Consider the following 275038-nt stretch of genomic DNA (forward strand, 5'->3'; position numbering starts at 1 on the left):
TCTGTTAGTGGAAGTGGTGGTTATAGCCATAGTGGGTATGGTTATGGAGGTGGTGGTGGTGGTGGTTATAGCCATACTGGGTATGATTATGGTGGTGGTGCTGGTGGTGGTTATAGCCATACTGGGAATGATTATGGTAATTACCAAAAATCTGCAAGTGGTGGTGGTTATAGCCATAGTGGGTATGGTCATGGTGAAAAGAGTCATAGTTACCGATCATCTGCTACGGCTAGTAGTGGTGGTGGTCGTTACCCTCATATGGGTTATGGTTATGGTCAATACAGTCGTAGTTTCCGATCATCTGCTAGTGGGTCTGCTTCTCATGGCGTTTATTCCAAGTTTGGGGATGCTCTTGGCTGTGCTATTCTTCTTAACGTCGCCTTGGTTGGATTTGCTGGGTAATTTTCATCTCTCCTGTTCTTTTGCATGTTTTTAACAAAACGGCTTGTTTTGATTTATGATGGTTGGGTATATATATATATATATATATATATATATCTCTCTCTCTCTCTCTAAATCTGCTTCTTATTTATGATTCCTTGCTATCAAGAACAAATGATCCTTAAAAATCTCCGCACTATAAGGATATACTGATTTTCTGTTAATGGGTATCGCACTTTGCGACATTGGTCCATCTGTTAAAAGCCATGTACTCCTAATGAACTCATAGTAATAAGTCTGATGATTTGATGTCATCAAGTATTTAGATATGAATGATCAATTCCTCAATTTCCGGGGTAATGAATTCTTTCTTGTCAATTTGGAGACTTAGCAATAAAATTAAAAATACGTAGAAAGGCATTAGAATCAAGGGGCTAGTAATAAGTAAATCTAAAATGGAATATATGAAATGTAAATGTGATAAAGCATAAAATAATGACAATATAAATATTACACTTCACCAAAGAGAATTTTTTTTTTTTTTTTTTAGAGAATAAAGCAAATTATATTAATAAGGTAAAGATTACAAAGGCAGGCCATTTGGCCGGAAACAGCCCAAATAGAAGAGCAAGGCCCAAAAACGGCCCATCCAAAAAAACTAAACAAAAGGAGAAGCTAATAACTATAATTAACGGCTAATTAGCCGTTAAATGTGGTTGTTAGCCGTTAAATGTGGTTGTTAGCTGGCGTTCCGGTGAGTGGCCCTAGCCAGAGGTGATAAGATTCTCATCAGCCTCTACTAAAAGTAATCCGGCGGTCGAGGAGGAGGTCGACAATGAAACGGCGACATATTCCAGTCCATAAGGATACGCCTTGACGATATGCTATCTTCTAAAAAACCCAATTTTAGGAGGCCTGTGATTGTGGAGGTAATCTTTGCCAAAACAGTTCTCTGTGTTGATTTTTTCTTTTTGAAAATCCGTTCATTTCTTTCCTCCCAAGTGTGTAGATCATGGAAGAGAAACAAACTTTGCGCAGCAGGTTCATGGCTGATTCCTTTCTCCATTGAGTGCTTATGGAGAGAATCAGGTCCTCCAGTTTGAAATTGCAGAATTGAACTTACATTTGAACTCGATAAAACGCCAAATTGGGGATGTGAAACTGCATGCGAAGAAGAGGTGTTGGTGTGATTCCGGATGATTTTGACGGAGAGCACATACATTCTCATGTTTGGACATAGACTTACTGTCAAGTGTTGGAAGCCTTGATTGAACTGCTAGCCATAGATTGAATTTCATTCTTGGAATTGTTGGTGATTTGCACACCAAATTAAACCAATGAACTGGGGGAGAGTGATCTGCAAGGTACCATGATGTTTGCTTCAGGCTGTAGGAACCATTTGGTGATGCTAGCCCCAATTTCTTATCTCTGCTTGAAGGGCATGGAGGAGGGAGTGAAAGTAGCTCTGGGAAAGCATTAGTGAGGCTTGCAGGAAAAGACCAAGATGAATTTGAAATGAAAGTGGCTACTTTGATTGAGTCAGTGAATCCAGCATTGGTAAGAATAATCAGTGAGTGTCTTGTGCTGAGAGGGCCACCAGTGATCCAATTATCCCACCAAAAAGATGTATCATTGCCATCACCAATCCTATGTTGGATGAGGAGTCTTGCAGGGTGCCTAAGCTGCAGAATCTTCCTCCAGCTCCATGAGCAAGGCTGTGGAATCTTTAGTGTCCAAAAGTTCCTTGATTTAATAAGGTGAGTGTGACACCAATTGATCCAAAGCCTGTCATTTCTATTTGTTTGGAGATCCCAGATGTACCTCAAGATACCAGTTTTATTTGAGAGCTCCAGATTTGGGATATCAAGACCACCTTCCTTCTTAGGTTTACAAACTTTCCCCCAAGCAATTTTTGCTCCACTTGTCTTCATCTCAGGGCCTGACCATAAAAAGGATCTGAAAATCTGATTAAGCCGATTGATAGCTGATTTTGGGAGAATAAATAAGCTTGACCAATACATTTGAGTGGACACCGAGACTGCTTTGATGAGCTGAAGTTGACCTGCAGAAGATAAGGACCTAGCAGACCAATGTGAGATCCTATTTGTAATCTTCTCAATAAGGATGCTGCAGTGTTGTGCCTTGAGATTTGTGGAAATGAGAGGGACTCCAAGGTATTTGACAGGAAGAGTGCCAGGTTCAATGCCTAACAAGGTTGTGATTTGTGATTGACTGTGGAGATTGGTACCAGAGAAAAATATACTGCTCTTAACTTCACCAAAGAGTTGCTCAAAAGAACTACTTATGTAAGTTATGTTACCTAGTGTCAATATTACAAAAAGATAGGGAGATAGATGCTGATGTAGTAAAGTAGGATTAGAGCCAGGTGGACAAATTGGAGAGGCAAGCTAGTGGTATCATTTGTGACAAACGAAAATTAAACAAATTGAAAAGTAAAAATCTATAGAATGGTTATTAAGCCAGCAATATTTCGTGGAACGGAGGGTGTTGAAAGGACACCACTACAACATATTCTTGTAGCGGGAATTTTTCTTAAGATAAGTAATGAATGTGTGATGGGAACATTAGTTATAACATTTATAAATGATAAAATTATGAAAAGTAAATTTAGGTGGTATGACCTTATTCAATGTAGATCTGATGATGCATCTGTTAAAAGAGGAAGGGTTCTTTGGTTAGAAGGTAAGCAACAAAGAGGCCGCCCGATTTAAAGTAAACTGAACTTTTTTTTGTAGTCATGATTCTATTCGGTTTTACTTCCAACCGGAAAGGATGGAAGGATGGCTTGATGCAGAAAGAACCGTACGTGGTCATTTCTGAATGTTTTAACTTTGACCTTTTTTACCCATCCTCTTCTTTTCTTTTCTCCTTTTGTGAAATCACTTTTAAATTTTAATGATCTAGGACATGTCAATGATTTTTTTTTTTTTTTTTTCCTTTTCCTATATATTTATTTATCCATTTTTGGCTACACTAGTAATTGAACATGCTTTTATATGATGTTTGCTCTGGTATCTGCTCTTTTTATGTTTGAATGGGATTTTGCTAATAAAGGTTTGGCAGTGCTATATTAGGTGTATCATTTATCATTAATCGAAGCGGGGATGCACTATGGAAGTGGCGCAATCGTGGGGTAAGTAATTGGTTTTCTTTATTGTGTGATACTATATAAGTATTTGGTTTTCTTTTGTTTTGTTTTGTTTTAGTGGATGTATTTCAGTAGGGATGCAACATAGCTTGTTTTTGAGGGGTTAGTCCAGAAACTTCAATCTAAGTCTACCTAACCCGACCTTCAATCCGAGTTTTGTCACACCAGCCTAATTCATGTTCAAATCATTGAGTTGGGGTTGAGTTTGAATTGAAAAAATCAGTTTGGTTCGGATTGGTCTCTGTTAGAGGGATGCAACTTAGCTCGTCATTGAGGGGTTAGTCCAGGTTAACCCAATGTAGAGAACCTTCAATCTAAGCCAACCTAACCCGAAGTGTTGACTTTGAAACCTCCCAAAGTCTACTTTTTAAAAAAAAAAAAAAATTTCCTCATTTAAACTCATGTTCAAATCATCGAGTTGGGGTTGAGTTTGAATTGAAAAAAAAAAAAAAAAAATCAAACTGGTTCAAGTTGGTCTCAGTTAAACTAGAGTTAGGTTTGAGTTTTTGTCTGACCTCCATATGCTAAGATATCGGGACATGGCTTTACATTTGCAGGGTCGGGTTAGAACTGAGTTAAACTCAGGTTGGTAAGTTTGGGTTGGGTTCTTGCCTGATACCAGCTCACCTTCTTTTTGTTGAGTTGTAAATAATGTTGCCCCAAACCGATAAATGAACCAGGTTTTGTTCAATTGGGTCACTAAGTTGCACCCCTAGTTATGAGATGTTGAGGCATTCTTATCAAGACGACATTAACGAAATGTTATTTGCATGCAGAAATCACTTGAAGATGCAATGGAGTCCACAAAGAAGAAGGCCAAAAGTATTCAAAGATGAGATGTAAAGAGGGCCTATTTTATGTTTGCCAAGTTTGCCTTCTTACTAACTCGACTTACAAGCTTGAACCTTCTCATCCTGTAAAGTAGCAGCAACTAATTTGTGGAAGGTCAAGAAACATTTCTTCGCCAATTTACGCAGCTCAACCGATTATTTTTTTTTATTTTTTATTTTGATGCCCTACCTGTGCCAGCCAATGACCTGTGAAATTTAAGTTACGAAGTCGTGCAGCGAAGGAGGTTCGGACCAATATGGTTCCTTCAGGCACCGAAGGTCTATCCTACCATCTAAGTGAGTGAACAAATTGACAAATTTATTGTCTATATGTTACTCTCTCCTTCCCAAAATAATGTCTTTCTTTATGATAATAGAGTATTAATAATTTTTTATTGTATTGATAAAGTGAAGTTTCAACTATGCACATGTTAAAAGACAAAATAGTGTTAGTGCACTTGTTTAGTTAAAAATACAGTTTAAAAATATGGTGGCGATGTTTGCACTTCATTTTTCAACATTTGTATTACAATCTTAAATGAAATGACAATTCTAACTTTATCTTTTCAAGTAAATAATTATTACTTTTTAAATGATACTTCAAATTTTTTTTTCCTTATTTTTAATCTTTAATATTTTAAGTATCTTTTGATAGCACAAATAAAATAAAATAGAATATTTTTTTTTAAGGGAACAAAGAATATAAAATTTTGTTACGTTGAATAAATTGTCTCTTTTGGCCAGATAAAAAAATAAAAGTAATCATTTAAAAAATTATTTCTTTTGTCATTAAGAAAAAAAGCCTCAAAAAATATATTTATTGAATAAATTATCTCTGTAGTCAAGATGATTAAAAAAATATTATCTCTATTGAATAAATTATCTCTTTTGATAAGACTTAAAAAAAAAGCGGTTATTTTTATCAAATAAATTATTTCTTTTAACAGGACCCATAAAAAATTACAAAAAAATAAAGTTACCTCTTTTGATAAAATTGAAAAAAAATTAATTTTGTTGAATAAATATCCCTTTGGATTGTACCAAAAAAAAAAAGAAAAAAAAAAAAGAGTCACTATGGAATAAATTATCCCTTTAGAGTGTCAAAAATAAAATTATTAGTATATAATAAATTATTTCTTTGAGAGGACCTCCGGAAAAAATAAAAAGAAACGGAAAAAAAAATAGTAAAGAAAATAAAGAAGGTAAAAAAATATATTAAAGTTGTAAAAATAATAGTTATGATATTATAAATTAAGGAATTGTGCATTAATGAATGTAGCATAATTGGAGAAAAGTCGGAATTTTGGAATGAAACATATTTTTGGGTATATTCCAAAATAAAAAATTGGACAAACTATGAAATGTTTTTTTCAAGAAAATGAGAATTGTTTTATTTGAAAATTTCAAAAACTGATATTGTGGTGGATTTCAACTCTAGAGCACGTGAAATGGAAAGAAAAAATAAAGTGGGACATTATTATGACAAATAGGTAACATTATGACACCAGAGTTTGTTAATCGAACTCAGGTCCATGGGTTGTGGATTTGTTTATGGTCCATTGGTTGCGTGTTTGGGACAAACTCTTATAATTCATATTCTAACAAAAATGAATAGTAATCCGATTGGAGTATTTCACAGTATTTGGAACACTCACTGGAACTTACAATTATAACATTTTTTACGTGTGGGTTCAATACTACTATCTTATAAGTTTTTGATTGTATTCAAAATTGTTTCACCATATTAAACTGGTTCCATAATTGAGAAATGGTTCAGTATGAGTATAATTAGTAAAATATGGTACGAGAAAACTAGAATTCAAATTATAACAAAAACGACTAGTAATCCGATTGGAGTATTTCACAATATTTGGAACACTCACCGGAACTTACAATTATAACATTTTTTTACGTGTGGCTTCAATACTACTATCTTGAAAGTTTTTGATTGTATTCAAAATTGTTTCACCATATTAAACTGGTTCCATAATTGGGAATGGTTAAGTATGAGCATAGTTAGTAAAATATGGTACGGAGAAAATATAGGTACGGAAACGTACGAGTGTAATATATATATATATATATATATATATATATATATATATATAATGAAAATGTAAAAATACAAATACAAATACGTACATCTATAATATGTTATATGCACTAAAAATTCGGCTATTCATATCTTATTATTTTCTCATATATAATATATTTGTAAGGACAATGAATAATAGGTAACAAATAATAAATTAAATATATTACAATTAGCACCATCACAATAATCATAATAAAGATAAATTATCTAAATATAATTAATCAATAACCATATGTCCATAACATGATCAATTCATCACAAAATTAATGAAAAATAATATAATTCAATTAATTAACTATGTTGCCTAAATTAAAAATAAAATGCAGCTGCTTGAACCTCTTAAGGTATTTTTGAACAAATTTTAATATTTCTGCCTTTTACGCCAGATAAATGTGATTTAACTATTGAAATACTTCCACGATAGTTAGAGTTTTGTTTAACATGATCCCAAAATGCACCCCCTTTTCTTTTCTTTTTCATTTTTCTTTGATAGCCTATATATTTATTATAAATGCATAAGTATATGGTGTGATACTTGTGAAAATATTTTTATATTGTACTAAACCATCTAGTGAATATGATGATTTATAAACTTTAATAATAATAATAATAATAATACTAACAAAATTTAAAAGATCTCAAAAAAAAAAAAAGTTATAAATGTTTACAAACATCAATAAAAATTTATGATTCTTCAAAATTATATTGTTCCACAAGGTGTATATATATATATATGTGTGTTTTATTACTTGGATTAAAGATCAAGCATTGGATTGACAATAATAAGAGATTTTTTTTAAAAAAAAATAGAGTGATAGTAGAACAACTCCACAGCCTTCCTGTGATTGCACAACAAATAGTACTATTATTTTGATGATGTGAAAGAGAAGGTTATACCAAACAAAAGACGGTAGTTTGCGTTTAGAATGTGTGTTTTAAAAAAATACACCATTAGAAGCGCGAACAAAAAAGAAAAAGAGAAAAAAACAATTAAGTTCCTCAACCCTTTCCTGAGTTCCAACCAAACAACAAATAATTTCTTTAACTTTCATGACAACTTCGTTACTTTTCTCCAAAATTTTCATTCAAAAATTATATTAAAAAAACTTTTATTTTTAGTTCATTTCATTTTCTGTTACATATATGATGGCCCTAGCACTGCCACGAACGGCGGGTCTCTGGACAACACTTCACACCCCTTCCGTTTCTATTCCTCCTTCGACAATTCCACCGGAAACTTGGAGATTACCCAATACGGAATAAATAAGTTCCATTTCTGTCGCCGTCGGTGGGATTTCCTCGTATAACATATATATATATATATATATATATAGATGTATGAATATAAATTGACGAATCAATCTGAAAATCAGAATGGATCACTATAAGGTGCAGGGTCTGGTCGAACAGCTAACAAAGAAGAGCGCCTAGCTGTTGTTTTTGTACAGCTCTTGTGAGGCATTTTCCTTTTGAACACTTTCCAATACATTTTTACTTATTTAAAGAAAAAATATGTGAAGGAGGACAGAATATTTGCAGGTGAGGAATCTGTGCTTCTCTCTTATTTATTTAATTTTTGCAGTGGGTATATGGCACATATACCCACTTTATTCAAATTGGGACTTGAACCTTTACGGTAGACTTTGGAAAGTTGAGATGATACTAATTTGTTATTGCTTGGTAATGCACCTCTGTATGCATGCCTTAGACCACCTCTGTATGCATGCCTTAGACCATTTCTAATGTAATATGCTATTTTTGTATGTCAAATTTATATTTTGAGGGTTGCGAGTGCGACTCACACTACAATGTCGAAATATTATATTTTAGCAATTGTGCTCATATGGTGCATTTCATCCAAAATGTTAATTTTTAACAAATCCCATTTGCAAAAATTTAAAATTAATAAAAAAAAATTCTAAATCAAAACCAGAGAGACCCATTTTCAACAAGATATATTGAAAAAAATAATTAGGATCTTGTGCATCATAGGATATAAATATTGGACCGGCCAATTGGCAAATTCAATTCAAAATTAAACAAATAAAAACATGTATTTTTATGTATGTGTGAGAATTCCCAATTTCAATCTCTAAACATCCTTAGATATTTAAATTCAGCAAAGAAATGACAATCAAAACAACCAACATCCATAGGCGTATGAGAGACCTGTGTTCCATGGCGATGCTCTCAATGAGAGACTGCTTGATGAGTTTGACGAACCTGAGGGGAGAGCTTGGCCAAGTGTCATGTGATCTTCTTGCGGAGAAGCAGCACCGACACTACGGGCAAAGTATGATCTGCAGGTATCTCGTTTCCACTTTGTCAAGTATAATGCACTTTATAGATAATTATAATACTTATTGTTGGAGTTTTGTCTATATGTCCTCAACATTATGCTATATTAGTGACCCACCTTGTTTTCAATCAAAATCGTTCACAATCTTGTATATTGTTCCCTTGATATGGAGTGTATTTTATAATCACACCAATTTTCGGAATATGGAGTGCATGCGGGCTTTCAATCCTAATTGTTGATGATGGATTCTGCGCATCCTGGATCTGATCTGACTTCCTGAATAAAGAGAAGAAAAAGTGATCCTACGAACACCGGTGTGTTACCGGTGGAGTAGGCTCCGACGAACAAGTCAGTGTGAATGAAAATCTCCCTGGAGAAATCGAGAAATTGAGTTAGGGTTTATTGCGTCCCATCGAAGTTCTCAAGAGTTGGCATATTAAATTTGCTAGGTAGAGGACAACTCATAACATAACAGCGAGGCTAAATGTTAGGTTGGTCTTCTGTACCAGATCGTTCACTGTGGCCTGGCCCTTCCCTTTCATTGCTTGCATGACGTCTTTGACCCTAGTTCTCAGATCTTGCATCTACAGATTGAAATAAGTGACGTCTTCAGTCTTGTCACCAACACAACCAGAGGTACCTGCACGGAGCCTGGTATTATTCCGTTCAAGAGACCGATGGTGATGGCTTCTCTGTTGACCCCCTATTTGACTAAGCTCAGCGTCGTTGTCAATCCTACGGGAGTCATTCTTGGGTACTTCATTATTCTCCACCTCATTAAGGGCGGCTAAGCGTCGTAAAATCATTGAATTTTTCTGGACTAATTGGTTCATTCCCTTATTTAGGGTTTAAACCTGTTGTTCCAACGCTGTGACGCGTTCCTGATCGTTTGGGACGGCGGGGGGTTGCCTCGTCGAGTCCCCTTGATCAGAAGTTTGCAACGCTTCGTATTCGCCAGCAACCAGACCAGATCGCAATCGAACCATACTTTATTTAGAGAACTAAAATCGTTCCCACAGACTGCGCCAACTGTTGATGATGGATTCTGCGCAACCTGGATCTGATCTGATTTCCCGAATAAAGAGGTGAATGAAGTTGGAATGACAATGGGTGAGATCAAAGTTATATCGGGTGGCTTCGCTGGTGGTGGTGAGACGAGTTCGGCTCGGAGGGCTCATGCTAGGAGTATTCGGAGTTTTTCAGAGGTGAATGAAGTTGGAATGACAAGTCCTCCAACAAAATTACCTCGAGTTGAGGAGCCGGTCATAACCTTTTCTGAAGAAGATGACAAGGGAATTCACCAGCCCCATGATGACCCCCTGGGCATACGAGAAATTGAAAATTGGCCGAGAGAAGCTCCGACCCATGAAATCACCACTGGTGGGATTTTCAGGCGATAAAGTACATCCACTGGGGGCAGTTACCCTTCCAGTTACTGCAGGAGCCAATCCAAAGCAGGTCACTGTAATGGTGGACTTTGTAGTGGTGGACTGCCCATCATCATACAATATTATCCTGGGGAGGACAACATTGAATGCCATGAAAGCAATCACGTCCACTTACCATCTCCTGATGCGCTTCCCAAATGAATATGGTATGGGAGAGCTAAGAGGGGACCAAACAATGGCTCGCGAATGTTATGTTGCCTCTCTTAAAAAACAAAATCGTAAGAGGCATTTACGATTGAAGGGCTGGAAGGGAAAGATAGACCAGACTTTCATAGAGCGGAACCTACAGAGGAGCTAGAAGAGGTCATCCTTGGTGACGGTGAGCCCGAGAAAAAAGTGAGTATAGGGTCTTTACTCCCCCGAGGTATCAAATATAAACTTACTCAATTCCTCAGGAAGAATCGAGACGTATTTACATGGGTCCATGAAGACATGCCGGGTATAGACCCCACTATCATGGAGCACCGCTTAAATGTAAATCCTGACTTTAAACCTGTTAGACAAAAGAGGAGGACTTTCGTTCCAGAAAGGAATCAGGCTATATCAGAAGAGATGGAAAAGCTCTTAAAAGTCGACTTTATTCAAGAGGTGTACTACCCCGACTGGCTGGAAAATGTGGTCTTAGTGAAGAAGGCAAATGGAAAGTGGAGGTTATGTGTGGATTTCACCGACCTTAACAAAGCTTGCCCGAATGACAGCTTTCCTCTCCCAAGAATCGATATGCTCGTTGAGGGAACGGCTGGACACGAACTATTAAGTTTCATGGATGCATATTCTGGATACAACCAGATATCTATGTACACCTCAGATAGAGAAAAAATGGCCTTCATCACTGATAGAGGTTTATACTGTTACAAAGTAATGCCGTTTGGGCTCAAGAACGCTGGTGCAACATACCAAAGGCTAGTGAATGCAATGTTTAAGCATCAAATTGGTAGAAACATGGAGGTATATGTTGATGACATGTTAGTGAAAAGCTTAAAAGCTGAAGACCATTTGACTGACCTGCAGGAGACCTTCGAGGTACTTAGGAGGCATAAGATGAAACTCAACCCCAGCAAGTGTGCCTTTGGGGTTTCCTCAGGAAAGTTCTTAGGATATATGGTAAGCAGAAGAAGAATTGAGGCCAATCCAGAGAAGATCCGAGCATTCATTGACATGAGATCGACAAGATCAACCAAGGATCTACAATGACTAACAGGGAAGATTGATGCCTTGAGTAGGCTAATCTCTCGGTCAACTGACAGGTGTCTACCTTTCTTTCGTGTGCTAAGGAATGCGTTTGAATGGACCCCAGAGTGTGAGCAGGCGTTCAAAGAACTAAAGCAATACCTTAGTTCTCCCCCACTACTGTCTCGAACCATACCGAGAGAGGAACTATACATATACCTTGCAGTCTCCACGACAGCTGTCAGTTCAGCTCTGATACGAGAAGAAGAAGGGGTCCAAAGGCCAGTATACTTCGTGAGTAGAGCACTTAGGGGTGCGGAGGAAAGATATCCAAGGATGGAATAGTTTGCCTTTGCTTTAATTGTGTCCGCCAGGAAACTGAGACCATACTTTCAAGCGCATACGATAGTGGTCCTAACAGATCAACCCCTTCGACAGGTCCTACACAAGCCAGAAAGCTCTGGTCGACTGATGAAGTGGTCAGTAGAGTTAGAAGAGTTCGACATTCAGTATAAGCCAAGAACAGCAGTAAAGGCTCAGGTGTTGGCTGATTTTTTAGCTGAGTTTACCCCTCCAGAAGAGGAGAAACAACCCCAATTTTCGACAGAACTAGGTTTAAGTGAGCAGATGGGCCCAGAAGTAGTCTGGGACTTGTTCGTGGATGGGTCATCTAATGTTCAGGTTAGCGGAGCCGGGCTTGTTCTTGTCTTCCCAGAGGGAGAAAGTATACAGTACGCACTTCGGTTTGGTTTCAACGCAACCAACAACAAAGCAGAGTACGAAGCCTTGATAGCAGGATTAAAAGTGGCAAATGCCCTAGGGGTTGAGCAATTACACCGACTCCGAACTGGTCGCTGGACAAGTTTAAGCGGAATATGAGGCACGAGACGAGAAGATGAAGAGTTACCTACAAAAGGTGAAGGAATTAAAGAATCACTTCCAAAGATTCTCAATTCATCAAATACCACGAGAAGAGAATGGGAAAGCAGGCGCTTTAGCCCGGTTAGCTACTGCATTGAACCTGAGATCAATAAGAATATACCACTGGAATATTTGGACGAACCATCTATATCTCAGGAGAGACAAATTGAAGTGCAACAAGCGATATTGAGTGTGGAATGGGCAGATCCTATCATCAGATATATCAAGGATGGGGTGCTACCAACAAACCGAGCAGAAGCTTGAAAGGTCAAGATGCGGGCAGCTAGGTATACGCTTATCAAAGGGGAGCTCAACAAGAGAAGCTTCTCCATGCCGTATTTATGATGCGTTTCTAGCGAGGAAACTGACTACATTTTAAGGGAGATCCACCTAGGAGTTTGTGGAAACCATGCTGGGGGTAGGTCACTTACTAACAAGGCCATCCGACTAGGATACTATTGGCCCACCATGCAGAAAGATGCACTTGACTTCATTCAAAAGTGCGACAAGTGTCAACGATTTGCCAACATCCCGAGACAACCGTCAGAGGAGATGACTCCCATGTCAAGACCATACCTCTTTCTTCCTTAAAAGAATGAAGGGTCAGCTTCATCTTCTTCCCTCGATAAAAAGATGAGGGGTTAACTACTTCCCTTGTTAAAGGGTGAGCTGAGTGAAGCTCATATTAATCTACTTCCCCTGTTAAAGGGTAACCTGGGTGAAGCTCGTATTAATCTACTTCCCTTGTTAAAGGGTGAGATAAGTGAAACTCATAGTAATCTACTCCCCTCGTAAAAAGATGAGGGGTTAACTACTTCCCTTGTTAAAGGGTAAGCTGAGTGAAACTCATATTAATCTACTTCCCTCGTAAAAAGATGAGGGGTTAACTACTTTCCTTGTTAAAGGGTGAGCTGAGTGAAGCTCATAGTAATCTACTTCCCCTGTTAAAGGGTGACCTGGGTGAAGCTCGTATTAATCTACTTCCCCTGTTAAAGGGTGACCTGGGTGAAGCTCGTATTAATCTACTTCCCTTGTTAAAGGGTGAGATGAGTGAAGCTCATAATAATCTACTTTCCTCGTTAAAAGGTGAGCTGGGTGAAGCTCATAGTAATTTACTTCCCCTGTTAAAGGGTGAGCTGAGTGAAGCTCGTATTCATCTACTTACCTTATTACGAGTTACGTGAAACTCGTCTTAATCTACTTTCCTTATTAAAAGGACGAGCCGACTAAAGATGTCAATAAAATCAAATATAAAATAACGGTAGCATGCCAGCAGGGCAGCTTGCCAAATAATGGGAGCATGCCAGCAGGGCAGCTTGCCAAATAAAGGCAGCATGCCAGCAGAGCAGCTTGCCAAATAACGGCAGCATGCCAATAGGACAGCTTACCAAATAAAAGCAGTATGCCAGCAGGGTAGCTTGCCAAATAAAGGTAGCATGCCAGCAGAGCAGCTTGCCAAATAACGGCAGCATGCCAGTAGGACAGCTTACCAAATAAAGGCAGCATGCCAGCAGGACAGCTTGCCAAATAAAGGCAGCATGCCAGCAGGGCAGCTTGCCAAATAACGGCAGCATGCTAGCATAACAGCTTGCCAAATAAAGGCAGCATGCCAGCAGGGCAGCTTGCCAAATAACGGCAGCATGCTAGCATAACAGCTTGCCAAATAAAGGCAGCATGCCAGCAGGGCAGCTTGCCAAATAAAAGCAGCATGCCAGCAGGGCAGCTTGCCAAATAAAAACAGCATGCGTGCCAGGGCAACTTGACAAATAACGGCAGCATGCTAGCAGGACAGCTGCCGTGGCAGCTTGCCACATAACGGTAAACTACTAGCATGGTAGCTTGCCACATATACGAGCTGCCAATGTGGCACTACGACAAATATACAAGCTTGCCAATATATGACAAATATACGAGCTTGCCACATATACGAGCTGCCAATGTGATACTATGACCCCCGACTGTATTCACGAAATGACAATATAAGTCAGGCTAATGGACAAGGCTCTGCAATTCTAACTATATATTATTGTGTGATATTTTGGAATTAACGTTCCGGTGGTTTGACAAGCAATCCTCCCAAACGGGGGGCAACTAATGGATGTATAATTTAAATATCCATAATTAAGGGAAGATTACTAAATTAACGCACTATTGAGATAGGTTCTGCAGATTACGATAAGGATTACAGATTGAGATAGGCTTTACAGATTACGATAAGGATTAAAGATTGTGATAAGGATTAAAGATTACGATGAGGATTAAGTCTACAGATTACCATAAGGTAATTCTACGTGACAGCTTAACCTAAGCCCTATAAAAAAGGCGGGGGAATCAACGTTTTAGGGTACGCAATAAATCCTAACTCAATTTCTTGATTTCTCCAGGGAGATTATCATTCACACTGACTTGTTCGTCGGAGCCTACTCCACCGGTATTCGTAGGATCACTTTTTCTTCTCTTTATTCAGGAAGTCAGATCAGATCCAGGTTGCGCAAAATCCATCATCAACACTAATTTTCATCATTTTGAATTTTGTAAAAGACGCCAACCATATAAATGCTATTACATTTGGTGTTTTTATAGTGTCGAAGAATCTCGAAGGATCTTGATTATTATTATCCTTCCATTATTTTCTTTTGTTACTCTTCAAAAAACATGTTATTCCCCTTAACATGTTGACCTGACTCTTTCAGCCAAGCATTGATTTGTTCACAGTTGAGACGGTGTGATTCTTTGACTGTCTATCTGGGTTCCCTTCTGATTTTTATGAGGGAAGCTATGGTTCCACAAAGATGATATCTCACCAATCTTTAGCAGGTGTTTTTTATATTTGCAATATATAGACCGTTGACATGGGTATTAATAAAAGAATTTGAATGTGACTTGGTTGAGCCAATCATATGTTGTCGGTTTTGGGTATTTGGGACCTCAGTTTTCAATGCCATAACGAGGTCTTGAAAATATTAGAACAAGCATGTGGGGTTTATAATTTTTGTTATGTGGTAAATTCTGTTATTGAATTTGTCATACCATTTAAGCAACTAAACTAGCCATATTTTTTCTCTACTTTTTTTCTTTCGTTGATATTTTTGGTTTTTCTTTTCCTCTGATCATGAGCTGTCCATTTAGGTCAGGATGATGATGATGATTTAGGTGAGGTTGTTGGACAGATTTTGCAGTTTGAGGCTCATTGTGGGCTTTAAATATACTTGTTATGAGAAGGAAATGTGTGTTTTATGCATCACTGGGGATAGCCAGCCCACTGGGTTTATTTTATAATCTTCAAATTCTATATTTATATATAACAAACTTGATGAAGCTCGTTTTGTGTATTTTGTTTTCATTTCCTGATAGCTCCATGATAATAGTTTTATAATGAGTGTGTACAAAGAACTTGCATCTGCTGCTTGAGCTCAGGTGACCAAATCTTTTGTTGGGTAATGAGAAAGAAGTAATAAACTGCTGTGGTCTGCTTAAAATTTTGCTACGAGCTTTTCATAGTGTAAAATTTTCTCACTAAAAGTTTTTGCACACGAGGATGTTGGAAGCTGTCATTTCCTTGGTGCAGTAAAATATAGTTTCCTGCACAGGAAACCAACTGCCTGGAGGAATTAAAACCCATGGCCAGTTCTACAGTGAAAACAATTTCCCAAGTGATAATATCCTTTTACAACGTTCCCCTTGCTATTGAGTATTGGATGGATGTCTTGCAATTTACAGATATTTTAATTTTTGTTACTTCTTCTCCTCTACTGGTCAAGTGTGTATTTATTTATTTTTATCCCAAATGCAGGAAGCACCGTGCAGAGACTTTGTTACTCATTTTTTCTGCCATCTGTGTGCCATTTGCCAAGAATACAGGGATATTCGTGAAAGGTCCAGCAATTCCAGCCCACCTGATCTGAATCTAATGGCACTCACAGCCTCTCCAGTCCGGACAATGGAACCAGCTTCTAAAGGATAGTGCTCTCTCTTTTATTGCTTATTATTCTTTTACCTTACCACGTAGCAGTGGCTCTATATATTGATCCTGCTTTTCCATCCCTATTCAGATTATATTACTTGAGCCTGTGTGTTTTTTTTGTTGGGATTTATATGCCCTGGCATAGCAAATTCCTGTTTGGATTAAAGTGACATATGTTCCTGACGTTTCTGAAATATTTATGTTTTATACAATTGGTGAATTCAATGTATTATATTTCGATTCATTATAGAATTGATAGTGTCCATTTGATTACAAGAGATATTTATATATATGTATGTGATGGCAATCAATGCATGATATATAAATAGTAATCATAAATGGTTCATAGTCGGTAATTATGGATGGACTCATAATTAATTAAGATTTGAACTGGATCCGCGTTAGGTTGAGATATATTGTGAGAGCCGTCGTATGCAATTGCTCCCTATCACCGTCATGGCATTTGACTCTTAAGCATGAGAAAATTATAGACTCTTTTATTAATTAATAATTACTTTGATTTGTTCGGCGGATTCTTCGGGATCCTTAGACCGACACTTTGGGTAGTTATGTAATTAATAATTAGAGGGTTATATTCTCAATATTTGCATCATTGCTACTTGTATTTATTTTGTATTGATTATGGTTGATCACAAAGTAAATTCGAAGGCCTTCGTGTGTTTTTAAATAAAATGATTTATTATATATTTATTTGTTTAAATTATTATTTTTGTCAAACAAATATTTTATTGTGATCGAGTCAGAAATAATCAAAGGTACCAAAATAAATATATTAATTAAGTAGTCGGATTGATGGCTATATTTATCCGATAACTAATTATACATAGAGGGGTCAAAGTGCAATATTGACTTAGAGGTTATTTATTATTTAATTGGAGTTCAATTAATTTCTTTTAATGGAGTAGAAATTAATTTATGAATTAATTTAATTGGGTACATGGACCGGGCCAATCATTAATTCATTGTAGCCAATAAAATAATAGGCCCAATGGATTCTCACTCATAGCCCAACTTGATATTGGAATCATATTAGATTTGAGATATGTGAATTAGAGATTGAGAAGGATTAGTTGTTTCCTTTTCTTTACCTTTATGTTACCTATAAATATACATGGTCGATGTATATTTTAGGTGGATTTTTAGGAGAAGGAAAAAGGAATAAATTTTATCTCTCTAGAAAATTAGGGTTAGTGTTCTCATCTAATGGAGGCTCCCACAAGCCTAATTTTCCAAGGTCATTCATGGAGGCTTATGAGTGATTCCTAAAGGTAAGACCATTACCAAGAAGATGGAGATCCATGGAAAAGGTGTCTAACAAAAGGGATCTACAATAAGTGAGAACATTAACTTTAGAGGAGAGATCTAAGGTTTACTCAAACCTTGATGTAAGTATTCAATCCATTAATTGAATGATAAATCATATTTTTATTTTTGCATAAAACTTGTCTTTATGTAATGAATCAAGATCTATGAATCAAAATCCCTCAAAAAAATTTTAAAACTAGCACGTTTCCCAACAGTGGTATCAGAGCATGGTTTGATTCATTACTAGAGATAATGATTTTATGAAAATTATCATTCATGGATCCAAAATTATATTCACATATATTTTTATTGATGTATATTGATGTATGATTTAATATATTGATATATATTGATACATGATGATGTATGAATAATTGTGAATGAATGATAATGTATGGTTGGGCCATGGATGAAGCTTATAGGTTAAATTAATGTAATTTTATCTTTGGATGAATGTAATTAAGGCTTTGATTTAGCCGTTTGAAAGTTCAATGATGTAATTTATTTTTCTCATTGTATTTCAAGTTGTAAATATTTTTAAAGCCATGTAATATTCATCAAAGGATGCTATGAAGCTTCAAGAAGGTCCAAAAGGGTTAAATTATGCTTCAGTAATTTTCTGGAATTTTTCTGAATTTTTTGGAATTTTTTGAGGCTTAATTTAATTTTTTGGGAATTTTTCTGATTTTTCTGGAATTTTTCGGCGTTTTTCCGGTGACCGGAGCATCGCCGGCGGCGAGAAGAGGCGTCGGAGGAGGCTGGAATCAGATATGGTGCATAGAGGGTGAGCCTGGCGCTTGAGGAACACACGCCAGGAGGTGACATATGCTGGCGCGTGCATTGCACGCGCCAGCCAAGGTTGTATGACCTCCACGCGCGTGCAGGCGCGTCCCACGCGCCCCACGCGCGTACCAGCGCGTGAGGGCGCGTCCTACGCGCCCCAGGAGCGTGCCAGCGCGTGGGGGCGGGTGCCTTCACCTGCAGCATGCCCAGGCGCGTGTGAGCGCGTGTGGGGCCCTCCAGGCGCGTTCCAAGCAGTGTTTTGCTTCTCTCGGTGTGTACCAGCCTTATGTGGGTGTTTGCAAGCCGATGGATGATCCTCGCGCAATACTTAGAGTAGTTAAATGTTAAAAGCTGATTCCATTGGCCATTTTATTTGCTTTATCTGTTATTTATTTATTTATGCGATGTATGAAATACATGGAATATATAATTGCTAATTAATTATTATTCATGCATTGGATCCATGATATTTATTTAAATGGCTTGATTTATATTAATTAAGTTATGAAAATTAGTTGGATCTGATTACTAATTAATTTGAGGGCACTTATTGGGAAACGAAAAATTATTTTTGTAAATTATTTTTAAAGTGTATCTCAAATTAAATATTAGTGAATCGTTTAAAGTCCAAATATTTTCTAAATTTAATTGGATTAAAATCAAGACGTTTTGCATGCATTATATCATGTAAATGAATAAAATGAAAACCCTAATTATGAATGATTAAAAATTGAGTGGGAGCGGGGATTTTTATACATTACCCCATGCCCTTCGTTATTAATACCATTGTAATTAGATCTTCAAAATAAGGCCCCACGCATGATTTGAAGAGTCTTAATATTTCATTAAACAATTAAATGTTCATTGTAATTAAATCTTTAAAAATAAGGCCCTACGCATGATTTAAAGAGTCTAGATTATAATGACAACATATTTAATGTTTAATTTTTCGTTAGAGTTTTAATAACGTTATACACTCAATCTAAAATCAATAGTGTTAGCTTCCCAACGAAGTGGTCTACACTAGGTGATTTTAGAAAGGCTAAATTAAATCGGGAATCATTTCATATGATAGACAAGGCATTGTCTTAAGAGATATGGAAATAATGAGATTTGCCCGCCAATAGTAATAATGAACTTCGCCAACCGAATAAGTTATTGGCGTAATGGTTATTCGATTTTTCATGCAGTGGTTAAGGGACCCACATATTATTATTTTAATGGAAGTGCTCGCCTAATAGCAAATGAATCTCAATAATAGTAATAATGAACTCCTCCAACAGGATAAGTTATTGACATATTGATTGGTTGATTTATTATGCTACAGAGTTGAAGGACCCGCATTAATTAAAAGCAATTGTTCACCAATAATGATAATGATCTCTTGTTCGATTGAGATTTATTATATTATGTGGTAAACAAACTCATTTTAATTTTAAATATGCATGACAGTATTAATAATTCACCTTGCATATTGTATGAATGCATTTATATTCAATTTAATTATGTCTAATCCAGTTTATCTACTTGCTTACATATTCAATGTAACTGGACCTCATTAATATTGACTGGGAAAGGAATTTAGATATTTTATTCACAACGTAAGGGTACAAACGTATTTACTACTCCTAAACCTAATCCTTTTACTTTAAGATACCCAAGAGAACATTAATGCTTTGAATAAGTGAAATAAGGCAAATGAGATGACTTGGTGCAATATTCTAAAGTTTATCTCGAATACGCTCCAAAGCTAACATTTACATTATTTTATTTTCTTTAAGCATCATGTTAAATGTCAATATGATGTTTTGGTGAGATTAGATAGGGCGTATGCCTACGTACTATGTCAGACTTGAACACCATCAAGATAGCCTAAGGAACTCCAGTATGAAATCGAATTTTGGAAAATGATTGTTTATTATTTAAAAATTAGCTGGAGATCAATAAGGCTGACTTGGGTGGTAAGTTTCAAGTTAACATGATTATTGCCTTGTTACCAAACTCGTTCGACTCTGTTAGAGTGAACTAAATAAGGAATCAGTTTGAGTCCACACTCGCTGATATTCTTATAGAATTGGTAACAGATGAAGGGATAATCAAGAGTATGGGAGTTCCTATCAATCTAACCTAGTCTATACCATCTTCTTCTAGGCCCAAGTGGACGAGCAAAGCAAAGAAGAAGGATGATAATAGGACTAGAGTAGCACAAAACATGGGTATTCAAAAAGGTTAAAGAGAATAAGGCAGTGTATGTTGAGGGCGAAGAAAACTGTTTCTTTTGTCGCTAACTAAAACACTAAAGGACGAACTGTTTAAGCAATGACGTGGCATAGGAAAATGTATATTTAATCATTGAGCCATGTTATGTGGTTGCGTCTATTAATTCCTGATGGATAGATTCTGGAGCCACTAAACATGTTTGTAATTTATTGTAAGGATTTCAGGAATCCAGAAGCCTTGATGATATGGATATATATTTATCTTTTGACCTGATGCCAAGATTGTAGTTAAGTCAGTGGGAGTATTACATCTGAAATTAGAGAGTATGAGGATATTAGTATTAGAGAACTATCTTTATGCATAGAAGTGAAACGCAATCTCATTCTTATTTCACTTTTGGTTTATAAAAACTGTGTTGTTATTTTGTAAAACTGGTTTTATAAAATTGAATAGATATGCGATTGCTTCTGGTGCATTAAAAGATGGTTAATATACTATAATCACAAACTCTTAAGATTTGCAGGATGTAGAAACTAATGTTGCATCTTCTAGATTGAATGTTAAGAGAAAAATTGTTATTCCTGACTCATTGTATTTTTAATGTCTATTTTTGGGTTGTTATCAATCAAAATAAGATTCAAAGATTGGTCAAAGAAGGTTAATTACCTAGTGAGGCAGGGGAGCCTAAACCAAACTTGTGAACCCTGTTTTGAAGGATAGATAACTCTTAGGGCTTAATCAGCCAGATGAAATAGACATAAAGGACAATTGGAGTCGGTACACACTGACACGTGTGGTCTTATGAACATCCAAGCAAGATTACTCACGTTTTGGATAAGTTTATCTGATGCAACACAAGTCTTAAACTCTTGGTATTTTCTGAGAAGGTTAAGACTGATGTGGAACACATATTAGGTAAACTTATCAAGACACTTCGATCTGATCGAGGATATGAGTATTTCTTGGGATAGTGCAAAGACTATATGGTCAATGAGGGTATTATGTACCAGTTTTCCGCAATTGACGCTAAATGTATTTAGGTGTCAAATAGGAATAACAGAATTCCACTTAACATGGTTAGATCTATGATCAGCTATGCTACATTATCTCTTTCATTTAAGAGTTTAGCGTTAATGACATCGATGCGCATTATGAACTGCATTCCATCTTAGTCTATCTTAAGGATACCGTTGAGCTGTGTTTTTTACTAAATATTAGTTTGAATCATATGCACATATGGGGTAGTCTTGCACATGTGCGCTTGATATGGACAAGTAAGTTGGAAGCAGATCATAGGCATGCTAGATTTGATAGCTACTCTTAAGTCACTAGGATGGATTATTTTATGATCTCAAAGATAAAAGTTGATTGTTTACACTCACTGTTTATCTATAGGAGAATCATATTATGAATCACATACCTAGTAACATAATGTTAGAGAATCTGGTATGAGTACCAGATGTACCACATGTGAACACACTTATTATAGAGATTGAGAATAATATATGAATTCTCTATTGATGCATCAGCATTATCTAGTACACAGATTCCTACATCGGTACATTAATGTAGTGGGAGGATTATCATCCAACCGATAGAATCATGTTTTTAGGTGAGACCATTATGGACATCCCTGTTAAACATGAGTTGGACCCAGTAAGCTACATGGAAGCGTGAACCGATATGGATACAGATCGTTTTGGCGAGTTACTATGAAATCAGAGTTGGAATCTATGTATTCTAATAAATTCTGGGATCTTGTAGAACTTTCTAGTAGGGTGATACCTATGGAAGGCAAGTTAATCTACAAAAAGATACCAGAAGATTTCTTAGTGAATAAATCATGAGTGTACAAGGGAATGTCATTATTTTTCTTAATTCTATATATTGATGACATCCTACTCATTTATAATGACGTGGAAGTTTTGTCATCAATAAAAAGGTAGTTGTTCAATTACTTTTAAATGAAGGATTTTCAAGATGTAAGCTATATTCCTAGGATCAAGCTTTTGCAAGATCAGGTTAAAAGGAAAATAGGCTTATCTTAATAATCCTACATTGATAAAGTTTTGACCAGGTTTGGTATGCATAACTCAAAGAATGAGTTCTTGCTTTATTGATATGGATTGCTCTCTCTAGTAAGTAGTTTTTCAAGACTATCAAAGGAGATTGAGCAAATGAGACTGTAACAATATGCTTCGGCATATGAGAGTCTCATATAAGCCATGGTCTATACCAAACAGGACATCCGCTACATAGTAGGGATAGTCAGTAAAGATCAGTCCAATACTGGACTTGACAACTAGTCTGTTGTGAAAAATATCATTAAGTACCTAAGGAGAACCAATGATATCATACTCATTTATGGATGTGATGATATGGTCCTAGTCAGGTATGCTAATTCTGATTTTCAATCAGAAGTAGATACTATGAGGTTCATGACTTAGTGTATGTTCACTTAATGAAAGGGAAATCAGTTGGTAGATTGTTAAGCAGATTTCAACTGCTGATTCAAACCTGCAGGTGGAATATATTGCAGCTTTAAAGGCGGCAAAGGAAGCCTATTGGTTTGATCTCACTGATTTAGAGGTTGTGGAGCATGCTAGCCTACCTATCGAGCTATATTGCGACAATAGTGTAGAAGTAGTCCAAACCAATGACCCAAGGTTCTATAGAGGAACAAGATACACTAAGAGGAAGTATCATGTTCAACATGATATTGTCCGGCAAGAAAATGTACTTGTAACTAGAACATTGCATTGGAACACAACTTTGTTGATCCATTATCAAAGGTGTCATTGATCAATAATTTTGATCATTATCTGGATAACATTGGAGTTAGGTGCAATTTGAATTGGCTATGAGGGTAAGTGGGAGCTGTTGGGATTTATATGCCCTGGCATAGCAAATTCCTGTTTGGATTAAAGTGACATATGTTCCTGACGTTTCTGAAATATTTATGTTTTATACAATTGGTGAATTCAATGTATTATATTTCGATTCATTATAGAATTGATAGTGTCCATTTGATTACAAGAGATATTTATATATATGTATGTGATGGCAATCAATGCATGATATATAAATAGTAATCATAAATGGTTCATAGTCGGTAATTATGGATGGACTCATAATTAATTAAGATTTGAACTGGAATCGCGTTAGGTTGAGATATATTGTAAGAGCCGTCGTATGCAATTGCTCCCTATCACCGTCATGGCATTTGACTCTTAAGTGTGAGAAAATTATAGACTCTTTTATTAATTAATAATTACTTTGATTTGTTCGGCGGATTCTTCGGGATCCTTAGACCGACACTTTGGGTAGTTATGTAATTAATAATTAGAGGGTTATATTCTCAATATTTGCATCATTGCTACTTGTATTTATTTTGTATTGATTATGGTTGATCACAAAGTAAATTCGAAGGCCTTCGTGTGTTTTTAGACAAAATGATTTATTATATATTTATTTATTTAAATTATTATTTTTGTCAAACAAATATTTTATTGTGATCGAGCCAAAAATAATCAAAGGTACCAAAATAAATATATTAATTAAGTAGTCGGATTGATGGCTATATTTATTCGATAACTAATTATGCATAGAGGGGTCAAAGTGCAATATTGACTTAGAGGTTATTTATTATTTAATTGGAGTTCAATTAATTTCTTTTAGTGGAGTAGAAATTAATTTGTGAATTAATTTAATTGGGTCCATGGACCGGGCCAATCATTAATTCATTGTAGCCAATAAAATAATAGGCCCAATGGATTCTCACTCATAGCCCAACTTGATATTGGAATCATATTAGATTTGAGACATGTGAATTAGAGATTGAGAAGGATTAGTTATTTCCTTTTCTTTACCTTTATGTTACCTATAAATATACATGGTCGATGTATATTTTAGGTGGATTTTTAGGAGAAGGAAAAAGGAATAAATTTTCTCTCTCTAGAAAATTAGGGTTAATGTTCTCATCTAATGGAGGCTCCCACAAGCCTAATTTTCCAAGGTCATTCATGGAGGCTTAGGAGTGATTCCTAAAGGTAAGACCATTACCAAGAAGATGGAGATCTATGGAAAAGGTGTATAGCAAAAGGGATCTACAATAAGTGAGAACATTCACTTTAGAGGAGAGATCTAAGGTTTACTCAAACCTTGATATAAGTATTCAATCCATTAATTGAATGATAAATCATATTTTTATTTTTGCATAAAACTTGTCTCTATGTAATGAATCAAGATTTATGAATCAAAATCTCTCGAAAAGTTTTTAAAACTAGTACGTTTCCCAACACTTTTACCTGTATGTCTTGTCTTCCAAGTTGTTGCTGGATCATGAGGTTGTTTGCCATGGTTAGTGATTTTGTTAGGAGTGTGATTTTGTTAAATACTTTACATTATAATATATACTTATATACTACTTAGAATTCCAATAGCTACATATGACTAATGAGTCACCTCTATGTATAAAAGTTAAAAAATCCCAATAGACCCAGATTAATGAGTATATATTTTTTATCACTACTATTTCTATACATTTTCAACAATTTTGAATTAGAGTATTTTTTTTAATGGTTAAAACAAATTAAAACAAATAGCTAATGGAAGTACCTTTTAAAACTAAATGCACACATAGCGAAATTATTAACTATATATACTTATATATAAAAGTGTATAAATTTTTAATAATTTCTATACATTTTCAATAATTTTTAGTATATCTATATTTTTTAAAAGGTTAAATTAACAAACCGTTAATAGGAGTACCTTTTAAAACTAAATTACATTTTTTATTTATAAACTATAGACCCTTTCTATACAGTTTCAACAATTTTGATTTACACAATTTTTTTAAAAAACATTAAAACAAAGAGTTAATAGAAGTAAGCACCTTTTAAAACTACATACACACATACAGAAATTATTGTCTATATATACTTATATATAAAAGTGTACATATTTATAATAATTTTTATATATTTTTAACATTTTTTAGTGACTGGTTTTTTTTGAAAGGTTCAAACAAAGTGTTATTAATAGGAGTACCTTCTCAAACTAAATTACCTTTTAATTTTTTTATAATAAACTATAGACCCTTTTCTTTTCTTAACGGACATACATTTTTAAAAGTGTAATGTGAATATAATGATTAGTAACGTGTTATAATAGCCCTTCCTAAAATTAATACATTTAAAGATAAATTAACTTTATTAATTTCTTTCTTAAATCATTTGTCTTTTCTTTATCTCAAAAGTCTTATTATTGTGAAGAATAGCTCAGTTAATACATTTTAAAGTTAAATTACCTTTTTCGTTTTTCAACAATTCTTTTTCTTACTTCACATGCCTTTTCCTTTTTTCCAACCGATTCAATACGTAAAAGTTTTTATCGATTTTATACACCTGTCATATTTATGCATATCAAAACTTGATGTACCCATTGTGATTTTTTTTCATGAATGTTGAGTACTGCAAATTCCTCGATGGTTAGTATTCCTTCCATAGTTTATAAATTTTTTATAATTGTTTACTTCACACACTTTTTTATAAAAAAATTTATTTTTCTTACATCACATTACATGTCTTTTTCTTTTCTTAAAAGATACTATATATACAAGTATATGTTTTCATCGCTTACCATATTTATGTATATCAAAACTTGAGGTACCCGTTCGGATTATTTTTCATGATTTCAATTCTTGTGCGGTCAATTCGCGTAAGTAAAGTGATAACGAAGGGATGTACGTATTAGATGATCATAAGGATCCTTAAGGATTTTTCCACCCTTTATTTGGTTAGCATAAAGTAGATAGAAAGGGCAAAAAAAAAAAAAAAAAAAATATTTAACTTTTTTAGAAGTCTAGTTACCGTGAAAGAGAAAATTTTCAAGAAAATAATTTTCTTGTAACTGCTTAATTTTCTTCAAAATTTTTCTGACATAAACCACAGAAAAATTTTACTTTCCCGTAAAAATGGTGCCTTCACATCTTAATTTCCTATTATGCCCATATCATCCTCCTCACTTTCTCCACAAATTTCTATAATAAGTGAGTTTCATTCTTTTGTAAATTGCTTATAAGATCATATAAATATTAATTTAATTGTATATAATTTTATATCAAAATTAAAATTTTATTTTATTTTTTTCCTTCCACAATTAATGATGAAATTCATCATTAATTGTGGAAGGAAAAAAATAAAATAAAATTTTATAAATATGAATATTTAGTAGTAAAGTGTTGAGTAAAAAACTAGATTAGTATCTTTATGTATACAAGTTTTTAAATTATAATTTAATTCATATATATATATATATATATATATATATATTTTATACATAGATTTCTCATGACTTTAGGACTCAACTATTGAAATGTACCAAACTCATTTAATTTTAACTCTACGTATATTAGATATACCAAATTAACTTAGTTTTAGCTCTACGTATATTATATGTACCAAACTAATTTAGTTGCAAATATTTTATTTCTATTATACTGAAGTTTTTTTTTTTTTTTTTTTTTTTTTTTTTTTTTTTTTTTTTTACACTAAAAGTATATATATTAACTTCATCCATTTATCCTCAAGAATTTTCGGATCAAATTTTTTTATTAATTAAATTTGTACATATAATCACATATATTTAATTATTAAACGTCAGAAGACAAATACTATGTTGGAAACGGCATTAGAAAACCCAAACTTTGGAAAGATTTTTAAAAGATTCCGCTAAGAATTTTTTGCGAATCTATTGACGAGCGCGTTCCTCTCTGCGAGGAGATGAACGTGGTATATTTATTTTCTCAAATCCGTTTCCAGGTGAATGAGAAATTGGCTCCAAAGTAAGTGATTTATAAAGCCTAAATGGGTGTGAATAAAGTGGGAAATACTTGTCCCACATCGAAAAAGTAGCAAAGCAACCTTGAGTATATATATGTCTAGTATGGGATTTGGGTTTGGGCCCAAGGGCACCCAAGTTTTTAAGAGGGGGAGGACCTAGGCTAGCCTGGATCCGAACCAACTACCACACACGCGCGCGCCGCCCGCCCGACCCGACCCTTAATTGTTAAATGGGTCTAACCTTTTTACACAAAGTTGGACTGGGCCTGTGTGGTTGAAAATTATTTTATTTGTCTACTGGACTTATTTAAGTGGGCTTGCGGGTGGAGCACGCTGGGCTGGGCTGAATTAATGGCCGAAGTTTGCTTGCTGGGTTGGATCGGATTAATCTGTTTTGGGTTTAAATTCAAATTAAAAACCATAAAACAATTTTTGTTTGAACCAAGGGTTGCACCTTTTGAACCTAAATTAGTTTTGGCTTTCTAATGTCTCATTGGTCCACAATGGTTGCATCCATTCGGAATATGGGTGCACCCATTTAGAATAGGCACCATTAAGCCTATAAATAGCCCTCCTTGGATTCATTTCAAGATACCAAATTCAGAAAAAAAAAAAATCTTCTCTCTTCTGAATTTACTTCTCCCTCTTTTTCTTTTATAATCTGTTTGGGTTCGACCCTAACCAATTGGGTTCAAACCTTAGGGATTCTGTTTGGGTTCAACCCTAACTAATTGGGTTCGAATCTTAGTCACTCACTTAGAGTCCGAATCCGAGTCTGAGAGTACTTCACCGAGCCGGTTCGCCTATTCCATTGGTTTGAAGTGCTACTACCAAAGGAAGAAAAGTCGTTGTATCCTGGGAGATAGACGCCGAAGAGTCTGTTAGCACCGTAGCGGGGCGTATCTGTCTTAAGGCTATAGAATTAAATTCTAGCCTCGACTTTAACAGGTTCTTTTATTTTATAGTTTTATTTTCTTGATATTAAACTATATAAATATATATAGATTATTATAATAAATATTATATTTACAAATAATATTTAAATAAATTATACTATAGTATATGATACATATTTGATCCACAATCTTAAGACAGATAACTTTATACTATAGTAATAATTATTTAATTATTATTGTTGTTATAATTATTATAATTTGACTCGTGGTCTGTATATCAATATATAACAGACAAATGTCAAGTACGAGTATTACCGTGCCTAATGTTCCCGTCAGTCATGGGGAGAAGCCCGAAAAATTCAACGGGACGGAGTTTAAAATGTGGCAACAGAAAATGATATTCTACCTTACAACTTTGAATCTAAGCAAGTATCTGACTGAGACTGCTCCAATGTTAGATGAGGGTGATACAGACATTACCAAGCTTGGAGCTGTTGATACATGGAAGCATGAAGACTTCCTATGCAAGAACTACATCCTCAATGGATTGGACAACACCTTATATAATGTGTACAGTCCAATAAATACTGCTAAAGAGCTTTGGAAGTCGTTAGACAAAAAGTATAAAACAGAGGATGCTGGTTTGAAGAAATTCGTGGTTGGACGATTTCTGGACTTCAAAATGATAGACTCCAAGACAGTTGTGAGCCAAGTGCAGAAGCTCCAGCTGATCCTACATGAGATACATGCTGAGAAGATGACATTGAGTGAATCCTTTCAAGTAGCTTCAATCATTGAAAAGCTGTCACCTACTTGGAAAGATTTCAAAAATTACTTGAAGCATAAGCGCAAGGAAATGGGGCTCGAAGACTTAATTGTCAGGCTGAGAATTGAAGAAGATAACCATACATCTGAAAAGAGAGCCGGAAATTCTTCAATGGTGTTAAAGGCAAATGTAGTGGAAGCTGAACAGAAAAATAAGAAAAGGAAGCACTCTGGAGAAGGTCCTAGCCAAGGAAACTACAAGAAGTTTATTGGGAAGTGTTTCATATGCGGCAAGCTAGGACACCGAGCTAAAGATTGTCATAGCCGCAAAACATATCATAACCCCAAGAAGAAGACCACTGAGGTGCACATAGCTGAAGAAGATAAGTTGACAGCTAATGTATCAGAGTTAAATCTTTCAGCTGTGGTTTCTGAAATCAACCTGGTAAGCAACAATAGAGAATGGTGGGTGGACACAGGAGTTACTCGTCATGTTTGCTCTGAAAAGAGGATGTTCACTACCTATGAAACTATAGATAATGAAGAACAACTCTACATGGGGAATTCTTCTACTGCAAAGGTTGAAGGACAAGGAAAGATCAAGCTACTAATGACCTCAGGGAAAGAGCTCACTCTTAATAATGTGCTGCATGTACCAGACATCAGGAAGAACTTGGTCTCTGGGTCACTACTAAGCAAGAATGAATTCAAGCTGGTCTTTGTATCTGATAAGTTTATGCTGACTAAGAATGGGGTGTATGTGGGCAAAGGGTATCTAAGTAATGGACTATTTAAGTTCAATGTAATGACTGTTGTACCCAAAGCTATTAATGATAATAATAAAGCTAGTGCTTCTTCTGCTTATATTATTGACTCATCTGATGTATGGCATGGTAGGTTAGGACATGTTAATTATGATACTATTCGTAGATTAATTAACATGGAATCTATACCTAAATTTAATATTGATTTAAATCAAAAATGCCAAACATGTGTAGAAGCAAAATTGACTAGAACCTCATTTCACTCCATAGAGCGAAGTACTGAACCTCTAGCATTAATTCACAGTGATATCTGTGACTTTAAATCTGTGCCAACTAGAGGTGGGAAAAAGTATTTCGTTACTTTTATTGATAACTGCACAAGATATTGTTATGTATACTTGTTAAGAAGTAAAGATGAAGCCTTGGAAATGTTTAAACATTACAAGAATGAGGTTGAGAATCAACTTGGAAAAAAGATAAAGATGTTTAGAAGTGATAGAGGTGGTGAATACGAAGTACCATTCGCTGACATTTGCTCAGAACATGGTATTATTCACCAAACTACCGCTCCTTATTCACCTTAACAGAACGGTGTTGCTGAACGCGAAAACCGTACCTTAAAAGAAATTATGAATGCTATGTTGATAAGTTCTGGTTTAACCCAGAATTTATGGGGGGAAGCTTTGCTCTCTGCTAATTATGTTCTCAACAAGGTACCTCAAAAGAAATCAAATGTGACACCTTATGAATTATGGAAAGGTCAAAAACCTTCCTATAAATTCTTAAAAGTGTGAGGGTGTTTAGCTAAGGTTGCGGATCCTACTCCTAAGAAAGTTAAGATAGGACCAAAAACCTTTGATGGTATTTTCATAGGCTATGCACAGAATAGTAGTGCATATCGTTTTCTTGTGCATAAATCAGACATTCCTGATATCCATGTCAATACAATTATTGAGTCAAGGAATGCTTATTTCTTTGAGGATATATTTCCATGCAAAAATCCTCTTAAAAGAAATTATGATACTGCTAATAGCAATATACAAGAAAATATAGACCAAGAGTCTATAGATGATGAAAATGAGGAAGAACCTAGACGTAGCAAAAGAGCTAGAACGTCTAAGTCATTCGGTCCTGACTTTCTGACATATATATTGGAGAATGAACCACAAAGCTACAAGGAAGCTATGTCTTCTCCTGAAGCTAATTTATGGAAAGAAGCCATAAATAGTGAAATTGAATCCATCATGCAAAATCATACTTGGGAGCTGGTGGATCTTCCTCCTGGTACTAAACCTTTAGGGTATAAGTGGATTTTCAAGAGGAAGATGAAGCCTGATGGTTTAATTGAAAAATATAAAGCCCGACTTGTTGCTAAGGGAGACAGGCAAAAAGAAGGCTTGGATTATTTTGATACATATTCACCAGTCAAAAGAATAACATCCATTAGATTGTTACTAGCTATTGCAGCACTGCAAAACTTAGAAATACATCAAATGGATGTTAAGACTGCCTTCTTAAATGGTGAATTAGAGGAGGAAATCTATATGGAACAACCTGAAGGGTTTATAGTTCCAGGAAAAGAAAAGAAGGTGTGCAAACTTGTAAAATCCTTATATGGATTAAAACAAGCACCTAAACAATGGCATGAAAAATTTGACAAAGTGATGTTGTCAAATGGTTTTAAAATTAATGAGTGTGATAAATGTGTGTATGTGAAAAACACTCAAAATGGATATGTCATTGTGTGCCTATATGTGGATGATATGCTAATAATGGGTAGTAATGATGTTATAATCAAAACTACTAAAAAGATGTTGACCAAAAATTTTGATATGAAAGATTTAGGCATAGCTGATGTCATACTATGAATTAAGATTTCTAGAACATCAGATGGTCTAGTATTATCTCAATCTCACTATATTGAGAAAATATTAGAAAAGTTTAATAAAGAGGATAGTAGTCTTGTAAAAACTCCTGTTGATGTAAATCTTCATTTATCGAAAAATACTGGTTCTATCATATCACAACTTGAGTACTCTCGCATTATAGGAAGCTTAATGTATTTGACGAATTGCACACGACCAGACATAGCATACTCAGTTAATAAATTGAGTAGATATACTAGTAATCCAGGAAAGAACCATTGGACTGCAATAATCAGGGTTCTAAGGTATTTAAAATATACTATAAGTTATGGATTACATTATTCTAGATATCCAGCAGTACTTGAAGGATATAGTGATGCTAATTGGATATCAGATACAAAGGATTCTAAATCCACAAGTGGCTATGTCTTTACTGTTGGAGGAGGTGCCATATCTTGGAAATCTTCAAAACAAACTTGTATTGCCAGATCCACTATGGAATCTGAATTTATTGCTTTGGATAAAGCTGGTGAAGAAGCTGAGTGGCTTCGTAATTTCTTAGAAGATATTCCAAATTGGCCTAAACCGGTGCCCGCTATATGTATACATTGTGATAGTCAATCAATAATTGGAAGGGCACAAAGTAATATGTACAACGGTAAGTCTCGACATATACGTCGACGACATAATACCGTTAGACAATTGCTCTCAAGTGGGATAATCTCAATAGATTATATCAGGTCAAAAGATAATTTAGCGGATCCATTTACAAAAGGTTTGACAAGAGAGCAAGTGTATAGTTCATCGAGGGGAATGGGATTAAAGCCGAAAGCTAACGAGTCATCTTAATGGAAACCCAACCTAGTTGACTGGAGATCCCAAGATCTAGGTTCAAAGGGACAACAGAAATTCTGAATGGCTCACCAGAAGCACTGGGAAGATTTAATCTTCTACCCATTTCTATGATGAGACAGTGTTACCTACAGCGATGAGTAGGATATGCTATGCTTTTAATGACTCTTATACCTTGAAAATTCAAGTGGGGTATGGTAGGATACTCTTAATAAGAAGTCACCTATATGAGTGTGAAGTGGGGCCGCTTCTATGAAAACTTCTAAGGCTAAGTTTTCTAAAGCTCTCATGAAATACCAGGCGTTGTTCAGGGCTATATGAACACAACCATGAGAACCGACTCTGTGCGGGAAAGAACTGTGTGTTTACTATTGTCTTGGTTTACATAAACGGCTGAACAGTTCAAGACATCATGTTCTCTGGTTAGCCAGTAAATTCGATAGTAATACACTAGGAAAGGTTCAAGGCCAAAAGCTACCTATCCCGATGCAGTAACTTTCCAATAGTACTCTCTATAGTGTCTGTATCTTCTCCTTTTGTAATCTGCGTTAATTTTCATTCATGTGGGGGATTGTTGGAAACGGCATTAGAAAACGCAAACTTTGGAAGGATTTTTAAAAGATTCCGCTAAGAATTTTTTGCGAATCTATTGACGAGCGCGTTCCTCTCTGCGAGGAGATGAATGTGGTATATTTATTTTCTCAAATCCGTTTCCAGGTGAATGAGAAATTGGCTCCAAAGTAAGTGATTTATAAAGCCTAAATGGGTGTGAATAAAGTGGGAAATGCTTGTCCCACATCGAAAAAGTAGCAAAGCAACCTTGAGTATATATATGTCTAGTATGGGATTTGGGTTTGGGCCCAAGGGTACCCAAGTTTTTAAGAGGGGGAGGACCTAGGCTAGCCTGGATCCGACCCGACCCGGTCCGGTCCGGGCTTGGGCGGGGCGGGGCTTAATTGTTAAATGGGTCTAACCTTTTTACACAAAGTTGGACTGGGCCTGTGTGGTTGAAATTTATTTTATTTGTCTACTGGACTTATTTAAGTGGGCTTGCGGGTGGAGCACGCTGGGCTGGGCTGAATTAATGGCCGAAGTTTGCTTGCTGGGCTGGATCGGATTAATCTGTTTTGGGTTTAAATTCAAATTAAAAACCATAAAACAGTTTTTGTTTGAACCAAGGGTTGCACCTTTTGAACCTAAATCAGTTTTGGCTTTCTAATGTCTCATTGGTCCACAATGGTTGCATTCATTCGGAATATGGGTGCACCCATTTGGAATAGGCACCATTAAGCCTATAAATAGCCCTCCTTGGATTCATTTCAAGATACCAAATTCAGAAAAAAAATCTTCTCTCTTCTGAATTTACTTCTCCCTCTTTTTCTTTTATAATCTGTTTGGGTTCGACCCTAACCAATTGGGTTCAAACCTTAGGGATTCTGTTTGGGTTCAACCCTAACTAATTGGGTTCGAACCTTAGTCACTCACTTCGAGTCCGAATCCGAGTCTGAGAGTACTTCACCGGGCCGGTTCGCCTATTCCATTGGTCTGAAGTGCTACTACTAAAGGAAGAAAAGTCGTTGTATCCTGGGAGATAGACGCCGAAGAGTCCGTTAGCACCGTAGCGGGGCGTATCTATCTTAAGGCTATAGAATTAAATTCTAGCCTCGACTTTAACAGGTTCTTTTATTTTATAGTTTTATTTTCTTGATATTAAACTATATGAATATATATAGATTATTATAATAAATATTATATTTACAAATAATATTTAAATAAATTATACTATAGTATATGATACATATTTGATCCACATACTATAATGTCCATTAATTTATCTTTGAACTTAAAATTTTAATAGTATCTCAAAAGAGTACAAAGAAATCTTATAATTAAAAGGGTAGTTTGGGAACTACAACCATTTTCTTTTCATTTTCATTCTTTTCAAATCTATTATCGTTTACATAAAATAATTTTATACTTTATTTATTCACGCATTTGCATCCATATATTGCAAGGTGCCTATACGCACTATCGATGCCCATCAATTGTGGAGAGAATGCCCATTTAATCACAAAATATCAAAGAGGTTACAAATACAAATATATATATATTTGTATTTATATATTTGTTAAATAAAGAGTTCCATTAAGCACCAACTATTCATTTTAATTTTTTTTTGTTAATGTATTCTTTATTTCATAGTCATTGTTGTAGACGTAATTTTTATAATTGTATTTGTATATGTTGTAATTTTTTTATTTTAACTGATTGATATTTATTTTTTATGATTTATATAATTTTTAATCACATAAATGAACATTATTGTTATTACTATATATATATATATATATATATATATATATATATATAATAGTTTTATCTGATGTTGTATTATTATAATTATTATTTTTTATATTCTTCAATGACTAATTCACCTATGGAAAAAAATCATTAAATCAGTATGCAGTAAATTTTGCTAGTAATTTCTAAAAAGAAAATGATAGGGACACCAGCAACGATATGGTTTTGCCACTTAAATATGAAAAAATATTTGAGTTATGTCCTGTCAAGACAGATTGTGGACGCCTGATTGTGTACGCCTGAGTAATGTGTTTGAATGAAAATTTGACATGTGTGATAAAAAATAATATAATATTTAAAATTATAAAAATAAATTAGACCCGTTTAAGATGTTTATCCGGGGAGACTCATGTGAAAGAAATCCCCTTCTCTTAAATCTCCATTCCAAATCCCTAACCTCCGGCACTCCTGAACCTCTGTGCCACCACCAACTGTCCCACCCTCACTCCACCACCCCCTCAGTAAACAAGCTACCAAAAATCTACATAGCCACCAGTTGAGAGATCAGTTCTCTCTCTCACTCCCATCTTCTCCATAACAACATGCCAGTGCTTGGAATCGCAGCCATCGAGCGATATCATATCCTTTGGGGACGATTTGACGGAGACAAAGAAGGTAAGAAGTAGAGACAGAGGATAGAGGCGTAGAGAGAGAAAGAGAGGAGTAGGAGCTAGAGAGCATCATAGTATTTTTTGGTGGTGATTATGGAGTGAAGAGATGCATTGTGGTTGATTTCCGTTGTGGGGTGATTAATTGTTTGTTCACTTCTCTCAGATGGTTTGGTGCGTGTTGTGGTGATGAGTGGCAAAGGAAGAAAGTTGAAAGGGTGATGGAGGATCACAAAAGTTGAAAGGGTGATGGAGGATCACAGAGAGGTGGAGAACTGTGGTTGAAATGGGGTTTCTTGATTTTGGAAGTGTAACAACTCAAATGGGCAGAGGATTGAGACCGGTTAATCCGTTTAAAATGGTTTAATTCATTTTTTACTTTTTGAGACAAGCCTAAAATTTTTATTAGGCCACCAAATCTGCCTGACACAATTTGTCCTGATAGGACACGACGCAAGCATTGTTCTACTTGTATAAAACATGCATTGTCCCTTAAATATTCTACTTGTATAAAACATTCTTGTCATGTCCATCTTACAAATTTAAGGGATTTTATATGATCCCACTCACATGTCCATTAAAATAACATGAATTTTTAAAAATAAAATTATCATTATATTACATTCTCGATGCTACAATTTTTAAGATTACTTAACTGATCCTCATTTCAAAAATAACTGTAATTAAAAATCCCTTAAATTTGTTTTATAAATTTTATCAGAACACTATCTCTCTCTAAATAGATATGCAATTCAATCTGTTAAATTTATTTTTAAAATTTTATCAAAACACTCTCCATCTCCTTTATTTATTTATATATATACATATACATATACATATACATATACATATATATATAGATGTTTAAGAATATGTAAAATTTTATAGATGAGTGTAAAAGAATATACAAAATTTCGCAAAACATAATAAAAAAAAAAAATAAAAAAAAAAAAATTATTATTATAAATACCAGGTGCTCTTCCCCTGCTCCACCTTGCCATATATACATAATATGTATTTTACTATATATATATGTAAGAAATTTTATAGAAATGTTAAAAAATGCCCTCCCTAAAATTTTAAATTTCTAAAAATATATGATAAATTTTTGTTATACTTTTGAAATTCTTTTGATTCCTTATTAGAAAAAATGTTATATTCCTTTTTTAGTTAAATCCTAATTTTGTTTTCCTTTCAAAGTTCTTTCTTTTTCTTTGTTTTTTTTGTTTTTTCTTATTATTATCATTTTTTGAAAGATGCACTTCTATATTTTGGATTTGTGTCTTTTCAATCAATTTCTTTTTATTAAGACTATGATGCATCGTTAAAGCCACTAAGACTAATTAAATTAATGAAAAGCATGGGGTAGTTGAATTTTTTTTTCTTTTTTAATAAAGTATATTACACCCCTTAAAATTATGGCTATGCCCTAATCAACACACTTATGCAGGAAACTAGTAATAGGCTAAATTGACTCGTCAATCATATATCGCATAGAGATATATGATGAGAAATATTATTGATAATTGAGATATTATAAGGATAATTTTGTCTTTAAAATTTTATCTTTTTAAATGTAGGACATAACACATTACCATCTCCCTAAGTTTTGGGTAGGACTATTCGGTGTAAACATCTTTTTACAAATTGGAGTTTATTCTAAATTTACAAATAGTCCATTACAATCCAATTACTTTTCCAATTTCAAAATCAATAACTTGTTAAGAAACAAAGCACCATGCATCGGAAACTAGGAGATTGATTATCCAAGACGGAACAAAGAAGTTCGATTTCTGGTCGCCGTCGGTGAGATTTCTTTGTATAACGTGTGTATACACATATATATTGACGAATCAATCAACCGGAAAATCAGAATGAATCACTATGAGGTGTTGGGTCTGAAAGGAACAGCTAACAAAGAAGAAATCCAGAAGGCATTCAGAGAATTGGCAATGCAATTCCACCCAGACAAGCACACTCAATCCTCCAAGTCCGTCAGAGACCATGCGACCCGCCGATTCAAGCAGATCAATGATGCTTACGAGGTTCTCATCGAGCATCACAAGCACGCCGACTACAATCAGCCAACTGCCAGTGGCGGCGGCGGCGGCGGTTATAGCCATAGTGGGTATGATTATGGTGAATACTATCATAGTTACCGGTCATCTGGTAGTGGTAGTGGTGGTTATAGCCATAGTGGGTATGGTTATGGTGGTGGTGGTTACAGCCAGACTGTGTATGTATATGGTGGTGTTAATAGCCATACTGGGTATGATTATGGTGGTGGTGGTGGTGATTATGGTGAATACAGTCATAATTACCAAAAATCTGCCAGTGGTGGTGGTTATAGCCACAGGGGGTATGGTCATGGTGAAAAGAGTCATAGATACCGATCATCTACTACGGCTAGTAGTGGTGGTGGTGGTTACCCCCATATGGGTTATGGTTATGGTCAATACAGTGGGTCTGCTTCTCATGGCGTTTTTTCCAAGTTTGGGAATGCTCTTCGCGGTGCTATTCTTCTTAACGCCGCCTTAGTTGGATTTGCTGGGTAATTTTCATCTCTTTCTTTTGTTTTTAACAAAACGTCTTGTTTTATTTTATGATCATTGGGTATATATATATATGTATATATATTATTTTTTCTCTAAATCTGCTTCTTATTTATGATTCCTAGCTTGCTATCAAGAACAAATGATTCTTGAAAATCTCGACACTCTAATTTTGTTTCTCTTTTTTATTTTTATTTTTGAGAATGAAGTTTGAAGAAATTCACATGGACATTAGTCCCTCTGTTAAAAGCCATTCTGCCCTATACTACTAATGAACTCATAGTAATAAGTTTGATGATTTGATGTCATCCAGTCTTTAGATATGAATGATCAATTCCTTAATTTCGGGACTTAGCAATAAAATTATAAATGAAAATTAGGTAATGAACTTGATGGGAACATTAGGTAAAACATTATAAATGATAAAATTATAAAAAGTAGGCTTAGATGATATGACCTTATTTAATGTAGACTATTTAATGTAGACCCGATGATGCACTTAAAAACTAAGCAACAAAAAGGCTTACCAATTTAAAGTAAACTGAACTGATTTTTCTTAGTCATAATTCTGTTCAGTATTATTTCCAACTGAAAAGGATGGAAGGATGACTTGATGCAGAAAGAGGTGTGGTCGTTTCTGAATATTTTAACTTTTACCTTTTATACCCACCCCATCTTTTCTTTTCTGCTAGTGTGAAATCACTTTTAAATTTTAATGATGTAGGATATGTCAATGATTTTTTTTTTTTTTTTTTAAATTTCCCTTTTCCTATATATTTATTTATCCATTTTTGGCTACACCACTAATTGAACATGCTATTATGTGATGTTTGCTCTGGTATCTGCTGCAGTATATTTAATGGTTTTTATGTTTGAATGGAATTTTGCTAATAAAGGTTTGGCAGTACTATATTAGGTGTATCATTTATCGTTAATGGAAGCGGGGATGCACCATGGAAGTTGCGCTATCCTGGGGTAAGTAATTGGTTTTCTTTTCTTTTGTTGAGGGGGGAGCTTGTTGTTGACGGGTTAGTCCAGAAACTTCAATCTAAGTACCTAACCAGACCTTCAATCCGAGTTCTATCACACAAGCCTAACTCGTGTTCAAATCATTGGGTTGTGGTTGAGTTTGAATTGAAAAAATCGGTTTGGTTCGAATTGGTATCAGTTAGAGGGATGCAACTTAGCTTGTCATTGAGGGGTTAGTCCAAGTTAACCCAATGTAAAGAACATTCAATCTAAGCCAACCTAACCCGACCTTGAATCTGAGTTGTGTCTTTTCATTCTCTCTTTTTTTTTTTGTAAATTATAAAAAAGTGGACTTTGAGAGGTTTTTTTATGTAGAGATGAGTCAAAATCAACACTTTTCAAATTCATGAACTTTGATCAAAATTTGATATGGGTATAAATTAATACCGTTCATTTGCCCAAACTACCCTTAGTATTTCCAGGTACTACTTTTATACATGCAAGTACTACTTTTGTATACAGAGGAGCCATTTTTGTGCACATATGTACCATTTTTGTGCAAATTGAGTAATCAAAATGCTCTGCACAAAAATGATATCTTTGTACACAAAAATTGTACTTATATGCACAAACGTAGTATCTATGTACAAAAGTGATACTTACCTATACAAACAAAAGTGGTACCCGAAGATACTAAAGGTAATTTGGGCAAATGAACAGTGCTCTTTTATGTCGACATTAGATTTTAGTCAAAGTTTATGAATTTGAAAAATGTTAACTTTGGCATCCTCCTTAAGTAATAAAACCTACCAAAGTCTACTTTTTTTTCCTTTTTTCTTTTTTTTCCTAATTTAAACTCATGTTCAGATCATTGAGTTGGAAAAAAAAAAAAAAAAAAATCAAACTGGTTCAAGTTGGTCTCAGTTAGACTAGAGTTAGGTTCGAGTTTTTGTATGACCTCCATATCCTAAGAAATCGGGACATGGCTTTACATTTGCAGGGTCGGGTTAGAACTGAGTTAAACTCAGGTTGGTAAGTTTAGGTTGGGTTCTTGCCTGATACCTTAAAGCTCACCTTCTTTTTTTTGAGTTGTAAATAATTTTGCCCCTGACCGATAAATGAACCAGGTTTTGTTCAATTGGGTCACTAAGTTGCACCCCTAGTTATGAGATGTTGAGGCATCCTTATCCAGACGACATTAACGGAATGTTATTTGCATGCAGAAATCACTTGAAGATGCGATGGAGTCCATAAAGAAGAAGACCAAAAGTATTCAAAGATGAGATGTAAAGGGCGCCTTTTTTATGTTTACCAAGTTTGCCTTCTTACTAACTCGACTTCAAAGCTTGAACCTTCGCATTGAAGTACCAACAACTAATTACATGGTGAAGGTCAAGAAACATTTTTTTTGCCAATTTACGCAGCTCAACCAATTTTTTTTTTTTTTATTTAATTTTTTAATTTTTTAAGGCCCCACCCATACTCGGTACAATGGATAAGGCACCGAAGGTCCATCTTACCTTCTAACTGAGCTACACTCGCGGGGACACGTTGACAAATTTATTGTGTGTTATATGATACTCCTCCATCTCAAAATAATGTCCTTCATGGTAGTATAGTTTTAATAATTTTTTATTGTATTGATAAAAATGAAATTTCAAAATATGTCCTTGTTAAAAGACAAAATAGTGTTAATTCATTTCTTTAGTTAAAAAAATACAATTTCGAAATGTTATTAAAAAAAATAGTAAATTTAATTTTGAAATGAGAAATGTTTTTTTTGGAATATTTCAAAATAAAAAGTTGGATAAACTATAAAATAAGAAGTATTTTTTTTCAAGAAAACGAGAATTGTTTTATTTGAAAATTTCAAAAAAGAGTACGTGAAATGGAAAGAAAAAAAATAACATTATTATGACAAATAGGTGACATTATTAGTTATGACACCAAAGTTTGTTAATGGAAATCACGTCCATGGATTGTGGATTTAAATTTAACTTATGTTTATGGTCCATTGGTTGTGTGTTTGGGACAAACTCTTAGAATTCATATTCTAACAAAAATGAATAGGTAATCCGATCGGAGTATTTCACAATCTTTGGAACACTCATTGGAGCTTACAATTCTGACACTTTTTTTTATGTTTCTAAATTAAATAAATTTATGCATGAATTTTTTCTTTTAAAAACAAAATGATATAATGATTTGTATCTTTAAAAATGTCATAAAAGATTATAATATATCTAAAGTTTTGCATTTTTTATTTTTTAAAAAGGACAAAAATATTAGTTTCAAACAAATCTATTTTAATTTCTATTTCATTTGAAATAAATAAATATAATTTTAATAAATAATAAGGAAGATAAGAAAAATGATGGATAAAGCATTATTAAAAAAAAAAAAAAAAAAATTGAGGTATTTCACTTACTTTTTGTTTAGTTGAATGAATGTTTGTAAATAATTTAAAATTAAAATTGGTATTTACTAATTACTCATAATATTATTATTTTTTTAAAACAAAAAATATTAAAAGTTAGATTAGTAGAATGTTTTTTATTTTTTAGTTGAAGAGAATGTATAAGTTGTTAAGTTGTTATTGATAAGTATGATCTGTTTTATCCATTACTCTCCCGTGCTTCCTCAACCCTTTCCTCAGTTTCCAACCAAACAACACATAATTTCTTTAACTTTCATGAAAACTTTGTAACTTTTCTCCAAAATTTTCATTCAAAAATTATATTAAAAAGACTTATTTTTCGTTCATTTCATTTTCTGTAACATAAATGATGGCCCTAGCACTGCCACGAATATCGGGTCTCTGGACAACACGTCACACCCCTTCCGTTTCTATTGATCCTTCGACGATTCCACCGGAAACTTGGAGATTACCCAATACGGAATAAAGAAGTTTCATTTCTGGTCGCCGTCGGTGGGATTTCCTCGTATAATATATATATGAATATAAATTGACGAATCAATCAGAAAATCAGAATGGATCACTATAAGGTGCTGGGTCTGAGTCGAACAGCGAACAAAGAAGAAATCAAGGAGGCATTCAGAAAATTGGCAATGGAATTCCACCCAGACAAACACGCTCAATCGCCCAAGTCCGTCAGAGACGGTGCCACCCGCCGATTCAAGCAGGTCTCTGAGGCTTACGAGGTTCTCATCGACGACCGCAAGCGCGCCGACTACAATCTGCGACGCAACAGCGGTGGTGGAAGATCTGCCACTGCCAGTGGTGGTGGTGGTTATAGGGGATATGGTTATGGTTATTACAATAATAGACACAATCATACTTACGGAAAATCTGCTAGTGGGTTTGCTTCGGATGGCGGCATTTCCAAGTTTGAGATTGTTCTTCGCTTCCTTTCCACCCGTGTTTTTCTTCTTAACGCCGCCTTTGCTTGGTAATTTTCATCTTTCTCTGTTCGTTTGTTTCCAAAAGTAGATGGTTTGTTTTGTGTTATGATTGTTGGGTATTCTCTTGGTTAAATTATTTCTTGAAAATATTCTTGTGAGATAATTCCTTCTATGTGAAGAACAAATGAAAATCTCCACACTCTGATTTTATTTTATTTATTTTAATTTTTTAATTTTTGGTAAATGATGTCAGAGGAATTGCATATGGATATACAACTAAGTATTGATTTGGTGTTTATGGGTCTATTAATTGTTGATTTTATATCTGCTCTTGTAATGAGAATTGAACATGAGTATCGCAGCAATAGGTGGTTATTCTCTAGTCCCTCTGCTAAAACCCATTCCGCTCTGTACTCCTAATGAAATCTTATTAAAGTGTTGCTACCGATCGGAGGTGAATCAGAGTGGGGTTCCTTTAAGTGTGATGATTCAATGTCATCGAGTCATCTGAAAGATATGGCTGACCAATTCCTTTCTTTTGTGTCTAATAAATTATTTCCTGTCAATGTGGAAAAAGAAACAAAATGTTGCTTTTAGAACCCCATTCCAATGAAATGTGAGAAATTTTCTATTCCTTAGTAATATGTAGCTCAATCTCCCGTTTTGTCCTCCTTTTCAGTTGTTCTTAGCTTGGAATGATAGTTGGTGTGCCATAATTTTGTTGAGTGTGATGTTTAGAAATTGGTTCTGGTTGATTCCATATTAAACTGTAATAATAATTTAAGTGGATCTTTTAACTACTATTGCATTGTACAGAAACAGCAGTTGTGAGGATATTTTATTGTTGGGTTGTTTTCCTTTTGTAGCTTAGAAATTAAAGTAAACTGAGCATTTTTTTCTGAGTCATGATTCTGTTCGGTATTACTTCCAACCGAAAAGGATGGAAGGATGGGTTTGATGAAGAAAGAGCTCTGGGTACTTGAATAACCGGCTCAGCTTCGGTCATATCCATTCCCTTCTTTTATGCTCTTGAGAAATCACTTATAGTTTTTAATGTTGTAGAATGTCAACCAAATTGATCTTCCTTTTTCTGTATATTGTTTGCTCTGGTATCTGCTGTAGTATATAAGTTATATAATGGTTTATATGTTTGGAAGGGATTTTGCTTATAAAAGTTTGGCAGTGCTTTATTAGGTGGATCAGTTATCATCGATCCCAGCAGGGAGGCACTATGGAAGATGCGCAATCCTGGGGTAAGCAATTGGTTTTCTGTATTGTGTGATAGAGTTGCACTTTACTTTTTATATTTTTTTGGTCGGACAAATGATACAATCAGAACATATTGGCTGTTGGTTTCCTATTATTATTGCTCAATGTTACACTTGGGGTCTTTTATTGCCCCCCTGATTCTTTTGAATCTCTAAAAAAGAGTCATGTGATGATAGTAGTCAGTTCTGATATTGGTGATTTTAGATAAATAATGGGGCTACAATTCGGTCTGTGCCTTAACCGGGGAAGAGGGGGGGATTGGGGGAGAACCTTGCAGAAAAAATACAATTCGGTCTTGAGCATATCAGACCATTAAGTTATGTAGAATTAGGACAGCATTAATCTAATGACCTTTTTGCCAATGAGAAAGACACTAACAATGGTTTTTATGTTTCTTGCTAAATGTTACATAGACAATTTTGTTTTTTTTTTTTTTGTTTTTCCCTTGGTAAGAAACTCACACACCCATTTGCCTGGGGACTTGAACCTTTACCTTCCACTTTGGGAGGTAGAGACGATACCACTAGACTACAACCCTTAGTTACACAGACAATTAATAATGAAGTATTAGGAAAACAGAGAGGATTGTCAATGTTATCAAAGGGATTGCATAGATAAGAGCATATACCATATATATGAAGATCAGATATGGGGTTGTGGGGGTGTGATGTTGTGGGTCTTGGGATTTCATAGATTTGTTTCCCCATTTCAAAAACGAAACCTTGACCCGAGACTTGTTTAGAGCACAATTTTATATCATCTCTTGGATTATCCTATCTTGTACATTATATGACTGATAAAAAGGATGCTATGGATCCTTATGCATAAGTAATGATGGAGTTCTAAAAATGGTTAGGCTTTGAAAAATGCCAGAGGGTCTTTAATATGAGATAGGGACCTACTCATGGTATGTTGATTAGGAAGAGTGACTCATATCAGTAGAAGCTCTTGTTGGGGTGTATGATCTCATGTGCCTCTCGGTTGACATATGTATTTTGGTCTCTCTCTCTCTCTCTCTTTGGGTGAGGGTGGGGGCCAAAAGGATGCAGTCGGAGTGGCATACGATATTAGGGCAGTAGTATGACAGTTTGATGGTTGCAGTAGGGATGGGATTTAGCTTCTTGTTGTGGGGTTAGTCCAGAACCTTCAATCTAAGCCAACCCAACCTGACCATCAATCTGAGCTCTGGTTCGGGTTGGTCTCAGTTAGAGGGATGCAACTGAGCTTCTTGTTGAGGGGTTAGTCCAGAGATGACCCAATGCAGTGAACCTTCAATCTAAGCCAACCCAACCCAACCTTCAATCTGAGTTCTGTCTACACAAGCCTAACTCGTGTTCAAATCATTGTGTTGGGGTTGAGTTCGAATTGAAAAAAATCAGACTGGTTCAGGTTGGACTCAGTTAGACTAACGTTCGAGTTTTTTGTGCGACCTCCATATCCTAAGAGAGGTTCTATTGGTCCACGTGCAGTAATCCATATGTATGCATCTATGTATATATAAATGTGCATGGTCGGGTCAGAACTGAGTTAAACTCAGATTGGTAAATTTAGGTTGGGTTCTAGCTTGATACCTTGAAGCTCAACTCAGCTTTTTATTTATTTATATTTATTTTTGTGAACTCAGGCCTGATTGAGTTGTAAATAATGTTGCCCCAAACCGATAAAGGAATCAGGTTTGGTTTGGACTGTCTTGCTAAGTTGCACCCCTAGGTTATGGGATGTTGACGCATCCTTGCCAAGACATTAACGTAATGCGATAAGGTGCCACCATGTGTTAATGAATGATATTATGGACAGCATAGTCTTTTTATTAGACAGAGTTCGCCGATGGGCTTGTTTTTCAAGCCCTAATAAAATGATCTGAAGTCGTGCACGTTAATGTTTAGTGCTTCACATTTTAGCCTCTTCCATTAAGTTTTGGTATTAAAAAAATTTAGTCACACCAAGTGCCCATTCATCTCTCTTTCTTTGTTCTTTGTTTGGCTGGAGTGGTTCAATTGAAACGGAGCAGATTGAATCTTGATAAAGACATTTACTTATAAAATGGTATTTGCATGCAGAAATCATTTGAAGATGCAATGAAGTCTGTAGAGAAGGCCAAAGCACTCAAAGATGAGATATAAAGGGGGCTATTTTATGTTTCCCTAGTTTGGCTTCTGACCAACTTCACTTCAAAGCTTGAAGCATCTCATATGGTAAAGTAGCAGCAACTAATTACACAGGCATGATCAAGAAACATTTTTGCCCAAGTAAGTTAGAAGCTCAACCAATATTCTTTTTCATTTCTGATATTTATATGTATTATGTGTGTGTGCATATATATTGACATATTGATTGTCTGCTTTATGTTATAAGATTGTCATATTGAATGATCAATGCAAGGATATAAACTTAAATGTAAATATAACCTTGATAAGTATATCCGTATGAATCATAATGTTTCCATTAGAATTTTTGTATGTTTCAAAACTTATTCCTGAATTTCTATTTCATACTAGCGACACCAAATAAGTATTCAATTTATCAGCTTGGCATAGTTTTCCAAGAATGTAGAAAGACTTAACTAAATGATTGTATCATGTAGTATGGAACTACAATCTTTCTGAACAATTCAATTGAAAATTGACAGCATACTTAGGTTGTCCTATGCTGTCCATCTGGAAATTGAAAATTCTTCTAGTATGATAACAATTCAATTGAAAATTGACAATGTTTAGGGGATGTTCTTCTGTCTGGCAAAATTTTTAATTAGATCACAACGAAAAGATTGGGAAAAGGTATTTTAGTATTAATACCTCAATGATGAGGAAATTAAAGTTTTACAAATGACTGCTTTCTACATAAATTCAGTCTCGAAATCCTTGAGATGTTCTTGGGATGCATGAAGGACGGGAAGTTTTACTCTCAGTGGATCAGCAATGCCATAAGATCTTTCTGGGCAGAATACTATATGCATAATTTCATTAGGGTCACTTTCTAAACGATACAGACGCTGTCCAGCAGCGTAACCACCAAGAAGTTGATATGATCTTTCTGATTGATCTAGCGTCAGGCAAAAATCATCCGTACCTGCAGAAAATAATAATTATCGTCACAATCAGAAAGTTTTGCCTCATATAGCACCCCACAACAGATAAAATGCACATTAGATGAGTTATTTCTGCTATCTTATTGTACAAATAGTTAATTTCCTCTACAAGTTTTGAATTAGCTGTGATTCTGTTTAACAATCAAATAGGTCTACAATAATGACATGTTTGTTGTAGCATAAAAATGTGTTGGAATAAAAGGCAGTGATCAAGATTATCTTTGTCGCCTCTAGAAAGCTAAGTATGTGATGTTTATTACCTATATATATATATATATATATATATATATATATGCGCACAATAATGCTCCAGGATTTCATCCATAGAAGCTGATGGTATATAATATTATATAGGTCCCGAAAGTGTTCATAAATAAACTGCTTGATTTCTGGTATTTATGTTGCATGGGCTCCGGTAAGTGTAGATATTCATATTATTTACTGTAATATTTTTATTTTATTTTATTTTATTTTTAGAGTAAAACAATGTCTTTGTGTAACCTAGTGTTCGATGTTGACATCTCACTCATTTTGAAGCAATAGCATATAACAAAATTGAATTATTGATCATGTTCGTTTTAGGTTTATGTCCCATCTAAAAGTGACTTAACATAAGGTCGCATAATTGTACTTTGGTTTTTCAAAACAAAAGGATTATATATATAAACACACACACATATTGTTAAACAGCTCAAGGAAAATCCAAATTGGGCTACTCTGGGACCCAGAAACTGAGTTCCAATAAATCTCAAGGGGTAGAGGAGTTTGCCACAACATCACGAAGTATGTCTTTTTTTTTTTCAAAAAAAAAAAAAAAAAAATCCCAAATAATGACCACTTATTATGGAATCAATAGAGCAAATAATTTAGCTGGAATGCATGTAAATAAATTGTGAAAATTTCAAAATGCATCACTGCTATAAAACGTTTTATGTAATTAAAATTAATAGGTACACAAAAACTCACAGGCAGCGAGATCTAACTGGGTCTGATAAATAAATTCTAGAACTGCGGAAATCTCCCGCTCAAATTGATGGAATGGTCCGCTCTCGAAATTCATCTTCCGTAGCTTGCACACTCCCTCTCCCAACTCCATCATTGCTCCTTTATGGTTCTAACATACCAATCAATCACGCACCAAACCCTTTTCAATTTCATTCACTAGTAATCAAGAACGTTTGGTATAATGGAGGAATCAACTAACCAACCAACCTGATTGAAGAGGTGATGAAAACCCACGGCGCACTGTAGAATACCGTGAACGAGGGTCCGTACCGGTTCTTGAGATCGGTTCCATAGGTCCTCGAGATAGTCATGGCATCTGTAGTAATCCCTGCCGTTGAAGAGCGCAACCGCTTCTTCAAACACATCGCTGCAATCAACGGCGGCGCTGTCGCCCGCAGAGAAGCGATACGATGAGCAAAACGAATGGTAGGGTAGTGTAGACGTGTGCTTCAACGACAAGTATGGAAGATAAATTTTGGGACTAGAAGATGACGGAGAAGATGTAGTTGAAGTGAATGGAGAGAGAAGGGGAAGTTTGAGGAGAGAGAGTGAGAGAATAGCCATTTCTGATAGCTCAAGTCTGGTCCAAATGAAACTAAAATTTGAGCCATTTTTTTCCGTTTGTTTGTGTGGTGTAGGCTAAATTCTTCAGATATTTGAACGAGAGACACTCTTTTGGTCGCATTGTGTTATACCCACATATATTAAAATAATACAGTAAATTATTTGTTGTATGTATGATGCAATTTCTTTTAATTATTCAAGAAGTACTGATCTCTTGTTTTTCATTGAGCAAGAAAATTTTTTCACATTTTTTACGGTAACCATTAAATCTAATGGCCACTTACTAAACCCACTTATAACTTTCCTTTTAATACAAAATCATTATCACTATTTATAATTTTTAAATTTAATATTTATCAATATAATTAATTATAACAATAAAAGGTTAGTATTAAAAAAATAAAAATAGAAATCTCTTCAGCTCTCGAAATCATGTCTCACCATTAATTGGAATTTTTTTTTTTCTATAAATTTTTTTTATAAGTATTAGAAAATTGCATTCATGACTTGATATTAAAGTTGACATTGTCTATCTGAGTGTAAGAAAGAAATTAAAAATTACATTATTGACATACAAAACAATGAAACATTGACTAAAAAATTAAAAATAAAATCTCTATTTTTTTATCTACTTGATCAATTTAATGTAATGTGTGATTTGCATTACACTTCACTAATAAAAAAAATTAATACATTACAATTTAAATTATTGTATACCTTCCTAAATGCATGCTATTTAAAAATTAGAAATTCAATTTATTTTTTTCTTTGTCACAAATTTTAACTAGTTGTAAACACATTCCAATTACTTATCTGTCGTAATAAATTGCACAATATATTTTTTCTAGTTTTACTATAATAATAAAAATTTATTGACGTAATGAGAAGATTCACGACAAAATATACTATTATTCTATGAAATTTTAAATTTTCTTTGTAAATTAGTTATTTTTCTTAATATTTTCTTTAATATTGTTATTATTATACTATCATTATTTTTATTTTTTTAGTACTTATATTTTATTGTTATAATTAATTGTATTAGTAAATATTAAATTTAAAAATTAAAAATAATGATAGTGGTTTTATATTAAAAGGAAAACATATAGGTGAGTTTAGAATGTGACTATTAGATTGACGGTAAAATATGCGGAATAATTTTCTTGCTCCATGAAGATCACTACTCTTCTTTCAAGATACATACATTTTATTTTTGAACATATTGCTATAATATAACCACCATGTCGTGGTAGTACGTAAGCAAACATTGACATAATTTTTCAACAAATTACTCACCTAATAAGTGTGATTAAGATAAATGGTCTGTCTCTGCTCAGAGACAAGAATAAAACTTGTACGCTAACGACTACAAAGTACAAACCCACGAAAACACGTAATAAAAGCTTATCTTTTCAAGAATACTACTATTTCATTTTCATTACCAAATTTATCAGAAACAGTGCTGAGAACAGTAACCATGCATTATCATAGATGCTATGCTTTCATATCATCGGATATCATTGCCGAGCGATCCGATTAATGCTATGTTTGGGAGTACTGAATTTACGACTTAAATTTGAAATTGAAAAAAAAATGACTTTAAATTTTAAATAATTTTCTTCCAATTTTAAATTCATACTGAAAATTTGGTGTTCACATACACATTATAAAACTCTTCATGTATCCTTGACACTAAATTCCATTCTTTGCCGATGGAAAAATAAGGGGGATGACGGGTAGTTAAGACTTGCAAGGCAATAATTTTTCTTTTTGGTGGAAAATATAGTAATGAAATTGACCAATTTATGATGTTGTTCCAATAGAAACCATGATCTTAAAATTACCTAAATGCATGGTGACTAGATTTGGTGAAATTTGTATTTGGTTTGCTATAATTTATTCTAATGTGATAATCTTGAAATCTTAAAATATAGTGAATTTTGTATCATGTACACAGGCTAACAATGAAACAATTCGGGTTTGCTTGGTTTGTAATTCTGAAACAGAAAATTAAAAATAAAAAAATGTACAAAAAAATTTTTGTTTGATTCAGTTTCTTAAAACTATTTTCTGAAAATTTTGTTGGCTTGTTTGGTTTGTAACTATAGAAATAGTTTTTTTTAAATCTGCTTAGTTCAGTTTTCTGAAAACTCAGTTATAAAAATGCATGTTTTCAAATACTATAAAAGATTGCTTTCTGAGAACAGTTTTCTGTTTTCTGAATTTTTTAAAACTGTTTTCAGATTTACAAACCAAGTAAGCCGATCAAAAAAATTAGTTATAAGGGCATGTTTGGTTTGTAACTTTAAAAATAGTTCTCAGAAATTCAAAAAATAGATAACAGTTTTCAGAAAATTATAAAAGACTGTTATCTGAAACAGACATTTTTATAATTAAATTTTCATAGAACTGAATTTAGCAGAATTTATATAGTTACGAATCAAGTGTTTTTAGAAAACAATTTTCTGTTTTCAGAATTCTCGAGAATTATTTTCAAAGTTATAAACCAAATAGGCCGTTCGAATTTCTATATTGGATTAAAAATTCAACTATTTCAGAGATCAAATTAAAATTGTGTATTAGTTGAAAAACATGACTGAATGCTGAGAAAAACATGTAGGAAAGAAATCATGAAGTAAATTTGCTATGCTCGTCGTACTGTAAAATCTTTCAACATGTAAAGTTATTATGGGAATGTGCTCAGAATGAGTGGATCCTACGTTCGTTAGATTGACTACAATGAGAGTTCCTTTACAACCGAAAAAAAATAAAAATAAAAATAAAAAAATCCACTCTTGTTTGTAACTGAAAAGGCCATTTTAAATGGTTAAATTAAAATAATCCATCATAAATCTAAAAAAATTCAACCACCTTAAAGAAGGGTGTGGACAGCCCCACTCCCCTCATGTGGTTGATTGTCGGTAAGATTGCTCCAAAGACATAAACATAGACATGGTAGGATAGACTTCACTCCAAATTAAAGTTTTTTTTTTTTTTTTCCCTAGTTAATTAAAGTATTTTTGGTAGGATAGGATTGAAAATTATGGAACACAAGCTAGTCTCTAAAGTACAAATTTGGGTCCGCTACAAAACACCACAAGTATTGTACTGCATTTACTGGTGGCGGTAGATGCATTCCCTCCCCCTCAAGCTCATGTTGCAAAAGCAAGAGACAAGCGAGCAGAGTGAGCGTGAGTCCCGGCATGAGCAAGTGGTGGCTTATTGAATGTGTGTGGCCTACTACTCACATGCCTTGTTTTTGAACTTAAGGCCATATTTGAGGCGTTCCTATGTCCCTCTGACCCACATTTCACCGGCTGCGGCCCCACGCTCACCGCCTTCTCGTGCCGACAGCTCAACAACCCTCCATTCCCTCTCCTCTTACTGTCATCGCCACTGCCACATTCTCCGCCGCCACGACTGCCATACATTGTGATTGTTCCACCAACAACACCCCGTGTAGCCGGGATGTCTTCGAATTCAGAAGCACTGACGGAGAAGTTAGTGACACTTGCTCGGTCGAACCCCTCGGCTGTGGTCACACTCCAGTCAATGCTGGCCTCACTTGGCTCATAACATTCTGTGGGCTCAATGGAGGGAGTCATGGGCTCATCCAGACTCCTCCTGCAATACAACCCACCACTACTACTACTTCCTCCCAGCCTTCTTGCATTGAAATTGGATGCTTCGTCCAGCGAATCACGCCGGCGATACATAGGGTAAGCTGTGGTCTGAGTCGAGAAGCTCTCAATCTCGAACAAGTCTGAGCTTGCATTGCTGGCAACATCATCGTCTATAGCGCTCACCCGGGACGTCGGGCTTACTGGAAACCCGAAACTGTGACGGTCTCTGGCACCACCGGGATGAGACTTGTTGGGAATGGTTTCATCTAGTGGGTGAAAAACCTCCAATGACTCACGAGGTGGGTCTTCCAAATTAGGACTAATTGGTGGAGCTGATGAGCCCTTTAGTACCAATTTCACTGGAGAAGTTGGGTTCAGAATTGGAAACGAAAACCCCCCTGTACCTTCAGTGAATGATCTTCCTGGCCTCAACACTCTCTCCTGAGCAATCTCTGATGCAAAATGAAATCTGTCAGGATTTGGAATTTCTCTCTCATATGATCCTTTAACCAAGCATTGATCATATGGGATTGAGCTATTCTGGGACTTGATTGATTCTTTTTTCTCTGCCAAGATTTGATGATCAACTGACTTTGGGCTGTGTCTTTTGGTACATGAACTGTCAACACCATTTGAGGTTCTGGATGACAGATTTTCTTCAACTTGAACTGATTTCTTGCCAGCACAGGGACATTTTCGCCCAAAATTGAGCCATTTTGAAGCAGTAGATGATAGTGTTCTTCTCTGATCATGATCATGACCAGGAAGGTTTCTCAATGAAACTGGAACAGAGCCAGGTGGGTTCGACAACAGACCGGTCTGGCTGTTCCAGCTGGCTTCGGATGAAGCAGTGGGTGTGGCATGGAAGGAGCGAGCTCGGTAGTTCCTCCGGTACCCATCAACCGACGAAGCCGAGGAGAGTCGAGGCAGCGCAGACGGATGGCATTGCTGCTGCTCAGCATTTTTGAAATCTGCTAGAGAAACTACTCTGTTGTTGTTGTTCTCTTTTTGATCATTGCTTTCGTTGAAGTATTTCTGGGCATCGAAAATGCTTAGCTCGGAGTCATCTGCTTTGGGCTCCTCTGGTGTGACATAGGACCCAAAAGATGCATTTCTCAGGTTGTTGTTGTTGTTGTTCTTTTGAGCGAAGGATATGAAATGAAGGGAAGTCTCCATTTCTCAAATATTCAAGAATTGGTTCTGAATTTTTTTTGGTGCTACAACTGGTTTATGTAGAGTTGGTGGGTTGGGGAATTGAACTTGCCAAACATGTACCATTTATTTAGTATTGGAAAAGTTGTGAATAATTTGTCGAGTTTACATTAAGATAGCAATGGTTCCACAACTATTAAGGGCCCAATGAACTGTACATTTGGACAAGAGGGGAGTGTTTGGGGACCCAGAAAGAGGTGTGTCACGTCCCCAATAAGATATTCTAAAGAATGATGATGAAGAAATCATGAGATAAAAGCAAGCTTGTAGATGGGGACTTTTCATTTCCTCAGGTAAATTTGGGCATCACTATGCTTCCTACCAAGTCAAGAGAAACGTTAAGAGTCTTTTAGAAACACAGTGCCACAAGTGCGTCTGACTAAACTACCAACGAACACTAGTCGGTCTAGATGCCGCTATTGAGTGTTCAAGTTCCGATAGGGACCAAATATAGTGTGTCCATTAATTAATTCCTTATAAGGAAATGAGATTGGTAGTCTGATACGAAGTTATAAGGAAATGAGATTGGTAGTGATCCGAAGCATTGGAATATTACTACTGTCTCAGGTAACATGCATTGTTGTCTGTTTCCAACTAAACTTGTTAGATTGATTTCACTCCACAAAATTTCTCATGTAAAGTTTATTTTCTAATTTTTTATTTTTCAATTGTCTGAGCTCACAAGCAAAGGTTGGTAGAATAATCATATGAAGTTCTTCCTGGTGGATCCACTTTAATCTAAAAGCCCATGATAGAGGAAAGGCCGTAATCTTTTTAGCTACTACTACAAACTCACTTCCACACACATCATCACCTTGTCTTATCATAATTAATCAAGATTCCCAAACTGAACATCTCGTTGAAAACTTATATTTATAGACATACATATAAATTTGTACATGTATATATATATATATGCATGTGGCCATTTGTATATGCCATATACGTACATATATATAGATATACACACACACAGTATACACATACACATGACTATATTTTGGGCATATGTTTTTTTGAGTGCATTTATGGGGGAAGATTTGTAAGCTATTTTCTAGTTTTTCTAAGCTGTTTTTGATTTCTTAAAAGATTGTGTTACTTGTGCAAGTCATTTTTCAATCAATCCAGTGCTGAGCTGAAAATATTTAGTATGAAAAATTTTTTAAAAAAAAAACAGAGTGGTGGTGCCAATTTTGAGTATATGAAAGAAGTGAAACTGATATTATATGTATTGTACTATTATTCTGAATATGAAAATCTATTATTACCTTTGTGTTTTGCAAGTATTTTCTCATGATTTTCATTACTAAAACTTGGAGCATTGCTCTTTGAAAAGGGTAAGAAAAATACTCCCGAAATATTTTTTAAAAAAATTAAAATCTTGGGGTCTTTATTTGTATTATTGTATCATCATAATTCATAGAGAAGTCCCATCCTCTCTTGTTGTGATTATGAATAATAATACACATGCTTGCCCTTCCTTTTATGGACAGCCATTTGATGATAATGATAAAAGAGATGTCATCATACATCTATCTCTATCTTTTTAATGAAATGAAATGAAATCTCTCTTAAAAATATGTCTAGGTTCTTCCCTTGTTTGGGTTCTTCGTACGAAAAATGTTGTTGTTCATGTGTTGAGCAAGAACGCTTTGTTTGCTGGGTATGGTGATTTAGAATGGAGCATTTGGCCTCCATGGCTTTTGGATGTTCTCCATCTAGAATGTATTTCTTCTTCTATTTAATCTATTTTGCTTGTTGGTATCAAAATATATATATATATATATATATATATATATGAAAAGGCATTCTCCCACTCAGGGGCGGAGCTAACATGTGCCCGGGGGCAGCCCTCGTGCTGCCCCACTAAATTTTTTTTTTATACCTAAATTTGTAGAAATTAATAAAATGTCCCCCCTTAAAATTAATAAAATGACCCATCTGCCCCTGAATTTACTATATTTTATTTTATTTTATGCATATAATTTGTAAATATTTATAAAATACGCCCATAAAATTTATAAATTATTCTCCATAAAATTATCTATTTCTAAAAACGTCTTTAATTATTTATTCCTTTTCCTTCTTATTCTTCAAATTTCTTTTTATTGTCTTCAAAAACTTTTGCATTATCTTGATACAATTAAAACCTATTTTTTCTTCAAAATTTCATTTTCTTCTTAAAAATTTATTTTTTCTTGCACTCATGCATAATTTATGTGCAATAACCTTCTCTTCTTCTTTTTTTTTTTTTTTCTCTCTCTCTCTTCTGATTAATTTTTTATTCACTTATTATAATGCATTGATATTATGTTATTATATTTTTGACCGAGAAAAAAAAAAAAAAAAATTTATTTTTATCAATGTTAACATGTCCCCTTAACAAAACTCCTAACTCCGCCCCACCCCTACCTCAATTCTTTTTGGTTTGTCTATAACTTCTCTATTATTAATTTGGTGAGTGATTGAAGTTTGCTTAAATTAGGCTATGAGTAGGATGTGAGGTGGGAGGGTCCCTTTCATTTTGACATTTAGGAAATATTGATTGAAATATTGATTGGTTTAATTATAGTGGCAGTGACCATTCCATCTTTTTTATTGGTAAGCATGTGGTGTGGGGCATCAATCGCCTATGGTTGCCGTTCCAACTTGCTGGACTTTGTCCCATGGCTGCTCCAAAGAAGCCAGAAATATACAATTTTTTGAAAATAATTTTAGAAAAATAAGAAGAAGAAGAAGTAGTAGTTGAAGTAAAAGTGTATTAGATTATATTACAAGGTTCAATTCAATGTAAAAAAAAATTGGATGAGTGTATATTGTATATGTCCGTATTAAAAGAAATAGAGATCGTTTATTGTATAACAAAGAAAACCTATTACTGAACCGTATCGGTCTTTCTAATGAATTGTCAATTTGTCATCTGTTTCAGGCATCATCTTCCACGTCTAGTGTTTAAAGCCATCTGTTACTGGGTTCGGGCTGTGTGTCCTACATAACCAGTGTAGGTTGACTGAACTAAGACACAGAAAATTAATTTTTATTGGGAAGACGTCTGAGCTTCACTAACAACCAAATTGAGCCATGAAAGTGAGAGAGAAGACGTCTGAACCTGACAAGGACTCATGAAACTGTAACACAGAGATTGGAAGCATGTTGAATATTCCAAGTAGATACGGAAAATATTTGAATGATCTAAAAATCTCACTGTAGATATAGAAAAGATTCCATTCTATAATGGAAGATTGTTTTTACTAATACAATATTGGATTCAACATTTTGTTGAATATGAATATTTTTAAAATATACCGTAATATGTTTTCTTGATTAATAGAGGTGGAAAACGATTGAAATAAATTACTGAAATAAGAGAGGCTAGAATATTCATATTGAACTAACGGGCAGTAGCTTAGGAGTATCAACCTCTTTCTCTTTCTTCTCAAAGAGAAGTCAGGAGTTTAAGTCTCAGAAGAGACAAATGTGTGTGAGTACTAACTAAAAGAAATATATATATATATATATATATATATATATATATTCATATTGAAGCATTTGAATTTAATCAAAAAAGTGAAAAGAAGTAAAAAAATAAGTGAAAAATTAAATATGTCAAAGATAAAACAGAAGTCAAAGGAAAAAAAACAAAGAAGTTATACAAGAAGTATAGCCTTAAAGAAATTATTTACACTAAGTGAAATTCAAACTTTAAACCCTATATTTTGTGAGGCACTAAAGCCAAGTGACTTTACTTCCAGAATTCTCCAGAAGTTTGAGTTATAGTTGAAGCAACACATTCAATTTTTTCTTTTTCCATTTTTTGGAGATGGAAGAATGTTCTGTTGCATTGGGCCATAGAAGATTTGCAAGTAGTACAAGATGGCTAGACATCTACTCAGGCCCACTAGTTGAGATGGATAAACATATAGTCAGGCCCACTAGTCTTACCGACTTAAATGACGGCATGCTTTGAAAGCCACAAACTAAATGAATGTGGGACCATATTCCACACATTAAATAAAGCCGTTCAAGTGGTCGGTTATAATAGGTTACTTTGAACATCATTTTTCATATAAAAAAAATTTATTTGGGCCATGAAAATCAGAATATATATAGTCAGCTTCATTGTTTGATCCAGATAAAATGGGCTTTTTAATTTTGTGACACCAAGGGACAATATTTGGGCCTCAGTGTAGAGACACCCGCAAGCTTTTTTTTTTTTTTTTTCGAAATTTTAAGCTATTGACATAAATTATAATAGTATTTACAATAGTGGGCCTTAGGCCATAACAAGTGAGAGACAACAGGCCCAAAGGCAAAGCATGTCATACATTGGCGTGTAGTATACCCGCCCTCAAACTTGTTTTTGTTTCAATATATACCAAGTATTACTTTGGCATGCATAATAATATAGCAATTAGGGAAAATGATACTTTGGTTAGGCCTACCATTTTAGTCCAATTCTTATATCCAAGTATCATCTCTTGTTTTTTCTCTCTATAACAACCAATGGTTATGTTATTTTTTACCTTACTTCGGCCTATGTATCACAATTTTAATAGTTTATAGTATTACTATTCTCTTTTTTTTCATAATAACTACTGGAGGTCGTCAATTACCAACTCTGATGATGAAATTTTTTTCATTACGTTCATTGCATCGTGCAACGAGGACAGTTAGACCGTTTGTGTAATATATATGTCAACGCGTGTATTATACGCATAATATGACGGTTGAATAAACATTGTACAATTCAACAGACCTAACAAAATTTTTCTTTTTAGTGATTAGTTGAAAATCAATCACAACATCCAAAACAATTTTTGTGATTTAGTTTCAACCAATCACAACATTTGTGAAATAAAAATTTTAAAAAAATGTTCTCCCGAGGCTATAATTGATTCTTATTCTAATCATGGTATCTACCAACTTCATTCATCTCTTTATGACTGCAATTAAAAAAAAAAAAAAAAACACACACACACACACACGCAAAAGAAGCAACCCTTTCCCAGCAAGTTTTTGAAGCATCCAAAAACTAATGCACCAAATTACTTCTTAATGGGAACCCCCCTACAAGTACTCAAAAATTCTCGAGTTTTGATGTTCATACAAGTGTTAGTGTCTTCAGATTTAAAGCTGAAAATAAATTAAAGGAGATTTTTTCATTTCCTTTCATGTCCTTCCCTACCAATTCAAACACTTTGAAAAGTTTCAGCTTTAATAGTATTCAAGAATAAATAAAGAATCCAAAACCCACTGAAAATTATAAATAGAGATAATGATGATGTAATTTCAATCTTCATTTGTAATTACAAACTGAGTTTTCATGTTTGCTTAGTCGGTGGGATTTTATTTTTATATTGAAATTAGTAAGAAAATTCAAATAGTCAAAGACCATCAAAATCCACCCACCAACCAATATCAAAAAATCATTCAAAATTAGTAATAAATATTGAAAACCAGCTAAATTTATTGTAGTAACGTTTGGAAATGGGAACACTCGAATTTGAAGATGATCTTTAAATTAAAAATTGCATTAAATGATAATCAATTGGATTAAGAGCCCATCCCATCTTGGGGAGAAAGCTGAGATCAGAATAAACTCACCATCCATCCATCCCAGAAAGGAATGATTACCTTTTTCTTTAAAATATAATACTATCATTCTTTGTATGAACATGATTATATAGGTTGGGCCTCACAAGAGTGTCTAATGACTTCAACATTAGCTGTTAGGTTCAACAGTAATTAATATTTTAATAACACTAATACAATCATTATTGACTAATCAACGGCCCATATTGAGATTTATCATGAGATTACCCTGAACTTGGATTAGGCAGCTAATCCTTAGAAAACAGTGAGAGTAGAGTGAGAAACAACCTTTTTTTTACTTTCCCTCACTTTTTCTCTTTTTTTGGGTACCGCCCCACCATGTTCCTTTCAATTTCTCTCTACAATTCAACACCAAAACACGCACACACGTAGTGACAACGCAGCATCCAAAGCTGTTGCTGAGCCAAAAAGAAAGAAAAGAAGAATTGGGGGAAAAAGCAGAGGACTTTCGGTTCCCTCATATGCTCATCTCTACACCAATCTGGTAAGTCACTTCTCTCAAATACTATTTTTTTCATTCTCTGATTTTCTCTCAGAACATTTCAAGTGTAACCAACCTATCACTTCATAGTACCAGTTTTCTTCTCTTTTGCTTTTCAGATATTGAATTTGGTTATCATCATCATTCATTCATGTTCAACTGGTTTATTAAGGTGCGTTTCTGTTGAATTCAATTATAATTTCATTTAACTGTGTATTTTATTGTAATTGATTTGAATTTATACAGTGGGTTTTGGGTTATTTCTGAATTGATTTTCATACCAAGCAGATTGGAAATTTTTTTGAGTGACAGAAGGAAGAGAGACAAATGGGTGTTGGGTTGCTGGATATTGGAGTTCAAATCCAGAAATTTATGGTCTTTGCGTTCAGAAGATGTTATAGATCAGTTTGTAATCATCCATTCCTTGTAGGTTTGGTGTTATTCTTGATTTTCCTGTACAGATCATTTCCTTTTTTGTTTTCCCTTTTCGTCTCTGCCTCCCCTGTTCTTGTTTGCACTGCTGTTCTCCTTGGAACCCTTTTGAGCTTTGGGCAGTCGAATATACCTGAAATCGAGAAGGAAGAAGAGAGAATCCATGAGATTTTGTCTTTGAAAACTGGGGTTTCAAGCGATGCTGTTGTTGTTGAGAGAGATGAGAGCTTTGATATAGAGAGGTACACTGATAAGAGAAGGGATGTAGTTGAGAAGTCCATTCAGGAAGCAAGTTCCACATCGAGTAAGGTCAGTGAACTTGACAGAGATGATAACAGTTTTCTTGAGAGCTCGCCGTTGATCCAGGAGAATTCCCGGGAAATTCAATTTGAGAAGCGGGTGATTGAGGAAGAGGAGAGAGAATTACTTGATTCGGGATATGAAAAGAAGAGTGAAGTTAATGAAGAGAGCCCACGCCATGGGGAAGTTGTTGAGAATCAATACTCCCTGATTCATGAGGTTAGGGGGGAAGTTGTTGAGAATCAATACTCCCTGATTCATGAAGTTAGGGATGAAATAGTTAATGGTGAAAATGACAAATCATCAGTGGAATATGTCGATTCTCGCATGGCTGGTGACTTCGATTCTTCTCAAATTCCCCCTTGGAGACAAGTGGAGGCGGCAGATCATGATGATGAGGCTTCGGATTATGGGTCTGATGATGCAGAGAGTTCCTCTCCTGACGCTTCAATGGCTGACATCATTCCAATGCTTGATGAGCTCCACCCACTTTTAGATGAAGACGCTACTCAGCCTGGTCACAAGTCCCATAGTGACTCTGATGCCGCTTCTGAGCGGTCTCAGAAATCCAGTGACAGCATTAATGAGTTAGATGCGGATGCTGAAAACCAAGAAGAGGAAGAAGTTGGTGATGACGACGACGAAGAGGAAGACGCGCAGGGGGGAAAAGAGGATGCAGTTACATGGACAGAGGATGACCAAAAGAATCTCATGGATTTAGGAACTTCTGAGCTGGAAAGGAACCAACGTTTGGAGAATCTTATTGCTAGGAGAAGGGCAAGGAAAGATTTGAGGATGATGGCTGAGAAGAACTTGATAGACTTGGATAGTTCTGACCTTCCGTTTAATATTGCACCCATTTCAATAACAAGACGCAACCCTTTTGATCTTCCTTATGACTCCAATGACAACATGGGATTACCGCCCATTCCTGGATCTGCTCCATCTATTCTATTACCAAGACGAAACCCTTTCGATCTTCCTTATGACTCAAGTGAAGAGAAACCTGATCTCACGGAAGACAGTTTTCAAGAAGAGTACAAGACATTTCATCAAAAGGAGACTCTTTTCCGGAGGCATGAAAGTTTTAGCGTGGGACCATCATTATTTGGGCCTCACAAGCAGGAGAAGCAAGGTAGCAGGTTAAGACCTTATTTTGTACCAGAACGAATGGCTTCAGAAAGAACAAGCTTTTCTTACTTTCAGAGACAATCAAGTGAACTTAGTGAGTCCCAGGTGAGCTCCATTCCTGAAACAGAATCAATGTGTTCAGCCGGTGGTCAGGAAGTGGAGTTGATCTCCAGCACAGAGCATGTTTACGAGCTTGTTAAAGATGGAAGTGAATCCTCTGAAGAGTTAGATACTGCAGAGTTTGGTCAATCTGAGAAGAAAGATGATGTACTCGGTGAGGTTGAAATTAAATTGGGGGGACTGGAATATTATCATGAAATGGAATCGAGCTTATCAGTAACAGGAGATGTAGCAACTCCCATGGAACACGACACAGGTGGAATTCATCTGAATACAGGAGCAGCTGACAGCATTCAATCAAGCATATCATTGTTATCAGAAGTTAATGGAAAGGTCTTTGATGAGAAAGAAGATGAAGGGTTATCAATTGTGGAGCCAAGAAAAGGCAATGTTATTGAAGAGTCTGGCATTTCAATGCAACCTTCTTTAGAAGAGTCGGGTTTCAACTTTACAAATCGGTTGGTGGATGATAGTCAGCATAAGGAGCCTGTTTATGATTTAAGCCCGACAGGATTTGGGAAGAAACTCTCTTCTTCCTCCGTTTCTTCTGAACTGCAAGTTGAGATACCCGAAACGGGCTTGCCAGCAGTGTTGGATAAAAGAACCATTCCTTTTGCAGATAGAGATTCTGGAGTAAGTAACCAGAGCATTGAAAAGGACACTCCTATCAGCGAAAAGATGTTTGAAGGCTCATCACATTTGCATGCAGTGGATGAAAATGAGTTGGAATTGAGAGAAGTTACAGAGATAAGTGAGCATGATGTTATGAATTTTGGGTTCGCACTTGTTGACCGAGATGTTGACAGTGAAAATGCATCGATATTGCCTGACCTTGTTTTCGAGCATGCTTCAAATAATCCAAAACCATCTAAATTTGTGGAGGATCATTTTATGTATCAGGATGACAATCATCAGCATGAACAGAATGAGGTTGCCTCATCAATCTTTGACACAGATATACACGTAGTGGTCCAGCAAGATGTGGGTGAAAAGGTGGATTCCGTGGATTTAAGTTCTCAGTATAAGTTGTCTGGGGATCTAAATTTATTTGCACCTGAGGACGACCAAGCCTCATGGAGTGTTGAGCAACTTTCAGGGATTTATCCCTCTACATCTTCTGAGACTGAACTAATAGTGGAGCGCTCAATTGATAAGGAAGTAGCTCTTCAGTTTGAACAATATCAAGTCCACTCATCAAGCTCTGATGCAAATTTCCTTGTTGACATCCACCATGAAGCAGATGATAGGCTGGTTTCTACACATTATCAATATGTTCCTGAGAAAAGCTCTGTGTTGGAATTGGAGAAACAGATGTCTTCGTCGAATAAGTCTATGGTTCAGTTGTCTTCCGACACTCATGAAGAACAGCAGGTAAGTCATGAAACTATAGAGTGTGAGTTGTTTTTATAATATTCAGATTTGTTATGTTCATCCTTTTTCCCTTCTTTTTCTTGCTTCAGTTCTGCCGAAATAGTTACATTTATCACTATTCTTGCAAATTGTCTGTGGTGATGCATATTACAGAATAGGGTAAACAACTTACATGTTCCCTATAGTCTGAAGAAGTTACATTAATGCCCTTCATGTTGAGAGTCAATTGGAGACACCTATAGTCTACTAAGAATAGACCATGGATGATGGTACTTCGGCCTTTTGCAGTATGCGAGAGTAAAATAAAGTAAAAGGTAAAGTTAACCAGAATTTTATGTGGAAACCCCCAATGGGGAAAAACCCCTGTACTTAGTTCAGATAGAAGTTATTTAACCATCCTAAAAATAAGTACAACCACAGTACTTCGACTCAATTTTTCACCTGAACACTCAAAAAGACGTGGTTGTTGCAGACACCTTAGATTACCACTTGTTACCACTAGGTGCCTTCAAGCCCAGCTGTTGTGTACCTCAAACCTTACTCTTGTTCCTTCAAGTTTAGCGTTGATCCGTCAATGTGATCGTAATCCAATGATACTCTTTCAATAGTGATTGTCCAACGACCTTCTCCCCACACGATGATGGAATTGTTTGATGGGCTGCTATAACTCTAAGCATACTTTGATGTAGATTGATGAGGCATAGCTTGTTGACATCCGTAATATTTCTTGAGAAAAGTTCAATGTGATCATAATCCAATGATACTCCTTCAATGGTGAATGTCCAACGGCCTTCTCTCCACAGGACAATGGAATTGTTGGATGGGCTATGTGACGACCTCTGTGAACGGGTGTAATGTGGGCAGGTGTGAGACACTGGACGAGCTACCACACTGGCAGGCTACGGGTGTCATGATCCCACATCGCCTAGGGAAGGTGAAGGTGAAGTGCCATATGTACTTTCAACATCTTTCTATGACATAATGCATTTGAAAGTCGTGATGGCTGTGAATCCATCAGAACTCCGCAGTTAAGCGTGCTTATGCAGGAGTAGTATTAGGGTGGGTGACCTCCCGGGATTTCTAGTCTTTTTTCTTTTTTTCTTTTTTTTTTACATGGGGCAAGGAGGGGGAGGGGGTAGATGAGAAAGCTTGAACTTGGCTCCCACACACCAATGGGGAGATGCCCACCACTAGGCTTCCAAGGCCTTCTAGTTTTGGGGAGCCAAAAGTGGACAATATTGTGTTGAGTAGGGTGAGGGCTGTTGTAAATAGCATCAAAGCCAGAACCCAGCCGGAAGTGTGGCCAACGAGAACGTTTGGCCCCGTGGGGGGTGATTATGACAACCTCTATAGGCGGGTGCGAGAAACTGGGCGAGCTACTACACTGGCAAGCTACGGCTATCATGATCCCACTTTGCCCGGGGAAGGTGAAGGTGAAGTGCTATATGTAGGTTCAATACCCTTCTATGATACAACGCGTTTTAAAGCCATGATCTATGTTACATGTATTCGGACACGGGTATGTATCTATGTGTCGGACATGTCAAATCTCCAAACAGAAGGACACACGGACACGGCTAAATTTTTTTTTTTTTTATAAGTAAAATGTATTAAAGGCGTTCAAAAGGGGAATGCGTCCCAAGCTATACAAAAATAAAGCGGAACCTATGATCTCAAAAAGCCCAAAAGGTCCACAATATCCTCAATAGAGGAAAAATCTCTCCCCCAACCCCAACAAAAAAGAAATAGAAAATTTCAACACCCCAATGGAGGACTCCTTCCCATCAAAAAATCTTCTATTTCGCTCTTTCCAAATGCTCCACCAAACACAAAAAAAGGGTTACCCTCCAGAAGACTCTCGCCTGAGCCCCTACCCATTGGCCCCTCCAAATATCCAGCAATTCCCGAGAAGTCTGAGGCATGACCCAATGAATACCAAACAGACCAAAAATGATACTCCAACAATCATGAGCCACAAGACAATGCAGCAACAGGTGATCCACTGACTCCCCATTCAACTTACAAAGACAACACCGATTAACAATAACATGTCTTCGCTTCCTCAAGTTGTCCAAAGTCAAAATCTTACTCCAAGCTGCAGTCTACACAAAAAAGGCCTCCCTAAGAGGCGCCTTGGACAACCACACCTTCTTCCACGGGAAGGTAACGCCATGAAAACCAGAGATGCACACAAAAAAAGACCGGACCTGGAACATCCCCAAAGTAGAAGGCACCCAAATCAGGGAGTCAACACCAGTGCCCTCCACCTCCTGTTTATACAAGAGAGCCAACAAGCCAGTGAAATTATCCAACTCCCAATCTTGAAAAGATCGTCGGAATCGCATATCCCAAGACAACCTCCCACTATCAAGGCGATAGCAGTTTGCAACCATAGCATGTTTGTCAACAGCAATCCTGAACAGCCTTGGAAACAAAAGAGCCAAAGGCCTATCCTCGCACCAAGGATCCTCCCAAAACTGGACAAACCTTCCATCCCGAACTCTGAATCTAACATGTTTGGAAAACTCGTCCCATCCTTTTCCAATGGCCCTCCACACCCCCACTTAACTAGCAGACCTGACTGGCCTAGCTGACCACCCCCCTCTCTCCTCCCCAAAGCGACAAGAAATAACCCTTCTCCATAATCTATGCCTTTCACTGCCGAATCTCCAAAGCCACTTACCAAGGAGAGTACTGTTAAAGGGGGCCAATCTCCTAATCCCAAGCCCGCCCAACTGAAATGGCCTGCAAACCTGCTCCCATCTAACAAGATAATACTTAAACTCCTCTCCACGACCCCCCCAAAGGAAGTTTCGTTGAAGCATCTCAAGACGTCCAACAACCGAGGCTGGAACCCAAAAAAGCGAAAGAAAATACGTTGCGAGGCTTAACAAGATACTTTTCACTAACGTAACTTTACCACCCTTGGAGAGATATTGTTTTTTCCAACAGCTAATCTTCTCTCGACCCTCTTAATCACCGGGTCCCAACTTCCCACCCTCCTGGCCGAGTCCCCCAGCGGCAAACCCAAATACGAGATAGGGAAGCGTTGCATCCCACACCCTAAAACAGCAGCCAGAGTGTCCACCTCTTGAACCTCCCCCACAAGGACAAGCACACTCTTGCCCACATTGACTTTCAAACCAGAGACGGCCTGAAAGCAAGCCAAGACACATCTCAGATACCTCAACTGGGGACACCTCTGTCTCGCAAAAAACAATAATGTCATCTGCAAAGAGCAAGTGAGAAATCTCCATCTGCTGAACGGAGTCGGGGCCGATCTTGAAGCCCCTGATAAAACCCAAGTCCACCGCCCTTCTCATCAACCTACTAAGAGCCTCCATAACAATAATAAAAAGGAACGGGGAAAGAAGGTCCCCCTGCCTCAGACCGCGAGAACTGCCGAAAAACCCCGTAGGAGACCCATTCACCAACACCGAAAATCTGAGAGTGGAAACACAAAACAATCCATTTCCTCCATCTGTCACCAAAGCCTATCCTCTCCAACAGGTAGAACAGGAAATTCCAGTAGACATGATCATAAGCTTTCTCGATATCCAGCTTACAAAGAACACCAAGAGCCTCACTACACAATCTAGAATCCACACATTCACTGGCAATAAGAGCGGAATCCAGATCTGTCTACCCCCAATGAAAGCATTCTGAGACTCAAACATAACTCCATCCAAAACCTCCCTCAATCGAAACGCAAGTACTTTTGCGATAAGCTTGTAAATGCACCCAATCAGACTGATTGGTCGAAAATCCTTAATGTTAGACGCACCACCCTTCTTAGGTATAAGGGCAATAAAAGATGTGTTCAGTGATTTCTCAAACCGCCCCGTGGAATGAAACTCATGAAAAGTGCCCAAAACCTCGTACCGGACCACCTCCCAGCTCTCCAACAGAAATCTCATAGTAAAGCCATCCGGGCCTAGAGCCTTATCACCATTACAGCTCTTAAGAGCCTTCAGCACCGCTTCCTCCGAAAAAGGACTTTCCAATCCATCTCTTTCCAAGGCAGAAATAGAATCAAAGTGAAGATCATCAAGACATGGCCTCCGTTGAAGAGGCTCAGAATAAAACTTTTGGTAGAAAGAGACAATACCGCTACGCACCTCCTTCTCCGTAGTCAAAACCGCACCATCCACACACATCCGCCCAATGTGATTATTCCTCCTATAAGCATTAGCAGTTCTATGGAAAAACTTGGAATTCCGATCTCCCTCTTTGAGCCACAAGACCCGAGATTTCTGGCGCCACAAAATTTCCTCCAAAACTGCAATTTCCACACATTCTGCCTGACAAGTTGCTCTCCTACTGCGTTGAGATTCAGAAAGAACACCCTCCCCTTCTAGTCTATCAATCTCAGCAATATCAGCCAAAGCCCTATTCTTCCTCCACTCCAAACTCCCAAAAACCTCCTTATTCCACCACCTGTGATTATTTTTCAGAATTCAAAGCAAGAATAAAATTCGACGTACCCACCACCAGGTTCTCCTCCCACCAAGAATGCACAAGTCCCTGGAAGTTATCCGCACGAAGCCACATATTCTCAAATCTGAAAGGAGTGCTATGAGATCTCAACCCTCCATAGTCTAAAACCAAGGGAATGTGGTCCAACGTCACCCTAGCCAACACAGCCTGAATAACATCCGGAAACTTCTCTTCCCAGTCACCGGAAATCAAAAATCTATCAAGGCGAGAGAAAGTTGGTGCTTCCCTTCCACTGGATCAAATGAAAGAAGCTTCCTCAAGAGGAAGATCAATAAGCTGATGACCATCAATAAAGTCAGAAAAGTGCATCATAGCCTAAGTCCACGGACCTCCTGTAGATCTCTCCGCCAGGGACCTAACCACATTAAAATCACTTGCCACACACCAAGGAAGAGACCACCTCCCCTTCACCCCACTCAACTCCTCCCACAAACCATCCCTCACATCATCATTAACCGGCCCATACACCCCAGAAAAACCCCAAGTGAAACCATCCTCCTCCATCTCCATCACAAAGGCACAAGACAGAGAAAAAATCCCCCTAAAAACGTCCACCTTAGCCATACATCTCCTATCCTACATGATAAGAACACCGCCTGAAGTCCCCATATTCATTTTATTAATTATTTTATTTTATTTTCTGGAGTAAAGTAATGTTTTTATCTAATATAATGTTCGATATAGGCATTTAACTCATTTTAAATTAATAATATAGAGTAATAATATAATGTAATTGAATGATTGGATATGTTTTTTAAGTACATGTCCAACCAAAAGTGTCGGACACATATCCCATACCCATGTCCAAGGGATACGTGTCCGACATAGGTACTTCACTACTTTTGAAGAGTCCATGTAACAGAGGCCGTGATGGCCGTGAACCCATCAGAACTCCACAGTTAAGCATGCTTATTCAAGAGTAGTACCGGGATGAGTGACCTCCTGAGAAGTCTGGTCCAGGAGAGCCAAATGCGAACAATGTTGTGTTGGGTATGGTGAGGGTTGTTACAGGCTACTACAACTCTGAGCATACTTTGACGTAGATTGATGAGCACTCACTTTTCTCAAGTGAAGTATATAGGTGTGTGAATTGAAATAACAAAGAAAACAAGAGCACAAAGAAGGTTTAAGCATGAACTCTAAAGCTTTATGAAGAATCTAGGTATTGGTTCTATGTAAAACCATTGTTGCATTCTAATATTAATAGCAATGTCAAACAACTTCAAATTGATTTAGGATACCTTTTCCAACTTCCAAAAGACTTCAGAAATGATTTGGAAAAGAAGTTTCATGAAGTCTGAATCAAATTAGGACTCGTTTTTTGAAAGATAGAAACACTGAATTCTTGTAGACAGATAAAAACTGTACTGGTTCACATAATTTTCAGAACATTGCAAGATGTACGGATACAGAATTATGATGTAGTGGTGCAGTTGTCTCTGGAGTTTGGAGTGAATTTTTATAAAAACATAAGATAGTGTATAAAAACATAACAGTTGCAGAAGTCTAAAGAGTGTACTGGTGCAGGAACATAGTGTACACGGCGCAGAACTCATTGTTTTGCTTCAAAATCCAGAAGATCAATTTAAAACTTTGTCCTAGTTCTTTTCAAAAACCTTGTCTCGTTTAATAAAAAATTGTGAACTAAAAGAATTAATATTTAGTGTCCTCACTCACTCACTCACCTTTGATGTGTGTGAGTACACCAAATGTTCACAAATGCATCATCCTGGAAGCTACTTGGTAGACATGGCTCAACAAAAAATTATATGTGTGTGTGTGTGTGTGTATACAACTTGAAAATTTAGTTTTGGGAATGAGTTTAACAGTATGACATAATGACTTCTGTTACATGGGCTCTTCAAAAGTAGTGAAGTACCCGTGTCGGACATCTATCCCTCGGACATTGGTATGGGATATGTGTCCGACACTTTTGGTTGGACATGTACTTAAAAAGCATATCCAATCATTGAATTACATTATATTATTACTTTAAAATAAGTTAAATGCCTATATTGAACTTTAAATTAGATAAAAACATTACTATACTCTAGAAAATAAAATAAAATAAAATAATTAATAAAATGAATATTTAGCCGGGTTTGTGTGTCCTTTTGTTTGGAGATTTGGCACGTCCAACTCCTGGATACATACCCGTGTCCGACACCCGTACCCTAGTCCATGTAACATAGATAATGACTATAAGGACAACAGACCTAAGTTACGTGTTTTGAGATGGATATGTCATTTTCACAACAACATGGACATGGATTGTCAAACTCAGTAACCTCCTGAAACTTGAAACATAATGGTGTGTTTGTTGAGAGGTTACAGGTATATTTTCATCTTATTAAAATGGGTAAATTACAATCAATAATATACCCTTGTGTAATTTGTCCAAACCTCAGGGTAGGTCGGTGTAATTTACCCTATTAAAATCATAGCTTAAAACATGCAAATGCTAACTATATTATGTCATTAATATAGCATGATGCTCCTGTAGATCTGCACATCTTTTTGTAAATGATTGATGTCTCTTAAAATTGTCTAATAGTAATCAGGCAAAAAATGAACATTGCTGGTGTCAATAGGTCTATGGCACGCAAATTGTGAGTAAATGAGTAGTGTCCACAATATTATCGACTACTGTACTTCTAAAACATTTATGGTTCTTACAGTATCCGCTACATATGCTTGTGTTACTCATAAAATGTCGGTTATACCCATGTGACATGTACAATGTATCTAATATTAATTGTAACACTTTGATTATTTCGTAATTTAATATCATGATATTGGTCATACAGGAATGGAAGTTTTCGTTGGTGTATTTATGGTCACATTTAAGTCATTCATTTAGTAAAATTACTGTTTTTTCTATTAAAAATAAGTATTATTAACCATCCTGGTTCTGATGATCAATCAGGAACCATTGATTATCCAGTTGAAGTCTATTGAGGAAGTAGGTGCTCCCAGCAATTTGAATGTGTCAGAAGTCCAGGAACCCAGTAACAAAGTTCAATCAAATATCTACTCTCCCTTAATTCCTGACACTGCCCCCTTTCCATTTGAAGTTTCTGAAACCAGATCCGCTACAGGTCTAGCCGATTTAAAAGACATCCTTGATGGAATGGAAAATAAGGAACAAATTCAGGTCTCAAAACACTTCAATTATCCAGCAGAAGCAACTGGGTCTTGTGTTGATGAGCAAAATATAATTGAAGAGGCAGATAAGATCAAAGAGATTGACGAAGGATTGCTGTTAGAATTGGATGCAGTTGGTGACTTCAGTGTCAAAGAATTTGGATCAAAATTGAATGACATTGAAAATCACTTGGTTCCTGCTGGAGAGAGGTTTCTTGTGCCGCGTGATCTTGAAACCAAGTATGACGGAACTGTTTGTGACCTTATTGAAGCTGATAAAATTGAGCCTATTGTAGAACCAGAGAACCCAAGTGCATATAGGGCTGAGGAGGAGATCCATCAATATCAAGATGTGGAGGGTGCCTCAGAATTTCAGATGTCTGGGGCAAGCTACACCAAGCATATTGGTTCGCCCGTTGGGGAAAATTTTCACAGAGAAGTCGAGATTCCTATGGATTTCAAATCAGTCAATGATGGATCACTGCAAAAGAAAACTGAAATTGAGCTCGCAGATTCCAAAATGAACCAAATTTCAATTTTAGACGAGATCAGTTCAGGGATTCCTGTTGTTGAAACACAATCAGTTGAAGATATTGATTCCATGTTTTTTAATACTAAAATTGAATTTGGGGAGTCTGAGATACCGCACCAGGATCAAAGTGAAGTAGAGAGCATTTCTGAGACACCAGTTCTTGGAGCAAGGTCTCTTGATGATATCGACTCAGACATTGACCAAATTGATGAAGAAGAAATTAAGCAACCTATTGTTACTGAGTTGCTCCATGCTGAGCAGACACCAGAAGAAACTGAACCCGGGTGTTCTGAACATGGGATTTTGCAGAAAGATTCAAATCTGACAGAAAACAAAATGGAGTTGCCAGTTATTGAGGCAACATCAGTCGAAGATATTGGTTTGGCTTTTAAAAGTCTCCATGAAGACATAGGTATTGAAAGACGCATCCTCCCCAGTTCAGTTGATGATAATCCAGATGTACTCGTATCCAAAGATCCTGCAAAAACAAATTCAGAAATTGAGCTTGGAGAGTCTGAGATGCCCCGCCAGGATCAGATTGGAGTGGAGATCACTTCTGAGATGCCAGTTCTTGAAGCACACTCTCTTGAAGATATTGATTCAGCCTTCAAGCAAATTGGTGAAGAAAAGGGTAAGAAACCTATTGTTACTGAGTCACTCCATGCTGAGCTGACGCGAGAAGAAACTGAACCCGGGTGTTCTGAACATGGGATTTTGCACGAAGATTCAAATCTGACAGAGAACAAAATGGAGTTACCAGTTATTGAGGCAACATCAGTCGAAGATATTGGTTTGGCTTTTAAAAGTCTCCATGACGACATAGATGTTGAGAAACACATTCCCCCCAGTTCGGTTGATGATAATCCATATGTGATCGAATCCAAAGATATTGCAGAAACGAATTCAGAAATTGAGCTTGGAGAGTCTGAGATACCCCACCAGGATCAGATTGAAGTGGAGATCAATTCTGAGATGCCAGTTCTTGAAGCAGGCTCTCTTGAAGATATTGATTCAGCCTTCAAGCAAATTGGTGAAGAAAAAATTAAGAAACCTATTGTTACCGAGTCACTCCATGCTGAGCTGACGCCAGAAGAAACTGAACCTGGGTGTTCTGAACATGGGATTTTGCTCGAAGATTCAAATCTGAAAGAGAACAAAATGGAGTTACCAGTTATTGAGGCAAGATCAGTCGAGGATATTGGTTTGGCTTTTAAAAGTCTCCATGAAGACACAGATGTCGTGAGACACATCCTCCCCAGTTCAGTTGATGATAATCCAGATGTAATCGAATCCAAAGATCCTGCTGAAATGAATTCAGAAATTGAGCTTGGACAGTCTGAGATACCCCACCAGGATCAGATTGAAGTGGAGATCAATTCTGAGATACCAGTTCTTGAAGCACACTCTTTTGAAGATATTGACTCAGCCTTCAAGCAAATTGGCGAAGAAAAAGTTAAGGAACCTATTGTTACTGAGTCACTCCATGCTGAGCTAACAACAGAAGAAACTGAACCCGTGTGTTCTGAACATGGGATTTTGCACCAAGATTCCAATCTGACAGAGAACAATTTGGAGTTACCAGTTATTGAGGCAAGATCAGTTGAAGATATTGGTTTGGCTTTTCAAAAGCGCCGTGAAGACAGAGATGTTGAGAGACACATCCTCCCCAGTTCAGTTGATGATAATCCAGATGTGATCGAATCCAAAGTTCCTGCAGAAATCAGTTCAGATTTGCAAATTGCCGAAGCAAGTTCTTTAGGAGATACCAATATGATTATAAAGCAGGTCGCAGAAGGTAATTTGGAGAAGCCACTGAAATCAGATTCTGAAGGTGGATATGCAAGAACAGAGGCAAATGAAGTAGGTTCCTCCAAGGAAGATGAATCAAGCATTAAAGAATTTGGTGTGCCAGAAACTAGCACATGCGCAGTTCAAACATCTGAAGGTTTAAATTTAAGTATGTCTCATGTCGAAGAAAAGAAAGCTTAAATCTCATGAATCAAGCTGCAGTTCCAGGCTTTCAGCTCCTGCTCATCTCCAGTGGTTCTGATAAACAAGAGGGCAAGATGAGAAACAAAAAATTGGTTTGACTTTTCCTCTTTGGTTTTCCTCCTTTATGGTGAGATTTGTGGTCTTCTGGTTTGGTTAGCAAGTTTGTCTTCGTAATGGTGGGAGGGTATTGTTTGTGTTATTTCGAGATTTTTTTTTTTTTACTGATTGATTCTTCAAGAATGAGTTTTTTTTGTACTTCTTGAAGTGTGAAATTTCCCATTTAGTTATGTTTCTGGGAGTGAGCTGGTTGTGGCATACCTGGAGAAAGGAATGTTTTATTCCTTCCACTTTGTATATCATTTTCTTTTCCCTGTTGTAAAAGTTGCCCTTTAGAGTGTTTCTAAAAACATATTTGTGCAGATCTTTTTTTTTTCCCTCTGAATGTCTTCATCTGTGGAACTGCCTTTTGTGGAAATTCTTTCAATTGATTATACAGAAATCTTTCGCACTTGACAGCTTTTTGTAACTACTCCTGATGATCTGATATAGTTTTCAGTTTCTCTCTTCTGCCTTCTTGCTAAAATTTGTTTTGGTTTCAGGAACGATTAGATTTCTTACAATAGCTCTATATTATCAGAACATTAAAAACAGAAAACAACATAAAACAGTTTAAAAATCGTTCAACAGTTTTCATATACTGAGTTAAAGGAAAGTCCGTTCTCTGTTCTTGAATCCTTGGAAATTATTAAAACTGTTTTCAGATTGAACCAAACATGCCATTTATTTTTAACATGAATTTCACTTCTTAAGCTGGAAACGACCCAATCACTTAACATGGAATAAGAAAACCATGTCACATTCTATAACTCAAAATTGCCTTGGTCTTAAAAGATATTCATGCTTAAAGACAAGCTAGAATGAAACATAAAAGCGAAATGCCTTTACTTGGAAGCCTCATTTTCTCCCCAAAGCTAATAGCAAATCCATTCAATTCGTGGGCTGCATGAACAAATCTACAAATCTCATGCATTATGCATTTCAGTTCTTCTTTCTTGAGAGCTAAGAGGATGACCATATCAAATACACTATTTAACCATAAATATCAGTATTGAACATGACATCACAATAAGTAGAAGTAAAAACCTACCCTGTCAATAGGGGAGGCATGTCACTACAATGCACATCAGCGAAGGAGAATGACCCTATCCATATAATAAGCCCCTTCTTTTAAAATAGATAGAAAAATCGGAGCAGGTCTGTACTCTGTAAGTATTTTTTTTTTTTTTCCTGAATTATTCTGTAAGTATTATGCCTGTATCATTTCCTGCAGGTGGTTGTTTTAATTCACAATCAAATCAATGATCAGCAACAGAATATAGAATTCAGTATCCACATGACGCAATCTCATAGATCATTGAATTACCAGTAAATTTGTGAACAAAAAGGGTCATTACTCTTGAATATCAGAGTTTCTTTTAATTACAGTACAGATACATTTTGCTTATAACCTACAAGTCACATCCTTGCTGAAACAGCACTTTGCATGCATTTCAAGCCAGCGATAATTGTTGACTATTATTAGACTGCATTACGCAATGCTCACTGCCTTTGTTTCTTCTGGGATGGGCCTGAAGAAGATCCAACCTGATTAAAAATAAATAAAAAGAAAAAAGACAAAAACAGAGAGCACATTCAGATAAACAATTTCATCATAGAAACCAGGAGACAAAGCAGTTTATTTGTTTATTTCTTCCAAGCATATACCAATAAAAAAATTTGCCCAAAATTTTGTAACTTTATTTTAACGTGACATGAATGCACCCTTATTTTGCAGTCAAGGGGAAGGGAATGCTTCTCGTTATAACCTGCACAAGGAAAGTCGTTTGGCTTCTTGCTGTTTAAGAATGCATTTGCCTTGGGGGAAAACCAGAATGGTTTGAAAGAATTTCAAATAAATTTTCACATGAATTTTCCTTCTTTTTTTTTTCTTTTTTTTTTCTTCTTTTACTTGATAGTGATAAGTAAAATTCATGGAGTCCCACAGCCCTTATATGTGGGAGGTACAGAAAAGAAAACTATTCGATCGAAATATACATATTCAATCAAAAACTCCACCATAGGATATATGGATATTGGATCTGCCTTTTTAAGTGTAAGATACAAAGAACTTGAAACAAATAACTCAACTTCTGAATTGTAATTTGCATAACGACTCAGGATGGTACCCACTGATTTTTGCCTTTTAGGTTATTCACATAAATTTGGTCTCTCTCGTGTACTGCTTTGAGGTTTAGTCGATTGCTTGGTTACTATTATCTGTTTGATTAGATAAATTGTCATAACTTGTTCAATTGCTTGATTGGTGTTGATCAAATAGAAAAATGAATAAATAATTGATCAACTCATTAGCTAAAATTGATTAAAATTAAATTCAGGCAAAAAGTAATCAAAGATTGACTTACATCTATCCACCTTTCCTCTAGGTCCATCTAGAATACATAATCCAACTAGAAGAAGAGACTATTTTCAGGTAACAGTTGAACCTTTCCTCCCTGTCTCTTTAGTGACAAGCAATATTAAAGTAGTTGATCCTCATCTTACAGACTTTTATTCTCTAACAGTGATTGTAACATATTAAAATGAAAGTTGAGCATGCTTACAAGTGATAGTTGTTCACTGATGTAGGTCATTGACCTCAACATAGCTTCAAGTGTATCTCTAGTAAGCTGAAACTTCACTTCCGTCTCTCCTAAAGGAGACTTGGTATAATCTTGCAGCTGCACCCAAAAAAAAAAAAAAAAAAAAAAGGGAAACAACATTATAGAGCAAAAAAAGAAAAGAGGGTCTAATAGCTAAAGAGATAAGATATCAGTACCATGTATGGAAAAAAAAAAGGCAGATTTTTATTTATTTTTATTTTTTTTACTTGGGAAAAAAAAAAAAAAAAAGGCAGAATGTTCATGAATTTTTGTTGAAATATGAGCATAAAAAACACAAACTGCAGGATGAGAAATGATACCCATAACTAAATAAAGCAACAGCAAGAACCCCATGTCCTGATTTTTCATCAATTTACACATTCCACTAACATAAATACACTTCAGAGAATGCATTGTGTTTCTTCCGAAGCATCTCAGCATATTAGGTTAAAAGCAAAAATCTCTCTTTATTCACATACCTTCAGACTAACGATGGCCACTCTATTATTTGTTGTGTTCAGATTCTCCAAGGTCCAAGTCATTGACTTGAGGCGGGGTAGAATTCCCTGTATCAACAAAAATCAAACATTGAGATAAAAGTGCAAAAAGCATACCTATGTGAAAATATTATAAGAAATCATTGATGCTTGATTGCTGGATAAGCCTTCTGAATTTTTTAGTTCCTTAGAATTCAGAACAAGTGAGTGTGGCCGAAACTACATATACTGACATGGATACGTGGTGAAAAAAAAAAAGAAAGAATAACACTAGAAATAAATAAATTTCTGAAATGGTGGAAGTAAAACACTTTGGAGACAAATTGGAAGAAAACCGACCCAGGTCAAGTTCCGGTAGCTCGGCTAGTTATTCACCCTATGCAGATTTTGCAGAAAGAATGAATTCAGTCCAATCAGGAGAGTTATACCACAACAGCGTAAGACATTAAATTAGGTGCACAAAGTTACCAATTTACCAGGGTAGCCAAGCCATCATATAGGTGGAACTAAAAACAAAGCAAATAATAATAAGCAAGAAAGGAAGAAGAGAGGCCATAAAATGTCTTTTAACAATCAAATAAATATAAAGGTACTAAACTAAGTATTACAAAAGCAAAACTCATTTATTACTTCCTTATACCAGATTGTCAGGAGGACCATCGTCGCATTGGAGAGGTATGGGAGCCAAACGTGACACATTAGTTTCAGCAATAATTGGTGGAGATGCCCCTAGATTGTTGCGACTAAAATGAGCAACAGGATCATCTTGTCGAGGCCACAGTGATGCAGAAATGTCGGAAGAAGATAGCACGCCTGCATTGACCTGGTGAGAGAAACCTGTCCTTGGCAATAGATTCTGGCAGAATTAAACATGAACAACATTAAACAAAATGACAACAGAACAAGAAAATGGTAAGTAAGTGATTACAAAAAAAAAAAAATTATCCATGCAAAGACTCGGAGAGTTAAATCTAGGAGCAGACCTGAAAGAGAGGCAGCACCCCCACCCCCTCAAAAGAAAAGGAAAGGAAATGAAAAAAAAAAAAAAACCCTTTAACTTGCAGCTCTTCAAAGATATGACTCATTTAATATTACAAGTATTATCCCCACATTCCCTCTATCCCAAAGTCTCTTCACAGTATGTTGGTGAATACATACTGATCAAGTAAAAACAGTAACTAAATAGTTAAGTGTCTCTACAGTTTAAGTAAAAACACAGAAGAAACAACTGAACTCAGTAATTACTAATTAGCAAGAAGAGTCTTTCTAGCAATTCCTTATTCCATAATTCTATTTCAAATTGGCAGGAATCTGTGAATGTAATCACGGATGACAGTGCTACATCATGGAATCTGCAATAGATCGGTTAATGAAACCACAGGCTAAAATCTCCAAATTTAAACACACACACATATATATATATATCGGCATATCTTAGTGTTAGTATTAGCCAGAAGAAAGCCTGCAATCTCAAGTGGTGAATCTGTAACATGAAGCACTGCTAGAATACAACACATAAATGCTCCGATCTTTTAAGTATGGCCCATATGCATCTTTCATAAATATAAACACATCAAACCAATTTCTACTGCTTTTACTGTAGTATCCTACTTTGTTCAACAAGTTAAAGAAAGTTCACCTGGTCCCTGGAGATTTCCACCTTCCACTGGTTTTGGTGTTTCTGGAATAACATGATAAGAATGCTTCTCAGATCAAATGACAATTCAGGTGGAAACACCTTCAAGATATCATCACCAGCAAAGTTCTCATGTACGCATTTTCTGATAAGCAAACGAAGGCATGCCAGAACCTACAGAATTTTAATTGTATATGGTAATCAAGTGAAAAGAAACTTGTAAAAGAGCACATATCTTATATATGTTTACTAGAAGCTGCTAAAAAGTAAGAATAAACATGAAAGTAGTGCAACTTCTGATGAAATATTTACAGCATTCCTAACATTATAGAAACAATCACATGGAAATAGACACATTCATAATGTTCAATGTAACACCATGTCATATTTCAAGTTGCTATGTTTTCATCCCCTAAAAACAAATTTTTTTTTTTTTCGTAGTTCCTCTAAAAACAATTGTTTAAGCTTCTTAGTAATATTGTATAGTAAAGTTATACAGCTAAGTAAGTAAGTAACCAGAATTGTACGATACAAAATATGATGCAGCACCAACATTCATAAAAGAAAGAGGCAATATGTATTACATCATGACAGTATGGTGGTACATTACATGATACACTAATAATTATGTAGCGGTGAACTTTTTAAATAAATATTAGAGTATAATATAAAGGTGTTTAAAAAAAAAGCTAAGTTTTCTTTTTGCTTTCTTCAGCCACTCTTGAAAAAATAAATTTTCCGTTCATTCATCCTCAGAGTTTATATTGTTTATTTTATGCTTTCCACAGGAAAGGAAGTCCAATTACTTAAAGCTATGAGATTCGACCAGATGCGCAAAACAAAATTTGTATTTAAATTTATTTTCATGATAAGATCTACAATACAATACACAAAACAAAAATGACCAAAATCAGAATGCAATACAGCCACAATTAAGTCAACCATGCTATATCAGTACAGCTGTGTCAAATTGAACCACAATTTCAAACCCCAAATTCCACATCGTGTACCTAGATGGTTTCACCGATGGACAAAACCAACATATTACCATTATACTTCTCGGACAAGTATTAGTTTCTTTTATTCTTTGGATTTCCAATCAGGTTTAGCATTCAAAGGTTAAATAACAATTTGACATCAGAAAAGCAGGGCCAAACAGCACGAAATGGTTTTATCAAACATAAAATGCTCAACGTTCAGAAGACCTTCTTTTGAGGTATATATCAACTAGAATGGTACGTGAGATAGGTACATGTGATAGAACCCTTACTGCTCCAACAACTGATCAAGATTAAGCATTCTGCTATCATTAAATGAGAAAATTTGAAGAAAATGTGTGTATCCATTAGATTGCACTTTTGTTTTTGAATTCCTAATGGTGAATGCCACTAGGTTTCCATAAAGCCACTATTCAACAGCTATAATAGCTCCAAAATCCTATAAATGCAGCTTCCAATATCTTTCAATAACATAGTTACATCCTAACTTCAAAACAAAGTTCTTTCATTCAAAATGCATGACATGAGCCAATGCAGTGTAAATCTTAAACAATATGAACATTCACCCACTAAATTCATGCACTTAAATGAGCAATCTTTCATCACCTCTGCTGCAAATGGTATCTTTATAGTTTTTCTCTATAATAAAATAAAAAGGAAAAGGTTTGTATAAATGGGATAATAAACTTCTGTAAATAATACAAGAACCCATCCCGGACATTACTGGAATTTGAATCCGCCAGTTTGTTTTTACAAATCATTTTAATGCAGAAATCCTACCATGTAATAAATTCATCAAGCAAAACCATGGGACTTTGCCGTATTTTTTCAGTAATCATTTTAAAATTTTCCTTGTACTAAAAAAATTCAAGATTTCAATCATGGCTACCATTTTCTGCCCATATCCCATATGGGTTCAATTTCCAATGATTGAAAACTTCTGCCTGATTGCTACGCCAAAACAAGTAACCATTAAAATTCAAAGGGGGGCGAAAGAGACCCTACACGAATCGTTTAACAATAGATACACATATATTACTGAAATTCAGTAGTATAAACAGTGAAATGCAGTTCTAAATCTGGTTTCACCATAATTTTATATAACTGGTGCCAAACGGCAAATACACAAATCAACAAAGCAAACAGTGTAAAATAATCCCACGCTAACGTACTGCTTTGGTTAGCACAATTGAAAGCTTTTGAAACATAACAGGGGGAGAAATATTTATAGAGAGACAGAGAGAAGGAGAGAGTGTGTTATTACAGGGTCGACTTCAGGAATGGAAGGAAGATTGAGAAGGGACTGAACATGGGACTTTTCTGGATTGGAGAGGCCGGTTTTGCGGGTCTTCCATAGGGTTGTGAGTATGTGTTCGAGGTCTTCTTCGGACTTTATGGATGATAGCTTGTGCAGTTGCAGGTATATCAGTGTGTCTTCCTCCATTTTCTTTAATAAATACAGGTTTCTTTTCCGTCTCTAGCCCCCGGAGATTTTTGGCTGTCGAAACCCAAAGGGGTTTTAGACTTTTAGTGCCCCAACCCACCTTTACTTCGAATTAGGAAATTACAACATTACCCTTATTACTATAAGGATTTAAATACACTAAACCCTCTCATATTTGGGCTAATTACACAAAATGAAGCATTTCAAAAAAAATTGCCCCGTGTTCCCAAACATTTGCACAATTGTTACTAATACACCGTTTGTTCGGTCACAACCAAAAAAAAAGGTTTAGTGTAAGCTCATCTCTCATCTCTCATCTCTCATCTCTCATCTCTCATCTCTCTATTTGAAATGACTTTATTAGACCATCTCCAATGCAAAATGTCATTTCGAGTTGCTAAATCTATATTTTGAGAGGAGTTACAGTGTCAAAATGTTATATTTTAGCAATTCTGCTCAAATGGTGCATTTCATCCAAAATGCTATATTTTTGCAATCTCAGCCTCCATTGAACCAAGCCCAACCCACTTCTAGCTTCCCCAATCCTACTTTAACTCTGACTCTTGAGTACCGTTGGTTTCGAAATTACCTTCCCATCTTAACCATTCGTTGCATTCTATCCCATATAATATTTTTAGGGCAAATCATTTCAGCCTCCCCAATTGCCTCCATCTTTATTCTCGTTCTCGACTCTGAACTTGCCCTATCTCTCCTGTAACTGCAAACTACAAAATCTACAAGAATCAGAAGTTCAAAACCCATATATTTCAGTTTATCTATCTGTTTGTAAGAATCAAAAGTTCAAAACCCATATCGGCATATCATTTCAGATTGTTCAAAAACTCAAAACCCATATCTTTCAGTTTTAATCGCCCGCTGTTCCAATTCGGGTTTGCCGTTCGCAAGCTTCAGCCGCTATCTCCCAACTCTCAAGCTTGCTATAACAACCCAAACCTGGGGTCAACCAAAGACAACACTGTCTTTTCCTATGTCAATACATGACACACGAGTTGGTCCAGGGTCTAAAATACTCCAATAGCACAGCTCGACAAAGGCGGTCAAATGAACAAGTCGAAGGGGAAGGATCAGCTGGCTGAAAAGTATTGGTCGGTAGGCTGAAACGGTTATGAAAATAGCATGCTCTCGGGACTTCTACTGTAGGTGTTTCGGTCGGCTGATGATGGGGGTTCAGTCGGCCAAACCTGGAGTTTCGGTCGGCTGATGGTGAGGATCAATCGACCGAAACAAGGCCCTTGAACCCTGAACTCACTGGGATGGCCTTTGACTGTGTTCTATAAAAACCCAAACCTACACTGAACTTGTTTGCAACTAATTTTCTGAATTCACGGCAACAGTATGAGTCATAATACAATTAAATGGCATCTGTAAATGGGTCAAGATATACTTCATTTACCATTCATTCATAAGTATTTACATGATCTCAAATTATATCCAATTACCCTCAAAAGTTACAGTTTACATTACATGACCATGGCTTGCAAAATGAATACATTTTACTTCAGTTTTGAGACTTTACAAAATAATGGCAAATATACAAAAGATGGCAAAATGGTTTATAATCCTTCTCACGCTTATGGTGGGTCGACGTCCACTACTTTCTTTCTCAGTCCTGAAAAATGTTAAATGATGGGGTAAGCAATTTGCTCAATAGGTGGTGCCTAAGACACACCTCTTGTGACCCCGCAAACCTAAACAATGAATAGAAATAAGGCAATGGGATCACACTATGTCGGGGAAAAATACAATACAAGCTCAAGTCATAATAAAACAAACTTATGCCATGAAATGCAATGCCGTGTATGTTACTTCCCATTTTCAAAATCCAAATCCATCATTTTTTAAACTATTAATATAACCCGTCTGTTGGTGACTCCGCAACGACACGAGAGAAGGATTAGCTACTGTCCCTGACCCTTGGTACCTCCGTGGCGTCATTTGGGGCCCAGATAGCTCAACCACGGTAGGGTGTTTCCCCTAATTCTCTTTACGTTACACTAACACACCGGCCCTTTGGTGACTCCACGGCGACCGGGTTTTTATAAATCCATTTAATCAAAAAAATTCCCCAAAATCCCCTTTTCATTTGTTTCAAATCATTTCCCTTCATTCATGCCCCATGGTATGCATGTATGTATCATGTTTTCAATACTAGGGCGATAAGGAATTTTACATGCTTCCATTTAACAATTTATAACAATTTAACGAACACAATAGACATAACAAATCAACAATTAGGCATGTTTTCCAAGTAAGTCAACAAATACGCATAATTGCATGCTTCATATACACAATTAAATCATTTTAAGAGACAATCAATTCAAATCAAGCAAACATGGTAGCAATTATAATAGAATAACTCACAAAGGTGCAATAAAATTAGGATTAGAGACCCCTACCTCAATCTAAGCAAAAACCCCCCAATTTTTGTGCCTTAGATCTCGAAATTCCCAAGTGCACTAAACTAGGAATTCCTCTGATCAACTTGTAGATTTCGTTATGAGCTTCAATTTGCCGCAAACGGCACTTAAAAATACCAAGTATTGAGGAAATATCAAGGTTCAAAGTTTGAAGTAAAAAGAAAAAGAAAAAAGAAAATGAGAGAGAGGAACCAGCGAGAGAAGAGAGAAGATTGAGACCAAGAAGGTGGTCCCATGACCACTTAAAGTGGTTGTGGGCCCCACCTAAAAATTATTTTCTTTTTTCCTTTTTACACCACGCATATATGTTTATACACATATTAATTTACAACCACATAAGTTACATTAAATGAAATGATTATGATGCAAATGGACCCAACAAAAACCCCGTACGCAACCATTCCGGTAGCGGGTCCCACATGGGATCGTTCGGCTCGAAAAATGAAAAAATGTACAAATGATCACCATTACATTTCAAAGAGTTCTGAACTCAATGGAATGCTCCAAACAACCCTCGGACACAGCCGGCACACTCCGCAGTGTCTGGTATGCAAGGCGACAAAAGACGAAAATGCCCTTAAAACAACAAAATTCTGAAAAAATAAAAAATGACGAAATTCAAAAAAGATTACACTTGCCCCCATTTCTCTCTACAACTGCTAACTTGTATGTATGGAATTTTTAAAATAATTTTGAGGTAATCATTGTAATCTACATTTTATTTCTTGGAAGGAAGAGGGGTGGCCGGAGATTTGCGAGGATGAACTTGGCCTTGGCTGAGAGGGAGAGAGAGACGACAGGGCAACGTAGACAGAGATAGAAATCAATTAAAAGACTTGCCAAAAAAAACGGCCTCGTTATGGGCAATTAAAAGACTTGTCAAAAAAAATTGGCAGCTCATATATTTGAGAGCAGATTTGAGATTCTCAATTTTTTATAGCACATTGGAGAGCCCACTTTTTACACACCTTTCAAATTTTAGGTTTGACAACCCAAATGAGAGAGCATTGGAGTTGCTCTTAACCTTACAATAACATTTAATTACCAAACTGTCTTATTTTATGGACAAAAATACCATTTTCTCCTCCTACTCTCTTTTTCTCTTTCTACCCACAACTACCCACCCCTTTTCTTTTCATTTTATCTCCCTCTCCTCCCACCCACCTTAGCCACTACCGTCGCATCTCACACCTACATGGTCTATCACCAAAATATAAGTATATCGTATATACATATATATACATAAATTCAATAATACCCAATTTGTTGATGTTTGACTTCAACGCCAAATTTGAGATAACCCCAAATGGTTGGCTAAAGTGGTAAGTCACTTGAACCTGGTGCCTCATGAAGTATCAAGTTTTCAAACAATTCTTTAAGGTCATGCCTACTGGTGAAAACTTTAATTTTACCCGACCTGTGTAAAGGGGGTGTTTTGTACAGTGTCTCGAGGTTTTAGTTAGGGCAAAAGCCCCAAATTCCTGATTATCTAAAAAAAACTCTATTACTTCTTCCTCTTCCACCACTACCACCGCGCATCATATCCCTTTCTCGTTTTGCTTTGTAATGACTGCCAAAAATTAAAGGCAATGCCATTGACACTTGAAGGAACGACCTCGTCGACCCAAACCACGAGCACGTAACAAATATGTGTCAAACCCAACAAAACAAAAAATTGTCCTCTCTAACCGAACTAAACAAGAATTGTATTTGAAACACCCCCATGTATATGCGTGCGGCGCATGCGCTTTTTGAAACTAAAAGAAATTAGGTCTCGTAAAGTTGTTCATATGCATGTATATTTGATTAGTCTGTTCAATTTCAATTAGGGTGGCAATTTGTGTTTACGGATCGTGTTCGTGTCGTGTCAAGATTGAGTATTCTATTATATAGTGTGTCGTTTCGTGTTGTGTCAAATTTTGGCCCATTTATTAATTGACACAAATATTATATGAATAACACGACACAACATGCATAACCCATTTATGAATGGATCACGACTTGACACAATAAAAAACGACACGTTTAGTTAAAGGCCTGTTTGGTACGCATTTTATTTTTAGCATTTTTTATTTTGTCGGGTATTGTAATAGTGAACAGTGGAAAAAATGTATTTGGTAAAAACTATTTTTTTTTGCACAATACCAAAACGTTTCATGAACAGTGGACGAAAATAAAAAAACATCAATTTGATGTTTTTATATGTTTCCGCACTGTAACATTTTGTACTGTAGAAATGAACATTTTTTTGGGTAAAAACTCTTAAATGACATTTTAAAACTAACTATTATATTTTTCAAACTTGCAACATTTTTTTACCAAATATATTTTCACGTTTTTGTTTCAAAAATTCTTGTAACAAATGGATACTACAAACATGCTTTCCATTACTATTCAAAACACTCTATAACAAAACATTTATTTTGTTTCGAGTTAAAACAAAACACCAAAAACAAAACGTGTACCTAACAAACCCTAAATAAGTAATTATATAACTTGTGTGAAAAAGTATGAAGATGTTAAAAAGATACAAGCATGAGGTTAACTGAGTAATTATGTAAAATATACATCACGTGTCTCTCAAATCCCATCAAATCACGTGTTTTTCGAACCGAGTGTGATTCGCACACATGAGATGCACATGTCCCAACTAAAATTTTGGAGAAAAGGAAAAAATAAATAGAATTATGATTTTTTTTGTAATTTAAGGCTACATTATTATGTTCCTTATTATTTTTGCAATGTTATACTTTTTAGGGTTATTTTAGTATTTTTCGTATACTAGGGTTTGCATACTGTTAAGTTTATATAAAGTCTTATTTGTAAACTTACAATTTAGTTTTGAAAATCTTGAATATTATCGTTCAATTTGCGAATTCCTTCCTTGTGTCTTATTTCCCTCGTGTTCTTACTGTTCTCAATCCTCCAGTTTATCTATCTTACCTCATTTAATTTAATTGTCATCCTCATTTGTCTATTCTCTCATCTCTTTCGTCTCGTCTCATATTCTCATTCCCATCCCCTTATTTCTTTTTGGTTACTATTGGTTAAATATATTAATATTATTAGTTATTACTTGTTTCATTTTAAATTTAGTTGTTCCAAGTAACGCAAATTTCTAAGAATCTCGTTTATAAATATAAACCCCACCAAATCCCTTAGATTAGCTCTTGACGTTAGTTAGCCCAGATCGTTAATGGGGGGGTCATTGCAAGATGTTTAAAATTTTTACCAGTGTGTAATTTGGACAAACCTAAGGGCATGTCCTTGTATTTAACTCTTACTATAACAAGCATCTATTTTGTTTTGATTATTTGTTGCCAAATTCGTGAAGAAAAAAAACAAGTTGCCAAAATACGATTAACAACATTGTTATAAATTGCACAATATTACAACTGTTTGAGAAAAATACTTAAATTTGAATGAATGTTTTTATTTATTTTTGCTACTAGAGTTCAGCCACTACAACAATAAATTTTTTCATATATAATGTGAATGTTTTAATTTTTATTTTGTAAGAGCATCCAAGTAATTTATTTCATTGTTTACTTTAAAACATTGTATAAGTTTTAAAATAAATTACAACACAACAAAAACATAGTTTATTTTTCATATAAAATTTGAAAATGCAAAACAAATATTGCACAATGTGTGTCGTGAAAAGTATTTTATGATTTAAACATTGACAAATAGCATTGCTATAACCCTCTATCACACTGTGAAAATTTTGATATCACGTAAAATAAACATTTTATAGTTGTTCCCTTTATGCTTAAAATTCTCTATACAATCATCGAGGCTAGTTTCGTTAGCTAGCATAATAAAATTTAAAATGAAAGACTACGGTGTTGTTTGATATCGCTTATTCAATTAAGTGTGTTTGATAACAAAATTTGAATATTACTGAAAACGGTAAACACCACTTAAAATGGAGTAAAATTTGAAGTGACAGAGTCATCACTTATCAATGTTAAATGCTTAATTTTTTTAAAAATATTTATTTTTTAATTATCACTTACAAACTTCAACGCTTAAAATTCAATTCTTAAAATTTTCACTACTTAATTTTAAGTTTTATTAACAAGTGCAGAAAAAATCCTTAAAGTATGCTTACAGTGTAACACCCCCTCACGTGCAAAAAATATCCCTAAATATTTAATTTGGTGCAAATAGATTTGACAAATTAAAAACCTAACTTGGCAAAATTACCTTTATTGAACTATTTTATAAAATATATAAAAATAAATAATTTTGTAAAATGACAGAAAATGACACTATTCGAGGATGCCCCTTACGTGCGAAAAATAACCCTAAAGTTTCAATCTGGTACAAACATGTATCTCTGACAAATATAAGCCCTAAGTTGACTAAATTACCCTTTCTAAACTATTTTGTAAAATATATAAAAATAAATAATTTTATAAAATGATAGAAAATGACACTATTGGAGGATGGTGGCAATGGACAAGTAAAGATAAAAATATAAAATAAAAAAATATATATAAAAGAAAAGTAATATATATATATATTTATATAAAAAGTGCAAAGTAAATAAAACAAATTTGTTCCAAACTTCGAAAACTAATGCACACTGATATTGGGAATTTTTTCCTCTTTTTATTTATTTATTTTTTGTTTAACAGTGTTACTACGAAAAAAATAAAATAAAGAATAAAAAATTAGTAGAAAAGAATAAACTGAAATATCAAAAAATTCAAATACTTGTTCCACAAATTCTCAAAGATTAAAAAAAATAGTTTAAATATATATATAGAGAAAAAAGTTTCAAATATATATATATATAAGGTAATGTGCAAATAACATCCATATATTATGAGATTAGTAACATGTATACTCTCTTGGGCATTTTTGAAAAAGTAAAAAGGTAAAATAGGTATTACAATACAAATTTATGTTAGATGGGTATTTTTACACAATGTAAAAAAATTATAAATATTTTTTGCACACTTTTTTAAATAGGTTTAAAAATGGTACGCATCGTGGTATACTTTCACTTGTCTCTTTATTAGACAGTAAGGGACAAAAAGTTATCAATCACACATTAGAAAAAACTTAAATTCAAAACAAAGAAAGAAAACAAAAAAATTCACTTGTTTTTATTATTATAGCAATAATATTTTAAAAAACCAATTAATGTAAATACTATATGTTTTTACAATCACAACACAACATAAAAAAAAAATAATAATTTAAGCTTTCTTATAAAATTGAAAACGCAAAACGAATAAGAAAGGTAATAAAGAGAAATGACTTTTTTTTTTTTTGGAATGATGATGTGGGATCCGCCCTTTAGATTTGAAGATACCAAATAAACTCTCGGCTACTCATCCCGACTCCACATCGAAAGAGAAATGCCGTGGGAGTATTGTGTTTGGTATCAATTATTAGGTTCCAAAAATGGGAGGAAGGGAAATAAAAACAGTTACAAAGTTTAATAAAAAAGTTTTAATACTAAATTTATCTTAATTTTATAGTAAAAAAAAAATAAAATTTATTGAACATGTTTTTATTATTTTCAAACTATTTTATTTGTTTTCAAATTGTCCATTTGATTTGAATGATGTCACTTCTTACATTGCATATTTGTTTGTTAAATGTCAAATGATACATGATAAATTCCTTAAAATAAATTATTCTCATTTTTTTTTTCAAACATAATTAAATGTTAAGACTATAATTTATTTTATTTTTACTAATTAATCAACCAAACATACGAAAGTTTAATAACATCATTTTCGTTATTTATTTCTAATTAATCAATTGAATATGATGAGGGTTTAACAATATCATTTTCTTTATTTTCTTTTATTATTAATGTTAGTATTTTTTATTTTTTCTTTTTCCTCATGTTATAGCAAACATAATGTTAATTTTAATATTTTATTTTTTAATATTTTTTATTACTAAAAATATATATTAAATGATTCTTTAATTTTTTTATATGCTCCCTAGTTGAAAAAAGTATCTCAATAAGGTCTAGATCACACACTCTCTTGCCAGGGAAGAGGATCTATTGATATTTACTTTTATAGTGAGACAGTATTTATTTATTTATTTTTGCATCCGCCACAGTTGATGCCCTACGGTGACCCCATTTTATTGTCACCCTTTGATTTGTCTCTCCACCGTTTTTCCTTTTCCTTTTCCGGGGGGAAAATAGAAAAAAAAAAAACTCTCTACTTCGGCCAACGACAGGTTTCCACTTCTCTCTCATCCACGGGCGACTCTTTTTTGTGCTTGTATTCTTTTATGGTGTTGGGGTTTTCGCCATAAACTGTCACCGTACCATATTAAATTATTTTTTCATCCCTGTAAATTCATGTTACATTAATCGTTCTATAGAAACCCTTAACTGGAGCCTTTCATTTTCACTGCTCGAAAATTTTCTTCATCGATATCCTCTCCAGGTGATAACACATCTACACTTTGTATATATAATATGTTTGTATATATATATTTTGTTTTTGTCTGTGTGTTCTGATAACGGTCATTTGTCGGCTAGATAATTAATCTCACCAATTTTAATTGATATCCATGCCTATTATAACTACACCTCTAATATACTATAGCATACTCCTGTGGAAACAGTTTGTGGGTCGAATTTTTGTTATTTGATTTCTCATGTTGAAATTGTTTTTTGGGTTTTCCCAAATTATTTAATTACACGGTCATAGACTATTCTATGAAGAACTTCAACACCTTTTGGGTTCATTATCCCTCTTAAAGTGTGTATAAATGTATAGCATAGTCGTGGTTGAATTACAGTGAATAAGGATGCTTAATTTGAAGATAGTTTTATTTGGTATGAATACCCTGTTGGTTGATATGCAAAGCTACTGTTTATTACTATTATTTTTTAAAATTTTAAAATTGATTTTTCATGTCATGCTTATTTATTTCCATCTTTGTTATTCCGAGGCTGCGTACTGCACATCATTTATTCTGTCATACATATAGTTTTATTATTGATGCTAACACACAGACTTATTTATAGTTTTCCAGCATTTTTTCTGCCTTCATACATCTCCTTATGTTCCCGGCTATAGACATCTCTTGGCCAAAAACCTAAATCCTCTATAAAGCTATTATTTTTATGTATTGCTCCTCACTTGGATTTATTTGGGAACTGTATTGCTCTTTTGCTGTTAACTTTTGGTTTTTTTGTCCACAGAATTATTCTACGTAGACATAGAGCTCCACCTTTATATAATATGTTAAGTAGTATATTTTATACTATCTTTCTCTATCTATCTCATCGTAGAATTCTTCATTTTTAGGCTCTTTGGAGTCAGAAGAATAATGATTGAAGTTGAGACGGGTGGAGCTATGTCTCTTTGAGGTACAGCTTGTATATATATTTTTCTTTATAAATTATGAATTATCTTACGAACTTATTGGAGCTCCACCTTTATGGTATTAGCTAGATCATATAAATGTTATTCATGCTCTTATATTAATATTTTGCATCGATTTTTTTTTTTTTTTGTGTGGATATACATGCATATATTGATGCTCTGGAGTAGTGGTTGATGGATTATATATTGATCTTTCTTTTTGTATTTAAGAATGGTCTTTACATAGCTATTCTTCCAATCCTCCTCTCACATATAAAGCCTTGTATTTTACTCCAAGATTATCCATTTATTTTTTGTTTGTCAAATGTAGTTTGTGTGAAACTTGCTTTTCAGTTTTACACCTCAAGCTAGGGTTCTATCTACATTACATCGAATCAGGTACTTAGTTCAGGTGGGAACACTAAGGGATATCAAATACACAAACCAAAAAAAATGTATATATATATATTTGAATGGTAAAGCAAACACACACACACACTTTTGCCCACGCCTGGGCTCGAACCCCCCTCCCCTCCTCTTTGAGGATGGGGAGGTTATACCATTGGGCTAGAGCCTAGACGCTCTTTGGTCAAAAAATTGAATTTTTTATTATTCTTATTTTGTTTCCAAGATAAAATAGTGGTTTTTATAACATGGATCATTCAACATGGACACTTATATTGTTTTGAAGCAAAAATGTGTTAAAAGAAATGTAACAAGAGAGTTATATACAATGTATATGTTTGCAAGTTTCATGTACAACCAAACATTTAAGGAAGACCATCACCCTGCTGCTGAGCGTTTGTTACAGGTATTTCGCACAATTTAGGATTCTCAAGCACATTTACGAACCGTTTATAGGAGCATACAACAAGACAATGACTTGTTAACTGATTGTGATTGACATTTATTGTGAAGAACAACAATATTGGTTATTAATATGAGATGACATAATCATTAATCACCTTGCAAAGAAATTTCAGGCTGTACACAGTTAGTCACCAACACAGATGGAAAGTGTCATTTATTGGTTTGTGCAAAAAATGAAAATTGCCTTTTCTCCAACAACCAACCACTAGTGCCTTTTACAAATTCCATAGAAAACTTAAACGCACCAGGGAAAACAATATGTTTAACTTTCACTTATACTCTGTTAATGAAATGGAGCTCAAAGGAATGACAAAAAAGCAAAAATGCAACTGCAGTAAATAAAATCTATATAGTCTGCCCTGCAATAGTTAAAAGGGAATCTGTTTATCAATAAAGGTTTCTTTGGGAGTTGTGATTGAGCTATACTCATTTGGATAGTATCCAGTTATTTGGATATCTATCTAGGACTACTTGTGGGGGATAGGATACAAACATCAAGTTGTCTAGGCAAGACAAGTCTGGGAACTAGACTAGAGGAAACCTTTGATAGTTTGAAGTAGGGTGTGATGGAAAACCTCATTTTTTCCTTGTCCATGATGCCAAATCCTTAAAGTTTCATTTGAATATCTTAGACTCTGCCTTTGGTAAATACTCCTTTAATTGGCCATTCGAAGTGTATGACATGCAATCTAAGTCAGGTGGTTAAGAGCCACAAGTTTTTTTTCTTTTTCTCAGTTGGTACTCACACACACATGCCTCCACTGAAGCTTAAATCCTTGACCTCCCTTTGGGAAGTAAGAGACTGATACTACTAGACCACTGGCCCGTTGGTAAGAGCCACATTTTTTTTGAAGAGCCACATTCCTAAGTCAGGTGGTGGAGAGCCACATGGTTATATAAGAAGAGTTACTTGCAGTTTCCATTGCCTTGGGGAGTGGAAGCACTGCTAATTGTAATTGAACTTTGTGATGGAGACCAACACAGTAGTTAGTCACTTCCTCACTTAGCCCAAGTTGAACCCCAAATAAGCTTTGTGGTCTAATACCTCATAAATTAAGCTAGTTGCACCTACTCTGTGTCTTAGAAGACTGGTGCCTTTTAATAAGGCTCTCCTTGGAAAATGGTTGTGGAGATTTGGAGTGGAGAGGCATTGGCTTTGGAGGAGGGTCGTTGCTTGTCGTTTTGGGGAGTCTAGAGGAGGGTGGTGTTCTTTAGAGGTGCGTGGCCCTCGGGGTGTGGGGGTTTGGAAAGTCATTTGGAAGGGATGGGATGAGTTTTCCAAACACGTTCGTTTTCGAATCAGGGATGGTAGGAGGATTAGTTTTTGGGAGGATGTTTGGTGTGGGGATTCTCCTCTCGCCCTCACTTTTCCTCAACTTTTCAGGATTGCTATGGATAGGCAGGGCATGGTGGTTAACTGATATCATCTTGATAGCGGGACACTAGTTTGGGATGTTCGATTCATTTTAGGATTGGGAGATTGAGGAGGCCATTCGTTTTTTGGAGTTGTTGTATCGCCAGAGGATTGTGGACGGGGATTCTGATAATCGGTCTTGGGCTGCCAACTCTCAGGGGCGTTTTGAGGTTAGGTCCTTTTTCAGATGCCTCACGGATGATCCTAGAGTTCGCTTCCCTTGGAAGGCTGTTTGGCGCTCTAAGGCTCCTCTCAAGGTGGGTTTCTTTGCTTGGACCTCTGTTCTTGGAAGGATCTTAACCCAGGATAATTTGAGAAGGAGAAATCAGGTGGTGATCAATCGTTGCTATATGTGTCTTCGGGATGAGGAAACTGTGGATCACCTTCTCCTCCATTGCACCATGGTTAGAGACTGCTGGAATTTGATGTTTGGCTTGTTTGGGATTTTTTGGGTTATGCCTGGATCCGTTAGAGGGTTGATTGAGGCTTGGAGAGGTTGCCATGTGGGGGCTCACATTCAGGATGCTTGGAGGGCTACGCCTCTTTGTGTGTGGTGGTGTATTTGGCTTGAGAGGAATAGGAGATATTTTGATGGGAAAGAGATGTCGATTTCTACTCTTAAATTCTCTATTCTTTTCACCCTTTTTTGTTGGGTTTCAGGGAGAGATCATAGATCTTTAGAGGAAATTGTCGATTTTTTGGCCTCTTTGAAGGCTTAAAGGTCCTTTGTGGCCTTGTGTATTTCTTTTGGGCTTCGCTCTCCTTTTGAGCACTTTTATAAAATTTTACCTAAAAAAAAAAAAAAAAAACGTTGCAAGGTTGAGGCATCCCATTGACAACACATCTGATTAATAGCAAGGTTACAGGTATCATTTATGAGCACTGCAAATAAAATTTTCAGATTAATATGATGATTGAGCTGTCATTAGCAGTGCATTTGGAGAGAAAGTAAAGGAAAAATTTATATGCTTGTTTGGATTGAAAAGATGGGAGGGAAGGAGATGGGGAGATGATGTATCCTGATAGGTGCATCTTTGGTCTCCTACCAGGAGTGAGTGAGATATGTGGAGAAAGGAAATGGAGTTAGTGAATACCCCTTTTCACATTTTTTTAAACTAATATTTTATAGTTTACCTTTCTGTACGCATAAGAAAAAAATTTCTTTTCCTTTAGTCTACCCCCCCCCCCCCCCCCCCCCCCCCCCCAGCCTTTCCTTTTTTCTTGAGCAAAGGGAAGCTTATCACCATCCTTTTGTTTCTTCTCCCTCCTAGTTATCCAAGCATGATGAGGAGTACTGTTATATATTTTTTTGTTATACATATTTTTCTTTCTTTCTTCTCCAAATTTATGTTGTCCTCTTCCTTGCTTAGGGTAAAAGTTGTTTTCATACTTAAACGCAATAGGGTTTCAGAGTGGACTGTGGTGCAATGCCAAGGTCACACTATGCTTTGCAAATGTAGCTGAAAAGCTTCCTAGGTCTTGCTCTTGGCCGACTAGCTGCACGTGGGGAGAATTTAATAGATGGCTTTAACTATTGATGAGCTTTAAAAATGGGAAAAATCTTGCTCTTGTCTCGTATGTCAAGTTCCACGATCAAGGTATATCTGGTGTAGACCAAGGAGTTGAAATCAGTCATCTGAGGTGTAGTATTTGATGGAGTTGCTACATGTGCACCATCATGGAGTATCAAATGCGAGAAGATTTGTTCGCACCTCAGTTTGTGAATGGAGAATCACAATGTACAGGAACGTGACATGTTTGGGTGCTGTCACTGCCATGTGAATTGTTATTGTCTGGGGGCTCATGGAAAGGTAAGTTTGGTACCCACATTTTCTCCCTGCATGTGTGCAACTTATATGCTGAGTCTGTATGTTCTTGTTGCATGGACAAGCATATCTCATCTACTATAGATGTTTCTGACCACAACTAAGGAAGTTTAACATCTATTAAGGGATGTCGTACGTCTTATTGCTTGATGACACCCACTATATATAGTACTTAGGATTTATTTATTTAATTTTTTTTTTCCACATACAACTTCAAGATATTAATACAATGCTATAATAAAAAAGGGGCTAGCTCAATGCATGAGGCTCCTGCTATTCCGGGGCTTAGGGAGGATTAGATGTACCCAACTTTACCTCCGCAATCACAAAAGGCTATTTCCCATTTCGAACCAGTTGCCAAGGCCCACCTTCTAATACAATGCTATGGTATCACCTCTAATTGCCCCACCTTTTTTAGGGTATTTCTTTGCATTTTTCCTTTTGAGGTTAAAGATGAGAGGCACTTCCTGCCAGGAGAGGATGGGGCCTCATCCAAGGTTCCTACTGAATTAAGGTGGAGTCCCCTTAGGTTTTGATGACAAATTATGAATGTGGGCTCAAGAGTTTGTTTTGCCATTTTTGCTTTTGTAGCTCCCTTTCTTGGTGAAGCAAGGTGAATAAGTTGAGAATGTTTGTTGGAGCATTGCTCTTTCTTTTGTTTCTTGGTAAACCATCCGTTTCATTACACTTAGTAAGATTGTGGACTGCTAACATTGTGCACAATAAGTGCTTTGAGAAGAGGCTAAGAGAGCATGGACACTTGTTGTGACTGAGAATTCATCCAAGGTTCCTACTGAATTAAGGTGGAGTCCCCTTCGGTTTTGATGCCAAATTATGGATGTGGGCACAAGAGTTTGTTTTGCCATTTTTGCTTTTGTAGCTCCCTTTCTTGGTGAAACAAGGTGACTAAGTTGAGAATGTTTGTTGGAGCATTGATCTTTCTTTTGTTTCTTGGTAAACCATCCGTTTCATTACACTTAGTAAGATTGTGGACTGCTAACATTGTGCACAATAAGTGCTTTGAGAAGAGGCTAAGAGAGCATGGACACTTGTTGTGACTGAGAATCTTAAGCTACTGTGCGAGACAACATATTGCTGCAAACTTTGTTTTCTCATCGGAGCCAAGCCTCTCATGCGTTTTATATTTGTTTAAGGTTCATGCCAGTGCTTGAGAGCATTTGCTAGATTGGAAGTTGTTTGTGAGTTATCGTAGGTTTTGGTGTGTGATAAACATAATAAGCTAACCACCTTTAAAGAGAGTCCAATTACATCCATTTTTCATTCAACAATGACTTTTTTTTTTTTGTCTCAAATTTTATCATCATTTACTAAAGCCCTTATATCCTCACATTTTATGTACTTAATATAATTCAGATCTATAGTTTTCCTCCCTTAACAAGTTCATATACATTCTTTTTCTCCATCCTTTGTACCTAGCTTAGAATGAAGATCGTTTTATGTTCTATATATTGTCTCGTTTATACTTCTTACAACTTATTCATTTGCATATTTTTAAGTTTTAAATTTACACCATTTCTAGTTTTTTGTCAGATTTGATGACGCTTTTTGTTTTTACTATAGTTTGGACATTCTTGATCCCACCACTATGTTTCTTTAGGCCCTGTTTGATAACCGCTTCTGTTTTCTGTTTCCTGCTATGAAAAATTAAAAAAAGAAGAAACAACAGCGGAAGACATGTTTGGTAACCACATTTTAGTTTTTCGAAAGTTGAAAGCAATGCTATAATTTTATTAAGAGTTCCGTGTATAAAAGAGTTTTCAAGGGCACTGTAGTGGAAGCGGAGGCCTTTAGTAATCACAGGATCTTTTGTCTTAAATGATAGAGACCTAAATACTACACTCACTTCCATCTCTCTCAACCTCCATCTTGTTATGAATTAATCCCTTTCGTATCAGCTTTGATATCACTTGTTAGGTTAATCCACCCATGATCACACACAACAAATATGCAATGGCAACAAAAGAAAATAAGATGGAAATAACATACTCAACAAAGAACAAGGTTTACACAACTAACTTTTTTTTAAGGAAACGAGAAGATTGCAACTCTCATCGTATTACCAAGAGGTATTCCAGATTCACTCACTAGAAGAATACACACTCTTCTAAAGGAATACACTCACTCTTGGCCGTCTCTAACTTCTCTCTATCTTTCGTTCACTCTTTATCTTTTCTTCATGCAATATTGTGTTTCACAACGGCTATATGCATAATTGACCTGGCCATCTTCAGGTTGCTTCACTGCCTTAGCACAATTAATGTGCCGCAAACAAAGACCAAGGCTTTACTAACCAATCGCAACACATACGTTTTTAATCCTTTATCCTTTTCACCATTCAAGTACTGATCAATGCATTTATCCACATAATTCACACCAATCATCTTCATCCATGTTAGCAACACGCGCATCATTGACCCAATGAATTTGAGCCACATTAACAAATCTCCACGTTGACTCAAGTTCTCCAATTTAATCATCATTCTATTTTTGCTTCTCCATCACACTCATTTACATATCAAATCCCGAGTTTTGATAACTTGGGAACCAATCTCTTATCATCCAATCGGAACTAAAATTTATTTGCTTCTCGAATAAAGGTTTAAGTTGTTGTCAAGACTTTATCCTTCACCTGCCGTTTTTGATCCTCCACCACTCGTAGATCTCGAAATGGGCTTACGCTTTGTCTTTCCAACAGCTCCACTCAACAGAGTATTCCCCAACAGATTACCAAGCTTCTTTCCCATAAGCATGATACGAGTTTGAACACGAGTTCAATTTGTTTTCTTAAACAAGCCGAGCCGAGCCGAGCTGAGCTCGAGCTTTTTAAAACCATGAGGAGCCCAAGCCCGAGCTCTGAACCCTAGTCGAGCCTGAGCTAAGCCCATAAACAAACGAGCCGAGCCCAAACAGCCTAAAGCTCGGCTCGGCTATGCTTGTTTGGACTCTGGAGCCCTACATTTAATGCTTTTCATTCATTGCATGCACTTATCTCCTCCACGCACGCATACACGTTCAATTCATATAGTCACGTAATTCACACCAATCATTTTCATCCATGTTAGCGACACCCACTTTCCTGACCAATGAATTTGAGCCACTTCAAGAGCGTCTCACTCCATCTCTCTCAACCAGAATAATAAATTTCTTACACTTTACTCATTTCTCTCGCTCATCTCTCAAGGTCGCCACTACCATACTCGCTGGTGGAGCTCACGATCTCTCAAGCTTGCATCTACATCCTTGCTGCTGACGAAATCTACAAGGTACGTGCAATCTGAAACTCCACTTTATGTGGATTTTGTAGGTAAATCTGAAATAGTTTATGTAGATTTTGTATATTAATCTCTAGATTTAGTTTATTTTGTAGATTGGGGTTTAGGGTTTGTAGATTTTTTAGTTCTTTTTTTAGATCTGAACAGATCTGAATAGATTTGTTAATAATCTCCCATTCTCTTCCTTCTACCCAAATTTGAACAGATTTAAGAAGATTTGCCCAAAGTTGTCTCTTTTTGTTACTATTTGTGTGCGCCATTCATAAGCATTCCATGAAATTTCAACTTGTGAGCCTTAAATGGGGCTGTTTGAATTTTCATTAATGTGTTTTCCTTATGGGTGATTTTAGCAACGAAAATATTTTGTCATAATAGATGTACAGTTTTGGCAACCAATGCATAGTTGGCTAATTGGTTCCTCAATCCTTTTGATGATAGACTTACCAGATTCACATTGGATCTTATGCAACTCCAAACGAACATAGCAAATCTACATTCTTGAATGTTACCTATATAAATAATAACATTACCTCAGAATTTTTTATAACCAGAACCACATGAAAACCTCTTGCAAGACTTCAAATATCAGTATCCAAATCAGAGCTTTAACCTTTTGTATGTCTACCTATATATCATCAAGTCATAACAGCATATTTATTAGTAAAAAGTTTACCATTTTTAGTTGGACCCCATAAGAATAATTCGTAACAACCCAATTTATTAGCTCGTATGTACCTTATTTTATTTGCTTTCAAAAAGCAAGTGCTTTGAACTATTTTTACCATAACAGTGAGGCTGGGATAGGTGATTGTATATGTTTTAGTAGCATTTGTTGTTGTTGCTTCTACTGCTAATGCTTGTCATTTTTGATTTGTTTTCTTGTTTGTTGCTATTTCTGCCCTCTCATTTGTTTTGATTTTCAATTCTGTGTTTAGCATAAAATTGTGCTCCTAGCTCAGTTGGCATTATGTGAAATATCTCATTCAACTGATCTTGCTTTTCTAGCTCGTAGACATATTCAATAATTTGTTGAAGGTCTCTGTATGCTGACATGATAGCTCAGGAAGGTCCAGCAACTATCACATAAATGCTATGTCCTACTGAGTCTGTTTTGGGCCTTAAATCACAGTTCATTTTACTCTATGCATGACTGTATTTAAGCACGAACTGAGCTGTCTACATGAAGGTGAATATAATTCATAAAGCTACCATGAGTACCAGTTGCCGTAATTCGTTATAATACTTGTTTTCAATTTAGTGAATATTTAATTTTCTCTGAAAAATTTAATGAATAGTTATAGTTCTGTGGATTATATAGTTGTCTATACTTATATATCTTAGATGCTGAATATGAATGTTAGTCATGAGTGGTTGTTCCTCTTATACTTTATATCTTTGGATTTGTGGAATTGGGTTCAATTTCTTGTTCAACCAGGATTCAAGTTTAAGCATATTGTAGTTTTTTTGTCTCTGTTAATAATGTCTCATTTTTTGATTGGTAGATGGATTCTCAAGCTCAATCATTGTCTCAATTGACCACAAATATGAATGTCAAATAAAATGATGTGACGGGGGTTGGGGGTGATGGGCTATAAATATGCGACCATTTTTCTTAAGTTCAATCATTGTCTCAATTTTCTTTGTTTTGATCATTATAATGTTCTTTGTACTTATAATTGTTATTGCAAAATGAACTAGGTTAGTCCAGAATGATCAATGTAATGATATTATTTTGGTAGTTTCTAAAACATGTTCTTGTTTTCTATAAGATGTAACACGTAACATTAGCATTATCCTATGACGTATATGGGTTCTTGTCTTTGTTTTTTTTTAAAAAGGTTTAAATTTTTAGTTAAAGATCTTATTTATTTAATTTAATGTTTTTGGTTACCAAATGTGTTTTGCTTTTGACAGAAATGACAGCACAACAAAAATCACTGCTTCCATGTATCACAAATTGAAAAAAAGAAAGTGCAACGGTTACCAAAAAGGGCCTTAGAGAGTGGCTCCTGTCATTTTGATTCTCCAAGACATTTATTTATTTATTTTTAATAATTGTTCAGTCATCTTACTTCTCAAAAAAAAAAAAAAAAAAAAAAAAACTTGTCCAGTGATCTTATTTTGTAATCTATTTTCTATATTTCTTCTTTTACTATTTTGTTTTTAAATAATTATACTTTCTCTCTCAAGTGTCACCACCTAGTTCTTGTGTTTTTAACCTCCTTTCTCTTTCTTGATTGTACATTTAATATATACATCTAAAACTATGTTTGATGTTAAACTCTCTACTAGAATAACCTTACTATATTTTGCATTTTAGTGAAACTGCTCTTTTTTATTTCTAAAACTATTTTGCACTTCATGATAATTTCCCCTTAAACTGCTCTTCTAGTCAGGAAAATTTATATTGAATAATTTTTTATTTACTTATATATATTATAAAATATTTATTTATCTTTTGGAAGGTATAAAGGGAAATTGTAATAAAGGGAAATTGTAGCACTAGGTGGTACGTTTTTTGAACCAAAAGGTAGCTCGGTTGAATGACAAAGTAACTGCGTTTTTAGCAAGAGCTACGAGTTCAATTGGATGAAAAATTGAAGTATGGGGAAGTGTAAAATAGGTTAAGGCTATGAAATTGTATAAAATTTGAAACATCTCCCAACAAATTTTGCTGAACTAACATGGTTGCATTGTGGGTGGATATGTGTTACTGTGTTGTGTTGACATTTTATCTTGGATTTTGATCATATTCTACATATTGTGTTGTTGTGGCTTGAATTTTGTTTTGGCCCGAGTCGCGTTGTGACCAGTTTTTTCGCTTGTGGGTATTTAGTACTTTCTTGTAGTCCAGTATATGAGGGCGTTTAGGGTTTAGAGTGGAATAATAACGAGAGAACACTGAAAATTGCTGGAAAGAAAGTGAGAGTGAGAGCTAGCGTTTGGGGGCTGAAACATGTAATCTCCTGATTTCGCACGGTGAAATCTTTTACTGGATCTTCATCATGGATGTAGGTACAACTTGTGCCAAACCACGTAAATCTTTACGTTCTTTGTGTGTACTTTTTTGTCGTGATTTGTTCTTGGTTGTCGGTGTTTGTTGCTGATACTTCAATTATGCTCAGACAAAATGTCACCAAGTAATACATACTCGGTGAGTCTGAGGTCGAATCACAGGAAAAGAGAAAACAACAATTAATCCCTCTAAAATTATTATTATCATTATTTTAAATCTCTATAATTATATCTTTCTTTTCCTTCTTACTCTATTCTTTCTCTTCAGTATTTTTTTTTTTAATTCCCTTTAAATAAATTTGCATTCCCTTTCTTCAGCTAAATCTTAATTTTTTTGAATAGGTTATTTTGACCATATATGCTTAAAGATAGTCTTCTAAGATTAATCCTATATGTATAATATTCCAACAAACTCCATTTTCAGTAAAGTAGAAATGATTTTTACGAATTTACTGTGATTTAAAAAAGAAAAAAGAAAAAAAATTGTTTAGCATTAGATGAATTAGTTTCTGCTATAATCAAACCAACGTGCTTAATATTGATTGTGAGTCAATATAGTATATTAACAACTCAACATACGCAATATTTAACCTACACAAACCATTGGGCCAAGTGGCCCAGCGGTACCAGCTCTTACAGGAGATCTAGAGTTCAAGCCTCAGTGGAGGCACTTGGGTGTGTGTGTGTGGTTACTACTTACCTATCGGGGAAAAAAAAAAAAAAAATAGGTACACAACCATTCTTTTATTAGATATTCCACTGCACCCCTGGTTCGATCCAAGATGTACTCAATTCAATGGTGTACAAGACAGCTTTCGGAGATCGAAATTTACACAGATTTGATTGATCAATATGGTTCAATCTTTGATCGATACCCATTCTACCTTTTGTGATCTATTAAAGTTGGATCGATCCATGCTACTCATGCTTCGACCGATGCACCTGTACTTTCAAAGAAGGTTCTAGAATAAAGTTTTCTCAATGCTTATGGTATGTCCATGTTATAGCAACCTCGAATTTAATAAATAAAGCATGAATGCATGTTTGAAAAACTTTTTCTTGATGCACAAGAACTTGCCTAAGTTAAGAAAACTTGAAAACTTAGCATATTTGGTCTATGCATAAATAAGTAACCCTCCAATTACCTATTAGGAAACATATATATGTATATACTAACAAAAATGTACGTGCAATGCACGTAGTTCAAAATTGTATAAATAACTATGTTTTATAACTAAAAATAATAAAAAATAACATACGGTAATCCAAATAAACACATTTGATAAGATGTGAAAAACTCAATTAATATATAATAACTTTATCAAATTAGTAAAATATTTAGAATGAATATTAGTTTTACCAAGCACATAAGTTTTAAAATACTAATACAATCTACTAACAGTATCTCAAGCATATACATTACTACATGCTCTTGATCCAATTAAGCTTTAGCTGCCCATGTCTGTTAAGCACTAAAAACCATTAAACTACATAGAACCAATCAACTATAGATTATAGTCTACATTATTAACGTTATTAATATAAAAGCTGTAAAAAGAAATCATTAAGATAATACTGGTAGAATTGGACAAGGAAGTAATGTATGAAGCACGGAGCAAAAAAGGTATTTCATAAGGGACTAGTGCTAGAATATGGCTGCTGCGTAGTATTCAATAATTCGAAGTTTTGTTTCCACTTTTCACAACAATTATGTTTCAATGAAGTGGTTTATAAACACTCATATATATCAATATAATGTTTCTATCAATGAGAAAATACATTGAGAGATATACTTACCATCCAGAGGAGCACGTGTTTTGCTCTAAAAACTCGAGTGCCTTCTCCCAAACGATGTCTCCCTTGCAAATCTGAATCTCTTTGGATCCGTGACACACATCATTAACCCCCCCCCCCCGGTGGGCACGCACGCGCACACAAAAAAAAATGCATATTGTGAAACATTTGCAATTGTACGTATATGCCTGTACACATTCATGCACATATCCATATATTTGTGACATATGGTTGTCTATAATTATACACGCGCGTGTAGAAATACTTTTATATGGTTGTGTATAAGAATTAATTTGGAGTACTAACCATGTGAGAACTGGTACTCAACTGTCCTTGTTTCCTTTTCCCATCCTTTCCACTTCTCATCTGCGCCAAATAAGCAAATTAGTACACACACATATATATGAGAAAAAGAGAGAACAACATACTAATTAAATACGCGTGAGTTAATTTCCGAGGAAAATACATAAATAATGCGTGCGATTTTTTTTTTCTTCAGTGAACTACAACATGTGTATTTTCAGATAATTGTTTGTGTTTTTTTCTTTTACAAATTGTGAAGAAAGGTAGCAGAGGTTATATCTACTTCTACTCCCATTTACATCCCCTTAGGGGGCTTTTATTTGTTTTATTTTTTCAGTAATTGTTGTCTTAGTTTCCTTCTTTAAAGGTTAGTATTACTTTACGTTGGTAATTACTATTTGAACTGTAAAGCAATTTGAATATATATAACATATGACTGTCTAGTGTCTACAACTTCATTTTTATTCATATATTTATGTGTGTGTGTGAAACGTAATGACTTCCCTTTCTCACTCATTTGCTTAGCGAACGCATAGACCCACTTTTAGTACAAAATTAAATAGAGAGATGGAAACTCAAGAGTGATAACTCTTGAAATAAATAGAAGTGTATATTATTAGTCAATACTAACAAATCTTTGGCTATTCAACTTTAAAATTAGGAAAAAATGTATAGAAATAATAAAAAATGCTTACACTTTTATAAATAGTATAGATATAGATATAGATATAGATATATAGATAGATCGATAGATAGATAAAAAATGTTTGAAAAATAAAAATTCAAATAACCAATTAAAAAGGTTACATGGGGTGCCTTTTCAAATTCAATAACTGAAATGATGTTAGGTAGTGCACTAAATTGATAATAATTTATTTATTAGCTCATTTATATATTAATATTAATAATTATAAATATGCTGACACTTCCTGAAAAAAATAAAAATAAATAAATAACTGAAATGATGAAATAGGTAGTGCACTAAATTGGTAATTTATGTATTAGCTCATATATGTATATTAATAATTACAAATATAATTAAAATAACCAATTGAAAAGGTCACTTGGGTGCCTTTTCAAAGTCACTAACTGAAATGAAAACATTAGGTAGTCCACTAAATAGATAATAAATTATTGATTAGCTCATTTAAATATTAATAGTTACATATAGAACTATGTTGTAAGCATTTATAAATAAATAAGGTGTATAGATTAATTACAAATAAAAATATAATTGACAAAATAATGGTTGAAAATTAATGTAAATTCAATTAATGCAAACACTTTTAATGAAAGGAAACTTTTTGTATTTAAAAAAATATGAAAAATGTTTGGAAATAAGAGAAAGCGGCTTTTATGAGTAGTATAGATGAGAGAAAGCTTTAGAATCTTAATAGTTACATATAGAACTATGTATATCCATTTATAAATAAATAAGGTGTATAGATTAATTACAAATAAAAATGTAATTGACAAAATAATGGTTGAAAATTAATGTAAATTCAATTACTGCAAACACTTTTATTGAAAGGAAACTTTTTGTATTTTAAAAAATATGAAAAATGTTTAGAAATAAGAGAAAGCGGCTTTTATGAGTAGTATAGATAAGAGAAAGCTTTAGAATCTTAATCTTAAAATATATATTATATATCAACGTGTTTAACACAACATCTCCTAATTTTCGAAATCATAGGTAGAATTAACACAACTTAGGTTATGCATGTAACTTTTCAGAATATAATCATGTGACACATGTATACATGAACCTAGATGGTGATAGATGATGATGATAAGTGTGATTCTTACATTTTAAGCTTCGACTTGACAAGATGAAATATTTCACCTTTGTATATAATCTTGGACCTTTTTACCCTTTTGAAAGCTTTCTTCAGTAAGTGTAGACTTCACACTAATTTCATCTCACTACCTATTTGTAACTAATGACATAAAAATTGAATTACATTTAGTGAGTTTTGTTCTACGAAATTTGCCAATCACATTACTAGAATCCTAATAATCCTAACAACATCCTACTAAAAATCAGAAGCCCACGAGAGGACCAAGCACATTGATGTCATCTTGCACTTCATCAGAGATGTGATTGCACAGGGTGCTATTGTAGTGAGGAAGATTGGGACAACAAATAATTTGACGGAAATGATGACTAAGGTCATTCCTTTTTTCAATTTCAGACATAATTAGTGTTTGAGGCCTTAGGGGCACGTGGAGGAGGCGAAAGGAGTAGTTGGGAGTGTGGAGTTTGGTGGAATTCGAGCCAAGGTGGAGATTTGTGTTGTTATGACCCAAATTTTGACTCATTTTTTAAGCTTGCAGGATTCTGTTTAGTGCCCTGCTGTATAAGGGTGTTTAGGGCTTGGAATGAAATTATGTGAGAACACTGAAAATCATAGAAAAGAGAGTAGAGCGAGAGCTAGGGTTGGGTGCTGAATCTTGTAATCTCATGTTTTTTGTATAGTGAAATCTTTCGCCGGATGGATATAGGTACAACTTGTGCTGAACCACGTAAATCTTTGCGTTCTTTGTGTGGCATGTTTACTTTTCTCTTGTGATTCATGCTTTGTTCTTGGTGGTCGGTGTTTGTTGTAACACATACATTATTGTGGTTAGAATTGAATGATATTTTGCATATGTTATCTTGAATAAAAAGTTGGTGTCAGGGGCTTAGAAAGAGAAACTTTTGGATGTTGCTTTGGTGGCTGTGGCTGGAGTGGTGTTTGACAATATATCATTATTATTTGATTGTGGAGGATTGGAAAAAAGGGAAATTTCCTTTCAGATTTGCGGACATGTGGGTTTGAGCAGATGGCTTCAAGGATAGGATCAAGCATTGGTAGGATGGATACAATGTGCGGGATACTCGTAGTTTTATTCTAGGCAACAAGCTTCGTATGTGGTGGATATCAAGAAGTGGAATTGGGAGGTGTTTGGTAATTTGGAATGGCAAATGGTTAGACTTATCGCTGAGATTTCAGAGTTGGATTGCAAAGAATGAGTGGTGGGGTTGGATGACGTGGAGAAGTGCAGGAGGGAGGACTGCAAGGCAAAAATTGGTGAGATTGCAGTTTTGAAGGAGCTGAAGTCTAGATTTGTGGCTTAAGGAAGGAAATAGGAATATGGTTGGCTAATGCTCATAGGAGGGGCAACCACAATGGTAGAATCCGTATTGTAGGTGAAATGTTGAGTAAGGAGGAGGATAGTAAAAGAAGTATTGTGTCATTCTATCAGCACAGCCGTTGCGGAAACTCCAATTGGAGACCATTGCTTAATGGAGCAGAGTTTGAGTGGATTTTGGAAGAAGACATAGAATGGTTGGATAGACCCATTTGCTGAAGATGAGGTGGAATTGGCTTTGAAGAGTTGCAATGTGGATAAGGCTCCGGGCTCGAATGGCTTCACTAGGGCTGCAATCGAGCCGAGCCAAGCCGAGTCATGGTGTGCTCGAGCTTGGCTCGGCTCAAGTGATAGAATGCTCAAGCTCGGCTCAAGCTCGAGCCGAGCTGAGAAATTTTGGTTCAAGCGCCGAGCTCGAGCTATTTAATTTTTTTGTTTTTTTTTTTTTTGTATTTCGTATCTAACCGATCTAAAAAAAAAAAAATGAGAAATAGATTTGCAGCAATAAAAAGCGAGAAGTTTGAGAGAAAAAGAGAAAGAAAGTGATAAATTTGATCGAAAATTAAACTTATCATAGTTGATTTTGATGGAAGAAGTTGAGAGATGCACAAATCAATAGTAAACCCCAAAATCTATACTAAAAATCGGTTTGGATGAAAGACAATTAATACATAAAAATCAAATATAAGAAGAGAAAGAGAGAGAAGTAAGATTCCATGACAGAAAGCAAATTGTTGAGTGTGTTGCCACTGCTGCTTGGGCTACTGATAATTTTAGAAAAAGGAAAGATGATTAGGGTTAGACATAAGACATGGGCTTGGGTTTGATTGTACAGATGGGCTTGTGTTTGATTGTACAGATGGGCTTGGTTTTTGTTTTAAAATGAATAAATGATAAAATTGGGTCTAAAACATAACTAAAAAATTTAGTGGGCTTGTGTTTGATTGTACAGATGGGCTTGGTTTTTGTTTTAAAATGAATAAATAATAAAATTGGGTCTAAAACATAACTAAAAAATTTAATGGGCTTGTGGACTAAGCCTTCACAACATAAAATTATATATTATAATTGGATATGTGTGTGTATATATATATATATATATATATATATATATATATTATAATCGAGTATGTTCGCGAACGCCTTATCGAGCTTAGTTTGTGAACGGTTCATGAACAAACAAGCAGAGCCTATTGATGTTCAGGCTCGGCTCGTTTATGAATCGAGTCTCAAAATTCAGCTCGAGCTTGGTTCATTTATAAATGAACTGAGCTCGAGCCGAGTAATTAACGAGCCGAGCCAGAGTAGTTCGTGAACGGCTCGGCTCGTTTGCAGCCCTAGGCTTCACTATGGCCTTCTTTAAGTAGAATTGGAAGGTGGTCAGGGAGGAGGTGGACACTTCGGTTTTTTCATGTGCATGTTCAATTTGAGAAGAGCATGGACGCATTGTTTATTGTTCTTATCCAAAAAAGGGTGGGGCTGTAGATGCCAAGGACTTTAGACTTATTATTTGGTGGGTTGCATATATAAGTTAATTGCTAAAGTCCTGGTTTTATGATTGAGAAATGCTATTGATGGTGTGATCTTGGAATGCCAAAATTCTTCAGTTGGAGGGTGCAGATTTTGGATGTGGTGTTGATTGCTAGTGTGTGTGGACTCCAGAATCAGTAGTAAGAGTTGTGGTACTGTACTTTTAGCTTTTTGCTTTGGTGCAACTGGTGCAAGAGTTATTTTGCCCCTTCTGTTTAAGGTGGGCTCTGTTTCTGGATTATATGAGCAGCTCTCAGATGATTATGCATATGAGGATTCCATAACCTAATGTTGACATTATCATGATGGTACTACATATTTTTTTATCCAACTATTGGCCTTTTAGGCATTTATGGATGTTTGTTACTTTAAGCTGGGCTCTGTTTCTGGATTACAGGAGCAACCCCCAGATGAATGTTCATATGAGGATTCCATAACTAGTTTTGACCTGAGAGTGCAAGGTGCCTAACACCTTGGGCTTTATTCTAATTGCAGGGAAGTTTAGGTTCTTAGGTTTTTTTTTTTTTTTTTAAATTTCACCTCCACCAAAATTCATAAAAATAGTTTTTGTTACTTTAGTTTCTTTATTCATTTGTCGCTGAATGTCTGCAATTCTTCTCCATATATTTAGATCTCACTGATTTGGTTTTACTGATAGGCATTGGTGCAGGGTATTATAAATACAAGAACTCCTTTAACAGCAAGATGAGTGACGATGCTTTTGACGGACAGATATTGTCTGAGAAATTGTCTAAACTCAATAGTTCGCAACAAAGTATAGAATGTATCCTTTTCATATGGAAAAAGAAGCCCCGAATACCGGTATTTGTCTAAAAGCTGTAAAGATCTAATGCTTTTGTGCTTCATTGACTTTCCATTTCTAGCTGTAGGAGTGAATGTAATTAAACTTTACTTTTTTAATATAAAAAATAAGAATTTCTTTTTTTGATTTCTAAGCATCTGTTACAAAGTTTAGCATATTTTTAAGTTGCAGATTTAGATAATAGTACTAGGCTTGATTTCTCTTTCTTTCATTTGTAAAAGTTAAAACATATATGTAGTTATGCATGCATTAGTATTTAAATTCAAACATGATTCATACATCATAAAGTGCACTTATTTATACCTTGTATATGTGATTTCTCAATTCTTGGATTTGATTTGAATTTGAACTCAATCTGGTGTATTGCATATACAGGTAGTGTGCCAATACTATCCTATTTCTCATCTCCATGCTTCATTGATAATGTGAAAAACTCAAAGCGTATATATTTATTGTTTAGTTGGCCTTTTATTCTATCAGTGTTTTAAAAATTGGTGCTATAATTTTAATAAAAAAAGAAGACGCTTTGTGATTTTGACTAGTGTAAATTATAAAAATCAGCAACCTAAACTGTTTATAAAGGATTGTGGGGGTGATTATTCAGCTAGGATGGAGGATGTTTAATTTAGTGGATGAAGATGGGAAGAGGGACGGTGTCCCTTGACTAAGAGGGAAGGGGATATGCTCCATTTATTGCCATCAATATCACATAGCTTTACTGTTTCTTGATTGCTTGAATGAGGGGTTCTTCCAGTGTCACCAGCAGAAGAAACAGAATAGTGGTTTTGTATTACAATAATTTTAATATTAGAATTTAGATGATGTCTGAAGTACTATTTATTTTTCTGAAATAGTTTAATTTGTTTGTTTGTTTTTTTTGTTTTTTTGTTTTGTTTTGTTTTGTTTTGTGTTTTTTTTTTTTTTTTCCTGATCTATGTTATTGTATTATTTCCTTATTTATTATTCTCTCTCTTTTTTTCCTTTTTGCTTTCATATTTTCTCTTTTTATTTTGATATAAAAAATGATGCGTGATATTTACTTTTTTTCTAATTTATTTTTATCCTAATATTGTTTGTTCTATGTAAGGTTATGTACTAAATTATCAATATATAACTTCAATTTACTGTTCCATGTAAGTGAAACTTTATAATAGTGAAAGGTAAAGATTACTAAGCTTTTTACTTGTAATGCCAGCTTAAAATTTAGTCAAATCATCTTTATAAATTAAAAAAAAAAATTCATTAAAAACTCAAATTTATGGAAGTTTGTTATTACACCATCACTTTAGTACATTTCTATTGTTTACTATCATGTGAAAGTTACTTTTATTTGTTTTATCTTCAATATAAAAAGACAACGGCTAGTGTTGCTCATTGGAACCTATTCTCGACCAGAATCTGAGTTTCCTAAAAGGAAAAAAAATGACAATTATAACCGTAGTTTGATTGCTGGATCTGTTTAGCAAAATTTATTCATTTCTTAGCAGTGTTGAATTAGTGACAGCCTGTAAAATATACTTGTCATTAACTAAAAGCCAATTAGGAAGTAGAGTCAGTAGACATCTCTTTCACTTTATTAATTATTTTGTGGTGTGTGTGTTTGTGGTTGGGGGGTGAGGGGGATACCAATGTTTTTCTTCAAATAGTATGTCTAATTGATATTTTGTAGCTGAGTACTTCTAATTTTGCTCAGACATTATTTGTTGCATACAATTTTTTTTTTAACATTTAATCAGCGTTATCCCGTTGGTGTATTTCTCATCGGAAGAAAGCCAGGCAGATTGTTGAAACGTGGGATAAATTGTTCAATTCTGCACAGCGAGAACAACGTGTTTCTTTTCTTTATTTGGCCAATGACATTCTGCAAAATAGCAGGCGAAAGGGCAACGAATTTGTGAACGAATTTTGGAAAGTCCTTCCTGCAGCTCTCAAGAATGTTTATGAAAATGGTGATGAATCTGGAAAGAAAGCAGCCTCCCGATTGGTAACTCCTATATTTATGTATTAAGAGGTTATCATGTTCGATCACATTGAATTTGTTTTTGAGAGAGTTGAAGTTCATTGCATAAATTCATACATGCATATATGGATCAATCAACATTCATAATAAAGTATATGCATCTTTCTCTCTGTGGGTACAATTATGATGGTTTGAACCCAAGACAACACACTACCTTCTTGAAGGTCCCATTCTCCAATTTTATTTTCAAACTACTATTCTTTTTTGAATTACTTGACATCACCACCTTGTCTATCATTCTGCTTCTAAGCCCTTTGAACATTTCTATTTTATTGAATCCGTCCTCGCAACTTAAAGCAATTTAGCAGAACATCAGTTATTTTACACATTTTGAATTGTTTTTCAATTTATTTATTTTTGGGTGGGGTGGGGGGCGTATTGTAATAATTTATCAGGTTGGCATATGGGAAGAGAGAAAGGTTTTTGGATCTAGGGGTAAAAATCTTAAAGATGAAATGCTGCGTGAGGGTCCTCCTCTGTCAGTTAGCAATGGGAAGAACTCAAATCCTGTCAATCCTGTCAAGATAATGAAGAAAGATTCTCATGCCTTAAGAATTGTAAGTGTTTTTTTAATTGTTGTATTTGTTATTTTGTTTGCGACATCTGGGTTCGAATTCTATGTTTTGTGAACTCAGACCTGGTCTGTTCTTGGTCATTGTAACTTCAGAAATTGCCTATCGGGGGTATGCCAGAAAAAATAGTAACTGCATTTCTGTCGGTACATGATGAAAATACCATTGAAGAAGCTGCCTTAAGCAAGTGTGAAGATGCTGTTTTTCGTGTGGGAAAAATGGAGAAAGACATTGAAAGTACCTCTACTCAAGGTAAGAGTTATGCTTAGAGTCTTTTGGTTAAGGGTTACACAACTTCTATGCAATATTTGTTGGTATGGCATTTTTTCTCTTCTTTCTGATGCCTAATGAGGCACTTCAGGAATTTTCTTTCATGATCCCGGAAATCATGATCTGGGCAATGCATGTTCTTTAAACAATTAAAATGAATGATATTTATGCTATCAAATGTTAACTTGCCTGGTCCCTCAAAATCCACCCCCGCTCCGAACCTGAGACGGGTTTTACTTTTTATTACCATATCCGCCCCTACTCCATTTAGGGGCGTACCAATTCCGTTCGGGAGGAAATTGACACCCCTACTTACCAGCCAATGCAATTTTATTATAGTAATTGCCTAACCTCTATATAGAAAGCTGTTGTAATGCCTGTTAACAACCATCTACTCCAAAAGCTTAAGTTGTTGGAGATGGTATTACTTAAATATATAAATCCTTCAACACGCCCCCTCACGTGTGGCCTTCTTTTTGATCCAATGCGTGTTTTTCAATTTTTTAATTAGAGTGACGGTGAGGTTTGAACTCGAGACCTTTGACTCTTATACTATGTTAACAACCATCTACTCCAAAAGCTTAATCTGTTAGAGAGGGTGTAAGTTAAATATGTAAATCCTTCAACAATGCCTCTATTGAAAAGACAGGGAACGGGTTACCTGCTCTTAACGATCAAAGCACACCATTTCATTCTGAATTAAAGACCCCGAGATATTATTACGGCAAGGGATGAACAAAAATTTAGAGCTCTGATTCAAAATTCTCTGGATTCATCCACCATCAACTTGAAGTTTTTGCCTATTTTAGTTTGTGGTTACTTCTAAGGTGTAGATTGTACCAAGTGGTTACTTCTAAGGTGTAGATTGTACTGCTTCATTGGTACTTCTTTTGAAATGGAGATAAAGAAGGGGACAAGGAGAATGAAAAGGACAGTGAAAGAGAAAGGAAAGTGAATTAAAGTGCAGATGCTTTTCTCCCACAATTCCACGGTTGGAATAGAATGTAGCCGAACAGTTTGTCCAAGTCTCTTCCGAGATATGTTGAGCAGTTTCTTGTATAGGACCCTTGGGTCTTGGCATAAATATACTTGTTGCAGATTCCAAACTGGTTTCTTCTCAATAATATTCCTCCCCACCCCCACCCCCACCCCCACCCCCCCGCGCGAACAAAAAATAAAGAGTCAAACTGCCCATCATGCAACTGTAGAAGTTGATCCTACTGATGGAAAGGCTTTCAGTATGGTCCTCTTGTTTGAATATGCACAATTCAAACCAGCTCGATTTCAGCAAGTTTTTGATCATGGAGAGCAAGAATCCAACGAAGTCCTGCTATGAATGGTCCGGTGGTAGAGTCTGTGGAAACACTTGTTTCTTCCATATTTTGGACCTTAGCTCCATGGAACAATATGCTACTGCTGAAACATGAAAGAATTGAAATCTTAGATCAAAACACTAATGTTAGGTTGCAATTTATGGACTTTGTTGTTGTTCCATCATTATATAATGTTATCTAGAATTTTGGGCAGTGAACAAAACTTTACGGTAGTGTCATCCCACTCTATAACTAATCATACCCTGAGATATCGGTGTACATCCTATTGAGCATAGAATGCTGAAGAACTCTAATCAGATGTTCGGGTTCAACTTTCCTCTAAGTTATTTTCTCCAACTGTGAAGCTGTTGCAGCCCCTGCTCAGCTAGTTCACATCGAGAACTCGCTGAAGGCTTAAGTCCTGGTATTGCCCACTTTAACAGACATTAACAAGTTGCAGCCGGCCTGACGCATTTTGGTAGCCCAAGCTACTCACTAAGTTACTGTTAATTTTTTTGTCTAGATTGATCAGTGTATTGTTGAAAAAGTCTTCTCAAGTACCATTGATGTAGAACAACTTGTTCACGATTATCTGAGCATACAAGATCATCGCAAATCAGGGAGGCCGAAAAGGTAAGGACAATACGATAAAAAAATAAATAAATAAGGAAAAGTCAAAAGGAGATTTGGTGTAACTGCCAACAATAGAAGATATTATTCTCCATTGCAAGAATTAAGGAGGATTCAGAAAATAAATAAGAAGATTTGGTGTAGTTGCCAACAATAGAAGATATTATTCGCAAGATTTAAGGAGGATTCTGCTCCATCAGATCTCAGATTTCCCCTTTAATATTATTTCACGCATGCTTTCTTTTTTTAATTTATTTTTGACTTGCCTATATGAAGGCAATAGATGTAAGTCTACAGATATCATCATTATCAATATAATTTCAGTTTCTCTCTTTTGAGTGTATTCTTTGTGAATTCAAGGGTTTAACCCTGTTCTTTATCGTTTCCGCTACGTTAGTTGGTATCAAAGCAAGGTTCCGAATCCAAAATTCGCCTTTGTTTCCGGTGGCCGGTTCATGAGATGGAAGCAGTGAAGCACCCTTCCAGCGACGATGATCGTGATGGAGTAGCTCTTTTGAGGGTTGAGTTTACTGAGTTCCATACCAACGTTAATTGAAATTTACTTGATATGCATGAACTATGCATCAAGTATTGGCAAGATTGACAACGGTAGAACTTAACCGCAAGAACAACAGGCTGCCCAACGACGGTGATCATGGACGTCTTGCTGGTAATCGCAACCCAAACCCACCGAATAGGCAACCAGCCTTTGAGGAAAATGTTGGTTTTTGGTAACAACCGAGCTGTACAGGTGTTTGGAGATAATCGAGGTCGATGAGAAATTGATGATTCCGGGGATTTTCATATGAAGATTGACTTACCCACCTTTCAAGGTCATTTTCGTATTGAAGAATTCTTGGACTGGATTAGTGAAGTTGAGCGTTTCTTTAACTATCTGAAAATCTAGGAGGAGAAGCAAGCCAAACTCGTGGCCTATAAGTTAAAAGGCGGCGCATCAGCATGGTGGGATCAAGTGCAAACTACTCGTGCAAGTGAGGGTAAAGATCGGGTATGTACATGGGTTAAGATGAAGAAGTTGATGAAAGCTCGATTTTTACCCTCTGACTACGAACAGGTTCTTTATTAGAAATATCAGTCCTGCACGCAGGGAAGTAGAACGATTGTTGAATATGCTAAAATTTTTTATCGGTTGTCATCCCGTAACAACTTGGCGGAACCCAAATATAGCATGGTGGCCCGTTTCAAAGGCGGGTTACAATGGGATATTGAAGAGAAAGTGGCGCTGCAACTGCTATTCAAACTGTTTGAGATTGTCATGGCGGCAGAGAGAGCATAATCATTACTGGAGTAGTCAAAGAATCGGTCTCGTGGTTCATATAATACCCCACGTCCTATACATGACATGGGTAAACAGACTGTAGTAGCCCTTGTTCCAATGACAGGGCGAGGTATTGGAGATGATCCAACAAAGGCCAAACCCGCAGCACCCATAGGCCCTGCTGGAAGGGGAGCCCCAGCTGTGAGAGAAAATCCCTATGCACACCCAACTATTGGGAAGTGTTTTTGATGTGGAGAACCCGGCCACAAATCCAACAATTGCCCTAATCGACTGATAGTAAATCTGGTCGAGCATGAGGAAGGCGAGGGTGAGGAAGGTGAGTTCCTTACATTTGAAGAAGAAGAGGTGACTGAAGGAGACAATGGCGAGTTGTTGTCCCACTCTTTAGTCGTGAGGAGGTTGATGTTCACGCCAAAGGAGCAGCACCTGCACCGTCATAATGTGTTCCGTACACGTTGCACTGTGGCATGTGACGTTATTATCGATAGCGACAGTAGTGAAAACATTGTTTCCTTAACAATGGTTTGAAAATTGGGGCTTAAAACAGAGAAACATCTCCATCCATACAAAATTGGATGGATGAAGAAAGGCTCAGAGACCCTGCACCGTTCCATTCTCAATTGGGAAAGTATATGCAGAGGAGGTGCGTTGTGATGTAGTCGACATGGATGTATGCCATATGATATTGGGCAGACCATGGCAATTTGATGTTGATGTCACTCACCGTGGTAGAGACAATGTGTATATTCTATACAAGAATGGTTAAAAGATTGTTTTGGGTCCGCTGAAAGAAGCCGAATTTCCCAAAGGAAATTCAGTTATGTTGATCAACAATGAGTAATTTTTGGGCGAAGTAACAATTGCCCCTGAAATCTTTGCTGTTACGCGCAAGGGGGAAGTTGTTGAACAACCTCCTTTTACAATATCAGCAATAGTGCAGCCATTACTGCAGGAGTTTAGTGAGTTGGTGCCGGAAGACTTGCCTGATAGTCTCCTTCCCATGAGGGACATTCAACACTACAGTGACTTGGTGCCTGGGGCGAGCCAGCCAAATCTACCACATTACCGGATGAGTCCTAACCATAGTTATTAAAAGCCCGAGGCGCACCGAGGCGCTAGAGGTCCCTTGGAGCGTAGGCGCGAGGCGCACGGCGAGGCGCGAGCCTGAGTTATGTGAGGCGCACAAGTAAAATTTTAAAACAATAATTCTTAGCAAAACTAACATAATTAAACAATGAACATCCAATAATAAAAACACTAAATTAATCTAAATATATTACAATTAAACCAATAAAGCAACCAGTAAAATAGAACAATTAAACTAAGAAAGCTATTTATTCATAAGAAAGATTCAAAAGAAGCAAAACATAAACCAATTAACCATATATTATAAATTTATACTTGATGTCTTAAGCAAAAGCTATCATTTGACTCCAAAACAGATCCATTAAAAGATACTTAGTAGCCTACCAAATCTATAAAGTATCATAGTCAATTCTTAGTAGCCTACCAAATCTATAAACCAAGCAACAAAATATTAGTTTCAGTTTTGAGTTTTGACAAGGAATCCTAAAACCAAAGTTACCAAACAATCTTAAGGGACCTAAATATCATCCTCTTCACCAAACAACATAGTCTCATCATCGTCCCCATCAAAAGATTTGTAACCTTCAGCATCTTCTTCCTCTTCTGTCTCCTCAGAGTTTGCCTCGTCATCATCTATGATTCGTAGTGAAGACGAGCATGAAGGTGTTGTCCTCTTTGTTGCCCTTGGAGCTGATCTTGATCTTAAATTATGGCTGGACTCTCCAGCCCCTGTAGCTCTAGCAACTGCACCCCATGTCAAAGAGTCATCTTCAAACACTAACTCATTTTCGGCATCTACATCTTCATCCATTACTCCAACCAACCACTCATTGCTATCATCTATATCATTTAAAAGGATGGGATCAATCCTATCACGCATGTCATATTGTCGTTTTAGTGCTCTATTATACTTGATGAAAACCAAATCATTCAATCAACATTGAGTTAGCCGGTTCCTCTTCTTGCTATGAAGCTGCATTAATTCAAATAATTAATAAGTATAAGTGTATAACTGTTTATAATCTAATTTTTTATCATTGAATTACTAATACTACAAACTTACATGTTCAAGTACACTCCAATTTCGTTCACACCCAGATGCGCTACATGTGAGGCTAAGCACTTTAATAGCAAACTTTTGCAAATTAGGAGTTGTAGAACCATATGCGGACCACCAATCGGCTGTTATTTACATATTATTAGTAAAAAATTAACAAAATTAAAATTCAAATATACTAAAAAATGATTAATTGACTTGTTTACCTAGTGCCCTTGACTTTCTTTGTCTAACAGCAATTGATGAGCCAAATAGACCATCAGCTTTCATATATCTACTCAACTCCAAAGAAATTTTATCTTGCTCTTCAGTGGTTGGAACCAATCTTTCTATGCATTGATATAAACCACCCATCACCTCTTCATCTTGCTCAATATTTGGATTGCTATAAAAATATTCTGGGTTCAAGAGATGCCCAGCTGTATGCAAAGGGCGATGGAGTTGGATATTCCACCTAGTATCAATGATCTTAAAGATGTCCTTATACTTTTCCTCATTCCCACCAAAAGCTTTAGCTATCGCTTCTTTAGCCCTTTCCATAGCCTCATAAATATATCCCATTGGAGGCCTTCTCTCACCATCAACCAACTTAAGTACACAAACAAGAGGGCTTGCTACTTTGAGAGAGTACACAATGCTTGTCCAAAATGTAGGCATCAACACAATCTGTGCTACATTTTTCCCTTCTATCTCTTTCGCCCATTTCCTGGAGATCCATTCTTGTGAAGTGAACATCTTCCTCAAGCAATCCTTTTGATGATGGATGCTTGATAACATGATAAATGAAGTGGTAAATCGAGTCGTTGCAGGTCTAAGCAACTCTTTATGTCCAGTATAACGCCTCATCATGTTCAACAAACCCGAACGGTTATAAATATAATCATTTAACATTATAACTCTCTTTATGGTCCTCATTATATTTGGGATCTTAGCAATGTCCTCCACAATCAGGTCCACACAATGTGCAGCACAAGGTGACCAATATAAATGTCGGTGCCTTCCCTCCAACACTCTCCCTTTTGTAAAGAAAGAAAATATGGATTAATAGAAGGCTAGAAGCAATAAACCTAAAATTTCCACATCAAGTACATATTTAAATTTATACCTGCCACAACATTAGAAGAGGCACTATTAGTGACTACTTGAATCACATTTGATGCTCCAATTTGCTGCACGAACTTGTTAAGCAAGTCAAAACATTTTTTCACCGGTCTTTGAATAAGAGGAAGCATCAACAGATTGAATGAACATTGTCCCTTTAGGACAATTCACCAGAAAATTAATCGAACACCTGTGTCTTTTATCCTCCCATCCATCTGCCATAATTGTGCATCCGTATTTTACCCATTCCTCTCTATGATCCTGCATTAAATTGTCTGTATGCTCCAGTTCTTTCTTGAGGAGGGGAACTCTCACCTCATTATAAGAAGGAGGTTTCATTCCTGGACTATGTTGGCCAATAGCTTCAACAACTGGTGCAAAACTATCATAATTAAGGGCATTGAATGATATCCCAGCATCATACATCCATCTTGCAAACCGTTGACATGCTCGGTTTCTAAGTTCTTTCTTACAAGCATTATCAATTGTTGTTTGCTTACCCTTGTCATTTTTTCTATTTTGCATAACTACTTCCGGAGGAGGGGTGAAGTACAAATCAATAGGACCTTTCTGCTTTTGCTTTTTTGATTGAATATTACTGCTTCCAGTTCCATTGGCCACTCTTTTACCCTTAATATCAATAATTGTTACATCATCCTCATCTTGATCATCCATGTCATCAAAATCAGGCAACAAATTTGTGTGTTCCTTTTCTTCTTTCTTCTTACTCATGTATTCTCTAATCTCTTCTTTCACATGTTCAGGGCACTTTTTACATGCTTGTACATTTCTATATCCCCCTACAATGTGTTGCTTAGCCCTATAAATACCTCCTTTCATAACTTTTTCACAAAAATTACACGTTGTTGCATTCCTATCTTGTGGGTTTTGCAGGTGACAATAATTCTAACCTGGATCCTTTGACATTTTTTCCTATCTATTTACAATGAGAATGAGAAATAGAATGGAGTCAATGGACCAAGTTAAATTCAGCAAACAAGCATTCAGGCAATGCAGCAAACAGCATTCAGGCACAAACATTCAAAATTTAAATAATTTAGCAAATTGCATTCAAAAGAAGCCAAGAAGGGAGAAAAAATGAGAGATAGAGATCCGAAAAAAATGAGAGGCAGAGATTGAAATAATAATAAAGAGATAAAGTAGATGAAGAAAATAAAGAAAGAACGAAAAAACAGGAGTAGAAACTGATGATAGATATATATATACAGGGTAATGTTATATAACTTATATACATAATTATATAGAATTAATTGTGTGCTAAGGAGTCCAATTTTCTTTTACCATTGGCATGATCAGCGGCTAGATGCAGGGCATATATTTAGTCCATCATAGCACATCAGCATTTTAGGCTAAAGAGAAGACTCAGAAAGGAGGAAAAAAAAAAAAATTACAGACACGAAGAAAAACAGAGACTCAGAAAAAAATAAAAACCAGATGAGAGAGAGGAGAGGAGAGGAGAAGAGAAGAGGAGGAGGAGGAGGAAAAAAAAAAAAAAAAAAAAAAAACAGAGTACTGGAGTACTGGAGTAGACTGTAGATGAAGGGAAAAAAAAAAAAAAAAAAAATTGAAGGCCAGTTTGGCCGGAGAGAAGACTGAGAAAGGAGTAATTTGAAACTAGTAGATGAGGGGGGGGAAATAGAGCCCCTAAACAGAGCCTGAAGAAAAAGAAAGAAAAACAGGGACCCAGAAAGAAGAAAAAAAAAAATCGAGAAAGAAGAAAAATAGGAGAGCCAGAAAAAAGAAAAAAAAAACAAGATAAGAGAGAGAAGAGGAGAAGAGAAGAGAAGAGGAGGAAAAAAAAAACTTAAATGAAATTACTGACCTGGGTTGTGGCTTCGTCGGAGCAACAGATTCAAATTCCACATTCTTCTCTTCTCTTCTCTTATTTTCTCTTCTCTTCTCTTTTCTTTTCTTTTTTTCTTTCTCTCTCTCTCCTCTTTCCCACTTTTGACTTGTTGACTTTCCCACTCCATCATCACGTTTCTTCTGCAGATTTTTATTGATTGGATATGTTGCCTCACAAGATGACAAAATTCCAATTTTTTACTTTTAAGTTTCCAAAGCTATATATATATACTAAATATAATAATATAAACTATAACCAGTCAAACACAAAATATATGCCGCATAGGCGCCCCTCATACAACCTTCAAGGCGCAGCCCAGGCGTGCGCCTAGTGGAGGTCGCTGCGCCTAGGCTATTGTGAGGCGCAGTTGCTGCGCCTGTAGGCGCTTTGCGCCCAGGCGTGCTTTTGACAACCATAGTCCTAACGAGAGTCAGATCTTACAAGAGCAAGTGGAAGAGTTACTACAGAAAGGGTTGATTCGGGAGAGCATGAGCCTATGTGCTATTCCGGCCTTGCTAGTACCGAAGAAAGATGGCAGTTGGAGAATGTGCGTTGATAGTCGCGCAATTAATAGAATCACTGTCAAACAGATTTCCCATTCCACGGTTGGATGATATGCTAGATATGTTGGTGGGATCGAAAGTTTTCACCAAAGTGGACCTCAAGAGTGGATACCATCAAATCAGAATCCGTCCTGGGGATGAGTGGAAAACGGCATTCAAAACAAAAGAAGGACTGTACGAGTGGTTAGTTATGCCATTCGGATTATCCAACACGCCAAGTACTTTCATGTGGTTAATGAATCAGGTACTCAAACCATTTATTAGTTGTTTATTTTGACGATATTCTGATTTATAGTCAAACAGAGGCAGAACACCTTTTTCACTTGAGAGAGGTATTAACGGCTTTGCAGAAGAACAAATTGTTCATTAATCTGAAGAAGTGTAGCTTTGTGACCCCAAGCCTAGTATTCCTTGGCTATGTAGTTTGTCGTGATGTCATTCGGGCAGATGAGGAGAAGGTGAGGGCCATTCGGGAGTGGCCTACGCCGAAGAATGTGGGAGAAGTACGCAGTTTCCATAGCTTAGCCACGTTTTACCAATGAACTTCAGTAGTATTGTGGCTCCCCTCACAGAATGCATGAAGAAAGGAAAATTCCAATGGGGAGAGGAAGCGAGATGAGTTTTGCCTTAATTAAGGAAAATATGTCAGCATCCCCAATCTTAGTTCTTCCAGATTTTGAGGAGCTATTCCAGGTGGATTGTGATACCTCAATAGTGGGAATTGGAGCAGTTCTATCACAAGAAGGAAGTCCAGTAGCGTTTTATAGTGAGAAGCTGAGTGAAGCACACACGAAGTGGAGTTAGAATTCTATGCGGTGGTGCAAGCTTTGCATACATGGGAGCATTATCTTATCCAGCAAGAGCAAGAATTCGTGCTGTTTATAGATCACCAGGCACTGAAATCCATTAACAATCAAAACATTGTTAATCGGATGCCAACAGAACAAAGTTGCAAATGCACTAAGTCGGTGATTCACCTTCGTGCTGCATACGTGGGCGGCTTATATCCAGCGATTCACCTTCTCGCTAAAACACAAGTCAGGCCAACATAACAAAGTTGCAGATGCACTAATCCGGAGAGAAGCTTTCTTAGTGACTATGAGGGCTGAAATCACAGGGTTCGAGTGCCTGAAGGAGTTATATGAGGCCGACGAAGATTTTGGCCAAGCCTGCGAAGCGTGTAAAACGAGCCAATCCTGTAAAGGGTTGCACATGCAGGAAGGATTCTCTTTAATGGCAATAAGTTGTGTATTTCACGGAGTCCTTTACGGGAGCAAGTGGTTCGTGAATTGCATGGAGGAGGATTAGGAGGACATTTGGGCGTGATAAGATGCGAGAGCTTGTAGAACGGTATTATTGGCCGCAACTCAAGTGTGACGTGGAGAACCATGTGCGGCGGTGCTCAATCTGCCAAACTAATAAAGACCAATCTCAGAATACTGGTTTTTATAGACCGTTGCCTATTCCAAATGCTCCATGGGAGGATTTATCCATGGATTTTGTTCTTGGGTTACCGAGGGCAGCGAGGAGCAGGCTTTGTTTTTGTGGTGGTCGATCGATTTTCCAAGATGTCCCATTTTATTGCATGCAAGAAGACGAACGATGCAGTCCAAATGGCTAATTTGTTCTTTAAGGAGGTGGTTCGTTTACATGGGGTGCCACAGTCCATTACCTCAGATCGTGACACCAAATTTTTGTCTCACTTTTGGGGACTTTATGGAAGAGATTCGATACCTTTCTTAATTTCAATAGCACCAGTCACCCCAAGACTGATGGCTAAACAGAGGTGGTGAATAGGACCCTTGGAAATCTAATTCGCTGTATTTCAAGAGAGAAACCAAAATAGTGGGATCTTGCTCTTGCCCAGGCAGAATTTGCTTACAATTGCATAGTTAACAGGTCTACTGGAAAATCCCCGTTTGCGATTGTGTATTGCTGTCCTCCAAAAGTTGCTTTGGATTAAGTATCCTTACCGAAGTTACCAGGGAAGAGTGTTGCTGTAGAGAAAATGGCTGGGCACATTAAGACCATTCAGGAGAGTGTTAAGAAATATCTAGAGGAAACTTACGCCAAATATAAGGCTGCAGTTGACAAGAGACGAAGAAAAAGAGTATTTGAAGAAGGGGACCTGGTTATGGTGTATCTAAGAAAAGAGAGGATTCCAGTGGGCACATACAACAAGCTGAAGGCCAAGAAATATGGTTCATACCAGATTCTAAAGAAAATCAATGACAACACCTATGTGGTTGATTTACCTACAGACAAGGCCATTTCTTCTACATTCAATGTGGCTGACATACATGAATATTGTCCGCCAGATTCGGGTAACTTGGGGACAAGTTATTTTTACGCAGGGGAGACTGTTATGGAATAGCTTGCTCACGATTATCTGAGCATACAAGATCATCGCAAATTAGGGAGGCTGAAAAGGTAAGGAGAATAGAAGAAAAAAATAAATAAATAAGGAAAAGTCAAAAGGAGATTTGGTGTGGTTGCCAACGATAGAAGATAGGCAGGAGGCAGTTGGCATAGGTAGTGACGATCTAATATGGATTCCCTCTTCCCATGGTCGTTTCGTAGTGCGATCTTTGTTCTTATGTCTATCTAATTTTGTTAGTCTTGACTTCCTGTGGAAGACCATTTGGCGATTGGCGTTCTATGGCTCCAACTAGGGTGGCATTCTTTGTTTGGACTGTTACTGACGATTGATAATTTGAGGAAGCGGGGTAACTGTTTTGTTAATTGGTGTTGTCTATGCAAACAAGATGGTGAGTCAGTTGATCATATCCTAATGCATTGTCCTGTGGCGTACGATTGTTGGAATCTTATTCTTGGGTTGTTTGGTATGCGTTGGGTAATGCTACATTTTTCTAAGGATTTGATTCAAGCTTGGAGAGGATGTCGTGTGAGTAGAGGTGTACGCGATTATTGGAGAATTGTTCCATATTGCGTTTGGTGGTGCATCTGGAAGGAGAGGAATAGTAGAATGTTCGAAGGAAAGGAGGCGTCCACGGCGACGCTAAAACTCCATATTATTCACTCTCTTTTCAGTTACGTGAAGAGGATCTCTTGTTCCTCTTCCGATGATTTAATTATTTTTTTGGATTCTTTGGGGCCTTAGTCCCCGGTTCCACTTTTGTATAAGGGACGCGTTCCCCTTTTGAATGTCTTTTTATTTCATTATTACTTATCAAAGAAAAAGAAGTAGGATTCAGAAAATAAATAAGAAGATTTGGTGTAGTTGCCAACAATAGAAGATATTATTCTCCATTGCAAGATTTAAGGAGGATTTTGCTCTATCAAATCCAGATTTCTCCTTTAATATTATTTCACGCCTGCTTTCTTTTTTTGACTTGCCTATATAAAGGCAAGAGATGTAAGTCTACAGACATCATAATTATCAATATAATTTCAGTTTCTCTCTTGTGAGTGTGTTCTTTGTGAATTCAAGGGTTTAACCCTGTTCTTTATCGTTTCCGCTACGTTAACCATACGGTGGAAGTTTTCTCCATATAGTGTCAAATGTTTACTACCTACTTGAGGTCAGAGAAGATCTTAAAAAAGCCCTTTGTAAAAGGAAATTTTCATTTTTTGGGTAATAGTCTAAGTGGAAGACTTTTAGAGCATATTGTAAATTTGGACTTTGCTTAAGAGGAAAGATGGTCATGGAATTCTTATATATCATCATCTTTAATGTGACCCTTCCAAAATCATATCAAAGATCTGGTTGGGATCAATGCTTGTAATCATTCTTTAAATTTTCACAGTTGTGAAATGTAAATCATGCTGTGAGCATGAAAGCCTTTAGTCAACTCTGTACTTGTTGGACTAAAAATGCACAGTGATTTTTTAACGACCCAAACCCTGGGATCCGGATCGCTAATCGGGTCCTTACCCGAACCTGAGGTCACACAAGGGTACTATGGTCATTTCACGTCATTATAATAGTTCTAGAGTGCATAAGGGTATAATGGTCATTTACTGTGGTAAAATAATGGTTTAGGGCCCATAAGGGTAAAATAGTCATCTGGTACATTTATTATGGCTTCAAAACTCATCAGGGATAAAACTGTCATTTTCATATTAATTGGGTACCTAAGGCCCCAATAAGGGCAAACTGGTCATTTTGTAAAATTATTGAGGTTCTAGGGATCATGAAGGTATTTAAGTCATTTAGCATGGTCAATCCTAGTTGGAGACCCAAAAAGGGTCAAATAGTCAATTACCAAGGTCATTCAATGGTTAGGGTGAAGTCAAGGGGTAATTAGGTGATTTTACTGAAATATAGGGTCAAGGTGCAAATATCAGTTCATCTAACCGTGTAGAAGATATCATCTAACCGGGTAGATGAATGGTCCAGTAGGCGTGAAAAACTGAGTAGCCTATATAACCGGTTAGATGGAGGCATCTAACTGGATAGAAGGCCATCTAACCGGGTAGATAACTCTATCTAATCGGATAAATCCATCTAACCCCCTCTTTGCCCATTCATCTAACTGGGTAGATGAGAGCACCTACCCGGGTAGATGGCCATCTAACCAGTTAGATATTTCCATCTAACCTGTTAGATGGGAGAAGCCCATTAAATCCAAGCACTGCCCATTTATCTAACTGGGTAGATATTCCTATCTAACCGGTTAGATGATGCCCAATGATGAATTGGTCGAAAAGTTTGCTTCCCAAACCTATCCAAATGCAACCCCAAAGCAATTAAACATGAAAATAAAGCTCCATGGATATCATCAACCTTTAAACATTTCATTGAATCATCAAAATAACTCATACATCTTTTGTGAATCAAAAGCATCTTAAATCATTTATACATACCCAAAAGAATAAGTTTACAAAATAATGAGGCCTCCATGGCCATAATTACAAAGGCTTCACTTAAAACTCACAAAAGAACAAGGTTATGTACATTTGTTCATTGTCTAAGCAATTCTATTACAAAAGATATCAAAATACATCGACGACTCTTTAAGTTTGCGGGGGTGCATCTTCTACAATTTTCTTGCCATGTCCTGAAAATGATAAATAGAGGGTGAGCACAACGGATCAGTAGGAAATGCCTAAAACATTGGCTTTGGGTTCCCTTGAGTCAACAACCAATGAATGGATAAAAGTAATTGGGATCATACACGGGTCTTAATCAACACACATATATCAACATGCAATGAAATGTTATGCTGCCCCGACCATAATCCCGGCCCAACTCAACACACACTGAAAACCCGCTAACCGACTTTACCGAGGCGAGATTGATTACTATCCTGGCCTCAAATCCGACAACCATTTGGGCCCTAGTAAATCAATGTTACGCGTCCAAATCCGGCACGCGCTCCCTCTAGGTCGAATTAGCACTAGACTCGCGATATCCGGTTTCTTTCACAAAACCATTTTCTCACAACCATTCCCAAACACATCCTTTAAAATCACTTCGACCTCATTTTCCCCAAACCATGCTCATGCCATGAATGAAATCATGCATTATTCAAGAGTAACTAAACATGATTTATACTTTCTTAACTAAAATAAGCATGCTTTGCATCAATGGAATCACATCATCATATTGTATCAAATAATCTCGAAGTAGCAACTTGCACATATAGCATGCTTTTAACAATTATAGCATTTCAAAAATACACCTAACTATGTCTATAAGCATGACATTTTCATCAAGAACACATACATCATCTCTACTTCTATCAATCATCATTTTGGAACAAATATTTGTATAAATCAAGAGGGAAACTCAAATAGAGGCAAAACATAATACTTTAAACATCTCTACCTCAAATGATGCAGCTCAAACTCTTAGATTCAAAACTCGAAATTCCCCAAATGGTAGCGAGACCGTTGTCAAAACATAGCTCTTGACTAGCTTTACAACATTTCCAACTATGGCTTGGTCCAAATCCTACTCTAGCATACAAGATCTTAGAGAGAAGATAAAGTTATTGAGAGAAAAAGAAAAAGAAGTAAGAGAGATATTTCCGAGAGAGAGTGAAGGGGGTGAGGTTGTGGTCCTAGCTTGACCATAGTTTCTTCCAAAAATGAATGGCCTACAACGGGTCAAAGTCCACTACATCATCAAATGTCAAAAATGCCCTTCAAAGCTCACTTAATCACTTGCCATGCCACAAAATATCTCTCCACCCACAAGTCACATAATTATACATGTATATACATATATATAACACATCATCACACAAATAAATAAATACATGCAATGGAAAACAATACCAGGACTCACACGGCGCGCAAAACGATGTACAGAAAAATAAATATCGAAAAATCCAGGACATTACAGATTTGGACCCTTGGTGACGGATCATGGGTGTAAAACAATTTAACCTTGTATTGACCTCACTATTTTGCATTGGTTATACGAACCATGTTTTGTCACACAATTTTGGTCATGTTTTTCCATAGCACTTTTCAATTTTGGTGTTCCACTCGCTTTAGTAACAAAGCGTGAACTTGCACTCTCTCAGACACTTTTAATTGTCTTTACTGAATTCTGGACTACTATGTGTAGTGTAATTATCTAAACCATTGTTATTGTAGTCTTGTGCTATATATGGTTCTGTAGACATTAAATAGTCTTTTGAAGTTTACGTTTATCAGGGAACAACCTGGAATCTGCATTGCTGGATGAAATACAAGAGCAGGAAAATGTACTTCAGCAATGTGTTACGCAAATTGAAAGTTCTGAAGCAATTAGGGCCTCCTTGGTTTCCCAGCTTAGAGAAGCACTTCAGGATCAAGTAAAACATTGTTACAATTTTCTGTTCTCAAGCTTTCGTTGTATTTCAATGTTATATATCTTTGATGACTGCTTACTAAATTATAGTTTTTCAGGAATCAAAACTGGAGTTTATACGCACTCAGTTGCAAGTAAGAATCATTTCTCCCTTCCATTTATTTTTTATTTTATTATTTTTTTCATGAGTCAAGTTATTTTTATTAAAGATAGTTGTTTGTTGGTTGGTAGTTTTATGCTTCCATTTCAAATCACATTGTGGAGGAGATCATATCAGAAACAGTCAGACAGGATTTTGACACATTATTAATTAGTTTACAAATGGACACAGGAAGTAGAGAATTGAAATTGTTGGTGGTCTCTTGCTATATCAACATGCCCAAAAAAACAATATAGTTGGACCCTCCACTTTGATAGCTCCAAATGGTAACTTAGTACTAGAAGTCAATCAAATTAGATGACCTCTAACAGTATGATTTCCATGGTTTTTGTTGTAGAGTGCTTAAATCAGCCACAAATTAGATCAACGCCATTTCCATCTGCCACTATTATTTACAGTGACCAACCCACATCACCTCCCTCTCCCTATTATTCGAATCACCCCAACTAGAACAACTGGACAAAGCACGATTCATTCAACTCCCTCTCTCTCTCTCTCAGATTCACTGTAACTATTCGTGGAACGACTACCATCATTATTAGTCTCACAAAATCATCCACCATCGAGCGTGGATACCACATAATCTTGACCTTTATCATATATGTATTCTAATACATTGTAAATATTAGTTGTTTACCAGGGAACTGAGGTTTTTTTCTCAATAATTGTTGGTTGCTATAGATTATTTATTTATTAAATAGCCGTCATCATAAGATTGGCCAGGAATATAGGAAGCTTGGTAGAAATGTCTTGCTTGTAGGAGTATCTTCTCTGTAAGTGAAACTAAGGCTTTGGTATTACAATCAAGAAGTTATTTTGCTCCAAATATAACTGTCTCTGGTGGTTTTAGGTTGTTTACTTGTTCTAGTTCCGGGTCATATTTGTTGGGCATCATATAAGGCCTTTTTTGAAGTTCGTGTTACCAGTTATTGTTGATATAATAGCAGTGAACTAGTTCGTTTTTTTTTTTTTTTTTTTTTTTCGGCTTTTCTTCATAGGTCTCTAGCAAGTGGTGAGTTTAGTTTGATTATGTTATATGGTAAAAGGGGTTGCAAACAACTCTATTGGAGTTAGTAGATGTAAGAGCCATTTCCAAACTCTTCTTAGTTTAATTAAATATTTTATTCATTATTAATCTAAGAAAAAGAGGATATTATATCCATCTGTAGCAGATAAAATAAATAGAAAACAATTTGAAGTGTTTTTCTTGCTTTGACTTGTTGAAGATAAACTCCGCAGTTTAATATTCAAGTGAAGGGAAATATAATAAATTCTAGAATTGTAGTAATTTGGTGTATATGAAGATTAAAAGAATCTATACAGGTATCTATTTTTTTTTTCTTTCTTTCACACAGATATCTAATTGAGAAGTTGTAGCTTTAGTGCTTTGTTTATGATACTTAAATCTTTACTATTTTATTGTTCCTCTTCTCTCTTTTCTCTTCTGCTTGTTAATTAGCTTCCTTCTTATCTTGATACTAGTTTCTTTTCAATGAAACTACTGCTCGTCTTTATAGTCAACCACACTTGAAACCACTAAACATTCCTTATAAAAGTTTAACTCTGTTCCCGGTAACATGTGTAATTGCAACATATCATATTTATTGACATGGATAGAGTTGTTAAACCAGAACTTGGCGATCCTTATGCAGAAAAGAATACAGGATGTTTTTCTTGATTGGTGATGGAACGTAGGAAGTTCCTCTAGGTGATACCATATGACAGATGTGTGGAAACTTGTCTTTGCATCTTTTAAATTGAATGCGCCAAGAGTTCGGTAGATAATCCCAACCATCAATTTGCTGTCATTGTATTCGGGGTAACATGAATATTCTTATGACTGCTAATTTGTTTGAGCTATTTACAAACAATAAATTCACTTGCAATTTACGATATTGGTGCAAGGGAATGTATGTTGAAGACTAGTTTTATAGCTTGTACAAGATTGTTTACTTTCCATGAAATGAAGATGAGAAGATCTTTATATATTGGTAATAATTGGATTCATTGAGATTTTCTCTTCTGGTTTCCTGCAAATCAACTTTATGCAGTAGCAAATGCAATTCAAGTGACATACCTGATGGAAAATGAGTTTAAGGAAGAAGGCTTCTGCTATAGATTTAAGCCTTCAATGAGAAACACAACGTGAACTGTAAAAAGATTTTATGGATGCAAGTTGAAGTCAGTTAGTTGGCAAGCCACAATGAAGTTCCTATCTGTCTAACTGCCATCTCGTTAAAAAGCTTTTTTCATCTCAAAAGTACCATTTCTATTTTTAAGATGATGTGCTTGGTCATCTATCCTTCTGAGGCGATACCAAGTAAATTTTTACGGTTGAAACTGACTCCCCAAGGAGACTAAGGTATCTTGTCCCAGTGTTCTTTTCTTCTTAAGAGTAGTAATCCTATATCTTAAGATGAGATGCTTGGTCTACTAACTTTCTAATGCATTACCAAGCAATTAAAATAGTTGAAACTGAAAGCATTAAGAATCAGGGTAGCAGAACTTAAAGAAGATATTGTGATCCTTTAGGTGCTAATTTTGAATTTAAGCTTTAATGGTCTAGAATTTGAACACTTAATAGGCATTCCTCTTTCTGCAACTACTAAGTTTTTAAGAATGGCGATGAGCTTTATCATCTAGGAGAGAAATTTTTAAATCAGGATCAGTTATGAGGATAAGTATGTATATTCGTGCTAGAGAATGGAATGGCTGCAGAGTGCAGAGAAATTGGGATTGAAGGTTGAGCCACAACTTATGATTAATTTTTAAGAGTTTGTGTTAAGTAACTCCATGACTATAATTATTGTTAATTGTTAGAGAAATGAAGTTATTTTCTTCTTCTAATAATGATGATGAGTCATATACTGCTGCTGTTGCTGATTCTGTTGGCTTACATTTCAATTTTTCTTGGTGAAGTTATTATTTTCTTCACCATATATGAGAGATGAATCCAGGGTTTAAGGAAATAAGTGAGCGGAGAGTCAAGTAATGCTTTCATTGAGTTGTTTGATGGATTGATGAAGTTGAAAAAAGGCAAATATGAAGCTTCGTGAGAAGTTTAAAGACTGTTGAGACTGAGAGATGACTTCAAGCATAAACTTTTCAGAAAGTTGGCTCTTCTTAATCAACTTCGTAGCTCATAGAGGGAAGAATGAATTCGATAAGAAGGTGAAAGTTATTGAAATTGAGTTTCATCAGTGCATAATTCAAAAAGTCTATTCTTGATAAAATTGAAAATTTAGATATTGTGTCAAGTTGCAAGCAAGAGAGACCCATCAGAATTTAAATGGAGGGACTGAGTTATATTATTTTCTTATTATTGGAAAGACACTTGGAGGATAGGACTGGTTTAAGATTTGTGGGTTCAACTATTATTCCTTCTTCCTTTATAAACTTTTCAGAAAATTGGTCCTTTCTAATCAACTAATAAAATTATGTGATTGTAATATAGTTTGTAACTTATTTATCGTATGATTATAAGTTACAACTTATTATATGCAACAAGTAAAATTATGTAATTATAATATGAAAGTTGTAACTTATTTATTGTATGGATATAGTGGCTTGTTGCATAGGGAGAAAAATATCTATACGTTCCTTTATGTATTTATGTAGATAGGCATATTTTATGGATATTCACCTAAGTTAATGACTCTTCTCCTACTAACATTCCCACTCTCTCGTCTTTTGTTTTCTTAAAATTGTCTAACTTTTTATATGTTTTTGTTTTAAAACCTTTAATTTGTCTTACAATTATAGTGTGCTTCCATGTTAAAACAAAATCTTATCCAATATTCAAGACTGACTAGTCGGTTGGCACATATTAACACATCTTCAAGAGGTGTTGTCCATGTGCTGAGATTAAGAATTATACTTTTAAATGTGAATATGTCATAGAAGTGTCGAAAGCATGTCCTAAAGTGTTCAAGGCTGGTGTCTGTGCTTAAGAAGAATTCCTCATGGAGTGAATCCTTAGGAAACCTAGAAGTGTGAACCTTGCACTTCAGGACTTCGGGCTTGTAGGCTTGGGTTCTTTCCAATTTTACTCTAATCCGGACTCTATGACTCTTGTTTTTGTAGATTAGGACTTTCATTTTGAGTTATTTATTTTTCTTTAGTTTCATGTGTTTTCATCTTGGTGTTTCATGCGTACTTCTCATTGATGTAACTGTTTTCTAAATCATGTTGGATCTTAGGAGATTTTTGAGACATTATGATTTGAGATTTTATTATTAAAATTTTTATTTTTTATTTTTGGAAGTTAGAGCAAACACACGCACCCATATCCACATGTCCCTAGTGGACTTGAACCCGCAACCTCCCCATTTGGGGAAGAGAGGTTATACCATTGGGCTAAAAGCCCTTTGGTCATTAAAATTGTTTTTGTATATAAGCTTGCTTGCTTACTTGGTTGTGGATAATTCATCAAGGACAATTTGATATTTACATTGTGCCCAACTATTACTAGTTTGGTCTAAATCTTTAATGATTAATGTTAATATTATTTCAGTATTTGAGATAGTTGTACATGAGCAAAAAGATCAACTATCAAAAGTTAACTTGACATCTTTCATTTCTTCCATTTTGCATCTTTCGTAAACCTTCTCTCTTTTATCTTTAGATAATGAGACATTGTGCATGTGTTGTCTGAACAATCTATTGGAGATGTTAGCGAATTGTTGTGTCGGACCCTTGTGTATGTGTGAGATCACCCTTATCCTTGATCATATTAATTGACACGGTTATTTTTGATGTCTTATCATGGCCTTCTCATTTAAGGTACAACAATTATGCTTGTATTGTTTATGTGATGATACATTTTGTTGGGTGAACTGTGACATTGTTAATGGATGTGCCAGGTTGCTCGGGGTCAGATTGAGCAAGCAAGCAAAATGAAACAGAGGCTCACATCAACCCCTCTTGGCCACCTGACCAACAATGTCCACCCACCAATGGAAGCCACGAGGGTGGTTGAACCCAATCTGCCTTCAATTCAAACACGCAGCACCACTCCTCCGCCACAACTGGGCCAACCTGTGGTATCTTTTACGACTTCGAAACCTACTGAAGAAGAGAACAAGAAGGCGGCAGCAGCAGCGGTTGCAGCTAAACTTGCTGCTTCTACATCCTCTGCGCAGATGCTTACTTCTGTTCTCTCATCCCTCGTTGCAGAAGAGGCTGCCTCCATGAGTGGTGGCTCAAAATCAGCTGGTTTTGCCACTAGTTTACCAATGTTCTCTCCAGAAAAACGACCCAAACTAGAGAAACCAGCTTCTTGTTCTGATATGACCAATACAGCTTATTTTGGTTCTCTACATCAGCAACCCACAAGTATGCAACCGATCTCCCAGGCCAACCAGCTACAAACTCCATTTCCACCGCTGCCACCACCTCCACCATCTATGCCTCCCACAAATTCCCCAGCAAATCAATTTGTTCAATCTGCTGGTCTGACCAGTGGGGTTCTGGCTTATGGATATAGCACTAGCAGTCTGCCACCTCCTCCTCCTCTGCCTTCACATATTGCAATGGGATTAGCAAGGCCAGCTCCTCAGCAACCTCAACTGCAACCACCGCAGCAGCAATCTCCGCAATCGCAGCCACAGCAGCCTGCCAATGGAGGAGGGTATTATAGGCCTCCAGGTATCGGATTCTATGGACAGAGCAATCAGCCAACGCCACCGCCTGTACCTCGCCAGTGAGATCCTCTTGGAAGTATTGAGGATAGAGGACGAAATGCGTCATTTTGTACATCAATAGGATTGTTAAATACAATAGGAACCTTTTCGTTCATCTGTAATCTGTACTTTTACTGTACTTTGGTGGACATCTCCCATTCCCATCCCCTTACCTGGTGCTTAGCAAATGTTAACGAAGTTATCTATCTGAGAGAACCAAATCTTAACTTAAATGTACAAGTACCATTTTGTAGAAATACTCCCTCTGTGTGCCAGGTGAATACTGTGTTACAGGAACCTCGTTAGAAATTCCCTCAATGTGCGCGCGCGTTCGAAACATACATGCAACGTTGTAGCTGTGTTTCAGGTACTCGAATTTTTTCTTGGCTGGAAATCTTATTATACCATCTGAGATGTAGCCATAGAGAAACCATCTTTTATGAACTCACGTATTACATATATTGTATTGTTCATTTACATTGAAGGTCCGTATATTTCGACACGTAAAATATTTTCCTCAAAAAATGTTTTACTTTTTTCAGGTAAAATTTTTTTATTTAATTTTATTTTCTGTATTTGACAGAGGCCTAGGTCGAGGTTAAGGTCGAGTCCATCACGCAGGATGTGTAGAATAATTTGTCAAAGATTGATGGTTAAGTTATTTTGTTAGGTTTTAATATTTTTTTCTCTGTAAATATTTTATGACAATCAAATACCAGAAAAAAATATATATTTTTATATTTTATGACAACCAAATACCAGAAAAAAAATATTTATTTTTTGAAAATATTTTACATCAATGTGAAAAGATGCACTTTAAATATAACGGTAATATATCATTCAAATAATTAACTCAAATAATTAACATCACGCGATTATTAAGGTTTTGACTTGAAAATTGTCAACAGCTAAGGTTAAAATATTTTTCATATAAATTTTTTTATATGTAAAATATATATGTATTTTTTTTAGCGTTTGACAAAGATCCTGAAAATATTTTTTGGTGTTTGGCATTTGAAAATGTTTACAAGTTAAAATCAATTTTTTTATGAAAATCAAATTTGCCCTTAATTTGTCAAGTAACTGATTATCCAATCTCTCTCTCACTTATTTATTAGTCTAAGTATTTCTAATCCAACAATATCATCATATGGTATATATAAAAACACCCACTTTTAACATCTATTATTTCTAATAAAATTACCAACTAAGTGTTGATATTCAGTTGACAAGAAAATTTCAATAAATAATTAAAAACAATTTTGTGTATTTCAAAAAAAATATATATATTTCATTTTTAAAAATTAATTTTTACATTCTTATCCTTATAGATATAAATGAATCATAATATCAGTGATTCATATTAACTCAATAAAATCAAACTATACACACGACCGAACACAAATAAAAAATCTACAACAATTCATAGCTAAGCAAATAATTATAAATTTGGAAAAAAGTTGACAACCAAATACTAAAAAATGGTAAAAATATTTTATTTTCAAACAAGTTTTATTCAGATTGTGTTTGATGTCTGGCATTAATATAGCTAGTATTAATATTCATGTATCAAAATGTCACATGCTACCACTAAAATTTTTGATACAATAACGACATTGTGTTTTAATTTCTTCTTTATCTGTCATACAATTACATTTCTAACGTACTAAAACCACTCCAATCATGATGAAACTTCAATAGAGAGCATAGAAGGACTAGGAAGAGAAGGAAAACAAAGTGACTGACTGACATTGAAGTCAATAGGTCACCTTTTTTTTGTCATTGTTTGGTTAGTTTAATATTTTGGCATTGACAAAAAAATAGACCTATCAACTGTGAGTCAATGGTGGGGAAGCCAATTAATTTAGTACAAAAATTTGTGTTAATTTTTTTTTTTTTTCAAAAAATCGAGTAATGATACAGGTGTTCCGGGTGTAAAAGTGATTCAAGTTTCGAACTTGCCGGATTAAGGATTAGGTCGGCATTTGATACCAACTATAACAGGTTGGGTAATTCGAGATCTGACTAAAAAACTTAAACTATTAGATGGAACTAATATTCAAACCATACATACCAATTTACTTCCTCATCGGGATCTAAAGTGGGACAAGTCATTCTTATAACAATTAACTACCATGATATAGACAAATAGACCCATTTTGATGAAGTTTAGTGATTAGGGTTTATGAACAGAATCTTAGAGAAAGAGAATGGTAAATTTTAAAAGAGAAAAAATGATTGATGAGAAGGAAAATTCAGACAAATCGTAGTGAGAAAAAGTGAAGAAAATTTTCAGTGAGAGATGAGGGTAAATTTTAAGATAGAAAAAAAGTTACGAGAATTTGAGATAGAGATGGAAAAAAGAGAATTTAGACCCAAATATTAGAGAGAGTGTGAAGAGAATGTCAGTTAAAAAGAGATGCTGGGTGCGCTAGGCATGATATATCAACCAATCAAAATGCCCTATTAAAATTGATTGAGAACAGTTTTTACGAGTATGTGAGACCAACCAACTTGAATAATACACCTAAATTGGTTGAGCATACTAATGACATGGTATACTTGGCACACTCAGTATTTGTTCAAGAGACGTGTTAAGTGAGATAGATGAGTAGAGAAAAAAAAAAAAAAAAAAAAAAAAAAAAAGGTATACAGGAAAAAAAAAAAAAAATTGAAGAGCATGAAAGGAATATAATGCTGAACTTCAAAGGAATATTTGTCATTTTCATAATCATTTTTTTTTTGAAAAGCTTTAAGTAGATGACATGGCCAAACCACGTCATGTTCTATGTCCAGTTGGGAAATATGTTCCGTGTCTCTATGTAGAGCTGCAAGTTGGGCTGACCCAACCCAGCCCAGTCCCAACCTCAACCCGAATTGGGTTGGATTGGGCGAACTCGAATTGTACCTAACATGGGTTATAGTAAAAATTCAGTCCGAATATTTTCGGACCGGTCGGGTCGGGTTGACGGGTTGAGTTTTTAAAATTTATTTATATATATTTTTTTCGAAAATATATATATTATATAGATATATATACAGATATATCTATATATTATTAAAAAAAAAAAAAAGAAGTTCAAAACCCATATATTTCAGATCATTTCAGGTTGTTCAAAAAATCAAAACCCATATGTTTCAGTTTCCATCACCGGCTGTTCCAGTTCGGGTTCGCTGTTCGCAAGCTTCAGCCGCTGTCTCTCAACTCTCAAGCTTGCCCCCCTCTCTCTCTGCAACTGCTAACTTGTATGTATGGGTTTTGTTTTAATTTTTGGAAGTGACGGCGGCGGCGGTAGATCGGCTGAGGGACGGCGGCAGAGAGAGAGAGAGAGAGAAAAAAAAAAAAAAATTCGGGCAGAAAGAGAAAGAGAAAGAAGAGAGAGGAGAGAGAAAAAAAATTTGGGGAAGGAGTGAGAAAAGAGAAAGAAGAGAGAGAGAGAGGAGAGAGAAGAGAGAAGAAAAAAAAATTGGGTTTTGAGTTGGGCCCGAGCCCAACCCGAATTGTCTGGGTTTTGATTAAATCCAACCTGAACATGAACCCGATTTGTAAATTGTGTGTCTAAATTTTAAAATTTTTGAGTTGGGGTTGGGCTGGGCTGGGCTAGCCCGCCCAATTTGCAGCCCTATCTCTGTGTTATAAAGCAATTTTCAATTTTATTTATTAAGCTTATAATAAATAAAAACCAAATTAACTTTAAAAAGTAAATAACTTCAAGAAGAAAAACTATTTTACGATAATGGCACAATTCAAATACGGGGTAATTAATAATAATGAATTAAGATAATGCGCAGAACAATTTTGGAAATAGAAGAAGAATAACTCCAAAACTCCAAAGCATAATTTATTTGTCTTTTTATCACACGACGAAGCCAAAATTTATTGTACACTAAAATACAAAAAGATGACATTATAGCACTTCAGAATTCAGAGCGAGTGGAACTTGAATTAATGGCAACTTGACAGTCAAAGAGCCGAGAAGGGAACATTTATGGGACATTGACCAATGAATACGATAATTTTGATAATCTCTATTTTTTTATATCTATTACTAGTATTATTTTAAATGAAGTTCCAAATCCAGCCTTCTATGGCTAAAACACAGAATCTAGTCCAAAACCAAGCTTAATCGAGCTAATATTGGGCCTATTCCGAATTAAATTAAGCCTTGATGGATTTTATATTACCTCAACAACTCCTTCTTCATTAAAATTTGTAAATTTTAATGACAAAATGATTAAGATATCCTTACACTCATTTTATTTATTTATTTATTTATAATATTTTTTTAGGATTAAGGATGGTGGAGAGGAGAGTGGAAGTAACAAGATAAAAAAATTAAATTTTTTTTTTAAATTTTATAATATATTTTGTATTATAAAAATATGTTACAAGAATATAATTAATTTTTTATAATTTTAAAAAAGGTCAAAGTAATAAACCTCTGAACCGACCATTCTTATAAAATTTGATCAAACCGCGGTAAATATTTACCCTTAAATTTATAGTTGAATTCACCTTAAAAGTATGTTGGATCCGTTCGGTCAAACCCGTACCATTTTATTTAGTATGTTCATATTCGTGCCTAATCCAATATATATAAGGAAAGAAAAAAAAAAAAAGTTAAAATAAAAAAGAGGGGTTTCTCTGTCCACTTGCAAATACTGGCAGTTTTTTAACATTCAGATCGGATACTGACCTCCTCTGGCGGGTATAATAAGTTCGTTCTACCCATTTCTTTTTCAATTTTTTTATTTCGTTTTTATTTTAATTTTTTCATTTAGGTTATATATATATATATACACACTCACATTTATATATTCATTCGAGAGAATAGAATGTGGGTCTGTTTTCCTATGTTTCTACCTTATATATTCAGTTCTTAGATCGAGTTCTGGCTTTTGCAGCATGGTTTATTGGTTTTGTTCTCTTCTTGAGAACGTTGTACATGTGTTGCTGCATGCAAGCTAATTGATTCGTGGATTTATCTTTCCATTTTTTTTCTGATTCTGGTGAGTCTTCTGCTGCTGTATTTTTCATCTCTATTAATTTTCCATCTATGTACATTTTCTTGGATTTGATCTGGATATCATTCTGATTTTCTTTCTATCCATATCTCTATGAGTTTGTGCACATGTCTTCCATGGTTTTTCTGCTTAAAGATTATGTTTTTGGTTGAGTTCTTCAAGAACACCTAATGGGTTTTTATTTTTTATTTTTTATTTTTTATTGATTCAATCTATATGATATAATCTGTGGACATTTTAGGCCTTCCAGTTTTTTTTTTTTTTTGGCTTTGTGATTGCACATTAGGAGTTTAATTTTTGGTGCTTGAAGGGTTTTCAGATTGATTTCTGTAATAATTGATTTAGGTGTAAAGAGGGGCTGGTGAATGGGGGCTCAGACAATGGGATCTCAAGGTGGAGGTTGTGGCAATGTTGGTGGAACCCAAGAGCAAAAGTTGCATGCATTGGCCAGGCAAGGCTCCTTGTACAGCCTCACACTGGATGAGGTTCAAAACCAATTAGGGGATTTGGGGAAGCCATTGACCAGTATGAATCTTGATGAGCTTCTCAAGAGTGTTTGGAGTGCAGAAGTTAATCAGGGATCGGGCTGCGTTGATTATGGGGCCGCACAGCACAGCCAACTTGCTTCGGCCTCCTTGCTGCATCAGCAGTCAAGCCTTTCGCTGTCCGGGGATCTGATCAAGAAGACTGTTAACGAGGTGTGGCAGGATATCCAACAGGGGCAGAAGAATAATTGTTTTGACAGGAAATCCCAAGAAAGACAACCTACTCTAGGTGAGATGACACTGGAGGATTTCTTGGTGAAGGCAGGGGTGGTTGCTGAATCATCTCCAGGGAAGAAAAATTCTGGTCCTGTTTTAGGGGTTGATCCTGTTGGTTTGCCCCAAGAAAATATTCCACAACAAACTCAGTGGATGCAGTACCAGCTCCCAATTCAGCAGCCACCACAGCAGCAGCAACAGAATATGCTGGCTGTTTATATGCCAGGTCACCCGGTTCAGCAGTCTCTTCCCATGGGTGGAGCCCCGATTACAGATACAGGTTATGCTGAAACTCAGATGACCATGTCATCATCCCCTTTGATGGGCACACACTCTGATACCCAGACACCTGGACGCAAAAGGGTTGCTCCTGGAGATGTGATTGAGAAGACTGTCGAAAGAAGACAGAAGAGAATGATAAAGAATAGGGAATCTGCAGCAAGGTCACGAGCTAGGAAACAGGTTGGATATCAAATGTTTGACTGTGTCTCTTTGTTTTCCCCCATGTAGGTTGTTTTCATTTCTTTTCTCCATGTCAAAAAAATTTCTCTATGTTGATGGACAGGCTTACACCCATGAGTTGGAGAACAAGGTTTCGCGTCTTGAAGAGGAGAATGAAAGGCTTAAGAAGCTGAAGGTAGCTCTATAACCTTTTTCCAATCTACCCTTGTGGCATTCATTTCTGTCATATGATTTCATTACATATAATCTGATAAATTGTAAGACCATTACCAAAGCTCTGATATGTCAGTACGAGCGTGACTTTAGAGGGGGGAGTGAATAGGTTTTATGGTTATTAGTTTGTAGTTAACTAACTTTTATAATTGCCATTGATCCGTTTTTGAAATTCAATTAGTTAGTTAGTTGTGAAGATTGATAATTAAATTACAAATAATTTTCAATTTTCAGCAATCCTACTCACAGTCATGCATCAAATAGAATTTAAAGAATAGTAGAGTAGAAACACAAAGATTTTCACGTCAAATCCCCAATAGAAAAAACATGGGACCAAGTCCAGGAAGGCATAATCCACCATATGAGAAAGAGATTACAATCAGTTGAACAGTTCCCGCACCTTAGAATCCCTAGTTACCTTTTGACACAGACTGACCCCAATCTCTCCATCAAGTCTTAAGGCCATTCGTCCACTCGTCAATAAACTTTACTCCTCACAAATCTGCTTCTCCAGTGAGTACTAGCCCTTTCTGCTTTGACAGTTGAATTGGATTGAATTGATGAACTCTTCCTTGATTAACACTCAATCACATATGATGAAGTCTAAGGAAATTCTAGATTGAGTAATATAGGAATTCTCCTCTCGCGCAAGGATTCTCTCTTTAGATGATTAGAGACATTCAACTCACACGTAGACTGATTATAATTTCATGTTTATAGCTAATTAGGAGTCCCATTGGTTTTAGTAAGTATAATCCTTGTAAAATTGTGTTTTAAGAGAGTTAGCAAAAATATATGTCCGTTAGGTTTGATCGATTGACCTTTGATTGAGCTTACTGGACACTCCTAAAACGATCAACACTTCGATTGATGCTTTCTAGATTTGAATATAATTTTTATTTTAAAATCTCAATTGATCGACCATTTGATTGATGACTATTGGAAGGTGTTCGATTGATCCGCCATTTGACCAATGCACATTATTTTTCAGTTCAAAATCTAGTTTAAATGTAAATCATTTAATTTTGAAAAGCTAATTTCAAAAACACGCTTAAAATAAATTTATGAGCCCAACCAAGATCAAACGAGGTCAATTTAGGTCATTCTATTGTCATTTTACCTGTGCCCTAGTTATGGGATTGAGGATGCGGACTTCTTGCCGTGTTCTTCGAGATACCGAGTCTGCCTTGTCTTCAATAGACGTGCTTGAATGACTCGAGACACTTTGACACATTACAAGACAAGTTTTGAGTAGGAATATGTCAGCACATGACTCATATACCTAAAGAATTTATTTTCTGCTTTTATCGTAGCAGCTCAATACATGCAAATGTAATGTTCTGTATGATTCTCAGTCAATTGCATTGTCTTTTGGCTCTAAACTGCTACTGCTTTCTCAAATTGGGTAAAGCCGAATCCCTTGCAACTTAATTCAGGATATATATATTTTTAAATCATAAGATTATTTGCAAATGCTTAATGAACGTCATAAACAGTTGCATGCAACCACCCCGAAGCCACATGTATCAGGTTTGTCTGGGAGGAATTGAACTTGAGGCTATCACCAAGATTCTTGCAGTCTGTACTTAACAATTACTTCACCATCCCCTATGATTTGGTGATGGTAATTAATTGTAGTGAACGTCAGGAGTGATCATATCCCTAAAGCCAAGCAAATCAAATTATTCACACCACTTGGTAACTGTCGGTTATAGATATAATTATTTATGTTGGTAGAGGGTGGCGATAGGAGGATAGAATGTGTCAGACTGGTAGAATCTTTATATAGAAGCTACTTAATCTTAAAGCCAATATGAAGTCGATCATGAAGTGGACAATCAAGCCAAAGGGATTCATTATCTATTAAGAATGAACAAAATAGTTTTCTGTAATTGGTTTTTCGGATACTCATCATTTTCTACAATATATTAGTTGTGAGTTGATATAATTATGTTTTATTAGTAAGGTGATGGGGAACTAATTCCAATACTAGGACTTGGTTTCTGTATTCTGAAATTTGTCATGGTTGAAGACTAGTGAGGCAGTATCTTCTTTCTTATCGGTATATATACATTGTAAATTATCAAATAGAAAACTCTCTCTATCATCAATTAGAAAAAAAATAGAATTGATATAAGCATTTTTTGAATTTAAAGAATCATTTTAATTGCATTTTCTTTTTCAAAAAAAAAAAAAGGTTCTATATGTGTTAGTGGTGGTCATGCCCAATTACAGAATATCAAGGTTTCCAACTCTTGACTGATGAGATAATTGAAAAAGAAGTCAAATGAAATAAAGGAAAAAATGTGTGGGAGAGAGTCCAAAAATGGCAGAAAGAGTTTAAAAGAGAGAATATAAGTTTCTATGCAGGGAGTCAAATCGAATTAAACAAAAAAGAAGAGTCAGTGAGTCAAAACTGACAACTTTTACCCGAGTCAAGGACTATGTTATCTTGAACACATAGTTACTTATCAAAAAAAAAAAACACATAGTTATAGCTGTCTTTAAGAAAATTCATTCTGCTAGGGCTTGGAGTTTTATCGTATCACTTCCTTTTCGAAATGAAAAATTGATAGAAGTGTCTTACACCTTTTCGAAATGAAAAATTGATAGGAGTGTCTTGCACGACACCATAAATTGATATGGAATGGTACAATAAATAGTTGAAAGTAACAAAATTTGAGAAGATCAATAATGAAAATTTGCAGACATCTGAAAAGCCCACACTTCACTTGAGTTTAGGTGAGTGTGCAGTAAGTTGGATTGGAACTCTTGGTTCGCATAGATGGTTCTTAAGCTTGAGCTATTAAAGGGGTCTGCTGCTGGCCTGGCACTAGACAAAGTGCTGTTGTTGTGCTGGGCTGAGCTTGGGGATTTTTCTGCACTTGTGAGATGAAAATTAATAATGGAACAAATATAACATATTATTTGAAACTGATACAAGAAATAAAGGTGGAATTGGACTTTTACTGCATGTCTGATATAATTTAACCAATCCCAAATTAAAAATTCCTTAGTAAAACCTGTTGATTGCGTGTTTGTTTGAAGAGCTTGTATTTTCTGTCAGTGTAGGTTATATTGCACCAGTGGATGTTTGTTTGGCACTTGTATTGTTGTCATCTAATGCCCATGTGAATTTTTTGGTGGGTTAAGTAGGTAAGGGAACTGGGGAAAGGGCTTTACTGACTTAGAAACTCTTCCTATTACATAAGCTTTCCTTCTAAGAAAGAAGTTATTAATCTCTCCAATCTTTTAGCAAACTTGTTTTGCATTTAGCATTCACAATATTGGTTGGAGATGTAATGTTTTCGTTATTTGAAAAGTATTTTTCTGAGACAATTTAGAAATTGAATCCGTAACGTTTCTTGTTTAGGTCCATAAGATCATTTAACACTCAGGTGCTGTTTGGTAACTCAATTCAAGATTTAATTATGAATATATTAAGTGATTATCAGTTAATTGTATCTGATAACACAATTTATATATACACTTAATTGAATAAGTTCCACTTAGAATTGGTTAAAATCTTAAGTGATGGAGACAACATATATTGAACACTTAAATTCCAAACAAGTAACAAAAACATTCAATATACAATTAATGCTTATAAACTCAGCACTTAAAATTTTGAGTACCTAATTTTTAGGTTATCAAACAGCACCTTAATATCTTTTAAGATACAGTCCAGCAAAGTTAATCCTCTACCTTCCAGTTCGTCTTTTAACTTCTTCCATCATCGCGCTTCCTTTGTGTTTTCTTTTTTCCCTATCGCACTTCCATTTTTTGCTTCATATGTCCTATACTTTTAGCAGTTTTGCAAACAAGTTACCTTGCTGTAGCCTAGATAGTTTTCTTCTTGCTAAAATGCAATTCAGGCTCTTCTTCCTTCAGTTGATGGATGTCAAAATGACAGACAATTCCCTTGAAGAATTGTTGTTTTTGTTGTAAGTGACGGAAAAAATACATGACATTCAATACCTCATAGCCTGAAGAATTGCGATGGAATAATTTTACATAAAATTTACCTTTTATTGATTCATTTCCTTTTCTCCTGCTGCTTGTAGTGTAAATCTTTGGGGAGTTGGCAGTGTTCAGTGTATTCCTCAGATGCTTGTAAAGTTGGCAGCTTGTCTTCCTTAGATGCTAGTAAAGTTAACCACTAATTTTCCTACCCCTGTTATTTGTCAAGTCACAGTGATACTTTAATTCGCTATTTAAACAAGTCTTGGGTTTTCTGTAATCAAGCAAAGACGCTTTCCAAATAAAAGCCTACTCAGCCTAAAGTGGTATGCAAAGACTCTTTCCAATTAAAAGCCTACACAGCCTAAAGTGGTGTAATGAGATTGCCAAGTATGCCGATCTTGCCCCCCCCCCCTTTTTTCTTTTTTCTTTTTTATCTCAATTATTATTATTTTTTGTTATAATTTTGATGATTTACTGGGAAAAGAACATTATCCCATGTACACATTGTGTATACAATAGATACCCCCCTTGGAGGTCAAAAACCTTCCTAGACTCCATATGCCTGAAAAAGCCAATAAAAGAACTAGGTGAAAAAACTACCTTCCTTGAAATCCATCGATATGAAGAACTATGCGTCGTTGGCATGTATACCTTATTCCATGATAGATGAGTCTTGCTCCACTAGATCAAATAGTAATTTTGTATAACCGTGCCCTTCCATTTAGAGGTCTAACAGTCATTTATTAGACATTGATCAAGTTTGCAAACCCCAATAAAGCAAAGATGCTTGTGAATGTGTTATAATGCTCCTCTGGTATTCTACTTCAAATAATGTATCTGTGGGTGAAGGATAATATGATGGGGAAAAATAACATAGCTTCACCCTTCAGTTTTTATTTGTCAGAAAATCCCAAATATATATATATATATATATATATAATTTTGAAGATTGTATTTATATATATATTTCAGGAAGGTAAAAATTCTTGAAGATTGTTGTTTTTTCAATCATGATGAATTGTTTTTTTGTAATTGAAGAATGGATGTGATCTTTAATGATTATCACTATTTGTAACAATGAAGTTTGATACTCTGAAAGATTGCTTGTGAAACGATCCAGTGTTGGTTTTATGTATGGAAGATTCAAATGATTGAAATATTTGCCATAAAAAGGCTACCCAAAAAAAAAAAAAAAAAATGGTGGATGGATGGATGCCATTTTCTTGGGAAGTTTCAACTTTTTCTTTTTTGCCTTCCCCACCCTTATATGGTACTTTCATGGAGCAGCTGAATATATATATATATATATATATATATTAGGCTGTCTTGTAGAACTAGGCCAACACTCATTTTGTTGCAGTTCTTCTGTCTTAGACTGGTTGTTATCAACATCAGCCCTTCTCCTAGAATTAGATTCAATTCATATCCACCCTGTTTAATAACTCTAACCTGCTGTAGAGGTCTTCTCAGCTAAAATTGGACTGGTGGTTATTTTCCAATAATGTTAAATATTATAGTTGTCCAAACAATGGTTGGGAAAAAGCTTTGTTTGTTGTTGTTGTTTTATAGTTGTCCAAACAATCAATTGTTTATAAATACCTTAATATTTATTGATTCCAAACCAATTGTTCATGCGTTCCTTTTTTCAATATTTACACTTCCTGTTAATAATTAAATTGTTGATTTCATAATAAAAGATAGGTTTGCCATTGGTGCAGATTTAAGCTTTCTAGGTTTAGTTATCATGTATATTTTTAGTGTTACATGAATCACCCATTGGTTGCATCCATAGATCAGTTGGCCTGTTCATTGGTCTAGAATGGTGTAACAAATAAAAAATTTGAGAGAAACTCGCTCTCTTATATATCAATTTCAAGTTGGTGCAGATTTAAGCTTTCTAGGTTTAGTTATCATGTATATTTTTAGTGTTTACATGAATCACCCATTGGTTGCATCCATAGATCAGTTGGCCTGTCCATTGGTCTAGAATGGTGTAACAAATAAAAAATTTGAGAGAAACTCTCTCTCTTATATATCAATTTCAAGAGTATCTCTTTCCTTCTTGTTTTATAAACTTTTTCTTGGTAAACAATGATAACTATCGGAGCAGGACCCAAGTGAAGGATCCTATCTTGACACTTGTAACTAACGCTCCATCTTGTATGCTATTGGTATCATCCCTTGAGCCTCGAAAGGGCCGAAAGTGAGTCAAGTTAAAGGTATTGTTGAGGGTCTTAGTGTACCCACGGGATCTTATATACCTAAACTTCGTTACTAATTATTTATGTTGTCTAATCCCCTAACTGCAGGGTTCACATTTTTTTTTTGATAAGAGACTGCAGGGTCCACTTAATGGCCACCTCGTGATAACCATTCACCACAATCCTCCCAATTATACAAGTGAAAGCTTCCACTAATAAAAAGGACATTCCCAAGTGTTAGTCCTGTCTATGTAAAGTGCTGGGAGGAGATGAGTAAAGAGAAATTTAACATTTGGTATTATTTTACACAAAGTGGCTAATCTAAGATCTAACCTGTGCTTTCATGTTATTGACTTGTCTAGATTTGACTATTGTAGCAAGCAATGATTTCTTGAACTGAAAAGAGAATAGAGTGGGTCTTTTTTGTTATGTTTTCTTGAACTGCCACAGAAGCTTACCAGAGTTTTGATGATTACTAAACTTTTCCGAGCAGAGATGCCAGAAAATCTAGAAATTTGGACACTCTTATCTATCTCTCTTTTTCCGAGTCAATTAGACTTTTATTTGGAAATTATTTGGAAATTTGGTCTGACATTATTTGGAAATTTAAGTTGGTCTGACATTATTTGGAAATTTAAGTTGCAATTCAACTTCACTTTTAAGGCACGATCACACTCTTAGATATCTTTACTTGGCCTGTCTGGTCATACGTTCTCCTTCCTAGTCAATTGCATTGGCTATGGCCATTGCACACTGGGCTCAATAAATAATCGAATGTAGAAAGGGGATCCTAAACAAAAAAGCTGTGAAGATTTTCCAAGCGCTGGTATGTTGTAAAGAAGAGAGGAGACTATTGAACTTGCTCACTGAATACATCCTAAGAAAGTTTTTCTCGCCTCAGCTCCATCCTTTTTCACTGAGATATACATCCTAAGAAAGTTTTTCTCGCCTCAGCTCCATCCTTTGACACTGTGAGATGATATTTATTGCCCTTCCACCACAATCTCACCACTGAGAGTATCGCCATAAAGACTGTGATCTCTTGGTAAGATCTCTCTCGAGTTCTGAGCATCTCAGCTTTCAAGTAAGATTCTCTTCTTGATCTTCTTTCTGCCATATTCATTCCATTCTCTGGGATTTGGACTTGTAGTTGGTTATAGCTTCTGGAGGTTTCTGAGTTTTATAGAAAAATGAGTAGTATTGTAGGAGGCCAAAAAAATATACAATTTAAAGAAAAAATGCTGTCAGGAATTTGGTTTGATATTAGCATATAACCAAGATGTATAAGCCAATGTAAGACTTAATTTGAGAGCTAATAGGTTCTGTTGGTGGCGGCGGCAGTGGTCCTTCCATTTCTTATTCTCTAGGTAGAGCTTGGTTTCTTTTTGCTATTTTGAGTGGTATGTGCTTATAAATCATTACAATAAATTTTGGTTGGTGGAAGTTCCAACGGATACCTTCATCCATGTGATGATCGAAGTGAAAGATCATTATGCTTGAAGGGAGTCTCCTGCCGCTCTCTCCTGTGATTCATAGTAAAACTGATATCTCTTACTTCTTGGTTAAAGTTGTCTCATGCTCCCATTTTGGGGCATAGCTGGGGTGGAAAAGGGTCCAGTTATAATATTAAGCAGAAAGCAAGACATTCATCTCCCATTGTTCTTCCCAAAAGCAAGCCATCATCACATTGTTGGATACAACTGGGAAAGCTATTGTATAATTTTCTTCTGTTCTGTTATTTTTCATCAGTAGATTTTTTGTTTTCATAAAAAAGAAGCGGATTCTTTTCATTATTTTTCACGCTGTTAAATAAATCAAAGTGAGAGGGAGTAAATTCATAAACAATTAATAAGTGGAAATAGTTTTACTCAAATATTATTGATTTGAAAACTTATGAGTGCGTTCTTCATTTTTTTTTTTTTTCACTTAGCGAACAATGAATCCACTAAACAAGTTATATGCCAAATCTTGACATATGAATTTGTTTCAATTACTTCTACTTTGTTTCAAATATATAGGATACCTTTTTTTCCCTATATATAGAAATACTTCTCCTTGTATAGATGTTGGATATTTGTGTTAATCTGTGACTCATATTGGTTTGGACACCGAAACAGAATCATTTCAATGTTAAAATTTTGGCACATCATAAGCACATCATTAGCATGGCTTGAACATGTAACCTCTCTATCCTCACCTTCACTCTTGGGCACTTGAACTACAGGAATCCACTTCGATTTTTACCTACTGATTTGCTGAAGGGAGGTTATGCACTTCACCAAGAAACCCTCAATATATTTGTTTTGCTATATATGGTTCTTGTGCATGGAAACACCCGGAGGTTGATACAATTTGTGTGATCAACATTTTCAGTTTACAAAATTACATAAACCCTGTTTTTGTGTCAAGAATTATCATGTGTTTAAAATAGTAAGCTTACAAAAATACACATATTACCTGTTTCTATTAAAGATTTTAGGGGGTCGCCATGACTAACACTCCATGTGTCAAAGCGCTCACTTATGTCACAAATTTTAGGGGTTTAATTAGTTTTAATCTACCGAACTTTCCCTAGCTTTTGCTCATTTAATTTTGGTGAATTTTTGTTCTTACTTGTCCAAAAAAAAAAAATTTGGTGAATTTTTGTTCTTGATGTGTTCTTTCTTTTTCCTGTTAAGATTATGATATTAGTGTGTTATATATCCTGGGGATCCCTGAAACATGCATTCTTAAAAGTGGCCAAGCTTCAGACTTTGTTGTAGTCTAATTTATTATTAATGTTATGTTTCAAAATTTTCCCAATTTTCTAAAAACTGGAGCCAATTGTAGCAATGAGTTTTATAAGATCACGCCTTCAAGAAAATTAGATACATTGCTCAAATCATAACTTTCCCCCCTATGTGTTCCTTTATGAGATGCCCTGTTAGAAGAGGTGAAAGTAACGGATGTAGAATGTGACAGCTCCAATAAATAAAAATGGAAAAAGGAAGAATATCTGGCTTATTTGCAGTATTTTTCTTTTACTGCAAGTAGACGTACAACATTTATAATGAAAATCACTTTGTTAGTTTCCCCTTCATATGAAAAAACACCTCTTAATATTATATTGACGAAGCTGAGGAACTGGAAAATTCATTTTCCGATCATGGAACATTGAAAGGGTGTTTTTCTTATTCTGAATTGTTGTTACTATGTTATATTTTTGTTATTGTTAAATGACGCCACTGTTAAAAGTGCCGACAGCATATGATTTGCCCCCTTTATTTCAAAAAAATATATATTCGTTTTGATTGGTTTGGTTTTTCCTTGTAGGAGGTGGAGAAGGTATTGCCATGTGTACCACCTCCAGAGCCGAAGTATCAGCTCCGCAGAACAAGCTCAGCCCCTTTCTGACATCTGGTTTTTTGTGGTGTATGAGCACTGTGTAGATGCGTCGAGTTTGTTCCTAGTTTTCATTAGATAACGTTAGTCCTGAAAACTCCCTTTGTATCATGGACCAAATCCATGTTTGGGTGACTGCCTTGGGAACTTTTTTCATCCATAGGTCTCTAGTTGCTTGGTCTGCACTTGGCTGTCTCTTCCTCTGCTCTTTTCCTTGCATGTACATTTTTATAGTTTCAACTTGGCATTTTCTGTTTCCATAACTTGTCCTTTTTACTCTCTCTTTAATCAAAGTCTAGCTGGTGCAACATCTAATTGTCTTGGTTTCTTGCAACTTATAACATTCCTAAGTAGAAATTATCCATAAAATAGTTTAGGAGTTGTTTAATAGTAAATTAAAGGAAATACTGATTTGACTTTTTTATTTCTAATGCGCTATTCACATTAGCTTGAGATTGTTGCCGGTAGTCAGTGCAAGTTACTGTTACTTTGGGCTGTAAATTGATAAAAGTAAATAAATTGTTTGAACACCATGAAGGTACCGCAACAATTGTGTTTTTCACACGTCAGTCTTGCAGAAATAGAACTTCATTGCTAGTAACACCTAGCATATTCAGTTTGGATAAAATGTATCTTTTGAAATAAAACTTAATATTGTAAAGGCTACCAAAATCCGTTTGACTGAAACCTTTTAATTCTTTCATATACACCCATCATGCCACTTTGTGAGAACAGGCAGTTTAATTTACTATCAAATATAGTAATTTATTTAGCATTCCGAACCAATAAAAAAAAGCTTAACCATTCACTCCCAACCAAACCAAGTTCCCACATAAGAAACCAAGAACATATTTCTTGTCTCTTGAATGTCATAACTAATTGATCTTGTACATAAACTGAAACACTTTTCCACCCCCAACACGCGCACAAAGGAAGAGAGAAAAGGGACCAGGTCAACCCGGCTGCCTTAAGGTAACCATATTAGGCAAATACATTGGATATGGCAAGACCACCCTGCTAACTTAAATTTTTTATATTTGGATATGTCGTCATTGCAAATCCTCTACGCCATATAACTACACTTGCAATACCGAAACACAATTACAGTTAAAGGCAGCGTAATAAGCTTACAGATAATCATGATAAACTGTGTTCACAAGCACGATAACATTTTATAAGGAGTTACATATTCAAGCATCTTACATTACAACAATTACCAGCTTGACTTTTTTAGGAATGAAAGGAGCATCATGTTAACACCCAGTTGCAAGTCGCTGCACCTGATCACATGTTTTTCTATGAGCAATTTGTATCGTAACTCGCAAGTCCCTGCAACTCCGGTCCTTCCAGTCGAGGATTGTTCTCGAAACTACACAATTCAATAACCAGAAAATTAATGGAGGAAAAAGAAAACACACAAGGACAGAAAAACAAGTTCGGAAAGAATGGCATTAAGCTCGCCATAAGAAAAAAAGAAAAAGAAAAAAGGAAGAAAACAAAAAAAAGTACAACAATGCAAACCACCTCCATGCAAATTGTTACAGGGTCAAATTTCACACCAAATTTTTTGCCTCTGTAATGGCACTAGGGGCCACCAAGTCTCAGCCAAACGCACACAATGCACACAAGTGGAACAACGCACAGATTTACAGGACAACACAAATCCACTAGATGCAGAATCTGAAATTCTTGAGCAGTGTAACAAGCAACATGGCATTCATTTAAAAACCTCAAACCCTAACTTTTTGGCACAGTTTGAACAAATATAAAATCCACTAGTGTCTGAGGCCCTCATATGTTTTTCTTTTGTCATTTTTTATTTTGAGTGGATCTTCAATAATATGGTCAAATCAGATGATCAATCATCTAGCTTCCTCAGTTTTGCAGCCCGTGTCAATGTAGGCGGAGCCCATAAAAAAATGTTATGCTCTTTAGGAGACCAAAAACATATGAAAGGGTCCATAGTTGTCAAGTTTGTACTTAACTGTTGGTTAAAAAGTTAATAAAAAAAAAAAAAAAGGGCAATTAGAAAGCATAGATGCTATAAGAGATTAGATTATCAGATCAATTGACACAACAAAATGTGTGAGAATAAGTCAAGGTAAATGTGATAAGAGAGTTGAAATTAATAAAATAAAATAAAAATAGCAAAACAGCAGGTGTCGTCTTAAAGGAGCACATGCATGCTCCCGTTTGTTTGGATGTGTGTGTGTGTGTGTGTGACAGACCAACAAGTAGGCCTGATTAAGAGAACTCGTGAACGGTCTACCTTAATAGCATATTGAACAGACACTTAAATTCAGCAGGTCAACTTATCTAGCAGACATGTACCTTCGAGTGTGATTTCAATCCACAGCACAACTCATTCAAGAATGAGAACTAGTTTCCTTTCTAATAAGAAGAAAATCAATCTTGCTTTCAACATGCTATCAAGACCAAAACGGAAGTCCCTAATATTTTCTTGTTACTTATCACATGTCGAACATCACAATTTCAAGTTTGCGGGGTAAGTTGCAAAAGCTATCATTAAGTGGAAAAATATAGTGCATATCAGACAAGGTTTAAAATCCAACAAATAAAGAACCAAATAGAAGAAAAGAAAAAAGAAAAAAGAAAAAAAAGAAGAAAAGAAAAAACACTGCAATTTAGCATGCTAAGTTTATGAAAGGGCAGGTGATAAAAAAAAGAAGAAAAAAGAGCATGTCCTAAGAACCTATCAACTGCAATTGGATGCTAAGGATTTAAACGAAAAATATTGAAAAAGAAATGACTAGAGAAATTGATTCAGGGAAAACCTACTTGTTCAATGGAATGCGCTCAAATGGACCCATAGTAGGAATTGTTCCACACAAATTGTTGTTTGAGACATCTCTGGAAAAAAATATATATATAGTTTTGTCATTTAAATATTTAATCACCATTGATACATGACCAATAACCAATAGGCTAAAAAAGGAAAAGAAATAGGCTGGGTACTTACACAACTTTAAGGCTGGAAATACCAACAAGCTCCCTTGGGATTGGCCCAGTTAGCTGATTGTCATTAAGACGTCTGCCAAAACAAAGTCGAATTAGTGACCAGCAATTAATAAGAAGAAAGAAGCATGTTCATTTGTGGATAGGTTATTGTGTTTGCAAGCTTGGTGTGCTCTCTCAGAGGGAGAGAGATTTAGGTCCTAATTTAAATAACAATATATCTTTTCTTTTCAGTTAGTGGTAACAATATATCAGGGCAAAGTTAAGCAAAATTAAAAACTTGGTAACAGAATAATGATGCGGCTGATATATTAGTTTACAATTCCGTATAGTAAATAATAGACTTATTCTTGGATCACATGACTGATTCAAGCATAATGAAGATTTGGAATCGCCTTCTCCAACTACTAACCCAGCATAAAAGGAAACAATATGGAAAAGGTCAAACTCACAAGAAAAGCAGAGATTTCAAACTCACAAGAAAACTAAAGATTTCAACTTCCCCAGTGGAGGAGGAATGACTCCTGAGATGTTGTTGTTATACAAATCCAAGCTGATTAGGCTCTTCAAGTTACCAAGCTCAACAGGGATTGTACCTTGAATCTTATTTTTGTATAGCTCCCTGCATCAAGAAAAAGTCAACAAAATTTCCAATAGGTTGAAGTATACGCACCGACTCTCTGCAAAGAAGTTTCAAGAACACTGCAACCAACCACAAACTGGATAGGAAATTTTTTGGACAAAGCGTAGCACTTAAGCAATGGTCAACGCACACATTACTGGCAAATAGACACGGCAATAATCACAATTACTTACAGATACTGTAGATGTTCAAGTTTTCCAAGCTCAGGAACCAGATGACCGGACAAGTTTGAATTCCCTAGGTCCCTGCAGAAGATAATATGACATGATGTTTAAGAGATGCATCAGCATTAAATTCTTCAGGTAAACAAATAGCAAGGTTGACATGAGGAGAAAGAAGAGAAATAGAGATGGGAAGAGAATTGTCTAATTTAAAATACCAAAGAACAGACCTTGTCAGTACACCCACAATCTAGAAAAGGTAAGAATTCAAAATGGAATATAGCAATCCAATCCATATAATTGAATTTAAATATTGCTGGCCTCTGTCGGGAGAGGACCGCTCCCTTGATGTATAGAAGAAGAAGAAGAGAGAGAGAGAGAGGGCATGCAAGAAAAATTTATTACATTGTTGGATCATTACATTGACAAAATCAAAAATCCCAACAAACTATAAAGTACAATTTGAAGAAAATAAGCATCCTAGGGAAGGAAAAAACCAAGAATAAAGTTAGTGTTTTGATGCCTCTGAGAATTGAATTATCCAGCTATGAAGCAGGACACAGACACGGGTACAACACGACATATGACAATAAAATAATAATATAATTTATTATTATATATAACAGAAATTAATTTTTTCTCAATTTCTCATCTATATTCATAACCATAACCTATTTAAATTACACCCACCATACATCTCATATTTCTTTTAAAAAACATAAAGGTCCAAATGCCTAAATTTTATTAAAATACAAACAAAGAAATTAGCTTTATATTCAAAACTTACAAGTCTTAATTTATTTTTATTTTTTTTCAGAAGGTTAACCGATATATATATATACACACACATATATGTTGGTTAATGTAGAGTAAGGGCCCATGCCCAAGAACAAAAAAGAGAGGCTTCATTGAAGCCCAAAACATGTAGATTTATATAGCTTAATGGAACTAACAGCTAAGTGGAACTAAAAAGAGACCTGTTTGGTCACACATCTCTCTTCTCTGTTCCACTCTCTCATCCCCTCCATCTCTTCACATTCTCAAGTCCTTCCTATCTAACGACGCACAAACAATCAGGGGCAGAGCCCGGAATTTCATTTGGGGGGCCAAAATAGTAATGTAATATTAACTTCTAAAAATAAAATAAAATAGTTGTAACAAATTTTCTTCCAATACATTTTTTTCAACAGTATATCTATATATTTTAATTCCCTGCATGCTTAATGATACGAGAAGAAAAAAATAGAGGGAAAAAAAAAAAAGTTAACAATCAATAATTGAAGTTATCGAGTCCCAAATTTTTTTTAAAATTTGTGTGTGTGTGTGTGGGGTGGGGGCAGCTTCATTTATATTTATATATAATCACAATAATCACCATAAATAGCTATTAGTAATAGGGTTTTGGGAAGGAAAAAAAATATTATTATTATTTTTTTTTTTTGGGGGGGGGGGGGACCGGGGCCAATGTTGTGTTCTGTTATGTATTTTATAGTTGCATTGTATCACTTTATGGTTTATACCACGATTTGTATGTTGAATCTTAGGATTTTTTGTGTGTGCTATATATAGAGAATGGATATATACACAAACATATATATTTATCAACTTCTTCTCTCTCTCTCTCTAAAGCTTGATCGGACTGAAATGTGTCCACCAGCGTTTCCAATCCATAAAAAACATAAAAAAAAAAAATTATGATGCTTCTACCAAATGTCGTACGCATGTCCAGGACAAGTGTGTCCAAGCCTCACGTGTCCGACACAGATACGTTACAGCTCCCTCGCACGTCCGTGCTTTAGAACTTAACAGTTAGATCGACTTATCCTGTTATACTTGACAGTTACATAACATTTCAACAAAACAAATTTTCATTCGTTAATTAAAGATCATCAAAATTACCAAAAATGAAAATGGTATGATGAAAATGAGCATACTAATTGAATTGGAATGGGAGAAAATGTACAATAACAATAAATAAATAAAACCAATAAAATACAAAAACAGATAACAAACTCATCTCAAATGCTTGGAAATAAAACATAAGCTGATTCAATTTCATTAGGGACTTTAAACACCTAGACCAACTGTTGTCCTTCAAGAACAAGCATTCAAAGTCAATCCCAAACTATACACAAACCCAATAGTTGAATTACTGTCTTCAAACATCTTGATTCCTACCACCCCAGAAAAAAGTGACTATACAAACATGTGCATCCGTTGGTAGAAAAACAGAAATGATTCCCTCTATTACCTACTGTAATCTAAATCATGGGTGACGTGGAATAAACAGTTTTAATTCAATCTTTAACTATAGAATAGCTTCCTAAAACACCAATTACCTATGTAAATCCAACAAATTACTCCCAGAAATCCACAATTATAGAAAGTAAAAAAAAAATTACATAATTAGTGGGGTTCTCTCAAACAAACTTTAGAAGTAAAAGCCAAAGAAATTTTATAAGATATATCAAACAGATTAGCTCCTAAAACCCATAATTATAAAAACTCAAAAAAGTACAAAATTACTATGTTTTTCTCAAATAAACTTCAAAGGTATCCACCAAAGCAAAAAGATATACATATATACATTTATATAGAGAGAGCGACTACATACACTCGAGTAACGCGGTTATCTTGATTGCAGGTGATGTGGAACCAAGTACAAGGGTTGACAAGATTCGGATCCCAGCTACCCAGGACGTTATCGGGATCCGTCAAGCTCCGTCGCAGCGCGTAAAGTGCGTCCCCTTCTGAGTTCCCATTTACAAAAGGAACCGTAGCAACTGATATTAGGGTTAGGACAAAAACGTGAACAACAGTACTCAAGCTCAAGCTCCAAGACCAGGAAGTGATCAACCCAGCCATTGCTTCTCTACCCTTTTGCCCTTCCTCTAGGGTTTCAATCGATACGCACAACCACAAAAATGAAAATATAGAGAATTTTTCTAGAGAGAGAATTTCAGTTGTGGGGAATAACAGGGGAAAAAGAAGATGGAGTGGTAGGAATATTTTTTTTCTTTCATTATTTTGTTTATTTTATAATTTTTGAATTGAATGGGTTGGGTTGTGTTGGAGTCGTATTGGTTGGGTTTGTTTTCTGGGCAATGAAGACCTAGTGCGTGGCCTTCACTATCGACAATAAAAAAGAACAGGTCAAAGAAAAATTAGACAGATTTGTTCATTTGGAGTCATTTAGGTCGAATTTCATTTCAATTTGAGAGGATATATGCTTTTAATTGTGCCCACTATACTATTTGATAATTGACCAAGTCACAAAAAGAGGCTGGTTCAAGTCAACAATACAACTTTCTCGATTCTCATCGTGATCGTGAAGCCAGTACAAGTGCCCAAATCTTATAGGACTTGAGTGCTGAATTTTATATGTGAGAACTTATTTCATGTACTCTGAATTTTGAGTGTAAAATTTGGTAAAACAAAAAAAAAAAAAAATTATGACCTTTAAATCTTGCCACTCAAGCAACTTTGACAAGTTCGTTTGGTAGAAATTTCAAAGGTAACTATTTTCCAAAAATTCATCTTCCTTGATTAAAAGGTCATATTCCTTCCTCGTGTTCCTCGTTTTGTCAATGCAAGAAAAAAAGTTGTACCAATTTTAAGTTTATCACATGGCTTCCAAATGATATCCGCGTGAAATGGGGGCAGATTAACTTATTTAAATAAATAAATTTTGATAACGCAAGTCGAATATGAATGAAAATTATAAACACCATTTAAAATAAAATAAAATTTTAAATAAAAAATATTTATTTTTTAATTATCACTTAAAAAGTCATAAGCATCATTTAAAATAGAATAAAATTTTAAATAAACATATATTTTTTAAAAAATATATTTATTTTTTAATTACCACTTAAAAAGTTCAGCACTTCAATTTTATGGAACCACCTTTGTAATGAATGGAGAGATTTATAAATCCGTTGGCTCTCATCCAGGGACAAGCAAAATATTTTGACATCACTGGGCAGAAGGAATTTCCTACTTATAGGGTAGGAGGCACCTATTGTCCTATTTAGAATTCAACCACATAAGACACAAATAGTGTAAAGAGATATGAAAAGAGAAGCGGAAGTTAAAGGAAAAAACAAAAAATTATGGAGACTTCCATTTCATGCAAGCCAATCCACTAATCTAACTTCTAACCATTCTTGTCTTTAAAAAATAAAAAAAAATGCAAGCCAATCCACTTTAAATATTGAAAAAGTAAAAATCCAAGACCTGGAATTGATATTTCTACTTGATCACTCATTTAAAAAGTTGCTCGCATACATCTGCTCTCTGAAGTTCAGTTACTGATATTCATCAACGTGATCAACCTCTTTATCAGTCATCTTGCAAGTCAAAAACTCCAAAACAGTTTGATCCTTTTTCAATAATCCATTTAAAGCTCAATGTATCAATGGTTCCAAACCCCAAAAAAAAAAAAAAAACACAAACAAACCAACACTAGCGTGTAGGTTTGTGTAGAAAAACAATAAGTAAAAAATGCTTTCAAGACAAGTATGACAGTGTTAGAAAACCAAAATCAAGCTCAAGTACGGTGAACAAGTAGAAGAAGAGACATCAAAAATTCTAAAGCATGTATACAGAGAGTCTTGAATCAAAGTTCAAGTCATGCAAGTCTTGGATATACAAGTAGGCAGATTAAAATATATTCTCTAATAGTCCCCTTTACCAATAGAATATGGAGCTGAGTCTATAATGTGTTGGCCTTCTTCTACACTCGGTCCCATCCCATGGTTAATTGGGCAATTTCCAATCTCAGAGATCAAAGTCCAGTAAGAACTCTCAATAGACTGACTCTCTCTACTGTATATTATGCGCGGATGGAGAGGAATACCTTACTGATCTCAAATGAGTACAAGGACCCAACTTCCATTGATTTTTTTTTTTGAAGCTGTGAGAGTAGACTTACTTCTTTATCAAATATTGACAAGATCTTAACAAATATATACATACAAAGTGAATGGAGATTACCTTATTCAATCTTTGATACTAAATAGCTGTTTTTTATGATTCAGGATGTTTCAAGGTGTGTAGATTACTCAAGTCTAACCTTCAAATTCTTTCTTGGCTTATGCGGTAGCAGCTACTTGTCTGATTGGGTAAGCATCATCACGATGTCTTTCCAGATCTGTTATTTGTGATGTTGGAAGTTAGATTCAAACTGTAGCAGCTACTTTTCTGACCGGGTTCAAGCATGATCATGATAAACACCTTCTCCTGACATCTACACGCAAATATACCTTCTCCTATCAAGAGCACAAGAAAGACAACACCAGTCTTTTGATCTTCAATAACATAGCATAACATTAACAATATGCTCCGCAATTGCCATACTTGAAGTTAGGCCTGGTGACTCAATTCCAAACAGGTTTACAAGACCAGGTACCCCATGTGTGGCTTCTCCCTACAAAAGTAGTTTTATAGTTGAGGCAGAATTATCAAGAAGGCAAAAGCTAGAGGACTCACCAAAAACAGACCTCAAATAAACAACTTAAAATAATTAAAAAGGAAGTGTAAATCATGCCAATTGATAACATAACTTAAAAGAAAAGTAGCAGTACAGTACTATGTTTTGACAAGGTGATTTCATTCGAATATAGAAGTTATTTTGACATATTTTACTTTATTTATTATTATAAAAATCAATCCTACTACTACTGGTCTCTGGATTTCCACCTGCTTGCGCGCGCACACAAAAAATCCGAGGTGCATCACTCAAATCTTTGGTCCGGTAGTAGATTTAGCCTTTCTTGAGCAAGATACCTAATATTTACAACGCTCTGGTAATTAAAGGTCGAGATATTGCCGTGTGTTGTAGGCCTCGGGCATGAGTTTCAAACATGTAATTGGAGGCCACAGTATTTCCAATTGCACCAGACAGTTCTCAAGATCTTTTGGTTCTCAAATCATCGAGCAGAACTCAGATACAACCACCCCACACAAGATAGCAAGGATCGATAGATTGTTGCATACAGGCCAGGCCAAATATCTGCTGTTGAATGTGATCATTCAACAGGAGAGTCATCATTCAAAATAATTCCGAAGGTGCAACATATGAAACTTATATTCCTAGCTACATGCAAAACTTTTCAAGCATGATCAGCATAATACAAAGAGTAAGTTGACATAGAAAGAGAGTCAGCAAGAATTAACCTGTATTACAAAATCCACGAAACCCTGTTTGGGACCAGAAAGTTTCGGTCGGATGCCAGCATAACCGGGCTCCAGGGATCCCTCCTTCAGACTAGGGTAGTACTTTTTTATCTGTGGATAAAATTGCTTTGCACGATCCGCACTTACAGAATAATCAAACCTGGAATAAGACAAATAAAGACATCTAGTACCAGGATCTTTATTTTTCCTTGAAAAGGTGTCAAGCATCTTTCAAGTCTCGCTATATAGAGCATACTGGAAACATGAATTGATGTTTGGAAAAGCAAAGAAAATGAATGGATCAGTGAATGATTCATCTGCACTGTTAAAGCTCCAACATTAAGAAACTAAAACATCTAGGGCCTCTTTACTAACAGGAATGATTCCTGATTTTTACTATCAATTCCTAAAATTAAGAATCAAAAGTAAAAATCATGTTTAATAAAGTACTTTCACTTTTTTGTTTTAAGAAAGTACTTTCCAATTTTGTAAAGGGGAGAGAAAGTGAGAAATCCTCACTTTCTTGTTTTCTCCACTGTAGCGGAGGAATTACTTCCGCTACTGTAGCGGAACTGCTCACCCATATCACCCGTATCATCACCATCACCATCACCATCTGTCTTCTCTCTTCTTCTTCTCTCTACCACCACAAACTGCTACCAAGCACCGTCGATTAGCCATTGAAAACTGAAACCCCTTCAGGCTTCATCGTTTTGAAAGAGCAAGTAGAAACCCCATCATCACTCTCTCTCTAGCTTCTCTCTCTACTGGTTTAACCTAAGCCCACTTGGCTGAAAGTAGATGAACAGTGGCGGCGAGCAGTTTCTCCAAGATGAGGCAGGACTGAACTTATTGGTGGACCGAACGACGACGAGACTGTGACGATGTGAGCAAGGAATCCGGCAATTGGGCATCGGAGAGGCCAGGAGACCCAAATTCGCATCCACAAGCAATTCATACTCCAAAGTTTTATTCCCAGTCAGTTTGTTCGTGAATTCTGGCATCGGAGAAGGAGACCCAAGTTTGAGGCTCGGGTTTCCAGAAACAGTTAATGCTAACCCTTCGGCACCATGGCATACCGGCATAGCCCCGAACCAGCACCCAACTAAATTCATAGCTCCAACACTCACGGACACCGCCGTAGCTAACACTTCCCCGTCCAGAAACAAATCCGCCGATAACTTACTGCAATCACAAAATTCAGTATAGATAGCGGAATTTGAGGTATTGCAGCTCGAAGAAACCCAATTTTCCAATCCTCCCATGTAATTTTCACAATATGGAACTTGGATGGACCCAATTGGAGGTCCTGAATAATGGAAGGATTTCTAACAAAACACAAGATCAACCCAAGTAAGAAAACTATCAGAGCTGCCGGAATTGACGATAAAATCCGCAATCGCCGGTGGACTCGAAGTTGAGAACGATTTGAGGCTCTGGTTTCAATCTCTCTCTATACTTTTTCTATATATATATATGTGTGTGTGTGTGTGTGTGTGTGTGTGTGTGTGTTTGTAATCATTTGTGTGTATTGATATCAGACACACAAGAAGCATGTTACCCATCTCTTACACACAAGATCTGGAAAGCAAAATTAAAATTAAAATTTAATAAACTTACTTCCTATTTTTTTGCTTTCAAAACATTGAAAGTAAAAAAAAAAATTATTGAACATTATTTCACTTTCTATTTCACTTCAAGAAATCAAAATTATAATTTTACTTTTGCAGAAAGTAAAAGTAAGAAAGTGAAAGCGTTAGTAAACGGGCCCCTAATAAGTGTGGATATCCAATAAAAGTCTGAAACATTCTGTTGTTACGACAGAAACCGAAAAAAAGGCCCATAATGCTTTTCACCGCAGTAGAATATGGGTCTTACTATAGAGTTTCAGATATTGAAACATTGCATTTTTTCTTACCATGTTTCATGAATACCTGAGCTTCGACAGTGACCCAAATTTTGTCTTGTAACAAGTCTACTGACTCATTTGTGAAGGATGAATTTCACAGTGAAATGCTATGGAAAACAAAATGAAAGGATTTCATTTTTATGGGACATAGAAGTTGAATGGAAACAAAAAATAAAACTAGTAAACTAACTGCTAAAAGAGAATAAGAGATTTAAAATCGAGAAAATTATTACAAGTACACATAAGGAACTTGACTTATAATTAGAACCCTAATATGTGGTGCACCTTTACAAAAACTCAAAATTTGAAAAACTTAAAAAAGACCGTAACTTGACTCAACCATGGGGTTGAATTCATGGTTTTATATCAATACCCAGAAAAATTATCTTAAATAATCAGACCTCAATAATTCATCTAAATGTCATCGTCGTCGTCGTCATCATCATCCTTGCCTTTATCTGGACAAACGAGGTTGACCACTTGGATTCTCTAAAGGTAATGACTAATAAAGTAGCTGCAAGTCATTTTTTACTTTGAATCTGACACCTAGTTAACATGACCCTTTTAGTAAATGCAATAACACACCACAAAAAAAAATGCCCATTATAGCAATTCATAAGCAAAAATGAATGTCTCATGCATGTGATCCTCAAGGTTGCACAGCATCATAGAAATGTGGTTGCTTCCAAGCCGGATTTGGATCCATATGCTACTTATCACCGGATCAAGTTAAGTAACACCACACTACCATAGTTGTTAAAGGCACATTTAACCACCAAAAGGTTGCAAGGTGCAGCAAGGACAAGCTCGGCGCTTGCAACAAGGAGTGAGATGGCATGTCAAGTCACATGATTTTAGCCAAGGCTGAAGGCTCCTGAAAAGAACATCCCTATTAACTTTTGAAAGTTCAATATTCACCAATTCATTTTATGAGCCATCTTATACAAAGTTAGGTATGTACTTAATGTGTCCCCTTCCAAAACCCACGATTAGTGGGACCAATACTAGGTAATGGCCATTTTGGTCTTGTATGAGCCATTGATTAATTGTGGTGCCTGCTGATTCAAAGCTCCACAATGCACCTGAGCAAAATCATTAAGAAAACTGAAACAAAGATTTGTACTCATTGTTTACACCCTTATTTTCCACTTTCCAGCAGCATTTTACCCTGGTCGATTTCAATGGAAAGGTACCATGACATTCCAGTGGAAAGTCTTGGGACACATGGCAGTCAAGGAAGCAAGCGGTTACAAGTTGTTACATGCAAAGTCATGGGACACATAGCAGCCTAGGAAGTGAGTGGTTACAAGTGGTTACATGCAAAGTCATGGGACACATGGCAGCCTAGGAAGTTGGTCAATTCCAATGGAAAGATACTACGACGTTCCAGTGGAAAGTCTTAGGACACATGGCAGCCAAGGAAACAAGCGGTTACATGCAAAGTCATGAGACACGTGATAGCCTAGGAAGTGAACAGTTACATGCAAAGTCATGGAACACATAGCAGCCTAGGAAGTTGGTCGATTCCAATGGAAAGGTACTACGACATTCCAGTGGAAAGTCTTGAGACACATGGCAGCCAAGGAAGCAAGCGATTACATACAAAGTCATAAGACACATGGCAACTTAGGAAGCAAGCTGTTACCTTCAAGCTACCATTACTAAATTCTACAAATAGAACATGATATTATAACTTAGAAAGTCTGCTCAATGCCAAACACAGCATTTCAATACAACATTACTTTTCATTGCAATGCACTTTCAATATGATTAGTTTTAGTCCTGCACTTTATTTTTCATTAGATAATTCCTTTACTTTCATAAGTAACGTAGTTCTTCCTAGCCAATTAACTATCCCGCAATCTTTTATCAAAGGCAAAAAGAACCCTGAGATGTTCATTCTAGACCTCTTCACAATTGCCTGGTCTCGCAATCTTCCTTCTGAAATATTGTTTGGATCTCTCTTCGTAACTACTGCAGTACCTAGCACACCCATCCGGTTCCATCGGAACCGACCGCTTTTTTCGGGCCAAACACTCATTGAAATGGTTGAAAAGCAAAGGGATGAGATGAACCCCAACTTTTGAAACAAAGAGACTGAGATGAGGTGACTATTTGATCTCTCCCCCAAATATCAGCATCTTTTTCTCTCTCCCCATAGTTACAATTCTAAGCTGTTAGTCTATATCCTGACATGTCCAAGATTCTATCTCCACTTTTTCCTATTTTTGAACAAATTTGTTTGACATCTCTCTCTATTTTCTTGTTGTTTTCCCATCAAAACTCTCATTATTCTTATTGTAACCATTTTTTGCAGGAATTCCAGTTTACTGTAATTTGTTGTTCAATTGACTTATTTGGCCTATAATTACACAATTACACTCCTTACTTTCCTGGCCCCGTTCTTTCATGTTCATTTTTTATGACTGATTGTTGTAATAGGGTTTTTTCTTTTCCTATCCATTCATTCTAGTTGTTTAATTTTTGCCAGAATTGGTTCTTGTTATGTAATTTAGTATTGATTGCCTTGCACAATTAGGAGTTAAATTATGAATGGATGCTTATTGCTTTCAGATTCATGACCACAAGTGTGTGGATGCTTGGAAATTTTTTTCATTGTTAATATTTTAGTCTGGGTAATGATTTATGACATGAAATTTTGGATATATTTGCTTGTGCTGTTCTTGACTTCTTAAGCAGTTGCAGGCTTATATATTATGTATTGAAAGTATAGACAATTGCATAACCCAATTGTTACAATTTGAAATGCTATTCAATTAATTTCATGTTTTATGAGACATGCTCTTTACATTGCTCATGCTCACACCTTGGTTCTACGGACAATACCATGGCACCATACTGCACATTGTATTGTTCATAACTATGAAGAGAACAATCAATAAGTTTGCAATTTCACAGCCAAAAAATCACATTGGAATTAAACTGAAGATCCCTAAAGGGTTTACTCTTACCCGTCTTCCCCATGTTTTCAAGCATCTTTAAAATCAAGGGGTGACTGCTTGCAAAGAAACTTAATTCAATCACGGAAAGGATCTCACAAATACAGAGTAAAAGCAAAGGGATAAAGATGGATTACTTGTTCAGGAAGCTTGAAACGTCATCTACACCATCAATCCATTCAACATCAGGGCCGAACTTTACTTGGCCGTTTAAGTCCAGTGTAACATGCACTCCAAGGCCACCATCCTCAGGTATAGGATAAATCAAATGTTTGAAAGGTGGAATCTTGATGTTAGACAGGGTGAAGTAGCAACCACGAGCATAACATGATGCAGGAATAATTCCACTATCTACGCCCTTGAATCGCTTTGCAAGGGCTTGTGCACTCAAGCCTGCAGAGTTCACTACTAGATTAGGAATAAGTATAAGCTCGGGATGCAATGGAAACCTCCCATCCCAGTTTTCAAGATCCTTCCTTTCAGCAATATGAAGGCAAATATTATTATTTCCTTCAAGATGACCACCGACGACAGTAGTGTTGTAAGAGAAAGTTGTTCCATGACTTTCAGCTTCCCCCTAGATCCATATTGGGGTGATATCCCTGTCAATATGCATATATAGCTCTAAAATGGTAATATCAAAAGCATAAGATTAAGCTCTCAAAATATCTTTAAGCTCTCAAAAATAGATATTCTAAGTTCCCTAGCATCGCCAAGGGTAGTTATACTAAAATATGTATCTGATTAACTAAAAGAAAGCAAAAATGGAAGGCCATACCGCTAAAGAGAGCATTAGGGAATGGGTATCAATTATTCCAGAAGCAGGAGAGTATAAAGCTTTCCTACACTGTAATTCTGGTTCCATTCTCATGACTTCATGATCCTCCATCATCCTCAGATCATTAACCCCATTTTCAATCCCACGACTCATTAGAGCACTCAACTTTGGAATGTCTGAAGATCCAGTAGCAACTATGAGCTTACCAATCTTCTTATGTGGAATGTCATGCTCTTTGCAATACCTGTACAGCAATTCTCTACCTCTAACACACATAAGTGTCTGCAAATTGAATTAGAGTTAAAACTTCAACTACAAATCTTTCTAAGAAACAATGCAATAGGGCTTTGCATAGGAATGTGTGATAGGGTTTTCTCACAACATCTAGGCAAATAAATTGTTCAATTTACAGTTAATAAACCTTGAGAGAATTGCTTTTCAAATATGCAATAATCATCAATACTATCAGAGGTATAACAAAGATAAAATATAGAGATAGACCTTGAGAGAATTGCGCGGGTAATAGATGCCGGCGTGGATGACTTCGCTGTTGCGAGAACTGGTTCCGGTGCCGAAAGTGGAAGCAGAATCGATGACGAATACTTGTCTGCCCTTGAGAGCGAGCTCTCTGGCCACTGCTATTCCCACCACACCAGCCCCTATCACCACACAATCGACCCTCTCCTTCGGCAACTGAGCATTGCTGGTGGAGACGGTGGTAAAATTCTGAGTCTCAATTTTGTATCTGATTCGGGTAGTGATGGAATTTCTGGTCATCATCAGTGTTCGGAGAAACTTGGTTGTGGTGGATTTCATCGTCTCTCTTCCTTTCTAATGGGAATACTACAATACAACTGTAACCTCCATTAACTATTGAGTTGTGAGCGTGAGTGACCCTCCCTTCTCTTAAAAATGCACCTGATAACAATTAACAAGTAAAATGATTTCGGAGTATTATTTATCCTATGCTGTAATATAATTTGGGAGAAAGCAACATGTCAATTCAAATTAAAGAGTATTGGCCATATAAAATTTAGTGTTAATAATAGTAACATTTAATAGTCTAAATTTTTAAGTGATTTTCTGTGAACTGTATTCGGTCCTTGAGCTGTTGAGAGAGAGGGGTAATAATTTTGCCAACCTTTTTTTTTTTTTCTTTAATTAGTACTTACACACACATATTTTGGCCTAGATTTGAATCTCCCTGCAAAAAATAAAAGCCTAGTACCACTAAACCACTGACCTATTGGTAATTTTGTCAACTTGGATCACAAAGCAACCAACTATTCAAATAGTATCTCTTAATAATATCATATCTTAAGTACAAATTTTAATAATGTCATATCTCAAGTTCAACGTCAGAGTTAACGATAAACGTTGTATCTAAAAAGAAAAAAATCTATATCTGTCTCTTTATTTTTTAAATAATGGTGAATTTTGATGCTAATTTTTCTAAGATATCCATGTTAGGAGGAGGTGGGGTGATGTTTTGGGACTCTTCTAAATCCATTGTTTAGACGGTGATTTTTAAGCGTTTATTTGGTGTTGGCAACTGAGATATTTTGATGTAGAAATGCTATTTACTAGGCTCGAATGTTCAATTTTTCAGACCGGATGTTTTGAATCAGATGCTAGGTTGGTGGTGGATGCCTTGAAGGGAACGGACTCTTACTCTATTGAAATTTCCTCTATAATTTATGACGTAAAGATAATCGAATGATTCATGCTTTTGTAGAACTCTCAAAAGGTGAAGTGGAATTACATTTTATTCTTTTTTTAATTCCTCGTGTTGCTCTGCGGATGTTATGTCTCTTTTATTTCCTTTGTTGTTGTTGCAAAGGAATAAAAATAAAAAATAAAAATAAAAATAAATAATAACTTTTGAGTGACATTATTTTGTAACCATTAAAAAGAAAAAGGGGAGTAGAAGAGAGAGAATTCCGGTTCTTAAATTGTCCTACCTATGTTTTGTATTGAAAGCTCACTTTGGAACTATGGCAAGTCACAGTTTTTTCAAAGTGAACTTTTAATATGGGAAGAAAGGAATACAAAAATATTGTATATACTATTTTTGTACCAATTGTTTTTATATACTCCATATTATACAACAGTACATGTACTTACAGGGGTTCGGCTATGTGGAATAAGTAGATGGCTGAATAAAAATGTGGAACTTCATTCATTCGTACAAGGTTCTTTAAAGTTGGAAGTCCATATTTGAAAATCTTTGATTTTTAAATTCTTGCATTTATATTAAATAGGGATAATTTCACTTACCTTTCTTAAGGTTAAGTGTAATTACAGGCGATACTTTTTACGTTTCAAAATTTACAAAAACCTCGTCTCAATACTTTTTACGTTTCAAAATTTACAAAAACCTCCTCTCAATATGACCGGAGTTAAATTCCGGTGACATTCTTGTTAAATGACTAAGATACTCTTATTATATAAAATAAAAAATTATCAAAATGCAAAATGATAAAAGCTACCCCCAATTACAGAATTGAACAACCAAACTTCAGCACCGGCATCCTTGCTCACCGCCAGTCGGTCTCGTTATTGAGATTGTGCATCGCCACCGCCATTTCAGTTCACTTCGTCACCGGATTAGAGCGCCGCTTCACCGCCTAGCTCACTAGTTCACCGTCGGTATCTTGCGTCGCTAGGCTCGCTTTCTCTTTCTACAGCCCCTGTGATCACCGACAGCAGATCTGTCATCCATCGTCATCTACAAGAGTTTGTGCACGCCGTTCTGAGCTCGCCGTCCTTCACCGCCATTCCGAGCTGCTTACACACCATTCAGACCTCAAGCCGGTAAGCACCGATAAGAGCATCACCACCATTCAATTTAGACCCGGTCCTTGCTGTCACTGTCATCGGAATAACCACTGTGCTTATCGCAGCCGGAATCGCGACTCTTCCAAGTAGTTGTTCGTCGCCACACTCTGCCGCCACCGCGGCACTACCGTTCTTTCTCACCGTCGACTAAGCACGTCCTTGCTCGTCCGCCGTCGCCGGAATAGCGACTCTTGTTGTTCGTCGCCACACTGCCACCACCGCGTCACCGCCGTTCTTCTTGCTCGCCTTCAATTGAGCACATCCTTGCTCGTCCCCAGTGGGTTATTCATAGCTTGCTGCCGCCCGACGTTCCGTCTGCCCTTATGCGCCGTCCCGACTAGTCCCTTGTGCACCTCGGTTTGGGACATCATAACACACACACACACACACATATATCCTAAAGACCTCTTTAATGTCCTTCTCCGTCCATTCCTTGATTCAGATACCAGTCAAAATATGAAAAATTGGGGTTTTTTTTTTTTTTTTTTTTTTTTTTTTTTTTTTGGGTATATAGGTTATTTTAATACAAAAGTAAGGGCAAATATGGTATTACAGGATTAAAAATAACTGATGTCATCAAAAATCATTATTGACCGGCGTTAACTTTCACCTGAGGGGGCTAAGTGTTACAACGGAACAAACTTGGAGGGAGGATGGTGTAATATTTGAAACGTAAGGAATACTGCCTGTAATTACGCCTAATCTCAGAAAAGGTAAGTGAAATTATCCCTATTAAATATAAAAATTTCAAATTCAAGATTGGAAATCCAGATCCCAGCCACCAAACACAACCTTGAATACTTCCCCTAAGTCCATGGTTTTCACTGTTCACTGTGATGGAATGAGAAAATGGAGGACAGAATCCACTACCCACGGGCTTCCTAGGAGATGATTATCAGTGGTGGGACTGCCCTAAAGTGAAAGAAGGTGCCCTTAAAAGCTGAGGTACCCTGCCCCTATCCATGAGTCAAAAGATTGCAGGGGTGGTGGCCTGCCCTTTGAAAATGATGACCCATCTCAGCATCTCTTGAAGGTCTCAACCTTACTCCATCAACCGTTAAGAATAATGCTGCACCATATCCGAGATAGTAAATGTCCTTATTCTGCCCAACATCCCCAACGAATTAAACCAGAAATTTGTTAATTCAGACAACAAAGAATAAAACAAAAACAAAAACAAAAACCAAAACACAGATTATCAAATAGAAAACCAGAAAAGAACAAAGACAATGAATTAAAAGTAAGAAATTGGACTTTAGCATGCAAGGGTTTTAACATGTCATTCTGAGATGGAGCTGGAGCAATTGCAAAATTTAGATAGAATACATGTTTGCGTGTGTGTGTGTGTGTATATTTATATATTACTAATTTTTAAATGTACAAATAACTATAGTGATTATAAGGTAATTAATTATTATCATTATTTAGTGTTCCTATCTGCAGATTCTTCTACTTTCTTTCTTTTTTTCAAAAGAAAAAAAAAAAGTTTATTCCACCACTTGCCTCTTATATGATCTGATTTGCTATAGATAAATTTTTATTATGAGGAATTATTGCACATAATTGTTCTAGTAAATCCAACTGTCCATGTAATCAAATCACTTGAGACAAGCATTGGATGGAGTAAAGTTTAATTCGGAAAAGGGTGACTATTTAGTCAAAAGCTAGTAAAGCGATATTCGAGTGGAAATGACATTTTAACAAGATTAAGATGATTAGTTTGACGTTAATTTATAAATATAAAATTCAAACCAGCAGGAGCCATCCGTAAAGTTAAGAATCAAGCTAAAAGTGTGGAGGCTTAATGGAGATTTTGCACCTAATCACAAAGGTAGATATCACAGCTAAACAAGTCCCAATCTAATAATGGCAAATATTTGGATTAAAATATTATTTTAACAATTATAATAAATAAATAAAAACAAATACCTTTCATTTTTAACATTGAAAATAATCCAGGTGCCCAGTTGGTAGGTGCTTCTCCGTGGTGTTGGGAGCTTGGTTCACGATACTTTTACCATTCACATTAATATAATATAAAAGAGCAAAAAACACTTATGTATAATTCTTTATAAGTTCTAAAAAGTTTATAACATTAAATTTTGGAGAATACAAGGAAATAAATGTTGAAAAGATTAAAGTGTCTTTCTATAACCGAATAAAAATAACTAAAAAGTTAATTAAATATGAAATGATTAAATTATCCCTCTATTTTTTTCTTTTCTTTTGTTTCTTCTTTATCATCACTATCACCAATATTGAAACAGCAATGACTACTTATATGTCCGACGTCGGTTTAGTGTATAATACATATATATATATATATATATATATATATATATATATATAAAGGCATTATCGAAAAGATAATAACATTTTTGAAATTTTATATCATAAATTTCAAACCCTTATTTGCTCAATTTTCAAATTTAACGACTTATATATACAATATAAACCCTTTTTTGCTTATTTTTTTAAATTTAAAGAACTTATATACACAACATAAAAGATAAGTGTTATTTAACCAGAATTAAACATTAAGAGACTTTTTTCCACTTTACCCTATAAATTATTCAAGTTATGGGGGACAATTTTATCTTTTAAGTTATTCTTTGGAGTTTCACTAACATAAATTATCATCAAATAAAATTTTACAAAAAAAATAAACTTTTTATATCAATGGCCCAAAGTCACTCTCTTTAGATCATTTTGCCAAAAAAAAAAAGGTAGTATACAAATTTTGAAAACTAAAATGCGATATTGCCTTCCAAGATGAATTCACGGAGACCATATTTCTGAAAATTTTCAACCGTCTGATTACAATCAATCTACATATCTCGCGATCCTAAAAACCTAAAAAGGGTCATCTCAAATCTTGATAGAACTGCAATTCAAGGATTACAAATTTACAATGTAGTGAGTGGCTTTTGCTTTGCTTTTCCAAACAACCGGTTGCTTTTGCACACCCCTCTCTCTCTCTCTGCTCGCTCAATATATTACCGTTATCTCCTCACATTAGCGTATTTTCTCTTTCCTTTTCTTTTCTTTGACATTGTTCTCGAGAAAATTCTCTGGACAAGCAGTGTCACAGAAATGTTGAAGAGACAAGAAACTCTGCTGTCATCTTCATCTCACCGCGAAACGGTATCGGAAAATCAGCATGCAAAAGCCATCGGTTGCATGTCCGGCATTCTGCAGCTCGTCTCCAAATACCATCGTCGCCGTCGCAAATTCCTTACTTTTGGTCACTTTCTCTCTCTCTCCTTTTCATCGTCTTCCTCTCATAGTAACCCATATTAATATAATAACATAATTCTCCCAAATTTTATATTTCTTGTTTGGTTACTGAGAAATCGATTTGTTTTATTAAATAATGAAACGTCCGAGATATATAATTGGGGGCACTAAGCCTATGAACTAGTACAACTTCATTAATTAAAACCCAGTTAGTTTCCCTTTTTCTTTTTCAGAATTTAATTTTCTATCCCTTGTTTGGTTACTGAGAAATCGAATTATTGCAAAAGGTGATAAAGAGTCTCAGATAATTGTACACTGAACTTGTAATCCAGTAGTACAAGTATATCATCACCCAATTAACTAAAATGGATTATAGTAGAATGAAATATTTGAAACAGAAACTAAAATGGATTAAATTAGAATGAAATATTTGAAGATTTTTTATAATCAATCTTAAACAATTTTGTCAATAAAAGCCCATTTCCCAATTATCATTTTCAGGAAGAAAGCAGGAAAAAAATGCTGTGCCCGGTGCCTCAAAGGCTGTACCCCAACCTCAAGCTGCCCAAGTTTGTGATAAACGGCGATTCTCGTGTGATGTGCCGAGAAGCCCGACGATTCCGGCAGAGATCAGGAGGTCGAATTCGCCGCCAGCCGTGGTGGAGCGGGTGATGGGGTCGGAGAAAATTACTGCGGCGGAGGAGAGACGGAAGCTAATGGGAGCGTTAGAGAAATGCGACGAAGAACTGAAAGCGCTTAAGAAGATCATCGAATCCGTGCGATCGTCGGAGCATCTCAAATCACCGCCGGTGACGGTGAAGAAGTGTTTGGACTTCAACTGTGAGCAGCCAAGTCCGGTGTCGGTGCTCGACGAGTTCATTACTCGCTCCCCTTTGATCAGCGAACGCAAAAGACACTCTAATGGTTCGTATTCTCTTCTAATTGTTTCTTATAATACTTGTTATATATATTAATAACACGTATTATGTACGGTTTATATATATATATATATATAAAAATAAAAAATCTGTTTGTGTTATTATTGTTTTTATCTTTTCCACTTGAATTTGGACTTGTATGGTTTTACCGGATTTGGTATGAAATAAAGCAAGCCAATTTTTATTTCAAAGTTTTATAGTATGAAATAGTGAAGAAACAACCAAATATTTTTGGCTTCATTGTATTCTTATTCTAAGACAAGAATTTTAAAGATACTTAGAATTTTATTGTTTAATTACTTGAAATTTAATTAAGTAGTTCAACTTTTTTTTTTTTTCCATTTAATTATTTATTTTTTCTTGGTAGATTACTCCGACCCCTAGCTAGACCAGACCATAGGCTATATTGTACTCACTTTCATAAATTGTAGCAACTCTAGGTATGCATGTTATCATAAGAGAACAATCTCACAATAAATAAATAAATGAAAGTACTCTCTAGGTATGCAACTCTTAAGTGATTTTTCACATGAACAACAAATTTTACCTAACTTGTTATAATTGAGTATTTAAATTTTTTATTTTTTTATAATAAGTATAATTTGAGATTCTAATAAGTACATATCCTAGAAGAGGAGACACAACGTCTTCCACCAATTATGGCATCTTGAGAAAATTTACCATACCATCTCTCATAATGATCGACCATAACATTGGAGAACATAAATTTTACAGCTGTTACTATATAAACAATCAAAAAATTAAAATCCACTGTTTTGTTACATCTCTAGGCACACCACGGCCTTTATTTATTCGTTTATTTTCTCTAAAAAATTCCTAAAATAAAGCAAGCAAATGGTTCTTGGCCCATTGTGGGTAGTGGATCATTTGGGCCATTTGTTGATTGTACCAACATATTGTTCCCACTCTTTTAGCTTTTTCTTTAATGCAGTCAAAGATGATTCAAAAGTACTGAAAAGGAAAAAGATATATACACTATATATATATATATATATATATATTAAAGAGAAAGAAGAAACAGCTTTATGTCTTCATGACAGAGCTCCACTTGCTCATGTTTTGGCCCTCCTCACATTGTATAAGCATGTTGGTAAAGTTTGATCATGAAAGTAACTCTTTGGTGTTTAGTAGTAATGATAGCTAGAAACAGCAATAAGTAGGACACATGCTTAAGGTATGAGATTGAAATATTAGGACCAGTTTAGTACAATTTTATGATAAATTTTTTGAAAAAATGTGAAACAAAATACAACTAACCATATCCTTAGTTTATCACAAGAATATATATATATATATATATATATATTCCATATGATTTGCAAACATTAAAACGTGTATAGTACTTTTCCATCCTAATATGTTTTTGAGCAGACCTTTCACAATTGTAACATGTAGGAAGAGTGGCGCAGCAACATAAGCAGCAGTCGAGGAAGAAACCGGGAGAAGAGGACATTGTGAATGTGTGTTTCCTCAACAGAGTGGCGACAGAACCATTTGAGGCGAAGCACGAGCCTGTAGTAGCGACGCCATTATGGAGCAGCAGAGCAATGGTAGAGAGCGTAGAGCAAGTTTGCAGGGACATTGCATGGGGAGAGAAGAGGGAAGTTGGGAGAATAGGATTGGCATTACAGGATCACATATGCAGAGACTTGATCGAAGAGATTGTTAAGGAGTTAAAATGTTGTTGTGTCTATTCACTACCCCTTGAGGCATGTAAGAGAAGACTATCCTTCTAATATGTTTCTTATTGACATCATTTTCACCCATAAAACCAGGCCTCTATAATCTCCTGACTTTGTTTTGTTTTTATTTTTTATTTTTATTTTTTTTATTTTTTATTTTACAAATTCAGTGTGGATTGGTTTTCAATTTTCAAATGATTCTATTTTCTTATTGAGGATTTCAGATGATTTGGTTCTTAAATTTTTAAAAACCTTTTGGACTGAACCATACAATTATACAATGGAGACATAATGGAAGTTTGTGTACCAAACTATTAATTAATGGACACCTCTAATTCAACGCCTACAGTTTCTTTCAAGTGCATCAGACAATTATTAGTTTTTTATTTTATTTTATATGGGAGTAGTTTCAAGAGAATTTAAACTCTCCACCTCATCCATGCGGTAAAAATTTTATAACAAGATTATCTTTGAGAGTAGATTCAAAGTTGAATTAGAACATTAATAATTACTATTCTATAATTTTTGTCACAATGTGCAAGCACAATTGTTGGATCTTGTGAATCCCATAAAACGTTTATGTTACAAGTGGAATTTGTTTCATATCGAATCCTAATGAAAATTGTAATAGGTATAATAAATAGATTGAGTGTTAGTCCTAACTAATTACTTAAACTTTTGAGTCAGATCGTGAAACATGATACCAAAAATGGCTCGGGCTGGGTACATTCCATTTCACTAAAGGTTGGACCAGGAGAAGGCAGTTGCCCCGATCGAATGGCAGCCTATCAGGCCCAACATCCATTAAGACAATTTCCAAGCCCAATATCAAATCAAAGGAAGGAGGCCTGCATCCAAGAAAGAGCCCAAAGGATCGGCCCAACATAGAGGACAAAAGAAAAGCTTCTAGAATATTTGTAAAAGTCTATAAATAGAATGAAAAGATAGGAAAAGGGGGAAAGATAAATTTTTTTTTTGAAGTGTAAGGAATTGGTTTTATCGAATAGAGAGAACATTTTTCGTTGCATTTTAATTACATATATATATATATATATATATATATATATATAAATAAATAGATATAAAAAAATTATTTATTTATTTAAATTACTTTCATATATCGCTTGTATATATCACTTCTGTGCACAAAGATATATTTTTGTGCATGAACATGAGTCAAGTGCTAAACCCTCCACCAAAAATCCTCGAATTTTCAGAGAAATTCACCATGATTATGTAATTAGGTCAAGTCTCTGGAGACAAAATTGCAATTTTATTTTATTTTTCTTTTTGTATCTAATATTATATTATGAAATTATATGAAGAAAGAGAATGATGATGGGATTGTTTCTGCCTTTATCATCTCTCTAGGATATGGTAAAAAATGCCACAAATATCAAACTCACACTTCACATTCGCACGGCATATATGGACCCCGATCGAGCATGCCTTACCATGCCACATTTGCCCACCGATTTCAATTATGTGACCATACACACCCTACCAAGGTTCCAATTATGTGATCCGTTGGTGCTGAACCATACACACCCCACCAAGGTTCGTATGTTTCTTGCCTACTATTTTGATGTAGGACATGTTATCCTTTTTTTCGTTTTTTTTGGGTGTATTTCCATCAAATTGTTTTAACTCAATTAAATTATGAACCATGGATGCCCCTACCAAATATTTGGTGGTACGTCCTATAGAACCCTACAAGTCATAATTCGTAACGCATTCATGGCGACATAGTTTGCTTCAATCATCTATGCCACCAGGCCCACCACCATTGGGGTTAAGAGAAGACTGCAGAATAGAGGTGGTCTTTGTCTAGAAGGATGAGACATTAGTCATGCAAAGGAAGTCAGAATATACGATAACTTAACAAACTTATAAAATGGAGTGCTTGTGAGAAGTGCGTGAGTTATTTATATATACTCACTGAATTGAGATTGAGATTAAAATTTGTAAAAAAATTAAATGAATAATTTAATATAATCTGTTGGCCGGTTAAATGATTCTACTCCTTCGGTCCCAAATTAAGCGTCTTTGACAATTGTGACTCACATTCTTACTAAGAATTTCACATTATTTAGTTCTTAAATTTTTAAAAACCTTTTGATTGAACCATACAATTATACAATGGAGACATAATGGAAGTTTGTGTACTAAATTATTAATTAATGTACACGTCTAATTCAAAACATGCAGCTTCTTTCAAGTGCATTAGACAATTATTAATTTTTTTTTATTTTTATTTTTATTTTTTTTTTTTATATGAGAGTAGTTTAAAGAGAATTCAAACTCTCCACCTCATCCATGGAGTGAAAACTTTATCTCAAGGTTATCTTTGAGAGTAGATTCAAAGTTTAATTAGAACATTAATAATTGCTATTTTGTAAAAATAGACAGCCCACTTGGGTAAAAGAAAATTTTTTGTCCCAATATTATTAGATCATGTGAATCTTAAAGTAAGGTGAAACTTGTTTTACATCGAATTTTGATTAAAAATCTAATAGGTATGAATAAATTGGGTATTAGTCTTAGCTAATAATTTAAATTTGTGAGTGAAATCCTGAAACACCCAATATATATATTTTAAAATAAATAGATATAAAAAATTATTTATTTATTTAAATTACTTTCATGTATCACTTGTATATATCACTTCTGTGCACAAAGATATATTTTTGTGCATGAATATGAGTCAAGTGCTAAACCCTCCACCAAAAATCCTCGAATTTTCAGAGAAATTCACCATGATTATGTAATTAGGTCAAGTCTCTTGAGACAAAATTGCAATTTTATTTTATTTTTCTTTTTGTATCTAATATTATATTATGAAATTACATGTACAAAGAGAATGATGATGAGATTCGATAAAGCCGCCCTAGAAATAGTGCGGAGGTCAACGCCCACATCGCGTAAGAACCGCGTAACCGCGTAGACATGTGGAGAGACAGAAAGGACGACACCAATAAATATCTGCTTACTTAAAAAAAAATTAAAAATAGTAATAATATAAAACCATTACGCGTCTCTCCAATATTTAGTTGAGTAATATTCACATACTTCAAAACAAAACATAAAGCCTAAGTTGTCAATCCATCAGGATACTGCCACCTGTAACATATTCTACGTGGCATGATATGGAACGATTCTTTGTAAGAATTGTCACGGTGTGATCTGTCACTGTATATGTCTTATTCTGGCTTTTTATTCTATTTTTTTGGTTTATCTTTATGTGATTACCATTATGCCCCTCACGTACGCAAAAGCTATTTCAGCTCTCATTTGCCCATCTTCTTTTATTTTTGGAGAATATTTTACCTGTAAATGCAAAATGACTCAAGTATCCTGCCAATGTCAGTTGCTTTTTGGTCCCTTGGCTCCATAATAAAGATGATTTATCAATCGAAATTTGAACGTTAAAGAATTAGCAGAGAGGTGCACCTCTCCTTTGTCGTTTAGATTTTGATCTGCAAATCTTTACTCAATCATTTTATATATTTTATTATAACATTGATAAATAAACTATAACCAAAACTCTAGTGTTCTTTCTTTTCTTTTGCTTTTTTTTCATTTTTTCAAAAACTTCAATGGCAAATCCATAATTGTGCAAGTTTTCATGATACCTTTTGCAATATCCACACGCATATATAATTTGATATAGGTCATTCGAACAATATAAATAGCACTGATGAATAATTAGGAAATTTGTCGTTGCTTTCTACAAAATAAAATAAAAAAAACTTACTTCACGTAATCATACGCAAAATTAGCTTGACAATTTTCAGTAATGAATTTCACTCTTGTTTTAAAAGTCCTAAAAACCAACATTCATAGGGGGGAACTGAAATGAGAGGAGAAAAATGTCATTCACCACATTATGGGAGAGAAGTGCTATGGGCATAATAGTCATTTTGGATATAACATATTTAAGCAAACTGCGAAAATTACTACACCCTAAAAAATGAAGTTAAAGAGGTAAGGGCAATTTGGTAATCACAGATGCAATAAATTTGATAAACTGATCACGTCCGATGCTAATTTTATATGTAGCCTATATATAGCGATATAAATCACTACTTCTGTCGGAACCGAAGAAAGACAATTCTCTTTCTCTCTCTTAATTCTTTCTCTCTCTACAAAGTCGTGTATTATTACCCTCGTGTCTGGAAAAAAAAAAAGGGAAGGAGAAAAAAATGGCGGATCAGCTCACCGACGATCAGATCTCCGAGTTCAAGGAGGCCTTCAGCTTGTTTGACAAGGATGGAGACGGTTCGATTTCTCCTTCATAACTCCTTTTTTCATTCCTATTATATTTGTATTTATATATGTTTGTGTACATCTATTTATCTGCAATTATACAAGTTCATGTATGCGTATCTATGTTTGTACTCTGTAATGGATTGTTCATTTGAGACCTTTTATCAGATCCAGAAATCCCTTCAAGTTATTGCTTGGTTTGAGTTATTTGTGGTACTATTACTTGATTTGAGTGGTTTTTTTTAATTTTTTTTGGCGTTTTTGGTTTCTCGGTGTGTATATATGGCTATAATAATTTTATTTATATTTCTATATAAGAAAGCTCAAGTGTTTTGATGATGCAGATCAGGCTCCTGTTCTGTAATATAAGTTGTTTGCAATATTTTATATATATTTTTAACATAAGTAGTTAAATTATGTTGTCATCATTGTTTATTTATGAGCTAAAACAAGATTGTCTATTTGTATAGGATGAAAGTATTCTTGGGACAATGGGTATTTGTTTTCTAAAAGAGTAATTAAGATGTGAGGCCTTTTCCTCTAATTTTGCATGATATGGATGGGTTATTTTATTTTTGATTTTAGGTCTTTGTGTCATCTTTTGTTTTTTTACGGATTCAATGAGGGGAAAGAATGGAAAATGTAATGGAAATTCTTTTTACTTGTCTGTCAACCATGGATATTCATTTTACTTGACCGTGTGTCGTGGTTCTTACAGTGCAAGAATTGAAATAATATGCGCACTTAAAAGTTTCCAGTAAGATAAAGGATCCAAAATCAATGTAAAAAGGCATCATCGGGTAATTGTGGTGATGTTATCTATCAAGCTATTGTCTTGCTGGGAGATTATCCCGGTGGATTGTGTATTGCTTCTATTAAAATGCCTTAATGTCATCCCATTTTTTCACTGTTGCTTGAGAGTAGGTATGCAGTTAGCTATTAAGGAAAAGGAAAGTATATCTTTGCACCACACTTCATTTTTCCAGAATATTATCTGCTGAAACAATTGGATCCTACAATGAAGAATAATTGAGCTTTTTGTTGGAATTGGACTAACCATCATGTTTTTGTGAATTTGCGAACACTTGAATGTGTCTGACCTACTTTTGGCAGTCTTCCTATGAAATTATGTCATATTTGCTCATCAGGTTTGTTAATTTTTGAAGCTTTAAACGCTAATTGATTCTAAAGTTCAATTGGGCTTCTTATTGTCATCAAAATGTTATTTTTGGACGTCTTGGTTCTAATTTATGGATCCTCTCCCAAAATTTCTAATGTATGGACTCTTATTGCTACAAAGTTGGATATTTTTGGGGTGTGAATTTTTAATTTTATTTTTTATCATTTATTTTGTTTTTTAATCACTTTTGTCTTTAGGATCCTATTGAACCCAAGATAACCTAAGATTTGCAGCTTCATATGTTGTGATGTATAATTTAATTGTGATATGTGCAATTGTAAGTTCTATGTTTGGGCATGTGTATTTATGTGCGTATCATCTTACAATTACTATATATTTCTGTAATGTGGTTTTAGTCTTTCACGAGCATTCTTCTTATATGCTTATATTCTATTATTGTTATAAAAAACTGTTTTTAATCACCAGCATAGTTTCTTTAAGTTTCATGCTCTCAATTTTACTGCTTTAAGATTACTTGTGGGCCAATTGTGATTTACAAGGCATTAGGATAATCTGAATTCGAAATACATACATTGCACTTTCACAAGGCCAATTAAGTTAGATAAAATATAATCATTAATCATTCATGGTAGTGGCAATATGGGCTAGACCTGGGATTTACTATTTGTATTAGACTGTTTGAAATTAAATTTATTTGATACCTATAATTCATTGTTTTATGTGTTAATCGTTATGGCTTATTTTTATGTTGTGGGGGGGAAACCTCAAATTTACGAGGAGGAAAAATATTGTTGCTTGAATGAATAAACTTCTGTTGGATGACAGTCATTGTTTGGTTTAGTGGTAGAACAATTGAGTATCAGTGTCACATTCAAGAGTTTGAGCCTCATAATAGCCACCTTGTGAAACATCAAAGGTTAGGTTTGTCCCGAGTCCTCCCTCCCCCGGACCCTAATGTTGTAGGGACCAGTACTTGGTAATGTCCCCTTTTTATTTAGTTGGATAATTATGTTTTAGTAATTGATTTGATACAAATATGTAGTAGTGCGACCATTGTCTTGATGCAGTAAATCATTTTCAAAAGTTATGTGGTCGAGCATTGTTTTATTGAATAAATTCTCCTTCAAAGTATAATCAAAATTTTGAAACTAAGGCATTAAATTTTTCAAGGGGTACAATATCATTGCTTGAAGGTATTGATTTTTCAAAATAATTTATGCAGTTTGCATAATTATTTTTGAAACAAATGTGCAGTGGTAACATTTGTTTGTATTAGGAAATTAATATTTAAAAGATTATGTTATCGGGCATTGTTTTGATGAACTGTTTTCCAAAACATATAAACAGGTTGTATTACTACCAAGGAGCTTGGGACTGTCATGAGATCATTGGGGCAGAATCCAACTGAGGCTGAGCTCCAGGACATGATAAATGAAGTGGATGCTGATGGTAATGGAACAATCGACTTTCCTGAGTTTCTAAATCTCATGGCCAGGAAGATGAAGGATACTGACTCTGAAGAGGAGCTGAAAGAGGCATTCAGAGTTTTTGACAAGGATCAGAATGGATTCATTTCTGCTGCTGAGTTGCGCCACGTGATGACAAACCTGGGGGAGAAGCTTACTGATGAGGAAGTGGATGAGATGATACGGGAGGCTGATGTTGATGGCGATGGGCAGATCAACTACGAGGAGTTTGTTAAGGTGATGATGGCCAAGTGATGACCCCATCCTGACCAAAATGAAAATGAGGATGAACAAGGTTAACTAGTATAAAGGATTTCCTAGTTTATTCATCTGATGGTCTTGTAATCAAACCTTCCAAAGGGATGTAATACTGTGTTATGTTGGTTGTGGTGGAATTTTCTTACCCTGTTGTGACATGTCTTTTCACTTGTGTATTGGTGGTTTTAATTTTTTTCTAGTTTCTTGTGAGCCTGATCTACCTGGGAGATTATAATGTTTCTCTGTTAGTGTTGATGGATGACACATTTTATTACTCTACTCTCTACCTTATCTTTTTTTCCTTCTATTTTGTTACTTTGGACAAGAAATTTAAGTTTTATTTAGGCTTGTAATCAAGGTGGACTTCAGGAAAGGATATGATATTATTGCATGGGGTCTCATTGTCATCTTTACTGGTCGCATGCAGACCACCAATGCAGCCCCGTATAAACTTCTGTTGTATAAACTGCTGCTGTTGTTTATTTTCACTTCTCTCAAGCATTAGACAGTCTACATCACCCTCCTTATCAACGTTACTGATATTTGTATCTTGATAGATGTAATCGGATCAAGGGAATTTCTGATACCATTGGAGATGTGCCGCAGAGATTTATGTTCTGCATTTGACTTAATTGTATATAAAAAGTTGCATATATTTGTCTACCGTAGAGGAGGAAACATCAACTGAGATTCAAAGTTGTTCTCTGCTCTCTACCAGATCAGGTGGGTGGGTGGGTGGGTTAAATGAATGACACAAGTATGGCTACATAAGAATGTGTCCTAGTAATTGAGCAACGAGAGTTTCATCTTTTTTAGTTTTGCCAACTCTGTTTCTGGCATGAGCAGGGTCGAAACCCTGCTTTATATTCTTCCTATAGTAAATAGCCAGTGGCTCCTCCTGCACTAATGTGAGTGAACAACTTCTTTGCCCTCGAAGAAGGATTTTAAGACCCTAGTCTTTATGATTCATTAAGGTTATGTTCTTGGATGATAGATTTAAGCAAGGAAAATAAAATGCAAATAAAAATTATTATTCCTTCTTGGTTGCCGTGAAAAATACGAAGTAGAGTAAAATAAGAAAAGACAGTTTTATATTTTTAGATGGCCTTTTCTTTTTCCAAATTTTAAAACATTTAAAGAGCAGTTTAACGACACGAATTTTTTTTTTTTTTCCATCAGATGACAAATGAAAATCTAAAGCTGGAATTCCATATGAATACGGATTGTTCAAGAAGTCCCAGAATTGAAGGTATTGAATAAAAGAAGCAACAAAGAGAGAGAGAGAGAGAGACCAAAACAAATAAAACTAACCAATCACCTCCCCATTTGATATAATTCAAATACAGTACATGCCATCCCGAGTTCATCAAATCAATTACCTTTTATGCCACCATCCATCCTTCAGATAAACAGCAAAAGTTGGCCACACTCCACATCTCAATCATTTTCCCCAATAATATTATAATCTCTTCAAACTTTTCTTTCTTGCATCCATCTTCTTTTTGTCTGCCTGGACTTTTGCCAACCCACCACCTTCCTTCTTCTGTGTCAATGGTATTGCCGCTGACCCACTAATTCCTGTTTCGGTTGTTGAATTTAAGGCAGTTGGAAGGTCCTGCCCGCTTCCTCCTTTGGTAGCTGTCGTGCAAGGGGCCAATGGGGATTGCAGGAGTGGTGCAGCACCGGATACTGCATTATTTTTCTGATCAACATTAAGAACTGATGTGTTTGTTTGGTCAATGTTTAAAGCGGTTGACTCGGAAATAGCTCCTGTTTTAAACTTCGGTTTTGGCTTCAGAGCATGAATTCCAGTGTAAAGCCTGTTTTTAAGCCACAGAAACACCCTTAAGTTATAAATGCAATATTTCACACTTTGAAAGGAATCACATACATCTGCATTCTATTTTATTATAGTGAAAACACACGTACACATATATGACGTACATCCAGACAAAATAACTTTCCTTCAAACCCAAAAAACTTTTGACACGTGTTAACAGCTATATCTGGAAACTACAACAGAGACAAACAAAAGTTCTAGTAGTAATACTTTCATCATGCTTAGTTTGACGAGGGATCTCTCTTAAAGGTTGGGTTGTAAATGTCCAAGAAAGGGAACAACTGCTATGAGGGCATGAGCTCCGTGAGAGTGCCCTCATATTAGATTTGCATTCCAAGAAATTTCATTTAGTTAATATTGCAAAACTATACTTCAGACACGCATAGGAAGCATGGAAATATGAGAAACAACCCTAGTGTCAATAGGTGCTGATATAAGGGCGGGTGTTTGCCTCCAGCTACTTATGTCGTCCAAATAGGTGCTGATATAAGGGCATACTACTATTGGCTCTTTCTAAGTATCAAAACAAACCAGGATGCCATCTTGTCGCAATAATGGCTGATATAATTCAGAAGGAAAGTCTGCTTTTCTATGCCAAATCATTGCCATCGTTTGCCTTGATCAACTACAGAAATTCTCTTTTTCCACTCTTTCTATTAAAAGGTATGCGTTCATGTTAAATTAAATAAAAAAATTCAAAGGTATGTTCGCCTATAAAATTAATTTCTTAAGGTCTTTCCCTATTACTTCATCAATGTTAGTTTGGGAGTAATCAACTGTTACTTCAGCTATGTTCTCAGCAAAATGATACTCCAGAACTGAAATAAACAAAAAAGAAGATCGTGGATCACCTGGCGTGCCTGGCATACTCCTCATAATTTTCAAGCAACATCTTGCCAGCCTGCTCATTCAAAGCTGATTCTGGGAATGGTTCAATTAGTAAACACCTGACTACCTGTAATCAGTACTTGCAGTCAATAATTGTATCATTATGAAAACCAAATGTAAAATGCAATACAGGATAGGATATGTAGATTCGACGAAACTTACAATCAGAATGTGCCGTAATCCAAGACTTGGGTTCCAATCTTTTTTCAGTGTGTTGACACAAATCTCACCATTGGATGCAATATTTGGATGGAAAATCTTGGTCAGAAAGTAACCTAAATTGAATAATATCAGCAGGTTCACAATTGTCAAAATAAACATATAGTCCATGGATAATGAATAAGCCATTCAAAGGCAATTTAAAAGTAAATTTCGCAGGCCAAACAAATGCAGCCTTAGCACCGCACTTACCACTTAATCAGATGATCTCATTCCTAGGACTTCCTAATACACTTTTTAAAGTGAAATCTTAAGATACAAGCCCAACAACAACAAAAAAAAAATGGCTATAATACATAATTTGCTCTCACACATTGTACGAAGGAAAAAAAAAAAAAAAAATACAGGTTTTTATTTTAAAAAGATAGCCACATCATTACAGGAAATATTCTGGAAACAAGAGCAGCAGGGCAACCAAATATCAACCTAGTTGAGCAGTGAAGTGTAAAAATAGAAGTGTGTGGGTAAAAGAAAGAAAAAAGAATATACCAAAATATGAAGACGGATGGGTATATAATAAATGGCTCTACATGTTTGCTCTCCAAAACTATAAACTAATCACAGGTTATAAACACAGGAAACAGTCCCCCCAGCATTGGTGGAAATAAAATAGTTCTATACCTTTGCAAGGTCATATCACAAATGGAACCCACTAGGCATAGAAGATACATTTTCCCTCAAGTTACTCTTCAAAATTTTAAACTAATTACTGGTTGTAACACAGAAAAAAATTAACAGCCTTGGTGAAAATAGAATGATTCTATAATTATGTGAACCGACAAACCTTTTGGAGGGGAATGAGGGAAGTCATGAGACAGTATCAACTTCATGCGGAAAATGCCATTCTCATACGGAGTCCCGGCTGCACGGTCAAAGATCTTCTTTCAGTATGAGAAACAATATCTTTAAGGATGGAAAACATAAAAATAAAATAAAATAAAGCAACGTGCCTGGGCCTTCAATATCAGCATATATAATTGAAAAATCATCATCATTGACGCCTACTTTAATGCCCTCAGGAGGGGTTTCATCAAGATTCTTCAATTCCTTGGCAAGTTGTTTTATTACATTTGGTGGAAGGTTTTCATTGGTTGCCTGCCACAATAATGCAAAACCAAAAAGAATCTGTAAGAACATTCTTTCACCTACATGACTAATATAAACAGCGAAATTCGGCATAGCTATTGCATGTTTACAAGTTTATTTTTTATTTTTTTTCCCCTGAATGTTACATGTTTACAACTTACAAGCTAAAACTATAACATATCTCATTCACATATATTTTACCAAACCAACACATATTCGTGCCTGTCCAACTCGAAAAGTTTTTCAAATCAACCTCCAAGGCCTTTGTACTCAGCAAACAAAAATAGAATTATTTGAAAATCAATATATAAGTTTCACATTCTGATACATTTTCTGTGGTTAAGCTTTTATGCATTAATACGTATAATTAATCACAATTTCAACCACTTTAAAAACCTATACATGCAAGGGCTTGTTATTTCCAATTATTATAGAGCATAAGTGAATTTTCACCATCTTAAGAATGAGTATGGTGTAATAAAAATACAGAAATTTACCATAGCCACAAAAATAAAGATTGAATCCTCGGTGAATTTCTCTATGACTTTGCTGATAAGAAATCAGAAAGCAAACGATATGCCAACAATATCTCCAATTGTATCTGGTGTGATTGAGCAACTGAGAGGAAATCCTGCAAATTGATAAATGCTCTATAAAAATCAAGAACAAATTCAGCCACTGGGGGGTTGTTCCCAACTATGCCAAACAACAGGTGAGAATAATATATAAGCTCTCAACCCCTCACCATAAACACCAGAGAAATGAAAGCAACCAGTGCAAGCAATTCATTACACGTAATGTTACTGAGATGAGACAAGTTAAAGACCCAAGTAAGGAATATCAATGCTCCTAAATGCAGCAGGTTTAGACCACCATAAACACCTATTCTGAGGATAACAGGCCCCATTTTACTTCACCAAACGTGGAATTGTTGGGGGGGGGGGGGGGGGGGGGGGGGGGGGGGGTTGGTTGGAGAAGGGAGGATGGGGCTGTGAGCCTAATCATCCAAGGTTTTCTATCAGCATAGATTGCAAGTATGCTATACAAGTCGAAAGTCACCCTCTTGTGGCGAAAGGAAGTACATGAAGGATTTCAAGGGTACAAAGCTATTTTTAGGATGGAATCAAATCTATGTAAAAGCAATCATATACTAGTGAGAACCCTATAAGAATTTAACTCTCCTAGGTAAGCCCATCAAACTCTAAGTTTGGAGGTAGCCACAGCTCAATTACAAGATCATTAAATCCATGAAACTCAAAATTACACAGTTATCTTCTAATATCAGAATCTGGTAGGTAGTCCTCCCCCTGAAAAAAACATCATCAGAAGCAGGCAGTTCAAAAACAAAGAGAGGACCCAAGAAGCAAAATAGTCGACCCATGATTCATTTGTCAAAACCCTAAAAGACAATAACTTGAACATGCGCATCCTCAAGTATCCACAAAATCACATCAAAACCAGCATTTGAAGAACTACATGATCTTATTTGTGTCCAACCCATTAAAAGGCAACACGAACAAAGATGACATACGTGCACCTTCATCGAATAAAGACCTTGAGTGAAAGAGAGTCAAATCTCGGTTTGTGGAGAAACCCTAATATTTCAAACCAAGATAGAAAGAAAAAAAAAACAAATAACCCATCTAATCAGAGGGAATTGTGCGTACACCAAATGAAAGCACCTCACACACACACACACACACACAAACATAAAAGAATAAGAAAAAGAGAGAACCTTTATCGGATCAAGAGTCAATTTAAAGGAAACATTGATGCATAATGGGAGACCCAATACGAATCTCCATTTCAATTTCATCAAGAAAACATAAATCGTCACAATACAGATACATATATACCAGAAGAAGAAACAATGTCTAACCACACAAGTGAAGAATCAACTAACTCCGAAGAAAGAGGCACGAAAGTATCACAAAACCCACAAACTAGAATCATTCAATCGCAACTTGAATTGAAATTAAAAAGCAAATTGCATCAACAGTTGTTTGAGAGATCAAGACAGAAACTTGAATAAAAACGAAAACCTAGATGAGAAATCACCTTGAATAGAGAGAGAGAGAGAGAGAGAGAGAGAGAGAGGCGCGTAATCGGAATGTTTACTTCTGTATTTGGGGTATTAGCAAAATAGCAGAAATAGGGAAAGCGATCTCTCTCTAAATGATTGATGGATTGATTTTGGAGACCAAACAGAAAAGAACAAGAGAGAGTGAAAATTACTATATAATATAATAGAAGTAAACATACAACATAGACAGTGATATATAATAGTATATATATAATTGAACAATAGAATAATTTAAGGCCAAATAGCATAAAACCCTGCACTACTATATTTTTCATTCGGTAACCATTAAAATAATTTTCTCACCAACAAAACCCTTGATTTATTCAAATTTCTCTAAATTTCCTTTTACTTCTAAAAAAAATAACAAATATAAATCATGTTAAGGAACATAATGATTTTGAAGTTAAACCCTGTTGCACAACAAAGTCAAGTTATCGTCCTACTCAACCAATGTCATTGAAGCACAATTTAGGATTAAATTTAACTGTTGGATTTGGGTTCTAAAAATCACTCAATCCGTCTTAAAATAATTGTCCATCTTTTCTTTTTGAAATATTCCAAAAAAACATGTCTCATTCCAAATTGAATGTACTATTTTTTATAACATTTTAAAACTATCATTTTAACTAAACAACTGCACTAATTACGGAACACTATTTTGTATTTTAGTAAGAGGGCATATTTGAAACTTTACTATTATCAATATAATAAAAAAATTATAAAAACTCCACTATCATAAAAAGGTAGATTCCCCACTACATATATATAACTTTACTATTATCAATATAATAAAAAAATTATAAAAACTCCACTATCATAAATTGGAATGGGCTTGGGTTTTTAACAGGTATGTATATGGAATTATAGGCCTTTAATAGAAAGCGTTAGAAATGGTTAGAAATATTTGAAAAACTCGAGTAAAATAAAGCTTTTAGGAGGTCTCTCTAATGAAAAGAGTAACGAGCTCTTTTATGTTTTAACTATTAGATGAAACAATTTTTTGAAATGTGTGAAAAGTCAAATCATTTATTTAATACATTAAAATTAAAAAAATGAAAGAATTTATGACTCTTTCCATTAGAGAAACCCCCTAGGAGGCATTACTCATAATTTAATAGGGCTTTGGACTTATAAGGGATGAAGCTAATAACTGAAACATAAAAAGGAAATCGAAATAAAATTTTAAAAATCTAATGTTAATAAACAATAGAATTCTATGTAACTATTGTTAGGTATATAACAAACATTAATAATGTAATTAATTCGAAAAAGATAAAATTATGCATAGAAAGAGTCCTATTTTTTTTCACACTTTCAATTCGTTGTCGTCTTTCAAAATCGGACATGGATGGTTGAGCCTCTTTATAAGGGAGGGACAATTGGGAGGGTGAGTTCAGTTTTTTATACTGAGAAAAAGAAAAAATATACACACAAAAAAAATAATAATAATAAATAAATAAATAAAACCACCACCACCTTATATATTGTGACTTTATCATTTTACCGTCTAAGCATTTTAATTGGGATTGAAATCTGATTTTTGGACACGGCCAATTATTAGGGTGGGTCATACACCATCCATCAATGTCTGATTGTTCTCTAAAGACAGATCATGAGGAGCTCAATAATTGGATTTAAAACTTTAAAATATTATATAAATTACACATAGGATATTCTTTTTCTCTTTAAAATTTTGAATTATTGCTCCACGGACTATGTTATATACAGTAGGCGCGCGCACACACACACAAAAAAATAATAATAATAAAATAAATAGATGTTGAAAAAAGGGAGAAATAAAAAGATTAAATAATGATGAGGGTAAAACTGTAATAATCAGTAGTTGAGTCATGCATGACTTCAATGTGTTATCGTAAAGTTAGGTGGGGGCAGCAACTTGTCGGTTTGTGGGCCACAAATTCGAAAATTGTGTTGATAGGTGACCGTTGGAGTCTTGGAGGGATGTCTTTGCAAACTAGCCGTTAGCAGGCACAATTTCAAATTTGTATCACTACGTTTTAGGTGGTTCTCAATCAAGAACACGTAATTTGAAATCTATTTTATTAAATCTGAATTTTATTTTGAGTTTAAATACAAAAATAAGTTGTTAATAATTTATTTACAAAATTGGGCTAGAACTAATATTGCATTTAGATACAAATATTATGTGGATTCGAGAACCAATTTAACATGAATTTTACTTTAACAAATTCTAATGTATTTGGATTATCATTGATCATGTTTATGAAGATCGTTTTAAATCAGTTCAATTTTCAAATCCTGTATGCATTAGTTGAGCATACCAGTCTCTAATTGAACAATATATATATATTTTTTAATTTATTTGAAGAGTTTGGGTTTTAAAAGTCAACCTCGGGTCATATCACTTTCTTCTCATACATCTTACCCAAAAAAAGGACACCAAATTTCAAGTTATGATTTGCTTGGATTTCATAAAGTCTGAAGCATTAATTTAGTGCAATCAAGTTTAAGTTGAACAAAGTATGAAAAACTTTGTACATTTGAAATTTTATTTTTTATTTTATTACCGCAGAGGCATAAAAGGCAACCATCAACAAATAAAAAGTCAAATAAAAAACAGACATACAAATCTTAAAATTAAGTAAAAAAAATTAAGAACATGTTTCAAATTTGTGGAGAACGAGAGCCAAAGCTCTGTAACGGAAACCACTAAGAAAAAATTGCACCAACAGGAATGACCCAAAGATCTGGTAATCATTAAAGCAACAATTCCAAAATTACATTCATAAGGCACTCCGACAGGGGGAAGACCACCCAAAACCTCGTACAAGATCAAATCAAAGAGAAAAAAATCAGATCAAATCGGAAATAACCAAAACCAACATAGATAGGAGATCTAGCGGAAGATAAAATAACAGATCCACATATGCGAGCCGAAAACGAGCCAAACATGAGCAGATCTAACCGAATAAAAACAAAAACGGCATAAAAAAACACCTGCGGATCGAGCGCACTTATTAAAACACGCCGAATTTATTACAGCCGTGGTAAGTAGAGCATCACCTCCCCACTTCCATGGAAGGATGCAGGGAGAAAAAACGGAGGGGAGGAGAGGGTTTGGCGCAAAAAAGAGAAAGCTGAGAGAGAGAGAGAATTATTTTAGTGTTGCCTAATCCATGCAAGAGTCTTTGATTTTGATTTTTTTTTTTTTTTTTTTTTTTTTTTTTTTTTTTTGTATATTTGAATAAATGGCCACCATTTGATCTTAAATTGAATCTTGAACGAAATCATAGTATCAACAATCTCAATCTTGATAATGGGAAATTCTAATCACGTTTTGAGTTCAACTAAAAGTTTCAAATCAAATTGCAATATCTGATCTTAAGAGTGACCATTCTTTGATCTTTAAGTGTGACCATGTGTAACGAGTTAAGGTTTTGGAACCCACATCAGTCCTCATTTTTCTTGGTTCATCATTGATTTTCACTGAACTTCTCAATTGTTACATCTATAAATACTTCTTATTTATACAAATTGCCTTAATTTCTCTCTCTCTCCCCCTCTCTAAACACACGCACATGCACACGCACATATATATATATATATATATGTATGCATGTATGTTTCGAACCTTTTTTTTTTCTTTTTTTTTGTTTTTTAGGTAAAATATGTTTCGAACTTGATAAGCCATGATCTTACCCAATCCAGCTATGCCATTTGTCAAAAAATTGAATGGGGCCATCTGGTAGCACTACAAGGCCTCAAAAGGGAGAAATTATTAGATAGTTCTGGACCAATTAAATGTTAATGGTTCAAAACCATCTAATAATTTCTCTCAAAAGGGTGAAAACATAATCTAAAATTACATTTGATCTCATGAAAACTAAATAATTACCTCAAAAGCACATTATCTACTGATTAATCGAGATAACATTCACCATACAGTGCCATAATTCAAAGTAGTTAGAACCATTGCATATGCGTGAACAAGAATATATATTATTGATGGGTATTGTAACCGAGGTTTCGTTTGAACTTGAATGAATGATTTATGTGTAACTATTATTCAAGAAATATAGTTTACATTTAAGTAAGGCATGGATTCATTTGAATAAGTTATATGTGGAATTCAAATTTAATTTACAAGAAGTTAATTGAAATCAATGTTGGTAATTATTCTAATTGTACGTATAATCTCTCATACAATTAATCTAATAGTCATCGCATTTCTATTTAATTAGTGCATGGATCAATTATTAAAGATTATATATTTGTGGATTTCAAAAAAGTTTGGGGTAAGTGCAAGAAACACTCGTGAAGTATACTTTTCATAGCATTTTTACCTCTTATTTAAAAAGGCGTGCAAAAAACACCCATATTCTTTTCAATTTGTGTAAAAACACCCCTCAATTAATATAATGTCCATTTTACCCTTTTATTTTTTCAAAAATGCCCATAGCAAACATTACTCTCCACCCCAAAACCGCAACCACCGGGCAAATCGAGTTCGTGAGATTGAAGCCTTCTTCATTGCCGGTGGGTGACCCAAGTTCTTCAGCGGCCTCTGTGCGTCTTGGACGCCGCCGTCCATTCCCCTTCCTCGTTGCCAGAAGAAATTGTAAAAGATGTTAAAGGAGTCGAAATGGTAGTAAGTTTCTTCCCCTGTAATGCATCACTACGAATTTAAGGAGGAAACAAGAAAGCTTACCGTTTTCATACCCTCAATTTGAGAACTGGGTTTACAAGGACTCATCAACCTTGTGTTTTTACACTACATGATTTGAGTGAAAGTGACCTCCATATCATCTAAAGGATCAAAGTTCCAATTAGCTGTTGGGTTACGGTTCATTGGAATTTGATCCTTTAGATGATATGGAGGTCACTTTTACTCAAATCATGTAGTGTAAAAACACAAGTTTGATGAGTATATATAAATTATAATGGTGTATTATAACCAATTCAACTTCTCCATTAAAGCTTAAATTTTTTATTTTTATTTTATTTTATTTATTTTTTTAATTTTTTTTTTCTATTGCGATGAATCTGATGATCGATTAAATGGGCTATACCAGTCCAATCAAATACTTAAAAACTTAAATTTTTTGAAGTCTTTCTAATAATATGTACTGGGTTTGTTTAAAACAAGATAAGTTGCAGAGTTTTTTTTCTAATTATTTGTACTGGGTTTGTTTTGTTCCTACACCCACAATCATACCCATATCAGATTGCAACAGCTCCAATAAACAAACCAATGCCAGATATTGAATTTTTCACAACCAGCTTCAAACTCTATGGCCACCGGTGAGAAGCTCTGAGCATCACCGGCCCAACCGAAGATGAAGACATGTGCAGAGATACAACGACCGATCCGTTCCGACGAGCTCCTAGCAGCAGCGTGCATTGAAGCCGGCGAGCTCCGAATAGAATCTGTATGAACTGAACTAGAGTTCCATTGAAGACCCAACTGGTACCTCCATATAGACGGCGACCAAACCTGAAGAGCATCAACATTCAATCCATCAGAAAAGCTTCAGCGACCTTTATCGGAAAAGCTTCAGCGAACCTCAAGATTGCATTTCAGACAGAACAGAAACTTTAGCGATCAACTCCAGCAACCCATAGTTTTAGATGACTTGCATTGGAGAGCTAAAGCGACCCACCAGTTTGCGAATGAAAAGATGACGATTAAAAATAATGGATTTCAGTATTTAGAGCTTCACCAGAAAGAATGGAATTGGGTGGTGGCGGCGACGGTGATGGCCGAGATGTCGCTGACAGTCTTCTCCAGTCTTCCATTCCCTCTCTGCGGCGGCAACCACAAGATGATGAAGAAGAAATAGGGACGAGCCCTTTTTAGTCATTTCACAAAATATATATATTTTTATATATATTATAAAATGTGTTGCTAAGGGCATTTTTGTCTAATTTTTATAAATAGGACCTATTTGCACAAATGTCATAGTTTAGGGTGTTTTTTGCACTGAGGAGTGCAACATACGCTATATGCATACTATAAGAGTGATTTTTGCACTTCCCAAAAAAGTTAACGGAAATCAATTCTGATAATCATTCTAATTGCACCTACTCGACATCTTGGGATTGAAATTGGAAAAATAAATTATAATTTAACTCCAATTTAAATACTTCCAAACATAACATAAAATTTCTTCCCTAGTGCTTCTAATGTTGAAACTTGGAAGTGACATTATTCCAAGAGTTTTTTCCCAAGTTTTTTTATTTTTTATTTTTAATAACTCGGGATATTTGAGGCTTGGCTCGAATAACCGAATTAATCTCTGAGGATCCTGGAAGGACGCCTCCCAACCCCGAAGGTAACTTCTTCTCAAGTTCTTTTAACTTGTTCGTGAGGAAAAATATGTTCCCTTTAACTTTATCTACTGTTACTTTTTGACGCTCTACTCTTACTTTTTGGAACTCTAGTGTTCTTTTCTCTCCCTCTAAATCTGCTTTTCTTGTCTCTATCTTCCTTCGAAGCACCGCCATCTCGTCATCTAATGTTATAGATCGGGCATGGTTCACAACATCCACAGGATCCCAAGTCAAAGCCGACTCTTCTTTTAGTTTTTGTACAACCTACTTGTAATAAACATCAACACAAAAATATAGATATTAGGAATAAGCTTTGAGGTCATTAAATAATTGATTCGGTGAGTTGAAATTTAATTATAACTAAATTCGGGTAAATTTATTTATTTTATTAATTGTGCTTGGTTTATTTTTTTTGAAAAATTCAAAATTTAAAAAGTATACATAAATCTGTTGAGATTTGTTTCTAGAAAACAGATTTTTATAATTCTCTTAAAATAATTTTATTTTCTTAATGTTCTTGAAACAAGCCCTTCATTTTAAAGTTTATTTGATATATTGTGATATGACAATGACACTCCTAATATAAGTACATTACAATGACATCCTTGAGATTTTTTTTTTAAAAATTAATAAATGATTAGGTCTAATATCACTTGGAGAGTCATTTTTAAATTTATTTTAATTTTTTTTCAAGAATAAATTACAATAACACTCCCTAAAATTAGGTCTAATATCACTTGAAGAGTCATTTTCTTTTTAACTTTCCTTAAGACTCCTCCACTCATGTCAAATATAGAGTTAAAAATGATGTTAAATTTTATATATACCCCCACTATTTTAATGCAATATAATAAATAAAAAATATCAGAGAAGCAAAAGATGCAACTGCCCTTATTTGTGTGTGGCTATCTCTTCTCTCTCTATTTTCTTTTGTCAAGGCTCCAAGATTCTATCGTCATCTGGTTACTATTGAAAACACATTTGATAAAGCTTTATTATTATTATTAGCGTAAAGGGCAATAAACCCCCCTGAACTTTTCTCTCTCTCCCAAGAAAACCCTCCAAACTTTTATTTTTACACTAAACCCCCTAATCTATTTCCTTTTTCTACAAAAAAACTCCAAGTGACACTATTCCGGCACCTGTTCATCACCTGACCCAATATATAATTTTCAAAATGACTGAGTTGCCCTAATTACTATTAAGAAAATAAATAAATAAAAATTCCAAAAACATCTTTGTTTATCCCTAATTTTCTTCACAAGTTGCCGTTGCCATCAACAACGACCAGTCAAATGCGTGCTCAAGCTCGTCGGCCTTAGTGTCGTCTTCCTCAACATGGACGAGTTTCCTGCTATCTCCTCCGCCACACCCATGTTCACACCCATTTGACACCAAAGCCGATCTCTGCCATCACCATCGAAATCTCACCTGCCGCTTTTGCCATCACCGATCTTACCAATCAAGTCTCCGCCGAGATCGCCGCCACCATCCATCTCAGATGGAAGTCGTATTCAACAACTGAACCTGAGTTCACCGAACTCAGCCTTAACCTTGGGCTCACCGTTGTTGCACCACCGACCGACCACTTGCCCCATCAATCGTGCTGCAAGTCCAACGGCCGAACTCAGTCTCGCCGCCTCCGGACATCACAGTTGTTTTCTTGTTTTCTTAACCATCGTCAACCACCATAGCTCTCCGCTATCATCTCTGCCATCGTCAATCCCTGCCACCGATCATCACACCGCTGCTTTCCTCTGTCATCAAGCTCGCCGCCACCCACTGCCGAATCGTCCCAAGTCTGTCTCACCGGCTCTCCAACAGTCGCCATCTCTGTCTCACCGACTCTCCAACAGTCGCTAAATCTATCTCACCACTGCCCATTGCCGAAACATCCAGCTATTCCTCGCCAGTGCCGCGAGCCGCCGCGAATCGTCCCAAGTCTGTCTCACCAGAGCTCATCACTGTCCATCGCCGCATCTGCTGCTACTCCACAACCGGCCAATCCTTGCCGTCTCTCCACTGACCAGCCGAAGCCACCCTTTCCACCTTCAGCTTTAACCCTCCTTTTCTCTTTCTACATATACCAAAGTTGTGGGTTATACTTTGAACACGCCTTCTCAGTGGTCGAAGACAATTGCGACCCACATGCCATCGAAAAATAATAATAATAATAATACTTTGCATCAGACAGAAAGAGAAATGAGTGAGAGTGATAAAGGGTTGTGGGATCCCTCCTCTTCATGGTGGCGTAGGATCCCGAAGATTCATACAACAACAATTGTTATGGCTGCTAGGAGAGGACACGCAGACGTTGATTTCGTGATTATTATGGTTTGATTTGCCAAGTCGAGTCCGAGACAAAAAATCAGGAGTTAGCCGTGATTTTCGCTGGCGTTATGGGGTAGAGATGGTGGTGGTTATGGGGATAGTTGGAATGATACCTTTGCATCTGTGCTGGTGGTGCCACCAGGACTGGTTCAAAGGAAAGACGATGGTTGGTAGAGAGAAATTAGGGGATTGGGATTATGAGATTACTTAAATGTCCCTAGTATTAATGATGTGGCAATACATGATGTGGATATTTTTGTCCAAAAAAAATGGTGATAAGGTATTTGTGTTGTCACAATATTATTTGTTACTACGCAATTTTGTAATTCAACATTTTCGGTTAGCTCCTTGCCGGCAAATTTAGATTTTGTCCTCAAATTATACTTTTTAAATAGTTCAAGGGGGCATTACTTAGTTCAGAGGGGTTTTGTGCTTTTGGTTGAAAATTCAGGGGGGTTTATTGCTATTTACCCTTATTATTATTATTTTTAAAAAAATAGCCTTTTTTTTTATAACGTTTTTATAATTTAAAATATATATGAAAATTATATTAGAATTCGGATCCGGTTTGGTTTCTTGCATCTCAATTCAAATCCAACTCTAATTAAATTTGGGTTGAAAATTTTTAACCCAGGTCCAACCCTAATTATAAAAATAATTGTTCAAGCTCATGAAAAATTAGGTTTGGCTCGAGTTGTCCAATCCAAGTTATATTTCTAATTAAAATAAGACTTTGGGTAGTTGAGTCATTTTATACATGAAGCAAAGTCAAAACAAAATAAAATTGATAACAATATCATTTTACATTTATAAAATGTTGTGACACCACCTAGAAGGGAGTGAAATCCGAATCTAACTATTAAATTATTAATGATGAAGATAAATTTTAAAAATGGGGCGTACCTCAGAAATCACCGCGCGGCAGCCAACGTGAGCAACAAATTGGCAATCCTCACAAACATAGCTACTTTTAGATACGTCTCTTACTTCCTCACAAGCATCACAGTAAAACACGATATCGTTGTGTTCATCCGGATGGGATTTGATTGGAGAATGGGTGAGTGTGAGAGGATGCAAGTGATAATCAGTTTTGATTGAATGTGGAAATGTTGCAGAGCAATGGACATGGATACTGAAATGGCAGCTCACACAACGAAAGCAAGGGCCATTGATCATTTTACGACAACCTTGATCACATACATAGTTACAGTTGTAGCCCTTCCACTTTATACTTAAGAAAGCAAGAGGATGGTGATGGCTGGTAGATTTTATAGTAGGCATTAGCGAAGCACATGCGACACACATACAGAAATCTTTTTCACAAGATTGGCACACATAGCCAAAGCCCTTGGAATAGCTATTTGCACAGGCTGTGCAAATAAAAATATAAGAACGAGGTGGTGGTTCAAAGAAGAGTTTGAGAGGGTGTTGTGGGTGGAAGGGGTGATTGATTTCCTCTCCAAGTTGTGCACATGATTTGTGCAGGAAAAACCTGCATTGGGGGCAAACATAGACCAAGTTGTCCTCAAAAGGAAGCTTGCAAGCAGAGCAATCTTACAATATTCTTATTCTAATTGATGTGGCATAGAATCAATGGATGATTATGGCCAAAAAGCTGAATTTGGTGGTGGTGGTGATCAGCTTGACTTAATTCGTGGTGTTCGGTTGCTGCTGTGAGCGGAGCGCAATGCAGATCGAGTACAAATGGACACTCGGAACTAATATAGGAAAGGTTGGTGGAGAAATCCCCGCAGGCACGGCACCAACGAACACAATTATCACAATCTCGTGCGCACGAAGTAACACATTTATCTGGTGCGATGACATGGGTGAGGGTAAGACCATGTTGCGGGTGGAGGGGATGATTGATGGCAAGCTGCAGCTCAGCATACCACTTGTGGAGACTATTCCTACACTTGTTTATGCAACAAAAAGTTGTTGGAAACGGCATTAGAAAACGCAAGCTTTGGAAGGATTATTAAAAAGATTCCGCTAAGAATTTTTTGCGAATCTATTGATGAGCGCGTTCCTCTCTGCGAGGAGATGAACGTGGTATATTTATTTTCTCAAATCCGTTTCCGGGTGAATGAGAAATTGGCTCCAAAGTAAGTGATTTATAAAGCCTAAATGGGTGTGAATAAAGTGGGAAATGCTTGTCCCACATCGAAAAAGTAGCAAAGCAACCTTGAGTATATATATGTCTAGTATGGGATTTGGGTTTGGGCCCAAGGGCACCCAAGTTTTTAAGAGGGGGAGGACCTAGGCTAGCCTGGATCCGAACCAACTACCACACGCGCGCGCCGCCCGCCCGACCCGACCCGGTCCGGTCCGGGCTAGGGCGGGGCGGGGCTTGATTGTGAAATGGGTTTAACTTTTTACCCAAAGTTAGGATGGGCCTGTGTGGTAATTTTATTTTGCTGCTGGACTTATCAAAATGGGCCTGTTTACTGGGCTGAATTAATAGCCGAGTTGGGTTATTTGCTTGCTGGACTGGACGAAATTAAGGGCTGGGCTGGATCAGAATTAAAAGGATTCAGTTTTAAATTTTGAACCAAGGGTTGCACCCTTTGCAAATTAAAAACCACCAACAAATTTTAATTCTGATTGGTCAACAATGGTTGCACCCATTCGGACTATGGGTGCACCCATTGAGAATAGGCACCAACAAGCCTATAAATACCCATCATTGGGTTCATTTCTTTACACACCAAATTCAGAAATCTTCTTCTCTTCTTCTGAATTTCTTCTTCTAATTCTTCTTGTTCGGTTTAGCCACTGGTTTGGGTCAACCTAAACTGGTTTGGATTGGGTTCGAACCTTGGTTTCCGAGTTAGGGTTCAATCCTGGTCTCTGAGTCTGAGTTCATCAGAGAGTACTACACCGAGCCGGTTCGCCTATTCCATTGGTTTGAAGTGCTACTACCAAAGGAAGAAAAGTCGTTGTATCCTGGGAGATAGACGCCGAAGAGTCCGTTAGCACCGTAGCGGGGCGTATCTGTCTTAAGGCTATAGAATTAAATTCTAGCCTCGACTTTATCAGGTTCTTTTATAGTTTTATTTTCTTGATATTAAACTATATAAATATATATATATAGATTATTATAATAAATATTATATTTACAAATAATATTTAAATAAATTATACTATAGTATATGATACATTAATTTATTTTTATTAACAATCTTAAGACAGATAACTTTATACTATAGTAATAATTATTTAATTATTATTCTTGTTATAATTATAATTTGACTCGTGGTCTGTATATCAATATATAACAGACAAATGGCAAGTACGAGTATTACTGTGCCTAATGTTCCCGTCAGTCATGGGGAGAAGCCCGAAAAATTCAACGGGACAGAGTTTAAAAGGTGGCAACAGAAAATGATGTTCTACCTTACAACTCTGAATCTAAGCAAGTATCTGACTGAGACTGCTCCAGTGTTAGATGAGGGTGATACAGACATTACCAAGCTTGGAGCTGTTGATACATGGAAGCATGGAGACTCTATGCAAGAACTACATCCTCAATGGATTGGACAACACCTTATATAATGTGTACAGTCCAATAAATACTGCTAAAGAGCTTTGGGAGTCGTTAGACAAAAAGTATAAAACAGAGGATGCTGGATTGAAGAAATTCGTGGTTGGACGATTTCTGGACTTCAAAATGATAGACTCCAAGACAGTCGTGAGCCAAGTGCAGGAGCTCCAGTTAATCCTACATGAGATACATGCTGAGAAGATGACATTGAGTGAATCCTTTCAAGTAGCTTCAATCATTGAAAAGCTGCCACCTACTTGGAAAGATTTCAAAAATTACTTGAAGCATAAGCGCAAGGAAATGGGGCTCGAAGACTTAATTGTCAGGCTGAGAATTGAAGAAGATAACCGTACATCTGAAAAAAGAGCCGGAAATTCTTCCATAGTGTCAAAGGCAAATGTAGTGGAAGCAGGACAGAAAAATAAGAAGAGGAAGCACTCTGGAGAAGGTCCTAGCCAAGGAAACTACAAGAAGTTCACTGGGAAGTGTTTCATATGCGGCAAGCTAGGACACCGAGCTAAAGATTGTCGTAGCCGCAAAATACATCATAACCCCAAGAAGAAGACCACTGAGGTGCACATAGCTGAAGAAGATAAGTTGACAGCTGATGTATCAGAGTTAAATCTTTCAGCTGTGGTTTCTGAAATCAACCTGGTAAGCAACAACAGAGAATGGTGGGTGGACACAGGAGCAACTCGTCATGTTTGCTCTGAAAAGAGGATGTTCACTACCTATGAAACTATAAATAATGAAGAACAACTCTACATGGGGAATTCTTCTACTGCAAAGGTTGAAGGACAAGGAAAAATCAAGCTGCTAATGACCTCAGGGAAAGAGCTCACTCTTAATAATGTGCTGCATGTACCAGACATCAGGAAGAACTTGGTCTCTGGGTCACTACTAAGCAAGAATGGGTTCAAGCTGGTCTTTGTATCTGATAAGTTTGTGCTGACTAAGAATGGGGTGTATGTGGGCAAAGGGTATTTAAGTAATGGACTATTTAAGTTCAATGTAATGACTGTTGTACCCAAAGCTATTAATGATAATAATAAAGCTAGTGCTTCTTCTGCTTATATTATTGACTCATCTGATGTATGGCATGGTAGGTTAGGACATGTTAATTATGATACTATTCGTAGATTGGTTAACATGGAATCTATACCTAAATTTAATATTGATTTAAATCAAAAATGCCAAACATGTGTAGAAGCAAAATTGACTAGAACCTCATTTCACTCCATAGAGCGAAGTACTGAACCTCTAGCATTAATTCACAGTGATATCTGTGACTTTAAATCTGTGCCAACTAGAGGTGGGAAAAAGTATTTCGTTACTTTTATTGATGACTGCACAAGATATTGTTATGTATACTTGTTAAGAAGTAAAGATGAAGCCTTGGAAATGTTTAAACATTACAAGAATGAGGTTGAGAATCAACTTGGAAAAAAGATAAAGATGTTTAGAAGTGATAGAGGTGGTGAATACGAAATACCATTCGCTGACATTTGTTCAGAACATGGTATTATTCACCAGACTACCGCTCCTTATTCACCTCAACAGAACGGTGTTGCTGAACGCAAAAATCGTACCTTAAAAGAAATGATGAATGCTATGTTGATAAGTTCTGGTTTAACCCAGAATTTGTGGGGGGAAGCTTTACTCTCTGCTAATTATGTTCTCAACAAGGTACCTCAAAAGAAATCAAATGTGACACCTTATGAATTATGGAAAGGTCAAAAACCTTCCTATAAATTCTTAAAAGTGTGGGGGTGTTTAGCTAAGGTTGCGGTTCCTACTCCTAAGAAAGTTAAGATAGGACCAAAAACCTTTGATGGTATTTTCATAGGCTATGCACAGAATAGTAGTGCATATCGTTTTCTTGTGCATAAATCAGACATTCCTGATATCCATGTCAATACAATTATTGAGTCAAGGAATGCTTATTTCTTTGAGGATATATTTCCTTGCAAAAATCCTCTTAAAAGAAATTATGATACTGCTAATAGCAATATACAAGAGAATATAGACCAAGAGTCTATAGATGATAAAAATGAGGAAGAACCTAGACGTAGCAAAAGAGCTAGAACGTCTAAGTCATTCGGTCCTGACTTTCTGACATATATATTGGAGAATGAGCCACAAAGCTACAAGGAAGCTATGTCTTCTCCTGAAGCTAATTTATGGAAAGAAGCCATAAATAGTGAAATTGAATCCATCATGCAAAATCATACTTGGGAGTTGGTGGATCTTCCTCCTGGTACTAAACCTTTAGGGTATAAGTGGATTTTCAAGAGGAAGATGAAGCCTGATGGTTCAATTGAAAAATATAAAGCCCGACTTGTTGCTAAGGGATATAGGCAAAAAGAAGGCCTGGATTATTTTGATACATATTCACCAGTCACAAGAATAACATCCATTAGATTGTTACTAGCTATTGCAGCACTGCAAAACTTAGAAATACATCAAATGGATGTTAAGACTGCCTTCTTAAATGGTGAATTAGAGGAGGAAATCTATATGGAACAACCTGAAGGGTTTATAGTTCCAGGGAAAGAAAAGAAGGTGTGCAAACTTGTAAAATCCTTATATGGATTAAAACAAGCACCTAAACAATGGCATGAAAAATTTGACAAAGTGATGTTGTCAAATGGTTTTAAAATTAATGAGTGTGATAAATGTGTGTATGTGAAAAACACTCAAAATGGATATGTCATTGTGTGCCTATATGTGGATGATATGCTAATAATGGGTAGTAATGATGTTATAATCAAAACTACTAAAAAGATGTTGACCAAAAATTTTGATATGAAAGATTTAGGCATAGCAGATGTCATACTAGGAATTAAGATTTCTAGAACATCAGATGGTCTAGTATTATCTCAATCTCACTATATTGAGAAAATATTAGAAAAGTTTAATAAAGGGGATAGTAGTCTTGTAAAGACTCCTGTTGATGTAAATCTTCATTTATCGAAAAATACTGGTCCTAGCATATCACAACTTGAGTATTCTCGCATTATAGGAAGCTTAATGTACTTGACGAATTGCACACGCCCAGACATAGCATACTCAGTTAATAAATTGAGTAGATATACTAGTAATCCAGGAAAGAACCATTGGACTGCAATAATTAGGGTTCTAAGGTATTTAAAATATACTATAAGTTATGGATTACATTATTCTAGATATCCAGCTGTACTTGAAGGATACAGTGATGCTAATTGGATATCAGATACTAAGGATTCTAAATCCACAAGTGGCTATGTCTTTACTATTGGAGGAGGTGCCATGTCTTGGAAATCTTCAAAACAAACTTGTATTGCCAGATCCACTATGGAATCTGAATTTATTGCTTTGGATAAAGCAGGTGAAGAAGCTGAGTGGCTTCGTAATTTCTTAGAAGATATTCCAAATTGGCCTAAACCGGTGCCCGCTATATGTATACATTGTGATAGTCAATCAGCAATTGGAAGGGCACAAAGTAATATGTACAACGGTAAGTCTCGACATATACGTCGACGACATAATACCGTTAGACAATTGCTCTCAAGTGGGATAATCTCAATAGATTATATCAGGTCAAAAGATAATTTAGCGGATCCGTTTACAAAAGGTTTGACAAGAGAGCAAGTATATAGTTCATCGAGGGGAATGGGATTAAAGCCGAAAGCTAACGAGTCATCTTAATGGAAACCCAACCTAGTTGACTGGAGATCCCAAGATCTAGGTTCAAAGGGACAACAGAAATTCTGAATGGCTCACCAGAAGCACTGGGAAGATTCAATCTTCTACCCATTTCTATGATGAAACAGTGTTACCTACAGCGATGAGTAGGATAAGCTATGCTTTTAATGACTCTTATACCTTGAAAATTCAAGTGGGGTATGGTAGGATACTCTTAATAAGAAGTCACCTATATGAGTGTGAAGTGGGGCCGCTTCTATGAGAACTTCCAAGGCTAAGTTTTCTGGAGCGCTCATGAAATACCAGGCGTTGTTCAGGGCCATATGAACACAACCGTGAGAACCGACTTTGTGTGGGAAGGAATTGTGTGTTTGCTATTGTCTTGGTTTACATCAATGGCTGAACAGTTCAAGACATAATGTTCACTGGTTAGCTAGTAAATCCGATAGTAATACACTAGGGAAGGTTCAAGGCCAAAAACTACCTATCCCGATGCAGTAACTTTCCAATAGTACTCTCTATAGTGTCTGTATCTTCTCCTTTTGTAATTTGCGAAAATTTTCATTCATGTGGGGGATTGTTGGAAACGGCATTAGAAAACGCAAGCTTTGGAAGGATTATTAAAAAGATTCCGCTAAGAATTTTTTGCGAATCTATTGATGAGCGCGTTCCTCTCTGCGAGGAGATGAACGTGGTATATTTATTTTCTCAAATCCGTTTCCGGGTGAATGAGAAATTGGCTCCAAAGTAAGTGATTTATAAAGCCTAAATGGGTGTGAATAAAGTGGGAAATGCTTGTCCCACATCGAAAAAGTAGCAAAGCAACCTTGAGTATATATATGTCTAGTATGGGATTTGGGTTTGGGCCCAAGGGCACCCAAGTTTTTAAGAGGGGGAGGACCTAGGCTAGCCTGGATCCGAACCAACTACCACACGCGCGCGCCGCCCGCCCGACCCGACCCGGTCCGGTTCGGGCTAGGGCGGGGCGGGGCTTGATTGTGAAATGGGTTTAACTTTTTACCCAAAGTTAGGATGGGCCTGTGTGGTAATTTTATTTTGCTGCTGGACTTATCAAAATGGGCCTGTTTACTGGGCTGAATTAATAGCCGAGTTGGGTTATTTGCTTGCTGGACTGGACGAAATTAAGGGCTGGGCTGGATCAGAATTAAAAGGATTCAGTTTTAAATTTTGAACCAAGGGTTGCACCCTTTGCAAATTAAAAACCACCAACAAATTTTAATTCTGATTGGTCAACAATGGTTGCACCCATTCGGACTATGGGTGCACCCATTGAGAATAGGCACCAACAAGCCTATAAATACCCATCATTGGGTTCATTTCTTTACACACCAAATTCAGAAATCTTCTTCTCTTCTTCTGAATTTCTTCTTCTAATTCTTCTTGTTCGGTTTAGCCACTGGTTTGGGTCAACCTAAACTGGTTTGGATTGGGTTCGAACCTTGGTTTCCGAGTTAGGGTTCAATCCTGGTCTCCGAGTCTGAGTTCATCAGAGAGTACTACACCGAGCCGGTTCGCCTATTCCATTGGTTTGAAGTGCTACTACCAAAGGAAGAAAAGTCGTTGTATCCTGGGAGATAGACGCCGAAGAGTCCGTTAGCACCGTAGCGGGGCGTATCTGTCTTAAGGCTATAGAATTAAATTCTAGCCTCGACTTTATCAGGTTCTTTTATAGTTTTATTTTCTTGATATTAAACTATATAAATATATATATATAGATTATTATAATAAATATTATATTTACAAATAATATTTAAATAAATTATACTATAGTATATGATACATTAATTTATTTTTATTAACAAAAGTTGGACCACAAGAACCAGATCGCTACTTTTCGCACCCATAACAGAATATATCCTCAGCATCATTTTGGAGGATCAATGGGGATGTTCATGGCTGATATGTTGAATCTCCTCCATCCATACTACTCACTCACTATAATTGGTAGTAAGGTGGATGGAGCAGATTAAAGAGGTACTGTAAAAGGGAAATTAATGTTACTGATGCTTATCCCATTGACTTCTTCATATTTTCTAGTACCAATAATTGTTTAATAGGCAACTAGTAATTAACAACAACAAATGATGTATACAAACTGTGGATCACGAGAATTGTTTAATAGGCAAGTAGTAATTAACAACAACAAAGTTCCATTAAAAAAAATAAAAAAATAAAATAGCGGCAGCTTTGTCAAACATCAAGGCAATAATTTTCTCTAGGGAAGATAATCTTTACAAAGAGTATTACTTCATATTTTCAATACTTGTTTAATAGACAAGTAGTAATTAACAACAAATGATGTATACAAACTGTGGATCATGAGAATTGTTTAATAGGCAAGTAGTAATTAACAACAACAAATGACGTATAAATTGCAACAAACTGTGGATGATGTACAAGTTGCAACAAACTGTGGATCATGATGATCATTGTTTATTGGGGTCATAATTGTTTGTTTTGAAAGAGGTTTACAGTAAGCAACAACAACTGAGTCTTGGTCTTCGGAACTAAAATACCATATATTTAGTTTGTCTTGTTGTTAACCACTCTCCCCTCGTTTTAGGGATTCATTGCGGAGTTTTCAAATATATATTACTCCATTTCTAAGACACCCACCATGAGAAAACCTTGCCATGAGAACCAAGACGCCAACATAACATAAGAGCTTGGTCCAAGCAAGAAGAGCAAAAGACCATAGTACCTTCATGGCGTTGGCTCACCCTCTACCTCAAGCTATAGGTTTTGTAACTCAACCCAAACAAATCATTAAGAGAAACAAATAATTGAAGAAAAAAGTTGGAAAAACCAATTGAGATTCATCCACCATAACAGTTGTTGACACCGCCACACCTCCATCCCACCCGTGCCCTAGTCCGTAATACGTCGTTAAACCTTTTTTTTTTTTCCTGAATAATATGTCGTTAAACTTATACAGTCTCAATCCATAGTTCCATCAATGGAGAAAGTATAGAAGTTGGACCACTTATTCATTCCACACAAAAATGCAAAGTACTTGCCACTACTAAAAAGTTAGCATCTTCACAAAATATATTACTTCTTTGGGTAAGTTTGATGGTCGGGTCCAACGTCACGTGAACCAGTGTTGATATAAGGTCCTCGGAAAGTCGCCTGAGGTGGTAGTGGCTTTGATGAATCAATCACAGGTGTCTTTGATGACTTGGACCTGGATTTAACAAATCATCATATTGCAATTTCCATTGCAGCAATGTTATATAAATATAACTTTACCGGAATAAAAAAAAAATGTTACATAATTAGAGACAATTAAGTCTCAACAATGTTGACATTATTAAATAAATTGCAAAAAAAATTACTTACGCCATGTAAAAAGGAAATGCTAAGCCTGCAGCTGCAAAAGCCAGCAAGCCTGTAGCAACAAGGACATTGCGCTTTCTGGACATCAAGATTGCTAAAGCAGGCCAAACTCTAAACAGCAACAAAACTAACAGGGAAAAAAGAGTCAAATGTATGAAAACACATCATTAAACTATAAAATAAAAAATTTTGATACAAAAAACATATAAATTACATTTACATTCTATATATTCTTTAAATTCTATATGTTAAATTAGTATGATTTAGATTTAAGTTAATATATATATATATATATATACTAGAAGTACAAGTGACACTAAGGAATCACTTCAGTGGTACATGTGCTAGTCAATCACATGGTACAACTACGTACCATTGCGCCATATGTACGGAACAAAAAAGGAGAAAAATGTAATCAATTTTCAAATAACCCCAATTTGGCCCAATTTCCTAATTTAAGGCTACATAGACAAAGACCACATGATTTCTGAATGTCATAGTGAATCTCCACAATCCCCCTCTAAAAACCCCAGTTTGGCCCAAGATATTTGAATTTTGAATATATGACATGCACATATGATGTAATATAAGGGAAAAAATAAAGTTCTACAAAGAATATATATTCATAACAATAAGGGCATATGTATGTACAAGAATATCAATATCCGTATAACAATAAAAGCATAAGAAACAAAACAAGAAAGAATAAGAAAATATCAATCTCAGAATATCAATTATCACAAAAGTGTATAAGTTATTATGGTTGAGAAGTAAGGCAAGTAGGGAACAACAATGAAATGCCTTACAAAATAAATCTATCAAATTTGAATATCTGATACTAGTTATAACACTGATTCATCAAAAACATAACCTATTATGAAATGATTTTAACTAAAGATATCAATCCTAACTCGTCAATTTAGTTCAGATATCATGTTAGAACACCAATTGTGCAAAACATTATCTTATGAGTTTAACAGCTAGCTCGTATGGTAGTTTGAAAAAATTGTGATACAACATAATGACAAGAAACCTATATACGTAGAAACAAAGAATGCTTCTGAGTCTTTATCATGGCCAAGCTCCCAGCTTATTTTATTTTCTGCCTTCTTAGTGTTTAATAGACTACTGTTTTGCAACATGGAATAATAATACCGTTAGCATTGCAAGATCCACTGAACAAATTCATGTCAATTTCCAACTATTAGTTTCAAAATATTTTAATCAAATTAAAAAACTAACAACGAATCAGAATCTATATTTTTTTCCCCTAAGAAAGATTTTATTAAACAACCAGACAAGCTACAAGACCAAAAGAGGGCATCCCTTTTGTTGGGTGGAGACATGTCTGGAAGTAGGAATGGTGTCTGCACAACAATTACAATCTCTCATTCCATAACCAATCTCTATGGTATGTTTTTCAAACAGACTACAAAAACTTGAAGTGTGTGTGTATTGGATTTTTGGGAGGGGGTCACCACAATTATCAACTGAGTATTTGATTAATATATTGTAATTAATGTAGAGCATATTATATGAATTTAATCCTATTTGATGAGATAATAATACAAGAAAATGTGTTTCTTTCTCAACTTACGTTCTTACTAGAGATAACATAGCTATAGAAAGCAATAACGCCTAATGGTTTCTTTTCGTTAATCGAGTTACCAGACTAATTTAAAAACAGTTCTAATGCATTTAGTTGACTAGTGGAGGTGTAGTTTCTATCTATATGTGTAACTCATTCTAGTTGAATTTGCTTCTTTAGGACTAAAAGAAAACACATTATAGGACAGTCTACTTATGTAGGCCATTAGTCCATTATGTATTATCCATTTTACTTATGGAAATGACCCAAAGTGATGCCTTAGTTTAATAAATTTAAGGTGTCAAAAGGGGAAAAATATAAAACAAACAAAATATAGAAATCACAATTAAGGAGAGAAAGGTAGTCAAACTGGCACTCCATCAAATGTATGGCATTTAAGGACACAGAGTTTTGGCCTGAATTCTCCATAACATTACTATTATAAAAGAAACAAAAAATAAAGTTTTTATCAAGTGATTATTTGCAGATGAAACAAATCAACTATACTTATGAAGTTTTTATCAAATGAAGTTCACTCCTGTCACTTGTAAACAAAGGAATTCCATGCAAATTCTTTAGTTTTTGGGCTGACCATGAGGAATCCCTTCCTACAGTAGCTAGAGTGTGGAGGTATAACATTAATTATGTGAATCCCATCTGAGGTGCTAATCCAAAAAAATGATTTTCTTTTCCTCTTGAGCAAACAATGAAACAAACAAAAGGAGAACTAAATAAAACCCAGATGTCTTAAATCCTGAAAGCTGCAGAAGCAACTGCTTGAGGGAGGTGATCCGGATCCAAAGTGTCATAAAACTTAAATTTGAAGCCTCATTGGTCAACTTATGCGCTACTGAATTGTTCTGGTGAAAAGAAAGTAAATGTCTACCATACCAAGGATCAATACCAATGAAACACAGTTGTTTAAACATTTTAATGGAAAAAATGTCAACACCATATACAAGATCAGAGAGATACATACTGGCTTGGATTTTACTCTGTACTGACAATTTAGCGGGAAATGATAGATAAATAATAATAATAATTTAAAAAAAAAAAAAAAAAACCGTAGTGATGGTACTAATATCCAACAAGAACAAAGAAACCAAATGTTGAACACAATACAATGTAACTTCAACCATGATGTTATAAGCAAAGAATCAGAATTCAATAATCCCAAAGCTAAAAATTATAAACTGGGGGCGGATATATAAAATATCCGAATATTACCATCAAGACAACAAATTTTCAGATTTCAATGAGAATGTGAAACCCTAAAACCAACTGGCCAATATACTTGTTCTGGACCCTTTTTTTGCTTCTAGAGTCCTCATAAAAATAAAAATTAAAATTATAGCAATTACTTTTCTATTGAGATAGCTTTTCCAACCAACCAAACGGAGTCACGAAATATCAGCTAATAGGTTTCAAACACGCGGCAGTACTGTAAATTATCTGAAAGTGATGAAGAATAAGAGGGAGAAACGAAGAGAGAAATGAGAGTTCGGAGAAGAAGAACTAACCTGTGCGATTTCCCTCAGCGATTCAGACCACAAGCTCTCGGTAATTTCTCCCTTCGATTGTTAGGGCTTCTGGTAATTTTGAAACCCTAAAACAAGTATTCGTATCATCACATAAAAAAACCAGCGAAAGACCCCAAAATAAATAAATAAATAAATAAATAAAATCAAAGCAAAGCAATGAAATAACAGAGGATGAGATCGAAGATCAAAGCCTGGCACTTGAAGCTATCTAAAGAAACTGGTTCTCGATTCTATATAAATGAACATTAATTATCCACTAAAATTAAAATTAAGAAAAAAATGGTGTCATCAACCTCCTGTAATACGAACAAAGAAGAAGGGTCGGGTCGATGATTTCCCTGACCAGAAGTCAGAACTATGATCCAGAAGCAGCTGAAGCACAAAATTTTCTGCAATTCCACGGGATAATAGTATGCCTAAGGATGAGGACTTGGAGAAGCTTTAACCGAAAATTTTCAACTAAAACTTCCAATTTCTTATATTATATTTGTTTATATGAAAATGAAAATAAAAATAAATCAATGATATATTGTACTGAAAAAAATTACAAACAATGAATTTATATTTCAACATTTAAAAGTAGGCTAAAAAAAATTTAAATTAAAATTTCAATGAGTTTAGTCAACGAGTGAAAAGCCCCGAATTATTGAAATGTAATGGTGCATGGGTTGATTTGGGTAGGGAATGCAATTCTCATTTCTATCCTCATTTATCATTAGTTATCTCCAATTTTTCATTTCCGTCCCCTCTCTAAAAAGACGAATTTTGTAAAATATTTTTTCAATAGTATTACGAATTTAAACAATAAATAATAAAATAAAATTTTAACTAATAATAATTTTTTTCCCTTAATATTATTACAGGAATATCAAAATAATACATACAATATAAGTTTTCAAATAAGAATATTACAAAAAGAATATATTAGGATTTGCTTAATTTATATTTCATATTATTAAATATAAATTAAGCAAATTATATAATAATTTCTTACTATAAACAGGGCAGCACAACCTTCTCCCGAAATCATTTAATCATCCCTAGAATCGCTCTAAACGAGACAAGGTGGGGCGACTAGTCGACAAAGCGGAATATTTTGTTATCCCTTAATTAATGTTGTAGTTAAGATTTCAGTTGAAATATTTTTTTATTTTTTAAAAAATAATAATAAATGGAATTTGGTTCAATTATACATCAATATAACAACAGGTGTTTAAAAAATTTTATTTCTTTATTTTTGTGGATTCAAGACACCCTACTTTTGTAACCCGTTTCTTATAAACAAGAGAAACAAATCTATCCCTTGCTTACCTCATAAATCTTTTGATCAATCTTCATTTTTGGGGCCTTTAAAAAGATCATGTTTTTCTGTAGATCGATCCAAAACCAACCTTAAATCAATCCAATTCATGTGAAAGCATTTTGAGGCTTGGAGTTCAAATGAAGCATTACATGCTTAACCAATCATTAGACATAGTCCATGCAAAATGTTAAACCCGCAATTGCAAAATTCAATCCAACGATAAACCATCTAAAAATGAATCCGACATGTTGCTTGGGTGGCATTCCAAGCGCTTCTTCTCAAGGGCTTCTACCGTGGTCATCAGCAACTCTACTTTTGTTTTTCGATCCTCTACTTTTGCTTTTTTAGCTTCTACTTTTTCTTTTTCTTTCCCTATCTGCATGCGAAGCACCATGATCTCTTCATCTAGTGCCGATCGGGCAAGGTCCACAAGATCCTCATGCTTCCAAGCCAAGGCCGACTTTTCCCCTTGTGTTCGTACAATCTAATAAGAACCCACATAAGCAATAAATAGACCCATTAGGGTCGGACAAAAATGAGTTATATTTTTTCTACCACTGATCTCTTCCTCTAAGGAATTATTTATTTATTTATATTTTTTAGAAATCTGAAAATAAAAAACTACAGTAATTAAAAAGGTTCTTAAATTTTAAAATGGGGGCGTACCTTAGAGACCACGTAGTTGCAGTCAATATGAGCAACAAAGTGACATTCCTCACAATAATAAGTGCTTTGAGATAAGTTTCTTCTTTCTTCGCAACCATCACACAGTATAAGTCCGAGTCATCCTCTTCATCCGGGCTGTCCTTGATTGGAGAATTGGTAAGGTGAGAGGATGTAAGTGACAGTCAATTTTGATTATAACCGACAATATTGCAGGGCAATGGACATGGAAAGTGAAATTGCAGCTCACACATTGAAAGTAAGGGCGTTCAATCATCTTACTACAAATGTTACATGAAAACCGACCCTGACGCTGAACATTTATGAAAACAAGAGGATGCTCATGGAGTGTACATCTTATGTTGGGTGTTAGTGAAACACATCTGGCACACGGATAGAAATGCTCGTCATCTTGCATTGCATTTACCATGTGTCTTTTGCTTATACATGAACAGTAGTAGACAAAACCAATAATATCAACTCCACATGCGATGCATGGAACACCAAATGAACGCGGTGGTTGAAGGAGGAGGGTGAGAGGGTGTTGTGGGTGAAAGGGGTGGTTGTTTTCCGCTGGTAATTCTGCACATGATTATTGCAGTGAATACTTGCATTGGAGGCAAAGATAGGCCAAGTAGTCCTGAAAAGGGAGCTGGCAAACAGAGCATCTCAGGGCCATATTCTTATTGGTGTGGTATTGAATCAATGGATGAGTTTGGCCAAACTGTTGAATTTGGTGGTGGCGATCATCATGACTACTTTGGTGGTCTTGGGTGGGCGTGAGCGAAGCACATTTAGAATCGAATTCAAATGGACACTCAGAACACCTGTAGGAAAAATTATTGGAATCGTTCCCACAGGCAACGTATTCACGACCATCTGTTTTGAAGACGAGGGAGAGAGTATGTTGCGGGTGGAGGGGATGTTTCATAACAAGCTGCAACTTAGCACACGACCTGTGGAGCCTAAAATTGCAGTATTCAAACGCGCAAGAATAGGCTAGACCAGAGCAGATTTCTCTGCACCCAGAACAACTTATATTATCAATAATATTCTTGATGAACAATGGATGTTCATGGCTGAAATGTTGAATCTCCTCCATCAGTATTGACACTAGCTATAATTGGTAAGGGAGAGAATATTGGAGCAAATAGCAAAGGCACATGCGTAGAGGAGGAGACGAGAGAGGTAAATGGATAATGAGAAAGAGGGTTGACTATAAATGTTGATTCTAGTAGGAATAGTTTATAAACTTTATAGTATTGCAGTAGCCTACATCGTAGGCAAGTGGTAATTAAACAATACTGTATATGATTTTTATACTTTTGCAACAAAATGTTTAATCTCCATCACTACTGACGCTGTGATTGGTGAAGGTGATAATACTGGAGCAATTAGCAAAAGCGTAATGAGAGAGGACTTGTCTTTAAATAAATGTTGATTCTTATCCCAGTTTCTTCATATTTTCTAGTACCAATAGTTTATAGTACGAGGTTGTAGGCAAGTGGTAATTACCAAAACATGATTTATAAGTTTACAACAAATTGTGGAACTTGAGGATTCTTTATTGGGATTGAATTGTTTGTGCAAGTTTTTAAACAACTCGTGAGGTTTCTAGTACGTGGTCCCTGTGTTTACCATGTAGTTTGTCATTCTTGTAACCGGTCACCATGTCTTTCTTTTGTCACCGTCTTTCTTTTACTCCCCTTTTAAGTAGTCATGCGCGGTGCAACTGTTGACAAATTTGGAGTTTCAAATTTGGAGAATGGCTTAAAATATGTCATCGCTTATATTATTAGTTGCATATGTTATCGCTTACATAAGTAGTTGCATATGTCATCGCTTACCTCAGGCTTTGCATATGTCATCGCTTACATCAGGCTTTGCTTACATCATCAGGGAGATTTGTTGGTTATAAATAGATCTTATATCTCATAATTTCATTCATTCGAAAATCATTCAAGAGCATTCATATGAGCAAAGAGAGTTTGGAAAAAATAATATTTATTTTCTCATTTGTGAGCCTTTTGTAACCTTTTGGATTTTGATATCAGTACATTGATCTTGAGCTCCCGTGGACGTAGGCACATTGCCGAACCACGTAAATCTTTGTCTTCCTTTTGTGTGTGTGTTTTCTCCTATTTATGATTTTGTGAGTGTATTCTTTTTGTGTGTGTGATTACAACCACCATTATTTATTTGTTGGGCCCACGCTTCCGCACAACAAATTGGTATCAGAGCACCACGGTTCAGTTCTTTTCGGTGATCGTGATAGTTGAAAAAGAAGATGGCAACCGCAAAATTTGATATTGAAAAATTTGATGGGCGCAATAACTTCAACATGTGGCAATGCGAAGTTATGGATACTCTGACTCAACAAGATTTAGACACTGCTCTGGGGAAGGAGAAACCAGAAGAAATGAAGGAACAAGATTGGAAAAAGATCAATCGTAAGGCTTGTGGTCAAATTCGGCTTTATCTCGGAAAGGATCAGAAATATCCTTTCATGCATGAAGTTTCAGCAGACGAGCTTTGGACGTAACTGGAGAAGAAGTATATGACAAAGAGCATTGAAAATCGGCTCTATTTGAAAAAGAAGCTCTTCCAGTTTGATTATAAAGAAGGTATGTCAATGTCCAAACATCTAGATAATTTTAACAAAATTCTTGCTGATTTGCAAAATTTGGATGTTAAAATTGATGATGAAGATAAAACATTATTATTGTTAAATTCTCTGCCTGATTCATATGAACATTTGACTACCACACTACTATATGGAAAAGAAGAAATTAAATATGTTGATATCTCTAATACCTTCGTGAATAATGAGCTTCGCAAGAAGGATAAGGAGGTTGATAGAGACTCAACAGCTGAAGCTCTAACAGTACGTGGTAGAACAGATCAGAAAAAGTCTGGTAGCCGTGGAAGATCTCAATCCAGATCAAGAAGAGCATCAACTTTGGGCAAGAAAAATCTTGCCAAACATGAATGTGCCCTTTGTCATAATAAAGGGCATCGGAAGAAGGATTGTCCTAAATTGAAAAACAAGGATGACAAGAAGATTGCCGCCAACATTGTTAGCAGTGACGATGAAGCTGCAGAGTTTGCTTTGACTATATCAGTTGGATCCAATTCTCATGATGCATGGATATTGGATACGGGTTGTTCCTATCACATGTGTCCCAACCGAGAGTGGTTCTCCAGTTTCCAGGAGCTGGACGGTAGAGCTGTTTTCATGGGCAATGATCATGCCTGTCAAACAAGGGGGATAGGAAAGATCCGTTTGAAGTTGCACAATGGAACAGTCAGAGTTCTCGAAGATGTCCGGTATGTACTGGATTTAAAGAAAAATCTCATCTCACTTGGATTATTGGCAGCAAAAGGTTATGAGATCACACTGAAAAGCGATGGTCTAAAGGTGACCTATGGAGCTCTAGTTGTGATGAAGGGTACAAAGAAAAGTAATTTGTATTTTCTCATTGGAAATACAGTTACAGGCACAGCAGCTGTTGCAGGCAGTTCAAAAGGAGATGCATCAGATGCTACCAGATTGTGGCATGTACGCTTGGGACATGCAGGTGAGAAGGCTTTGTAGGGACTAGTGAAACAGGGTCTATTGAAAGGTGCCAAGACTTGCAAGCTTGGATTTTGTGAACATTGTGTTCTGGGCAAGCAGACAAGAGTCAAGTTTGGCACAGCAGTACACCGCACGAAGGGAATACTTGACTATGTTCACATAGATGTTTGGGACCTACCAGAGTTGCATCTTTGGGAGGTAAGCATTGGTTTGTCTCATTTGTTGATGACTTCTCTAGATGAGTATAGGTGTACACCATGAAACATAAAGATGAAGTCTTAAAAGTGTTCTTGAAATGGAAGAAGATGATGGAGATCCGATAATGGGGGTGAATACACATCGGACCCATTCTTGCAAGTATGCCAGGATGAGGGTATTGTTCGACACTTTACAGTCAGAGACACGCCACAACAGAATGGGGTGGCAGAACGCATGAATCGAACCTTGTTAGAAAAGGTTAGATGTACATTGTCCAATGCTAGATTGAGCAAAGCATTTTGGGCTGAGGCTGTGACATACGCATGCCATCTCATCAATAGGTTGCCTGCAGCTGCGAATGAGGGCAAAACGCCCATGGAGATATAGTTTGGAAACCTGCTACCGATTATGATTTTCTGCGAATTTTTGGTTGTACTGCCTACTTTCATGTTAAAGAGAATAAGTTGGATCCTAGAGCCAAGAAAGCTATATTCTTAGGCTATAGTGAAGGCGTAAAAAGGAATAGACTTTGGTGCCCCGAGTTGAAAGAAATCATTAATAGCAGTGATGTTACATTCGATGAGTCTTCTATGCTGAAAAATTCTTCTACAGAGAACATGACCAAAGAAGTTTCGCAGCAGGTGGAGCTTGAGGCTCCAATTGTTTCAGCTAGACTTGTCAGTAACTCAGATGATGAGGAAACAGGTACAGATGAAGAGGAGGCTCCTACCCAAGAGTCTCCATAGCAACCATATTCTATTGCAATTGGTAGATCAAAAAGAGAAATAAAGAGACCTGCACGGTTTACTGATATGGTGGCAAACACACTACCCATAGTTAATGATGACATCCCATTTACCTATGCAGAAGCTGTTAGAAGTTCAGAAAGTGTAGATTGGAATAAAGCAATGGACGAGGAGATGCAGTCTCTTCATACGAATCAGACTTGGAAGTTGGTCCAGCTTCCAAAGGAAAAGATGGCGATTGGGTGCAAGTGGGTATACACCAAGAAGGAAGGTTCTTCAGGGCAAGACAGTGTGAGATTTAAGGCTAGATTGGTGGCGAAAGGCTACGCGCAAAGGGAAAGGATTGATTATAATGAGGTGTTTTCACCTGTTGTAAAACACTCTTCCATTCGAATTTTACTAGCTTTGGTTGCACAGTTTGACCTCGAGTTAGCTCAACTCGACGTCAAAACTGCCTTCTTACATAGAGATTTGGAGGAGGAGATCTATATATCTCAGCCAGACGGATTCAAGGTTGCTGGTAAGGAAAATTGGGTTTGCAAACTGAAGAAGTCGTTGTATGGGTTGAAACAAAGTCCAAGGCAGCGGTACAAACGATTTGATCAGTTCATGAAAGGGCAACAGTACACAAGAAGCCATTTTGATCACTGTGTGTATTTTCGTAAGCTTCGTGATGGATCATTTGTATATTTGCTCTTATATGTTGATGATATGTTGATTGCATCTAAGAGTAAAGTTGAAATTGATAAGTTAAAGATTCAGTTAAGTACTGAGTACAAAATGAAGGATCTTGGTGAAGCTAAGAAGATACTTGGGATGGAGATTAGAAGAGATAGAATGAAGGGCAATGCTTGTTTGTCTCAGAAGCAATATTTGAAGAAAGTGTTACATCAGTTTGGTATAGACTCGAATACTAAACCTGTAAGTACCCCTTTGGCCCCTCATTTTAAGATTTGTGCTTCATTATCTCCATGCACAGATGAAGAGCGTGTGCAAATCGCTTATGTTTTGTATGCGAGCGCAGTTGGAAGTTTTATATATGCAATGGTGTGTACGAGACCCGACATTTCACAGGCCGCTAGTATGGTGAGTAAGTATATGCATGACCCAGGTAAAGGTCATTGGCAGGCAGTGAAATGGATTCTACGGTACATCCATGGTACTGTAGATGTTGGTTTAAAATTTGAGCGGGATGATAGACTTGGTTAGCATTTGGTTGGATATGTGGATTCGGACTATACTGGTGATTTGGATAAACGTCAATCAACTACAGGTTATGTGTTCACACTTGCTACAGGACCGGTGAGTTGGAGGTCAATATTACAGCCTACAGTTGCTTTGTCTACAACAGAGGCAAAGTACATGGCAGTGACAGAGGCCATTAAGGAAGCCATATGGCTACATGGGTTGATTGAGGACTTGGGGATTCTTCAGGAGCATGTTGATGTCTACTGCGACAACCAAAGTACTATCTATTTGGCAAAGAACCAGGTTCATCATTCACATACAAAACACATTGATGTCCGTTTCCATTTTGTTCATGAAATTTTGGATGAAGGCGATATTCTTCTTCAGAAGATTAGGACTGCAGATAATCCCGCAGATATGCTAACGAAGGTTGTAACGAAGGTCAAGTTTGAGCATTGCTTAGACTTGATTAACATCCTGCGAGTATGAGCGCTTTTGGGCGCAATTGGAGGCAGTTCAATATCATGTTTGAAAAGGTGTACAGAATTTTTCGCTAAGGTGGAGATTGTTGACAAATTTGGAGTTTCAAATTTGAAAAATGGTTCAAAATATGTCATCGCTTACATCATCAGTTGCATATGTCATCGCTTACCTCAAGCTTTGCATATGTCATCGCTTACATCAGGCTTTACTTACATCATAAAGGAGATTTGTTGGCTATAAATAAACCTTGTATCTCATAGTTTCATTCATTCGAAAATCATCCAAGAGCATTCAAGTGAGCAAAGAGAGTTTGGAAAAAATAATATTTATTTTCTCATTTGTGAGCCTTTTGTAACCCTTTGGGTTTTGATATTAGTACATTGATCTTGAGCTCCCGTAGACGCAGGCACATTGCCGAACCACGTAAATCTTTGTCTTCTTTTTGTGTGTGTGTTTTTTCCTATTTATGATTTTGTGAGTGTATTCTTCTTGTGTGTGTGATCAGAACCACCATTATTCATTTGTTAAGCCACGCTTCCGCACAACAGCAACTACTTAAGTATGTTGAATTCAACATAACTCGACAAAAGCTTTACAAATGCATATATATATTTATGCATTTCCTTTATTCATATATACACGAATTTATATATATTTGTTAGTGTTCAATATATTACCATGTACTAGTGCATGTATAAATTCAACAATATATCAATCAAACGTTATTGGGATGAGGCAGGTGGATATTATTTTGCTATTGAAAAGTTATTTTAAAATAAAAAACTTAAGCAAATAAACAACGTCAAACATAAGTAACCAATAGATAATAATAGAACGACATTACGTGAGATTTGAACAAGTATAACTATTAATCGCTTTAACCAATACAATTACATTATGAGAGAGACTTAAACAAGTATGCCCATTAATCACTTCTTCTTTTTTTAATCGTATAAATGGTACGTCGACGTTTCAGTCCTAGACATACAATTCGGTGGATGCACATGTGATTCCCAACAACCAAACCCAACCATGCATTGAGGGTAGTTGGGTTCTTAAATTTTGGGTTAGGTGGGAAGAGAACTCCAATACAAAGAGGACCATGGACCAGTCTTTCTCTCATCAAAAACTTTCATTGTTGTGAGCTGATTTGAGTGACCTAGTAAGTGTAGAATGGAAGCAAACAAAGAAATTAAGAAGATGAAGATATTGTGTCTCCATGGATTTAGAACCAGTGGGAGTTTCTTGAAAAAGCAAATCAGCAAATGGGATCCTTCTATCTTTGCTCATTTTGACATGGTATATATATCTTAATTCCAATCTGTATCTTTCTCTGTTTATTCTGTTTTGTTGCATAGCATTAAGCCCACCATCTAATCTTAAAAGTCCTAATGAAGTTGAATCATCCATTATTACTACAAAAAAAAAAAAAAAAAAAAAAAAACACTTCGATTCTCTTTTAGGTTTTGAATTTTGGCAAGGGTCCACTAAAAGAAGACTTCAAATTTAATATGTTATTGCTGATCACTCGTAAGATTATGAAAAAAAGCAACAAGACTTTGAATTTTGGAAAGGGATAAGAAAGACTATAAAATATGTAGTTCACTGGTTCTTGATGACGAAGTCCATCATGTTTGGTGAAAATGAAACGTCTATAAATAAATATTTTTTAAAAGATGTAATTTTTAAAGAGAAATTGTATACGACAACCGACAATTGCAGGTTGCAACACTTACAACCCGTGGTACTCATTTAATGAAAAGAATTATGTTAGTCGTTCCTCTCCAAGGCTAGTTGGTGCCTGGGACTAGATTTTACCACTTAAAACAAAAATAAAACATTGATATATACTTCCAAATATACATGTATTATTGTACAACAATTTTATTAAGTTCGGCTGCAAAAGCTAAAAAATTGGCAGGCTTGATTTCATTTCCTCGTTTTCTACACTAATTAAGAAGTTATCTTATGTTGTAATTGACAATACTTAAAAGATACATAGTAAATTTGTAAGTACTTCAAATAAACCATTATGTGACAAACCATTACAGGACTTTCCAGATGGAACCTACCCCGCAGGAGGCAAATCCGACATAGAGGGCATATTTCCACCACCTTATTTCGAGTGGTTCCAATTCAACGAGGTATGTCACTATGCGTGCAAGCACGCAACTAAGCAAATTATATAAGAGCATATCTTTTTTTAGTTTCGTAAATAGTCACACAAATCCCTACATATGTTCACTTCTTGAGTTGAATTATTAGCTCAAAGTTTGACAATGGGCACCATGCTCACAAATGCCCATTATGCCCACAATGGCACGGTGGCATATAATAGCATAATTATATTTATTTTTTTGGTGGAAATATTTGAGCTATTTATTAGCCGAAATTTATTAATGATATATTTGTTGATCAGGAATTCACGGAGTACACAAATTTGGAAGAATGCATCTCTTACTTGTGTGAATACATAACAAGCAAAGGTCCTTTTGATGGTTTGCTCGGCTTCTCTCAGGCATGTACCAATGCTTCGTTCTATAGCTGTTTAACAAAAGCAAAAAACAATTATTTTCAGGGGTGTAAATTAATACTGATGTCATTAAATAAGCATTTCTTTAAATTAGAGCTCATGTGGTACTGTAAATTGAAATTCGATGTATGAAGTTTAAATCACATCCTAGTACTGAATTTATGTTAGTGATTTTTAGAGTTTAATTGTGTTATGGTATACCACACACTTTCAAGCCCCTTCAACAATTCTCCCCCAAAAATTTTATCAGATCAATTCCAAGTACAACAACCCGCAAATATCACAGCCTAATGGTATGAGTGAAGGCCATTGTACATCCAACTAATTCATGAATGTTCACTTACGCATTCCTCTTTCTATTCAGGGAGCAACACTATCAGCTCTTCTACTGGGTTATCAAGTACAGGTGCGTCGAAGCTTGCTGCACCTCTCTCTCTCTCACTCTCTCTCTCACACACGCACATTTTTTACTTTTTTTTTGGTTAGGTAAATACTTGCACACAACCGACAGATGTCCACTATGGGCCTCAAATCCACATCTCCCCCTAAGGGAAGAGACATTAAAACATGGGTCAATGGCCCAGTCATTAGACAATTTGAAATTTTTACAACAATAGCCATTAAGGATAGAAACTCGTGGATTAACATGCAGGGAAGGGTGTTGAAGGAGCATCCACCCATGAAAATGTTCGTATCAATATCAGGGTCAAAGTTCAGGGATCCAAGCATATGTGAGGTTGCCTACAAAGATCCCATCAAGGTCAAATCAGTACACTTCATAGGAGCCAAGGACTGGTTGAGATTGCCGTCTGAAGAGCTCGCCACAGCCTTCGACAACCCTCTCATCATAAGGCACCCCCAAGGCCACACTGTCCCAAGACTAGGTGGGTTACAATCTCTCTTTATCTACTTTTATCCCTCATTCACTCCTAAATTCAGGCTCAGGATGAGGCACGAGGGTCTCAAAACGAACATGACCATGTTTCATCCTTCTGGTCGAATTGACATAGGAGCAAGGTGTTTAAGTTGATGTGTAAAGCATTGTCAAGTGTGTGTAACCAACACAAACCATCTCCTATATTATGGTAAAAAAAAGATACCCACTTTACCACCAAGGCAAGGGCTTATCCCAGTTAGTATCTCTGAAAGGAAGATCAGGACAACTTGTGTTAAAATAAAGGGGCGGAAAGCCATAATCTATTTCCTGCATATTTAATCTTATTCGAATTAAGGTTGAAATTTGGCAATTTGGACAATATTGGGTTTTCTTTTCTTTTTTTTTGGGGGGAGGAAATAAGAGTACCTCTAAACTGAATATCAATTTGGTGTTTTTGCTGCCAAACTGATATGAGTACTGTATGCACATGTAACAAGCAGATGAGGAAGCTGTAGAGAAGCTGCAAATGTGTACCAAAGAGATCCTCCTCCAATGCAGAAGTAATGCAACTCTAGGCAACAACAAAAATGGCAAAGTGGAGAGTGGGGAAGTAGCAAAGGCTGACAAGGAGAAAAAACTCGATTGCACCTGCAAGATCCTAGAGAAGAGAGAAGCTGATGGAGTACTAGAGGAACTCCAAGCCTGAACCTCTATATTGTTCGAATAATAATAATAATAATATCAAGGTAAAACTCTAATTTCAGTTCAAGTTTAGATATTGATGTTGATGTGATATTGCGTGGTGATGGTACAAGAACTTTTGAAAAGCCGTGGTCACATGCTACATAAGCATTATTACAATGTTAAATTGGATGGAGTGGATATAGGACTTAAATCCGCTAAATCATTTTCATATGATGAAATTACAACACTTTTCAATACAGATGAGCACCGAGATTTGCCTAACCAAGATCAAGCTCGGCTTGGCAGTGCTAGAGCTTGGCTTGTGAACTAATTTATTCTTATCTATAAATCATTTAGACTACATTTGGATAAGATAAGCATAAGAGAAAAGGAAAAGAAATGATAATGTTAGTTAAAAATAATAATAATAATAATAATAATAATAATAATAATAGCAATTACTTTTATTCCAATGAGAAAAGAAAAGATAAAAGATAGAGTAAAAAAAAGAAAATATAAAAATTAAATTACTATCATCATTCTTTTATAAAATGTTATATCGTTCTTCTTCTTTTCTTTTCTATCAGCTAAAAGTTATCCAAACACCATTTTCACTATTTTTCTTTTTCTTTTTCATTTTCTTTTCTATCCGCTAAAAGTTATCCAAACACCATTTTCACTATTTTTTCTTTTTCTTTTTCTTTTCTATCCGCTAAAAGTTATCCAAACACCATTTTCACTATTTTTCTTTTCTTTCCTTTCCTTTCCTTTCCTTTTCTTTTCGAATCTGTCCAAATCACTCGATCCAAACGAAGCATTAATACAAACCGTATATGATGTATTTATGAATACACTCGTCATTGGTTATCGATCTTTCCTAATATTTGATCTCCAGAGTTTCGAGCTTTCAATCAAATCAAAAAGCACCCCCAGTTTCATCATTCATGCCAATAACATATAGAATAAAGAAGTGAGACCAGAAGTGTGTGTACGAACGCACGAGATAGAGACCACTAACCTGATTCAGCTAGTGTTTTACTGTTGTGTAGCGGTCGCCGATCATGGTTAAACCGATCCAGTTGTGCCGCCACAGCTGCGAGTCGCCGGTGGTTTGGAACGTGTGGACGGAGAGGAAGAGAATGAGAGTTGGGGTTTCTAGAAATGGGCCTGGAAACTAATGGTCTTGGGCTGTTTTTAATATAACAAATTGAGATGGTTTGAATTGATTGGGCTTGGGCTTTGTTTATTATTAAAATGCATAAATCTCTTAATTAGGTTTTAACTTCAAAAAAAAATATGAAATTGTACCTTTCAAAATATATATATAATTGTATATGTGTTTGTGTTTTAAAATGATTTGGAGTTTAAAAATCAAAACAATTAGAAGTAATTTATGTGAGTGGATGCTGACATCATTATGATATTATTAATGATAAATATCTTAATATCCATTTAATGATATACGTCTTTATTCATATTAGTCGAATTTATCTATAGTTAAAAATTAACTTAAGTAATAGTCTTCACAAATGTGTTTACAAACAAAAATATGTTTGAGATCAATTCTTTCATAAATTAGTAGTCCATGATATTTCACATTTGTTTAAGTTTAGTTTATCTTGAAAATAAACAAACATGAATTAAGAAAAATCTAAATTGTTGGATTTGTTTGTGGTCCTATTAAATGAGATAATTGAAATTAGAATGGGTCTAGATGATGTTTGTTAGACAAAGATGAGTTCTAGCTCAACAATTGGCTTTCTTATTATTTATAGGGCGAATTGTAAAAAATTCTCCTTGATTTTCACTAGTTTGTAAAAAACCCCCTTATAAATATCTTTAGCAATTAATTCCCCTCAACTATCATGAGGGGGTCATTTTAACTAACCTCGGTTAGAGTGATTGTGTGATAAAATTTTCGGACGAAATTACCCTTAAAATCAAAACAATACATTATATTACTAAAGTAACCCACCACTCAATTTGTTTTATTTTTTTAACTACATAAAACACTAAAACGAGGGCTCTTATTATGAAACAAGGAATTTGATTTTTTCTTTCTAAATATTCTTGCATTTGGAATATATATAGTAATATGGTAGTTATTTATCAAATGTCGACTTAAATTGATTTTGGTGAAAAAAAAAAAAAAAGAAAAGAAAAGAACTTGTACCATGATTTTTTATAAAATAAGAGAAAGAAAGAGATATATATATATATATACCAGAGATCCAAAAATATCAGTATCATGATTTTTAAAAAAATTTAAAACTAGAATTTTATAAGATTCTAAAAAATTATGGATATAGCATACTCAAAAAGAATCCAGTGGCGTCCACAATAATATCAAAACAAAACCCCCCTCCCCCACCCCCAAAACATTTTTCACACTTGTTTTTTTATTTTTTATTTTTTTATAGTCAAAAGATAATTCTCTTAAATAACAAATATTTGTTTAGACTATCTTTAATTATTTATTTATTCTGTAGAAAAAGAGTTTATTGTGACATAAAATTTGATTTATTTCAACATCATAAATCTTAATCCCAATACATTTCTACTTTTAAATTTTATAAAAAATCATGGTACTGATATTTTTGGATCTCTCATATATATCTTTTTTTTCATCTTTTTTATAAAAAATCATAGTACAAATTTTTTTTTTTTTTCTCACCAAAATTAATTTAAGTTGACATTTGATAAATAACTACCATATTACTATATATATTCTAAATGCAAGAACATTTCCAAGAAAAAATCAAAGGCCTTGTTTTAGTGTTTTATTTAGTTAAAAAAAAAAAAAAAAAATGTGCGCGGTGGGTACTTTAGTAATACTAATGTATTATTTTGATTTTAAAGGTAATTTCGTCCAAAAATTTTATCACACAATCACTCAAACGGATGTTTCATGTTAAGGGTAATTTTGTCCGAAAATTTTCCTCACACAATCACTCTAACAGATGTTAGTTAAAATGACCTCTCATGATAATTGAGAGGGGTTAATTGCTAAAGATATTCATAAGGAGTTTTTTTTGCAAACAGGTGAAAGTTGAGGAGGTTTTTTTTGCAATTCACCCTTATTTATATGATGTATATGTATTTTTAATTAATTATATAAATGTGCCCATTGAATTCTTATATAATTTTCAAATGACCCATTTTATCAAGCAAAAATTTAAATAGATGCATGCATTTTCTCTTATATTGAACCCTACAACATATAAAATAAAATAATTATGCTTTTTCAACTTATTTGAGAGAAAGAGAGCATAGTAAAACATTATAGGTCCAAAATTCAAGTCCTTTAAATATTTCCATCCATCTCCACTCTTTGTCAACTATTATTTGGACTATAGGGAATATTTACACTTCTCAAAATGCCCTCAATCATTTAAATAATAATTATTAGTTGCTTGGACTATTCTCCATATTATCCAAATAGGATTTTGCATGCTGTCACAGTTTGGATTAACCACGATGTTAGGGATTGATCCCAAGATTAATTTCATGTCTTGTCACACTAACTTGTTACAATAATACATAATTGTGAATTACAGTTTTCGAAGTAAACTTTTAATATGGAACAAAGGGAGTGTGCATATATATATATATATATATTTTACATTCATCCATGTGAATAACTATGCTCACTGTCTTATTTTTGTATTTACCTTTACATATATTCATGACTTGAAAATAACACATGCGTACATACTATGCCTTTGACCATTATATTTTCTTGTATATATATGTATGTACTCGTAACTTTTACATCTATGAATAGCTCTGCTCACTATCCTATTTTTTTTATAATTTTTTTTCACCAAACACAGCTTCTTAGTAATCCTACATGCTACTCGTGATTTTAGCAATGCTCAATTGATCCTGTTACTAATTAATGCTACCTTCGTAAACATATGAATCCATTTCGACTTGCACATTGGGCTCCAACTGAAGCCCATCTTTTAAAGCCCAAAGATCGATTTCAAGACTAGTTAGTAAACCCAAAGTGTATGGGAAAAGCCCGAAACAAACCTGTGGACTTGCACATTGGGCTCCAGCTGAAGCCCAAAGTTCTATTTCAAGACTGGTTAGTAAACACAATGTGTATGGGAAAAGCCCGAAACTAAAGTGTTCAAGTAGTCTTGAATGAGACGCCCACCATCTACAAGCCCATGATTTAGCCTTGCCAATGTGTATGGGCTTTACAATTGTTATTTACAGTCTTTAAAGTTGCATAACAGAATTTTCTTTTATCAGTTTTACGAGATGAGCTGAAGAAATGGATACTGATAAAGACTATTTATTTATCAAGTAGTTGTAATGATTATTTTACGAGATGAGCTGAAGAAATGAACAAGTTTGTGTTGTAAATGCCCCTGGGGGCTTGGTTGTGATGGTAGGAGCTTGGCACTTGCACACACCTGGCCAGTGTTCGACTCCTCCCAAACCATCCGTGTCCTCCGACTCATCCGGTGTATCCTTGGGGCGAGGCGCTACACCCCCAGATTTGTAACCTAGGGTATCCTTGGGGCGAAGGGACCCTGCCTAGGGGAGTTCCTGCTGCTAAAAAAAAAAAAATGTTTGTGTTGTGAAACTGGTTTAAGAGCAGACACAAAGTTCTGTCATAACTATGTGGTATTCATGTATGAGATTGACACGCTTGACCAAAACTTAGTTACAATTTGAACATTTATGCATTGCATCTACAATGAGCTGATATAAATTCCTGTTTGTTACTGCCAATTAGAAGTAGTCGATCAAAATTCAACAAAAAAAAAAATACTCTATAAAAAATCAACCAGCAAGCTGTCAATTTACAATGAGCCACAGAAGTAAAAGCAACACCACCAAATGTTACAACCAACAAAGCAATAACAGAACTTCTATCCATTGTTCCACAGGACCTAACCACCAAGTAAAACTTTTAAAGCACCTTTGTTCCACAGGACCTCTTGGATTATTGAAACAAGACCAGGAAATTGAGCTTCTATCGATTGGTCCAGAATATGGTAGTCTACCCCGCCCGCATTAGTTTTTGTTGTATCGATGTGGCAACGCAAATTTCTCAATTATTGAATTAGTCCACCACCATCACTCGAAACGGACATCTCCTGCCTTCTCGCGACAACGGTTCGAATTGGGGGAACGCCCCCCTGAGCTTTGCATAGAATAATCCGAATTCAAATGGGGAGCCAAAAGGAATTCGCTTCCACCATCCGGGAAATAAAGCTTGAATTCGATTAGCCAATGCAGTTTTGATGTCTGAACCGTTTGGTCCCATGATCTCCCAATCCACATGCAACCCCATTACTAAATTTATCCTTTGGAGACAATTTAGCAACGTCGCGTGATGCTCCAAATAGAAATCTTTCTCTTCACTAACAAATTGAACCCAACCAATTAATTAATTAATTAATACAGAAGTAGAAAATAAAACTTTAAAAATAATGAAAATATCTCTTGCCCATATGCTGGATGGTTTAAGTTTCTTATCAAGAAAGTCACATCTCGTGGGCTCCTTGTACGTGGAAAAATTCCTTGGATAACATCCCCAAGGCTACAAAATCCCATCCCAAATAAACGGTTTCTATCATAAGTAATAGATGGAAATAGGTCTTGACAAGCATTGAAGCTTTGAATCTCCGCAGTTAAAATTGGTCTTCCATTCACAATGAAAATATCGCCCTCCGTCCACCTCCTAGAGACCACTGGGTCGGAGGCATGCATTTTTATAAGCACTTGTACCAAGTCGCTAGATTAAAAGGGCAAAGCAAAGCAAGCACTATAAGTTTCGATTCAATATCATCAAATTGCAACACAAACAGAAATAATTTTAATTTTACTTATTTATGTAAATTGGTGCCTTCTTCAAGTGTTGAATTGAAAGTTTTTACTTATTTTACTACTGATGTCTCAATGGATAATGGCGGCACGAGCTAATATGACATGAAGTGTTATAAAAAGTAGAAGGTACTAAAAAAGAGTTTTGTAATACGACACCATCTGGGGGATTTAAAACTAGAAATGGATATTATTAAGTATATTTATTATGTACACAACAACAAAGAAGTGGTTCAAATCTTTTAAAGCTGAGGCTGCCCAAACTAAAAGCCTGCTCAGGTTATAACAATCAATGGCTGCCCAGCTTGAGATGGTTTGATCAGTAAAAGGTGAGAGAGAGTATATTTATTATTGGTTCTAAACCCTGACCTCTCTCTCTATCAACCTATTTTTCAGGGTTAAAGCTTATTAGTCTGATTATAGTCTTAATTATTTATGTCATTGGTATTATTAATTAATCATGTCCTCCTCTCACTTCTCAATGAGACTTTCAACATATCACCAAATTCACGTTCAATGTATTATAGGCGTGATGTCTAAAGATATAAAACACAAAAAATAAATAAATAAATAAATCATCAGTTTACCTTACTACTGCTTTAACCTCCTCGGAGATCATTGTGAGAGTTAGACGATCCTGAGTGACCTCCTGTGGTTGGTTGCTAAAAAGCTCAATGTCATGGTTGTTCAACCAGTCCCGGAGTTTTATTGTGTGTCGCCTGAAGGTTGAAAATTTTAAATCTCTTCTGACTAGCTCCAAAACCATCCTGTTGGAAAGAAAAGATTTGGTAGTAATACTATCAAATATTATTAACTGTAAATATAATATTTGGAGAATATTTTCTGTAAATAGAATATTGGTTAAATGCTGTAAAATAGAAATTGATTAAATAGGCCAGCTAGGTATGTACGTGTATTCTCTCCTATAAAGAGAACCTGTGTAAATTCGTGAATTATGTGCTAATACAGAGAAAAATATTTTTCTATTTTTATTTCCTTTATAGTTTATATGGTATCAGAGCCATCCTAAAAAAAAACCCTAATTTTCTTTTCTGCACAATTTCTTCATTGATCAGCTATGTCTGACGGTTCCTCCATGTCATCCTCGCCTATCACAACCCGGTACCGATTCTCACTCAGTTCAGATCACCAATATTCGCCTTAGTGGTGACAATTACTTACGGTGGTCCCAGTCCGTTCGGATGTACATCAGAGGGCGGGGAAAGATCGGGTACCTGACGGGAGACAAGAAGGCACCAGCATTGGAGGACCCAACGTACGTGACCTGGGATGCGGAAAATTCAATGGTGATGACTTGACTTGTGAACTCCATGGACGAGGATATTAGCTCCAACTATATGGCTACTCTACGGCTAAGGAGCTCTGGGACAACGTGAATCAGATGTACTCTGATTTGGGAAATCAGTCTTAGATCTACGAATTGACTCTAAAACTTGGTGAGATTCGGCAGGGAGAAGACTCGATCACCAAGTATTTCAATTCATTAAAGCGCATTTGGCAGGACATGGATCTATTCAATGATTATGAATGGAAATCCACTGAAGATGCTAATCACTACAAACGGACCGTGGAGGCTCATCATATTTACAAATTTCTTGCTGGGCTAAACGTGGAATTTGATGAAGTACGAGGACGGATAATTGGCAGGACTCCACTTCCTCCAATTGGTGAAGTGTTTGCTGAAGTTCGAAGAGAAGAAAGCCGCAGACATGTAATGTTGGGGAAGAAGACTACCAGCGGACCTGTTGAAAGTTCCGCTCTTATTGTTGCCGAGACTGCTGCTAATAAAGCAGCCAAATTTCAGCAAAAATCTGAAGAAAAACCACGGGTTTGGTGCGACTTTTGCAACAAACCACACCATACTCGAGAGAACTGCTGGAAAATCCACGGAAAACCAGCAAATTGGAAGAGTAGCAAGCCTGGTGACAGAATTAGGCGTGCAGTTCCTACTGCCAATGAAGCTGAGACGAGTCCCTTAAGTAAGGAACAGATGAATCACCTTCTGAAGCTGCTGAAATATAATTCCTCATCTGGTATTCCTAATGTTTCTTTTGCACAAACAGGTAGTGCACTTAATGCCCTTTCTTGTTGTTTAAATTATACTCCATGGATCATCGATTTTGGAGCCTCTGATCATATGACCAGCCTTTCCAATCTTTTTGGCACTTACTCACTATGTTCTGGTCTTGAAAAAATTAGAATTGCAGATAGTACGTAGTTTCTCACCTATTGCAGGAAAATGTTTGATAAAATTATCCGAGAATATAAATCTTAAAAATGTTCTCCATGTCCCTAAACTAGCCTATAACCTTTTGTTTGTGAGTAAACTAACCAAAGAATCTAATTGTCGTGTAATTTTCTGTGATTCTTACTGTGAATTTCAGGACCAGAGCTCGGGAAGAAGATTGGAAGTGCTAAGATAATAGATGGACTTTACTACTTTGATGGGGACTTCTCCAGTAATAAAAAGGCTCAGGGCCTTAGTAGTGTTAGTTCTAACTCTGTTTATGAATAAATAATGTTTAGGCATTTAAGACTAGGACATCCTAACTTTCCATATCCTAAACATTTGTTTCCTACTTTATTTAAAGGTTTGGATTGTTCATCGTTCTATTGTGAAAGTTGTTACTTATCTAAGAGTCATCGTACTACTTATTTGCCAAAACCTTATACTTCTTCAAAACCATTTTATTTTATACATAATGATGTTTAGGGACCTTTAAGAGTCACTACTATCTCTAGGAAAAAATGGTTTGTTACTTTTATATATGATCATACCCGTTTATGTTGGGTTTATTTGATGAATAAAAAGTCTGATGTTGAAAAATTTTATAAGGATTTTTACACAATGGTTGAAACTCAGTTTCAAGCAAAAATTAGCATTTTTCACACCGATAATGGAACCGAGTATTTTAATGAAATTTTGGGGAGTTTTTTGAAAGAAAAGGGTATTCATCATCAGTCTACGTGTGTGGATAACCCTCGACAAAATGGAATTGCTGAAAGAAAAAATAAACATTTACTTGAAGTGGCTCGTGCTATAATGTTTTCAATGAATGTTTCAAAATATCTTTGGGGGGAAGCTGTTTTAACAGCTTCGTATTTGATAAATAGAATGCTTTCACGTGTTTTAAAATATAGCATGCTATTAGAATGTTTCAAAAGAACTTTTCCATTATCAAGGATATACTCGGATTTACCTCTAAAGGTTTTTGGCTGCATAGCTTTTGTTCATATACCCAATAATACTCAGTCCAAACTTGATCCTCGAGCTGAAAAATGTGTTTTCATAGTATATGCTTCTAATCAAAAGGGATATAAGTGTTATAATCCCCAAACAAGAAAATTTTATGTAAGTATGGATGTCTCATTCTTTGAAAATAAATCCTATTTTCCCAAAAATTCTCTTCAGGGGGAGAATGAGGTGATGGAAGACAATTTTTGGGATTTATCTCCTACTCCTTTACCAAATGTGATTTTGACTCATTCACCTCATCCTGCTATTATTCCCGAAATTCAAAGTCAGGAACAATGTGATAAAACCAATGAAAACAATGAAGAGAATCCTAGTCATATAGTGCCAAACATTATTATATCTGAAACAGGGGAAGAATCACTACAACCGGGCACAAAAGTTCCCAATACTAAGCCTCTGGTTTATACTTGGAGAATACTTCATCAAAAGAGTAAAAATCAGCTTATTCCTCTTGGAATTGATCAATCTCAATCTCCGGGAACTGGACTTCTAGATATCATAGGTAATTCTGATCCTAACTCATCTTCAGTTCCTATTGTTTCTCCTATTCAAGAACCATCAGACCTTGATATTCCTATAGCTGTTAGGAAAGGTATTTGAATCAAATATCCAAATCCAAAATGTCACATTGCCAAATACCTTTCTTATGAAAAACTCTCTCATACTCATAGGGCTTTTGCCTCAAAAATCTCACACTTGTTTGTCCCGAGAAACATTCAGGAAGCTCTTGATGATCCGAATTGGAAGTTAGCAGTGATGGAAGAGATGAATGCTTTTAGAAGAAGTGGTACTTGGGAGATAGTTGATTTACCTAAGGAGAAAAGAACAGTAGGCTATAAGTGGGTCTTTACGGTGAAATGTAAAGCTGATGGTAGCATAGAGAGGTACAAGGCAAGACTAGTAGCAAAAGGGTTCACCCAAACCTATGGAATTGATTATCAAGAAACTTTTGCTCTTGTAGCCAAGATAAACTCAATCAGAATTTTGTTATCTTTGGCTGTGAATTTTAGCTGGCCATTACACTAGTTAGATATAAAAAATGCCTTTTTAAATGGAGATCTTGAGGAGGAGGTCTTTATGAATCTACCACCTGGGTTTGAGGGAAAATTGGGACCTAATAAAGTCTGTAGACTGAAGAATTCTTAATATGGTCTCAAACAGTCCCCTAGAGCTTGGTTTGAGAGATTTGGGAGAGCTGTGAAGAATTGTAGCTACTGTCAGAGCCAAGCTGACCATACCATATTCTACAAACACAGTAGAAAAGGTAAGGTTGCATTGTTAATTGTCTATGTGGATGATCTAGTCTTGACAGGTAATGAAAATGAAGAATTGGAGAAACTGAAAAAAAGACTTGCAGCTGACTTTGAGATCAATGATTTGGGTGCATTAAAATACTTTCTTGGAATGGAGTTTGTTAGATCCAAAGAAGGTATATCTGTGATTCAACGTAAATATGTTCTTGATTTACTTAGTGAGACAGGTCTGCTAGGATGTAAACCAGCCGAGACACCCATTGAGTCCAACCTTAAGCTGCAACAGTCTAAAGATAAAGAAGTTCTAAATAGAGAGCAGTATCAAAGACTTGTTAGAAGACTGATCTGCTTGTCACACACACGTCCAGATATAGCTTTTGCAGTTAGCATGGTTAGCCAGTTCATGCATTCACCTGGACGAGAACACTTTGATGCAGTCTACAGAATTCTTAGATACCTAAAGGGGACCCCTGGAAGAGGTCTATTGTTAAAAAATCGTGGGCATTTGCAAGTTGAAGCCTATACTGATGCAGATTGGGCTAGGTGTGCTATTGATAGACGGTCAACTTCTGGCTACTGCACCTTTGTTGGAGGTAACCTTGTCACCTGGCGGAGTAAAAAATAGAATGTAGTAGCGAGAAGTAGCGCAGAGGCCGAGTTTAGATTAGTTGCTCATGGAATTTGTGAGGTGTTATGGATTAAGAGACTATTGGATGAATTAAAGGTCTCTAATCCATTGCCTATGAAATTGTACTGTGATAATAAAGCTGCTATTTCGATCGCTCACAATCCAGTGCTTCATGACAGAACAAAGCACGTGGAGGAAGACAAACACTTCATCAAGGAAAAGCTCGAAAATGGATTAATTTGTATGCCATACATTCTTACTACCGAGCAAGTTGCAGATGTGCTTACAAAGGGACTTCCTACAAGACAGTTTAACGACTAATTGGCAAGCTGACTATGGAGGATATCTTCAAACCATCTTGAGGGGGAGTGTTGAAAAGGAAAGTTTGGTAGTAATACTACCAAATATTATTAGCTGTGCCAGCTAGGTATGTACGTGTATTCTCTCATATAAAGAGAATATGCGTAATCTCTTGAATTGTGTGCTAATATAGAGAAATTTTTTTTTTTTTTTTTTTCTTTTCTTTTCTTTATAGTTTATACATCCCATCGCCATAATAGAAGGTCCCTAGGTGGATTTGCAGGGCCCTTCCAAAAACATCATTGGCCAAAAAGGGTATTGGACTACTATTTGAAAATGTCACAAGAGGTTGGTCCATTTCTACTTTGAAAAGGCTTGTTTCCGAGGAGGGTTTGAGAAAGAGAGAAAAAGTTAGAGAGAAAGAGAGGGAGTTGCAGTAGAGAGGGGTAGTTCACCAAGAAATGAACTGTGGTAGCCCGAGAAGTGCCAGGATGGGTCCGGGAGGAGCGAAGACCGGTAAGGGGGCAGCTATTATGACTCGGACACAAAAAGGGAAGAAATACCAAGGGTTCAAGTTCTGAGCTGCTGAAAGACTGATTTACGGATCCCTTTTACTTGGATGAAATGGCAGGAGTTGCACGAGAGAGAGAGAGAGACAGAGAGAGAGAGAGTTGCAGTAGAGAGATAAGAGAGAGTTGCAGTGAGAGGGAGGAAGTTGCAGTATAGATTTTATATGTTGTCAAACTTAGTTAGGGGTTTAAACCGGCCTAACAAAAACAATGATGCAAGCAATAATTGAAGATGATACAAATATCAGTTTTAAAGAGAGAGAATGAGAAGCGTCAGCTTATAACCAATCAATGCATGTCACAGTATATGGTCCTTTTGTCATAAAAAGATGTCGTCATTGATTAATAATCCATATTAACAACTACATATTACCTATTAAAATGTGATCACACAAAAGTGGTGTGTTAAGGTACATAAATATTAAATTTATACGCTCTCTACCTAACAGAACACCCGGAAGGACTTTGAAAATTTGTTCAAATTAAAAATATATATATATATATATATGTACAGACACTTTGGATAAACAAATACATGAAAAGGAATTTGGGATAAATTAAAACTCTTATTATGAATTTGAACTTTCTTTAGATACTTCTCCAAATTCCATGACAATTTAATAACTTCAATAATACTAGTAGTAAAATAGATGAGGAGGAGAGTTGGGAGTGTTCGGAGAAGGATCATATGTAAACCCTCACTCTGTGCATGTGGACAGATGGTACGGTTCAGGTGAGTCCAAGTTCCCGTTATCGGCAATGCCCTATGGGCAATATCCTATGGACTGTTCACCATCTTTGTAATCATATTTCTATCACCCCCAAAAACCTTCCTAATCTAGATAGGTTCCAAAATACTGCATCACTTATTAAAAAAATTAATATATAGCATCAAAATAGACTTTCAATTCTTTTGAAAGCATCACAATGACCATGGTTCTTGTTCAAAGGGTACGGAAAGTCTTTAAGTGTTTCATTGATGACAATGAAGGCATGAGAAGATTTATTCAAATTTTATGATTGTTTTTAGTTTAAAATTTTCAATAAATGAGATAGATCATATATATCTTACCGTTAAAGATATTTATTAAATATAAAATACTTGTAAGTTTATAATACTCAGACTCTTGGAATTTCTCCAGCATTGTAGACTCTCTCTTTTAAACAAAATGATGAATGATTATTCGAAAATTAGTGTACTCTTAAAATTTTCTGTTGAATTACTTCTCAATTAAGAGACTCATACAAAATATCCCCAAAATAGTATTTAGAATTTTCTTGACTTGTGGATAGATAGTCGGTGATGTTCTGATTCGTTACAAAATTATGGGTATTTAAAAAATAATAATTCAATAATTTTTTTCATTCTTTTATGTTTTTATTTTTTTCCAGATCATGTTTCTTAAGTATATATTGTGTTGAGTAGCTTTTGGAGATTCATGAAAGAAAAAATCTTAAACTAGTTAGACCCTTTTTGAGTTAAATATATATTCTATCCCATCAAAGCTAGGTTTGTTTTGAGTTACTATGCCTGTGGCTAGCTTCTAATGCAACGCTTGAATACAAGTAGACCACTAAACTATCTTACAGTTTAAGAAGTACGTAGTGTTTAGACATCAATAATTAATAAAGTAAAATTGAAGATCTTTTAAAGACATTACTAAATTAATTTTTAAACATCCCCTGAAAACATGTTAATCTAATTGATGGGGTTAAAGTCCCATCACTCATGACATAGGCATCAAGATCCTCTCACATCCAAGAATCTAAATGTAAGAAAGGTGACAGTGGCTTACCAATCTCATTGACGGTATAATATTTGCCTGATTAAAAAAAAAAAAAAAATTAATACTAAAAATACTAAAAATAAAAATACTATATCATAGTAATAGAATATGAATTATCAATTCAGAGAAATCATCTCTGCTTTACTAAATTAGTAATTCCACCTTAGCCTACATTAAGTGTATATATCCCACACCAATGCAAACGGGATATGTGATAAAACAAAATCACTAATTCCAACTTAGCCAAACAAAAATCTAAATTCTCCACGAAAATAAATAAAAACAAACCATTTGTTCCACAAATATATAATATTACTCATATATCCCTATTTTATTTTAGAATGGGCCCGACATATTTGTAAGCAAATTTAGTATACGATTTAACAATATACAAAAACAAGATACAGTTATTAATAGGAAATAGAATGATCTGAAATATAATTCAATTAGCTAGGCAAAATAAACATACATATTTTCTTTTTGCCAACTCCACCCATTCCCATCAACTCTCTTCTTTCAGAAAAGAGACCTATATTATGAGGACAAAAGAGTAAAGTTTTAAAAACGTTAATAAACTTGTAAACCATATTTTATGAAATTGAAAAATGAACTACTAAGACTTTAATTCCCTTTAATAAATTGTTCGAGCATCACATCATAACAATATTATGTACATGAATGTAGAAACAAAAACAAAAACAAAAACAAAAAATCAGTATATAAAACATTAATAAATGAACTTAACCAATAGCTAAAAATGTCAATTAAAATTTTAAAAAAAGTAAAGAGTTTGTTACCCAATGAACGAGGAGGCATGCTTCTTGAATCTTGTTCTTACTAAATGTTAAGGTCCATGCTAACCTTCAAAATAAGAAAATACTCAAATTGTGAGGAAGATGTTTCACAATCTCACTCGTAACAATTAAAACCATAACAATTAAAACACCATCATCTAAGTTCTATATGTATTATGTATCAACTCAACCCAACTATAATTTCAATCAAAATGTTGGACATCTATCCGTAAAAAGAGATATGATTATGGATATGTGTGATTAACACATATTATACTGAACTCTTATGTTAAATTAATCCAATAACAAAAGTTACTTTTTGAAAGCTGAAAATTACGCCTCAGATGTCTCCAGTCCCGCCTATAAATGCAGTGGTCAGTCCCATTGCTCATCAGGCTTCGTTTGAGAGAGAATTCAGGCTTCATTATATTTTCTCATTGTAATATTCAGTTCAGTTCTTTTTTTTTCTCATCCTTTCTGAGTGTAATATACCAACAGTATGCTGTATACATCAGACTACTATCAGTTACATTAAGTTTGTAAGTTACTTTCAATTAATATTCTGTTGTAATTATTTTCAGTAATACAAGTTTGATTCAGTTATTTATTTTGTTATTATAAAAATATATATCTTGGTCGGTTATACACCGCCTTATCTATTTTAATGATTTACTTGTTTTAAGTTAATGTGCGCTTCCCTTTGGTATCAGAGCCATTTAGTGGTTATTTAAGTAATCTATTCTGTGTCTTCTCTCATACTTATCTTGTTTGATTGTCCTGTTTAATTCATTCTATTTATTGATTCTCATATCATTGTACTCTTACTCCTTCCTGTAAGTTCAGATCTAAACAATAAGACCTGAGCCAAACAGTAAGACCCAAGAGAGGCTTGAGCGGGACGGCATGAGCGGATGAGCGAGTGGATAGGAATTAGATACCGCTTTGAGAGAATCATGAAAATAATATGTTTTAAACAGTCAACCAACCAGAGATAGTTCGAGATCAGTAACCATGAATAGGTTATTCATGTCTTCCTCTTCAATGAGTTCTAGATCCAGAACTGGCCTGTAATACCCCGATAATTTTAAAAGATTTATTAATTAGGATTAATTATTTTATTTTATTTTTCAATGATTTATTTTATTTTATTGAGTGCTAGATTAATTATCTTATTTTAATTAAGTTATATTTCGTGATTATGTATGATGATTGATTGTTTGTGTGGTTGATTATTGATTGAATTATTGGTGTGTTGATTTTATTGGTATTATATGACTTAGTTGTAAATTCTTGTTTGTTTATGTGCTTCATGTAATTAGTATTTTAATTTCTGTATTTAATTAATTATCTTATTTATTTAAATTAATTGGATTGGGCTTAAGGAAAGTTGGACCAAAAGATGTGGTCTTGGGCTTGTATGAAACCTTATTGGGTTAATTAATGAAGGTCCGTGGTTATTTAATTATTTAAATGATCACTTTTGTATCAATTATATATATATATATATATATATATATATAATTATATATAAATATAATTAATTAATAATTGTTATGGAAAGATATATATATAGATATATATTTATTGATATTTATAAGTATATATGATTTAATTAACTAATGAGTTAATTATGGAATGAATATATATTTATATATATATATGTTTATAGATATAAGTTATTTAAAGATTATTATTTTAATTCATAATACTAGTTGGAATAGGATTTGGAATTTAAGGTGTATAAAAATACACATAAGGCTTTAGGGTTAAAGGTTTTACACGTTAGAAAAATAAAACAGACAGAGAGAGAGGAAGAAGAAGGGCTGACAAGGAGGAGGTCGGATCTGAAAAGGAGGACGTCGGAATTGGAAGAGATAATTAAAGCTTAAAGCGTCGGTTTCGTTTCGAAACCTTCAGGCGAGTTCTTCTCTAACTTTCCTCTTAGAACTCATAAGGATTTCACCTTGAGTATCAAAATTTAAGATTAAATTTATTGATTAAATGATGGTTAGAACGGAATCTTAAAAATATGAATTATTATATTTTATTTTTGGAATTTTAGATTTTTATTGTTTTATATATGTGTTGTATATTTTGTTTACATCAATCGATAGGCTGGATCTAGACCCAAGAGGGTTAATTAGTGTTTCTAGCATTTATGAGAATTTTCTGGAATTTTTAGATTAATTTTAGAATGTGTTTTATATTTTTTGGAATTATTCAAGAATTATTTTCTATCTTAATTTGGCAAAATTATATAGATAATTTATAATATATATATATATATATATATATATATATATATACAACACTGGAGGCGGCGTTTGTAAGGTGGGCGCAACAATAGGGTAGTAATCTGGTGTAGGACGGTGCATGGTAAGAGGTTACACCACTAATCTGGGCCATTGGAATAGTTTAGATATAAGTGGAATGATTCGGTGCATTGCGGTGTACACAAAAGAGTGCACATGTGAATCTGGATCATGGATTAAGTTTGGTCAACAGAAGATTGATCTGGTGTGGGTGCATACATGTGAGCTCAAGTGAGCTAATCTGGTGTGGGTGCGTTTGTGTGAGCTCAAGTGAGCTAATTAAGTGTGGGCGCGCTCACAGTAGTGTTTGAGCTCAGCCAATTATTTTGCCTGTTTGTGACATAAAATTAAAACGGTCATAACTTAGTCATTTTAAATCGAAACTGGGCCATTCTTGAGCTCAAATTCAAGGATTTTTCGTCCTCTTTCCAATGGTACCAATTTCATTATCAGATTCTTATCCTAATAAGAGATATTTACGTTTTAGTGAGACGGTGTCGGAAAACTATTTAAACCGGTATGGAGTATTTAAAGGAAACTATTTCTGACATATTTAGTTGTACTAATTTGTGTAAATATAATAAATTAATAATTTGTTATGGAAGGAAGTGTATATATATATATATATAATTATTTATATATGGGTATATATAATTTGTCTATGAGTTGTATGGAAGGATGAATATATATATATATGTATGTATGTATGTATATTGATTTTAAATAATCAAGGATTATTAAAGAAGGTGTTAAACACATATATACATTAAATAACATATGTGTAGGTATATATATATATAAATCATTTAAGATGATTAATATTATCATTCTTATTTGGCATATCTTAATAGGCTGGTTGTTAAATTAATGATATGCGTATAATATGCATGTGATGGCTATGTATGATTTAGCGTATTGTTAATTTTAAAGTTAATTCATGGTTAAAGTGTGGGCATGGATGAATTGTCAAATGATTAAATATATTACCTAAATATTTGTATGAATAGAATACATATATGGAAAGTATGGATGAATTGCTAATTAAATGTATGAATAAATATACCTGTGGAGGCATGGTTGAATTGCCAATGTATAAATGTACATACACGGAGGCATGGTTGAATTGCCAATGTATAAATAAATATACTTATGGAGGCATGGTTGAATTGCCAATATATAAATAAAAATATTTACAATGGCATGGTTGATTTGCCAAAGCATAATTACGTTGTTATGTGTTAGATGATTAAAATATCATCTATGGTTGTTGTATGTATGGATTGGATTAAGGTTAGATATTCTTAAATAAGAATAGTTTAGTACTTACTGGTTAGTGTATTATTTTACATTAATAAAATAATATTGGGAAAGACGTGGATGATTTGTCAAAACTTGAATTTTGGATATGTGATTTAAACAATTAAAATCATTATCGGGTTGGGATTAAATAGAGTATTTCTTTTATTATAATTTGTTGTTTAAATGATTAGACAACTGACTAGGATGGGATTAAGGTCAAAGGAGTTTTTATAAAATGAAATGGTAGATTGGTCTAGGTATGAATATTATTTTAATAATTATTTAATAGGTATGGAAATTTAATAAACCTATTAATGGATGTGATTAGTATAGTATATATAATTATATATAGACATGTATATCGTGCTTTATTAAAGTTAAAACTTTATTAGGTTTGGTTTTGATCAGAGATGATCTGCTTATTGGTTTTCAGAGGCCTGGTAGAGTGAACTTGCTCGTAGGGTTTAACCCACGATTTATTTTTCAGGTTATTAGAGGTTCCAGTCTCGAGGTTGAGGATCCGCAGCTGGGAGACTGTCATTCGTCTATTCATCTTGTGTACTTTTAAATAGTATTGGATTATTGGATAATGTTTTAAGGGGTCCTTGAGTTATGGGATTTCCGAATTGTAATTGTTGGAGAATCATTAAGTAATATTTATTTATTAGTTTTCTTCAGCGGTTTATTTATTCTTTATTATTCATCTTTGTATTCTGTGCTTGTTAAATACTTAAATTGTTTTGATATCCCTTGATTTTGTGCGCGGACTTGATCAATCCGTGTTCCAAAATTAGGGGGTATCACAGTTGGTATCAGAGCACTCCAGGTTCAAGTGTCCCTAGGGTGTCTTTCGTTGTGTGACTTCCGCGTTGTGTACTCTTTTACTTAGAGCTTAAGTTTAGGATTCATTGTATTCTATATTCGGTCCGTTAGTGTGTCCTAATGGTAAATCATTGAGTCTTATCAGGAAAATGGTAAGACACCGATTTAGAAGGTATTGGTAAATCGTTGAGGCTTCCCCTAATTTTGAAGTATGGGTTTTATGGATTTATGCACCAATAAAATAATATGGAGGTATTTTAGGGACGGATTAACGGAATAGTTAAGTCCTACCTATTTATTTATGAATGGTATGGTTTAATACACCGGTATGGGACGGTGGCATTTCAGGGACGGATTAACCAAAGAAGTTAAGTCCTACCTATATATTTATAAGGGAACGGATTAACCATAGCGTTAAGTCCTACTTATTCGTGTCAGGTCAACGGAATAGTTGGATGGTATGCCATTGAAATAATATGGTTGGATAGTTTACTTTTATGTGGATATAATGGATTATATATATATATATATATATACATACACACACACATATATGGGCCATGATATAAGCTTGAGTCTCAGGATCAGTGGTTAGGATGGAGGCGTATATTGCCGATTGAGATGGGTAGCTGGGTTTAAGGATGTGTGGGCTCTGGTAGAAGGAGGACTCGTAACCACATTTGTGTGCGTTTTACATGAGATACCCACTATCCGGTTGAAACTGCTTTAGTCCAGTGAGAGTATCTAGTGTGTACTTATATTTATCAATTATATAAATATGGAATTAGCTAATTACGTGATATGTCTGCTAATAATGAATATGTGTGGATGGGTTAATTTCCACACGGATAAAAGGAATAATGAAATTTGAAATTAAATAATCAAAGTTTTTATTTCATGGATTTGTGAATTCCGAGGACGGAATTCCGTTTGTTAGGGGGGAAGAATGTAATACCCCGATAATTTTAAAAGATTTATTAATTAGGATTAATTATTTTATTTTATTTTTCAATGATTTATTTTATTTTATTGAGTGCTAGATTAATTATCTTATTTTAATTAAGTTATATTTCGTGATTATGTATGATGATTGATTGTTTGTGTGGTTGATTATTGATTGAATTATTGGTGTGTTGATTTTATTGGTATTATATGACTTAGTTGTAAATTCTTGTTTGTTTATGTGCTTCATGTAATTAGTATTTTAATTTCTGTATTTAATTAATTATCTTATTTATTTAAATTAATTGGATTGGGCTTAAGGAAAGTTGGACCAAAAGATGTGGTCTTGGGCTTGTATGAAACCTTATTGGGTTAATTAATGAAGGTCCGTGGTTATTTAATTATTTAAATGATCACTTTTGTATCAATTATATATATATATATATATATATATAATTATATATAAATATAATTAATTAATAATTGTTATGGAAAGATATATATATAGATATATATTTATTGATATTTATAAGTATATATGATTTAATTAACTAATGAGTTAATTATGGAAGGAATATATATTTATATATATATATGTTTATAGATATAAGTTATTTAAAGATTATTATTTTAATTCATAATACTAGTTGGAATAGGATTTGGAATTTAAGGTGTATAAAAATACACATAAGGCTTTAGGGTTAAAGGTTTTACACGTTAGAAAAATAAAACAGACAGAGAGAGAGGAAGAAGAAGGGCTGACAAGGAGGAGGTCGGATCTGAAAAGGAGGACGTCGGAATTGGAAGAGATAATTAAAGCTTAAAGCGTTGGTTTCGTTTCGAAACCTTCAGGCGAGTTCTTCTCTAACTTTCCTCTTAGAACTCATAAGGATTTCACCTTGAGTATCAAAATTTAAGATTAAATTTATTGATTAAATGATGGTTAGAACGGAATCTTAAAAATATGAATTATTATATTTTATTTTTGGAATTTTAGATTTTTATTGTTTTATATATGTGTTGTATATTTTGTTTACATCAATCGATAGGCTGGATCTAGACCCAAGAGGGTTAATTAGTGTTTCTAGCATTTATGAGAATTTTCTGGAATTTTTAAATTAATTTTAGAATGTGTTTTATATTTTTTGGAATTATTCAAGAATTATTTTCTATCTTAATTTGGCAAAATTATATAGATAATTTATAATATATATATATATATATATATATATATATATATACAACACTGGAGGCGGCGTTTGTAAGGTGGGCGCAACAATAGGGTAGTAATCTGGTGTAGGACGGTGCATGGTAAGAGGTTACACCACTAATCTGGGCCATTGGAATAGTTTAGATATAAGTGGAATGATTCGGTGCATTGCGGTGTACACAAAAGAGTGCACATGTGAATCTGGATCATGGATTAAGTTTGGTCAACAGAAGATTGATCTGGTGTGGGTGCATACATGTGAGCTCAAGTGAGCTAATCTGGTGTGGGTGCGTTTGTGTGAGCTCAAGTGAGCTAATTAAGTGTGGGCGCGCTCACAGTAGTGTTTGAGCTCAGCCAATTATTTTGCCTGTTTGTGACATAAAATTAAAACGGTCATAACTTAGTCATTTTAAATCGAAACTGGGCCATTCTTGAGCTCAAATTCAAGGATTTTTCGTCCTCTTTCCAATGGTACCAATTTCATTATCAGATTCTTATCCTAATAAGAGATATTTACGTTTTAGTGAGACGGTGTCGGAAAACTATTTAAACCGGTATGGAGTATTTAAAGGAAACTATTTCTGACATATTTAGTTGTACTAATTTGTGTAAATATAATAAATTAATAATTTGTTATGGAAGGAAGTGTATATATATATATATATAATTATTTATATATGGGTATATATAATTTGTCTATGAGTTGTATGGAAGGATGAATATATATATATATGTATGTATGTATGTATATTGATTTTAAATAATCAAGGATTATTAAAGAAGGTGTTAAACACATATATACATTAAATAACATATGTGTAGGTATATATATATATAAATCATTTAAGATGATTAATATTATCATTCTTATTTGGCATATCTTAATAGGCTGGTTGTTAAATTAATGATATGCGTATAATATGCATGTGATGGCTATGTATGATTTAGCGTATTGTTAATTTTAAAGTTAATTCATGGTTAAAGTGTGGGCATGGATGAATTGTCAAATGATTAAATATATTACCTAAATATTTGTATGAATAGAATACATATATGGAAAGCATGGATGAATTGCTAATTAAATGTATGAATAAATATACCTGTGGAGGCATGGTTGAATTGCCAATGTATAAATGTACATACACGGAGGCATGGTTGAATTGCCAATGTATAAATAAATATACTTATGGAGGCATGGTTAAATTGCCAATATATAAATAAAAATATTTACAATGGCATGGTTGATTTGCCAAAGCATAATTACGTTGTTATGTGTTAGATGATTAAAATATCATCTATGGTTGTTGTATGTATGGATTGGATTAAGGTTAGATATTCTTAAATAAGAATAGTTTAGTACTTACTGGTTAGTGTATTATTTTACATTAATAAAATAATATTGGGAAAGACGTGGATGATTTGTCAAAACTTAAATTTTGGATATGTGATTTAAACAATTAAAATCATTATCGGGTTGGGATTAAATAGAGTATTTCTTTTATTATAATTTGTTGTTTAAATGATTAGACAACTGACTAGGATGGGATTAAGGTCAAAGGAGTTTTTATAAAATGAAATGGTAGATTGGTCTAGGTATGAATATTATTTTAATAATTATTTAATAGGTATGGAAATTTAATAAACCTATTAATGGATGTGATTAGTATAGTATATATAATTATATATAGACATGTATATCGTGCTTTATTAAAGTTAAAACTTTATTAGGTTTGGTTTTGATCAGAGATGATCTGCTTATTGGTTTTCAGAGGCCTGGTAGAGTGAACTTGCTCGTAGGGTTTAACCCACGATTTATTTTTCAGGTTATTAGAGGTTCCAGTCTCGAGGTTGAGGATCCGCAGCTGGGAGACTGTCATTCGTCTATTCATCTTGTGTACTTTTAAATAGTATTGGATTATTAGATAATGTTTTAAGGGGTCCTTGAGTTATGGGATTTCCGAATTGTAATTGTTGGAGAATCATTAAGTAATATTTATTTATTAGTTTTCTTCAGCGGTTTATTTATTCTTTATTATTCATCTTTGTATTCTGTGCTTGTTAAATACTTAAATTGTTTTGATATCCCTTGATTTTGTGCGCGGACTTGATCAATCCGTGTTCCAAAATTAGGGGGTATCACATGGCCTACCTCCCCCAGTTCCAAACATAGTCAATGAAGAAGAATACCAAGTTGAAGATCTAAGTTTAGATTTTAGTGATTAGAGTATTCCAACTAGAGAAATCTACAAAACTAGTTTCTTCAAATCTACTTTCCTTAGTGACTACACAGTTAAAACAGTAGAACAAATCTACTCCTTATCCAGAGAACATGAGAAATGCCAGTTACTCACTAGTAAAGCAATTAAGAAACATAAAGATCGTGGATCCAATTTCATCCACATAGGTTTAGTCCAAGTAGCCATTAATCCATTGGGTGGCGCTGGTCTTAATGCCTCAGTACTCTTAGCCCTTAGAGACGCCAGATTCCTAGATTATGATGATAGTCTCTTAGGAATAGTTGAAACCAGTCTCTGTAATGGTCCAGTCCATTTTAATTGCTATCCAGATCTAACTCTCAGTCTAACTGATCCTCACTTATTAAAAGCCTTAACCCTTAATATTAAAACTTTTGGTTACAAAATGCTCCCTGGGTCACAACCTCTAGGTCTTATCTACCAAATTTATTATAAGACAAGAGGAACTAATCTCAACATACAAGTAATGAAGAAAGATGCTAAAGGACATACTCTATTAATTGAGAGTAGTTTTGCTAATGCTAATATTCAACTCAAGAAAACAATTGCTTGGAAAGATATTTCTTTACCAAATGAGTGGATTCTTGAGAATGAAAATCATCCAGTTAAAATACAAAATGATATCTGTAGTCTTGATAGAGTCCAGGAATATCTTGACGGAACAGTCAGAATAAGCTTTGATGAACAACGCCTTCTGAACCGTTCTCGTCCTTCTACTTCCTACAGACTAAATCCTGACAAAGAGAGTGACTCAGTCCCTCCTCTTGAAAGAAAAAATTCAAAACTTAATCCTCAGCTTAAAGACACTAAGTTGAAAGGCATTCATGTTGAAGAACAAGTTAGTCATCCTTGTTATAAGCAAACTTCTCCAGCTGATAACAAGTCTCAATCTGCACCTAATTCCCCTTCCCCTTCTGATTTCATTGGTAACCTTAATCCAGTAGATCCTTCGTTAAATACTATTAGTAAACATTTTAAATATGATCTCCCCAAGTTACATGATGAATATTCTTCCCCAGAAAATAAAGTAAAAAGGAAAACCTTCCGGAAAAATCATTCTGAGAAGGAACAACAACGAATCCTCCGTCATTGGCAAAGATTCATGACAGAGCATCAACTAGAAATCAAAATTTTTGATTATCTAGAAAACTGTTATAATCAAGTCAATGTCTTAACTAAAGTCAAGTGGAAAAAACCCGATAAATCAATAGTTTCATCCTCCTATCCTCCACTAGACTCTGTAGTTATCAATCACATGGGAACAGAAATCCCGGCATCTCCTTTAAAAGTCACGGGGCTGGCACCCAAGTAGGAACAGTCTGGTCTAGGATCACACCCATACATACATATATATATGAAAAATTAGGTGTCAATTATCCCCTCTGTTTAAAAAAAATGTCATTTTTTTTTTTTTTTTTTGTCTGTCTCAAAATAGTTGTCCACTTTTATTTTTCAAACAATATATTTTACATATTTCTATATATGTTTTTGAAATTTAAAATTTCTAACTTAAATATAAAGATAAATTAATAACTTTTCAAGAAGACATGTCCCAAGTATTCTCTTAAAAATTCCTACTCTTCAAAAATATCATCTAAATGGAGATTGAGGGAGTAATATATATATATATATATTCTTTTAATTGTGAATGGGATCCACAAGAAGTACTGCGTTGATTTGAAAACTTGAATATTGATAATGATAGAATAAGTCTTTTTAAAAAATTACATATGCTTTAAATTTAGAAGAAAAATAAGTCATATAAAATACATTACTTTAGAAAAATATTTCCATATAAATCCAATATGAAAAGTATTTTACTGGCCTTTTCTTACCTTGTTTTATTTTATTTTAAGGCTGGATATAGCTATCAAAAAAAGCAGGTCACACGTTGTTGTGAAATTAAAGTACATATAGTAATTTTTTTTTCTTACGTAATAAAAGAAGCAAATGGATCATTTTACATCTACTTATGCGGCCTTGTAACTTGTAGCAATATTAAAAAATAAATAAATAAAACATTATCATATATTCCCGCACCCTCTCAAATGAAGAACTACTGCATAGTATAACTTATTAAAATAATATATTTTTATTATATTGGTAATAAATAAATTATTAAATCAGTAAATCTGTTCATAGTGGATCATCAAAATTTGATGTTTACTTTGTATAAATTCGATGCTAAGATTAAATTGATAAAGTTAAAAATAATAATAATAAATAAATAAAAATAAAATTTTAAGTTTTCAAATGGGACATGAACTTCAACTATATTTTAAGTGGATTGTTTTGGAGGGAGTGATAGGGTTCACGGTATACTGTCGGATGGTAAGTAAATGTCACCAATTCGATCAAGATATTTAACTGGATGTGATGAAAGGTTGTTACCTAGAGAATGCTCAGAAAAAGTGTGAGAGAATAAATTAAAATGCAGAAAAAAAAAAAAAAAAGGAAAAAGAGAGGTGAGGGTGACGTGTGAGATGCGGTGTGAATTGAATGCATTTAAGTTTTTATTAGGTGTGTGCGAGTGCATTAATGTATAAAATGTGGAGTAATTCAAAAGCTATATGCACAAAATATTTTATCGTCCTTATTACGAGGATCCAATGTTCCTGGTTTGTAGTGCACCTATGCTATTTTTGAACCATATAACCTATAGTCCTATACCCACACCTATCATGAAGGGATAATCAACCCATCAATCACTTTGCCATCCTTTTGTGTAATTCATTATTACTATTTCTTTTTTACTTTAGAAAATATTAAAAGATTTACTCCGTATATTACCTGAGAGAGTAGTTATATACACATTGTCTTCATATCACCAGTGATTCACTTTCCCCCTCTATCATCACAACTGTAACTGTACAACAAAAAGGAACTTATTGATAGTCCACATGATAGTTGAGAGAGGGAGAGATGGGAATATTTGAAGGACTTGCATTTTGGACTTATTTTCTACCTTTGGTAGTTTCAAAATTATGACTCTAGGACGGAGGGAATATATTGTATAAGTTATTGTATTTATAATTTAATAATTTATATAATTAATTATATTTTTGATATATGTTGTATTTGTAATTCTAATCTCAAAAATAGCCATTTATTAAATTTCCACTATTTGAACAGTGTTAGCGAAAAATGTAAATCCAAGTGGATGGCATCCCCTTTACAACAGTAATAAACTCAATATTTTTTAGAAAAAAATATATATATATATTTTCATTGTAAACTTACAGGTAGAAACTTGTGCATGTGATGAAACCTTCTCTCTCACACACATGCACAAGAAAATCAAAATCACAAAATGATTATTTTTCAAAGATAGCTCAAACTGAAATGTCACAATTACCAACTGCAAAGTTGCTTAAATTTTTTATTTTTACTTTAATGTGAGTCTGTGACTAATCAAAAAAGATATATTATTTTGACCATTATTTACTATTATATAATTTTCAGATAAAAGAAAAATAGAGCATTTCTTATTATAATGAAAGTGTAATTTGTAATTAACACAACCATAACTCACAGTGAAAAGGGAAAATTAATAATCCTCTTTTACAACCATTGTCCACTAAACAAACACTTGGTTCTTTTCCATTAAACAAACAATGCATTTCTATCTTCTCAACCCTCAAAAAGATTATAAAGAAAAAAAAAATTGTAATATTAGTTGGAATCAGAAAAGACAAATATGAAAAGGTATTCAATTAATGGCTAAAAGGTTTCAAGCAGAAGCCAGTTGTTGATTTCTCTGAGACATTCTCTCCAGTTTCATTAAAGAACTCTTTAAGAGTCATTTTTGCTATTGTTACACATTATGATCTTGAGTTGCACTAGATGGATGTGAAGACAACATTCCTTAATGGAGACCTTGAGGAAGAGATATACATGTCTCAACTTGAAAGTTTTGTGGTTAAGGGACATGGACATGAAGTGTGTAAATTAAAGAAATCAATTTATGGGCTTAAACAAGCTTCACGACAGTGGTACTTGAAATTTGATGAAGTGATTACTAGCTATGGGTTTAAGGAGAATGCTGAAGACAAATGCATATATCTCAAGGTCAGTGGGAGTCATTTTATTATTCTTGTTTTATATGTTAATGATATCTTACTAGCTAGCAATGACATTCATGTGATACATGATACGAAGATTTTTTTATCAAGTCATTTTTATATGAAGGATATGGGCAATGCTGAGTTTGTCCTGGGTATTAGGATCCATAGAGATTATAAGATAGGTACACTTGGTTTATCTTAAAACACATATATTAATAAAATTTTAAAAACTTTTGGAATGGAAAATTGTGCACCTGGTGAGGTTCCAATTGTAAAAGGGGATATTTTTTTAGAGGAACAATGTCCTAGGAATGATATTGAGAGAAGTAAAGTTGATGTCACCGCATATGCGTTTGCAGTTTGAAGTCTGATGTATGCTATGACGTGCATTAAACCAGATATTAGTTATGTAGTTGGGATGCTTAGAAGATTTCAGCAAAATTCAAGTATTGCTCATTGGAGGGCAATGAAAAAAGTTTTGAGGTATCTTCAGAGAACAAAAGAGTTTATCTTAGTGTACAGGAAATCAGATCGTTTGGAGATAGTTGGTTATTCTGATTCGGCCTATACAGGTTGTTCGAGTAGTAGAAAATCCACTTCTGAATATATTTTTATGTTGACTTGGGGAGCTGTATTATGGAAAAGCTCTAAACAATCCATTCTCGCAGATTCAACTATGCATGCAGAGTTGATCAGTTGTTACGAAGCGACCAAACATGCCATGCGGTTGAAACATTTTATTGCGGATTTGAAGGTTGTGGACTCCATACACAAGCCTTTAATACTTTTTTATGATAATGAAGCTGCCACAAAATATGTGAAAAATGAAAAATTGACCAAACGGAATATGCACATAAATGTAAAGTACCTTTACGTGTGCGAGAAGGTTAAATAAGGTATTATTGAGGTTCCCCATATAAATACAGTAAGGATGATTACAGATCCTCTCATTAAAGGTCTTTAGCCAAAAATATTTAAAGAACACTTGATTAGGATGGTTATTCAAGAGTCATTGTGTTATGATGTCTAATTCTCTATTACATCATGTTACATTTCAATTGTTTCTTTAAGTTTATTTACACCTTATGGTGACAATTATTTGCATGAAAATAAAGTTATGATGTATTATTATTATTATTACATTGTTGTATAAGATATGTGCATGTGTTATTCTTGTTGAATGGGAGTGGTATTTCACTAATGATGTTGTTTGGGCTAGATGTGAAATTGGCACCACATTGGTGAATCCAAACATAACTACTATAGTTTGCCTGTGGGAGTGTTAACACTCTATGAGGATAGCTTGGGCTAGATATGAGATTGGTTCCATATCGATAAACCCTCACACTGAACAGAAGGTTGGCGGTTTGCTGTAATATGTTCAGGTGACATACCGCAATAGTATAAAGCAGGACGGATAGTGAGGTGTGCATTTAAACCACATGTTATTTGCACATCTCATGAAATACAATAAAAACCACTATATTTACTTGAATCCTAGATGAAATCGGTTTTGAGACCATGGAATTGGTTAGACTAATATATTACTTATCTACGCATTCATGATCCACTATTGAGAAAATTTATGGAGGAGAGTGTTCTATAGTTTCAATCCATCAATTTCAATAATTGTGTTTTCTAAATAAAAAATGAGTAGACACTCGACTTTTATAAAGTGTGTTGCAATCCATAGTGTCATTTTATAAAACTTAAAGTGTATGGACTAAGTGAGAGATTGTTGGAAATTTATATATATATAAATAATAAAAATTATTTTATGGTCCTATTTACTACGGTTTCTAAAGTATGATTGCAATGTAATAATTGATACTTGACGGATTGGGTTGTACTTTCCAATTTGGTAGTCTAATTGGGAGTATGGTTTTTATATCGTTGAATTATGTTTTTTCAACTTATTTGGTGTGATTTAATTTTAACCATTAATATTTAAGTTTCCATAATAGGAAGGGAGACTTAGACATGCTTGTTTGTGGAGAAGTCGTCCCCTCCCTGTTGTTGTTATATATAAGGGTTTTAAAACTCTTATTCAGACCTATTATATCGACAACTCTCAAAATGAGGTAAAACACTCTAATTTTTCAGATATCTCAAAGGGCACTAAGGAATTCTCAAAGGTATCTAAAGTTTAATTTTCTAATCAGGTATGATATCAAAAACCTCTCTTTAATTCATGATTAATTTTGATTTCTACATGTTATTTATTATTTAAACCCAAAAGGAGTTATATATCGGTTGGTTAATTGGTTACTATTTTCCTATAAGTAAATTAAACCCCTATATTATTACTATATGAAAAGGAAATCGAAAAATGATAAATGGATATGGTGTAATAATTTGGCTAGCTAGATTCCATGTTTTGGAGTGATAAAGACTATTTCAAGCACACTCTTATATATAGTGCATCCCCTATTAAAGCCTTCACTCAATAGCTACATATCTCTTTGTAAAATTAGTTCCAAAGGACACTTGATCGAATAGAAAGAATTATTGTTCAACAGAAGCTTTTGTCACAAAATTTAATTCCAAAGGGGCCAACGGGTGCATACTATAACACGGGCTCTGGCACTTGCACATCATGAACGGTTCAGATTAAACAATGTGGCATAGTGAATATTTATTCCAACTTTGGGGTCTTAGTAGAATGAACCCTATAAATAAGGTTCTCTCTTCTTACATATTAGACACAACTCCTCTGCAGCTTAGCCTAAACATTTCATATATTTTGCTTTGAATCTATCTGTTGTACTATCTCAATAAATTATTGTCTCTGAATTGTATTATTCTTATCGTTTCCACACAAATATATTATATATATATATATATAGTTAACATTATATATGTCCAACCACTCAACTGTTTTTTGTTATATTAATTTTAGGACAATACTTAGCTACTCACCGGTGAATAGTTTTACCATACTCACTCTTTGTGTGTTTTAATAATAATTTACCTCATCAGTTTTAATAAAAAATTAACCTACGTTTATTCAATGGTTGATCCGAAAAAATGCAGGAGAATGTGACTTATTTTATTATTAAAACTGATATGATAAATTGTTATTGGAACACACAAGGGGTGAGTAAGGTGAAACTACTCACCGGTGAGTAGTTAAGCATTAACCTTAATTTTATATGTCTATCTTTTTTTCAAAAAAATTGCATTATTAAACTTGATCCCCGCAAAATTATAAAAGGATACTTGGGTACTATTTAATAATTTAATTCAATGTTTAATTTTGAACTGATTAAATGTTTAATTATTTAATTAAGTACATTAGATAACACTATTCAAATATCACTAAAAATTGTAAGCGTTATTTAAAATCGGATAAAATTTTAAGTGACAATAAAATCATTGAGCATTGAAAATTCAAAAAGATTTTAAAATATTTATTTATTTATTAATTATTATTTAAGAACTTGTTTGGTTTGTAACTCTAAAAACCATTATTAAGAATCCAGAAATGAGCATTGAAAATTCAAAAAGATTTTAAACATATATATTTATTTTTTTAATTATTATTTAAGAACTTGTTTGGTTTGTAACTCTAAAAACCGTTATTAAGAACTCAGAAAACAAAAACTATTTTTAGATAATTACAAAATTCAATTTTATGAAAACACATTTTTATAATTAAGTTTTTAGAAAACTAAATTAAACATATTCTTTTTTAAGTTTTCTAATTTTCAATTATCTGAAAACAGTTATAATTAAACCAAACTGCCCCTAAGATTTTCAATACTTAATTTGTAGTTTTGTCAAACGGCAGTACCTTAACCTTATAAGCAAACACAAATTAACAAAAAGGGTAAGCCAAATAAAAATATTACAATTAAAATAAAATAAAAAGGAAGAAATGGAGTACTAATATATACATATATAAGTACGTACTGATAAAGAGTTGTAATGTGGCAGGTCAATCGCCCTACTTACGTAATTTAAATTTATTGATAAATAGAGGGCCTCGTGTATGCGTTACAAATAGTCTCTTCATGTATGTTTCTTTTTTCTTTTTCTTTTTCTTTTTTTTTTTTCGCAACAATTATTTACTTTTAAATTCTTACTCCATTGCCCATAAAGATGGGCTGGGCTGCTCGGCTTTTAATAAGATTGAGAGCTAGTATTCTGGGTTAATTGACTATAGACAATTTGGGCCAAAACATTGGGTCAAGTCTTGATCAGGATAGGGTGAATGGGCATGGGATCAGTAGGGGTTAAATTTGGGTCAATACTATATATATATATATATATACATATATATTTTTTCAAGCTCACAAATCACAAACTGCAGAAGTTTAGGGTCGGTATTGTTTGGGTAAATGGGTAATGGGAATGGTACATGAACAGTAGGTTTGGGACTTGGTATTTTGCTGGGTTTGAGTGGGTGGTCCAGAAATGATATTGTGGGCGTGATGGTTGATTCAGACTACGGGTGATTAGGTAGTGCTGGTTTTGTTTGTGTGGGGAGCGATGGTGGCTAATATTTGCATCGCACCAGCTGTGTCCTTGATCGGAAGGGCGGAGTCATAAATTACTATTAATTGAGAAAAAAGGTTTGGTTGGTGTTATGGTATTTCATAATTTATCAAATGTATAAAATGTGAAAAGGATTAAACATAGGGGTTATATTTGGAAAAGTAAAAAATAAGGTCTAAAAGGACTTCAATGGAAGTTGTTTATAAATACACATTATTATATGCCACTACTCGATTATGCTTGAAATAACAATGATGCACTGTCATCTCTTGGTGGTTTACAACACCAATCCACTTCACTAAGTTGGTGGTTTACAACACCAATCCATAGATATTCTTCAAGGTGGAGGAAAAATGATACCTTATCCAAACAAGGAACAACTAAATTGATCTAAAAAAGTAGACGAGGAACAAGTTAATCTCAAAAGAACTTGCAACTATTTGTGACTAGGACTGCAAATGAATAGTCATTCATGAATCAGATTTTTTTTTTTCTTTTCCTTTTGTCGTATGGCAACTCCATTTCATGTGTTTGTTCATTGACTAGTGTAACTATTTGCACCATCATATCTTATTGACTCTATAAATCAAATTAGTGTTGAATAAGAGTTCAAAAGCTGGACAATTCCAAATGACTGGGAGAGAACGCTATCATGATGTCATTAATATTCGATCTCATTAATATTCTTGACCTCATGATGACATTACTTTCATACTTACGAAAAAAAAAAAATCAATCAAATTGACTATCAAAATTTCTATCATTACTCTTTGTGAAACTAATTTAAGAATGGGATAAGTGCAAAAAAACACCCTAAAGTATATTTTGCGTAGTACTTTTCCCCCCTATTTGAAAAAGTGTGTAAAAAATATCCCTAATCTTTTCACATTGTGCAAAAATACCCCTCAATAAAAAATCTGACATAAATTAGTATTGTAATACGCGTTTTGCCATTTTATTCTTTCAAAAATGTCCAATGAGATATATATGCTACTAATCTTATAATATATGTGTTATGTGCACATTATTATTTTTTTTTTTGGAAATTTTTTTCTCTATATATATCTCTAAACTTTTTCTTTTTTTTTTTAAAAAAAAAAAAAAAATACTTAGAGAATTTGTTGAATAAGGATTTTAATTTTTTGATATTTCAGTTTACTGCTTTCTACTAATTTTTTTTCTTTATTTTTTTTTTTGTGCCAACACTGTTAAAAAATAAAAAAAAAATCCAATATCAGTGTGCACTTGTTTTCGGAGTTTGGAGCAGATTTGTTTTCTTGGATTTGCATTTTATTTTTGTTTTTTATTTTCTATTTTTATTTTTACTTTTCTTTTATACTTTTATTTTTATTTTTATATATTTTATAAAAAGATTTAGTTAGGGTAATTTAGTCAACTTATGGTTTAAATTTGTTAGCAGGATTTATTCATACCAAATTGGAACTTTAGGGGTGTAATATGCACTATAAACATATTTTAAGGGTGTTTTTTTGCACTTGACTCTTTAAAAATATATACAATATTAACAAAATTCAAATTTATGTTAAAAAATCAATTAATTCATGTTGTGATTGACAGACAAATAGTAGTTTGAATAACACAAATAAAGTGCTACTATCAGGCTACACTTTTGAGAATTGTGAATTATAATTTTCAAAGAATATTATTTTTGGGGATGGAGGAGTACGTAATTTGGTGGGAGTTTTGTAAGGCAAAAGGAATACATTGTGCAACTATTAACTAGTAGACGTCCAATGGTCGCAACATTGGGGCATTGGTCTATGCTTTCTGAGTCAGGAGGGGATATATGGGGCAGATCAGATCGGATGTAAAGTGGGTTGGAGTTTGATTTTCGTACGTAATAATTATGTAACCCAACTTCTCTATGCTGGCCTTTCTTTTATTAGTACTAAATTATGTTGCCAATTTGTGCATATAGAGTGTGGCTTCCTAGTCAGGGGTGGAGCTAGTAGGGAACTAGGGGGGGGCCATGGTTCCCTCAAAAAAAATTTCAAATTTTTTGAAGTATTTTCAAAATATAAATATGTTTTAGATAAATGTAATTTATGATTCCAAACAACAACAAAAAAAATTTAACTAAGATAAAAAAAAACTAAGGTATTGTAAGAGCCAGGAGCGGAGCCAGGAATTTGGTTCAGGGGATATGTTAATATTGATAAAATATATATTTTTTCACACAGGCTGAAAATATAATAGTGTAACAACAGTGTATTAGAATAAGTGAATAAAAAATAAATAAAAAGAGAAAAAAGAATAAGAAAAAGAAGATTATTGCATATAAATTAAGAAAAAATAAATTTTTAAGAAGAAAGCTGAATTTTTTAAGAAGAAAATAAAACAAAAAGAAAAAAAATATGAGAGAATTTTGAAGGAAAAAATAGGTTTTAATTGTAGAAAGAGAATGCAAAAATTTTTGAAGATGACAAAAAGAAATTAGAAGAATAAGAAGAAAAATGAATAAAGAATTAAAGAAATTTTTAGAAATAAATAATTTTATGGGGGATAATTTATAAATTTTATGCGGGTATTTTATAAATATTTATAGATTATACACATAAAATAAAATAAAATATATTGGATTTAGGGTAGAGGGGCCATTTTATTAATTTTAGGGAGGCATTTTATCAATTTTTACAAATTTATAAATAAAAATATATATCTCTAGTGGGGCAGCATGGGCAGTTGCCCCCTGCACGTCTCTGCCCTAGTAAGAGTACAATAGTAATAATGTCAACAATAATAATATTATATATATTTGGGTTAAGGGTAAGAAACTTTCTTACTATACAAAAAATGTGCAAGAAATACTAGAGATGTCAATTTTTATTGCCCCGTTAATAACGTATATGGGAACAATTTTTATACTATTGGGGCGGGCATGGATACAAATTTTGTACCCGTCGTAGGTCATGGGGCAGGTAAGGGTTCAATATACATATCCTAGGGCCCCGCCCCGCCCTGTCACGCTAAGCATATAACTATATTTAATATATATATATATATATATATAATATTAATAACTTATTTTAGCGGCTTACCCAGCTTACAATCCTAATTTGGGATGTAAATTTGGTATTAAATTTGTTTTTGTTTTGATTATGGTGAAAGTTGGAGTTTAGAACTCCTTGTGATTTAGTTGTATTAAACTTTTATTTTTATTTATTATGTTCTCTGAATTATGTTATGCGCATGTTATTTTTTTATTTTTGTTGGAATACATAATTTCATTTATGTTGTGTCATTTCCAGACTTTCCACATTTAAATAGCAGAAGCTTAAGTTCCAAAAAGTGGGAGAAAAAAATTTGTTAGCAGGGAGGGCATGGGGCACAGTATTTCGCAATGGGGTGGGCATGGACTTGACAAAAATTAAAAGGGGCGGGGCGGGGCGGGATTTGGGGAAACTCGCTTCAAATCTATCCCTAAGAAATACCTTATTAAAAAAAAAAATTGCATATAACTCCATGTATTATTCATCTTTTGAACAAATTGTCCCTAATCATTAATTTTGACCAAACTTTTTTTTATGAATATCCCAAAATGCCCTCCTAAGAATCTCATTTTATTTTCTCTCTCTTTCCCTCTCTACAATAGAAACACAATCTTCCCTTCCAACCATTGGGAAATCATGTGAAGCATTATTTTCTTACTCATATTTTGAGGAGTCCATACTTGGGAAACATGGAGTCAAAGCCAGAGTTAAGGAAATCTCACCCGCTTAGTCATCCGAAATTTTGGTCCTTGCATAACAAAAAATATGAACTTCATTTGGTGGCAATAATTTCTGTGAGCAAACCATATTCACATCCAAAAGTTAACAAATATGTTCAGCAGAAGGACGCAATTGCTGACGTGGACATGAAGTTTCACTATTTAATCTAATCTGTTGCCTAAAATAACCTTTACTTTTGATCCAAATCACCTTGCTATCCCCTAACCATTTCACCACCACAAAGGCGGCGCCGCAGAGCTCGGACCGTCGTGCCCGCCGTTCGCTGTGGGTCGAATCAAGATCGGGCTGTGGTCGTGGAAATGGGTTCTAGGAGCGTCGTGCCCGCCGTTCATTGTCTTATGCCGTTCGTGACCGGAATCAGCTGTTCGTGACCGCCGTTCGTTGTGGGTCGGATCAAGATCGTGATCCATGGTCGTGTCCTCGGGTGACAATTGAGAGGTTGGGTATGGGGTTGATGATGAGGGCGATTGAGGAGGAATTAAGAGTGATATGGTGTTGGCTCGGTGGCCGTGGAATTTAGTGATTGGGTATTGGATGGAGCAAATCGGAGGATTGATGACTGTTTCGGTGGTGGGTTTGTTGACAAAGGCCAACCACACACTGACGGAGATGATATATTCGTTGTCTTTCCCTTGCGTCAATATCGCTGAGAAAATTACTGGGGCTTCATCGTTGTTTTATGTAGCCGGAAGTTGCAGAGTGTCATCGCCGGAAGTTGCAACAAATTTGTTCAAGCGAGGAAGAAATCCTAATCATCTACAGTCATCGTTGCACGCAAGCCTCGCCGCCACCGTCGCCGCGAGACTTGTCTATGCTTTGTTGTCGTCACTGCAGCTCGTCCATGTGGTAGTGAGGGAGACAAGGGCCATTTGGCTTTTGGAATTGTGTAGCCCAAACCAGTTTTACTTAAAATTTTTGTGTGAGTGAATAAAAAAATGGGGGTAATAAGATAATTTGGTTAAAAATGAATACTAAAACTTCAAGTCCACATCCACTATTAGGTCAACTTTATTTTTCTAAAACTTCCAGCCTTTGACTCAATCAAATATTTAATATGAATCCCACTTATGTGTAAAAATCCCAAAATCTTATAAAAGAAAAGAAGAGAAATCATTTAACTCCTGATTTCCCAAAGTAACTTGTTACATAGGGGCATCTAATGACTATTCCCACTTTCATTCTAAAATAATATTGTGAAAATTACAGAGGGGCATCTAGCTTATGATTGCCTGTCGCATAACCCACATAGTAATCCAAACACAGTAGCCAAAATCCATTCCAACCCATACCCCACTGTCCGCTACATCTGCAACATAAATGTACATATCAAACGTACCAAATATTTTTTCTTCTTTCATTATTATTATTTTTATTTCAAACATTTTCCTTGTTCATTATTAATTTTTTTATGAGAGTATTTTAGACTTTTTATTTATTTATTTATTTTTTTTACTAAATGAGTATTTTAGACATTTCACATTTCAATTACTAAATTGACATAATGTCCTTACTTGCACAAATTGAAATAGTCGGGTTAATTGCACATTTTGTATATCACAGGAGCATTTTTTTTACTTAATCCTATATATTTTGAATAGCAAAACCTTATATAAATATGAAAACAAATACAATAATAATAAATAAATAAATAAATAAAGATGGCATGTCCTACTACCTAAAAATCTAGCAAATCATTATCGTATTAGTAGAGTGGGGTGGGGGAAAATAAAAAGAAAAGAAAATACTAAGGTGTGTTTGGATGGGTTGATTTGAAGGGATAGGGAGAGAAAAGAAAGGATAGGGTGAAAGTGTGTTTGGGTGGGTTAAGTGGAGAGAAAAAAGATGATAGGGAGGAATAGAGTATCCCTCATTTGGTTTCTCTCCCAATTTAAGAAGATAAGGAGAGAAAGGATAGTGGAGTAAGTGATTAATTAATAATATCAAAAATACCCTCTACAAATCAATATACATAAAAATTATTCCATTTATGTCTCAACTTTGTCATAGATGAATTTCTTGTTTTTCTTGTTAATTTTCAGTGACTAGTAATAATTTTGTGATAAATGAATTTATTATTTTTCTTATTAATTTTCAGTGACTAGCAATTATTTTGTGATACATGAAGGGGGTTTCTTTATATGGGGCTACTTCTTTAAAAAAATATAAATATATATATATATTGAATGTGTGCTGTGCAGTGTGTGACTCTGTGTGTCTACATATATTGGCGATGTCAGATTTTTGGTAATGATCTTGCAATTGATTATTATTTTTTTGCATAACTAGTGCTATTGTAATGTCTGAATCTGTGGTTTTAATTTGGGTTGTGGCGAAGATGAATGATTAGTTCTATATGTGACATAAGAAGCTTCACCATTTGCATTTTTTTCTTAATTCTTTTTCTTTTTTTTCTTTTATTTTTATCCATTATATTGAACTAACAGAAAGAAATATTCCAAAATATTCTATGTGAGATTTTAGAAATGGATAATATGTGAAGTAATTATGAAAGAGTAAGACAATAATTTAGTCACTATTATTTCTTTTCTTTCCTCTCCTCTATCTTATCCAAAATAAGTATAACTATCATTTTTTTTTCTTTTCTCCCCTATCTATCCAAATACGAATAAAAACTATTAATATCTTTTTTTTTTTCTCTCTTAACTAATATTATCATTTCTTTTCTTTTCTTTTTCTTTTCTCCTCTATTTATCCAAACACACCCTAAAAGAATAGAGACCAAACTTTGGAGGTTGGTAGAATGAACCTTATAAATAAGGGTCTCCCCTCTACATTTTGGACACAACTCCTCTGCAAACCTAGCCTAGACGTACATTTTATAAAAACCCAACTAACAAACAGTAGAAATGGCTTATCCTTCCTCCTCCATGTTCTTTTTCCTGTTTGGTGTTGTGTTAATTGCTAGCACAACCCCAATGGCTCATGGCTCCATCACCCTCACTAACCTTGTCATGGCACAAATCAACGTACTTGGCCGCGTTGCTTGTTCCATCAATGGAAATGGAAATTCCTCGACTCCTGGTGTGGCTGGAGCTGTCCTGACCTTATCTTGCAATGGGTCCCAAACTAACCTTGGCCAAGCCGTGACTAACACCACCGGATTCTTTAACGTCGTTCTTAACGCCGTCGATGGCCTTCTCTTTGATCCATCCGCATGCTCCGTTAATGTCAACCTTCCGCTCCTCAATTGCTACGTTTCGCCTCCCACTGGAACCCTTCGATCAGCTGTTAACCTTCTCAACATACTTCCATCCACGGTGGGTCAAGTTGCCACCTTGGTATCTGGATTATTTGAAGCTGTGCCTACATAATTATTACGTACGTACCCTACTATATATAAACTTCTCCATTTGTTTTTAAGGGTCGTGTATTACTACTTTTGTTTGTTGTTTTTCAAAGAAAGGTGTTCTCTAAAGACCCTAATTCATGCACCTACGTAATGAAGCTACTATATAGGAATATATATGTATGTAACTTCATTCTTACCCCAAAAAAAAGAAAAAAAAAATGGGGGTAAGTTCCTAAAAGTAGTGAAGAGGGACTCTGAGTGATGCCATGTAATGTGTGATGGATTATAAAAATAAGGAGAAGTACGTACGTGAATCATATATATGTTTACTTATCTCTGTGTATCTTTGTTCAATATGAACTTTGTGTACACTTTGCTTTTAATCTCTGTGTTGTGTACTATCTCAATAAATTATGTATTATTTCTGAATTGTGTTATTCAAGTTCAAGGAACATATGGACTCTTCTAGCAAAATTATTTGTTATCCAGCATAATTTTATCCTTATGGTTTACAATATATATATGTAGATCAGTTTATTATATTATTACCAAAGGTTATACTCTAATGATATGTTATTTATCTCACAAAATGGAATGTGTTAAAGTTTCTTGTCGGGGAACTTTTTGTTTGGAGCTTTGGATCGATCCAATGCCCCCAATCAGCTTTTTTGTTGTATTAATTTTTTATGTCGACTATTTTTCAAAAAATTGTATAAATATATTATCCCGCAAAATTATAAGAGATCACTTGGTCTTAAAAGCAAACACAAAGACAATTAGGGGAAGAGAGAGAGAAGCACATTTGTGCAAGTTAATGAGTACGTAAGTTCTTCTTCCTACATGTCCTAGAAATGAAAATTTGTGGAGGACAATCTTAAATGTGAGAAAGTATAAAATGCCTCGGAATATTTACCAGTGGCATTCCATCGACATATAAATTCTCAATTTTTTTGTATATTAAGACAAATTGAGTAAAAATTTTTATGTCTATACGTGCATTGAATGGGATATCAGGTATCTTTCTTCCTTTACATTCAAAATAAAAACAAAGGGAATCCTCAACTTGGTTTCGTGCTTGCGTTCTATTTTTAAAAAGCCAGTACACTTCAAATTAAAATAAAATAAAATAAAACAAAGACAAGGTAGCCAACCAACAAAGAATCGAGAATCCGACATCACGGACCTCAAACATGGTTCGTTTTGGTTCCACCTTTTTCCAAATATCTAAAATCACGCGTGTCAATAACATGGTTCGTTTTGGTTCCACTTTTTCCAATTATCTAAAATCAATTTTGAACACCAACTATCAACATGAATGGAGTTGGGCCAAAGAATCTTTTGCCTAGCAATATAACCTTTCTATCCTCAAAGACAAGAAAATGGATGGGTTTGAACTCGGACGTGAGCAAAAGTGTGTGTTTTTGTTCTATCATTCAGGATAAAAAAAAAAAAAAAAAAAAAAAAAAAAAAAAAAAAAAAAAAAATGGAGCTAGGGTTAGGATATGAACAACTCAATGGAGAAGTACATCAAATGTGCTCTCTCCATCATGGTCAATGTCTTTTTCCTTGCATGCTTAATTGGGTGCATCACAAAAAGTAGTACTTATATATGTGCACAAAAAGTAGTATCTATGTGGATAAAAATGGTACTTCTATTTATATCCAAAATAAAAATGGTACTTGATGACAAAAAGTGATATATGCGTGCACAAAAAGTGATATCTATGTACTTAAAAAAGGTAACTTTAGACAAATGAACAGTATTTTTTTATGTTCATATATGTCAGCATGTTAGTCAATTTCATTTTTTCAAAATTAAAAAATTTTGACTCCTTCAAATGATAAATATTAACACCATTTATATATAATAATTCCTTACACTTACACCATTTTATTATATGATCTATTACCTTCTAAACTAAATCTCTCTCCGCCAACCTCCAAACACCTATAGCAAAGTGTTTACCTTCTAAACCACTCTACTACACTGATGTGGGACCTCTTTACTATAGTGAAGTGTTTCTATTAGTTGGACATGATAAATCTTGTCATATTTGCTTTGTAATGAGCTTCTTTAAGTTTCTTTTAAGGGTGACAATTCGTATTTGCGGGTCATAATCATATCGTATCAGTTTAAGAGTATTTTACTAAATAACTCAACCTGAACACGATTCATTTAATATTCGTGTCAGAAATTCTCAACACTAACCTTACCTGTTTATTAAACGGGTTACACGTGTAACCCGTTTAATGACCTATTTATTATAACAAAAAATTATATTATTCAAATTATTGATAATACTCAATCAAACAATAAATATTAGAAAAATATAAGTTTTAATCTATCCAAATTATTAAATACACTCTAGTCTACAAAAGAATAAATTATAAGACACAAATTTAGATAATTATTTTGAAACCTAAATATAAATTTATTTATGACATATATAGTTAAACGGGTATAAAATGGTTACACAGTTGAACCACCTCAGTTCAAATACGATACGATTAATTAAACGGGTTATTTGTGTCTACCGTTTATGATCCGAATTCATTTAAAGTCAATACAAACCCGTTTAACTCGTCTCATGTTCAAATTGTATCGGCCAATCGTGTCAAACTTTGCTGTCTTTAGTTCCTTTCATGCATATTTGTATTTTTCAAAAGCTTCTTTAAATCTACCTTTTTTGCCAAATTTTATCACACTTCTTTTTTCTTTTTAATGTTTTTTTTATAAATGGTTTGGACGTATTCATTCTGCCACCAATTTTCCTTAAATAGTGATCCTCTAATTGAAACAGATTCTACAATGAATATCGAAACAGATTCCCTCTAATTGTAATTAATTAAGTGCATTATTCTTTCTCTCTCTCACTATATATATATATATATATATATATATTCGGCTGTCTTCCCTACATTGAGATAAAGGTCGAGAATCACCTTCTACGCCTAGCATCCATTGAATCAGAGTTGCAACTTAATCAGTAACAATTAACTAATAATTATAACACAAAGGGTAGCTTCAATGGGCCCCATCGGAGCCAACGACAATATTCAAACCCCAAGTACCGTGTAACGGAATGGTTCGGTTACATTGGTCTTATCGGTTCAGTTCGGTTTGTTTCAAATTTTCGTGGAACCATAGGATTCGAATAGGTCCAAACCCACTCCTAGTGAAAATTAGGGTTTGGGTAATGGGTATGACGAGTGAATAGTAGGTTTGGGATTTGGGTATTTTGCTGGGTTTTGAGTGGCGGGTCAGGAAATGATGGTTGATTTGATACGTATTTATTGAAGTATAATACTTAGCTACTCATCGGTGAGTAGCTTCACCCTACTCACCCTTTTATGTGTTCCAATAACAAAATTACACATCAACTTTAGTAACAAAATCAATAAAAATGTTAAAAAAAATAAATAAAAAATAAAGTCGGATTTGGGTAATCACCCTTTCTCTTTTCTCTCTCTCTTTTTCATCGATTCCCAAACCCACGCCCTCCTATGCTTTTTCGGATAGACCATTGAATAAACGTACAAAGCCTTTCAAGTTTCTATTACCACCATGTCAATATTTTACATATCTTGTGCTTTATTTGATTTAGTGTTACTACAAAATAATTGTGATTTTGCAAAGAGAATGTGGATTCTCTCTGTTTCTTGTACTTTGTGTTTGGTTTATGGTAATCAATTTTTTGTGCTTTGTGCTCGGTTGCTGATTACAGGCTGTAGAGCTTGGTGAGGTGGTACGATGATTTAATTGGCAGTGAGAGTCTGCTCGTTCTACCGCATTTTAGGTTGTAGTTTTGGGCGGCTTTTGGTGTTTTCGATCCCTAATTTTAGGTTGTAATTTTTTGGTAGTTCGTTGGCTTCAGGGCTTGGTGGTTGCAGTCAGTTGTTTTGTTTGGCAGTGGAAAGGTGTTGTGCTACTGTGCTAGTTTGGGCTTCATGCTTCTGTTGTGTGTTTTCCTGGTGTTTGATTGGTCCGTGTTGTTTGCTTTGGGTGACTTTTGATGCTTCCTTGTTTTGGAGTTTTGCCCCTTTTTTTTTTTTTCAATATTGTGTTTATCTTTATTTTGAGATGCTTCTTCGAAGGGCATGCCCTTGTGTCTTTTTATACAATAATGTTCATATTAATATATTTAATTTTTACTTTATCTAAGAAAAAAAAATGTGAATTTTCTCTATCCTATTCTGCTCACTAGTGGTACACTTCACTAAGTGAAGAAGAAGAAGAAGAACAATGGAGAAATGAGGGCGTGGATTTGGGAATCGATGAAAGAGAAAGAGAAAAGAGAAAGAGTGATTACTCAATTAAAACGGATCGATCCGAATTTTTATTTTTTTTTATTATTTTACTAATTTTGTTATTTTGTTATTGAAACACATAAAAAATGAATAGGGTAAATGTGGGGGCAAAAATCTCCCCTTCCAATTAAGACATGCAAGACATATCAGCTCATAAAGGGACCACCACAAATACTGAGACTATTCAACTTTCATATTGGGCTTCTACAAGAAGCTTGGGTCGGGTCAACTAATCATTATGGGCCGAACTTGTTAAGAAGGCCCGAGATGATGAGACCCCAAGTCCAATTACGAATATATTACTAAACCCATTTTACTAACAATTCTATTAGAAGAAGAATTATTATCTACAAAAACCAAATAATGTAAATCCTTGTTGTAAGGAAAGTATGATGTAAGTCAGATTCTTAAGGGATAAGCAATGCGAGTCCTAAAAGGAATCGATTATGGTTTAACCTATATAAAAAGGGCTCAGGACCATCCATAAGAGAGAGAAAAAAAAAGGGCAAAGTCCCCAAAAATAGAGATCCAATTCTCATTGCCAGAACTACGTTCCGACCTGATTCCCACTCTCCATGCAGGATACGTAGGCAATCTAGGTAATCCTAGGTTCGATCATATCATCAAAATATCCCCTTATCTCTTGTAATTTCTCTAGTTCATTGTTTGTTCTATATTATTATTTTGGGTGTAGTAATTGTAGAGAATTCGTTGACTTGTCAAAGTTAGGGAATTTTTGCACCTACACTTTGGCTCCACCTGTGGGAAACGTATAGAAATATATCCCCACCAACGTTACAACACTTCAAATTAAAATCTCAAAGTCCAGCAACATGACTTGAAATTAAAATCTTCAAGTCCAGGATCTGACTCTCCAACGACGACTTTCATGGCCGAAGCTCTCCACATAACAAGCCAAACAAATACGCTTTCGGACAATAATGCATAACAACACTGATGAATGGAAAATCCAAGAGGCATCACGTGTGTTTGCCCTGGTAATCAGATGTCCATCGGAACCCAAAAAGTCATAAACTAATCAGATAAGTGTTCTGATCTTCATTTCCTGTTAATATTGGTTATATATATATATATATATATTCTTGATCAACAAACCCAACATGCATAATATTATAAAAGCACTAGCTAGGGAGAAGTGATTAATTAGTCCCATGAGCCCTCTGTAGATCTACTATTTCGTGCTACAATTTTGCACTCACAGGCATGGAAAACCCCTCTGCAGACATACTGTTACTCTAACCCGGTGATATGTTTCCCAACTCATTTGCTTACTTTTTTGCCTTACTTGCAAACCAACATGATTAAGTGTCTAGTTGCTCTCTGTTGATATTACTTATACACACAAGTCATTTATCTTTGTCTTACTGATCGAGCACCACCTATATGTCAAAATCGTCTATATTTGCTGATTTTGCAGAAAAAATCAATGACCCATTTTTCTGATGCAGTTCAAAGAATTACACACACGACTTTGCAAAATAAACACTTGTTTTTTAAATGGGCTCGTCCAGCAACGACCCTTTGCCTTCGTTAACCCGTTTGGATTGACAATCCACCGTCGATTGTGTATTACAAAGCCCTGTCAATAAAATGATAGGGGTTTCCGATAACCATCCAGGCAACTGTTGCACTTTAGAAAGAAAAAAAAATTCAATTCAAACAATTTTCCTTTTCGATTGAAAACTTGCTCATGAAGTCTAGCTAGTGAATTCTTTGATTCAACTATTGATTCATCAATTCAGATAATTACATCATATGAAATATTGGTTAATTTTTCAAAAAGACAAAAAAAGACCAGTGATGTTACTATCTAACCTGAATCAGGCCAGGATGATCCTTATTGTTGTTCCCAGGCCAAGGGGTCCCATCTTGCATGACCAATCCTTCATCTGGTTTCATGTGAGCCTTTGCCACCAATGCATTAATCCTCACTTTGAATTCTTCATATTCTCTCTATAATACAAATAAGTAATCCCATCAAACACCATGTCATTGCTGAAGAAATTTTTATTTGGTTGCATAAAATGCTCCAATTGGTAACATATATAAAGAAGTTTTCCTTGCTTACTTTCATGGCTCTGCGATCCTTGACAAAGGTGGGCTGCACCTTATCCTTCCATTGTCCATATGCACTCTTGAGTTTGTGGATTTCTTAACAGCCTCCCGGTTTCAAACCTTTGTCGACAACCAAACTCGTCGATTTTTCATAACAACCGTCGCAACAGCCACCTGTCGATTTTTCATGCACCTGTTTTCATGTCGTCGTAATATACCCTTGGATTCCAACTCAGTCGCTCGATTTCATGCAAAACAATACCGTCAATTTTGCAAACCTATTTTGCCCACCAACGCAACTGCCCAATCAGTAAGCTTCCATGTGTTCTACACCACACAGTTGTTCGTGTGTACATATATATATATATAGCCTCGGTAAATTTTGCCAAGATATATTATCATCTTATCTTTACTTTTACATAAAACAAATTCTTCGCTGGATCCTACAGCTTTTTTCTTTGACAGTATAATAAAGCCTAAAAACTAGGCAACAAAGCATCCAAAGGAAATATATATTTGAGTACTACATCACATGAACGGAGGGTTTTGGGTGGACCAGTATGTTTTTCTTTTACTGCAAAATATATTTGTTGGGTCATACTAATCTGAACTCAAACCTATTAAGTCGAATTGATCTTCAGCACTCAAGTTCGTAACTTAACCATCAGGTTAATAGAAAAAATAATTTTGAAAAACATACAGTTACTAGTAGCTTATTGCTTCGTGCCCTCACACGTAATCGGCTCTCAATAGCAAAAGAGTGAGCAAATCCTGTACCAGAATCTTTTCTTCTTCTTCTTTGGCAGCCGAGACTTCAACTCTCTCTTAGCAACGAAATCAGCCATCTTTACCCATCACCGGCTGTACATTAAGCCCACCGCTAGTTCAGCCGAAGTTCACCGTCTTCACGGCCGGAACAGAATTCATCCGAGCCGGCTGCCATCAAGCCCAGCCACAGTCGCCATCACCATCCTTTTCACCGGCCGAGTTCAGCCGAAATTCGCCGGAACAGAATCCATCCGAGCCAGCTGCCATCAAGCCCAGCCACAGCCGCTGACCATCACCATCCTTTTCACCGGCCGAGTTCAGCCGAAATTCACCGGAACAGAATCCATCCGAGTCGGCTGCCATCAAGCCCAGCCACAGTCGCTGGCCATCACCGTCCTTTTCACCAGCCGTCCAACTTTGCCTCGAGCTCGCCAGCCGCAAGTCCTCACCAAGCTCACGGATCTGTCTCGTCTGCGATTTCATATATTGTCGCCGGTACATTATAGTTCCTCTCAGGTTCATTGGGGACCCATTTTGGAGCATTCAAAGCTTTGTCTTCCAAGATAGCTTGGTCTTCCAAGAACCTGAAGAAGTCGGTCTCTTAGGTCGGCAAAGTTCTTCCCAACATTCCATTTTTCAAGGCTAACGGCAAAATAAAGGCTTTCAGAAAATTTTTAAAGATAGGTTGCAGCTCAACGCCACAAACTTTAGCAGACTCATCGGCCAGGCATTTCAAACATCTCAGGCCTTTTCAGACGCGAATCTCTCTAATCAAATAAGTTTCCCAACTTTGATTTTTTACAGTTAGGGTTAAGCTTTTCGTGATAAAAATCTTTATTAAAAATTAAATACATATTAAATATATGCATATCAATATTAGATATATATTTACACATGATGCAATCATATTTTGTTATTCATGTAGACGTTCATTATACATAAGGATTTATGACTCAGTTTGAACCAAATTGCTTATTCAGTACCCTCTATTGTGTAGAAATATAAATGAGAGGCCACCGTGAACTTCTGTCTCTGTCAACACTCAACAGATTCTTTAGTCTTCCTTTCTTCGGTTATGATCAGTAATCACTTCTATTCACACTCAATTTGCAGCTCTCCCCATATATATATACATATGTGTGTGTGTGTGTGACTATATATGTTACAGTAGATCTATGGATTCCTCCCTCTTTCTCTTATCGAGGATTTTCAGCATTACAATTTTAGTTATATCCACTAGTTGTTTTGCTCACAATTGACTTTGATCAAAATTTTAGATTATATCCATTAGTTGTTCACTGAAGGTTGATAATTGATCAGAGCCTTAGGACCACAACACTTGATATTGTTGGTTCAGACTCTTCAGAGGGATGCACAACTTCATCACTCCTCAACTAAAAGAAGAGTTTGACCATTTACATTGACTTCTGATATTTATACTTGCATAAAAATCCGTGGCCAAAGGCATTGTTGAATGCACTAGCTGTGCTATTTGGTCTATTACTTGAAGTCCTAAGATATTACATGCATTGAGTAACTTCAATATACTTGATAAACAAGAACGAGTAAATACTTGTTACTAATTAGAATTTCTAATTACAAATTCAATTGTGATACATAAAAAGTTCTTAAAATTTTTTCTTTCCCTTAATTAGTTGCTATATATTACGTGTAATCATTTTACATGCTTCTGATAACTTTGTTTACGAATAACTTTGTATTTGTTCCATATTCGTATGTTGATTAATATTTAGGTTTGATTTATTCACATTGTAATAAAGATCGATCCCCAGTGAAGTAGTAGATATTCCAACTATGCAGCTATACTATATATGGCATCAGAGCGCCAAAAAGTGGGGGCAAACTTAACCACAAAAAGTCTCGGACCTTAAGAGTTTGTAGATACCAGATACCAAAAAACAAAATTTCCTCTAAAGCATAACAAGCTACAAAGAGGAATAAAATTCATCTTCGGACATCAAGAGTCCGAGAATTTCAAACTTCCTCTAAGGCACACAGAAATGCTGAGGAATAAAATTCATCTTCGGACCTCAAAAGTCCGCAAATTTCAAAATTCCTCTAAAGCATAACGAGCTGCAAAGAGGAATAAAATTCATCTTCGGACCTCAAGAGTCCGAGAATTTCAAAATTCCTCTAAAGCATAATGAGCTGCAAAGAGGAATAAAATTCATCTTCGGACTTCAAGAGTCCGAGGATTTCAAACTTCCTCTAAAGCACATAGAGCTGTCGAGGAATAAAATTCATCTTCGGACCTCAAGAGTCCGCAAATTTCAAAATTCCTCTAACGCATAACGAGCTGCAACGAGGAATAAAATTTCATGAAAATTACCTCGAATAAGTCGAAGGTTAAATTTTCATGAAAAAATTCTCTAAGGTACACAACAATGCCGATGTAAAATTACATGAAAATTACCTCGAACTCAAATACGTCGAAGGTTAAATTTTCATGTAAACTCCTCCAAAGCACAAAAAGTGCCGATGCATAAAATTACATGAAAATTACTTCGCACTCAAATATGTTGAAGGTTAAATTTTCATGTAAACTCCTCCAAAGCACAAAGAGTGCGGATGCGTATAATTACATGAAAACTATTTGCATCGCCGCCACAAAATGAGACATATTTTTCTTTCCTTCATGGGGGCAATACCTTCCATAATGGGGGCAATATAAGCAGCCCTAAAAAGATATTAAGAAAAGAAAATATATTCTCTCTTTTTTAAGCCTAGACTATCTGGCCTAAATACAGTTCCTCTCAGGCTCATGGTCGAGGAACTTACTACCTCGGACTTCGAGAAGTCCGATACATTACAGTTCCTCTTAGGTTCATGGCCGAGGAACTTACTACCTCAGACCTCGAGACTCCGGTACATTACAGCTCCTCTCAGGCTCATCGCTGAGGACCTACACACCTCGGACTTCGAGAGTCCAATACATTATAGTTCCTCTCAGGCTCATAACCGAGGAACTTACTACCTCGAACCTCAAGAGTCCGATACATTACAGTTCCTCTCAGGCTCATAGCCGAGGAACTTACTACCTCGGACCTCAAGAGTCCGGTACATTACAGTTCCTCTCAGGCTCATCGCAGAGAAACTACACACCTCGGACTTCGAGAGTTCGATACATTACAGTTCCTCTCAGGCTCATAGCCGAGGAACTTACTATCTCGGACCTCAAGAGTCCGATACATTACAGTTCCTCTCAGGCTCATAGCTGAGGAACTTACTACCTCGAACCTCAAAAGTCCGATACATTATAGTTCCTCTCAGGCTCATAGCCGAGGAACTTACTATCTCGGACCTCAAGAGTCTGATACATTACAGTTCCTCTCAGGCTCATAAGCGAGGAACTTACTACCTCGGACCTCAAGAGTCCGATACATTACAGTTCCTCTCAGGCTCATAGCCTCGGAACTTACTACCTCGGAACTCGAGAGTCCGGTATATTACAGTTCCTCTCAGGCTTATCACAGAGGAACTTAATGCCTCAGACCTCCAGAGTCCGGTACATTACAGTTCCTCTCAGGCTCATAGTTGAGGAACTACATGCCTCGGACCTCCAGAGTCTGGTACATTACAGTTCCTCTCAGGCTCATCACCGAGGAACTTACTGCCTCGGGCCTCGAGAGTCTGGTCATTACAGTTCCTCTCAGGCTCATAGCTGAGGAACTACATGCCTCGGACCTCCAAAGTCCAGTACATTACAGTTCTTCTCAGGCTCATCGCCGAGGAACTACATACTTCAGACTTCAAGAGTCCGGTACATTACAGTTCCTCTCAGGCTTAACACTGAGGAACTTACTGCCTCGGACCTCAAGAGTCCGATACATTACAGTTCCTCTCAGGCTTATAGCTGAGGAACTTACTACCTCGGACCTCAAGAGTCCGGTACATTATAGTTCCTCTCAGGCTCATCGCTGAGGAACTACACACCTCGGACTTCGAGAGTCCGATACATTACAGTTCCTCTCAGGCTCATAGCCGAGTAACTTACTACCTCGAACCTCAAGAGTCTGATACAATACAGTTCCTCTCAGGCTCATAGCCTAGGAACTACATACCTCGGACCTCAAAAGTCCAGTACATTATAGTTCCTCTCAGGCTCATAGCCGAGGAACTACATACCTCGGACCTCGAAAGTCCGGTACATTACAGTTCCTCTTAGGCTCATGGTCGAGAAACTACATGCCCTCGGACCTCAAGAGTCCGGTACAATACAATTCCTCTCAGACTCATAGCCGAGGAACTTACTACCTCGGACCTCAAGAGTCCGGTACAATACAATTCCTCTCAGGCTCATAATCGAGGAACTACATACCTCGGACCTCGAAAGTCCGGTACAATACAGTTCTTCTTAGGCTCATGGCCGAGGAACTACATGCCCTTGGACCTTAAGAGTCCGGTACAATACAGTTCCTCTCAAACTCATAGCCAAGGAACTTACCACCTCAGACGCTAAAAGTCCGAAGTTACGTCAATAGGTCTGAACCCAAATGGGGTCAAATATTCTTTATGGCTGTCACACTTACAGGCCCACATACTTGGCATAATAGTGTACAACCCATTAACAGTTTTGTCCCACGTCGAAAACAAATAAAAAACTTGAGTTCAATATATAATGATATCCCACAATTGTCGATCACCAAGAAAGGTGCACTTTGATAAATAGGTCTTCAAGCGAAATCGCTCAATCAGAAACCTACGTATCAAGGGACCCTCTTTCTTGAGCCTATCCTTCTCAAATTCCTCAGATCATGATGGTATGAATACAGCACATATTTCAAAAGTTGAGAATTCAAAGGCATCAATAAGAATCCTCTAAGGCACATATAGAGGCCGAGGAGACACACATTCCAGACCTCAGGAGTCTGAAGATACCAGTTAAACACATTCCTCGGATCTCAAGAATCCGAAGGTATCACAAAATTCCTCTAAGGCACAAAGAGCTGCAGAGGAATAAAATTCGTCTTCGGATCTCAAGGGTCCGAGGACCTCAAGTTTCCTCTAAGGCACAAAAAGCTGCCGAGGAATAAACATTCGCCTTCAGACCTCAAGAGTCCGAGTACCTCAATATTTCTTTAAGGCATAAAAGTGTCGTAGAACAAAATGACATGAAAATTACCTCGAACTCAAAGAAGTCGACGGTTAAAATTTTCATATCGAATCCTCTAAAGCACAGAGCAGTGCTGAGGATAAAAATAAGTTACCTCGGAATTCTAATAATGAAAGTTGAAGCTAATTGCTCAAGAAAAACACTATGTTGATCTCCAGGATGATCATTAAAGATGATCACCAAAGTTGGTCACCATAAATATTCATTAAGGCTAGTCACCTAAGCTAATCGCCAAGAGTGATGGCCGTCAACCTGAGAAAATAAAAGCACCAATAGCTTGAACAGAAGAAGGCTCAACATAAGACGCCACCTTTGAGCATCGGGGCACCTCAACTACAACTTCCTCAGAAGCCTTGATTTTGGGTCTTCGTATTTTCCAAGAACACAAATATAAGTCACTGCCTTCAAGGCATACTGTCCCAATTTTTCAATTCCCTCTAGTTATGGCTACCACGTCAAACTATTGGGGGCAAAGTGTAGGGTCAAAAATCTCCCCTTCCAATTAAGACAAGACACATCAGCTCATAAGAGGACCACTACAAATACTGAGACTATTCAACTTTCATATTGGGCTTCTACAAGAAGCTTGGGCCGGGTCAACTAATCATAATGGGCTGAACTCGTTAAGAAGGTCCGAGATGATGAGACCCCAAGCCCAATTCCGAATATATTACTAAACCCATTTTAGTAACAATTCTATTAGAAGAAGAATTATTATCTATGGAAACCAAATAATGTAAATCCTTGTTGTAAGGAAAGTATGATGTAATTCAAATTCTTAAGGGACAAGCAATGCGAGTCCTAAAATGAATCGATTATGGTTTAACCTATATAAAGGGCTCAGGACCATCAATAAGAGAGAGAAAAAAAAAGGGCAAAATCCCCAAAAATAGAGATCCAATTCTCATTGCCAAAACTACGTTCCGACCTGATTCTCACTCTTCATGCGGGATACGTAGGCAATCTAGGTAATCCTAGGTTCGGTCATATCATCAAAATATCCCCTTATCTCTATGTAATTTCTCTAGTTCATTGTTTGTTCTATATTATTATTTTGGGTGTAGTAATTGTAGAGAATTCGTTGACTTGTCAAAGTTAAGCGAATTTTTGCACCTACAGTAAAGTTATTCACCGGTGAATAGTTAAGTATTGTCCTTTATTGAAATAACAATGATGCAGTACTGGCATATTTTGGTCGTCTGCAACACCAATCCACTTTGCTATCTATAATCTTCAAAGTGGAGGAAAAAGGATACCTTATCCAAACAAGGAACAAATTAATTGATCAACAAAAGGAACAAGCTGATCTCAAAAGGACTTGCAACAACTTGTGACCCATACCATTTGTCCCAAAATAAAAGAATATCAAACATATATAGTTTTGGAGTGCAATGCTTACAGAAGAGATAGAGAGAGAGAGAGAGAGTAATTCCATTAGGGATGGGACTGTGTAATGCTATATCCTGATGTACCTTTTGAAATGATATTTTTGAAAATATTTAGATTTTGTTCGATTGCATGGAATTGAGATTTTAAAATTAAAATTGATGAAATTAAAGAAAAATAATTCAGAAAATTAAATCAAAATTTTCTTCAATTCTAAAATTTCAATTCTAGAAAAACTGAACACAGCCTTAAAGACTAAAAGTGTATAATAAATCACATTGCAAAAATTTTGTTTATCTTTTGTTATTCCCTTCCAGCATTTTACGGAAGCTGGAGATACAATGAAGAAATGGATATTATGTTTTTTTTTTTTTTTTCCTTGAAATAGAAATGAAAATTATGTTGCTAGTAAACTGATATACACTATTTGCACCATATATATATATATGTATGTATGATCACATAACTCAATTGGTTAGCGTTAAGCTACATGGCATATATAATTTACATTGCACCTAACATTGGGGCATTGGTATGTGCTTTCTGAGTCAAGGAGGGGATATTTGGGGCAGATCGGATGTAGAGTGGGGTTGGAGTTTGATTTTAGTGATAATTATGTTACCCAACTTCTCTATGCTGGCCCCTTTCATTTATTACTAAATTATGTTACCAACTTGTGTATAGATAGTGTGACTTTCTTTTTCTTCTCTTAACATTTGTGTAACGTATATAATCTCTGAGTTTTCGAAACTCATGTCTCTCTCCCAAAGTGGAGCAAAAAATTCTTTTCAGGTCTGAATTTCCTCCACTAACTTTTGCTTAATTCACAATTTCTTCACATTCAATCACATTATTATCAATCAATACGAAAATTTGCACTCGACATTGGTCTCAAAAGTTGCAACTGCTTGTCACCGCGTACATTATCCCAAAATAAACAATACTTGGCTATTTACGATGACTCGGTGAGTATGTAATATTTATTGAGTGCTGATATAATTCAATTACAAATACACACATATCACTTATAATTACAAAATTAAGAAAATAATAAATAAGAAAAATATAGAGGGCGGCTAAATCTATTCCCAAAAAAATTGTTAAAATATCTCGCCATATCGGATACCCGTCCTACCCTACCATACCCCATTTAAAACGGTTATAGAGTGGCTAAAGGATTTTGGAGTGGAGATACAGGTTAAGATTGAAAACCCGTATGGTTATGAGGTGGGGATGGGGAAATGTCACCCCACTCCGCCCTTTCCCGTTTATAGTGATAGATTACAATTTTGTCATTATACTTAATTTTATATTTAATAATAATATTAAGTATATATATGTGTATGTATGTATGTATGTATATATATATATATATATAAAGTAAATCTTAATTTATTCAATTCCAATCACTTAATATTCTTTTTTATTATTCTTCTTTGCGAACTTCTATGTATTATTTTGATGTTTCAACAATAATTTTAGTCTTAAGTTTTAACTGAAAAGTTGAATAGAGAGAGAGAGAGAGAGAGAGAGAGAGGGAAAAAAAAAAAAAATTATTATTATTATTGTTGAAAATTTGTTTTATTATTTACTTTCGTTAACGAAAATACTCTACAAAATTTGCCCCTGTCCCACGCCGTTTAATAAACATTTTTGGGGCGATGATGGAGGTAGCTATTCTAAATGGGAGTAATGGGGATGGGGATGACATTCCCCCTCCCCAAATGGTCCCATTGTCATTCTTAATTAGGGGTTAGTAGAGACCATCTTAATTAGGGGTTAGTAGAGACCATCTACTCACCGATGAATAAGTCAGTATAAAAGAAAAGTGAAATAGTTTTGGAGTGCAATGCTAATAGAGAGTCAAACCATAGATATTATTTAAACCCAAATGTTTTTGCGCTATGCAAGAATTAAATCTATCTGAGTTTACGGTTCACCTCAAAAGACCCTTTATTCACTAAGTCACCCATGCGGGTAATTCTGTTCTACCTTTTGA

At 35.2% G+C, this 275038-nt stretch overlaps 16 protein-coding genes across 28 annotated transcripts; 9 read left to right on the forward strand and 7 right to left on the reverse strand.

Annotated features, from left to right (window-relative positions):
• The first annotated feature begins 37436 nt into the window (after positions 1-37436).
• On the forward strand, positions 37437-40366 carry LOC132314736 (uncharacterized). Its single transcript, XM_059813558.1, has 3 exons — positions 37437-38113; positions 39011-39089; positions 40307-40366. Exons 1-3 carry the CDS (start codon positions 37437-37439, stop codon positions 40364-40366), a joined length of 816 nt encoding a protein of 271 aa, XP_059669541.1.
• Positions 40367-41873: 1507 nt separating this feature from the next.
• On the forward strand, positions 41874-46184 carry LOC132313470 (chaperone protein dnaJ 72-like). Of its 2 annotated transcripts, none has more exons than XM_059812247.1 (3): positions 41874-42493; positions 43641-43699; positions 45776-46184. In XM_059812247.1, exons 1-3 carry the CDS (start codon positions 42075-42077, stop codon positions 45784-45786), a joined length of 489 nt encoding a protein of 162 aa, XP_059668230.1. In that variant the 5' UTR covers positions 41874-42074; the 3' UTR covers positions 45787-46184. The 2 variants fall into 2 exon arrangements, with proteins under 2 accessions (XP_059668230.1, XP_059668229.1); XM_059812246.1 differs by having other exon boundaries at positions 41875-42493; positions 43630-43699.
• Positions 46185-46482: 298 nt separating this feature from the next.
• On the reverse strand, positions 46483-48428 carry LOC132313469 (uncharacterized). Its single transcript, XM_059812244.1, has 3 exons — positions 48016-48428; positions 47770-47917; positions 46483-46784 (listed from the first exon to the last, which is right to left on the reverse strand). The coding sequence occupies exons 1-3, from the start codon at positions 48370-48372 to the stop codon at positions 46552-46554; spliced, it is 738 nt and encodes a 245-aa protein (XP_059668227.1). The 5' UTR covers positions 48373-48428; the 3' UTR covers positions 46483-46551.
• Positions 48429-51167: 2739 nt separating this feature from the next.
• On the reverse strand, positions 51168-53272 carry LOC132313471 (protein PHYTOCHROME KINASE SUBSTRATE 4). Its single transcript, XM_059812248.1, has one exon. It carries the CDS (start codon positions 53169-53171, stop codon positions 51525-51527), a length of 1647 nt encoding a protein of 548 aa, XP_059668231.1. The 5' UTR covers positions 53172-53272; the 3' UTR covers positions 51168-51524.
• A 5877-nt stretch (positions 53273-59149) lies between these two features.
• Positions 59150-73262, forward strand: LOC132313472 (uncharacterized). Its single transcript, XM_059812249.1, has 4 exons — positions 59150-59304; positions 59421-59473; positions 59590-62655; positions 70079-73262. Exons 3-4 carry the CDS (start codon positions 59629-59631, stop codon positions 72815-72817), a joined length of 5766 nt encoding a protein of 1921 aa, XP_059668232.1. The 5' UTR covers positions 59150-59304; positions 59421-59473; positions 59590-59628; the 3' UTR covers positions 72818-73262.
• Positions 73263-74090: 828 nt separating this feature from the next.
• Positions 74091-80158, reverse strand: LOC132313473 (uncharacterized). Of its 2 annotated transcripts, XM_059812250.1 has the most exons (7): positions 79915-80158; positions 77656-77826; positions 76657-76872; positions 75999-76085; positions 75481-75597; positions 75283-75378; positions 74091-74464 (listed from the first exon to the last, which is right to left on the reverse strand). In XM_059812250.1, exons 1-6 carry the CDS (start codon positions 80092-80094, stop codon positions 75328-75330), a joined length of 822 nt encoding a protein of 273 aa, XP_059668233.1. In that variant the 5' UTR covers positions 80095-80158; the 3' UTR covers positions 74091-74464; positions 75283-75327. The 2 variants fall into 2 exon arrangements, with proteins under 2 accessions (XP_059668233.1, XP_059668234.1); XM_059812251.1 differs by lacking the exon at positions 75283-75378.
• An 8471-nt stretch (positions 80159-88629) lies between these two features.
• LOC132313474 (uncharacterized) lies at positions 88630-132754 on the forward strand. 8 transcript variants are annotated; one of them, XM_059812253.1, is made up of 10 exons: positions 88630-88960; positions 89831-89892; positions 97200-97281; positions 107723-107848; positions 109624-109871; positions 110303-110464; positions 110575-110731; positions 126294-126433; positions 126528-126563; positions 131452-132754. In XM_059812253.1, the coding sequence occupies exons 4-10, from the start codon at positions 107770-107772 to the stop codon at positions 132292-132294; spliced, it is 1665 nt and encodes a 554-aa protein (XP_059668236.1). In that variant the 5' UTR covers positions 88630-88960; positions 89831-89892; positions 97200-97281; positions 107723-107769; the 3' UTR covers positions 132295-132754. The 8 variants fall into 8 exon arrangements, with proteins under 8 accessions (XP_059668236.1, XP_059668239.1, XP_059668243.1 ...); XM_059812256.1 differs by having other exon boundaries at positions 107735-107848; XM_059812260.1 differs by having other exon boundaries at positions 88630-88748.
• A 4091-nt stretch (positions 132755-136845) lies between these two features.
• LOC132313477 (ABSCISIC ACID-INSENSITIVE 5-like protein 2) lies at positions 136846-148586 on the forward strand. 2 transcript variants are annotated; one of them, XM_059812264.1, is made up of 5 exons: positions 136846-136988; positions 137176-137280; positions 137641-138518; positions 138622-138693; positions 148208-148586. In XM_059812264.1, exons 3-5 carry the CDS (start codon positions 137661-137663, stop codon positions 148286-148288), a joined length of 1011 nt encoding a protein of 336 aa, XP_059668247.1. In that variant the 5' UTR covers positions 136846-136988; positions 137176-137280; positions 137641-137660; the 3' UTR covers positions 148289-148586. The 2 variants fall into 2 exon arrangements, with proteins under 2 accessions (XP_059668247.1, XP_059668246.1); XM_059812263.1 differs by lacking the exon at positions 136846-136988 and having other exon boundaries at positions 137003-137280.
• Positions 148587-149209: 623 nt separating this feature from the next.
• On the reverse strand, positions 149210-155072 carry LOC132313478 (leucine-rich repeat protein 1-like). The gene is made up of 6 exons (XM_059812265.1): positions 154671-155072; positions 152069-152140; positions 151731-151874; positions 151257-151328; positions 151076-151147; positions 149210-149645 (listed from the first exon to the last, which is right to left on the reverse strand). Exons 1-6 carry the CDS (start codon positions 154919-154921, stop codon positions 149573-149575), a joined length of 684 nt encoding a protein of 227 aa, XP_059668248.1. The 5' UTR covers positions 154922-155072; the 3' UTR covers positions 149210-149572.
• A 1868-nt stretch (positions 155073-156940) lies between these two features.
• On the reverse strand, positions 156941-164801 carry LOC132313476 (L-2-hydroxyglutarate dehydrogenase, mitochondrial). 3 transcript variants are annotated; one of them, XM_059812261.1, is made up of 5 exons: positions 164382-164801; positions 163881-164162; positions 163240-163679; positions 158234-158393; positions 156941-157484 (listed from the first exon to the last, which is right to left on the reverse strand). In XM_059812261.1, the coding sequence occupies exons 1-5, from the start codon at positions 164694-164696 to the stop codon at positions 157368-157370; spliced, it is 1314 nt and encodes a 437-aa protein (XP_059668244.1). In that variant the 5' UTR covers positions 164697-164801; the 3' UTR covers positions 156941-157367. The 3 variants fall into 3 exon arrangements, 2 of the variants coding, with proteins under 2 accessions (XP_059668244.1, XP_059668245.1); XR_009483430.1 differs by lacking the exon at positions 156941-157484 and adding an exon at positions 158753-161016 and having other exon boundaries at positions 158284-158393; XM_059812262.1 differs by lacking the exon at positions 158234-158393.
• Positions 164802-169588: 4787 nt separating this feature from the next.
• Positions 169589-173037, forward strand: LOC132313479 (uncharacterized). Its single transcript, XM_059812266.1, has 3 exons — positions 169589-169962; positions 170457-170879; positions 172310-173037. Exons 1-3 carry the CDS (start codon positions 169812-169814, stop codon positions 172648-172650), a joined length of 915 nt encoding a protein of 304 aa, XP_059668249.1. The 5' UTR covers positions 169589-169811; the 3' UTR covers positions 172651-173037.
• Positions 173038-176677: 3640 nt separating this feature from the next.
• On the forward strand, positions 176678-180006 carry LOC132313483 (calmodulin-7). Its single transcript, XM_059812269.1, has 2 exons — positions 176678-176874; positions 179351-180006. The coding sequence occupies exons 1-2, from the start codon at positions 176799-176801 to the stop codon at positions 179722-179724; spliced, it is 450 nt and encodes a 149-aa protein (XP_059668252.1). The 5' UTR covers positions 176678-176798; the 3' UTR covers positions 179725-180006.
• A 901-nt stretch (positions 180007-180907) lies between these two features.
• LOC132313481 (ubiquitin-conjugating enzyme E2 22-like) lies at positions 180908-185989 on the reverse strand. The gene is made up of 7 exons (XM_059812267.1): positions 185819-185989; positions 184258-184391; positions 183625-183769; positions 183459-183536; positions 182618-182730; positions 182419-182522; positions 180908-181547 (listed from the first exon to the last, which is right to left on the reverse strand). Exons 2-7 carry the CDS (start codon positions 184258-184260, stop codon positions 181187-181189), a joined length of 804 nt encoding a protein of 267 aa, XP_059668250.1. The 5' UTR covers positions 184261-184391; positions 185819-185989; the 3' UTR covers positions 180908-181186.
• Positions 185990-204017: 18028 nt separating this feature from the next.
• Positions 204018-208693, reverse strand: LOC132313484 (uncharacterized). The gene is made up of 4 exons (XM_059812270.1): positions 208494-208693; positions 208180-208265; positions 205075-205198; positions 204018-204919 (listed from the first exon to the last, which is right to left on the reverse strand). The coding sequence occupies exons 3-4, from the start codon at positions 205155-205157 to the stop codon at positions 204787-204789; spliced, it is 216 nt and encodes a 71-aa protein (XP_059668253.1). The 5' UTR covers positions 205158-205198; positions 208180-208265; positions 208494-208693; the 3' UTR covers positions 204018-204786.
• Positions 208694-217440: 8747 nt separating this feature from the next.
• On the forward strand, positions 217441-220734 carry LOC132313482 (dihydrofolate reductase-like). Its single transcript, XM_059812268.1, has 6 exons — positions 217441-217657; positions 218410-218502; positions 218778-218880; positions 219260-219297; positions 219544-219775; positions 220269-220734. The coding sequence occupies exons 1-6, from the start codon at positions 217532-217534 to the stop codon at positions 220472-220474; spliced, it is 798 nt and encodes a 265-aa protein (XP_059668251.1). The 5' UTR covers positions 217441-217531; the 3' UTR covers positions 220475-220734.
• A 38190-nt stretch (positions 220735-258924) lies between these two features.
• LOC132314737 (uncharacterized) lies at positions 258925-259389 on the forward strand. Its single transcript, XM_059813559.1, has one exon. It carries the CDS (start codon positions 258925-258927, stop codon positions 259387-259389), a length of 465 nt encoding a protein of 154 aa, XP_059669542.1.
• Positions 259390-275038: the final 15649 nt, after the last annotated feature.

This window comes from Cornus florida, unplaced genomic scaffold (assembly GCF_030987335.1).
Source record: "Cornus florida cultivar Cherokee Brave unplaced genomic scaffold, ASM3098733v1 CherokeeBrave_3.0.0_Hap2_Chr06, whole genome shotgun sequence".
NCBI lineage: Eukaryota > Viridiplantae > Streptophyta > Magnoliopsida > Cornales > Cornaceae > Cornus > Cornus florida.

What these genes read in the sequence shown, in the direction of transcription:
- LOC132313478 (XM_059812265.1), bottom strand. Translation starts at nt 154,921, where the DNA reads ATGGCTGGGTTGATCACTTCCTGGTCTTGGAGCTTGAGCTTGAGTACT. An exon ending in TTGAAATCTTTAGTTTTCTT is followed by an intron (nt 151,329 to 151,730) that starts GTGAGTTTGAAA and finishes TTGTTTTGGCAG; the next exon opens with ACGTCTTAATGACAATCAGC. An exon ending in GAGCGCATTCCATTGAACAA is followed by an intron (nt 149,646 to 151,075) that starts GTAGGTTTTCCC and finishes TGAATTGTGTAG; the next exon opens with TTTCGAGAACAATCCTCGAC.
- LOC132313474 (XM_059812253.1), top strand. Translation starts at nt 107,770, where the DNA reads ATGAGTGACGATGCTTTTGACGGACAGATATTGTCTGAGAAATTGTCT. An exon ending in ATTCTCATGCCTTAAGAATT is followed by an intron (nt 110,465 to 110,574) that starts GTAAGTGTTTTT and finishes TTGTAACTTCAG; the next exon opens with AAATTGCCTATCGGGGGTAT. An exon ending in TTATACGCACTCAGTTGCAA is followed by an intron (nt 126,564 to 131,451) that starts GTAAGAATCATT and finishes TGGATGTGCCAG; the next exon opens with GTTGCTCGGGGTCAGATTGA.
- LOC132314737 (XM_059813559.1), top strand. Translation starts at nt 258,925, where the DNA reads ATGGCTTATCCTTCCTCCTCCATGTTCTTTTTCCTGTTTGGTGTTGTG.
- LOC132313484 (XM_059812270.1), bottom strand. Translation starts at nt 205,157, where the DNA reads ATGTCCAGAAAGCGCAATGTCCTTGTTGCTACAGGCTTGCTGGCTTTT. An exon ending in GCATTTCCTTTTTACATGGC is followed by an intron (nt 204,920 to 205,074) that starts GTAAGTAATTTT and finishes TGTTAAATCCAG; the next exon opens with GTCCAAGTCATCAAAGACAC.
- LOC132313482 (XM_059812268.1), top strand. Translation starts at nt 217,532, where the DNA reads ATGGAAGCAAACAAAGAAATTAAGAAGATGAAGATATTGTGTCTCCAT. An exon ending in TCTTTGCTCATTTTGACATG is followed by an intron (nt 217,658 to 218,409) that starts GTATATATATCT and finishes AAACCATTACAG; the next exon opens with GACTTTCCAGATGGAACCTA. An exon ending in AGTGGTTCCAATTCAACGAG is followed by an intron (nt 218,503 to 218,777) that starts GTATGTCACTAT and finishes TTTGTTGATCAG; the next exon opens with GAATTCACGGAGTACACAAA.
- LOC132313473 (XM_059812250.1), bottom strand. Translation starts at nt 80,094, where the DNA reads ATGGAGGAAGACACACTGATATACCTGCAACTGCACAAGCTATCATCC. An exon ending in TGGAAATCTCCAGGGACCAG is followed by an intron (nt 76,873 to 77,655) that starts GTGAACTTTCTT and finishes TAATTCTGCCAG; the next exon opens with AATCTATTGCCAAGGACAGG. An exon ending in TCAGTGAACAACTATCACTT is followed by an intron (nt 75,379 to 75,480) that starts GTAAGCATGCTC and finishes TTGTCACTAAAG; the next exon opens with AGACAGGGAGGAAAGGTTCA.
- LOC132314736 (XM_059813558.1), top strand. Translation starts at nt 37,437, where the DNA reads ATGAATCACTATGAGGTGTTGGGTCTGAAAGGAACAGCTAACAAAGAA. An exon ending in GCCTTAGTTGGATTTGCTGG is followed by an intron (nt 38,114 to 39,010) that starts GTAATTTTCATC and finishes TTGCTAATAAAG; the next exon opens with GTTTGGCAGTACTATATTAG. An exon ending in GGAAGTTGCGCTATCCTGGG is followed by an intron (nt 39,090 to 40,306) that starts GTAAGTAATTGG and finishes ATTTGCATGCAG; the next exon opens with AAATCACTTGAAGATGCGAT.
- LOC132313477 (XM_059812264.1), top strand. Translation starts at nt 137,661, where the DNA reads ATGGGGGCTCAGACAATGGGATCTCAAGGTGGAGGTTGTGGCAATGTT. An exon ending in GGTCACGAGCTAGGAAACAG is followed by an intron (nt 138,519 to 138,621) that starts GTTGGATATCAA and finishes GTTGATGGACAG; the next exon opens with GCTTACACCCATGAGTTGGA. An exon ending in AAAGGCTTAAGAAGCTGAAG is followed by an intron (nt 138,694 to 148,207) that starts GTAGCTCTATAA and finishes TTTTCCTTGTAG; the next exon opens with GAGGTGGAGAAGGTATTGCC.
- LOC132313483 (XM_059812269.1), top strand. Translation starts at nt 176,799, where the DNA reads ATGGCGGATCAGCTCACCGACGATCAGATCTCCGAGTTCAAGGAGGCC. An exon ending in GTTTGACAAGGATGGAGACG is followed by an intron (nt 176,875 to 179,350) that starts GTTCGATTTCTC and finishes ACATATAAACAG; the next exon opens with GTTGTATTACTACCAAGGAG.
- LOC132313479 (XM_059812266.1), top strand. Translation starts at nt 169,812, where the DNA reads ATGTTGAAGAGACAAGAAACTCTGCTGTCATCTTCATCTCACCGCGAA. An exon ending in TCGCAAATTCCTTACTTTTG is followed by an intron (nt 169,963 to 170,456) that starts GTCACTTTCTCT and finishes TATCATTTTCAG; the next exon opens with GAAGAAAGCAGGAAAAAAAT. An exon ending in ACGCAAAAGACACTCTAATG is followed by an intron (nt 170,880 to 172,309) that starts GTTCGTATTCTC and finishes TGTAACATGTAG; the next exon opens with GAAGAGTGGCGCAGCAACAT.
- LOC132313471 (XM_059812248.1), bottom strand. Translation starts at nt 53,171, where the DNA reads ATGGAGACTTCCCTTCATTTCATATCCTTCGCTCAAAAGAACAACAAC.
- LOC132313469 (XM_059812244.1), bottom strand. Translation starts at nt 48,372, where the DNA reads ATGGCTATTCTCTCACTCTCTCTCCTCAAACTTCCCCTTCTCTCTCCA. An exon ending in TTCATCACCTCTTCAATCAG is followed by an intron (nt 47,918 to 48,015) that starts GTTGGTTGGTTA and finishes TTGGTATGTTAG; the next exon opens with AACCATAAAGGAGCAATGAT. An exon ending in CCAGTTAGATCTCGCTGCCT is followed by an intron (nt 46,785 to 47,769) that starts GTGAGTTTTTGT and finishes TATTTTCTGCAG; the next exon opens with GTACGGATGATTTTTGCCTG.
- LOC132313470 (XM_059812246.1), top strand. Translation starts at nt 42,075, where the DNA reads ATGGATCACTATAAGGTGCTGGGTCTGAGTCGAACAGCGAACAAAGAA. An exon ending in CTTAACGCCGCCTTTGCTTG is followed by an intron (nt 42,494 to 43,629) that starts GTAATTTTCATC and finishes AAAGTTTGGCAG; the next exon opens with TGCTTTATTAGGTGGATCAG. An exon ending in GGAAGATGCGCAATCCTGGG is followed by an intron (nt 43,700 to 45,775) that starts GTAAGCAATTGG and finishes ATTTGCATGCAG; the next exon opens with AAATCATTTGAAGATGCAAT.
- LOC132313481 (XM_059812267.1), bottom strand. An exon ending in TGCTGATATTGAAGGCCCAG is followed by an intron (nt 183,537 to 183,624) that starts GCACGTTGCTTT and finishes TTGACCGTGCAG; the next exon opens with CCGGGACTCCGTATGAGAAT. An exon ending in GAGTATGCCAGGCACGCCAG is followed by an intron (nt 181,548 to 182,418) that starts GTGATCCACGAT and finishes GCTTAAAAACAG; the next exon opens with GCTTTACACTGGAATTCATG.
- LOC132313476 (XM_059812261.1), bottom strand. Translation starts at nt 164,696, where the DNA reads ATGAAATCCACCACAACCAAGTTTCTCCGAACACTGATGATGACCAGA. An exon ending in GTTTCAAGCTTCCTGAACAA is followed by an intron (nt 158,394 to 163,239) that starts GTAATCCATCTT and finishes GTCTTATTCCAG; the next exon opens with GTTTGATTATTCTGTAAGTG. An exon ending in TCGTGGATTTTGTAATACAG is followed by an intron (nt 157,485 to 158,233) that starts GTTAATTCTTGC and finishes CTACTTTTGTAG; the next exon opens with GGAGAAGCCACACATGGGGT.
- LOC132313472 (XM_059812249.1), top strand. Translation starts at nt 59,629, where the DNA reads ATGGGTGTTGGGTTGCTGGATATTGGAGTTCAAATCCAGAAATTTATG. An exon ending in ACACTCATGAAGAACAGCAG is followed by an intron (nt 62,656 to 70,078) that starts GTAAGTCATGAA and finishes ATGATCAATCAG; the next exon opens with GAACCATTGATTATCCAGTT.